We start from the raw sequence: 259,827 nt of genomic DNA, 5'->3' as shown, positions 1-259,827 counted from the left end.
ATGCCACCAACTAATAAAATGGGCAAACACTATCAAAGCAAGTTCTGCAGGATTTGCTTTTAAGGAATAATATTATAAAAGAAGGCAAGTATTTAGCAGTTTTATGTATAATACACAATGTATACTGATACATTAAATGTGTCTTTTATTCGTGTAATATACATATATGTGCATGCTGCCTTTGTTTTCAAACAACTGATACTTCAGCTACAAGCTAATGTGGTTAACTGTAGCCCTTGTTAATCTGGTAACTTTGAACAGTAGTTCATCAGAAATCAAACCTTAAATCTTTTTCCTGTTTTTACATGGCTTATTTTCTACCTTAAATTTTCTTTTTACACTTGTCAAATCTGTTTACAACTTTCGAGTACTGGGTTGAAATAATTAATATCATCTATTTTAAACTCATAATCAAAAAAAATGCATGTTTGTGTTTTTTGTGATGTTTTACGTTTGTAGTCACTGCCAAGGCAGTTTGTGCTTTCTGAAAAGAACTGGTTATACAGTATGCAGTCCTTGTCCACTAAACCCATTTTCTCCTGCTAAGTCCTCAGTCCAACACAGCCTGCACATTGTGTCCACGGTAACACATTGTGTTTTTACTTGCCATGCAGCATTTCCAATTGTGCCATAAAGTACTGTAGCTTGACCCTCTTTCCCTTTCAATTTATCAATGTATTGCCTATGGACAGAGCAAATGAACTGACTTCCAAAAGTAATTATCAAATTCGTCCTTTCTTCCTTTAAAATTTCAGTCAAGATTTTCCCATTAAAAACATTGTATGGGTTTAGCAGATGCTCTGCTCTTTACCAACTGTGAAAGATGCCCGGACACAGACAGACACTGAGACAGCCAGATGTCCAAAAGCACACGTTTATGTCACACAACACAGTACATAAATTAGCACAAAAACAGCTCATAGTCCTTTTCTCCTCAGTCTACTGCTGCCTCCACTCCACTCCTTGCAAGCTCAGTCCTCTTCTACCCGACTCAGGCTCCTCGAAAGGAGTGAGGCGGCATCTTTGATTATTTTGCTGCTGCCACTTTTTAAATAAACTTGTAGCAGCTTGTCTGGTTAAAGTGTTCGGTCTTTACTGATAAATGTGTGAAAAGATGATCTGAAATGAGTTGAGCATGTGGAGAAAAAAAGACAACATCAAGAATGCCTGAATGGATATACACATCATGAGCCGAGGTCATGAAACATACAGTACATGGCACTGTAGAAAATTAGGTATTAGTTGAAAAGAAAGGGTCACCTTTTGGTTTCAGCCCATTCAGACCCTAATATCACATAAAGTTAACTATTCCATATGGACAAACAGGTTGCTGTGCAAACTGAAAATGAGATGAAAACCTGCCTATAATACAAGAACATGGAATTGAACAAACAGAGATATCTGTCTGTTGAGTGCCATCTATGTTTAGATAACAGACTGTTGCTGACTTATCTTGTGCTCTCACGTAAAGGCATGGCACTGACGGTTGTCTATCTGTCTAGCATCTAATCTCTGTGCGCCAAGGGAGATGAAGAAAGGATGGTTAATATGCTTGGCTGGACAGAGTCTCTGCAGGGGCGCCTTACCCTTAAACTTGGCATGTCAGGGCAAAGTTCTAAATTAAGAACAAAGCAGTATATGCCAACAAAACCATCATTCATCACCTCTTTAATTTATACTTTGTTTAGCTCCCCCGGACGAGAGACATCACCAATTTCATGTGGTCAGGCGCTCTTCTGGTTTCATTAGTAGGACGGAAAAATGAGTGCTGCACCCTTACACTCCCTCCTTGTCAAACAAGCTGGCAAAGGTTCAGACCTCTTCAAAAGGGGCTGCTACCTTCTGAGAGGCCGCTCCTCCACTTCATGCTGTCTTCTTATTAAATCAATAATCAGTCACCTGTGAACCCTGGAGTTTCCTAACCATGATTACCGTAGGTGGGATTGTGTGGCCTTGATTGTCTTCGTGTTACTGTCTTCCTTTTAGAAACATGACAGCTTGAAAGATATGCTCAACAAGCTGAGACATAGAGCCAAGAACAATATTAATAATAATAAGGAGAAGAAACGCCTGGAGAATCAGGCAAACAAAGAGATGATTGTGTTTTCAGAGCTGTATTTTCTCTTCACTCACTCACAGAACAGCACAGGTCTGAGTTGTACCCACAGAAAACTTCTCTCTCTCTGATAAAAGATCACACATGGTATGCTTAAATCACACTTCCCTCAGTGGGGAGGAGTTCTCTCACATGGCTTTTAATTTTGAACAGCAATTGTATTTTAGATTCTCAGGGAAAACAGAATTGTAAGACAACATCATGGCATGCAAATAAAACAACAGTTGTAAACACTGGAGCTATTATTGCCCACTCTGTATTTTCAAACTTGTGCCAATGGGCAATATAAGCCCACCCGATTCTAAGCTTACACTTCCACCTTATGCAGTGGTGTAAAAAACTATTTGCCCCCTTCCTGATTTCTTATTCTTCTGCATGTTTGTCACACAAAAAGTTTCTGATCATCAAACACATTTAACCATTAGTCAAATATAACACAAGTAAACACAAAATGCAGTTTTTAAATGATGGTTTTTATTATTTAGGGAGAAAAAAATCCAAACCTACATGGCCCTGTGTGAAAAAGTAATTGCCCCCTGAACCTAATAACTGGTTGGGCCACCCTTAGCAGCAATAACTGCAATCAAGTGTTTGCGATAACTTGCAATGAGTCTTTTACAGCGTTCTGGAGGAATTTTGGCCTCCCTCATCTTTGCAGAATTGTTGTAATTCAGCTTTATTTGGGGGTTTTCTAGCATGAACCGCCTTTTTAAGGTCATGCCATAGCATCTCAATTGGATTCAGGTCAGGACTTTGACTAGGCCACTCCAAAGTCTTCATTTTGTTTTTCTTCAGCCATTCAGAGGTAGATTTGCTGGTGTGTTTTGGGTCATTGTCCTGTTGCAGCACCCAAGATCGCTTCAGCTTGAGTTGACGAACAGATGGCCAGACATTCTCCTTCAAGATTTTTTGGTAGACAGTAGAATTCATGGTTCCATCTATCACAGCAAGCCTTCCAGGTCCTGAAGCAGCAAAACAACCCCAGACCATCACACTACCACCACCATATTTTACTGTTGGTATGATGTTCTTTTTCTGAAATGCTGTGTTCCTTTTACGCCAGATGTAACAGGACATTTGCCTTCCAAAAAGTTCAACTTTTGTCTTATCAGTCCACAAGGTATTTTCTCAAAAGTCTTGGCAATCATTGAGATGTTTCTTAGCAAAATTGAGACGAGCCCTAATGTTCTTTTGCTTAACAGTGGTTTGCGTCTTGGAAATCTGCCATGCAGGCCGTTTTTGCCCAGTCTCTTTCTTATGGTGGAGTCGTGAACACTGACCTTAATTGAGGCAAGTGAGGCCTGCAGTTCTTTAGACGTTGTCCTGGGGTCTTTTGTGACCTCTCGGATGAGTCGTCTCTGCTCTTGGGGTAATTTTGGTTGGCCGGCCACTCCTGGGAAGGTTCACCACTGTTCCATGTTTTTGCCATTTGTGGATAATGGCTCTCACTGTGGTTCGCTGGAGTCCCAAAGCTTTAGAAATGGCTTTATAACCTTTACCAGACTGATAGATCTCAATTACTTCTGTTCTCATTTGTTCCTGAATTTCTTTGGATCTTGGCATGATGTCTAGCTTTTGAGGTGCTTTTGGTCTACTTCTCTGTGTCAGGCAGCTCCTATTTAAGTGATTTCTTGATTGAAACAGGTGTGGCAGTAATCAGGCCTGGGGGTGGCTACGGAAATTGAACTCAGGTGTGATACACCACAGTTAGGTTATTTTTTAACAAGGGGGCAATTACTTCTTCACACAGGGCCATGTAGGTTTGGATTTTTTTTTCTCCCTAAATAATAAAAACCATCATTTAAAAACTGCATTTTGTGTTTACTTGTGTTATATTTGACTAATGGTTAAATGTGTTTGATGATCAGAAACATTTTGTGTGACAGACATACAAAAGAATAAGAAATCAGGAAGGGGGCAAATAGTTTTTCACACCACTGTAATTCTGAGGCCATATCCATACTTTTTTCCTAATTATTGGATTGTAGCCCCACTCCCTTCCTAATTTTAAGTATCTACCCTTTTACTAACTTTATTTTGATTCTTGTAATTTTCATTTTAAATTCAGAATCCCCTGTCCATGCTAATGAAGTCTAATGTTTCCTTCCATATAATCTCAATGCCCCATTACCTTTGCAGACTCTAAAGGTTCATTGGACCCTATTTTTTTCTTTTTAATTTTATTAATTTTATTGTAATCATTCCATACAAATAGATTAATTTTAACAAAAAAAAAAAAAATAGGATGAAAACAACTTAACCCCCCAAGAAAGAGAGCATGGCCAACGGAGTAAAACTTAAAGCTTGTAAACATACTGTCGCACACGTGCGCATGGGAGGCAGCTAAAGGTCTTGAGTGAAGGCAGTTCTGAGGCATGCCGGAAGGTGGCAGAGTGCACTGACTCTTTTTCTCCCTTTCCTGTAGACCCTTCCCGGGAGATTCCACCTGGCTCTCTTGACGTCACTTCCGGGACCGAGCTAATGGAAGTAGACCTTACTGGCTCCGGCCCCTGTGATGTCACATCCGGGCTCGAACCAATGACTGAAAAACATGGGCCGATCCTTATGACCTCACTTCCTGTCTTCCCCTGTAAAAGCCTGCCCTTTTTCCCCTTTTCCCTCAGTCTTGTTCTGGACTCAGTTGTATGTATGCACATCAGTGCTGTGTATTTGATAAAAAAACGACTTTATAGCCAGGATACCATATTATACGGGAGGCTGCCCCAAACCTTTATCTGTTTAGAACACTCTAGATGATAACAGGCCATTCAGCCTAACAAAGCTCGCCAATCTTATCCACTTGTTTCCTCCAAGAAAACATCGTCGAGTTTTGAAAGTCCCTAATGTCTTACTGTCTACCACACTACTTGGTAGCTTATTCCAAGTGTCTATCGTTCTTTGTGTAAAGAAAAACTTCTTAATGTTTGTGTGAAATTTACCCTTAAGTTTCCATCTGTGTCCCTGTTGTATTGATGAACTCATTTTAAAATAACAGTCTTGATCCACTGTACTAATTCCCTTCATAATTTTAAACACTTCAATCACGTCACCTCTTAATCTTCTTTTGCTTAAACTGTAAAGGCTCGGCTCTTTTAATCTTTCCTCATAATTCAACCACTGTAGTCCTGGAATCAGCCTAGTCGCTCTTCTCTGGACCTTTTCTAGTGCTGCTATGTCCTTTTTGTAGCCTGGAGAACAAAACTACACACAGTACTCAAGATGAGGCCTCACCAGTGCATTATAAAGGTTGAGCAGAACCTCCTTGCACATCGTGCTATATAACCTACCATCTGTTTATGTCTTGTTTTTGTGACAATACCTAAATTGATTAGTTTAAAAGGGCAATAGAGATGAATGGAGAAGAAAAAGAAATGCAGAAAGAATTGCTTCCTCGGTGCTGTAAGAGCTTATTCTAAAATATTATTGATTAGATCCTGCCAGGTTTTGAAAAAATTCTGTACCAATCCTCTAACTGAGAATTTGATTTTTTCCAATTTCAAATAGTATAAAACATCAGTTTCCCACTGATTTAAAAGAGGAGAGTTAGGATTCTTCCAGTTTAGCAAAATAAGTCTGCGTGCCAATAGTGTAGTAAATGCAATCACAGTTTGTTTGTCCTTCTCCACTTTAAGCCCATCTGGAAGAACACCAAATACAGCTGTTAATGGGTTAGGAGGGATTGTGACACCAAGGCTGTCTGAAAGGCACTTAAAAATTTTGGTCCAAAATGATGTTAATTTGCTGCAGGCACAAAACATTTGACCCAGTGAGGCTGGGACTTGATTGCGGCGTTCACAGGTTAGATCTTGACCTGGGAACATTTTGGACAGTTTTAAGCGAGACAGATATGCTCAATATATAATTTTGAGTTGAATAATTGTATGCTTTGTGCATATGGACCTCGAGTGAATTCTCTGCATTGCTACCTTCCACTCCTTTTCAGATATATTGATTAAGAGATCTTTTTCCCATTGTCCTCCTGGATCTTTGAAAAGGAGGGACTGTAAAATAATTTTTATATATCCTCGAAATTTTTTCCAGCATGGAGGGGGGTGCAAGATGAGAAAAATCAGGCAGGTTCTGTTTAACAAAGTTCCTAATTTGAAGATAGTGAAAGAAATATGTAGCTGGAAAGTTACATTTGGATTGTAATTGTTCATAGGATGCAAAGATGTTGTCTATAGAAAGATCTCTAAGCAATTTAATCCCAAATCTTTTCCAGATATTAAAAAATGCATATGTTTGCGAGGGTTGAAAGAGGTGGTTCTCTTGCAGTGGTACCACAGATAAAAGATTCTCCAACCTAAAATGTTTTCTACATTGGTTCCATATTCTGAGTGAGTGAAGCACAATTGGATTATTAGTATACTGGCGATAATTTACATTTGTTGGGGCACAGAGCAGGGAATATAAAGAAGTACTGCAGGATTTTACTTCTATTGCAGACCAAGCCTGTGTATGTTCATCTATTTGTGTCCAGATTTTTATAGCTTATTTGTTTGCTGCCCAGTAATAAAACTGAAAGCTAGTTAGAGCCATGCCACCTTCTGCCTTATGTCTTCGTAGGGTTGCTCTTTGGATATGTGGATGTTTTGAGTTCCAAATAAATGAGGTTATTGTTGAATCTAATTGCTTAAAAAATGATTTATTAATGTATACTGGAATGTTCTGAAATAAAAAAAAGAAGCTTAGGAAGAATACTCATCTTAACAATGTTGATTGTTCCAGCTAGAGTGAGATGAAGGGTTGACCATCTATGTAAGTCTTCCATACAGATGGCAAAATGTTATTGATAAAGAGCTTTGTGTTTACTTGTACTGTTAACCCCTAGGTGTTTAAACTGATCTGCAATGATAAAAGGTAGGGTGTTCAATCTAATATTATATGCTTGAGAATTCACTGGAAAGAGTACACTTTAATTCATATTAATTCTGAGACCAGAGATCTTTTGAAATTCTGTGAGTGCTGTTAAGACTGCAGGTACAGTATTTTGTGGGTCTAAAATATACAGTACCATATCATCTGCATATAGAGAAATTTTCTGTTCCAGTCCCTCTCTGATAATCCCCTTTATCAGATAAGCATTTCGACAGTGAACTGCCAGTGGTTCAATGGCGATTGCAAATAGCAACTTTTGTCTGATGTCCAACTCTCTTCTCTTTTTCAGTGGAAGCTCACCCCTCACAAACCAAACTTAAAGATTTAAGCACTGTTATTTGTTTGGCTTCGTTTTTTTTTAGAGCCCAACAAAAGGCTGAACTGCATCCACAAAATATCTTGCATTTTCTCATAAATGATCACAATTCCTAAGGACATACTCTGCAACCTTTTTCCCCACCTCAGTATCTCACTCTTCACTTTTCTTGTACTTTTGAGGCCACAATCTTCCTCCCAAGAGTCATAAAGCTCTTTAACATTTTGCAGTACAACTTCTCCTTTTAAGACTCTGCTCATTCCCAGTAATGTTCTATCTTCTGCCATTTCTTAGGCTAAGATATACTTTCCTCTATGATGTCTTACCTCTACTCACTGCTGGTAAATGCAAGTTTGTGTTTCACTCAGTTAAGAAACCCATTCCCATCCTAGCATTCCATTATACTTTTTTATCTTTTGAGTCTATTTTGTCTTTTTCCGATGTAGTATGAGGCTCTCATATTCTCTCTCAACGGTTTTAAAGCCACAGTCCTCTACAATAATGGTTCATTGTATTGTTTCGGGCCATCTCCTTTTTCAGTTTCCCATTCACATTTTTCAGTAAGGAATTTCTACACATAAATGACATATTGCACTTTAAGACTACATCTTATTATATATTCAAGACTTCAAACACCATTCTCCAGTTGTTTTCTTTGGGTTCCATAAGACACGTTCTTAAATCTTCAGCTATTTGTAGCCCATTCCCATTCCTCATGTTTTGGAGGTCTAATCCCCCCTCTCATTATCCTATCTGCTGATGACTTCACTCCTCCAATTTGTAAGTTTGAATTTTTGAGGGTCCGTTCTTCCAGTAGGAGAGACTGTTCTATAATTTAAGGCTCCTCCACGTTATATTATCTAGGCTTCATTCCCATCTCCAGATCATATTTCATAAAAAGCTGTTCCTTTATTTTTTAAGTCTAAGTTATAACATTTTTGAGTCTAGCCCCATTATTGTATTTTTGAAGCTCTCACCCCATTCCTGTTTCTTTTCTAATTTGAGACTATTCAGACTGTGACTTTCCCTTACATTTTAGAGCCCCATCACTTTCAGAACCTGTTCTTTCTCTTTGAAGATTTACATAACTGTTATACCTCCCCAAACCATTTGTGACTCCCATCCTCCCCACCTTGACAGCCTGTGCCCTTCCCACATCTCTGAAATCCCATTACTTTTTGCCTGAGTAAACTCTTTCTCTTTGAGACAAAGTTCCCTCCCCTTTGTGGGCTTCATTACCAACTCTCCTTACACACCTCACTGAGACTGCATCTACAAAGTGCACACAGACTTTTTTCCTGTCTTTTCGCCACATTGCAGTAAACACTGAGTGGCCTGGATCTTTTCATCCTGAATCTAAATCTAAGCTGTATGTGGCTGCACATTCTCAATATTTCACTTCTTTTTAACAGCAGAAGATGAGGAAGCACTGGTCATAGACTTATTAAGAAAGTTAGATTTCAGCTTTAAAATCTTCATATTGATGGTAAGATGTAGATGAAAAACATGTCTCTCAGAATCATTGTTTTAATACACCGATATAGGCAGAAAATCCGAGAACCTATATAAAGATGCCTAATCTGCACAGCAACACATCTTGATGCACTGTAAGGAGGTGGACAAGTATTTATTTGTCACCTGTGCCCTTTCTTGGTTGCTTTGAAGTAGCTTCCTATTTCCATCAGCCATTTGAACTCCAGCAGGGTTGCTTTTCCAAGGCCCCAGGGTTCATGCTCATTAAACGCTGACTTTCAGAACCATAGTGTTTTATTGACATCAGCAGTGTATTTGTTAACACAGAGGTTCTCAGCAATATAGCTAGTAAGTATTATGAAAGCAAATGCTACAAGTACCGCTGGCAGTGGTCTAATCACCCTTTTTAAGTTCTCAGTGTCTTTGTGTTAAGGTGATATGATATAACAGTTACTATATGAACTTTAAAGGCTGTAAGGCTTGTTTGATTTGCTTTGAGACCAGAAGCTGTAGTGATGAGTTTTCCCTACAGCAGGACATAGTCTAAATCTTTCATGCAACCAGCAAGGCAAGAAATGCTGCAATGGTGGGAAAAAGTTTGAGAACTCTTTTAAAAATGATCTGTATTAAACTGTCTTAAAATGGCATTTGATCTTCATCTGTGCCTTAATTATACATAATGACTTAAACAAATTTTATTCCACTGACTGCACTTTTTCATTTTCAATAAACTAATCTGACATCCGCTATTGTTGTTGAAAAAGTATGCAAACCAGTAGGATGATCACACCTATCAGGCACATATTTTGAGTTGTACACCACATAAGATGACAATTAAGAGCAAAGTTAAAGAGGACTTTTACAAACATGTTATCATCACTGTAAAAACATTTGCAAAAGTACAAAAAGAAGGGTGAACAATCAGACAAGGTGACCTGCTACAAACTGAAAGGTGTTCTTTCACAAGAAGGAGGATCCTCTAGAAAAGTCTAGGAAGCAGGCAATAACAACTATTGAAAGCAAACAAAAAGGTGCTCTTCTGTAGCTTCTAATATACTACATCCAAGTCTCTCTTTTTTGTACCAGTTGACTATTAATGGGATATGGGATTTGGATAAAGGATGAAACATGCATCCCACCAAGATTGCATACACTAGTAGCACTTGTAGTCTGCTGATTCTAAGATACCATTATTTTCACCATCCATCTATTCCTTTTCTACTTTTTCTTGGTAAGGGTCACCATAAAGGCACAACCTATCCTAGGACAGTACTTAGAGCACAAATTCTGAACTTTTTTCTGTTGTGGTTCTTTCCACTTTATGACTCCTAACCTTAAAGGAAAAGTTCTATATTTTTCAAGCCAAAGTTATTTTTTCACAATCATATACGTTAATTTGCCACGAGAAACCACATTCTTAATAGAAGCATTTATTTTTTTACAAATCTTAAAAAACACCAGGGTGTGCTCTAGGGTTGGGCAATGTATAAAGTTATTAGGTTGATCAATTGCCCCTTAAACATTGCCAAATGACAATGTTATTGATGAGTGTGTAAGACAACATTATACAGGGTGTCCTCACTGTTAACCGCCATACACCTTAACAAGGTACAGAACTACTTAATTTATTCTACAAAAGCACACATGAATAAATTGGTGAATAAGAAATCAGCCTTGTCAATTTGACAATTTTTTTGGCTTCAAAGCAAATGAGCACGATAAACCAAAAGATTTAACCAAAGTTATGTGTTGGCTGAGAAGGAAGGTTGTTGTTCTGAAAGATTCACAAACTGGCATAGTCATTTGCTCATGCTCAATTCATCTGACTACACAAAAAATGCTGACAGAAACACTTAAGGCTTGTCTCACAAGCCATTAGTCATTGGTGCTTTTGGATTTAGAAAAAGCATAAAATATAAGCAGAGCAGTGCGACATGGGCACAATATACCACAGTTATTTTATTCACATTTATGTGGCTAAATATTAATAAAATATTTTTGATTTATGCATTTTCTCCAAAGTGTCACTTTAAAATATAAGAAGTTGTTTTTTGCTAAACTACAAACATCAGCTTTACCATGGACAAAGTCGTATCCCTTTTGGTTTCAATAATCCATGTCAAATTCTTATAGGATAGTGATGGGGATGCTACTTTTTTAGGTAAAGAAACTCTTTAATTACAAAGGTACAGATTGTGTGAATCAGACTCTATACATACATGTATATGTGCATATCAATACATGTGAGATAGCTGATAATATTTTGTGCTCTTCTCCAAAAATACATTAAAAGAGCAGTTCACACTTACATGTATACAAGTGGAATTTATTTTAAGAATAAAAAAAAAAGCTCTGCTCCATAAAAAAAGAGTTAACTGTAGGAGGGCATGTTGTTTTATTCTGCAGTTTGTTAGACCAGATCAAAAATAATTTGTTGCTGCTGCTCAAAGCTTAAACATATTAGTGACTATTCTGGACAAAAAAGAAGCAGCATACACTCAGGTTCATCATACTTTTTTAATCATTTGTTCTTGTTTTGCTGGAATTAACAGCATTAAAGCATTATGCCCAAAAGGAATCAGGTAGCACAGTGGTGCAGTGGTCAGAGTTGCTGCCTCACAGTTCGAAGAGAGCAGGTTGTAATCTAACTGCACTAACTGTGCACCAACTGCTTGTGTGGAGGTTCCAACCCAGCTCTCCAAAGTAGTTTTTCATTTCACATCCCAAAGATGTTAGGTTGACTGGCAATTCCAAAATGACCGGGTATTAGTGTGCGTTTGTGCATACATAAGTGTTATTCTGTTAGTGTTCCTGTCTTGGAAAAAGCTGTGACTCCACAAGATCATGAATTAGGTTTGAATTTTCTGCAAGTGAACACATCCATCAAACTCAAGACTAATGATACTGTGTATATATATATATCTATCTATATATCTATATATATCTATATCTCTCTCTCTATATATATATATATCTCTCTCTCTCTCTATATTATATATATATATATATATATATATATATATATATATATATATATATATATATATAGAGAGAGAGAGAGAGAGAGAGAGAGAGAGAGAGAGAGAGAGAGAGAGAGAGAGAGAGAGAGAGAGAGAGAGAGAGAGAGAGAGAGAATCAGTATTCAGTCTAGCGGTATTTTGTCTTTCTTATTACTATATTGTGTTAAGTAAGCTGATGTTAATGTAAAATGTCAAATTTTAGTTGCAGCTCATGACTCACTTTTCAGTCTAATTTTTGATAATGATTTTATTACTTTTAAAGACATTACAATTTTTTTAGTCATTCTAAAAGCATCATATGTTACTATCATTTATTACACATCAGTTGGAAATTGTGAGGTTGCTAAGAAAGTCTAAACCACTTACAGCACATAATGCAATTTAATCAAATGTTTCAATTTAGTAGTTGACTATTTGAGGTCGATGCCTGGGACATGCTGCAAACCCATTTGGCCTAACAGCAGTACTTTTTCACCTTACATCCTTCAACAAAGCAGCTACCCAGAAAAATGAAACTGAAAATATTAAAAGTGGTAATTTTAGACTTTAACATTATATAGCAGAGTTGAACAGTGGTTAGTTCAGCAGTCTTGCAATTACAGTATAGAGTTCTAGGTTTGAATCCAGGCCTGAGCACTGTCTGTGCAGAGTTTGCACATTTTCTCCTGGACTGTAGAGCTTTTTCTTCTGTTCTGGTTTACGTCTTGCATCCCAATGCCATTGTCTTAGGTCAGTTAGTCATTCAAAGCTAAGACCAAATGAGTGAGTGCTCATGTGTACATCAATGTGCACACAGATGGACTGGCACCCTTGTCCAGGACTGAATCCTGCCAACTTAAGCTCTATTACCTCTGACCCTGAAATGATTAAGAGGGTTCAGTAACGGTTAATGCAAAAATGCAAATGCTCTGATGTGATATGATAATATTTATGCAATTAAAATAGGTGCTATTTCAGCTTAATGATGCAGGATAAGACACGTAGACCTTGTATAATACATGATTATTTTTCTTCCACGTTAAGTTTTCTTATTAAGTCACCATATGATAGAGCTCATGATTCATCTTTGCTCACTGTACATAAAACACCTCTCCTGTGCTTGCCTTAAATGGCTGAAAGCAGAAGACGGATTATTAATTAATGACTTCCATACTTGTGCCCATGGAAGATAGTTCACTTTATATGGGGGGGACAACAATAAAATACTACTTATTTGAAAAATAGCTGTTGTTTCATCAATATTTTTTAAACCTTTTACTGGGTCAGGGAGGGGTGTTTTAGTCTATTCCAGAAACCCAGCTCTGGAGGGGAGAAAGTCAAAGGCAGTGCCCATTTACAAACACCCATACTTATAAGAGGTCAGTTTAGAGTAGTCATTCAACTCAATGAACACGGTTTTGGAATATGCAAGGTAAACAACAATACCTAAAGAAACCCACAAAACGGGAGGTCAGTGCCTGAGAATATATGAGCGAATGTGCAGATAGTTTTGTTTTATAATTGCATTCGTTATGTGCTCAGGTATATGTGTGCTATATGAACTCTAAACATATCATTGCATTCTCAGACCAAGGTAATTCAATTCAGTGTCAAGGGGTATAATGTCTATCCCAGCAGCACAGGGCAGAAGGCTGGAAGTAGTCTTGGAAAAGTTATAATCCATCACAGGACTTATTCACACTCTCCCAAATTTGAATGTAGTAATTAAATTACTTTACACATCTTTGGGTTGGGAAGAAAACTCGAACACCAAGAAATAAACTCACATTGACAAAGGGAGAACAAGCAAATTCCACATGCACAAAGATCAGGTGTGGGATTTGAACCCAAGACTCTGAATTAGTGTTTCAGATTCCTTTCACTGCATGTAAAACATTCCAGACTGGAAGGTGTACCATACAGATGTTTGACTGCTACTAGCAAACAACACACACAAGAGCGTTAGGCAGGTTTGACGGTGTGTTACTACCCAGACATGAAGTGAGAAATTTTAACAGAGAGATGCTATAAATGGATTAGATATTATAAAGAAATAAGGACACCCTCGTGAAGTCAAAGAATGGTGCAAGCTAACAACTCAGAAAGATTGCCTATCTGCACATGCCTCAACCTTAGTAAGTGTTATTAATTTCTCTTGGGCATCTCAGCAAGATACCATGCATCCAGTACAAGAACATGGCAATCTAAACCAATGTGCAGAACAGCTGCTTATAGGAAAGATGACTGCTCTCCTTCAAATGAACAACTAGCTTAGTTTATATTGGAATACAGTAACCACCTGTTCCAAGACTCGAACCAAATGCAAGCTTGCCATGTTTCAGTTAGCTAAATGCATGGATGGGATGGATGACTTGTTTTACTATTTAAAGCGCCACAGTGGCTGGGAATGTGCAGTCACTTTCCTCGGGGCAGCAAGAGGAAAATGGTAAATGACAGCAGACAAGCAGGCCAAAGAGTGAAATCCCGATAAAGGCTTTCCATCTGAGCTCTGTTCATGAAAGGAGCGACTCAGTGGGAACAAACAATGAGGGACTTCAGCTGGGTGCTAGCGCAACACAGATGACTTCACTGACTTGCTATGAAGCTCCGCCAGTGTAAGGGTGCAAGGCAGTGTTGAAGAGAAGCTGCTTTGTCTCAAGTCTGTAGTGTGGTTGCTCAGAGCCTAGGGTCAGGAACGCTGAGACACAGCAGGTCATCTGCAATCCCGCCTGAAGTTCAAGGCCCAAACAACAAATAGATAGAGTGGTAGCATTTTCTGTAGCAGGTGATTCAAAGACACCATAAAGAAATGTCTCTAATTTATAAAATAGTTCTCCAGGGCAGAAGCAATGGCAAAAATTATTATAAGATAACCATATCTGTTTGCATCTGTGAGCTCTTACCTCTGCTCTCCAGGTGATGATATGCATTAATCTCTTCAAAACCAGATCCTTCTGCTGGCACAGATTTTTAAACATGTGCACTGCGCTTCAAGGACTTTTCAAAAGTATACTATGACTCTTGACTGTTTTTCTGTGAACAACTTTTAGCTCCCTGGATTAGCACCAACATCTCAGATATCCTCTTTCAAGATATACTCCTCACAACAGCCTTCTGTTTAAATAAGGACAATGACATCTTATAATTCTTGTAGGTAGCTGCTGTAAGGTGGCATTGACCAGTATTGCTGAGCGCTCATTTTCTGGAATTGTGAAGACCTCTGCTTATAATTAAACATAGATACTGAAATCACATATATCTTTGGAGGGTACAACCTGGCACTTTCCAATTGAAAAGCATGGGGGTAAAGCTTTTAAATATTTCTGGAAGAACATCGTGAAACAGACTGGGGATTACCCAGCTGTTAAATGAATAGCACAAACAATTGGATTGCTTCTCAAGGGTGGAAAACAAAGGAAACAAGGGCCTTATCCTTGTGTTCATGGCAGACGATATTACTTGAAAGAATCATGAAGTGTACCTGGTAAGCACACTATCAGGTTCTGTGCCCATATGTGTGTCTTCTATGGAAATCTCCAATTCTGCAAACATTTTTGAACACTAGAAACCATCATGACACCTTGGTTGTTAGTACTGCTCAATTTGTAGATTTCTGTGATACACGATAAACCTCCAGCAGATGTCTGCACTGCAGGTAATCTGTTCAAGTGTCTGTACAATAGACTAACTGGATTTTTTTTTCCTGCTGGTCTATGAGATTTTCAGAAAGGAAACATAATCACCCAAAGAACAATGGAAAGGAACAAAGCTAAACACTCTGCCAGACCTCTCTGGTGCTTCTGTCACTTCCTACAGGAAATGTGGGACGAACAAAATGTGAAAATACCTTCCAGGTCCGAGCAGCCGATCGCTGCTATGCAGAGGCTAGAAATAAGTTTTTGTCAGCACCCGCTGACCTCAACCAGACCCAAGTTCTATCATTTCCTCATCATTTGTGGCTCTTTGCACAATTGGGAAGGGTCACATTGAGGATGTGACTATCTATATCAGCTTGAGAAGTTTTATCTGCCACAGACAACATGAGTTCCCTTTACTAAGGCTACAAGCAAAGGCTGTCATGGATACACCATAATAGTTTGGTTTGGCATTGCATCAGTGTGCTCTAAGCAAAAACCTCAATAAGTTATTTGGACAGCAAAAAAGAAAGTAGGGCTAAATTTACAATACACTCTAGAAATGTGCAGCCAACATAAGCAAAAAACTTCTTTTACTGGATAACCACCTCTTTGAATTATTAAACTCTGTAAGACATTATTACAGGTAGTTCAGAAGCACATCTACTCATTATCTTCCAAGAGCTGCACAGGCAACATCCTTTCACAGAAGCTCTGTATTCTTTTTTTTCCTTTGTGTTTTATACTAATTTTACAAGTTACTAGTTTTAATTAATTTTAGGATTAGATTTGATCTGGCCTCTGCCTTATGTCAAATAGTCAGTCAGTCATTATCCAACCCGCTATATCTTAACACAGGGTCATGGGGGTCTGCTGGAGCCAGGGCGCAAGGCAGGAACAAATCCCTAGCACACAGTAGGGACAATTTAGGATCGCCAATGCACCTAACCTGCATGTCTTTGGACTGTGGGAGGAAACCCACGCAGACACGAGTAGAACATGCAAACTCCATGCAGGGAGGACCCGGGAAGCGAACCCAGGTCTCCTTACTGCGAGGCAGCAGTGCTATCATTGCGCCACCGTGCCGCCTATGTCAAATAGTAGCAACAGAAAATAAAATAAATGGATTTTAAATTTATTAATGATCAGCTGTTATCACAAATGCCTTTTCAACAAGATCTGAACTTGGGAGGTCACTGGGAGAGCTAAGAGGATGTGACAGCTTTTGTCTGCAACATCTGAAAATGCAGGAGCACTGAGAAACAAAAAGTGGGGTGTTATTAAATATTCCCATAATCATCTGCTAGCACTGCACCATTGGGCACCTAAGCAGCTTCTCTTCACTCAATGGTATGAGTTGTTCATCTAAAAACGTAGAGGGTTAAAAGCTGCAGCAAACATAAAAGCAAGGCAAAAAGGATTCAGAACTGGTCTGCCATCTATTGTAATGGGAAATGTCCAATCACACTCAAATAAGATGGATGAAATGCCTGTCCTCATAGCGAGTCATAGTAAGTACTGGTACTGTGGCATTTTGTGTATTAAGAAGAGATGACTGAAACCTGACATACATGACACAATTTTAATACTAGACAGATGTTTTCATGTTATTGTCCCAGGGATATAAGTTAAATCATCCTTATTAACGTTTACTGTATATTCCTCCATTTGCAAATGGGGGACTCAGCAGCAGAAATGATTTACTCTGTTACCAACATTCTAATGAAAAATCATTCGGACCCTTCAGTTATCGCATGTAGTGACTCATGTAACTTTGGGAAAAATAATGACAAACTTCCACCAGTATAAGTCATGTTTCAGATGAGGAAACAGCAAGCAGGGCCTGCTCTATTCAAATGTTAAAGAGGCCTTTAAATGTAAAGCTGTGACACTTTTGGGTAGATCTGACCACAATCTAATCCATCTTGCTCCCTTCCCTTATAAAAGCCTGTTATTAGACAGCAACCTGTTACTAGGAGGAAATGTAGCCTGCATTTTGACATACTGTTTTGAATGACTGCTTCCAAAGGACTGACTGAGTAATAATGTGTGAGTTACATGTGAATGATATCTAAAGACTCAGTCACTGCATCACAGATTGTATTAACGTCTGTGTGGACACAGCTGTACCCTTAAAAAGAGCAACCACCTTTCTAAACAACAAGCCCTGGATTACCAAGAAGCTAAAAAGTAACCTGAAAGAGAAGAAGAGAGTATTCAAATCTGGTGACAAAGAGGATCTACATGGCATACAGACAGAATGCTGAAGAAAAAGCTGAGTGAAGGGAAGAAAGCATACAGAGCTAAAGTAGAAAACAAATTTGCTTAGAATAAAATTAAAAATGTTTGGAATGGACTGTGCATAATTACTGGAATGCTAGAAGGGAATACGGACAAGGGTAACAACCTAAAAATTTTTTTTAATAGATTTCCCTCTATCCACTACCACCTTCCATCAATGACCAGTCCTCCAAAACCATTCCTACTGCTTCAACAAGTTCTGTCTCCAACTATCAGTAAGGGCTATCTATAAGTGATGAAAGAACTGATAAGGCTAAACATACGAAAAGCTGCAGAACTGGATGGTGTCAGTCATCGAGTTCTTAAGTCCAGTACTGAACAATGTTGTGGTATCATTTGCTAAAACCTTCTGGTTCCAAATAAAGCAGACACCGCTTCACCTTATAATTAGGGAGCAGTGGCCCTATAAATCCCACATGATGAAGACCTTTGACAGGCTGGTCGTGAACTATTTGAATCATCTTGTAAAAGACCACTTGCACTCGCTGCAGTTTGTCAACTGGACAAAAATTGCAGGGGAAGATTCAATTACGTATTTGCTCCTCAAGGATCATTCCCACCTGGACAAAGCTGGCAGCAGTGGGATTTTTTGATATCTTCAGGGCCTTCTGCAACTTCCAGTCATCCTTGTTAAGGACTACACTCAAGGATATGCAAGCAGATGAGCCTATGGTGTCCTGGATAATGTGCTCTCTGTCTAACAGAATGCAGTTTGTGAGGCTCTAGAACTGTATCTCTGTTATGTATATGCGCAACACTAGAGCACCAAAAGGAACTGTACTGTCTGTTTTTTTCTCTTCATTCTGTATGCCTCAGTCTATAAATATAGCACCAGAATGTGTCACTTGCAGACATTCTCAGATGATTCTGCAATAATGTGGTGCATTGATAAGGCGGATGAGAAAGAGTCAGGTGGAGAACTCTTGATTCTTGGGTCAGGAAGAACTGCTTGCAGCTTAACATCAACAAAACCAATTAACTAGTTACTGACTTTCACCCCACCAAAGGTACTATTTCACTCTGCCCAGGCTCTATTTGGGGAGTCAATGTGGAGATGATCCACTCCTACAAGTACTTGGAAATCCACATCAATGACAGGCTGATTTTTATTTGGAAAATGTGCTCCTTTAATGTGTCCTTTCAATATTCTACAACTATGCGTGGCCAGTGTGATTTAATATGTTGTGGTGTGAAAGGCCGATAAAATAATTTCAAGACAGGACCAAGCTAAGTAAAAAGGTGAGCTCAGTTATGGGATGGACTCTCAGCCTATGGAGGTAGTAGTGTAGGAGAGAATGAAGACAAACCTGAGTGCCATTATAAACAATGTTGCACATCCTCTCTGTGACAAACTAGCACTGAGTACTTCCAGCCAACAAATTACTCAGCAGAAGTGTGTCAAGAAACACTGACAGGGCTCCTGTATACTAACGGCAATACAGTATGTCTGAATAATAACTCACTGTGACTGCTCTTTTTATCTTTGGCCAAGTCAGAATTTTTTCTTTCTTTTTAGTTATTCTGATGTGTATTTGAGGGGGTTGATGTTGGGAGTTGATGTTGCTTGTTATATTTTTTGAGCTATAAAAAGTGAAATTCCCCCTTGGAACAAATAAAGTTCTATATATCTATCTATTTGTCTACACAGTAAAGGTTTTGACAGCCACCCTATCTATATTACTAAACGAAGGTTGTATATATGCACAGATGCCAGACACCAGAAGCAAGCAGTGCACAATACAATCGCCGCCACTGCTTGCTTCTAGTGTCTGGCATCTGTGCATATATACACAATACAATCGCCGCCCAAACGCGAACACACACACCACCACATATACAACCCTCGTTTAGTAATGTAGATCTCCAAGCTGGGATCTGCTGCCATGGTCACTTCAGCACGCGAATCCGCCGCACAGCGTCTCAGTGCCCCAGAGTCAAACCCAACAGCTTCCTAGAGTCAGTAGGTGGCTCCCAAACAACACAACACAACCTGTAGGGATTTACCTGTCCGAGCCTGTATTTGGACGTGGACAACTTTATGTTGCCTCTTCAAGAGTCCGGCGTTCGTGTGACGTTAAAGAGAAGGTTTTAACTACTCCATACCAGGCAGAGCGGATTCAAGGACAGGAAACCATCTTTACCAAAAATGTTGTTTATAAGGAAATTTTTGATTAACTATGTTGAATTTACCATTTTATGAATTTTTTGTTTCCAATTTACTTCATTTAAACCTTTGCACTCCGATATTCTTTTTACTTATGAGTGCAGCAGCTTAAAGACATTTTGGACTTAAATGATATAACAATTAAATTTCAATTTTAGTTTTAATAAATTGGTTCATTTTAGTACAAATATATTTATTTAATTAAATAAAAAAAACTTTCCCAGGATGCTCCCACCCTCCATGATTTGTCATCCCTCCAAAGATCGGACAGAACAGAAAGTAACTACCATTCTTGGATTTCCGATTCTGTTATTACATAACCCCTCCTTCTAAGCTTAATTTACATTTCATGGAATGAATGTGATAAGAACCACAAGCCTTATTCTTAGTCCAGGAACACTGATTATGAATAGATTTGAAATTGTATTGTGTCAAGGCTTCATTTCAACCACATGACTGAAGCAGCCAGGATACGTTACAATCCTGAAACATTAATGCTGGATTAAATAAGTATAGAAAATGAATGAATATAGTGTCACATATGGCAACATTTGGGTAATGTTGGTGGAGTTTGGGGGACAGCCCAGAGGCAAATCCTTCTTCAAGTAAAGCAAGACATTAGGGTGCAAGTAAGAAAGTCTGTTTGTTGTAATGCCCGCTCCTTGAATGAAAGATCTAGGAAGGAGAACAAGAGAGTCCAAGGTATGGTTGGCAGCAAGTATGGTGTGAATTACTGGCTACAGATAGGTACTGTAAGACACTGAGGAGGATGCTAAGAGAGGTGATAGTGTATCCTGCGACTTTGACAATATGAATAATCTGGAAAGACATTGGCAAGATTAATAAAAGTGCCTGTGGACTTTCCTACTGAATCCAGGTCTGTGTGCCTCACTGTTGTACTTATTATAGCAAATTATTTGCATTTTGCTGCCCTAATAAAAATTGTGAATATCATTTTAAGCTTTGTCCTTATTTGGATGCTACAGTATTTGATTATGACTAAATCACATACAGATCCTACAATATAAACTGCACTATTTCTCTTTCTTATAAAGTTTTCAGTTCATTCAGTTCAGCTGATGACAGCCTATTCCTGCACTAGACCTATAGTAAATCAACACAATAAACTGTGCCATGCCAACTACTGACTCATCAATGTCTGCTCTGTACCTTACTAAAACCATTTGTGCCCATGTCTGTCTCGGACATTTTGCTACCTAGTATGCAAGCTGCAGCCATGCTTGATCCGGGCATATGTTCTTTATTGTAACTTATATCAATAACAATCTTAATAGCGTCTTTCATGGTGACCACTTTTATGAGGCACTTTATATGTACAACACAACTTGTATACATACAGCACTAAAACACAGGCAGGCTAAATGGTTTGTTCAGAGCCGCACAGTGAGTCAGCGGTGGGATTCAAATTAGTGACTTGGTGTTTTTAGAATTTCTCCTAAACAAATAAACGACATGGCCTTTAGCTACTGACCTAACAGCTACTTTTTCTTCATCCCCTGGCAGCTCTTTAAAACAATGTAAAGTGCAGTTAGCGGCCAAGCGCACAGCTTCAAGTTTTATAAAGAATGCATCCTTTTGTTTATAGGATGATGGTGAGGGGGTGGAGGGTGCTGGGTTCTTTGTTTCCAGGATGAGAGCAGGAGGGGAAGCTTATATTTAGGCAATAAACAGGCACCCGGACACGACCTTCACCTGCCGTGCTGGAAGAGGGGAGTGACCTCACAGGAAGGAACTGCCACTGACCAACACAGTCAAAGTATGACACAAATGCAAGCTGCTTCTGAGCTGGAGCTCAAGTTTGTGGACAATGCAGGAGCTTAAATTTAGAAGTACAGCTTGTAAAATGAAAATAATTTTTGCTCTGTAATAAAATAGAAAAGCTGCACTAACCAAAATTTGAAAAAGTGGAAGCTTAATTGACTCTACATGACTATGCAACACTAGCTTACATTGCCAACCAAGTTAATACAGTTGTCCAGGGTTTAGCTAAACAGTGCTCTCCTACATATCAAACAGTGAGTGGTAGCACAATGGCCCAGTCCTCTGATCACAACTGCACATGATATGATAAATCTTCATGATTGACCTGTAATGAGCAAAAATGTGGATGAGGAGAACTTAATGAGGGCTCTGCTCTAAGGGTTGTGCCCTTCTCTCTAATCAACAACAGCAGGGATTTTACTGCAGCAACATTAAGTCGGAAACTTCAGCTAAAATGAGGTTGCAGTAACGATCTTCTGCAGGTGACCACAATCATCTTTGGAACAATACCTAAAACCTTACATACTTGACGCTGTTTCCCAGGCAAAGATCACACATACCTATACATGTTTTGGCAATTCCCACAGGTATTTTGGCAAGATCCTTGCAAAGTCTGTCTTTTTTACTGATCCTTCCCACTCACAATTTTATAATTATATATACAGATTATTAAAAATAATCACAAAATATAACATTCCCACACATTCCTAATCCAGTTTTGGGGATTGGAAGATGAAGCCAATCATGGCAGGAATGGGCACAAGGCTGGAAACAGCCCTTTAATGGCAATACAGTCAATCGCAGGGCTTACACACCCACACTCACTAAGGGCCAATTTAAGACTTCTCCGGAGTCTGATGACTCAGTAGCCAAGCGCTGCACATCCATCACACTTTCTGATTAAATGGCAATGGGCGCGCCAGAACATCAAAGCCTTGCAAACTAAGATCTCTAATAGCCTTCTGGGTCTTTTAATTGGAATGGACAATAAAGAGTGAAGGTGCAGAAAACACAGGAAAATGTGTTAGTTTGAGTGAAAGCAACAAAGGATGACGAGGTTGGAATTTTGTGGTATAAAGTGGTAGCATGATGAAGAATATAAAAACAAGAACAAGGAATGGTCAGAATGAGGGGGAAAGGAAGGGGCATGAAGAATAAGGCACGTGTGGGAGTGAGCAGCCAAGTAAAGTCGGGCGGCAGTGGCAACTAAAAACATAGCCTTCCTCTTTCACTGTACGACTAATAAGTAAGGAATATATACAAGTTTAGAAATTCCGACGTGTGCAGCTGGTGCAAGTCAGTGAGAAGCGGACAAGCAGCTTTTCCTTTGCACTGAGTAACTGGAACGATAACGCACTGAAATCTCAACTGAATGACAGCACTTTAGAAGCAGTTGGAGGAGCTTATTCTCTCTGTCATGCTACGGTTTCACCTGCGCTGCCCGTTAGAACACACGATTCGGTTAATAGAGTGCCTTTGAAAAGAAGAACAAACACATACAACAAGAGAGGCCAATAAAAACCCAGCGGACCACGTCCGCTCCCGGAGCACAACACAAGTCAAACGACATCTTTAAGTTGCAGACTCATCAATTAAAGTATCGTATAACAAAATGAAATGCATACCCGAGTCACTTTCCATGGTGTTGCCCCGTTCTAAGCGTGTCGAGTCCGCGACTCTCACTGAGCGCTCAGCCACGAGCTCCTCAGAGTATCGAGTGCAGATCCGCTGGGGAACAGGGCGAAGTCAGCTGCTGGGTCCTAGCGCCGGAATACCCTTCCTCAGCTATCGTGCGCAAAAAGACAAACCAAAGAAGTGGCACAAAAATCCCCGCACACTATCACTAAGTTTTCATGTCACGCAGACAGTCACAATGCGTTCACGTCGTCTTTTGGTGTTTCATTCGTTCATGCATTGTTTCTCCTACAGTGCAGAAACACATAACACTCTCCAGCACGCTTAGTAAGTTACTCGTATGTCAGTTTCTAGTATACGTTCTCTAGCAGGCAATCTAACTCGAGTACGAGTCCTCTGACCAGAAGCCTACATCAGGCGCACAAAAGGACTACACGTCTCACCTGATACACACATTTATACAGATCCGCGTACAGTACGATTTATTATCCGTATCACTCCTTTAATCGTTGGTTTGTCTGTTTGATTCCCATTACTGAGTCACTGAGTCACTTAACATGCCTGTGCACAAGATGCGAAAAATGAACAACTGCAATGATCTTCGTTAAAATGTTCTAGTCTTTTGTCTTTTTTAAGCTGTTGAGTTATCTTTGTAATTTTATTTTTTATTTTTTGCTTTGCGTTCATTGTAATGGTTGTATCTGGCATGTTATTATAATATATTCGATATGTTGGATGCCATTGTAATGTTCTTGTTTGGGAAAATAAAAAAAAACTTCTCGTAAATTTAAGAGTCACAAGACAAGTATACAGTAATTTATAATTTCTATTTAACGAACATAAATTGATTTAATTTCTTTAAATAGTAGTGCCATTTACAGAAATGTTATTTGGGTTATGTTACCATTACTCTATTACTATGGGTTGACTTATGCAACATGAACATGTTTTGAAGTTTTAAAAATTATTTTTGGAATATCTCAGAATTACACAGTTGTCTTACACCCTCAAAAATAACAGCTCTTTAATGGCACTTGATGGTTTTTTATTGGCCTATGTGTTTCTTCATAGAGCCATTGCTTGACAAATCACCATTTCTCTTCAGGAAGGGTTATTTACATATTATGTTGATTCTTTGTGCTTTAAAAAATTCCAAATATGTAGAAAAAAGGTATAATTTTGCTTGACTTCTCACTACATTCATAATGGCTAACATGGTACAACACCCTAGTCTTCTTCTTCTTCTTTCGGTTGCTCCCGTTAGGGGTTGCCACAGCGTATCATCTTCTTCCATATCTTTCTGTCCTCTGCATCTTGTTCTGTTACACCCATCACCTGCATGTCCTCGCTCACCACATTCATAAACCTTCGCTTTGGCCTTCCCTGACAGCTCTATCCTTAGCATTCTTCTCCCAATATACCCAGCATCTCTCCTCTGCACATGTCCAAACCAACGCAGTCTTGCCTCTCTGACTTTGTCTCCCAACCGTCCAACTTGAGCTGACCCTCACTCATTTCTAATCCTATCCATCCTTGTGCACACTCAGTGCAAATCTTAGCATCTTTAACTCTGCCACCTGATATGCTTACTTAAACATAAGGAAGAGCACACTCAGTTTCTTTCCTACACACTCAATTTCTCCTAAATATACAAACATCTCAAACATTATTGTACTCATAGATGCTCATTTTTTAGGCTTCCTGTCTAGGATTGATTTCTGCTCTACAGGCAGGGTTAGGCTGCTAAGGTTAGGTTCTTTCTTCCTGTAACATTGAACTGATATAAGCAGATTAAGGAAATAGACGGATAGGTTTTCAAATCTAAACATGCACTTCCCCACTGAGTCGCTCTTCACTTTACTATAATATCTAATTCCTTATTTCAGGATAAACACAACTCAACACAAAACGAAAGATAACATGGTAACTATTTCAGCTATTCAGATGCCTGACCATTATATGAGTAATAATAGTAAACATGCATTTAAAAAAGTTTATTTTGAGAAGACCTGGGGGAAAGAATGAAACACCTTCCTGTCCTCAGTGTTCTGGAAGGGGATCTCTGGAACTCTTTCTCAGCGAATGTTCAAAACCCCTAGGGAAAGACTGATGTCACTGGTGCCATAATTACTGTACTGTAGGTTTATGGATGTGGTGAGAGAGGACATGCAGGTGATGGGCGTAACAGAGCAAGATACAGAGGACTGGAAGATATGGAAAAAGATAATCTGCAGTGCCAACCCCTAATGGGAGCAGGTGAAAGAAGAAGAAGAGGTGATCAACGCCATTAACACCAGCAAACATCAACATCCTCCAAATCAGACCATTGCTTTTAGGCTATAGAAAAATCACAGTCACAGCCAGCAATATGCACTGGTCTGCTACATATTGTATCTGTGAACCTGGTTAACCGAGTGAGATTTTCAGAGCATATAATTGTAACTACTTTATGTCCAGATATGATCATCATGTCAGAAACTACCAAACAACTGATCATGCTGTAGCTTACAGTATCCTGGGAAGAGCACATTGAGGAAACTAACAAAAAAAAGCAATGCAAGTTGTGTTCTGATTAACCCTTGCTGGGTCGCCTGAGTGGGAGTGTATGATGTTGAAAGACCCGAAACACCTAATGACCCCAGGTAACATCATAGATGATGCATTGCATTTTATTAAGAGGATATACCTTGAACCTTAACAATTTACATTCCAATGTTTATTGCCAAACCTGCCCAAGCATAATCTTTTCCACATTCTAAGCTCACACAAGCCTAAACATAGATACTGTACCTTAGAAACTCCATGATGCAATGTCTGTCTTGATTCAAATATACTTTACTTGAAAGGCACTTAAAAATACTGGAAAGGCATGCATTCACATATAAAATTATCAACACAAAATGGTTTACAGAACTGTATACCCAAAACTGAGCCAAATTAAGAAAAATTACCTTTTGACAATTTGAGATGGAGAATATTGAAGACGTAAAGTATTATAAGTTTATATAATCTATTTTGAATTGCTCCATAAATGTTTTTTATATATTCACACAAACAATGAACCCAGATAAAATGTTAAAGAAAATTTATATTAAAATAAGCTAAAAATGAATTGAAATGAAATAAACGCAATGATAATGGGGCTAAGAAAAACATATAAGCAGGTGGCACAAGCAAAGGCAAAAATTACCTTCAGAAGACACAACAAATAATATCATGAAGGTGGAGGTCAAGCATTTCCACAAAAAAGATCAAGAAAAAAAGCATCTGAGATGCCATTTTGGGAGAAAGAGTCAGAGCACAGAATGTTTTCACAGGCCACTATACTCATACGTCCTGTGGCATTAGGGGTCCAAACTGCACCTTTGCCTGTGTGAAGGTTTGTCAGCAGCCTGCCACATATGCCATTGGCTGTAGGGGTGGGCCAGTGACCTGTGAAGGGTGAATCACTGGTCTGTGAGTGTGGGTCACTGGACCATGAAAACAAAATGGTATTGGTGCATTAAGGGCATAAATCATTCTTAATAGTAAATATGCTCTAATCCAGTTGATTTCCATGTTTTTCCTCCAAGGTCCACCAGTATACCACAAGAATAGCCCCACTCATGATGCGTACCCTCTTGTAGTAATGCTGGAGTTTTGAGAAAGGTGCTTGTTATCATACTTAACATTTATTAACTAAAGCTTATTTGCTGCTAGTACTGTTACACTGCTTTTATCTTTTAATGAATATTATACAATTAATAAGCCATTTCAAAAACATCCTGTATATTTTAATAAATAAGTTATTCTTACTAGTTCCTGAATTTCTCAATCATAAGAAAAGCATGTATTTTGTTTGGAGTTTTAGACATAAATAATAACCAGCAAGTATTAAAATATAGAACTTTTCACTGGAGATATTTCTGGTAACAACAAAAGCTGCGTCCTACTCACCTTGGCTTATGCATTTTTTTAAATTAAGAATAAAATGATTATGATAAAAGTAATTTTTTAAATGTAGAATTAGTTGCTGCAGACATGTTTTCATAACTTTATTATCCTCTGGAATTCCATTAGCGACATATTTAACACAGATGGAAATGCAAAGGCATGTTCTCTCTCCACATACACAACAATCATGTCAGCAGAACTGACAGAACCTTTGTGTAGGAGAGTGGCAGCAGTCAGGCAAGCTCTGATGGCTCTGAGAGCTGCGCAGCTTTAAAAAGTGAGCAGATTTGTAGCACTGACTTGTGGACATCAAGCCACTTATCTCCTTCATGAGACTGCCAAACCTTTAGTATCATGCTAAAACTCTAAAGTACTTAGTGACAGTGAAATTTCACTTTTTTGTTGGGTTATTATGAGCTGTTTGTTCCTATTCTAACTACAGGTTAGCAATGCGCTCTACTGCATAGAGAAACGTGAGTGCCCAATCATGACCGGATGCTGTGCATATGGTGGGCATTCATCAGGTCTGCACCGGATGCAGACATGGGAGACACATTGTAATGTCACATGTAATTGTAATCCAGTTAACTATGGTTGTGCCATGCTGCTGTGATGCTTGTTGGCACTTGTTGGAGTACCAATGGATTCTTACGCTGTACATTATTCTTTTAGGAAGCTCACTGTGCTTAGAAGTGTGGTTTGCCTTTACCTGCACTAGTCGAAATCAATGAGTGAGTCCTTCTTTTCCAGTTGTATGGCAGGCTGATTTCACACCTTGTGAAATATTAAAACATACTCCTTACAATTTATCATTCTAAATATTTTTATCTTTTTTTTCTTGTAAAAAACTATTGTTTTTCCATTTATCATTCAAATATGGGTTGCTATTTTTATAAATCAGCAGCTGTTTCTGAAACTTTTGTATGATGGAATGCCAGCTCATAATGTTGGTGATTCATCCTCAGGCTGATGCAGCTTGTCGTCGCTGTTACACTATACTGTATACAGATACAATCTATGCATGAAACACACTTTAAATGAAGACTGAGAAAACTGACAATCATTGCATAATGTATGTAACACATTTTAAATACTGATGAAATGGTCTACAGTATTTTAAAAAAACATATGCTCAACATCACTGCTGAGGCTTGATTTTAGTGATATAATTTTTTTGTTTCTATTTTATATTTTTTCAGTAGTCTTGTGGCCCCTCTGGAAGTTTACAGTAGCTCTCTGGTCTAAAACAACTGCTCTAGATATAACTGTGTGGTACATAAATGAACAAATTCACTGCCTCCTCAATGTTCCAGAAGTATCCTAAGTACCAGTACTTAGGAAATGAAGTAATTCTAAACACATCAGATTTCACAGTCAGTTCAATAAATGAAGTTGGACAGGAGACAGTCAGAGAGGCAAGATGGTTTGGACATGTGCAGAGGAGAGATGCTAAGTATATTGGGAGAAAGATGCTAAGGATAGAGCTGCCAGGGAAGAGGAAAAGAGGAAGGCCTAAGAGAAGGTTTATGGATGTGGTGAGAGAGGACCTGCAGGTGATGGTGTAGCAGAGCAAGATGCAGACGACAGAAAGATATGGAAGAAGATGATCCACTGTGGCAACCCCTAATGGGAGGAGCCGAAAGAAGAAGATTAATTTATGCCTATAAAAGTGTATGAGCCCAAATCTCAGTATGCACTGGATGCATTTCAGCATATTGTATATGCATGGCTGAACAGACTACATACATTGGTTTGGAACATGTGCTGGCTGGGATTGGCTCTAGTAGACCCCTGTGACCCTGTGTTAGGATATAGCGGGTTGGACAATGACTGACTGACATGTGCTGATAGCGTGTTACAACCCCCTCCACACATGAAGATATTCTGGAAATAAGCAAGTGCCAGACGCGTACAGTGATTAACAATAAATACAACTATAGCTACATACGAAAAAATACGCACTTGGCTAATGCAGCATTGAATATCTGACCTGATTTTTTGAAAGAACATAGTGATTTGTATTAAAAATATAGTGGTGTTTATCACATTCTAAAATGAAAATATACACATCAGCATGCTAGATATTAGCATAAACCTGTAGCCTACTAATTATATGATACAGTATTGATACATGTTGAAACAGTGTGATACAGTAATTTTCCTAGGAATGTTTCACGATTCAATAAAATGTGATACGATACAATATAATATGGCTTGGTACAACATTAAAAATAGTTGTTAAAATATGACACTCTTTCTTAATTCTTTCTTAAGTCTGATTTACTTAGCATTCAGACAAAAACATTGATTGCAGTAACAGCACATGCCGAACTTCAAACAATTCCAGGATTTCAATAAGTGACAAAAGATAAAGCACTACTTGGTGCAGGGATGCTGTTTAAAGAAATAATCAAAAACCTTTTACAATTCAATTCTATAATATATATTTAAAATATGTCCCTAATGTAACACTATTTACAATGAATATTTTTTTTATATGCCTTTGCATAAGAACAGCTATGGACTCAAAATTAACTTTAGCATTCATGGTGTTCTGTCCAGTGCTACTCCTTGAGAGTTGTTGTTTGACCTGCAAAACCTTTTTGAAAAGTTTTTGACATGTGCACAGAAATATTACAGATGTCAAAATTAAGGTATGATTGTATTAAAAGCATACCCTCTGTTATAGCTATGAAGTACATTTAATTGTAATTTAGAATCACAGCTAAATGTGTAGGCTAAACGGTGAACCTCTATTTTTAAAAGGTGAATTGATACCCATATCTGTCATGATGAATCTATGCATTGATATACACACTTGTACACCACTAATGTTGAACAATAAGATATGTCATGTTTACAAAAATACAATTTCAGTATGACATGGAACTTTTAATAGATGATCTTTCTAGGCCTGTAGTTCTAAAAATGTGAACTTTATCTTATGCTCTGTTGAGTTACAGTAGATTGACTGTATTTTTCCTCTTTACCGATTGAGTTTTTGTCTCTTCAATAATTTTTTTCTAAGTAACATTCGAGATAGTTTAGAATGTGTCATTTGGAAATTGTGCTGTTTACAAACAGCATAATTTATAAACATATCTATATATTACAATTGTACCTCAACATGTTATTTTAATGAAATGAGAGCCTGAAAGCAGCATCATTTGACATCTCACAACACGTTCTCTCTGTGTGTGGCCCACTTGTTGATTCTGCAGCTGAATGTTTTTAACTTAAAGCGATCTTATCGCCACACCTAGACCTACTTTCATTTAGCCAGTCAGTTTCAATTTTAATATCAGAAAATGAGTTGATTTCAAAGGTTACAATACCTTGACATGTTTGCTTTTTAATAGTTTCTTTGACCGAAAAACATAATAAATGACAATCAAGCCAACTGTCCTGTTTCCCTAAGGTTTCCAGTGCTCACACTCCACCAACTTTAACTTTGCTTTATAAGGAGTGCAATTATCTCTAGATCAGGGGTGTCGAATCCCAGTCCTGTAAGGGCCTCAGTGGCTGCAGGCTTTCATTCTAACCATCTTCTTCATTAGTGACCAGTTTTTTGCAGCTAATTAACTTCTTTTGCCTTTGTTTTAATAAACTTGACTCAGACCTGAAGTTCTTTCTTTTTCCTTAATGAGGAGCCAAACAATAATGAGACACAAAACAAGCTACCACATCACCAGCTAACCACATTATCTGAACATAAAGAAAGGTGATGGCCTCAGTAAGGTTGATCACCCAGGTCACCAAAACATCTTGACGGTGTTCTTAGAAAAAAAAGAAAACCAACAGTTTTGGAAATGTCTGCTGTAGCAGAATGAGAACAGCAACAAGCCGTGGAATTAAGTAATTGGTTTAATTAACAGCAAGAATTGGTTTCTCATTAAAGAACTGGTTGGAGTGAAATTGGCAGGAGTTTGAAGCCCCAGTTTAGCTGGTCATTTTTTGTCTCGTTTCACATCTCATTTCTGTTTGGCTGCCTTTTAATGAAGAAAAGAATCAAATCAGAGCACTGAATCCTTAAAAACATGGCTATGAAAATGAAGGAAAAAACAAGTTAATTAGCATTAAAAACTGGTCACTGATTAGGGAAAGGGTTAGAATGAAAACCTGCAGAGATCGACACCTGTGCTCTAGACAATGATACTGGATTGTGTTTTATGCTTTTTATTTTGTAACTTGTTCTCTGTGGCTTTTGTTGTTATTGCATATGATACTGAATCGGAATTTTGTATTTTACATTTAGGGTGGGTGGCATGGTGGCACAGTGGTAGCGCTGTCGCCTCACAGTAAAGAGACCAGGGTTTGTGTCCTAGTTCCTACCTTTGTGGAGCTTGCATGTTCTCCCTGTATCTGTTTCCTCTGGGTGCTCTTATTTACTCCCACTGTCCCAATATATGCAGGTTGTTTGAACTGGTTACTCTAAATTGGCCCGAGTGTATGTTTGGACTGTGTGTGTATGCATGTGTGTATAGTCACCCAGCAATAGTATGATTCCCTGGTCTGGATTGAGAGAGTTAGAAATTGCCATCACATTTAGGGCGGCTCAGTGGGTAGTGCTGCTGCCTTACTGATTTAGTGTAATGGGTTCGGGTCCCATGTCAGTCATTGGCTGGGTCAAGTGTGAACATTTTGTCCTTATCTGTGTGGATTTCCCTCTCAAATCCCAAAAGGCTTGCAGGTTCTGTGTGTGCATGAGTGTGCATGGTGTGGCTACCTGCCCAGAGATGTTCCTGCCTTGCACCAATTGTTGCATGCATAGGCCCAAAGCATCTTCGACCATTATTTGTATTAAGTAGTGAGAACATACTAGCCCAGATTACAGACAAGTGCTAATGACACCAGTACCAAAGCACACGTGATTTTTATTTACAGTGTCCCCAACAGCCCAAACACACACTTTCTTTACTCTTTATCTTCTTTGTCTCTCACTCTCTTTTCTTTCTTTATCTCTCAGTCCTTCTTTCTCCTCCACTTCTCCTCAGCAAGCTTCATCCACCTTCCACCCAACTCTGGCTCGGGTGTAGTGTCTGCTTGCCCCTTATATAGGGCACCTGGAAGTGCTTCAGGTGTCTGATACTGTCTTTCCGGCAGCACTTCCGGGTGTGACGGAAAAGCTGCTCTCCAGGGTTCAGCAGTAATTGTAGCACTGCCTGGCGACACCTGTGGATACCATCAGGGCTGTACCAAACTCCAACTCCCATAATGCCCTACGGGAGCCTGAAGCACTGTTGCAACCCAGGGGGGCTGCCATGTAACGTTCCGGGGGAGGTAATCCTCTGGCCACACTTGCTCCCCCAGTGTTCCCAGTGTGGAGGTGTGTCCCGGCCGGGCAAGGGTCCCAGCCGTCCGCCACAGTAGTTTGTAGTTAAGTAGTTAGTCATCCGCCCAGCTGTATTCCTTGTCTACTTTATAACAATGTCAATTCCAAAAAAAGTTGGGATGGTATGGAAAACAAAAAGGAGGGATATGTAAACTCTATTCACCCTGCACTACATTGAAAACACTACAACAACACAATATTTGATGTTTCGCCATGCAAATTGAATTGTTTTTATGTAAATATCAATTCTGATAACTGTAAAAACGTTGAGTACTTACCACTGGGTAACATCTCCAGTTCTTTTAATAACACTTAATAAGGCACTGAACAGACAATTTGGTCAAGTTTAGCAAGCAAAAATTTCCTTTATTCATCCATTAGGCAGGTCTTCATAACTGCATGTTGCCTTTGTTGCTGTATTTTGTGCTTCATGCGACACAAAGTTCAGGACTGCAAGCAGACCAAGCTTGTACCCATGCAGCCAGACACTTTTAATCTGAGCAGAATGTGGTTTGGCATTGTTCTGCTGGAAATTACAGGGATGTCCCTGGAAAAGTGTATGTTTCTCCAAAGTTTGTGCATATTGTAAGTGCAGGAGTGGGTGGGCTGGTGTCTTGACTAGGGTCAAGGGCAGTTCCCTACCTGGCCGGAAGGCCATAATGAGAAGAATGCAGGAATGGAGGGGTAACCTGGCTGGGAATATCCTGCAGTTCCACATGAACATGAAATGCAGGGGATAATAGTTGTAAACTTGTTTCTGTTGCTGCCTCTCACATTTTTGAGGAGCTCTATGTAATGCCTGACCCGGTCACTGTCCCTGTGAAGTTTGCATGTTTTATCTTTGCTTTCTTACTGTTTTCTGCATTCTTTTCCAAAGACAACAAGGATACATTTATTCTGATAGGCCCAAGTATTCAGTAATCCTGAACTGAAAAATGCTGCTCAAAAAATGAATGAATGGTTTCATCCAGCATGAACGGAAACACATTGCTGAATGGGTAGGAGAGCCAAGTAGAAGTGGTAGACAAAAATGCATACCCATAATTTACTGACAGCATATTTAGAACACCTCAGCAGTTTTTAGGAGTTTGTTATTTAGTAAAACTCTTTTTAAACTTAGTGAGGTAGCTTGTGACTCTCCGACTAAAATGAGTAAGAAAAAAAAAGACAAAACTGAATTTTGCAGGGTGACAGTAGTGCAGCCTCTCAGTCTACATCTCTGAGTTCAATGTTCTACCAGTTTTCCTATACAGTATATTCTTATTTTCTTCCAGATCCAATATAAATAATAATTGATTTAACAATACCAACATTCTATTCAGGGTTGGCTTTTGACTTCTGCCTGACGCTGCCAAGATAGGCTGTAGGAATAAGTGAATTGAGAAAATGGATGAACAGATTCATTTTGTATTAGAATGTAGGCCAGAGTGGTTGGATAATAAACATAATGTACAAAAGGCCCAGGGCAGGCTTTGCTTTCACACGGCCAGGTTCTTTAATGTGACAAGTTGCTGGGGATATCCCATCTGTCCATAATTCCAGTGTACTGTTCTATGTGGCATTCTGCTAAAGGTGTAACAAAGCCCTGGGTTTGGCAAAGCCTTGAGTAAACCAAACAGGAAGGCTAGTGGCATTACAGGACTGACGAATGGCTCAGTAAAGACAGTGGCAGAAAAGAGGACAAAGGAAAAATTTGAGGCCAGTAATGGATATTATGGCCATCCTCTTTATCTTGTGTTGTACAGGAACACCTTTAGCAGCTTGCTCATTACACCACAGTATTCAGCCAGTTAGAAGACTCTGTGATGCCTCCTTTCATCATGTCATCTTCACATTAGCCAGTTAAAATTACATTTGGCAGAGAGAGCATTACTTATGCTAAAATATAATTATTTTATTTGTGTGTACATGCCCAGAATAGGGGATGGATTTCTTACAATTGACCAAGGTCTCCAGGGCTCTGACTTTGTCTTGTTTTGTCTTTAACTTTGTCTGTTATAACCAACGGTGGAACCTTCCTTTTTTCTTGAAATGTTGCTGACTGGAGTTTTTTTTCCCTCTTCCATTGTTAACTGGTCACAGTCCATAGTTCTTCATTTTAATTAATGGATAGACATTCATAGGCTCCGTTTACTGTATATCTATCAGTTTATAACCGCTTTGTTTCCTGTCTGCTTAAACAAATCTTTCTGTTTATGTGTATTCATTATGCAGATGGTAATTTGCAAAGTTTGGATTTGTAACTATTTTTAAACCTGCCCCAGTGTTGTGTGCTTGCACTCAATGAACAGCATTATACAAAAATAAATGGAACTGAACTGAAACTGAATAGTGAAATATCTTGCATTTATGCAATAATGTGCCCTTTTTATTATGTTACACCATGTTTTTATAGCTGCTCCATGAGCAAATGTACTTTCTTCTGAGACAAATGATCTATCTATCTATCTATCTATCTATCTATCTATCTATCTATCTATCTATCTATCTATCTATCTATCTAGTTAAATTACTGTTTGCACTAATGATTTATTTCTGCAGGGAACAACTACTTTAATTAGTTATTGACAAGATGTAGTAATTGTGAAGAAACCAATAACAATACAGTGAAGTCTCACATCTTATAGTATCTGCTTCTAACCTGAGAACCAAAATCAAGTAGTATTGGTTAATGATATATACTCATAGAATGTATTATTAGCAACATTATATACTACAGTTGTGGCTAAAAGTTTGAGAATGACACAAGTATTGGTTTTCATGAAGTTTGCTGCTTCAGTGTTTTAGACCTTTTTGTCAGATATCTGTATGGTATACTGAAATATAAGTACAATCATTTCATAAGTTTTAAGGGTTTTTATTGACAATTACGTTCAGTTTATACAAGGAGTCAATATTTGCAGTGTTGGCCCTTCTTTTTCAAGATCTTTGCAATTCACCCTGGCAGGCTGTCAGTCAACTTCTGGACCAAATCCTGACTGATAATTCTTGCATAATCAATGCTTGAGATTTGTCTGAATTTGTGTATTTTTGTTTGTTCACCAATCTCTTGAGGATCGACCACAAGTTCTCAATGGGATTAAGGTCTGGCAAGTTTCCTGGCCATGGACCCAAAATTTCAATGTTTTTTTTCCCAGAGCCACTTAGTTATCACTTTTGCCATATGGCACGGTGCTCCATCATGCTAATAAAGGCATTGTTGGTCACCAGACTGTTCTTGGATGGTTGGGAGTAAGTTGCTCTCAGAGGATGTTTTGGTACCATTCTTCATTCATGGCTGTTTTCAATGGCAAAATTATGAGTGAGGCCACTCCCTTGGCTGAGAAACAACCTCACACATGAATGGTTTCATGATGCTTTAAAGGACTTTACCCCAGTCCTCAGCAGTCCAATCCCTGTACCTTTTGCTGAATATCAGTCTGTCCCTGATGTTTTCTTGGAGAGAAATGGCTTCTTTGCTACCCCTTTTGACACTAGGCCATCCTCCAAAAGTCTTCGCCTCGCTGTGTGTGCAGATGCACTGACACCTGCCTGTTGCCATTCCTGAGCAAGCTCTGCACTGATGGTGACCCAATCTGCAGCTGAATCAACTTCAGGAGATGGTCTTGGTACTTGCTGGATGTCTTGTTCGCCCTGAAGCCTTCTTCACAACAGCAGTGGAAATGCTGGGATGTTTTTTGGGATTAAGTTCATTTTCATGGCAAAGAGGGACTTTGCAATTAATTGAAATTCATCTGCTTACTCTTCATAATATTCTGGAGCATATGCAAATTGCCATCATATATATAAAATATTATATTTTATTATACTAACACTTGGCACGGCCTCCTTTTGCTCTCAAAACTGCATCAGTTCTTTATGGCATGGATTCCACATGATGCTGGAAACATTCCTTTGAGATTCTGATCCATGTTAACATGACTGTATCATGTAGTTTTTGTTGATTTGTCAGCTACACATCCATGCTGCAAATCTCTCATTCATCCACATTCCAAAGGTGTTTTACTGGATCTGAATCTGGTGACTGAGAAGGTCACTGAAGAATACTGAACTCATTGTCATGTTTATGAAACCAGTTTGAGATGACTTTAGCTTTATGACATGGTGCATTATTATGCTGGAAGCAGCCATGAGGAGATGGGTAGATTGTGGTCATGAAGGGATGAACATGGTCAGCAACAATACTCAAATAGAATGTGGCAATCAAATGATGATTTACTGGAATAAATGGGCCTGAAATGAGTCAAGAAGACATTCCCTACATCATTACACCACCACCACCACCTGCCTGGACTGATCATAGAAAACAGGTTTGGTTCATAGGTTGATGCGGTTGGTGCCAAATTCTGACCCTACCACCTGTGCACCTCACTAGAAATTGAGATTCATCAGTCCAGACTGTTTTTTCATTGTCTTCAACTGTTCAGTTTTGGTGACCCTGTGCCCACTACTGCCTCAGCTCTCTGTTCTTGGCTGATTGGAGTGAAACCTAATTTTGGGCTTTTACTGTTATAACCCATCTGTCTTAAAGTTTGATGTGTCATGTGTTGTGACTCTGATGATATCTTCTGCCCGAGGGGGACACCTTGCCATGCCCACAATGTTTTGCTCCTTCCAGTTCTTCCAAACTAAAATGAACTGTTCCCAGCAGGTGGCTTTGCATCCTAACCTGAAGAGCAAGAAGGACAGATTTCTGACACTATTACATTCCCACTGTGAAAAGCTGGTTATTTACATGTTACATTTGTGGCCCGGCAGCACAGTGGCACAGTCTGCGTGGGTTTCCTCCGGATACTCAGGTTTCCTCCTACAGTCCAAAGACATTCAGGTTAGGTGCATTGGTGATCCTAAATTGTCCCTAGTGTGTGCTTGGTGAGTGGGAGAGTGTGTGTGTGTGGTGTCCTGCCCAGGGTTTGTTTCCTGCCTTGCGCCCTGTGTTGGCTGGGATTGGTTCCAGCAGACCCCGATGACCCTGTAGTTAGGATATATGGTTGGATAATGGATGGATGTTTGGGGCGTAACTGGCATTTTTTCCCAGAGTCTTTGTGTCTACTTCCCTGCTGATGTACTATATATACTTAAATTAGATTAGGTTGGATAAACTTTTTAAACTATTAACCTCAAGGGGAAATTCACATGCATACAGCAACAGAGACATTAAAATAAGGAAAAATACTCATGGGACAAACAATACAGTCAGTCAATCAATCAATATATAAATAAAAATAAATAGATAAATAAATAAATATTGTGCAGATATTTTATAATGGTATTTTAAAATATACTTAATGAATGCCTCAGGAGGAAGATTTGAAATGCCTGATAGCAGTGGGCAGAAAAGACCCCAAAGGCACTTCTTAGCACACCGTGTTGGAATAAGCCTATGGCTAAAAGTATTCCAAGAGAGCGCCATCTGAAGGGGATGGAGGGAATTTTCATGATAGCATCCAATTTTTTCACTATCCTGTTTTCTGCAACAGCTTCTGGTATACAAGTATAACAGTAATATAATAATATATTTTGTTACACCTGCTTATGTGCTATTGGTAATTTCCACCCGAACTGAAGGCTGGAGCTGTCATTTATATCCTTTCCCCTTTTTCTTGATATATATATATATATATATATATATATATATATATATATATATATATATATATATATATACAGTGGGTATAGAAAGTATTCAGACCCCCTTCAATTTTTCACTCTTTGTTATATTGCAGCCATTTGCTAAAATCATTTAAATTAATTTTTTCCTCATTAATGTACACACAGCACCCCATATTGACAGACAAAAAAAGAATTTTTGAAATTGTTGCAGATTTATTAAAAAAGAAAAACTGAAATATCACATGGTCCTAAGTATTCAGACCCTTTGCTCAGTATTTAGTAGAAGCACCCTTTTGAGCTAATACAGCCATGAGTCTTCTTGGGAAAGATGCAACAAGTTTTTCACACCTGGATTTGGGGATCCTCTGCCATTCCTCCTTGCAGATCCTCTCCAGTTCTGTCAGGTTGGATGGTAAACGTTGGTGGACAGCCATTTTTAGGTCTCTCCAGAGATGCTCAATTGGGTTTAAGTCAGGGCTCTGGCTGAGCCATTCAAGAACAGTCACAGAGTTGTTGTGAAGCCACTCCTTCGTTATTTTAGCTGTGTGCTTAGGGTCATTGTCTTGTTGGAAGGTAAACCTTCAGCCCAGTCTGAGGTCCTTAACACTCTGGAGAAGGTTTTTGTCCAGGATATCCCTGTACTTGGCCACATTCATCTTTCCCTCGATTGCAACCAGTCGTCCTGTCCCTGCAGCTGAAAAACACCCCACAGCATGATGCTGCCACCGCCATGCTTCACTGTGGGGGCTGTATTGGACAAGTGATGAGCAGTGCCTGGTTGTCTCCACACATACCGCTTAGAATTAAAGCCAAAAAGTTCTATCTTGGTCTCATCAGACCAGAGAATCTTATTTCTCACCATCTCAGAGTCCTTCAGGTGTCTTTTAGCAAACTCCATGCGGGCTGTCATGTGTCCTGCACTGAGGAGAGGCTTCCGACAGTCCACTCTGCCATAAAGCCCTGACTGTTGGAGGGCTGCAGTGATGGTTGACTTTCTACAACTTTCTCCAATCTCCTGACTGCATCTCTGGAGCTCAGCCAAAGTGATCTTTGGGCTCTTTTTTACCCCTCTCACCAAGGCTCTTCTCCCCCGGTAGCTTAGCTTGGCCGGACGGCCATCTCTAGGAAGGGTTCCGGTCGTCCCAAGCGTCTTCCATTTAAGGATTATGGAGGCCACTGTGCTCGTGGAAACCTTAAGTGCAGCTGAAATTTTTTTGTAACCTTGGCCAGATCTGTGCCTTGCCACAATTCTGTCTCTGAGCTCTTCAGGCAGTTCCTTTGACCTCATGATTCTCATTTGCTCTGACATGCATTGTGAGCTGTAAGGTCTTATATAGACAGGTGTGTGGCTTTCCTAATCAAGTCCAATCAGTATAATCAAACACAGCTGGACTCAAATGAAGGTGATCTCAAAGATGATCAGAAGAAATGGAAAGCACCTGAGTTAAATACAGTATATGAGTGTCACAGCAAAGGGTCTGAATACTTAGGACCATGTGATATTTCAGTTTTTCTTTTTTAATAAATCTGCAACAATTTCAAAAATTCTTTTTTGTCTGTCAATATGGGGTGCTGTGTGTACATTAATGAGGAAAAAAATTAATTTAAATGATTTTAGCAAATGGCTGCAATATAACAAAGAGTGAAAAATTGAAGGGGGTCTATAAAGGTATCCACCATCTTTCAATTATTCATTCATCCCAGTGTAAACTCATGCCAAACACCACATCCAAGATCACACTGAAATTCCGGAACTGAGAGGCCACAATTGTTCCCAATGTGCTCTCCTGCCACATGATTTTTTGTATATCCATAGAGACCTATGTGTTGTTTTGTTATAATGTATTTTAGAATAATTATTGTAAAGGATACATTTCAATGCATTTGTGAAGAATTAAATTGGATTGTATTTTTTTCTTTACATTCCATCTACATTTCTTTCTTTCTTTCTTTCTTTCTTTCTTTCTTTCTATGGAAATTCTCCATTACTTTCAGTCAGATGATATGTACACTAAGGGACTGTGTGGTGCAGAGTGTTACATCTGGACAGCTACAGTATTTGCTATAAATATGGACAGGCACTGTTGTCTAAAAAACTCAGTGTACCTTTCTTGCAAAAGTGGCACCAGTGAGCAATAATATCAGCCTTGACATTTTAAAAACTACTGAGCGTACTTGTCAGCTTGAGATGTCCAGTGGCTCAACAATCCTGCACTCCTTTAATTCAGCTCGCAGTTGTCTTAATACTGGCGAGTACTGTCTGAATGATGAGCAGCAGTTAATGTGCCAGGCTGGAAGTGTTGTAGTTTCACAACATTTTAAAGTCTATTTGATTTTCAGTTGTGTCACTTCTTTGCAGAATTCTTTTTCTGGTGTTCTTATGTCTTCCCTCTGAGACTCCATTTTCTTCTCACAGTTATTAAGCCAATTGACCTCAGGTGATTGGAGGTGCATTTGTGTCAACAGTGGCCTGTCCAGAATTGACTTCCATGTGGTACTACTGAGAGAGGCTTCAGCTCCCCAAAACTTTGTAATTGAGTTCATGAAATAGATGGATGGAGGTTTGCATCACAATTTTTAAAAGCATGGATCTTTTAGACTTTTAAAGTTAATGAGGTCTTTAAAAGTTGTCTCTTTCCTTTATACATCCTCAGGGGAAAAAGAAGTGCAGTTTACAGTTGAAAGCTATAATGATGAGTTAAGCCACTGATAATAATTACAACTCAATAAATAATCTGACATCCTGTCCTACTGCTGCAGGAATTATTTTATTGACGATTTACTGGTAGTCCTTCCTGCAACAAATTCTCACAATGCTGATGTGGTCTGCAAACAATAAACAAGATTGCAGAACACCAGAGCCTGACAGCAACAAGTAGAAAAACTTTGCTGGTTTTCTTGAGGTAATGTAGAAACGAACAGAAGAAGGATGGGCAGGCATTGTTTGCTGGTTAGAATGATAAGACCTGGTACCCTGTGACCCTGATTTGGATTAAAATGAAGCTGAAATTTATTTTTTTAATATATTTAAACAAATCTGAAATTAAATATAGATCAAATATTGCAAACATAAAAATAAATGGCTTAAGGATGAAACAATCCTATTCCAAAAAAAATAAAAATAAAATGTTTATTCAACAGCACCATACAGTAGTAGGCCATTACACTGCGGTTTGTGAATTATGGCATAGATCAGTTAAAAATGGTCTCTCAACCCGATTTGCAGTTCTCCTGTTTTATTATTAGACATTGCATACAGAATCATTTTTTTACACGGGATCCCTTATTTTAAGCACATATCGTGAAAACTGTTACTATGGTATGAATGAAATGTTTCTTGTGGAGCAATGCCAGACTGGAGGCGTGCCTAGGGAGCTATGTTAATGGTGATTCCAGAGTCCGATCAGAACTACACAGGGTGTGAAGCTTGTGATGTGTCCCACCCATGTGAGACCAAGGGCAGCTGCAGAGGCAAAGCCAAGTCTGGAAAAGGAAGTGCTGAAAATGAATGCTGAGAAAGACTAGGAGTGCTGGGTGCTGGGAATGTAGAGGAATGATTGACCTTCCTCTCGTTCTGAAAAAGGAAATTCAATTCAAAGTGTTAGACCCAGTGCCCTCCCCTACAAAATGGATCAGAACCTTTAGACATGAAAAGAACACATTTATTTAAATATAAGATATAGGTCATTTTATTGATACAGTACTGACAGTGGCTAGGCTGCTATATACCATTACAAAATGTACAGTTTAAAAATATCTTCTTGATAAGCAGAACACAGGAAAGGTCTAAATTGCCTGCAAACTGCATTATCTGTACAATTTGTGCTTCCATCCAAAAAATTCCAAATCCGTTAAGGGACATCAAAGTGTACTTCTTAATAGAGTTTATGAGAACTCCCCAATGGAAAACCTTTTATTAGTGAAGACAAGGTCTCCTTGTGCTGCAGATTCATTGGACACTTAAAGTTATACGGCCAATAACCAACGTGAGCTAAAGAAGCCAATTGGATTAGCCATTTCCATTCTTTATTAAACATTCTAAGTTAAAGAAACATATTGTCATTTTCAAAAGCAACCCTACAAACAATCAGAAAGGTAACATCTTTCAAGCCAAAGAAAAAGCCATTAAAAATAAAGTAAAACAGAAGCCCCTCACTGGGGTAGTCTAAGAACTGGAGATATCTGTCTCTCTCAGCAGTTGCATTCTGTTAGGGACTCTGGGTGGGCAGATCTGTCTAAGTGGGTGGCCTTTAAAGTTTTGCTGCAAGACTGAGTAACTCATGCCAACCGTACTGAGTGAGCAGCTTTGGAGGAGCTCGTTCTAGGTCAGCCTACCACTTCACTGGAAGAAGGAAGCTACAGATTTGAGTCCAAAGCACAGGTCACATATTTTCAGCTCCCATGAGTACTTACAACACAGGGAGGTAATCTTTATCTGTCTTTATCTGAAGCTGTAATACTGAGTGCACACCATGTCCATGTAACTTAAAATTTGCTATTGTGCAACGATCAAAACACTGCAGTGAAAATTGGTTTCTTTCTTCTTGTCTTTGGGTGCGGATGCTAAATCCCAGAACAGTAAATACAGAGAAATAAAAAAAGCTTCCTGACTCTTTGAAAACATTCCAAAAATATATCAAAAGGCACTGGTGAGAACAGCATTCAAATCAGAAATCCACTCGTTTTCCTCTTGACGTTAATTTAACAAGCAGTGGTGTCAGTAAGCATGCCATATTTTAGATTTTGGACCAATCTGAATTGGGGAATTGTTAATGTTGACTCGAATATATCAGGAGCATTATCTCGTTGAGGGGACCAATTTCAATGTCTGAATAACTCATCGACAACATTCTAGAAATTATACAACTGGGTAGGATATCTTGTCATAATGCGCTGCCATTATCTTGTGCTGTACCCATCTAATGGCTTGATGTTCCTGATATTCTGGGAGGAAAGAGAATAAATGAATCCAAAATCTACAGAAAGCAGAACATGAAGAAAGACATTATGACGATAAGCACATATTGACCATAGTGCCATTAAGGTCAGCACCAGTGGATCCTTCCTTCATAGACAGCAGCAAATTAATCTGTCTAACCATGGACTTTAGCACCATGAAGCCAGCATGTCACCCAGGTCAGAACAATTTGGCCAAAGTGCTTTTAACATCATAATCAATCTGCCGTTATCTTGTGGAGAGCACAATGTGGATCTCTGCCTAATGGAGAACAGTGACAATGGGCCAGAGCGGCATGCAAATCAGCACTGAAGTATCTCTGTCCCAAAGGCCTGACATATGCAGCAGCTCATTTGGAAAGAGGTGTTCTAAACAAATGATGTCCTGAATTCCAGTAATTATTTGTTGATAGTCATTTCCTAATTACCTTGTATCACTTAGCCATTGCTCTACTGACCATTAGGCACATGCCTCCACAACTTCAAAAGCAGCACTGTTTTGTACACAGCACCTGTTGTAAAAGTCGCCAAGCTTTATCATCTTGCTAGTCGGCTACTTCTGCTTTAGGATAAACGCAATATAAAGTTACAAAGGAGAAATTAGGAGAGAGTTTATATTAAATTAAAATGCAACCAAGTGAGCGTTTATTGCGAAATGCACCAGAGGCTTTGGGAGAGGCCCAGTCTCATAAGTAACTTTGCTCTGCTCCTGGTGTCAGGCAAAAATCCTTCAGCTCTGAGCAAAACGCTTTGCAGTCTCCAAGCTGAGATGCCTCGGGGATGCTGCCATGTCTTTTAATTGCTTCTTCATTAGAATAGTCTTGCTTGCTTTTTTAGTTCATTCCTCTTCCACAAGGCCAGGCGATCAAATTCTGCCATGCTCATCCCAAATACCTGGTAGAACTCCTCTGGAGACAAATGACGCTGGAAACAAAACATAAGCAGGTTGTGGAAGGTTTGCATTTAAAGGTGTGGGTGTGCATATGTACAGAGAGGGATATGCTATTTATGAGCATACACGGGTGCTTATGGATACAGAAGAACATATCAATAAAGAAATATTTGAGAATGAATGTGAATATTGGGTTATAGAATAGCCAAGGATCAAGGGGACCTGTGCGTACTAAATATAAAATGGCAACAAAAGAATCATTTCTTAAGTTTTATGTCTGGAGACTTTAGGCTATGGCCCCACTGTGCAATTAGGATAGGGTGTCATCACTGCATCAAAGACTGGAGAGAAGATAATACAGTGTCTTTAAAGATTTGAAGTTGTATTAGACAGGGTTCTGGCGCATTTAATAGACAAGGCACTCAGGAGTGCCTGTGAATGAACATTTAGGATGCAGAATGAGATACACTGCTGCTTTACTTAAGTTATTGCCGGCCACCAGCCTGCTTTCCTACTAACCAAATTATAGACACCCAGTACAATGAATGAGCTCAGGGAGATCTAGAGGAACATGGTGCTTTAACACGGGTGATTTTTGGCATATATTTAAAACAAGTGTTACACACGTGCGCATGGGAGGCAGCTAAAGGGCTTGAGTAAATTCAGTTCTGAGGCATGCCGGGATGTGGCAGAGTGCACTAACTCTTTTTCTCCCTTTCCTGTAGACCATTCCCGGGAGATTCCACCTGGCTCTCTTGACGTCACTTACGGGACCAAGCCAATGCAAGTAGACCTTACCAGCTCCGGCCCCTCTGATGTCGTGTCCGGGTGTGATCCAATGATTGAAGACCACGTGCCGATCCTTATGACCTCACTTCCTGTCTTCCCCTTTAAAAGCCTGCCCCTTTTCCCTTTTCCCTCAGTTCTGTATTGGACTCAGTTTTGAGCACAACAGTGCTACCATTTAAAAAGATGATTTGCAGCCAGGATACCACATTATACGGGTGGCTGCCCCAAACCTTGCTATGTCTCATTGTGTGATTTGTGACACAAGGTAGAGAGCAACAACAAAAGTTCAACCAACACCACAGCCAGTTAAGGGCCTGACTCAAAGGGCAAAGATGATAGACCTGACTTTTGATGTGACAGAAATCAGGATGTTACAAATAGGAAGAAAAAACAGAATGGAGGTTGAATAACTTGACAGATACTGTACATGAATATCAAGATGTTTGAATAGGCAGAATTAATAAAATAAAATGAAATGCATGACAACATCCAATGGCCCATAAAGTCTGCAGTGAAGAAAGGTTTTCCCTGTGAGTGGACTCAACCCACTTTTCCGGCATAAAATGTTGAGCTGAGCGTTATGGTCTCAGTGCATGCACTTACCTCCAGTCGGGCTCTGTCAACATCCTTTGGTAGTCTGTTACGCCCCCTAGTGGTCACAATTAGCATTTCATATGGGTACACCTTATAAAACAGAAGGTATGTGTTATATAGCACATTCTCAATTCACATTCAAACAAGCAGTAATAATCACTAAAGAGAAGAAAGACAAAAAAGTACAGAATTGGTTTACAATGAATGCAAGAGGCACATGGTGACAGAAAATCAACTCAAGAGGGACAACACAAATGGCTTTTGTCAGTCAGTAACATGGGTCTTCTCATTTGAAGTCGGGACACACGTTGATTGGCGTCTGGCTTGATTTTCAGTCATTTTCACAGTTAAGAAAATGATTAACTGACAGATGATGGTAAAACATGCCGCAGTCCAGTTCTCTGAAAGAATAGACCTTAAACTGCCATCTTACCTTGTACTCTGCAGAAAAAGAGAAAAACAAAGGAAAGGAGGACAGGTTAGAATTTACTTAGTAAAAAGTCAATCATGCTGGAATAAAATCAAGTATGAACTCTGTGGAATACTAGTAATGGTATGCAGCACTCCCCCGCTTCAGCCTATATCTCCACGTTTCTTTAATAGAGCTTTATCATTACTGTCTCCATTCATTCACATACTCATCCCTGGCTTTCAATTCCTCAACTGTGCATATCCCTTATAAAGTAAACTGATAGATTCATGATCAGCATGACATACAAAACTAACATTGCATAGGTGCAAAAAGAATGATAGCACATAAATGCAAGAAACAGTGAATTAAAATTACGTTTCACAAAAACAATTATCAAAGGTATGATTATTATTATTGTTGCTTTTTACCTTAGTCCTGAACAAAAAAAATGAGTAACTGTAGCATTGTGGCCCAGAAGTTAGCAGCCTCACAGACCAGAGTCCAGGTTTCAAGAACAAGTCCAGGAAGTATTTTAGTTTGCATATTCTCCTTTTGTCTAAATTGATTTTGTTACTTTAGGTACTCTGGCCTGTCTTGAGCTTGATGCTTTTGTGGTTTAGGAAAATAATAATAATAATAATAATAATAATAATAATAATAATAATAATAGCAATAATAGAAAGGAACTATTGAATGTATATTTGAGCCAGCGGCACGGACAGCACAATGGTAGCACTGATGCCTTGCAGTAATGTGACCTGGGTTCGCTTCTCAGGTCCTCCCTGCGTGGAGTTTGCATGTTCTCCCCGTGTCTGCGTGGGTTTCTTTCAGGTGCTCCAGTTTCCTCTCACAGTCCAAAGACATGCAGGTTAGGTGCACTGGCAATCCTAAATTATCCCTAGTGTGTGCTTTGTGTGTGTGTGTGCCCTGCGGTGGAATGTCACCCTGCCTGGCATTTGTTCCTGCCTTGAGCCCTGTACTGGCTGGGATTGGCTCCAGCAGACCCCCATGACCCTGTGTTAGGATATAGGATTTTTATGACTGAAATGTTTCAGGCTAAAACTGACTACACACTGTTAAGCTCATGCACCTTTTGCTGTGCTTAGCTGATAAGCAAAGGTCCAAAGAAAGTTGTTACAAAATATTTCTGCTGCTGCTATTGCTACAGTACTAATAATATTCATCCATTCATCTGTTATCAAATTTGCTTAATTCAGTCATAGGTGCCAGAGCATATCCCACGATTATCAGGCACAAGATAGAGACCAACTGTGGATAGTGTGGCAATCTCCTACTAATATGGTAACTACTACTAATATTATGACTACTAGTAGGATTATTGTAGCTTCTACTAATAATAATGATCATAATAATAGCTACACATAATATTATAACTACTTTTACTACTAATACTAATAATATGAATATTCATAAGTGGGTAAGGCAAGAGATAGGCATTCTGGGGCAGTGTCCCGCTTGTGGTGCTTGCAGGCAGTTTCTGTATGGCTGAGAATGAAACTGCTACAAACATCACAACTTTGTGGCAGGCTACTGGCAGTTTCCACAGTGTAAAACGTGTGGGCCTGGGATTGACTGTAGTGTGACTGCACAACACAACATACGTGGTGTAGCTGGCAGGATCTGCACTGTGGATGAGTGAATTTTATGTCGTGCTGCACAGAAAGATGGGGGCTGAGTGGGAGAAAGAGAGCTTAGCTGATAACACCAGGAAACATTACACTTGCAGGCAAGTCTTTGGGCGGCTGAGAATGAAATTTCTTCTATTGCTCTCACTACAGACAAGTTAATTCTGGGGACCTTTGTAATCCAGTTCACGGCCGCTCCACCAGCAGTTACCACAGTACAAAATTTGTGACCTGTGTTGGATTGTGGTGTAACTCCATGATAAAAGAGAGTGAGTTATATTGTTGCTCTTCCGGCTACTACTACTATTATGATGCCAAGTCAAAGGTTTGCTCTTGCCTTGCATCTATAGGATGGTCTAGATCTAATTATGCAATTTTCATTACGCTATAACTTATTAAGTTTATTACACAGAAAATCACCCGAAAAATTCCAGATCATCGAGAAGTGTGCGAACTGAAGACATGAAAAATCGTCTTTGCACCAAACTGGAATCATCCCCGCATAAATCAAAGTCATCCAGATGATCAGGATCTGCATAATTAGATCTGGACCACCCTGTATACCCCTATGACCCTGAAAGTAGTAATAATATTACTACTACTTCTACCAACAATAACAATTACCTCGATTACTGATACAACTTGTATCATAATTATAGCTATGAATAAAATTAGTACTATTGCTGCCACTTCAATTATTAATACTTTTACTACCATTAGTATCAGCCCAATTCTAATGCACTGGATATGTGAACTGAAGGAATAGAAGGATGTTATGATGGATAATAACTACCACCATTAACATTGATACTGCTGTGGTGACTAACAGTAATGAAACACCATGTATTATCATCATCAACATTTATCTTAATTTACGTATCGTGGGTGATGTGGCAACAAACTTACAAAGAAATCCATGAGGCAAAGAGGAAAGACCAGAAACCACTTTTGATGGTAAGATACTGTAGTTGTTTGGGCAGCCCACACAAATACAACCACCATCACCAATACAAGGACATGACAGTTCTGTCTATTAATTAGAGTTGGATGAAAAAGGAGTACCTGGTGGAAACTCAGGTTAAAAGGAGGAAAATGTTAAACACTCTACACAGTAGGAAACTCACTTCTGAAATATTCACCTACAAAACTAGAGCCAGACTAGAAGAATAACCATGGTTGAGGGTAAGGAACAAATGTAGTATTAAAAAAAAGAATAATAATAATAATAATAATAATAATAATAATTACATTTTTGGCTTTTTTCCCAGACATTGAAGTGTATGCTTAAATATGGACTGCTGAAGGTATGGACACAAACTTAAAACTGAATATTGAATAATATATTGTTGCTTTTCCTTTCTCTTTCTGTCACCCTTACTTTCTGTTTTCTTCCAAATTGCTATTTGTTCACTGTATCTCTCATGTTCATCTCCTTTTTCCTTTCTCTGGCTCCATATATCTACATTTATTTCCTGGTCCAGTTTTCTCTGTCTCATTGCTGTCATTGTGCTTTGTAGCTCTAGGATGAGCTGAAGTCAACTCCAAAAGCAGCAGAGGTAAATATTAAAGTCTTGCAGCTCCTTTTATGGATGCTGAAACTGCTCTGTTAATCAAGCCTGTCATAAACAAGAGAATTAGCCACCCCATGAAGCACCAGGCACACTGGGGTTTCCATGACAGCAAACCCTAAGTTTATTTGGAGGTTTCTGTTCCAGAGGCTGTCTTGCTGATATCTAGGGCTGCAATCTCCTCTTTCAATGACAATACATTCCTGTATTATTTTAGATTTACATTTACAACTTGAAAAAGCACAAACTGCTTTAAACAAGAAGACATTTTAAAAAGTGAACTTGGTCACTTGATCGCAGTGATCTTCAAAATCAGGAGATGGAGATAGGATAAGGGTCACTCTCCAGAGGAGGTGTCTAGCTCATGCCAAGAAGGGGGCAAAATCATGAACACGACTAGTCCCATTTGTGAGTGTGAATATCCAAATCCTGCTAAAAGCTAAACTTGCTGTGGCACACTGTACCTCTCATTCCCCAGTTCACGGCATTGCTGCTGTCATACTGAAAATAGTCAGCTGTTTGTGGCTGTAAAACAAGACAAAAAGAGAAGAAGCCAGTCATTAGTAGGGGATACACGGTGTCTGATAGTTAGTTTATGGTGATATAGCCAGAAAACATCCTAACAGAGGATGGACTCTTACCCTGTGGAGGCCATTCCTCCCATATCCAGGCAAAGAGGCTGATTTGGAGATAAAGGAGTCTGGAATGACAATTGAAATACTCCATAACTTGTGAGTGAAAAAAACACCTCCTGAAGACACCACAAAGGCCCAAGGGAAAATATAAGGAGCTTCTCACGTGTGATCTGCATATCTCATTGATGCTCAAGAGCTTAAATCAATGTTAAATTCATATAGGGTCTTTTATGGCTAACATTGTAAATGTCACTATATTTCCATAGTCTTATGGCACAGGCTATTGGCATGACATCAGTGGGATAAAATGAGTTGCTGGTTAGATTTGAATCTCTCACTTTACCATAGTTTTGAACCCTAACACCTCAGCCACCAGGCCATACTGTCAGTGCCTAATGCATCTGTTTTCCCAGTTTGATATGATTAGCCTGGGCCCTCCATCACATAGTTGCCCACTGTGTGTAGTGTTGTGGCAAACGTCCTGCAGAGGCAGCAGGGAAGAATGAAAAAGAAAAGTTCTGAGAGTTACTCACCATTGTCTGTTCCGTAATAAGAGCGGGGAGCTGCAAAGCAAAAGAGAAAACTAAGCCTGAGGACACTGGGCCAGGGTTCAACATAACATTATCACTCCAGAGACATGCTATTTCAGTGAGGGTGGAGCAGCTGGTAACAGCTGTGTACAGGCTTCCAGCCGGACAAAGCGTGGTGTCCTCTCCAACCCCGTAAACATGCAAAACATCACCATTTTAAGGGTTAGCCTAACTCTTTAGCTGCCAGTTGCAGTTTTCCAATTTTATTATCAATCATTAAAATAAACTGCTGTAGTACAACCCTTCAATACCTGAAGGATATATTTAGCTTGATGAAAATCTCTTGGAGTGAATTAATTTAACATGAATTATAATCAAGATGATATTGTTCTGGACACTAGGAAGACATATTGATGCTACATAGGGGTAGCAATAAGAACATCAAGGGTGGAACCATAATGGCTAATTAATTCTAGATCTATTCTGTAATATAGCAACCCTAAAGCCTTCAAGCTAACGTCCTTACATCCATTCATGGATGTTTCATATCCAATGCTGTGCAGTGTTTCCTTGCTTCCGCTGCGAGAGTTGCGAGCACTGGCCCATGGGTCATTCATATAGGGGCCGGATCGGGCCTTCATCTCCTCCTTCAGGATCATCCTGCCTATGCCACTCTGGATCTACAGATCAAAAGAGTAAAAAGTAAGATAAACTCCAGAATCTTTCCAAGAAATGGGGACTTTACTAAAGACCCAAACCCAACAGTGCACTACCGGTTTACATACACGGTGAAGGCTGTTGTCCCAGCCATCTTCTTCACCACCTGATGAGTACCTGCGTGCTCTGGGGGCTGCAATCAGAGGGAAAGAGCAAGAGTTAGAATGAGAGAGGAGAAGAAGGAGAAGGTAGGAAAGGAAAAACTGGTTCAACAACTGGAACAACAAGGCTGGCTTGAAGACGTCCTTACCTTTCGGGGATCCCGAGTATTGGTAGTAGTCACATTCTGACTGGTAGTAATGGTCAGGAGAATAGGCTGAGGGATACTTGGATGACTGGACAATGTCCTCACTAGTCTTGCTTTTCATTGCTGAAAAATCATGATCGTCTACACAGAAAAAACAAGAAAGTGACTTATGTGATGGACTTTTAAATTTGTAGATTCATCCATTCAGAGAGGATGGTTGGGGTTCTTCGTATCTGGATGTGTGCAAAAAGACCAGAAGATTGTCATCCGAATCCTGCTGATGACACTGTTGTGGTGTCAAGGTTGAGTAGCCTGTCAGTTTTACCTACATTTTGTATTGTATGTACTATAAGACCCTGGGTGCCATTCTGAAGCTGAAGGGGCACATGTCATGTCTTATTATTGTTGATTTGGTAAAAATCCTGTGAGTTCTTAGAGGCAAGCTTTACCTGTTGATATCTTAGCTTGTCAGCAGTGTGCTACACCAAATTACTAGACAACATGGACAGTACTATTCCTCCAGTGCCAAAACAAATTCTTTCCTTTCAGAGTTATTTGTGAGATCTTTAAACTTTAAGGAAAATGTGAGTATTTTAGGGTCTTGGACAATATTTGAGTGTTAAAATTTTTACATCTTAAAGGCTGCTGAAAAAAATTCCTGATATTTATAAGCACACAGTTTTAGGTGAAGCATATAGTGGTCATGACCAATGTAATCACTATATAAAAACCTGAAAAATAACCAAACTGAACAGGCCGAGGTTTGTCATGTGCCTCTTAAGACACTGTCACTTCAAATAAAATGGGCACCAGTGATCATAGCAAGGCAAAACAATGGGTAGACAAGGCAGGCAAGTTGGTGTGCAGTATAAGGTTCAAATGGGAAATGACAAGCGTAAATTAGTTGAGTAAGGCAAACCCAGCTTCAGATATGTGAACCTCAAATAAGAAAAGCAGAGGTGGCATTACCAAAAATGAGAAAGGTAAGCTCCTGGTGTCAACTACTTATCTGGAAATCCTGATGATGCAGAAAGGCATGCTGCTTTGAAATGAATGCTGAGAAGAGACACTGCTGCTCTCATGAACACATACTTGAACATCTCAATCAGAGATGGGCACACACAACTCCCAGTGCAAATAAGGGATGTGAGAAATCTGGCTCAAAGATGCCCATCTTCATTTGAAATGGGTAAGCCAAAAGAAATGACACCTCTAGGTAACACACATGCAATTCCAGGCCAGGAAAATGAATTGCGCAGTCACCCCCAATGCTAGAATTTGGGGACTGGTTGATATGAGGACACAAGACACTTGATAGAAAGACACACTGCCTCAGGGTAATAGAAATGGTCACAGACACTCACAGCACTAAGACACGTGGAACTGGTTGGTACAAGGAGATAAGACTTGACAACAGAGACATACAACTCCAGAACAATGAATACTGATTTTCATAGCCACTTGCAGCACTTAAACATTGAAAGGTTGCTGGAAAAATAACAGGCGACTTTTGGCATAGAGATATCTTGTTCCAGGTGCAATTGGAACTGGTTGGCATAAACATTTATTGGAAGCATTTCAATACAAGAACAGGTAACCAGTGGCCAAGATATACAGCTAGAGAATGCTGGCGCATAGCTGGCATTAAAAGATACAAGTCTAGTATAACAGGTGCTGCTTGGTACACTGGACCTTCATACAAAGATTCAGATAAAGAATCACAGCTCCAGGACAGTGGTAATCGATTTGAACAGAAGCTTTTTATTCCAGAACAATGGGAGTTGGGTACAACTTAACACACTCAGATTCAAAGAGGTTAGATATAACGTGGCACTAAACTGTAAAACACACAACACAAGGACTTGAACCTTTGGAACAATTTGAGTGCCTAGTATTGGCAAAGGGAGCAGAGAAGTACTTACAGAAGCAGACAGGTGACCAGGATTAGGTGTAGCAGGTGGGCAGAAGGATAAAGGTGAAGGAAAAGAAAACAGAAAGGGCAAGTTATTGACATGCTAGAGTGAGAGGGACAAATGCACAATACACAACAGACAACATGCAAGCTGCTGCCGTGGATCCGTGTATAGACATGTTAATACAGGTTTGCCAGGAGAGGAGGTTTATGGGACAAGGCTTTAAACTTCATTTTGCCCTTGGCTTCTTGTAATCCTCTATGTGTTGAGATACACTCCTTGAGTTAAGTTGTATTGTGGGAATTTGCTTCAGTCGTCACTTAAAATGGAATTTGAACAACTGGCATCTACTTAAGTAATGCAGCTGACACGGACTAAGCTTCTAACCCACAAGCATGAGTGGAATGCCTGATACGAACAGTGCCAATGAATCTCTAAATTTTTTGTGTTGAGATGCACAAACACAAGACATCTGCAGCTTGGAGTCAAACTTGTATTACTCAGGCAATTCACAGAACATTTGAATGGTGACACTCGGGTGATTGAGTCTTAAACTCTTTGACAAAAAAGACTTTTTAATCAAAAGCAGTTGCCATATTTCCATGAAAACTGGTATGGCCGATCAGCATTTACAAGGATGCAAATCATTTTGTTGACATGTCTGTTATGCTTATTACCACCACTAGAGGGCCACTCATTGAACTTGCCATATAGAAGCGCCAATCTGACAGGGCCAGATCATGTTTATAACTAGACACATACTGCCTTTATGGCATGCCTAGAATGCCTTGGCAATACATTCAATAAGGATGACATACGTACACTGACTATTTGTGGGCAGATCAATATGCTGCACAAATATTGGTCGTACAGTTCTGATGAGGCTGGTGACACAATTTCATGAAGGTGCTTAATAGGAAATGAGAGGCAGGTTTAGAGAAACAGGACTGTCCACCACCTGCAGAAATGTGGTTTCCTCCAGGGTTTACCATATAGTGACCTTGCAAGCTCTTGGCCACTTGGCATTGCAAATGGCATTTAGACTGGTGTTGGGTTTGGCCAGCCTGGTCTTCTAGGATTGGGTCATTTTCAACAATGATACCACTTTCAATTAATTCTGATGCCCATCATATTCTTACATGGAGATGATATCGAAAGTGATACACTCCAAAACAAATCCTCAAGTGATACACAGCCAGAACAGAACATTATAGTATGGAGAGTCATTATTTACAATAAATAGTTGATTCTGCTTCTTTTTAGGAGTAGAACTGGTTGCCCACACAACAGTCCATCACAGAGATCCTGTCCTATGGTCTTTCATGGCAGACCTGCTTGGTGCCATTCTGTCAAAAATGATAATAATAATATATACAATTATATTTTATGTACATCCCTGGACAAAATGAGCATATGGGGGACATTCTGCAACAACATCTACAGCCTGCAACACATCTTCTGTGCAATCATTGCCTTCCTGGAGAAACACATTCACAGACTTTTGATGGATGTGTTACTGACTCCATGTCACTACACACCAGCAAGCAAGAATGATTATATCCAATTATAACATTATGGAAAACTAAATCACTGCTTTCCTTTTGTTTTGGAATGATTTCTTGCTTATCAGTCACTTGCTCTGTATGCCAACTTTTACGATTTCAATCACATCACTAGTATTACCACATAGTATTTTTTAATGTCAGTGCCTGTCATTGCAATACATGTATAACAGTGGTTAAAAACATTTTAACTGATGCCGCCGCCTGTTATTTCACAATGGAGACTGTTGGCTAATGGCTCGTGCTTTTACTCAAATTAATTCAATTAAGGGATGGAAATGGGGCCATTTCTAGACTTCTGGGGCCTTTAGCAGTAAACCTTTTTTGGGTTCCCACCCCTCCACTCACCAGCAAAGTGACACTATATATATATTTAAACAAAACAATCCACTTGGCTGACCCCAATGGCTGCAGGGTCCCAACTGGTTACTTAGTTAACTCGTACTTCAAAAACAGCTCTAGGTAGCACCTTTAAGAAAGAACTTCTGTGTTCCATCATAGGGAGTTATTCAAGTAATTCTTGTGTTGCCAGAGGGCCCTGCTGTCAGTATAGTTGACATCTCAAAGGCTAATAGTGATACGGTGATGAATAAGTCTTGTTTTGAAGTTATGTATATACTATTTATGTGTGTGTATATATACATATATATATATATATATATATATATATATATATATATATATATATATATATATATATATATATATATATATATATATATATATATATATATATATATATATATATATATATATACTATGTATATATATATATATATTTTTTTTTTGTTTATATATCAGTCCATCTAGGTGATGAACATGAACAACTATAAATACTGTATATGCTGGATGGACTGGCATCTCTTGGTAAGGTCTCTATTTTGGTCAACATTATGACAGTGGTGGTGCCCATCTGTAAATTTCATTAATTTTGCATTTTGTCAACATGCTAACCTCAGGAACCCCAAGGGGTGCTTGACACTGGATTTGTAGACTGCATCACTTGCAGTTACAATGATGGTTAACTTCCACCTTCATTCCTACTGAAAATTACTCCCGATAAATGCTTTGGATTTCATCTGTCTTTTGCTAGTCTGCGTTTTTCACAATACAATAACATGTCGACATGCACTGAAAGATTATTATCTTGACACATTACAAAATGCCACAACTTGAATATTTACAAAATGGCAGCAATGACGATAAACAATGCAGTGTATGTATTCAATGCAAGACAACATAGAGTAAATGTTCCACCCTATCCTGTTTGAGGGTCATAAGAGATGATGCACAAACATCTCAGTACCTATAAGATCCTTAAGGCACCATTCACTAAATGAATCCCCCCAACTGTCCCATCATGCAAAGAGAAGCTGAGCACTAAGCATTTGGTAAGACACAAAGCAGGAATGCAACTGGAACAAGCAGCTTGAACGATACCATGTCTCTTATAGATGGGAGGTTTCCTGTAGATGTTTGACTCTCCTGAGGCTGTAGACAGAAAGAGAAATAAGTGAAAGACATAGGACAGTGAAGGCGAGGGTAGCCTGGTGTGATGAATATGCAAAGAAAGCAGCAAGCAACCCTAACAAATGGGAAAAACTTGCCAGACAATGCCAAATGCAAGCAATCATGGTACAAGAGATGGGCAATGCCTGCCTGTAGTGCCAACAGGTCTGAGACATTGTCAGATGCAACCTTTTGGAAGCGTGGAAATGAGGGGACACCATTGAATTGTGACAAAGTCCAGTTTGTCCTGTCTTCAACTGCAGCATTGTATATTACCTCCATTCTTCTTTCTCCCTCTGACTAATACATTATCTAGACATGGTATACAGAGAGACAGCAAACGCCCTTATTGAAAAGTAACCGTATTCAGTCAGAAAGTGCTGACGAGTATAAAAATAGCAGTGTTAGCAGACAGCACCCCACTACCCCCCATTGACAGGACCAAGCATGTTTAGCAGAATGGAAATATGGTGCTCATGAACTGGACAAGTCTCCAGACTATCACATTATTTGAAATGGTAAACTATTATTCTATCCAAACCACTCCAACAAAAAATTAAGCCAGTCCAAAAAGGGGTTTCACAACAAGAGCTAAGGACAAGGGGGGCAATAGCCATCAAAGCAATAAGGCTGCATATGTAGACATGAAGGACTTGAACTTTCCTAATTTAGTGCTCTGAGCAGGGTGGACAAGACAGATCTGGGATAAGATCACGACTAGTTCATGAGCAAGAAAGCAGAACTGAAATGCTTCTTCAGCAAAAGGAATTCAGAAGGCCGAGTATCCTTGTGGTGGATTTATGCTGGTCTATTAATGCCCGCACATGCAGACATACATTTTTATCAGGCTCACCTTCTGTTTTCATATTTAATACACCTTGGTGTATTAATAATTCTCATGTAGATTTAGATTATTATTCAGTCAGATATTAACCCCAATCCTTAGAAAAGCAAAGACATATGGCTCAACAAACACAAGTACTTACCGTACTGAGCATAGGAAAGGGCTTTCTTTTACTTAGGCAATGAATGTTTTATAATGGTGGCTCCTCCTAGTTATAATTTATAAAGGCAAAATCCTTGTAAATATACAGGAGCTGCCACAAGAAATAGTAAAGGAAGTCAAATTTAAGCTTGGAACCAGGTTAGAACTTGAGGGATACAAATTCTTCTTCTTTGTCCAACGTGGGGTTGTAGTCTGTCGACTGCGGTGGGACCTGCACATCTAATTCCCATTTAAAAGCAGGGAGGTCCTGAACCTTACAAGCACATCACAATCCCCTGGACACGACTAAAAACTTCATCTTACTACACTCTTTGCAGAACCAACTAATGATTTTATCTAAACCTACCTGCAAATCATGAGTACCTACTTTCACATTTCTATAGCTGGAACACTGACATGTTAAGTGACTTTTTCAGTTGCTCAAAGTGACTGAGAGGTGGTGATTGAATGGACACCCTTATAGGTAGTTAGGTAGATTTTTATTGTACTATAAGCTTTACAATCCAGTGTTTCAGCCACTACACTATAATTTGGACTTACATGTAGAACCATTTACTGACTATTCTGCTTCAAATGTTATTCCTCTCAAGAAAGCACATACGTTGAAAATTCACTTGCAAATTGATACATCACTTTAGCAACAGCAGAAGATTAAAAACTGTGTAGGCTGACTTGGGAGGACTTTAGCTCAGTGGTTTGAGCACTTTCCACAAAGCTCCAAGAGACTAGGTTTAGATCCAATGCCTGGTCATGCTTTGTATATCAATCCAGTATCACTTTTTGGGTGTTTCCCCTGTTGTTTAGGCCGTTATGCCTCACCACTTTGGTATAGATGAATATTTTTTTATAGTACGGATGACTAGCCTCTTTGATTGACTAGTGCCACGCTTTCCAGTACAGATGGAATTGATTCTGGCTCCCTATGTCCCTATGCTTAGACAATGAATAAATGAATGTTATTTGGGATAGAGTCTTTGAGATAGGTGCCCACTGAGGTACTGCAATGTTATATGACCATGTAAAAGATATTATTGTGATGTTTTGCCAGGAGCGCTCTCCAACTGTGTACAGGGTCTGGGCTGTGACCTCCAGTGATTTCCTATTAGGAGTAGTGATGAGCAAAACAGAAAAGTTTAATTTTGCCCACAGTTTTGCACAATTGCTCTTCAAATTCATTTTACATGCAGTCTTTTAATTGTGAAACATAGAAGTCACCAAAATAGGTTATTTTTTTGAGTTTTACGATTGTTTGGGGTGGAAAGCAAGGGATACAGCTCTCTAAATGTTATTTTGTGGTTGAAACCACCATTTTCTTCTTCAGTTGTCCTCTGATGCTGCTGCTAAATCTTGATCTTCCAAGATTTGTTTCATGCGGCTCCACACGCTCTCCACTGCAACATTTCTCCACAGCTCATTTCATGTGAGAGGTAGCATCATCTGCTTTCACTTTCCCCAACTCTTTAAGCTGACCTAAGTCTGGATCCTTCTAAATGCTCAATAGCAGCCACAAACCGAGGTCAATAGATTTTATCAGTGCAGAAGTGATGGCAAGTCAGTGCCCTCTATCTGAATCCTCCTTCCCACACTCTGCACTAGAATAAAATCCCCCATGCTTCTGCACAGGGTAAAAAAGGTTGTAAATGAGATGAAAATGTGGTAATGGTATGAACTTCACTGGTAGTGAAACACTATTTATTTTGCAATTGGTTTTTTGCCTAGTGAAATTTTAAGTTTTCCTGCAAATTAAAATAATTTTGTGTGAATTGTTCTCGCTCATCACTATCTTTGAAGAACACGAGAAGAAGCACAATCTGGGAATAACATGACTTTTATAACAATCTTTACTTTCATTCTATTACAAAGGAGCATGTTTATTAATTTCTGAACATAAATTTAATATTATGGAATGTTATTTTATTGACTCCAGCAGACACCCGTGTCCCTGTAGTTAGGATATAGTGAGTTGGATAATGGGTGGATGGTTGTTATTTTCAGCTTCCTTCTAGGAGTTTTTGGGGTTAAGGAATTAATACCTAACATTAGTTCTTTGAAATAATGCATGGGTAAGTTTTTATAAATTATTTTAGATAGATAGATAGATAGATAGATAGATAGATAGATAGATAGATAGATAGATAGATAGATAGATACTTTATTAATCCCAAGGGGAAATTCACATAATCCAGCAGCAGTATACTGATACAAAGAAACAATATTAAATTAAATAGTAATAAAAATGAAAAGAATTAAAATAAAATTAATGTTCGCATTTACTCCCCCGGGTGGAATTGAAGAGTCGCATAGTGTGGGGGAGGAATGATCTCTTTAGTCTGTCAGTGGAACAGGACAGTGACAAAAGTCTGTCACTGAAGCTACTCCTCTGCCTGGAGATGACACTGTTAAGTGGATGCAGTGGATTCTTCATGATTGACAGGAGTTTGCTTAATGCCCGTCGCTCTGTCACAGATGTTAAACTGTCCAACTTTAATCCTACAATGGAGCCTGCCTTCTTAACAAGTTTGTCCAGGCGTGAGGCGTCTTTCATCTTTATGCTGCCACCCCAGCACACCACCGCGTAGAAGAGGGCACTCGCCACAACCGTCTGGTAGAACATCTGCAGCATCTTAGGCTTCTATCAATGCCATTTTGTGTGCTATGATGGCTGTCATGATCTAAAACTTGTAAGGTACCTTGCCAGATGGTTAGGGTCAGGTTAACAGAGGTCTGACCATGACGTGACGTGACAGGTTTAAAGGCTGGCCATTTGTCATATTTCCCTATCTGAGTTTGTGGAAAACAAACCCTTTTTTCTATGAATGTCATGCTAAACTCTTCAATATTTTGTCGTTGGTTTTTGATTCCAATGAAATTTTGATCCCAGAGTGATTTTTGATTACATCTCTTCTTGTCCAACTTCTGTTCACTGCTACTTTCTGTAGCAAAACACATTCCTAGAGAAGAAGACGCCAATGCCATAAAAGATGCAAATCTTTGCTGTTTTCATATGCAAAGGGAGTTTTCTAATTTATCACTTATGGTTTTAAAGCTTTCCACTTTGTTCTGTTCAAGTTACTTTTTTGTTGGAGTTGTGTAAGCATTTTGATGTTGCTACTTGAAAACGTTAAAAATGTTTTCTGTCGTGTCCACATTATTCAGCCTTGACCACTCCCCTCTATGTGGCTCGCCTAATCATTACTCCTACTGCGCACATCCTCTCTTTATACCACCCCATGACACTCTCAGTGCTAACTCGCCCTTCAATACAGTCAGTTATAATGGCAAGGCAGAAAGGCAAATGATCTACTCAAGAATGTCAAACTTTAGATCGTGTTAGAAAAAGAGTGGCAAGAGCTCATAAAAAATGTCAAAATAAAGAAAATGACCAAAAAAGAGCTACATATAATAGAAATCAACAACAAAGAGAGTTGTCCAATAAATGAAAAAGTGAAAAATATCCTGAGCAATATGTGAACAGAAATGCAAAAAAGCAATGTTTAGAGAATGTAAGTTACAAGATAAAGCAATTCATAATATTTTTGATGGGGCGTTAATGTAATTTAATGTTTTGTTTACTTTTTATTATGTTTTGTTAAGTATTACTTCTTATTTTTTTTACTTTTTACTATGTTTTATTATTTATTAGTATTTAAAATAGACAGTTGTAATGAAATACTCAAGTAACTGATTTTCTACCTACAATACAGTAACTAAGCATCAAACCGTCTCCTTCCCTCACCCAACTTACTCTATATACCATCTCTTTAAATGCAGTCACTTTCTCTAATGGAGTAGTGCCCCAACACCCTTTGAGTGGCTCAGCTGCGAGATAGCTGGTGCCTAGCGCTGCCCCTGGGGGTTGGCGAGCAAAGTGAGCATGGTGGGGGAAGCCCCTTAGTTTTAGCTAAAATAAAAAATAAAGGAGACAGTTGAAGTGATTATTACATAACTACAAATACAATGAATTCACTAAATTCTAATCATGGCTGCAGTGACCGTTATTTTTAAAAATAAGGTAAGAGGTCAATTTTATATTACAAAATTAGCAAATAAAATGTATCATTCAATTGTCCCATTGGAACTACAATTTGGAAAGCTATTCATGTGAAAATTCTCATTGAGAAGTTTTCATTTCCCACATTTCCATTCACATGTGAAGATAGTACTCAAGTATTCCCAACAGTCCTGCATCTAGGTCTTCAATTAAATCCCTTTCCAGAATAGCTATTGCAAAATATCAGAAAGTGCGGAAAGACATTGTAGGCTTCTGAGCACCCACTATGATGATAAGTGGGGATCCAACTGGTACCACTTTTAAGTACGGTTTGTGCGCCCTTCTGGCTATTTTTCACTTAGAATAGGCACTCTCTTGGACTCTGTGAATGTATAGCTTATACTGCTGGGTGTAAATTCTTTTGACCTAATCACAAAACAGTCATGTATTTCAAAGTTTTAGATTGCTATAATGTATTGCGTTTGTTCAGTTTCTTAAGTAATCAATAAATGAAATAGTACAAGGAAATGCTACTGCCCTTAAGGAGTTCCGAAAAAACACTCAGAGGTGGTAGGAAAGCCCATTCGATTGTCTCCTTAGGAAAACTAGATGGTGCAGAACATCCTTGCTGCTGTAGTGGATTCATTTTTCAGAGTCTCCTGCCAGTAGGTTTGCTGACCATAACTGGAGAGCCCTGTTGCTGGCATACAGACTGGCAGAACACTTCCTGGCATATGACAAGCATGCAAATGACAGAGAAAAAACCACCAACTTGGTCACAACAAAAAGTGGGAGTGATCAGTGCTAAGAAAAGTGGTGTCCTACCTGGCACATGGAAATGTTTGGGAGCTTGGTATGAAGTTGGGGTGGTAGATCTGACATCGATTTGGCTGTAGTATGGAGAACTCCTGCCACTTTCAGCGCCTGCAGAAAGTTGGCCAGAAAAGGTAATAAAATAAGATGGAGAATTAAGAACCCATACAGTATTCTGTCAAACCAAATCTCTGGCAGCTTCTAGGGGATCCTCTGTTGAGGTATGAAATCTTAAGTTAGTAAGTAGCCAAGACACTAGGCATGGCTGACATATATATCACGTAAGTGGGCAGTATGTTCTGAATGGGGTGGGCCAAGTCACATCTTGCCAGTAGATTAATGAAGAAAGAAAAATTTTTGATAGGATGTAAGATGAAAATAAAATGAAAGTCAAGGGAGGATCTTCAAGTAACCCTTTTACGAAGAAGATCATATTGCAAGCATCGCCATCTTTTAACCTTCAAGTCTACAGTATGCTACTATGTGGCACAGTAGGCAATGACTGCAAGCCTCCATCCCCCTTATCTCGTTATCATCACTGTACCAGCATTAAACTATATAAATCTACTGCCCAACAGAGTGGTCAGCACAGAGCTGAAGGGCAGCAGCTTTGTTCAGTAGAGTGCAGTGTTTCAAGTGCCACGCAGCACAAGCCACACCGCTTTAGAGATTACCTAGAGAAGAAGCTCCTGTATACCTGCACCTACCAGATCTGTAATAGTTCTGAGGAGAGCGAGGCACCGTGGGAGACATTCTATGCCGACTGTAACTTGGTGAGTCGATGTAGCCGGGGCTGGAAGCTCGTCTCTGTCTCAGATCCATACTGTCGTAAATGTCCTATTAGGAAGATCATAAGAAAGAAGAAGGTTAATGTCATGATCCTCCAATGGAACCAGCTAAAGTGTCTGCAGTCCTTAATTGCACTGTCATGACAAGCAGATGAGTTTGGCTCAAAACACAAAATGCAACAACACATTGAAAACTCTCATAGAATGGGATGCAAAGCTGTGCTCAAACCATTTGGCTATCTGCGATAGTAGCACTGCCACAACATGCAGTCACATGAACAATCAAAATGTTTGCAGGAGCACATCTAATGGCTTCTGGTGAAGGGAGAAACTCCACCAGGGATGAGCAGAAGATACTTAAGGAGGCAGTGGAGGCCATTGTGGAATTAAGAAAGGGTACTACTTTTATTAGCATTATTATTATTAACAGTGAATAGTATTTAAGAATTGTAGTGCTGATCAGGAGTTTGTATAGTATAATAGAATTAGATAACCTGCAGTGATGTCACCACCTTGTGATAATGAATGCTGGTTATAGCTGGACAAGCTACAGGAACATTTAACTTGCCTTCCATTCTGCACCTGAGCAGATCTGAGCAAAACTGTGAGTTTCAGTTGGTGGTCTCATTACTACAGAATTGCATGTTTAGAGAAAGAGATGAGAGCTAACAACTGATTTGGACCTGAGGGGCAGTGGAAACCAAGGTTCAGATTTGTGTGAACTTTGGCATATGACACTTGATACTGTATAAGCCTTGAAAACAAGGATGTGATAAATTCTAAAGACAGAGCAGAGATGTAGGGAAAAGTAGACAATGGTCACTAAGAAGAAGATGAATCACCAATGCTTTTGGCATAGCATTTGATTAGGACTGACATCTAAGATGATGCGTGAATTGGAAGCTTTGAATGATTTATAATTGGAAATGGGGGGTCTGATTGTGATGGAGCATCGTGATAAGGATCTAAGGCTCAGAGTATAGTCTGAAAACAGGGACAAAGGGTCTTTTGTGAAAGTCTGGGTCATGTTGCCTCTCTTAACTCATGAGGATATTGTTAGGCTGTACCGCATCACCCATGAGAGAATCTATGAATGAATGAAATATATGAAAGGCAGGAAGCCTGTAAGGAGCAAAGACTAAAGATATAGGAGTCCTAATTTAATTCAGCATACTGTATATGGTGAGAGGTGCCTTTTGTAAGATCATTCACAGAACAGCACACAACAGCAGCTTGAGAAGACCATCATCATTTCAAACAGGCGAGAATTTACTTAGGAACAACAAGAGAACAATGTAAGTTCCATTGAAACTTTACAAACATTGTACTTTCTGGTTATTTCTGAAAGCTGGCCTCCTGTCTTCAGACCTCATTTAATGCTTGTGATCTTTTCACTCTCTTACTCCCTTTAGGTGTGTCACCGGAAAGGAAAATTAGGTAGGATGAGAACATATAACAGTAATTACCTGTGAATATGGAGAAAGGGTCCCCAGAGACTTCAGGGAGCAGCACAGGAAATGAAAGAACAGTTAGAAGTACTTCACAACTCATAATATCACAGCGATGCAACTCTCAGTGGCCAATAAAGAAGATGACCAGCAAGTGTTAAGCTGCAGTAACCCTCCTGTCTAAAACTGACATGCCATAATCCTGCATTACCAGAGTGGTCCAACACTCTAGCAAGACTCAGAGCACCAAAGCTTTGCACTTTCAAAATCTTCATTTCACAGTAACTTCCCCAATATTGTGCTTAGCTCATAGCTGATATTTTACAGTGGGTAGGCAGATTTACAATTAAATGCACAAAGCCTGCTGAAACAAAGCTGCCACTGACACTCTGAGGCCTTCTGAGGAGCCAGCTTGGCAGAGTGGGAAACATTTCAATAACTGTAATGCCCTTCCCAGACGAATGCTGCAATAATATGTTAAGAATGTAAAAACTGGGGAAGTTGTTGCATTAAAACACTATTTCACCCAAATTTCAAAGATTTCTTCATCATTTTGTTAAAAAGACTCCAGAATTATTTTGTTTACAGACTTAGCCCTATCCTTATTTTTCCAGTATGGACGTGTTTACTTGATAGGAAGTTGGACCTGTGTCGCTTTTAATCTCTATGCTTATCAAAAAGCAAGCACCTCAGCATTAAATTCTTTCTGAAACTTTAATTATCATCATATATCAACAACAAGGTGACAGAAGTGATTTAATGTTTAAAACAATTCACTCTTGCATCTACTAAACATGACTACTCTGGATCAAGGCCATTTACACAGAGAAAGCAAGGAAAGAAGACAACAGCACTGATTATTTATTTGATGACAGCAGAGAGTCCATCAAAAACAAGTAAAATGAATTTAAAGATTTATATCTGCTTCTGTTTTAAATCAAAATAAATGGCGATGAGCCTACTGGGTTGCTTCCTGCTGTCACTTACACAAATGCGGTTTAATTAAAACTATAAATTTTAATTATCTCCTGCTTGCACACAAGAGAGACTTTTATTTGGATTTCTTGATCAATACTTTTGTTGCATTGTCTAGGAAACAGACAAGATAGATTTTTCAAATGAAACAAATACCTTAAATGCTTAATTTTTATTTTGAAATATTTTAAAAATGATTGTAGACTTGTGTGCATTCTGGTGCGACTTGGGACAGTATATTCTATTAAAAATAAGAAGTAATGACTCACTGAAACCACATGTTCTTTAGGCTTTTAACTGTTATGGATACGTGAGAGTATAGCATTTTATTTATTTAGTGTTTTCTGGCTTGTGCTCAGAGTTGCCTGGATAGGCTTCTGTTTGCAATGGAGAACACATGCCTAGAAAATGGATGGATGGACTTTTATTGGAAAACTGAAGTTGATGCGTTTTTCTTTATTTCATTTAACATTTATATTAGAAGTAGGAGGCAAGCTGGCACTATGGTGAATGTTGGTAGAATTACAGAATCCTGCGAACCTCCTGTGAGTAGTTTGCATGTTTCCACCTCAGATTTTCTTCTGGGGTTTTAGTTTCCTCCCAAATATAAGAGACATGCAAGACTGACTGGGCAGGATGCTTGACTGACTGGGCACTTAAACTGACCCCATCCGGTGCGTCTTCATACTTTATTCCAGATGTTGCCATGAAAGTCTTGCTCATGATCCAGCACTGGAATAAACACCTTGAAAATGAATGAACTGTATTAGCAGTGGTCATTTCTGGATGAAATTCGTGTTATTTATACTGTGCACAAAAGTCAAAGTAACCTGGACGCGTCCTGGGGGTATGTAAGCAGGCTAACACTGAAGCGGCTGTTTGTTACAGTATTTGGCTGATGCAGAAATTAATCAGTGAACTGGTTTATGTATTACTAAAACATATGCTAACATAAAATTTAGAATCACAAAACAAATGGTGGTAAGTATAGTCATTTTAAGTTTCGCTTTTAAAAATGCATAGTATTTTAACAGATTGGCCAAGTGGAGTTTTCTTTGGATTGAAAGGCACCTTTCTAATAACCATGACTATATGTCTTGCCCTGATGTATTTGGCACTGGCAGTAGCTCAGTGTTATATTATGCAGAATCTTGTGTGTATGTGCAAAGTCAATGTTGATCATTCATAATTATGTTGCATCGTATGAATGTTAGAAACTGCACAAAATAACTCCCACAACTTTTACTACAGGCAAGATTGGAAACGCCTTTGCTTCCCAATTCTTTCTTATAGTGGAAGTCCCACCATTGGAGACACAAAACTGCTAACAAGCAGTAAGAACACGGCTTGCGCGAGTTTTAGTCACACCAAGGCAGCACCAAGCATAGTCAGACTGAATTACATGTGCCAGATTTGATCACTAAGATGACATGAGCACAGATAATCCTGAACAGGTTTTACTGAACACATATCGAGGGAGCTCCACACATGGTGAGTTATCATTCTGGTTGTGCTACTTATACTGAACGTACAGCACATGCTCTGTCTGTCTGGTCATACTCTTATGGTGTTAAGTGCTCAATTATTATTGAGTTTAAAATTTGATTAATGTAACATTTGATGAATATATTTTATATTAGGCCTATGCTCACAACGATTAACGTGTTCATTGTCCTGGTTGTGTTTGGTTAGCTTTAGGGGCCTTTGAGTAACAGATCAATAACAATGTCTACTTGCGGCACTGACTTTCTTTTACAAGCTATCTTTTCAATCTGAGGCATAATTGGCTTAAGTGTCATCATTGTTAACATTTGTTTAATTTAAATTCTTTTGACATCAATGGTTTAGTAAAATTGTTCTCATAACCTAGACTTAATTAAAAAATTAATTTTCTTTTAAATTGTTAATTCATATCCACATGTGTCAAGCTCACTCATGACACTCACACATATACTGTAGTCCACACTTACTCATAAAAGGCCAGTTTAGAATTACAATTTAAAAAAAATAATGTGTGTTTAAGATGTGAAAAGAAAACTGTGGGAAAAAAAACACACAGACACAGGCTAAATAAGCAAACTGCATACTGACCAAAGTTTAATTTAAATGTAGCTTTGGGGAGTCATTGAAATGCTAACCATTTATACACCACGCTGGCCAGTTAAGAAAATGATAAAAAAAAATCAAAAAACTTGGGTGAAATAAGAGCTTAAATTAGCAAAGGCAATGTTGCAAAATGCCTACCAGAAACATTTAATGTTCCAAAACATTTTGCTGAACCATATTGCAAAGTAGAAAATGATGTATAATGTGACAGATATTTTAGAGGCAATAGCAAAAGAATTAATTCTAGTGCTTCTACTAGAAATGTTTCTAGGCCACATTTTAAAGTGTGAGTTTCTTTTATGCCACTTTTCTACTAGAACTAGCAACCATACAAATGCAGCCTAAGTTCAGTTCCCATTTTGTTTCCATTTGGTTCTGGTTCTTCAATGTGGAACCTGCACTCTTTGTTTTACTGCCTGTGCCATCATACAAATGATAAAGCGGCACTGAAAGGTTTATTGTTCGGTTCACTAGGTGTCAAAAAATTATACTGGGTGTTTGTGTTTGATTTTTTATGTTAAATACCTGATTTTTATGCAAAATTTATTTGCTCATATAGAAAATTCAAAATGACTTAGAATTTTTGATGCTTAACAAAGTGCAGCACATAGACAACTATGCACTTCTCAGTGTAAGACAGTCTTGAGAAAAAAAAAATTAAAAAAAGAATTTTATATCGGGAATAAGTACATTTACACCTGCAGTAATCTCATTGGTGCGTACAAATGGCTATTTGATACAATTCATGTAATGTCCGTCTTGTAATGGCAAAAGCTCTGGAACCGCATTGCCAGCTTTGTTCTGATTTCTAGTGTCAGCAGAAAAGTGACATATACTGTATTTTTAAAATGCTTATAATTTCATGTTATTATTAAAATAATTAATAATTAAAATGAATTATAGAATAAGAACACAAAAATGTTTTGAGCTGTGGCACAAAACAAGTGGAAAAAAAAAGAGGAAATATCTTCAAAGGAAAAGTAGTAACATGATCGTGAAGTGCAAAAGCCTGTGTCAGTACCTCCCCATAGCTGAGCCTTTCTAGCCTGTCATCTGAGGCGTATCTGTGATAAGGTTCATAGGAAATGAGATCAGGTCGCTGAACATCATAAATTGTTTTAACCTTAGGAAGTGCGGCGAGATCCTTGTATTTTAGGATCTCATTTTCCACCTTTGCCTAAAGAAAGGACACAAAGAAGAGAGCAGACACAAGGTGAGAAAGGAAGAGGACAGGAGGGCAGCAACTCTCGCTCCACGTGCAGATAACAGAAGAGAGATATGAGACTTAAGATGCACAAGAGCAGGGGGTCTCCTTATCTCTGCAGAAGAAGACTAGTCATGCACACCATTTTCGCGAACAATAGCAGGCTGGTGACAACAAACTTGGGGCCAAGGCAGAACACAAGTGCAGACCAGCACTGTGCACCACGTGGAGAAACTACTCACGCATATCACCCGGTTTGGCGAGCCAATACTGGACCCTGGAGGAGAGATGGAGGTTTCAGATGTGCGTCTGTGCTGGAAAAGGAAAAAGCAGATGGTGAGCATGGCTGTTGGTGCTTCATAGCTAAAGCAGGTGACCTCCACACTATTGCCATGGTCACATTTTTTTTACAGTTACTGAATTTTATGAATCTTAAAATCATATCTATGCAGTGTTTCTGTCTGATGAGAAGAAGGTGTCAGAGGTGCCCATACACCGACAAAGTAATATGATGAGAGTTAATGGCTCCCACATGTTAGGGACTAACCTTGAGTTTCCTCTCGGCTCTTGCTGCCTGCTTACACAATGGGTGCCACACTTCAGACCCTGTAACAGAGAAGAAAGACAGAGTGAACTGGAGACCTCCTTCCATGCACACTTTAATGGGTACATAAAAGTCATGTTTACTTTTGACATATGTCAGATTCATTTATTTCATTTTCCACCACTTATCCAAAGCTGGGTCATGAGGACAACAGTATTAGCAGTGAAGCAAATATGTCCCTTTCCTCAGTCACACTTCCCAACAATACTGCAGGATCCCTGTGTATGAGAGAAGACTGAGGGGACCCAATAAGCCCTGGGTCTTTACTGGGGTCTCCTCCCAGCTGGTTGTGCCCATTAAACCACCACAGGGAGGTGTCCAAGAGGTGGTCATATCAAATACCAGAAACACCTCAATAGGCTCTTCTTGATGTAGAGCTCTTCTTGAAAAATATAGTTTCAAATTATGCAAAGATTTTTTAAGCAAAAAGTAATATATGCACATACATTAGCCTACTTTATATAAATACTAGTAAAATAACCGCACTCCACAGCGGAGAAGTAGTGTGTTAAAGAAGTTATGAAAAAGAAAAGGAAACATTTTAAAAATAACGTAACATGATTGTCAATGTAATTGTTTTGTGCTATGAGTGTTGCTGTCATCAAGGATTTGATTATCATTATTTCTTTCAATCAGGTTCGTATTTGGAGGATATGTTGTGTTCAAGTTACATTCCGTGTTTGTCTAGTCTATCCTTGACCATCTCATCTTTGTTGTCAACCGTTCTAAAGATAACAGGTTTCATTCATCGAAGTGATCACCACCCAAATCGGTACTCGTGAATGTTTAACAGTCATTCCTGGTATTAAGTTGTGGATTTGCCTGCGAATATTTAGTGGCAGCGTGTCTATAAACGTAAAAAAGTTTCTCTCGCACTTTTGCTGAGTTTGTGCCAAACACTATTCTATTCGTGACCATCTCATCTTTGTTTGCATAAGCACAGTCCTTCACCAGCAATTTTAACTCTGTTACAAAGTGATCAAAAGTCTTGTTTATACCCTGCGTAATGTGTTTTTTGTTCAGCGCTCTTTGGAGCTCTTGCTTGTTCTCTGCGTACTGCATTCACAGTCAGTTCACATGAGCCGCTCGGAGTACATACATCGAAGGTTCTCAGCTGTGCTTGTGCTATGTCATGCGATCTTGCGATGTCTACGGCTTTATTAATGTTAGCTAAGACCTGGCACTTAAAAGTTTCTCTTGCACTTTCGCTGAGTTTGTGCCAAACACTAGTCTATCCCTGACCATCTCATCTTCGTTTGCATAAGCACAGTCCTTCACCCGTGAATATTTAGCGGCAGCATGTCTATTGGATTGCTGCTGATGGATGGCCTTATATGGGCAGGTACTCAATTACGTGGGAGGCGTAACGATGCGGGATGCAAGACAAGAAATCATGAATACTTCGAGAAACATCCACGTTGACATGGGCAGAATGTGCAAAGTCCATACTAATATTCTACAAAAATACCTCGTACTACAGTATATAAATAAAAAAGCAGCTTTAGAAGTTCAGTACTACTGCTACAAAGTTGAAAAAAACTTGGCATTGTCCGTCTGTGTGGGATATGCATGGTATCCATGTATCTTCCACATGTAAAAGTCACAAATTCTAGGATTACTGGTCAATCCAAACTGATCTAGTCTGAATGAATATATGTGTGAGTTCTGGAATGGACTGGTGACTGTCCAAGGCTGCTTCCTACTTTGTGCCCAGTGCTGCAGAGATAAACTTCAAAATGGATATACAGTAATCCCTCATTTATCGCGGGAGATAGGTTCCAAGGCCGGCCGCAATAACTGAATTTCCGCGAAGTAGAGACACCATATTTATTTAATTATTTAATGTGTATTTGGACGTTTTTAAACCCTCCCTGAACTGTTTACAACCCACCCTTTACTCTATTAATAACAGGTTAAGCAATATGAAATTGGTAGATAAGTGTATAGTTACTGTATAGTGAAGTACACGTAACTATATATGACGTGATGATGGTGATGAATATGCTGTGCAGTAAAAATGATGACGATGAAGATGATGATGACTTTTACTGCGCAGCCGATGACTGTATTTTACGTCTCTTCATTTGCTGGGGCACCTCTTCCACGGTTTCCGAAGGTGTATCCGTAGTAGTAGTAGGAACTGCCTCTTTTTTGTGTGGCTGCAAAAACATTGTGATCGGCAGTTGCTGCCGCTGCTTCTTTTTCCGGTCGATTAGCAGCTTGTAGGCGGTCATGACGTCGTCGACCTTGTTGCAAAATTGGACCGATCGAAGAAACCACAAAAAAACCACACACAGTACAGTGTAAAGTAAACCGCTCGGCGAGAAAGCTTGAAGCCAAATGGCCGTGACAGAGAGACAAGGGGAGGTGCTGTGGGATCTGGGCATCAGTCAAAGCACCAATCACGGGCCCGATTAGAAAGCATCGTGTCTCAAATCAACACACTTAGTCACCAAACTTGTTTTGTTGTTCTTAGACTAGGAAATACTACTACTATATTTAAAAACCTGTGAAGTCATGAATCCGCGAAAAGTGAACCACGAAGTAGCGAGAGATTACTGAAAAAGGTTTTGTAATGCATGATGGATGAGGCAAAAGGTTTAATGCTGTGTAAATCTAACACTACACAGACAAAGTTTAATATGGTATAATTCTTACTTTTACAAAATTCTACAAACCTTTAAATTAAAATAATAAAAATAGGTTATTTACTATAAGTTTTCATATTAGGTAAATATAAACTTTAACAAACACATTGGCTAATTATAACAATATAACGTTTATGAGGAAATAATCAAAATACTTAATATAATTTAAATTAGGTAAATCTTTACAGTATATACAATATGCTACTGTGGCTGTCTGTGGTTTTAAATCACCTGTAGTTCACAAACCACTTGAACTATTGACCTGAAATTTGGTACACATATACTACGTGATGTCTACTATCTGCATGCATGGTGATGATTGATATCCAAGGTTATTTCACTTTCTATTTTTATTTTATTTTATTGTAGAAGCATGTTATCGTGCAGTGCGCCTTTGCTGGTAAATAGTGTTCCTCAAACACGGGTTATACATTTCCTAAACCTTTTCAATTCAATTTAGGTCTCAGGCAGATGGAGCTAGATGGCACATTCACATTCACACATACTGGCCCAGTCAATTTGACAAACTCATCTTTAGAATGTGACAGGAAACTCAGTACACGGAAAGAAAAGTTTACACAGATATGAAAGGTGAGAACAAAATCCATAGTGACAGCGACTGGGACAGGAATCAAATCCAAATTCCTTGTGGTGCAAAACAAACATTGATTTAATAATTTGTATAAGTAATGTGGAAATACCTTCTGTCTGTCTTTCATTTTAACTCTCGCATCCTATCCTTGTCTTTTTGTCTGTTTACTTGTTCACGAATCACACAAAAAATGGCTGTGTGGCACTGAGACACGAGCAGTAAAGGTAGCACAGGAGAAGAAGGTAAATGTGGTAAAAATGAGAAAGTTGAGCTGGATGTGTGAAGTTACAAAAAAGGACAGAATAAGAAATGAAACAATCAGAGGTACAACAAAAGTGGTAGTTATATCTAAGAAAAGAACCAGAAAACAGGTTGAAGTGGTACGGACAATGTGACACAAAGAACATGTGGGCAAACGAGTGATGGGAATGGAAGAACAGGGGAAGAGAAAGTGAGGGAGGGAAAGATAGATGGATAAAGTAAAATAAGATTTAGGAAGGGAAAGGGCCTGAATGGGGAGGAGTTGCAAGACCAAGCTGTATGGAGAAGGTTGATCAAGCACTTCAACCCCACATAGAAGTGGGAAAAGATGAAGAGAAAGAAGAAGTTGTGATGGAAGGGTCAAGTCCACAAAATCCAGAATTTAGTGCACAACAGCTGAGTGGATGTTCATGAAATTTACACGTATATTACAGTTAACCCTACTTAGAATGTAGAGTTTATGAAGTTTCAAACATTTCATCACAAATATTTATTCAATAGAGGAAACAACACAAAAAACAAAAATTTTTCCCACTTCACATTCTACATCAATTAGTCAGTTATTAAGCTAGTCATCTGCTTAATTAATGTGGAATTAAATGTCTACTCATGAAACCAAAGTAAACCAAGAAATACAAAGACGTTATTGGTTCACACCCAGCAAGATGTTACCCCAATTACGGAATTCAATCAAAACTCAACCTAGAAGAGCAGAGAAATTGATAGTAAGGTAGTGTCGATGACAGATGGGACACTTGCATTTTAGCCAGCAATGACAAAAGGGTCAATATTTCAAAAATATGATTTCCTAGCGTAACCCATTATACATATACACCCAGGCAATGCCAGTTTGGCTAGTATTCTATATTTATTAACACAAAATAGAAATATTAAACTAATAATACTTAATTAGTGGTCTTTGTGAGACTGAAAAGTCAGTCTGATGATAAGGAATAAAAATTCTTCCCATACACATTCAAACACCTGTGGACTTAAAGATCATTTATTACAACACCCATGTCAAGGTGTGTATCATTAGCAGGGATGTATTTCATTTTAAGAATTATCGTGTAATGTTCTGAACTATGAGATACCAATTTCTATCATTCATTACTTAACATCACTGAATGTGTGCAGACAAGTATCAGCCTTGAACTGCTTTGACTTTCAATTTCAATGATAAGCCCTGCTTGACATTTGCCATTTGATCAGCACTTAAATAAAAAGCACATAATGATGCAGTCTGGACTCCAATCCACTACACCACCAGAACAGAGGGCGTCATATGGTGGGAAGTCAATTCTTATGATATCCAGTTTCCTTTTCTGCTGTCAGGTGCATTTTACCACCACAACCAGACATGCTATATGATCTCAGACATCATGTTTCAGCAGGATGGTGCTTTTCCAACAATGCCTCTGTGATGACTGCATTCATAATTGATCAAATGTGTCCTCATACCTGTGTTTGGCAGACCACATATATCATAAAAGTTGCAGTCCATTTTACATGATCCACAGAACTTTTCCTCTCTGGAGGAGCAGTTGCCCAGTGCTTGGCTGAATGTGCTGCAGGACCTTATTTTGAAACCTGTATTACTAAATGCCAAGATAAATAGATCTTTGTGTGGCAACCATGTGAACTCTTGTGTATTACTAATAAGGTTCACATGTAGCTCTTTTGTGGACTACTACATCATGCCTTTTTCATTGTTTTGGAATCATGTCTTACTTGTATGTCTCGATTTCTGTGCACCATTCTGATATAGTCTCTTTCCTTGTCAATGTCTCATTCTGTCTCATTATTGTTTTTATTGACTCAATACTGGTGAAAAGCTGCTCATATGTTGTTTTTTTTTTGTTAGGAGCTAAATGTTACTTCTTCTGGTAAATACATGCCATGTCATTTCTGGATCCAAAGTCTTTGAAGCAAAGGATCAGATGACATATTCCAGCTGCAGCTGAGCTGAACGAGTGGCTTTGCTTGACTGTTGTGACAAGCACTACTTAATCTGCACCCACGCAGCCATGTTTAAGCTTGTTTTCTTAAAGAAAAACAGCCTGCACTGACCCCGGGAGGTTAGCACTACTTGTATAATGTACATGATTATAAATACAAGACAGAATACAACATGATGTTCTAAGGACACACATGTAATGCTAGTTTATAAGTAACAAGAAAAAACAAACACTAGCTGTCCAAATGAATGCACTCTGAGCTTTTAAAAAATGTTTCACAAGGGCCCTTGTGAGTAATTATTTAATAAGCTACAATGGGAGCGAAGGACAGATGGACAATGAACTGGCTTAAACACAGCAAATTTGGGATGATGTGGGAATCCCTTTCCAGCTTCTCGAAAGTTGTGTCCCTAAGGAATAAGTGCTGGGGCCTGCTACTCATTACATTTGTATTCATTTCTCAGATCAGCATATAACAGGGCAGGATAATTTAATCTGTAGATTACACTAAATTAGGTAGATCAGCATATGACCTCAGGGCGGGAACTTCAATACAGAAGGACCTGGACAGAATCTGAAATCGGGCGGGGGTCTGAAAGATTAAGTTTAGTGCAAATACATGTGATGTCTTGCATACGGGAAAGGAAAATGTTAAATATATGTACACAATGAGAGTTTGAGGCTAGAAAGTATACTCTATGAAAAGATTTAGGTGCGCTAATAGACTTGTCTCTGTCTACACACAGTGTACAGGATTGATTTAAACAGTAAAGAGTTTGCAGTTTGTATATCTTAGTGTGGCTAGCATAATTCTCAAGAGGCATGGTGCTTGTGATACCACATCTGAAAAACAGTGTGCAGTTTTGGTGTCCACATCACAGCAAGATATTGCGGCACTAGAGAAATCCAAGAGAAGATCAAGCATATGTATTTTAGGATAAGAAAATAAATACATTATGGGAAAGAATGAACCAGTTTAATCTTTCTGTCTTAAAAAACAAGGACTAAATCACAACTTGACAGAAATATCTTTGAAGGGAATAATTACAGATGGGCAGCATGGTGGAATAGATCCAGTCTCCTGGGTTTTTTTTGTGTGGAGATAACACATCTACTCTGTGTCTACATGGGTCTTCCTCCGATTTTTCAAGGACATTTGTGTCACATTCATTTGGATGTGGATTCATGCAGCTGTGAGGTGGACCTTATGAGAGTGCAGCTTTTTATCCAGGTTTGGATGCTACCTTACACATGATGCTGTCTGAATAGGCCCATGCTCCCTGTCAACCTGAACTTAATTAAGCAGGTCTGGTTATTTTTCCTCATTCCAAAGACATATGGACTGAAGGCTGATTCTTAGTCTTAGTCAAGTCGCTCAATGATAAATGCTGTTTCCATAAAGCTCCTCGGACCAGGGTATGTGATAGGATATGGCCAGGGTAGTATGATGGCCTGGTCACAGTCTCATTAGTTTTCTGTGTATTTTAGTTTCCTCCCATATACCATGCATGCAAATCCGAATGGCAACTGGGAATCCTGAGTTTGGCTGTCGATGGACTGGTGTTCCACTAAAGGTTGGTTTCTGGTTATCTCGTTTCAACCAATGTTGCCATGATAATCTCCAGTGAAACTATGATCGATATTAATAGGAGGGTTTTCAGATGATGGATAAATGAAAGGATAAGTCATTCCAAGCCATGTGGCTAAGAGGTTAAAGTGCTAAAATATAAACCTAAAGGCTGCAGTTTCAATACCTACTGCTGACTCGTTGTTTGAGTCTAAGCAGGACCATTTGGTGTTCAAGCTAAAGAATTGTGTGGTACAGTTATATGTTTTTACTGTCAGCTAAATAGTTAATTGTAAATTGACTAATTGTAGAAAACACAGGAGGAGTTTGAGCAGAAAGAAAATTATAAACACATGAAACATGTCTTCAACTGGAGCAGCACAGCTAAAGGTAGAACCTTGAACCTTTTCAGGTGTTGACTTGATAATATTTTTGAAAAGCTAAGTTACAATATGTGTTGCCATACCAATTTGAACTGAGTGGGCCATACTTATCCAAACTTTTTCCTTATGTTTTATGCTCCACCACATAGTGCACCATGTCAGCTAGTGGATCACTCCATTACTTAAGACTGTTAGGGTTGCATTGTCAAAGATATTTTCTTTATTGTTTCAATGTACACATATAAATCTGTGGACAAGTGTAATTGCACTAGTCACAAAGGCATGAATACAAATTCAAAGAAATTCCAAAGTTTATCACAGAGGTCTAAGACTGAACCCCAAATACACTCACACCCTCAGGCCTACTTGTCAATATGTAGAAGGGTTCAAACTGATGGAGCCCACTGAGAAGAAGAGACATCCTCGCATTGCAGTCAGAACCTTGATTAGTCTCTAGACCCAGTTGAATAGACCAGCAAAGATGGTTATTTTCTGTGTGATGAAAACCTGAGTTGCATCCCAGGAACCCAGTGGCAATGTGCTATAAATTTAGTGCTACCCAAAAACCCAGTTACTTAAGTCAGCTTTCCACTGAAACATGTCTGTGCTCTAATCCTTATTTACCTGCCCACTGCATCACTTGTGTTCACTGTGTCCCTCTAGTGGACACTATCATTTTTGAGAATTTAAATTTTGTTAATGAGAAGGATGGGCATAATGATGAGGACGTGGTTCTGCTGGGCCAAGTACAGAAGAAGTGATAGAAAAGGAAAGCATTGTCAGAAGGAATGAGGCCCTCCAACGAATCCTCTCAAGGATTTTCCTGCATGCGTCATGCCAGTCTCAAATGGTAGTTATACAGCTGTTTAAAACATATCCCTCCGATTTATTTTCTGAAGACTGACAGCAACAGTCAATGAATTAGGCGTCCGTTCATCACAGGACACTTACACATGCTCAAATTAAATCTTACAAGACCAGTTTATAGCAGGCAACCAACATAATCAAGACATAATTGGAATATGAAAAAGAAAATTGGATTACCTGGAAACAACAACAACAACAACTCAAAGAAAATGGAGAGAGCAAGAAAACTTTATACATATTGCAGCTGTAGGAGGAATTAAAAGCAGTCCGTCAATAGGATATGGGTTAAAGTGAGGCTACATAACCTGAAGAATATCTACAATTAAATAAATTAAAGCATCTATGGCAGAGGAAGTTGATTTTTAATGTAGAGATAATTAAGGAAAGTAACATTATATACAACTTGTCAACACAGCAATGCACATGGAAATGAAATAGACATGCAAAAGGGTGTCTTACTCAATAGCCATTTTATTTTGGAAATTTTTTTTGCTTATTATGGTTTACTGTGTTGTTCACCTTTTGCTAGCATGCACTGTACAGAACTCCAGTCCTTTCAGCTTAATTGGTTAGTGGACAGTTTGGACATGACATGCACACTCAAAATTCTCAGTTTCTGTTAAAAGTATTGTATATATAATGTCAAACCCGTTGGTTATATCTACACAAGCCTCCCCTAGCTCGACTGACTAGTGATAATGCAAACTTTAAATATTTTCAATTTCATCATCACTGCAGAACCTTCTGCATTCTGAGTTCAAATTGAGTGGTTTGTCATTGTCCCCAATCAGTGTGCACTCTCTCTCTTTGTAGGTTTCTGTGGTCTAAAACCCTGAATTTTGTGGATTTGAAAATGTTATGTTACTAACATCTATTAATCTATCTATTGCAGCCCGCTTGTTACTGTACTTTGATAGGATGTTCAGATAAGAAAGCATGCAGTTAAAAATAATTCACAGAATTATCCATTGGTTAGATGATCATTATCAATGTCTATAAAACAAGCTTTTACACTATATTTTTCATTTTTCATATTTTTTCAATTTTCATTTATAACCTTTACTAAAAATCCTATACCATATTAATTTTGTTGTCATATTTTGGAACATTTGGAACACATAGCATGTGGCCTGTTGCATTTTAGATAAAGCTTAAGCTGTAGCAAACCACACTCTAGCATCACCCGTGCATGCCACCCTTTCTGTAAAAATGATTGGGGGAATTATAGAAAGGAGGAAATTCTGTTTTGGGCATCTGTTTTAGCGAAAGATTGTGAAAGAGACCATACTGTGCCCACTACAATAATGATTTTACTCTTTGTTACAAGCATTAGACCCGAGTTCCTGTTGCTGATGAGAGAAGCTACTTATCTGGCATTGTGCATTTGTAAAACCATTGGTTGACCTAATAGAGAAGTCTGTTCAGAAGAAGAAGAGCTCTGGGTGCCCACTTTACACTTCCACATTAAAGTTCTTTTCAGGCACTTAAAAGTGACGGCTTAAAGCTCTTTTAGAAAAGGGCAGTAGGGATCAAACTGTTTAGGTGGTTGATTAGTGGTACTGATGTGGCTTGGAGTCCTGGCAATACTTGCTTCACACCAAATAAAGCCCTTGAAGTGCTTTTGTCTGATTTTTAAATGAGGACTGCAAAGCCAATCTCCTACCACACATCCACACCGGAGGAGACGTGTTTTTCACTAAACTGAACCCAATAGACATTTCAGCCCTAATCTACAAGATTACGTTTATAAATACCTGTTAGGTACATCTCTTCTCCTTCAGTGAACATCAGATGGCACCGGGCACAACGGGCACAAGTTGGATGATAGTGCTTTCCTCCAGCCTGCCAAAAAAAATTTCAACATTAAAAAAAGGCTGCTCTTTGACCACATTCAGTTCTGATTTTTTAATGAATTCAAATTCAAAAGTACATTTTTTTTCTATTCTTATTTATTATCATGGAAGAAACAAATGAGCCTGAGCTGACATGGCTTTCACCCCTCCACGAGCAGAATGCAGCTTACAAGAGGTGCAGGGGCGGCAGTGTCTTTAGCTGATGAGCTGGATAACTGAAGGCAGCACAACATCTGCAACTCGGCGGGGGAGAAAACTGAGGAGCGGGGGGGCACTGAGACTTCAAGTGACATATAGTGTGGGTACAAGAGACCACACTGCGCATTGCCTTCTTTCCAACATTCCTGACATGCAATCTGCTCCTCTGATGTGCACACTTACTGGGTGTGACACTAGTAAGCAGAATGGCGCCACACGATGAGGCATACAGCACTCTCTTTAGCAGTAATCATCTGTTTCACTTTTACTTTTGTAATCTGCAAACACTTGGAGTCCTTCAAAAGAAGAATATGTAAAGGGGCTTTGGAAATTCCTAAGCCACTGTGGTCGTGTGTCACCCAAAGCCCAGTGAAACCCTTTCTTTAATATTGCTGCTGGTGTCTGCTTGTTTATAATGCATCTGTGGCAAATGAGTACAGACCAGGCCCATTCATCCATCTGCAATCTCCGCCAGGGAGACATCAGGGCTTCCATATATAAATAATCATTATAGCGATGCGGCAGAAATTGCTTGTCATCAGTTAAGTGAGCAAACGACGTGGCTAGACATAAATTTACCAGCGAGGCGAGGGTAATGGATGCCATTTGCTCCTATTTAAATGTCGTGGCCACGTCAATACATCAGCTTATTATGATATATTAAAATGAGTTGATCTGCACATCTGTGCTTCTGAACTCGAAGTTGCAAATCAGAAGGCATATTTTATTCTGACACTTGTCCTGAGAGAGCTTGTTGTCCCCTCAGTATCAACTGACAGCTTAGAAGAAACTGTGGCTAAACACCAAGGCAAAAGAAAAAAAATCAGGGTGTAAAAATACACAGCAGATACAGGCAAGCATAAAAATAAAGTTTATATGGTATATTATATTAAAATTCTGTATTTTCTGAACATATTCATTTAAACACAGAGGTGTGGAAAGCCAGTTTGTTCCCAGCAGGGAGCAGGCCTGGATGGGATATGAACCAACGGCAGAGCACAAACACACACATATATGCACACACACAGAAATATTCCCACATATACTTATAACACGCCAGTTTAGAGTCACCATTTTTCTTAATGTACATCTGTTTGAGATTTTAAAGAAAACAGACATGATATGAGAAGTCAGGAGACCACTGGAAGCGTATACAAACTCCACAAAGGTCTGAACTTAAGATTTAGCAGCTGTTAACCAGCAGTGCTGACCATTTCATTATAGTGTGTTTGATGGATACTCAGGCAGAACTTGTGAAGTCCAGTACTGACCCCAGTACTTTGAAGCAATAGCACCATTCATTTCACTTTTCACACATTAAATGTATATATTTTGTCATGAATGTGGGCCTGGGGATCATCTTTCTGGCTCGATTGAGGTAAGTAATACCACACCAGAACAAGAGGAGGCACTGTCATTAAACTTTTCTCTCTTTCATCTGTGCTCAGAGAAGACATCATCTGAGGTCACATGACCCACCCCGATGCCCAGACGAGGCCCATCTCTTCCAGTCAGAACCCTATTAAAAAGGGACCTGAGCCTGGTGCGGGATGGAGCTCTTTTCTGACTCACTGCAAGACAGTGAGAGAATGAAGCCAGCAACCTGGCAAAATATCAGTAACTGTGACTGATCTTTCGGTTATGCCCTCAAGTATGTGTTATTTTTCATTTTTTTCTTGTAAAATTAAACAAGGTTACCGATTGAAGCCCTAGCTGTTTTAAGTGGACTCTTCCAATTCTTCTGGTGCTTTAATAATCACTGCAAGAATTGTAGGAAGTCCAAAGAAAACATTACATATAATATGTATAATTTTTTTGCATTTTGATATAATGTAATCCCAAAGGGAAATTGCCTTTTCACATGACCACTGGAGGTCAGACCGCAGGGTTAGCCATTGTACAGCACCCCTGGAGCAATTTTCATGTTAACGGTCTTGCTCAGGGACCCAGCAAAATAGGATCCCTTCAGGCAGTAATGCAATTTGAACCAGCAAACTTCTACATGCCAGTGCAGAACCTTAGCCACCGAGCCACTACTCTGCCTATATATAAAATTCATATATAATGTTTAATAAACTATATAGTGTGTTAAACAGCTCCAGATCACTTTATTCAAATTGGCTTTGTCACTTTCTGAGTGGAGTAGGCATATTCTCCTTGCACCAACGTGAATTTTCCCAACTCCTTTGAAGATTTACTGCTTGGCTTGGCATGAGTGAGAGGTTTATATCTAAAGCTACCGGGATAGGCTGTGACACCCACTATAACTTTGAATTGATTTAAACATGTTTGAAAATGGATGGATGGATGGATGTACTGACTCAGTAAAGTACATATGTCTACACTCACGCATATGATTATCATATTCCCATATACAGTACATGTATATAAAAAAAATTGTAGTGCTCTCAGTCATACTTTAGAAGTTTTCAGCTTTATTTGATGTTATTTATATGTTTTGCACACTAAGTTCCTCATTTCAACCCTCTGATTGCATCTGGTCTATTTGTTTGTTTATCAATCATGCAAAAATTATACATTTTACTACAGCAAAAATGATGTTCACAAAATTTTGCATGTAGGTGGGCAATTGGTTTAACTTAAAATAAAAGCTAAATGGTGTTTCAAAATTTTCAAAAGAGAGTGGTAGTGCTAGGGTAGCATACAAGGAGTATGTGAATTTCCCCTTGGGATTAATAAAGTATCTATCTATCTATCTATCTATCTATCTATCTATCTATCTATCTATCTATCTATCTATCTATCTATCTATCATATAGTGCCTTTCTATCTATCTATCTATCTATCTATCTATCTATCTATCTATCTATCTATCTATCTATCTATCTATCTATCTATCTATCTATCGTGTTAGCCATTATGAATGTAGTGAGAAGTCAAGCAAAATGACATCTTTTATTGGCTAACTAAAAAGATTACAAAATGCAAGCTTTCAAGGCAACTCAGGTCCCTAGTTCAGGCAAGATGGTGGTTGTAATTGTCAAAAAACACATTACTCCAAAATGTCTGAGTTTAAGTTCATGAAGTGTTGCATACAATTCAATTCCACCTGGGGGAGTAAATGCTAACATTATTAAAAGTTATTGCCTGTTTTTACATGCATTTTTAATACTCATTAATTTAATATTGTTTTTTTGTATCAGTATACTGCTGCTGGAGTATGTGAATTTCCCCTTGGGACTAATAAAGTATCTATCTATCTATCTATCTATCTATCTATCTATCTATCTATCTATCTATCTATCTATCTATCTATCTATCTATCTATCTATCTATCTATCTATACATATTACTTCTAGTATCTCAACTTTAAGGCCTTTAGTGTCGACGACATTCCATGTCAGTAATTCACCTGAAACGAAGGCAGGGTTCAGTATGGTGTGAGAGGGGAACAACACAAGAATCGTGCATTACTTAAAAGTGGCTATATCTACCTTAAGGAAATGTTGTATTTATTTTATTACTTATGCAATTAAAAATGTAGGCCTCATTGAGTCTTAAGAATTTTATTGGGTAGTCATAATGGGATGGCCAACAGGACAATAGCCTGGCATTACTTCAGCGCAGCTATGTGGACGTTCATGAAATTTTGCATGTAAATTACAATTAATTCAATTATATTATGGATAGGGATTCAGTACAGGGAGCTACACAAAAACTAGTTGTTTTGTCCAGCTTAAAAGTCTTATCAATGATTCAGTTATTCAGCAAGTCGCTGAGTTTATCTTCTTGGGATTAAACATCTATATGTGAAACCACACTAAACCAGGTAATAAAAAGAAGTTCATGGCTCCCACCCAGCAAGGAGTTACCACTATTATAGAATTCAAACATACACAAAAAGAACAAATGAACAAAATCTTAACTCATGAGAACAGAGAAATAGATAGAAATGCAGTGTAGAAGACACTTGTGTTTCAACCAGCAATAACAAAAGGGTGAACATTTCAAAAACATCTAAATATTTGCTTTTTTGCCTTAACTGATTATACAAATATACCCCGCACTTCAGCTGATATACGTATACAAGGGAATATGTAAATCAACTACGAATATATATATATATATATACATACAAAGTATATAAAAAGGTAGAGAAATAAAATTACTAAGTAAATATTTCTCCTCTGGGTAGATTTGCTGCATGCTTCTGATTTTGTACCATTTCTTGTTACAAAATAACTTTTTGTAAGCTGTTTTGCCATTAAGCAGATGGGAAAGAAACGACAGCATAACCCCCAAAGAATAGTGTTTCTGCTTTCAAAAATATTTTGAATGAAACAAGAGACCTGACATGTAAAAAAATAAGTTCAAAGGAACTAAAGCACTCCTGGCTAAAACTTTCACTGTTGGGGATTTTTGAGTTGACAGAGTAAATACAGAGTGGTTAAATTAGGAAAATATTGACAAAAAATTTGAAATGAAAGCCAGTAGCCCTGGCAAGGCCCTAGGACAGGATTTGAGAAGCTCTGCTTGGTGGTATCTGTCTGGAACAAGAACAAAGTTAATAAAGAGGAAGCCAAGTGATGCTCTGTTTCAAGTCAGATATCTCTCATAGTAACATGATGTGGTTTATTGGTGATTTTATAAAATGGAAGCTAAGAGTTAAACCACTTTATAGGGAGAGATGCTGTTCTGCATGAACATCTTGCTATATACAGTAAATAAAAAGTATTATTATAATATTGCTTAATTTACAGTATAATACAGCTGTAACTCTTTCAATCTGATCTGTGGTTTTGGTCATAGGAGTCCAGTTCTGTGAATCAGAATCCCGCTGCTTAACTCGTAGGAAACCTGTTTCTGTTTGATCTGTGTGTTCTGTAGCTTGAGACGCCTAAACTTTCATGGATCATTATTCTCTAACAGCTGATCTTGACTCATCTGAACATTCAAAATATTTACTCACTGGTGCCAAATTCTGTGTAGTTTTAGTTTTCTGCAGCTTTCCATCGTGATGCAGTGGTATTCTTTGGAATCTGATTCCACCAGATCGCTTCATCCTGCACCTGTACTGTTCTGTGCACCTAGGAGTCTGTTACTGTCTGGATAACAAGGCTTCTCTCCTAGCACTCTGATTCTGTGAGACCCCTGAAGCATTCAGCCACTACACCAAAGGCTGAGCCTGGTTCTGCCAGCATTTGCTTTGTTGCAGCATTGCCCCAGAGGTGTCTGTGTATATGGTAGTTGTTTATGTTACATCGTGGTATTGTCATGTAACCAGTCATGCTAACTAACACTGTACATGCGCTTGCACTGTTACACTATATATAGTATTTAGTTGCACATACAAGATATGCTGTTGTGTTTTTAGTACATCTTTTGTTGGTATTGTAATTCTGGCAATACTTTGAGGAAACAGGTAAGTATGAATTTCATCGTAGCACAGTATGCACACATGACAATAAACTTGGACTTGTGCTCCAAGGAGTTTCTTTCCATATCTGAATCAAAAAGCATTACTCCTAAACGCTCTACATGTCTGATCTTATTTTCTTGTGGCTTGTGCTTAGGTGTCTGTTAGATCTTAATCTTCTGCACCTTCAGTCTTATGAATGACACTATGAAACCTTACTTCTGTACTCATAAATGGATGACTCTGGTCGATCTGTTTGTTCTGTCTGGTTCTCTGATACCAGTCTTCTACCTACCAGTAAGAGTTTGTGAAATCTTAGCATCTAACACCAAGTACCTTTTAATATTAAATCTCAATACTGAGAAGATTTACTCACAGGAGTTTGATTTTGTGGCATTTTGCTTTCTTGTGACTTTGTACTTAAGAGTTTCATTCTGTTAAATCTTGTTAGACATCTGTGAAGGTTTACCTCAATTTTGTGAGATCTGACTTTCCAATTCCTTTTATTTCCACAAGAGTAATTCTTCCTGATCTCAGTATTCAATAGCTTTTCTTACTGGTTTGTAATTCTTCAAGAAGAAAATCTTCCTTTACTTTACTTACTCACCTCCAGTACTCTTCCACTGATGTATCTGCCACAGGTTTCACATTTGATGCCAAACTGGGCGTGGTAGTCAGATTCACAGTATGGAACTCCATCCCTGTGGAAACAATTGAAAACTGCTGGGACACTAGCACCCATACCTCAAAGGACTGCCCCCCAGTGAATACACCACATCAGATGTTAATATTCAGATTTTCACATATACCTCAGAGGACTCACTCTCAGTGGGCATGTTGGATGTTAACATTTCCACCAGCACCCTAAGAGGACTATTCCCTCCAGTGGACATTTTTGATGCTAACACTTTCAGCCATACCTTATGAGAGATTGTTCCTCTATGAGCATTTCAGACATTAACATTTCCACTGGTACCATGGGGGGCTATCCCTGTTTAGACTAAAAAACTTAGATGTAAATAGTTGAGCTTTTATGTTTTGTTAGTGACAGGGATAATCTTAAATTAATTGCAGACAAGCATTTTTATGAATTTAGTTAGATTTAGGAGAACTTTAAAGGCATCAAAAACAAAAAAGAGAAAACCAAACTTGAATCAGTAGAGGAGTGAGGATTCTAATCAGAAACTGAATTGAAATGATTTCTTTAAGAAAAATAACTTCCTTTGGCCAAGCTTTCCCATTCTATGTAAGAAAAATTCAGACAATGATAGAGCACATGCTCTGCCTTAAATAAAATGTTGGTTACTATGTCTCATGCACACTTGCTAACCCTAACCCTAACCCTAATTTAAATCTAACAGAATGATGACATTTTTATTGTACAATTTTCAAATGTCATTTAACAAAATAAAAATGATAAAACTTCACTTCCATTTAGGTAACATAAAAAATGAATAAACAAATGACAAAAACACAGCGGATATCTGAGATGTTGACAGCGTGGTGGGCTGCCGGGGCCCTTGCCCAGCCAGGATGCCCCTATAATGGAAGGTCAGGGGGAGACAGCATATCCAGACCATTACCTCCCCTGGAGTGCTAGAGGGCAGCCCCCCTGGTGTGCAGCAGTGCCACGGGTTTGGAGAATGGAAGCTCAACCCTGCTGGGGCCTGTGGTCATCACCAGGGGGTGCCTGGAGAACTGCTGTATTCAACGAGCACCTGGAGCACCTCTGGGTGCCTTATAAAAGGAGCCAGCAGCCACTACGCCAAGAGCCAGAGTTGGGTGGAAGAGGGTGAAGCTTGCTGGAGGAGGAGTGGAGGTAAATGAAAGAGAGAAGAAAAGGATTATGTGCTGAACTGTGCAGTGGGTGCTTTCTGTACTGTGGAGAGCAATAGAAGAGCGCTTCCCCACGTGAATAAATGTGTGCTGTGTGGCATACTAGTGTCTCTGCCTGCCTGTGTCGGGTTAGGGTGGCTGTAATGGCCCTGATTGTCCACAACAGTAAGTTCAATGCCACTCATTGTCAAGTGGCTGATAATCACTGGCACTTGTCCCACCCTGATGGTCCATGTGCATTGGGCACACTAGTCTCTGATAGTGAGAAGTGAAACAGTAGTTCTGTTTTGCACACAGTTGTCTTATTTTCAAATTTGCAATTGTGAAGAGGCAAAACTCACAAAAAAAATGTTTTCTAGGTATTTCTAAAATTTTTTGGGGGTGGAAGGCGAGGAAACCATTGTTTTTTCCTTAGCTGCCCTCTAATGTGTGAAGGGTCTGGCTGTAGAAATCCACTGAGAGGCCTCATCCACTGTGACTCTGTTGTCCAGTGTTGCTGCTGCTGCTTGCATGGCTCCTTATTACTCTTAAAAATGAAGGTACCAGAAAGGTTCTTCAGAGTGAAGACATAGGTGAATCCTTTTTGGTTCCCAAAAGACCCATCCACATGAAGGTTCCAGAAAGAACCTTTTATTTAGATCCATAACAGGTTCTATACAGTAAATAACCATGAAAAGATTTGTGAAATACCAATGTGTTCCTGTTTTTAAAATGACCCTTGCTGTATACAATAACAGAAGCTTTCTTAATCTGTTAGTGTCCTAGGCAGCCTACTAAACTATTAAAGATTTCAGTTTTTACAGTATATTAGGAAGCCAACTTCATGTGTAAAGAACACTTCCCAGAATGCAATGGTGCTTTCTCTAGCAGTACCATGACCACACAACTCAGTAAATAACCTTAAAGTCCCATGCTCCACACGCTCCCATCTATCTGCCTTTCCTTTTGTACCACTCAGTTTGGGTAAGAGGTAACACCATTTGCACTCTTTAAACTAGTCTAAGTCTAACTAGTTTAAGCCAGGATTGGCGTCAGCCACGCACCCAGATTAATGAATTTTAGCAGCGGAGAAGTAATCTCAAACTGCACCCTCCTCTTCAAGCTCTGCGCATGGAAATGTTGCAAAAAAAAAAAATAGAAAATATATGTGCCAATTGCACACATTTTGCTTATTGTGAAACACAATCTGTTTTGATTTTTTCGTATTTTTGTGAAGCACTTTCATTCAACACAAATTTAAATCCTTACCACTTTCTGCCGTTCCAGTATTAAACACATTTACGTACCTTACTGCTATGCTAATTTTTTCATACTAAGAATGTTTTGGTTAAATCTTGGCAGCTTCTTGGTCTCTGATATGAAAGTATCAAGTCTATATTTTTTGAGTTTGCTTATTTGATGCTGTATCTTGGGCACTAAACATTTCAATTAGTGGTGATTCAAAGAGGAAAGGTTCAAGAGTTTATGGATTCTGCACAACATTACTCCACATAGGGATAACCATCCATAATATTGTGAGTTTATATCTCACCCAGAGGTCACTTGTGTTATCTGCACCCATAAACTAGTGTCTGTTTGCATTTTTACTAACAAAAAGTAGATATACGAAGGTTTTTCTAGACAGACTGAAATGATTGCGCTATATGTATGAGGGCCCTTGTCAGGCTGTCATTGCAGTTAATGGCTAAAGATTGGACTGGAAACCCTAAGAGAGTCACTTGTTTTAGTGTGCTAATGTATAAGCATATACTGATGCAAAAATATTGCTGTAAATGTAAATTATTCACTCTTTAAGGAGTTTTATAATAGAAATATTGATTATGTGTCCATCCATGGCACCTCCTAGTCAAGGTTATCGATGAGGGACACACATTTAAGCTCCTCTGTCAGCTCCCTTAAGTAAATGATCTCCAAATTTCTTTTCACTTGCTTTGTGGTCCCTGCCACCCTCTTATACTAAATATTACTGATAGAGTGGTAGAGCAATAGGAAAATAGTTATTGCATCAGTGGACTACTAAGGGTAGCATTTCCCACACCTTGCACACTGCTGCCCACCATACCCAGTTCAGCCTAGCATGAGATGACATACATACTTGCTGATATACTCTCCTGTCAGCACCACACCACACGTCTGACATTTGAAACAGCTCACGTGCCATTGCTTCTCCAACGCCAGCAGTGATTGTCCCTGCTTAATCTCCTCCTTACAGCCGGCACAGTCTGCAATAAAAAGAGAAGTGCAGTGATATAAGTGTGTTCCACCAAAATGCTGGCTTGCTTCTCATGGGTTACTAGACCATTCATTTTCATTTGCTAAAGTCTTGCTTGATACAGAGTTCCTCAGGGAGCTGGGCAGACAAGCTGTCATCAGCACAGCCAAGCTGGAAATGATGTGATGGTGCTTCCCAGGTTGACTTCTCACCATAATGATTTTTTGTTATTGTATCGGTGCATGACGGTGTGAATAAATCAGGTGGCAATTTATGCAAGCTGTTTGGCTTTATCTGTTTCTTTCTGCTATCCACATGCAATAGGTCTCTGTTTGTGATCCTAACATGGGCATCATCTGTTGAAAACTGTAGCTCGGGGTGACTGGCTCATTCTATTCGATAATGATTAGAAGAGTTCTTGATTGGGGTAGACAAACAATGCAGGGTGGACACGTGGGGTGGCCCAGTGTACAGTAGGTTATGTGTTATTCATATGTTTATACGGGCCTCCTATTATAACTCCTACATGATACACTACAGCAAAGATGATCTCACTTAATTGTACCCATACACTCTGTAAAGCTTTGACAAGTTTCTTCTGCTTCTGAGAAAGAGTGAGTGAGTCTGATAACATAGGGACGGCTTCAAGGACAGTAAAACATGAGCGTCACAGCACTTGAAGTGTCTTGCTGTACGTACTGGATCATTTTACAATTTGATTTTGGGGAATTTGAAATACAGCCTAATTTTTGGGTATGACCTTCTTTACCTTCCAGTTTTGGAAAGGCTTTTGCAAGGGGATGAAGCCCATCTGTGATTTTAAAGGTTTAATGTGCTTAATCTGAGCTGCTCAAGGAGTATTTTGACATTCTGTGTGAGTGACAAACGTTTAACTTACGGCTGGGTCCATGAATCTTGATCGGCTCACTGCTGTTGACGAGTGTGAGAGAGCACTGCTGGCAAACACATTCTTTTCCAGTGAAAGTCACTCGATCCCCAATGGGAAAAGGTTTCCTGAAAAGGAAGGAAAAAAAGCATATTCCATGCAGCATATGTGACATTTTAATGACAAATCCAATCAATGCATGTTTACCACTCTGTGATGCCTTGTGCAGAGGCTGTCTACTAGCTACGTTACACACTCCCAGTCAGGCCCTCTAATTAAGTTACTCACATTTGGGGTCACCAAACTCAATATATTCATATAATCTGTAATTTCTGAATTCCACTTGCTGATAAGTCAACTCCTTGTACCTCCTACTCCAGACATTGAGTCACCCTAAGTCGATGCGCAGTTAATTTCAACACTCTTAAAAAGGAGGTTCCAGAGAGGTTCTTCAGCATTGCCATACGGGAACCCTTTTTGTTTCCCAAAATACCCATCTACATGAAGGTTCCAGAAAAAACAATTAATTTATTTACACATGTAACAGGCTCCATACAGTGAATAACCAGAACAGATGGTGACAGATTTGTGAAATACCTTTGGGTCTTGCTGCATACATCCAGTAACACAGGCTAAGTCCAGGTATTTTTAATCTGTTAGTGTCCTGCAGTCCACCATGCACGAAAGATTTTGGTTTTTTTTTCTACATATTAGTATGTTTTTCAAAGCACAAAGAACCAACGTCATATGCAAAGAACCCTTCTCAGAATAAAGTGGAAGTTTGTCAAGCAATAGAGCTACAATGAACCACAGAACATAGTAAAGGACCATATACTGCAATTAAGGAGCCGTTATTTTTAAGTGTACAGTTTGTTCATTATAACTTGTTGTTAAGACATTAACTCTTGATTTGTCCTTCTGGTTCTGGCTCCTAGTTTATTCATACACCCTCATTGGATCTAAGGCATCCCTAATCCTAAACCCTGACTCTGAGTCACTTCTAAGTCACCACGCAATTCACTCCTGCCATCTAGTAGGTCCAAATCTTTGCCTGCTGATAACTGTTACTGCCTGAGAATTCATGTAACCATCTATTTACAGCAACAACTCACAGACGCTTCTTAAATCAACACTTGATCAGTCACAGCCTCCCAGTGTGTCTTCATCACCTCCTACTTGAGATACTGATATCCAGTCACCATTAAATTCAGTCACGCACTCCCAAAATCCCCAAATTTCCTCCCAGCTATACAGTATGTGTCCTCAGGCCTTACCTCTTAAATGACATGTTACTTCAGTCACCCAAAGTGTCAGGGAGGTGTGGCATAGTGTTTAAGGTTTTGGACTTTAAACCCTGAGGTTGCGGATTCAAATCCTGTAAATGACACTGTGTGACCCATAGCAAGTCACATGACCTGCCTGTGCTTCAATTGGAAAATGAAAAGAAATGTAACCAACTATATCACACATGTTTGTAAGTCACCTTGGATAAATGAGTAAATGTGTCACAGTGACTAAGTCACCCGCACATACTTTTGTTCATTTCTGAATCATCACTCAGTTCAGTAGAGAACAGCATGTCTGAATTACCTGTCACTGAGAACCCAGGGTGGCCATTTAACCTCTTTTTTTGACAATGAATTCAAGCCAAATCATAAAGGACCACTAATGTAAATCGCCTACTCTCAGACTCAACAATTATCTCAGGCACTAACTCTCAGTCACCTCAGTCCACACTTTGTTCAGTCATGCACTCTTAGTATATCCAAATCACTTTCCACTGAGGATGCTGAGCCCTGCTGTATTCATGTTATATTCCTCTTGCAGCAATAAATCTCAGTCATCTCCTGCTTCATCATACTGTATACGCTCAATGTGACTAAGGCCTCCTCCAGTTCCACTGATCAGATCTAGTCTACACACTGGTTCCCATTTTGTCCCCGAGTTCTCCCTCATCACCTTGATCATCCACACAAGCAAAGTGACAGGTTAAATAGACTGTTAGGACATAAAACCCTGACATAATGCTGTAAATCAAAAATGGTGAACATGAAAGCTGGCTGTAGTGATGGCATTAGCACACATGGGGGCGCCCATGGCATAACAAAGGCTAAGGCAGCCAGTTTGCTTTGGGTTTCTGTGACAGGAGAATGGCAGCTCTCCCACATTCACTTTCTGTTCAGAAGAAAAGCAGCGTCATGAAGCACTTTACGTAATGCTCTGCCACAGATGCCGGCGGATTATTTTTAATGATGGATGTACAGCATACAGTAAATAAGAGTGCATATCACAGTCCAGCATGCCAGAACAGTAAGAGTCTCTTGAGGAATTCTTTAGACAAAAAGCCATTTCCTTGTTCCTTTAACTGAGTATTCATATTTAATGAAGCTTTGTGTTCTGCTGTATAATTAATAGAAAAGCAAATCAGCTCAGCTACTTTCCATCTCCCAGTGAATACCAGTAAAAAATCTAGATGAAGGTTGCTGTGTTGCAAGAAGTCACTTTGCATGCCATTATTATTATTTTTGTTTTGCCAGTAAACAGGAATATTAGTTAAACACCCTGAAGAGAAAAAGGGTGCAGTCACTTTGCTTTGACTATTCCTAATTTTTTACAACAACAGGCAGCTCAAAAGGCAGCAAAGCAAAGGAAAATACTTTTACTGCATGAAACGAGTCTAATATGTTTAGTTGCCAATATACTGTTTTAGCTACAGAGACTCAAAGGGCAGGTACAGTGTCTATAAAAAATATTCACCTTTTCACATTTTCTTGTTGTATGACATTGAATCACAGTGGATTTATTTAATTTTTTTTTCACAACAGAAAAAGACTCTTTAATGTCAAAGTGGCCACAAGTAATTATAAATATAAAACACAAAATAACTGATTGCATAAATCTTTATATATAATACGCTACCGTGGCTGTTCGTTTCTCTTTCCAGGTTTTTAATTCACTTGTAGCTCACAAACCGTTTCACCTATTGACCTGAAATTTGGTAAACATATACTACATGATGTCTACTATTCGCTTTCGGGGGTGATGATTGACCTTCAAGGTTATTCCTCTTTTTATTTTATTTTACTGTAGAATCAACTCTCAGCAGCGGCCAGCAGGGCAGCCATGCGTATAGGTGCCGTTCTCATCCTTATAACCTTCGCCATCACTTCCCCTACCTCTTCATATCTTAAATCATTTTTGAGGCAGATTGAAGACTTAAGTTCCACCTTAAGTGAAAACTGAAAGAAAACATACTAAGTAATTGCAACACAAACACTGACTTAATCAGTTTTAACGCGAAAAGATGCAGATGAAAGAAGAGAAGAAACGGGCCGCAAGGGTGGAGAAAAGAAGAGCTGCTCAGGAAGCAGCAAGCGCATCAACCTCTGAGCAAATGAATGCTAAACGTACAGAGAAAGAGGATGAAAACTATGAATTCTCAAGTCAAGTGAATTCACTGCACGTTATTGTGCCGTGCACCGTTACTGGTATTCAATAATTGCAGAAAAAAATGCACCTTATCTGGGATATCGAATTTATGGTGACAGTATAATGGCCTAAACCTACACTCCATGAAAATGTGATATAAAAGCACAAGTTACCAGAAGAAGACAAGAGAACATCCAAGTCACTGAATATCCCTTGGAGTTCAGTTAAATCAGTCATTAAAAAATCAAAAAAGTATAGCATAGCTGGGAATATGCCTAAAGAAGGCCATCTACAAATTCTGAGTGATCATGGACTAGTAAGGGAGTCACCAAAAAGCCAATGAGAGCTTCACCAGTCACAGCTGTATGGGAGTGTGTGCATTATAAAATACACACAAGACATCTTGGCTAGTGATGCCAGAAGCCTGGAAGAAGGTTTTATGGTCTGATAAGACCAAAATTAAGCCTTTTGGCCATTAGAGTAAACACCAAGTGTGGCATACGCACATTTTTAAAAGAAAAATGAAAAAATAAATAGACTTGCATTGTTCTGTTTGATTTAGAGCTTTTGACTTGTGATGGTCAACTTTGTGAGCTTGAAATCCTAGCCGGCCAGCAGACTAAATGCTATAAACATTGCACCTTTTCAAAACAACACAGCATTGACGCTGTGAAACTTGGTGCTGGCCGCATCATGCTGTGGGGATGGTTCTCTGCAGCATACGCTGGAAGGCTTGTGAGGGGAAAGGGTAAAATGAATGCACCAAAAAAACAGGGAAATCCTTCAGGAAAATCTCATTCAATAAGCAAGAAGTCTTCCTTGAACACAAATCAACGACCCCATTCAGAAAGCCAAAGCCCAAGAGTAAACAACAAAGTTAATGCCCAGAGCCCAGGTTCCAATCTGTGACAGGACATGATAAAAGCTGTTCATTCATGATCTCCATTCAACCTGACTGAGCTTGAGCAGATTTAAAAAATGGGGAAAAATTTGCAGTAAGAAGATGTGCAGAGCTGACAGGGAGAGACCTGTGCACACAGACTCAAGGCAGTTGTGGCTACCAAAGGTACATCTACTAAATGCTGACCTGAGCGGGACAAAACTGACCCTATGACCCCCAAATTTCTTGCGAAAAGACATTTTACCCTAAGGGATTAACAAAGTATGTCAAATCAAATCAAATCAAAATCAAAAACAGTGACCAGCATCACTTCTCTGATGGACATCAGCCCTACACATTCTAGTTGGCACTAATGAGCTAATGTGAGAGATCCTTCTTGGTCCAGCATGTTCAGGTTATGTACAATATCTTTTTTTCCAAGCGTAATTTTTCTGCAGAAGTGCCTAGACCTCTTCATTCCAGCTTGTGCTGCCATGCTGCTATTAACAAAGGTGTTACCTGACTAAACACAGCTTATCTGCTTGAATGAACTGATCTCTTCCATCCGTCGTATCCAGTTAACTTTCTATAAACGTTGATGTGTCCTGATCTCATTGTTTTCTACTGAGCCCTATGGAAGGCAAATTGATTACTTTTACTAGCAATTTATAAAAAAAATCTATAGCTTTGATGCATAGGTTTGCACTCCCAGCCTTTCAAATAAATGATAGGTGTTATAATCTTGAGATCAGATATGACCAATCATATTCTAGATCATGTGCAAAGGTAACTTGCCTACAATTAACATCAGTTCAAGTGATTTTGATGGGAACTAAATGAAATCACCTCATCCTACTGACATTCCCTAAAGGGATGATGCAGAGAGACAGCCAGGGTACACAAGCATTTGTGACATCTGATTGTGAAAAGGTACAGACCATTGGAGGAATTTAAGACAATTTTAACTGCATCACGGTGCCATTAAAAAATAAAAAAAAAACTATTTGCTCTTTTACCTATCTTCTTTAATATTACAATTTTTCGACACTGAATATTTTATTTAACCAAAATGTAATGTGAGTGAACATATAACATATATTTTGTACGTTATTCAATTTATCTGATGAACAAAGTAATTTTTTAGAGTGCCTATCCCCCGTCATTACAAGTCATAGCGGTCTTTTAATTCTTCATATAGCCAAAAGAAGTGGTGAGGCAGTCTTTTGCTGTTATGCACCAAAAATATGGAACACTTTACCAATAGATACAAGCCAGGCTAACACCGTGGAACCATTTTTTTTAATCTGGCTTTTTATGTAGCTAACCTTAATAAACTAGATATGCATAGAACTACTATACTCTTCAGTCATCCTGCAATGTTTACTAATTTTTACTTTTCTCTGTTTTCTTTTCCAGTTGCCACCACCACCTGATCAAAGTCCTGTGCAGCCACCCGTGGTGTTTGAATGAAAGTGGATAACCCAACCTGCCACAAGACCCAATGTGTTGAATCCTCTTAGACAAATCTCTAAAAATACAATAAAGAACTACATAAGAACATTTATGTTAGGGAGAATGCCCAGTACAGGCTGGTAGGCCTTTTGGACTGAAACCCAGCTGAAATGGAGTTTTTAAAATTGTTTTCTGTCCACTCTGACCATTGGACCTTATCATTGGACTTGCATTTAAAAGTTTTAAAAAAATCTATATTTAAGCACTCAATTTTTCTTAATTAAATATAATATATAGCTTATGTAGATGTGTATTATTTATTTTTTGTAAACTATTCGTGAATTATTATTCTTATCTGATCTAATTTCTTTTTTGCATGCAACTACTTTTTTGACATCTTGTTACTTCGTTTGTATGAAAATGTGCTATAGAAAAAATGTGTTACTGTTGTTCTGGTTGTCCAAAACCATATAAATTTATGAAAAAAAGTTATTGCCAACTAGTTACATTAACCCAATTAAAGGAATAATAGGAGTTGGCTGATCAAATGCAGAATGTCCTGAAAACTAGGACCTTAATTTCAAAGAAAATCTTTGGATTCACCTAAAGAGGGCTACACAAAGGTGATTCTCACAGTATATTACTGTGTCCTAACTGTCATGTAAAGAAGACTGGCATGAAATAAAAAAATCCAGGAGACCTAAACTGAACTGTTTCCTTTATGACTCAGAAAAATTACAGTGATGGAGAACCTGAGATTTGTAGAGACAGTTTCCAAATGCAAACTTCTGCAATGACTTATCGTGCGAACAGGAAGCAGCCAACATGCCCAAAAGATAGTAATTACATGCCGGACCAGGGGGTGGCAGTGTTCACTAACCCTTTCTCTCTGCAGACCAACCAACAGAATCCCGCCTGAACATTTCAGTATCACTTCTGGTTCAATGACATCATTTCCTCCGACCCGGATATAAAAATGGCATATTGTTACCATTAATTAAGTTCTGTCTTGAACTGAGTCTGTAAGGACCTTTTTATTGCTGTTTTTTTTTTCATTATATGGGAGGCTGGGGGGTCAACCCCAATTTTTTTTCTGTCTCCCTGTTATCTTTTCACACTAGTGCTAAACAAAAAGATTTTTTTTGTTAAATTGAATTTGTAACAAAACACAAAGGCATGATTCAAATGGTAATTGACAGAAGAAAAAGTTTGCTTATTTCCTTGTCTGGAAGAATTTTCATGCATTAAGCCAACACCTGACTACCTAGCATTTAGTATTCAAAGATCTCTAGTGCAAAAAAAAAAAAAAATCACCATAAGAGGTCTTTTGTAATTGTTCTGGTAGTGTAATGCCCATTATGAGAACAATACTTTGAGATTGCAATCCTAAAGATGCATCTGAGACATAAATGAAACTCGAAGGTCCATGACACTAGGAGCAAGCCTATCCTCAATCTCATTTGCAGGAGTCAAGGGTCAGGAATGGGTAGTTGTTCATTAACAGCCAGGGGGATTGGGTTACCATATAGTGAGTTGTCCTGTGGGAAACAAATTATTATGCACTATGGTGCATTTTGGCATTTCTTCATGTGGAAAATATGCAGCAAGTCATATTTTATAAAAAGCACCGCACTCATCCGAGGTGATGTGGAATGAGAGGCATAAATAGAATGGATATTAATGGTGTGCTGCAGATTACCTGTTTTGTACTACTGAGAAAAAGCACAGATAAACACAAAAGCTTTAGAGAGCAATATTCCTTGTTTTTCACCCTAAAACCTTTAAACCCTGAAGAAAAAAAAAAACTCCTTAGTGAGTTTTGAATTTCACAATTGCAAACTCATCTATGAAACAAATTTTAGTATCAGTTTCTTATAATTATGTCAAAAAAACTTGCCTGTTTCAATCATCTCTAGCCCAGAGTCTCCTAAAATCTGTGACTCCTTAGCCATTTAAGGTCCCTGAAGTAACTTTGATGGCTCACTCTTTCCTTTTTCCTTACAAGATCTTATCAAACAGCAAAAAAATACCTGACATGATTTGTCTGAAATTCAGCATGTTCATATAACAAAAACTGAAATTTTGATAAGGGCACATGAGACTGCAAGGATTGTCTCATTTGTACATGTTGACTATAATTTAAATAACCACTGACCTTTCCTTAAGAAGTTGAACTGCATGGAGCTCCTTTGAGTTGAAGACTAGCCTGGCTCCTATAAACAGATTTTTCCCCCAGACCCATTGTAACCTCTCTGCTAGATTGTTGTTTGGTGCCAAGGTGACTTTTTTGGGATTACATGCACCTCCTCTGCCCAGCATATCTGACCTGGCTGCTATACCTGTACACATCAATACATCTTGAACCAGCATGTCCTGGATAAAACCTGCCTATCATTTGGCCCCTATTAACTCTGAAGTTCCTTGACCTAATGTAAGAAACTGAACATTTCATGGTGATGGGTATTTTGTGTCATGCACTTTGCTTCTACATGTAGCCGCATAATGATGAATCTAATCAACTTGAATTAGTTAATAATACATATCAATTATATATAGCAATCTCATTCACCACACCTTCACAAGGTGCTTTATGCAGTAAACATGAATACAACTGAATTCACTCAAAACCTGTTAGATGCTTTCATACTATGGATGAAATACTAATATTATTAAAAAATCGGGTCCTCCATAATCCCTATGGTAGAGAAACAATGTTAAAAATTTCCAGGCCCAATATTCCTTCTACATATGCAGTCTACCTCAGGAGAGCTCAGACTTGAGTTCACAATAGCCTCTTTTTCTTTGATGTATTGACATTAAATCCTATAGGTTTTAATATCTAGTTAACAGCCCCCCCCTCCTCCCAAAACTGCTCTTTTGCACTTTCCTTGGCTACTAATGCATTACCTAGCAGATTCACTCTGCTTCACACAAGGATTTGCAAATCCAGATGGTGACTTCCAATCCAGAAATGCAAAATTAATCAACTGCTAATTAGCTTAAGCTCTCTGATGCTGTCAGCACTGATGTGAAAAATCAGCAAAATCTTTCCTCTGCAATTGCCTGAATACAATATTGGCACAGAGCCGAGCCACTTGAGTGCCTGCCCATGTAAATCGTACTTCCAAAGCAAAATCATTAACTCAAAGGAGCCAATGCTTACCTGATGAACCCTGGGCAAAGACTTTATGACTGTGATTGGTGGTTAGGCATGACAGGGATTATATATGTGTCCCCTAACACAAGCAGTCACTCTCAAGGTGAAAATGAGAAGAGCTCCCTTAATGTCTAATAGTGTCTGCCTGCTGAACGCTGGTCTGAGGTATCATGAAATAAATAACAGTAAGGCCTAATTCAGGCCCGACCAGTTGACATGTCACCTCTTGGATCCTGCCACATATTTTTAATCTCCATGTAAATAAACAACATGTACTTCAATCTACAGCAATTCTTGGCCGAATTGGTGATGAAATTCCATCCATAACTTGTCTAACTTTAAGAGTACACAATTCTATCAATGTGGGAAGACTAGAAGCTTCCTTACTGGTCTGAGAGGTGTACGGGAGAGAGAGAGATAAAGGTGCGTCAGCTTTCATCTGACTGGAGATGAAACAGGAGTGAAGTGTTCTGACAGGACCTAATGCAACTCAGGGCAGAGAGAGGCTGGGTTGTAACCACTGTGAACAGATCTCTGGGAAGTATAGCTACTCCTGGGAGTGCAGTAGGAAGAACAATAACCTCTCTCTACTTGTTAAATGGAGTGCAAAACAACTCTGGAGGGCTCTGAACTGGCCTTTGATTGAATTGGGGTAACCACAACATCCTGTGACTCTGGGTAAAAGAAACATGAAACTTTTGTTCAAACTGGTTAGGCAGGAGTTCAGGAGTGACTGGAAGTAATCAAAGTGATCTAATTGGCATTCATGGGAGAGAAGAATAAGAATCTCTCTGGTGGTTCAACTGGAGCTTAAAGGCTCTAGACCTTTCCAGAATGGTCTCAATGGAACTCTGATTTTATCAGCATTGGGAGTCTTGAATTGATTAACTGGCTTCCAAAAAAGTCTCAAAGTCTTCGAAATAGTCTCATGGTAATATTAGTAGTATCGTGAAATTCTTAGTTGCATGTCTGACCATCAACAAGTCATATGGTGATTCAGTGGTGATAGAACTCATCTCATTGTTGGTCTAAATGGGTTTGCTTACAAGGGAGCAGACATGGCTAAATCAAGTCAGTCAGCTGTCCTGAACAGTTAGGCCACCCAGAACTGAAGATCCAAGGGTGCGGTTTTCACACCTCCTTAATAAGGTCTGAGGAGCTGAGAAGCAGGCTTCGGCAAACTGAAGGCGCTAAGACAGAATCTGACAACTGTCAGGATCAGGCTGCCATCTATAAGCAGCATGACCATACAAGGTGAGACAAGGGTCAGTGTTGCTGACCGGGTGGCACTCTGCTGACCTTTTTATTTAGTGATTAGTGTCTTGTTTATGGCCCAGCCTGGGACTGCAAGTGACAAGCATTGGGAAGCTGGGTAACAGCCGAGCTCTCGGATTTCGGCCAATAGCAGAAATGCAAGTATGGTGTGGAGCTGCTCTTCACAGGCTATATGAGACACCCTTTGTGATGCTGTTGTGCCAGGCAAGGAGAAGCTACCCATATACAGGGAACAGCTGCTCTTGAGGATTCTCAGAATAGCTGCACAGCTGCAGAAGGGCTATAAAAACCTGTCATATTTCAAGACTCAAATAAGTTGGCATGAAGGGGGTGGGCACCCAATATATCTCTTTCATGTGAATGAACAGTGGTAATGAAGAGTAGGTATGTCTGTTGTGAAATACATAAATGGACTTTGTGGTGACCTTGCAGAACAATGAACAGTATTCTGATGATTATGCCAGGATGGCAGAGTAACCGTGCTATACTTGGAAATTGTAGAACTGGGCCCTAACAGATGGCAGAACCAGCTGTACTTGGGTACCTTTTTCTGTTGTAGGCCATGATTTTCTTATCGATAGTGTCTACTGTTTGTGAACAGTACACTCTTAATGTGAATAATGATAGATGGAACAGCATTCAGTCAGAATCATAAGCTGGCCTCCTAAGAGAGAAACTCAATCAGCATCACAATTGGTGGTTTCATCTGTAGACAGACAATGTGACATTGCAGTCTCTCTGATGTTCTGGCAGCAAGACCACTGAGTGGCATTATAGATTCCATTTTGCCTCTATGCTGTAATTCTTCAAGGATTACCCTAAATCAATTTTCTCTCCTGTGAGAACAGCAAATGGTATTCCTCTGTTTACACCAGTATCTTTGTAACTGACCTCCCCCTGCCTATTATTTTGCCATGAGCCCAGCCAACAATAGTGTTGTCCAGCAATGTCCACGCCACCTCACTGTAACCATAGCAACAGAGTGACACTATGTCTCCTGCCTGAAGTGTGGACCTGAAAATCAGAACGGTGGGGATACAGCCTGTCAAAAGTGACCTGAACACCTCATTTGTCTCCCCTCCCTCTCTTTTATATGTTTTATCTCCACTTACCAATACTGCCTCTGATTTTTTTTCCAGTTCATAGTCTGTACAACCATCCCTGTATATGTCAGCGTCTTACCTGCACACACTGCAGACAAAGCACTTTGGGTGATAAGTTCTTCCAAGGGCAGAGACCACTTCTCCAGTGATGAAATCTCCACAACTGTCACAGCGCGTGCCGTAGAGTCTCTGGTAATCCGACGTGCAGATGTATTCTCCATTTTTCTGGAAAAATCCTGACCTGGCAAGGTCACACCCACACACTGTAAGAGAAATGGATCAGACCATGAGAACTTGGGACGAGGCCTCAGTTCATGTACCTTGACTGTGTCTTAGATTTATTTCACGTTAGAAGCCCCTCCTTATGATCATTCCAAATGAAGGACGTGATATTTCCTTGGTATGCCATGACATGCTTTTCTAATGGGCAAAAAAGAACACATCAAAAACATTTTTTCTTTTTTGGATGGAAAAAAATCTCAGGTTTATCAGACTTGGGGGTCTACAATGAAAAGAACAAGTGAGTGAGTACATTTGAAAAGATAATCAAATGTGGTAGTTGCAATTTAGACGGTTACAGTCTGTCATAAGATGAATAAATAAAAAGAAAAAATAATCATACAAAAGTAAGAAATGAGCATTTGAGCAGCGTTTGTCAGCCCTGGTCCCAGGAGACCCCCCCGGCTGTCCTGTCTTTAAGTAGATATCTAATTTCTATAGAGTCTGAAACATGCCTCAAGGTGTGATTAAGCATTCTAAGACATTTAGCAAAGATATGTGGGTTGAATCATAAAATGGGTGAATTGATTTCCTTGACTTATTAAAATGACCCTAACAAGCCGAAGAAGCAGCTGACTATGCTTGGAGACGACACACTGTGACTCCCATTATTCAGTGTTGCAGGATAGCACTGTTCCCTGTATCACCTCGGTGTGAAGCTATGGCATTCACTAGCCCTATGTGAGAAGTGGAGCATGTTACTGAAGATGTCCCAGTGCCAGTTCTTGGAAGTGCTCAATTCCAACAGCAGTATATACAGGGTGTCCCAAAAGTCACTATACACTTTTAATAAATTCCTAAAAATTACACAAGAAACTGAGTTTATTAATATGTCTAGCATCAACAAAGAAGTCGTTGCAGTTTTACTTGCTAGGCTTGCCATCACGTTCCAACACCTTGAAGACTGGTTGTATACTGCCACGTGAGCGCCTCCATTTTCGACAACTTTCAGCCTCACTTGGACGCAAGCCTCTCCAACGTTTTGCAGCATCTTTTCCCCGACCTCGCTGCAGGCCGTGCAAATTCTTTCCTCAAGCTGTGACAGGTTATGGGGCTTAGTAGCATACACCTTGCTTTTGATATAACCCCACAAAAAAGGTGTAAGGTCAGGGGAGCACAGAGCCCATTTGAGGTGACCCCTTCGAGTGATCCATCGGTCAGGAAACTTGATGTTCAGAAAATCTCTGACTAACCTTGCAAATTGGGGAGGGGCGCCATGGTTAAGGGAACGATATGCTTACAAAAACTGCAAAACCTAAGTTGTCATATGCTGATGGCTTAAGTCTCTTCGAATGATACCTGGAATGAAATAGAAAAAAAGAAGTGTATAGTGACTTTTGGAACACCCTATACTGTATGTTGCTGATAGTGGTCACTAACCAATGTCACAAAAGGAATCCCACCTCTATAATATTGTCAACTTCATCATCAAAGACATTGCTGGTGGGGTGGCACCCCAATATACATGGTGGAATGCAGAGCTTTGCTCTTTGTAATGGCCTTTTGAATAAATTCCCCTGTTCTTTCAGGGTGTTGTTCCTCTTCATCTTCCAGATCCTTCCTGCTGGGTGTCAGCAACATTATACAATCCTTGTTGGCAGCTCTGTCTCTGTATTACATTGTTCTCAGGTAAACCAAAGTCAACACATCAAGGTATTTGTATAGCTGATGAAAGAGCTGCAAAAACATTCTTGGTGCAGCAGTATAGGGGTCTGCAATTCTCTATGGTCCAACACTGTCCAGATACCTACTTCTTTGTGAGTCAAAAATAGAAAAAGCCATTCAAAGATTGGATCTCAGTCCAATCCCTCCTATGTCAGGAGCTGACAGTTGCAGTTCTCTAATGGTTGTCATTCAGTCAGAGAGATGGTAAGCCCTGCCACTATTACAGTGTACACAGTGTTAACTTGGTCTGCTAATTTTGAAAGTCTACCAAAAATGAATCAATGCATCCTGTGCTCTGATTTTGTCTACCACTATTGTGATGTACCAGTGGTGCAATCTGTTGTTTGGCCATGCACTGTTTCAGAGGCTATGATTGGTTACCATTGTCTGTAAAAGATTGCACCCGGATTTCATTTCTAATTCTACCACTCTATATTTTATGACAAAAAATAGTTATATCTCTATCCCGGCAGGATACAACAATATCCTAATACACTGTAGGGTTGTTGGGCTTCTATACTTCATTTTGTTATACTGCTAAACCCCTTTGCCAGTGCATTTGCTCTGTTTTTTATTGTACTGACCTGCTTGCATAATCTTGTTTACTCTCCAAGGTGCCTGGGGATGAAGTATGCTTATGATATTAAAAACAACATGTTAGAAAATGAATGCATGGTATAACATTTAGGTGCATTCAAGTGCTGTGCTGGGGACTGTAGCCCTCAAAGGACGGAGTTCAGTAGGTGGGTTCTAGAATGCATGTGAGTGTGTGAACGTGCCATGTGATGGACTGATGGTCATGTCCAGGGCTGGAGCCTGCTTTTCACCCAGTGTGGTGAGGCTAGGCTTCACCTAGCGATGCTGAAGTAAAAAAAAAAAGCATTTTAGGAACTAAATGGATTGATTGACTTTTTATAGATATTTTCCCCGACAAATGTAAGTAATTAATTGCTTGCATAATTTTCCACTACTTACTAATCCAAATGGCGTAGATCCATGCAATTTGGACAGAAAAGGAAGATTTTATTGTGGGGGTAATTTTTTCTATTTATTTAATGGTTCATTCAATTTAATGAACATGATAAAGAGGGAGGGAAATGCTTCCGATGGAAAAAAAAAAACGCTGCTGGAAAGCGCGGGATTCATTTAAACACTTCATCACTCAGTGGGTTTCGAAACAGCTGCTTGTTAACTGAATGGAGAAGCGGCAAGCTCAATCTGCATGCGGCTTTTATAGCTCTGCTCTTACGTGGCAGCTATCATGCCTACTCGAGTCCTGGCACTCTGTCCTGCACCTGTGCCTACTGTATATTTTATTTTGTGATCCATTTGGTTGAACTAGGTCACACTCACACCAAATAGCAATACGCTGATATTTAGAAGCATATTTACATGCTGAGATTCTAAGGAATCGTGTATTTGTCCATTTTCTGTAAGGGAATGTGATTTGAGATTGTAGTATTTGTTGCAGGGCAGATTGGCATGGCGGGTGGCAGCCCCACTCTACCCATTTCATGCCACCATGTATGCAAGACATCCATATCTAGGCAACCTATTAGTGGCTGAGTTTGTTTGTCTGATGCCTGATTATGTTTTCGTATACAACGTGTGGATCTTTTCTCAATAATTTTCTGCATCCCTCTTAGCACTAATTAGCACTGCAATGACGTCTACTCACTGTCAGCCAGAAAAAAAATTAAAGTATGAATGATTTTGCATTTTTAGGGTACACGAAACAGTCAGGAATTGATGTATGTGTTGCGTAATATCACAAGCAACAGTGTCATAACATTTGAAATCTACATTAGTTAGACAGTACACAATGAAGAGTTCCATTAAATACATAAGCAAAGCCATGAAACGCTAGCAATTAGCACAACATGGTCTTGCCAAACTACTAAAGATAACACCTCTGTTTAAAATATTGGTGAATGGAGCTGGTGTAATGTTACTAGAGTCATCTGTGGGGCAGATCATGTCAGGGGGAAAGCTGGAAAGAAGAGGCTTCTGCTCCTTGCCAACCTCTTCACACAACTCTTCAGACAACCACAAGTCTGTTAATAAGAATGTGCAGAGTGACCTGCCAGTCCCAGACCCATGTAGAGATAACGATAAACAGCATTTAAACAGAAATAAGTAAATAATAAAACAGGGGTCTCAAATGGTCTCATTATTATTATTGTAACAAACACCAAAGTAAAACAACTGAGGTACATACAGAATAGCAGTTACACCCAATAACAGGTACGGACCATCACAATACACCTCATGAAGCTAAATGACCCCAGCTTAACATGAACTTTCCTGCTGTTATGGAATACTAGAAATGCGTCATAAAATAACAAACAAGCACTTGACATGGTTTCCCTCGCACTATCCCTTTTTCTTATAGCACAATGAGAATGTCTGATCAACCTTCACTGTCACACTTTCTCTCAGCTTTCCAACAAAGGCCTGCTGTTGTCTTTTGAACGAGACTCCCATTAATTCTCTCCTCTGAAAGCTACTTTCAAAGATTCTAAAATCTTCCTAGACATAGCATGAACTTTCCCTAACCTTCTTGAAACTCGTGGAATGTTGCACTCTGCATACCTGTGTGACAGCTTCCTGTCAATCAGGCATCCAGCCCCGCCCACCTTCTGGGAAACCTGCTGGCCAGTATGCTGTGTGAGAACCACAGGAGATTTCCCCTGAATCGCAACAACATTTCCATACATAGAACAGGTTCAATTTAGTTTTGTCGCCGTACAAACGTTTATTTGAAAAGTTTCTGTCTTCATTGGAGACCGAGATGGTTTTGAAATAAATATATTTAGGGACTGGTATCGAGTGAGCTGAGGAGGGTTGTGCTACGCCAGTTTGTCTAGTTTCTTCATAAGCAGTATTTGATATCACAGAGGAGGAATCAAATTCCACCCGCTAAATACACAGATTAAAAAAATGGATCCACTAGTAGGTTGAGGATCAGGGGCTTTGTGGGTAGATACAGATGATGCATTTTACTGTGCCCAATAACAGAAAGGGCCCATAAAGAACTTTGCTTATTCTTTTGTGACCTGCTTTGTGGTACTAAAACATATGGTGTGATATACTCAGAAATCCTATGGGCTGCATTTTATATTGGCTCAAACCTGGCAATGAGTCTTCTGCACAGGTCACTATTACTGGAGTATCAAAACCAATCACTTCATGACAACATAATTCCACCAAGACCTATTCAAGATGCACCCTTTCTTGTTGAGTATTTATTGGTTAGGTCAGAGTTCAAAGTTCATTTGGTGAGCATTAAATGGAATGACCAGACCTGTAGATTTTATAAGAAGACTGGCATAACAATTTTAACCAAACAAAAAACAGGACTTGGAATTGCATTTTGTTTTTATTTCTCTAAAGGGGATGACAATGATGCACGACATTCATATGCTATTAAGGAATATGTATGAGCAAATGTGCATTCATTTAGAGGCTGTAGTCTGCAGATCTCTGCATTAGATCATCATCTTTTTCTTTCAATGTTCTCATAAATGCAGAAAGCTCTGACATTTCCAGCAATTTGTAAAGATACCTTGCACAAACCTGGGTCCCTCCCAGTTACAAGTTAGTACTTTGCAAGTATTTTGTAAGCACTGTATAATTCCCTTCATGTAGTCCTGTGAATGACCAAATGACGTGTAAAAGTGACAAAGATCACCTCATACAAAAGCTCACTTCTAACTTTAGACCACCTTTTCTCTTGCTCCTGAAAAAACTGTTCTCTTGATCCTATTAACAGGAACAGAATCAGTCGCTAAGTCAAGATCTCCGGGTCACCACACAAAGTAAAGTAAATTAGTAACAGGACCCAAACACTGCCTCCTATTGGTATCAGCTAGAAATGGTTTCTGTGAAACAGCCCAGTCCTCAATTAGGAATTGCTTTTGATTGATGGCTGTATTGTACTGAACCCAACACATGAATTCAGGAAAGAGTTATTAATCTAAAAGGATTGGAAATGAGTGCCAAGGGAGTGCTTTGACCTCTGTAATCTAGGCCTCAGTTTTATAACCCATAGCTCCATCTTAACCTTCATCTTTCAGTGAACATATTGGCTGTTAAGACCACTTTGATGTGTAATTTCAAGCTTTTGCTATATTATTACATATTGTATATTATTATAATGAAAGATAAAGTGGGAAGATAATTTAGTCACCAACTGTGCCTTGATAACAGAATAAAAATGTAATCTACTTATAAATTCTGTTGGGTTGAATTGCTTATGCAGCTGTGGTTAGTATTTCCTGAATATAACATTCTCAACCCCCCTTAATGCAATTCAGTGTCCTAGCAGCAGTGGGCATGAGGCTTGAAACACCCTGGACAAGATGCCAGTCCATCACAGGGCTCAATCTTGTACACACTTCCACTCACTGAGGGCAGTTTCAGAATGGTCTATTAAGGTAGCATGGATGGAAAACCAGAAAACCTAAAGAAAAACACAGGGAGAACATGTATGTGCCACACACAAAATATTTGGGTGTAGGATTTAAACCCAGAAACCTGGATCTATAAAACTGATGTTCCCAGAATATTGTGTGATAAAAGTAAATGAACACCATAGGGTACTGCCACGGAGTTCAAACTGGGAGTAAATGTATAGCTCTGTTCTCAGTGACGTCTAGTAGGAAGTGCACATTGAATATTTTAGAATTCACTTAAATATGCACAGTGAAGCACACATATATATTTGAACAGTTATGTACAGTACAGTTATATTATGTGAAGGGCACTTTAATGTTCAATGACAGGCTACACATCTTGTATATAAACGTCTACGCGTGGATGTGTGTGTGTCTGTCTGTCCCGGAAGTGAAAGGTGGAGTCGGGGTACGGGCTCCATCTCCGAGGATACGCAAGTGAGGCCAGCATGTCGGCAAAATGAAACCTCCAAAGAAAGAGTCACTCGCTTAGCGGCTAATACAGAAGAGAGGCGAAAACAGCATCCCTTTTACTTTTCCTCTTGCCGCTAATACACAAGTTGGCAAAACTAAACCTCTGAAGAAAGTCACTTGCTTAGCTGCTAATACACCAGGGGCCTCATGTATAACGCCGTGCGTAGAACTCGCACTATAACATGGCGTAAGCACAAAAGCCGAAATGTGCTTACGCACAGAAAAATACAGATGCAGGAATCTGTGCGTACTCCAACTTCCACGTTCTTTCGTTACATAAATCCTGATCAGCGTGAAAACTAACGCTCGTGCACGCGCATTTTGTAACGCCCCAAATCCTCCCAGAATTAGGCCTATTTGAATATGCAAATCAATATAAATCGCCCTTAAGCGCAGCCTTCTGTGAAAAGACAATAGGAAAAGCACGGGGAAAATATAAGAATTTCAGCGAATACCAAGTGGAGGCAAAGGAAAAACATACTATTTGTTCAAATAAACCGTGGTATAATCAACAAAAGGAAGTTGATCGAGTGACATAGCGTGTTGGAGAAACTTGAAAGCTCGCATTAACAAAATCGCACAGTGCGGAAATAAAAAGAAGTCACATATCAAAGTTGCCGTGAAAAGAAGAGTTGTAAGCCCACTGTCTGAGTGTCATATGAAAGCTTATTAGGGTACAGAGAAAAAGGCACACGGTGGGGAAAAAGCACGAAATGTCAACTTTAATCTCGAATTTTCCACTTTAATCACGTAGTTTATTTTGTCATTTAGTAGAACATTATAAACTTCATCTTAAAATCGTTTAATTAACCAGTTCTCAAATCAAATTTAATTAAAGTAGCACGTTAAATGCTTTGTTTTGTATTTGATCTTCTACTCGTATGTGATCTATGTGTGTGAATCACTACTTGCTTCTTAAACTGGCTCTCTTCCTCCAACTGGACACAGAGTCCATTACATTTGTGATATTACAGCTCTCTGAATAACTAAAATACTGAGATGTATACGTGATGTCATTTTCATGATGATAGGAGCTAAAGCACGTTATTAAACATGTGTTTCATGAGCCTCGTGCTCATGACAAGCATTATCTTTTGTCGAAATTTGTCGCTGCGTTTTTAGCTGTGTTGTTATTTTCTCTTTCTGTTTTATATTCAATATATATTGCGTCGCCCCAAGAGTCCTTGCTTTTCTTTCCCCAAGTAACTGATCGCCACACAATCAGCTCTGTAATAGAAGTTAAGCCATCTGTAAGCTTAGCGCCGATTCTTCAAAACGTTTAGGAACATTGAAATATCTTCGTAGTACATGTTTAATTATTCTATCCTTCACGACACTCCCAGTGAAGAATATAGATTATTTAAATGAAGTTAAAGTTTTATGTGTATAATTTAACAAACATATTTTGCTGCATTTCACCTTAAAAATGATATCGTCATCATATGTAAATACGCTTTATAAAGTGGCTCAGGTTGTGAGATATTATAACTGTAGTGCAAGTTTACAGTGGGGTGATTGTACTTATAAGTACAAACAGTTCTACAAGGAGCAATTGATTGAGTGCATTTAAAGTTCTTGGGATTAAACTGTTTCTGAACCGCGAGGTCCGTACAGGAAAGGCTTTAAAACGTTTTGCAGTGGCTGAGGTAGCGTGTCCTTAAAGCTGTATACCGATAATTCTCTTTCCGATCAGCTGCTGCTGTGATTCACACTCAGATACAGTGATATAAATACTCCGAGTCGTGCAGTGAGAGTAATATGGAAAAAGATGATCCGCTGTGGCAACTCCTAACGGGAGGAGCTGAAAGAAGAAGAAGAAGAAGAAGTGAGAGTAACAACGCTAAAGCAGTTATGGTATTTGGAATACTATGGCTGTTCCCTGGACCATTATATTGTTACGAGTTAATTACAATCAGATGCATTACACTAATAAACAATATGCGGTTAGTTTCTGTGTATTTATAAAGCCGCGTCATGAAAATAATGAGTAATCACACAGGAACAGTAGCATTGCTTTGACGCTGGGTGCCGCCAGTCTGCAAAACCGAGCGGAGAACTTGCGTACGACAAGACATGAGGTACCGTGGAAAAGTGCGTGGCTTTACGCCAAGTGTAGGTTTTATACATCGCGATTTGAACGTGGAAAAGTTCTTACGCAACATTTCTTTGCGTACGCACCGTTTATACATGAGGCCCCAGGGATGTGAGCACGACGGCAAAACAAATCCTTCAAGTAGAGAGAGTTCCTTTCAATTACCTGACATCTCTACATTTCAATTTGTTTTTCTGACAATTTCAATAGTTTCTAGGATCCCAGGGTTTTTACAGTATGGGATTACACAGCTAGTTCAGAATAATACAAAAGAGGGCAGACATATCAGGGTTGGTACAATTACTGAATCAAACATGCAAGGGTTATGTTCATCTCTTTTTCTTTCATTTACTGTATCTTTGACATAATGTTTATTTACCCTGTGCTAATTTTGTTTTTCAAAGTTTTAAATCATGGGGTTTTCATTTTTATTTTAATTTTCCATGTACAGTTTGAATTTGGCCTTGTTATTTTATTTTAACTTCATGCTTGGAAAATACCACAATATTGTTTACTTATGAGCACCACCATTTTCTGCTTCCATTGCTCTCATTTGACAGTTGGTTATTAGGGGGTGTGTCCTGAAAATCAGGCTGTGTGATGTCATCAGTGCTATTATAATCAAACCAGCAGTGCACTGATACACATCACCCAGGGCTGTTTTTCAGTACTTAGTTATATTCCTGTCAACAAACTCCTGGTATCTGAATTTTTCTACTTTTAAGTTTGTTATTTTTTTTTTTATTTTAATGCTCGTTTATTTGTCTTTTTAGTATCGGCCCTTGCTTTATTTTTGACTACATTTATTTTTAGTCTAACTTATGTATCTTGACTGCCAAATTTACTCAGTGGTAGTACAGAAAGGAAGCAAATAACAAAAGGGAGAACACAAAGTATAAAGTAAGCAGATGGAAACAAAAATAATGCTACCTACTTTGCCACAAAACAGAAAATAATTACCACATGGACAAGGAGATGTAAGAGAGAAATGTAGTCTGGGATGGGCAAAGGTCAAAAGTGAATAAGATCGTTAAACCAAAACAACAAGCAACAAAACACAAACTAAAAGGCAAAATCATTGATTCCAAACAAAGTCCTAACGTTCTAAAATGAGTTTTACTCGGTAAATGCATATTACAATTCCTCTGCAATATCAATAAACTTGGAGAAAGAAACATGAACACTGCTAACTTAAATACCAAAGGCACAATAATGTTACAGGAAAGTCGGAAGACCATTCTTTGAAATTCAACACGGCAAATGTTACTACTGCTCATTCTCTCTTGCTGTATCTACCTCTATCTGTGTTAGCCGAGGTGCTCTTGGTGCTTTGGCTGCTACCTTCTCCTGTTGCTGTCAGAGCATGCAGACAAAATTGGAGGTGTATGAAGAGCCACAAATCCAAAAGTAAGAGAATTGAGCAGGTGAGTGGCTGTGGTTCTTAAGTATGTCTAGCGTTTAATGGTTGCTGGGTTGTCAAATGCTGGGGTGTGCTAAAATATTTATAATTTTAAGGTAATTTTTCTTTGATATAATACACCAAACAGTGTTTAACTACAAGCTTTGTATCTCTTTTGCTGGAAAACTTGTGGGGCAAAGAAAACTTTATACACATTAATCTTGGAAGAGCCTAAGAAATACTTTTTCACACACGGTTACAGGATAATAATGAAAATAAAAAGCATGAATGTATAACGAAAGCAAGTGCTGTGATACAACAACAATAACAAAATCAATAATAATAATATGTAAAAATAAAATATAATTCATAAACAGGCTAATTATTTGAGTTTAAATCTTATTAAAAACACAGTCCACAGTGATGAAGAGAATATTGATTAATCTTCTCTGCTGCCTACAATAACACTTCTGGTAATGATATGGTAGCCATCACAGGCTGCGGCTAAAAAACTACAAAATTACAGCATTTACAAACACAAATTCAAGGCAGTCGAATGATTTGCTAAATTAATAAACTTATTAAAATGAACATACAGTATGAACACAAGACTGTTATTGACTTCATAACTTTGGGAATGTTTTATGCATGCAATACATTTTCTCTCCAATTCAGACAGGTGTTTTGGAAGTTGTTTAAGCCAGAGAACATTGTGCTTACATTGTTTTACTGTTATCTTGTAACTGGAGCAATTATGAATTTTAATAATGTTATGTTTGATGTTTTCTGTGCCTCCATTTTGTTTCTAGTGGATGCCATCATTTCAGAGATTAATTGCCTGTATACTGTACATTGCATTGCTTGATATGTGGTTCCAAGAAGCTGCATGCTGCCACACAAAAGCCAACACCATGTGTCTTGTGGTGTCCAAGATTGCAGATTGCTCTGAAAAACTGTGTTGCATTTAAATCGATACTATTCTTAGTAGTTTGAACTCTGGCTCAATATATTTTTGACAAAGAATTCTGGTTCATGATTTGTTTACAACATTTGTGTCAAACGTTTCCTTGTTATGAATGCTGCTGGTCTTTAGCTATGCTCTCACCTTTTGGTCCTTAAGAACACCCATGTGTGTATATAGTACAAAGGTAAATGCAGAGTATAACTAAAAACTCATAAAAACCCTAAAATCATGACAATATCATTAAACAAATTCCTGAACCTCTTCTCTTCCCACATGCCCAACTCAAAGCACTCCTATTCTCATCACTCTTATTTCTTTTGTTCTTATCCACTTCATTCAGGTCCCTTCGTCTTGCCAGTAAGGCTTTGCCTAAACTGCCTTCATCATTCAAGATACGAATGGTACTCTGGCATGAGACAACTGCTGGGGTGACTTCAAGCCATGATCTGGACATAGAGCTAGAATTTGCATTAATGATTCCTGCTGTCTCTGCACCACTGAGCATTCAGTAGGTCTTTTGCCCAGAGGGGACTGGCCGGTCTCTTGGTCTGGAATCCCTGCAGATTTTATTTTTTTTTCTCCAGCCTCTGAAGTTTTTTTTTGTTTTTTCTGTCCACCCTGGCCATTGGACCTTACTTATTCTATGTTAATTAATGTTGACTTATTTCTATTTTTATTGTGTCTTCTATTTTTCTATTCTTCTTTTTGTAAAGCACTTTGAGCTACAATTTTTTTGTATGAAAATGTGCTATATAAATAAATGTTGTTGTTGTTGTTGTTAAAGGCCAGCACTCCATGGCAGTGTATGAGGAGTCAAGCAGCAAGTTATGGGCTGTATGCAAGAGCGCCATTTGGGGGTGGCAAGTGGGGTGACTGCCCCAGGCCCTGTGCCTAAAGGGGCCCTGCTGTTGAGGTCCGCGTGTCCCGTTCGAGCAGATTTGTCAAGTTATATTCTCCAGTATATACAGTATATATATATATATATATATATATATATATATATATATATATATATATATATATATATATATATATATATATATATTTGAGATGTTTCTAAGAGGAAACCTTTGAAAATCCCTCTTCAAGGTCAAATTCCATACATGTACGTCTTTGAAAACACTCCATAGTCCACCTTCATCGCACAAAAAGGGTCACCAGTATAATCCCTTCCTAAAAGAGGTATAGCCTGTTAATCGCTGGGTTGGCTTCTCCTGTCTATAGCAAAAGACAGATTAGACTACGAAGATGTCATCAACGACTTTTCCAATTGGAAGGCAAGAAAAGTGGATTTTCGTCTCTGAACCTGGAAACCGGTAAGAGATATCATGATGATACCTCTATGTTAATTTCACACTTCCTGTCGAAACACTGAAACTTACATTTTATTTTTAGGCCATAAACATGTCGGAATAGTAATGCACAAAAACATGTATCGCTAATGATAACTGGCTGACATGACATCGACGTGAGTTATGACTATGACATCCTGCATATCAAGACTCAGAGTATACTTGCAATTTGGGTACTTTTCTAGAAGAGACCCTGCTAATTTCCGTATGACACAGCATTACATTTCGCACTATCGTTATATTGTCATGAATTATGAATTGCACTTTTTTAATAGAGTATATCGTTATATTTTGATAAAGTCCACATGTTATCTTGCAAACATCCATCCATCCATCCATTTTCCAACCCGTTGAATCCGAATACAGGAGTCTGCTGGAGCCAATCCCAGCCAACACAGGGCACAAGGCAGGAACCAATCCTGGGCAGGGTGCCAACCCACCGCAGGGCACACACACACACACACCACCACACACTAGGGCCAATTTAGAATCGCCAATCCACCTAACCTGCATGTCTTTGGACCTTGGGAGGAAACCCACGCAGATACGGGGAGAACATGCAAACTCCACGCAGGGAAGACCCAGGAAGCGAACCCGGGTTTCCTAACTGCGAGGCATCAGCGCTACCACTACGCCACCGTGCCTATCTTGCAAACATTTAACTGAAAACTGTAATGAGAAAATCTGGTGTATGCTAACACTATTTTTATTAAATTTGCACACAAGTTTATACAATCCACGCGTACCCATAACAGCGTTTGATGTAACCGGCCCCGCGTGGGGTTGGTCAGCCCTAGGCCCAGCACACTCCTAAGGCCGCCTCTGGCTATATGTTGAACTCTAGTAATTTGGGGGAGAGTGAATTGTTCAGTTGAATGAACAATTTGGCATCAGGTCTCCCACTTGTAGTGACCATGTGCTGCTACTTGTCAGCCAAGAGGTCATGCAACCAACTGTCCTCACTACCCAAGATACATGTTTAGAAAACTGCCTGGTTGTGTCATATCCTGGGGGAGTACACTACGTATTTTTCACCAGGCTGTGACTCTTTCTTCTGACTAGTGCTCCTTCTCATTAATCTTCCAAGGCACAAAACAGCCTATAGCCACTGCCATCCATTGACACTGTCTTATGGCTCAGAGCTACAGAGAGGTGCATTCTGTAGGTAAAGTTTATTGGGGATGAAAATTGTCTTAAATAAAATTCTTTGTTTAAAATTTGCCAATCAAAAAGGACTCAATGAATAGAGGAGGTGGCAGTGAAACTTTGTGTTTTAATGTCACTCCTCTACTAACGATAGGCTGAAGTCTGATCACGACACTCTGCGACGGGATGTACTGTCTCTCTTTCACTGAAGCTCACAGCACACTTGGTGACACTGCTGCTCCAGTTCTTTGCAGCTTGGATAATCCACATGTGCTGCAGAGCTGCCAGTGGGCTCCAGAAGCATAAAACACATTTGATTGTTGTCCAAGTTTAGCTATTCTGTCCAAAATGACTTCACTAATCACTCTCAGCTGGTTCTAAACTAGCTACACTGAAACGTGGCACTGCACCTGCCCGCCATGCTCTGTGGTCACTCGCTGATTATACAGACTACATGAACTCTTTCTTTCGGCCAAGCTGCCAACATTTTAGTCAGCTATGCAGAGGTCTGAGCACTACCTACAGTTAGGATGTGTTTTGACAAATGCAAAAGGAAACATATTTGAGAAAATCATTGGAAATTTACCATCACAGCACCGGGCAAGGCAGCTTTTTGTTAGGTTTTAAATAAATGCAGAGAAGAAAACATACTGTATTTTTATTGAAGGTGACACCTTGAATTGTGACCCTGTTTAAGGTACTGTACCATCTTTCATGTTGTGCTGTCAGGACTCACCAAAAAAATGTGCTTTGCGTTTTGTTGAAAGCTTTTCGGCCTAAATGGCTTTAATTATATAGCTCCTTTCACCTTGGGCATCACCTCAACGTGTTTTTAAGCGGCAGTCACTGGCAATTAAGAACCAGTAAAAAAACACCTTACAGACAGCATTCATACACAGAGCTGGCTTTCCAGCGTTCAGTGTGTTATCCATTTAGAATTATGAGGAATAAATGCATAGCATGCATGACACCCCAAAAAAATCCAATAACAAAAAACATCTTTATTTCCACACATTAGACAATTCCTTTCTGCATGCAAATCCTATTACATAACCATTAACATTACAGCAGTTGCTGGAAGGGAAAAAGGCTTCCAGCAGTTAGCATTCATGTCTAAAAAATACTGGAACATTCAACTCCACAGACTTGGCAGCATTCAGCTCCCAAATTAACACTCCAGACGTGAGAGTGACAGTTTTGCTGGGGACCAGTCAGGCTAGCTGGCTCCCAGTTAAATGGGAAAGAATTTATCAGGCAGGAAACAAGAGTTTTCTGTGGATTGGATAACATCAGGTTTGGCTGCAGCACGGCTTTCTCCAAGCAATGTACCCTGGAGAAGAATTCATGGAAGTCCTTGGGTTTTGCCTAATCTCAGACTGAACACCAGAATCCACTTCTTGTTTCCATCATGTTATGGGAGAATTTCAATTCTTATTTTTCCTGGAGTATGTTCTATATAATTTGGGCTGGACTTCCATCGCAAATGAATTCTGTCAGCATTTCTCAGCACTATAGATCATGTTTATGAGACTAATACTGAATTCTGTCACATCCTCAAACACGTTATTAAGAGGTCTGACAAAACAACCACTGCTTATCACTTGAGAGCAGTTCCAAGTTTATGACTCGGGAGGGAGGCAATAAGGGAAACCCCATCATCAAGCCTTGCAGAATTAGGAGGATGAACTCCTGAATGTAAGGCTTTAGTGAGGAAAAAAAAAAAACAAGACTAAACTCCACACTCTTCAATCCAAGTGAACAGGGAGTGAAAACTCTCAGGTTTATGCTATGGGTGTGTAGCTGTACAGTGGGGAGGATTTCTTTTTAAAGAAACAAGACCACAGAGCGAACATCTGAAATAAGTACCCCAAATCCCTAATTCTTATTAAATCTCCCTATGAAGTTTCCACATTTCATTGTTATACAACATTGAATCACAATGGATTTAATTGGGCTTTTTTGACATTCAACAACAGAAAGAGTCTCTTAAAATGTCAAAGTGAAAACAGATAGTGGTCTAAATTAATTATAAATATAACACACAAAAATAAACAATCATGTCAGCATTTAGCAGATGCATCTTTGGCAGCCATGACAGCCTTGAGTCTGCGTACACAGACCTCTATCAGCTTTGCACATCTAAAAGCTGCCATTTTCCCCCCATTTTGCTTTGTAAAACTGCTCAGGCTGCATGGGGGTCGTGAGTGAACAGACTTTTTCATGTGCAGCCATAAATTCACAATTGGATTGAGATCTGGACTCTGACTTGGCCACTCCGGGACATTCACTTTTTTGTATTTAAGCCATTCCAGCGCAGCTTTGACTTTATGCTTGGTGTAATAGTCTGGCTAGAAAGGAATCATCTCCAAAGGTGCAGGTTAGTTGCAGACTGCATCAGGATTTCCACCAGGATTTTCCTGTATTCTCTGCATTAATTTTCCCCTCTACCCTCACAAAACTTACAAAGCCTCATATAGAGAGGCATCCCCACAGCAAGATGCTGCTAACACCATACATCACACAGAGGAAGATGTGACATCGACATCTAAAATTTCACCTTCTGCTGTGGGGTCATGTGTTTTTTTAACTGCAGTTTTCTCTCTGCTACTCACTCATAAAGCTTTGACTGGTGAAACACCCAGACAAGAGTTGTTGTCAGCACAGTCTCTCCAATCTCATCCACTGTATCTTGTAACTCTTTCTCATAGGCCTCTTGGTGGCCTCCATCACTAGTCTTCTAATTGCAAGATCACTCAGTTTTTATGGACTGTCTACTCTAGCTGATTTACAACTCTGCCATATTCTTTTCAATTCTTAATGAGTGGTGTAACTGAACTGCAAGGGATATTCCATCCACAAATTTTTTCTTGTCTCCATTCCCAGAATCGTGCTTTTCACAAAGTTGCTTGGAGTATTTTTTGTCTTCATTGTGTAGGTTAGCCCACTATATTGACACACCACAAGTTGGACCACAAATGAATGGGTGCATTTGCCGTTGAACAACAACAAACAGTACAACAGAACTTCCATGAACAAATCTCACATTTCTTCTAGTCATAAGCTTACAACGTCCCAAATATGAATAAAACATCTTCTTATATAATACACTACCGTGTCTGCACGTTTGTCTGTTCAGGATTTTAAATCACCTGTAGCTCGCAAACCGTTTGACCTATTGACCTGACATTTGGTACACATGTACTACGTGATGTCTACTATCTGCTTTCAGGGTGATGATTGACCTCTAGGGTTATTCCTCTTTTTATTTTATTTTATTGTCGAAACAACTCTCGGCAGCGGCCAGCAGGGAAGCCATGTGGCGCATGTGTATGGATGCCGTTCTCATCCCTACCACCTTCACCGTCACTTCCCTTACCTCTTCATATCTTAAATCAATCTTGAGGCAGATTGAAGATTTAAGTGCCAGCTTAAAGTGAAAAATTAAAGAAAACGTACCAAGTAATTGCAACACAAACACTGACTTAATCAGATTTAACACAAAAAGATGCCGACAAAAGAAGAGAAGAGAAGGCCGCTAGGATGGAGAAAAGAAGAACTGCTCAGGAAGCAGTAAGCACATCATCCTCTGAGCAAACGAATGCTAAACGTACAGAGAAAGAGAATGAAAACTATGAATGTTCAAGCCAGGTGCATTCACTGCACGTTATCATGCAGTGCGCCATTACTGGTTGTTAAATAAGTCATTTCTGGAAAATGCTCTCATGTACTAAAATGGGAGCAAGCATTTGATTTGTAGACCCACCCTCCGTCGTTACAGTTATATTTATAACCACAATGCATATGGATGTTTTGATACTGTTTGCTGTTGTCCAACATTCCTTACCATAGACTTATATTGCATCAGATGCTTTTTTTTTTATATATATTTCCATATGAAAATATGAAAACAACCATTAAAAATTCACATGGAGCTGGAGCCTCTCCCAGAAGCACTCAACAGTTTGTATGACCCAACCTTGGATTTGGTATCATTCTGTTATAGGCACACTAGTGCTCACCACTCATAAGATGAATGTTTCCTGGAGGTGTCAAGAGAACAGAGAACTTGGAGAAAAGCAACGCAACAATGGGGAAAAGGTGCAAACCCCACCCCGACTGTGCCTAGGTTGGTTTTGAACACAGTGTGTTAGAGCTACTACTGCAACATTCACTAAGTTCTAAGTTGTTTTCACAAGTTATGAATATATTAACAATAATATTTGTAATAATTACAGAGCCAAATGTCTACATTTGCAAATATATTTTCCTCACCCAGAATTTTTTATACATATAATTTTGAATACATGCAATTCAGTGCTCAATAAAATGCACGCAATACACTCACCTAAAGAATTATTAGGAACACCATACTAATACGGTGTTTGACCCCCTTCCGCCTTCAGAACTGCCTTAATTCTACATGGCATTGATTCAACAAGTTGCTGAAAGCATTCTTTAGAAATGTTGGCCCATATTGATAGGATAGCATCTTGCAGTTGATGGAGATTTGTGGGATGCACATCCAGGGCATGAAGCTCCCGTTCCACCACATCCCAAAGATGCTCTATTGGGTTGAGATTTGGTGACTGTGGGGGCCATTTTAGTAGAGTGAACTCATTGTCATGTTCAAGAAACCAATTTGAAATGATTCGAGCTTTGTGACATGGTGCATTATCTTGCTGGAAGTAGCCATCAGAGGATGGGTACATGGTGGTCATGAAGGGATGGACATGGTCAGAAACAATGTCAGGTAGCCCGTGGCATTTAAACGATGCCCAATTGGCACTAAGGGGCCTAAAGTGTGCCAAGAAAACATCCCCCACACCAGTACACCACCACCACCAGCCTGCACAGTTGTAACAAGGCATGATGGATCCATGTTCTCATTCTGTTTACGCCAAATTCTGACTCTACCATTTGAATGTCTCAACAGAAATCGAGACTCATCAGACCAGGCAACATTTTTCCAGTCTTCAACTGTCCAATTTTGGTGAGCTCGTGCAAATTGTAGCCTCTTTTTCCTATTTGTAGTGGAGATGAGTGGTACCCGGTGGGGTCTTCTGCTGTTGTAGCCCATCCGCCTCAAGGTTGTGCGTGTTGTGGCTTCACAAATGCTTTGCTGCATACCTCGGTTGTAACGAGTGGTTATTTCAGTCAAAGTTGCTCTTCTATCAGCTTGAATCAGTCGGCCCACTCTCCTCTGACCTCTAGCATCAACAAGGCATTTTCGTTCACAGAACTGCTGCATACTGGATGTTTTTCCCTTTTCACACCATTCTTTGTAAACCCTAGAAATGGTTGTGCGTGAAAATCCCAGTAACTGAGAAGATTGTGAAATACTCAGACCGGCCCGTCTGGCACCAACAACCATGCCACACTCAAAATTGCTTAAATCACCTTTCTTTCCCATTCTGACATTCAGTTTGGAGTTCAGGAGATTGTCTTGACCAGGACCACATCCCTAAATGCATTGAAGCAACTGCCATGTGATTGGTTGATTAGATAATTGCATTAATGAGAAATTGAACAGGTGTTCCTAATAATCCTTTAGGTGAGTGTATAAGCAAACTTTGTAGCATGCTTTATGGAGTCATCTGGATTGGGACACATCTTAAAATGGTTGATGCTCTGTCTAGACCTCCAAGTAGCATACAATTTAGTAAAGTTGGAAAGTGCCAGTTATTTGGCCTGAACGGTGAGCTGGTTAAGAGTGCTGAAGGAACGCAACTGACTACTTCCTGCCATGAAAACTTGAACTGAGTGCTTTAGGCAGTCATGACAGTTCCCTGGCTGGACAACAACTGGTCAAGACACTGAGTGCAATCTGAAGGTCACAGTTCAGTTTTGTTTTGGTAGGTTTCAAAGCAGGGGAACCTCCCAAATTATTAGACAGCGTGTAGGCAGATCTCTTCAGGGAGGCCTGAACAGATGTTTATTACTTGGTAGTGAGCTTCCTTTATAAACTGGCCTTTGCATGGTTTTGGAATAGATATTGTGGTGTATTTTTGTGAATGTTATATTCAGAATCCTAGCAGCACTTTAACATTTGGAAGGCTGTAACAGAATGTGAGAACTGTATTATTGATTAAAGGGTCCCTGGTAAAGGAAGGTAAAAAAATGGCTTTTGTTAAACGTTAAAAAAAATCTAATCATTAAATCAAGGTATAACTTAGTGGAATGGTTATTACCACTCATATCTCAACGTAGCTGGAGAGAAAGGCTGAATGCCAGTCCTGTCACCTTCTGTGTAGAGTTTCCCATCCTCCTTATGTTTGTGTAAAATTTCCTCCCAAATGTTTGTTAATAAGGTTAATTGGCGAGTCTAAATCGGGCATTAAAACATTGCAGTGGAACTCTGCCCAGGTATCCGGCTTCTTAAGACCCTTGAAGTGACTTAAACATGTTCAAGAAATGTGTGTATGGTTGGCACATGAAAACTGGACCTAGCTTAAAAATAAAAAATCTCCCACCCAATGAAATCTGGTCTCTGCAGAACCCTTTCAATTTTAATAGCAAGTATTAAATAATACATTTTAACAGAGGCCGGAAGCAGTGTGTATTCCTGATATCTAAAGTAGAAAGGAAGATGGATTACAGGGCCTGTTAAACTTTACTTAAGATTACAAAGTGTTCCGAAACTTGGGTCAAGATAGAAGAGAACTGTGAAAGACTGGACCATCAGCCAAGGTAAACATCCATTCATCTGACCATTGATTTTCCATCTATGTGCTTCCCCTGTCCTGGGATACAGGGTGCAAGGGCCTATATCCTGGCAGCACTGACCTCAGGGAAGAATCATCTCTTGACAGAGAGCAAAGATAAAAAGCAAACACAAAACTGTGATTTTCTACTTGAGAATAATTAGTATTGCAGCCTCCTTTAGGTTAAGATAAGAGGAGCATGATCCTTTAGCGAAAAAAGAAAACTTTGGTTGGAGTGAAAGCTAAACATTGACAGAGATTAACCAGGAATGTAAACATCTAAATCTTAGGTTAAGAATAACACGTAATGAAAACTGTTGAAACACTACCAAAGAAGTGGATATACCAGGATAGTTAGCCAAGATAAACAAGGAAGGCAAAACCTTTAAACTTTGGCAATAATCAACACTTCAGGAAAAGATCCTAAATAAACCTGTTGCATACTCCATAATTTGGTGCTTTGTCCTTCTAACATTGCAGGTTTCACTATTTTCTTCTTTGTTTTAGTCATCCAATAGTCTATTGTTCTAGCGCAATCCAGTTGAGGGTGTGGGGTTGCGGTAGGCACCAACTCAGGATGTGGCACCAGATCATTACAAGGCACATTCAGGCTTGCACCTAAACTCACAAATAAATGCCAGTTTAGAATTCCCAGTTAACCTAACAAACGCACTAATAATAAACCTTCAGGCCTTATGAAGTGGTGTGAGTGGGCCATCGTTGAATCCCTTATGAAGTATGTAGATTATTGGAGGAAACTACAAGCAAACAACATTCTCATACTAGTAAAAATGAAGAAAAAAGAGGCAGGGAAACACCAACTAAAACTCAACAAGCAAAAGTATTCAAAAACCATTAACATCAAACAGAGATATACACTCACCTAAAGGATTATTAGGAACACCATACTAATACGGTGTTTGACCCCCTTTCGCTTTCAGAACTGCCTTAATTCTACGTGGCATTGATTCAACAAGGTGCTGAAAGCATTCTTTAGAAATGTTGGCCCATATTGATAGGATAGCATCTTGCAGTTGATGGAGATTTGTGGGATGCACATCCAGGGCACGAAGCTCCCGTTGCACCACATCCCAAAGATGCTCTATTGGGTTGAGATCTGGTGACTGTGGGGGCCATTTTAGTACAGTGAAATCATTGTCATGTTCAAGAAACCAATTTGAAATGATTCGAGCTTTGTGACATGGTGCATTATCTTGCTGGAAGTAGCCATCAGAGGATGGGTACATGGTGGTCATGAAGGGATGGACATGGTCAGAAACAATGCTCAGGTAGCCCGTGGCATTTAAACGATGCCCAATTGGCACTAAGGGGCCTAAAGTGTGCCAAGAAAACATCCCCCACACCATTACACCACCACCACCAGCCTGCACAGTGGTAACAAGGCATGATGGATCCATGTTCTCATTCTGTTTACGCCAAATTCTGACTCTACCATTTGAATGTCTCAACAGAAATCGAGACTCATCAGACCAGGCAACATTTTTCCAGTCTTCAACTGTCCAATTTTGGTGAGCTTGTGCAAATTGTAGCCTCTTTTTCCTATTTGTAGTGGAGATGAGTGGTACCCGGTGGGGTCTTCTGCTGTTGTAGCCCATCCGCCTCAAGGTTGTGCGTGTTGTGGCTTCACAAATGCTTTGCTGCATACCTCGGTTGTAATGAGTGGTTATTTCAGTCAAAGTTGCTCTTCTATCAGCTTGAATCAGTCGGCCCACTCTCCTCTGACCTCTAGCATCAACAAGGCATTTTCGCTCACAGGACTGCTGCCTTCTGGATGTTTTTCCCTTTTCACACCATTCTTTGTAAACCCTAGAAATGGTTGTGCGTGAAAATCCCAGTAACTGAGCAGATTGTGAAATACTTAGACCGGCCCGTCTGGCACCAACAACCATGCCACGCTCAAAATTGCTTAAATCACCTTTCTTTCCCATTCTGACATTCAGTTTGGAGTTCAGGAGATTGTCTTGACCAGGACCACACCCCTAGATGCATTGAAGCAACTGCCATGTGATTGGTTGATTAGATAATTGCATTAATGAGAAATTGAACATGTGTTCCTAATAATCCTTTAGGTGAGTGTAATGCCAGGGAAAGAGAGCTAGATGTTAGCAGATGTTGAAGCTCTTTCTTGTTGTAGTATGCTTCAAGAACTGACTTCAGTGATATCAATTGAAGGGCAGGACTTGATGTCACTGAAATCAAACAAGTGCACAGACTAGAAAATGTTTGAACAGTGGAATGGGGGATATGGAAATGCCCTCCACACAGTGATTTTAGGTGGGAGGCAGCGTTGTGGTATTAAGCATGCTAAACTTCATGGAGGCAAGGACTGTACTTCTTCAGACAACAGTGGCACAATTTTTCTGGACTACAGAGGCTCTTTTTTAACTCAGCTGGTGAGAAGACTTGTCTGTGTGAACAGCATCTGGTAGAAGATAAACTACGAATGTAGTGTAAGCTACTGTTTTGAAAGAAATGGGAAGCCCATTGCTCAGGATATTGGATTTAAGAAAGGTATTTGACATTTGAACCTAGTTCAGTGCACGAATATTACCACCAGCCCCAGAGGTAACAGTGATGCAAATCATTACAAGACTCTCTTTACCACTGCCAACTGGGTCTCTGAGGTTAGTTAGCTAGTTACATTTATACAGCACTTTTCAAATCTCCTCAAAGCCCTTCACATTGACAATGGGGAGCCATGTCAACCACCACCAGTGCACAGCATCCATCTGAATGATGCCATAGCAGCAATTCTTGCACTAGTACACTCACCACACATTAGGTGATAAAGGGTTGGGATGGATAGTAAGATAATCAGGGACAAGGGATGATTAGGGGGCCAGAATGGCCATGCTGTGGTGGGTAATTTAGCCAGGACATCAGAAAATTCCCAACTCCTTTTGAAAGATGCTCAGGGATCTTTAATGACTGCAGAGAGTCAAGACCTCAGCTTTACGTGTCATCCAAGCTGTGAACTCATTGATATTTGCTATGTCTAAACCAAGTCTCCATTACAGTGGTGCAAGAGGTGAGATGGCACAATAGTTAGAACACTGCATTTAAGCAAGGGGAGCATCACGGCATTGTGTTATCATATGATGGAGTAGGAATAGCCCACCCTTCACAGATGACAGCTACAAAAACAGCAGTGGGCTACAGAAGTTCCTTTTTGGCTCAAGTGACTATACCATTTATTTTTCTGACTGATGCTAGAGATTGTGGGCTGAGGATCTCTTCCAATAGCGGAAGAGCTGCAACAGGGAATAGGGGTGATCTCAGCTGGAATATATTATTATTATTTTAAAAACAGTTTAACATCGATAATAACATGTTAACTGGTTTATAGATGAGATGAAATGTTCTTTTGCAATACTTGCATTACAACCACCTGTACTCATATAAGGATGCATTTCGCATCATTGTGATATCTTTACATATTTCTTCTGCTACATAAGAATTTAAGCAAATTTTACCCCATGACACTTGTGTATGTGCAAATGCTGCTGCTTGCCTGAAAACAATGCTGCTGCATCCTTTACTCATAATTTGTTTTGTATCTGTGCTGTTTGTCAGGCTTGGTTTAAAATCTTTCAATGTCAATAGTACTTCTCACTGAACATCACCTTGGCATTTCTCATTTCTGGTGTTCTTCTTCATTTTAGTGCTTGAATAGGCATAGTCAGTGTGAATGGGATTTTAACATTTCCTTCATCATCCCCACCTCCTCCTACTTAAACACGTCAGATTAGAATGAAACCCCTCATTTGTATATTTCATATCAAGTCAAGTTGAGGAGCATGCACTGGTACAGTGCATTGCCTCACCCACTACATGACAAAACAACTCAGTATCCCAGTTGGCAACCCCCCAGGCAGACACGCGGTCCAGTACCACCCTCCGGAAATGACCCTCTATCTGCCGCAGCCAGGTTTTACATGGGCGACCCCTTGGACTGGTCCAGCCACTCGGGTCCCCAACAATGAGGATCTTTCGAGGTGGATCACCCTTGGGGAAATGCGCCATATGGCCATAGTGCCGTAACTGACGCTCCCTCACAATGCAGGTAATGTGCCTCATTTGGGACTCCATGAGCAACCACTCATTAGACACAAAGTCAAACCAGCGGTACCCAAGGATTATCTGAAGAGACACAGTATTGAAGGAGCCCAGTCTTTGTCTCAGGTCACTGGATAGCGTCCATGTCTCGCAACCATATAGCAAGATAGAAAGCACCAGGTGACTTGGACCTTCGTCCTGTGACATAGATATCGGGAGCCTCACACACCCCTTTCCAGCGACCTCATGACCCCCCATGCCCTTCCAATCCGTCTACTGACTTCATAGGAAGAGTCACCAGAGACATGAATGTCACTGCCAAGGTAAGTAAACCTCTCGACAAGGTTGACACTCTCTCAGCAAACAGACACACTGCCGATAGCTGTGCCCAAGAGGTCATTAAAGGTCTGGATCTTGGTTTTTATCCAGGACATTTGCACGCTCAGACACTCAGACTCCTCTCTCAGTCTCTCGAGCGACCCCATCAGAGCCTCCATTGACTCCGCGAAGATCACAGCATCACTAGCAAAGTCGAGATCTGTGAATCTTTCTTCACCAACAGATGCCCCACAGCCGCTGGACCCAACGACCTTGCCCAACACCCAGTCCATGCAAGCATTGAACAGAGAAGGAGCAAAAACACACCCCTGATGTAATGGAAGAAAACCTTATTCCATATCCTCCATTATTCTAACAGGTACTTGCACACTTTAACCATTTCCCTCTCTCTCTCTTTCTCATGAGCTGCCAACAAAGTCTTGTAGACTTTTAAGTCTCAGCAAAATTATTGTGGGAACATGTCACATGCACATCTGCTCCCCTATTTTGATATCCTTTACCTAATGGACGCTTCTGTTTAAACCGTACGAGCCTTGAACCTGGAAGTAATCATGCACTCTAACTGGATTTTATACATGTCACAGTTTTACACTTTCACATTTGTCCATCTACTTTAAATCTGAAAATTTACAAGACCCTCAACATTCTAGGCTTTGTCATCTCCTCTGCCAGTCAACTTGTGAACTTCTGGCTTTAGCCAATGTGTTTGACCTTTTATCCCCTTGGTTTTCTGTCTGTAGCCTACCCACAATCGACACCACACTGTTATTGCCATAAGACCTCTAGAAGCCCATCACTCAGCTAATCGTAATTTAAGTTATCTTCCATCTGACTAATTTCTTATAGCAAGCAGGCAGAAGGTAAAGCTGAATAGCTACAGCAAAGCTAATCTGATGTTAATCTTTAATACACAGACTGAAAAGATGGCGTTTCTAGCCCTGACAAAGCAGCTTGCAAGTGAAGCCTGCAGCATTCCTTTATAGTGCTCTTTAAGACAGATGGGTTTTCAGCCTCATCTTTGCTTCATGAGTTAAAAACAGCGCACAGTGTTTTTCATTTATTTTTCGCAGGGGGTTATGGAAGATGGATGATACAAAGCAGTGATAAAAAGCATTACTCCTTTATCAATCCTATAGCGCCTCCAGGATCAGCAGCAGTATGTGTGCTGAATGGTCCATTCCAGAGCAACTCTTTGTGCACAATGACACACAACAGAGGAGTGAGTCTACTGCACAAATGGCACTGCGTACACAGTCGAGCATACCACAAATCAGCTAAATCCACACAATCAGAACAAAACAAGGCAGCTGCTTACTCAAATTCATTAAGGCATTTGCCACATCAGCAACAAAACACATCTCCAAACAGGCTCCGAAAAAATAAATGAGGCTTCAGTTACATAAGAGTGAGTGAGGCTTGCCAGGCAGAGAGGGAGCAGTCAGCTAATGGGAGGAACAACAAAGAAGGAGAGCATGGTGCCAAAAATAGGGTCTTTCAGAGGGGCACTGTGTGCCAGTTCCAGTACCTGTGGACTTTTACGCCTTCGTCCATCCTACTATTTTCAAAAATCCATATTTTCTTCTGAATTGGGCACAATCATCAATCAGCCCATCACTTGGGAACTCAAACACACTTCACTCATACAGGGCCAATTTAGAGTGGCTAAGCATGTCTTCAATAAGAAACTGAAATACAATGAAAACAATTGAAACAAATAAGGGGAGAACATACAAACTTCACAAAGACAATGGTTGGGACAAGGTCAATTTTTTGGCCTTGGAAAGTTAATGCATACATTTTTGCAATTAATGTTTCCCATGTAACACCTTAAAAAATATTGTCGCATCCAGGGTTGGCCATGAGGCAAATGCCTCAGGCAGTGCTTTGGTTACATCAGCATTTTTATCTGATTTGTTTTTTTTAACATTACGAAATAATAATACAAAAAAGTTAAGCTTGTACCAAAATAATTACATGAACACCCAGTACTGTATTTAGATACTACCTTTAAAACTAATATGAAATAAAAATGTTTATGTAAAGACTTAAAGTTTCATATTAAGCCAGTCATAGCGATACATCACACGTCAGGAGCAGGGGAATGGGAGGAAACGTTTTTTTTTTTTGTCGGGTCAATGCAATGCTAGAGATAAAATGAGAAGGTAAAAATTATGCTTTTTTTCATTTCATTTTCCTATAAGATGATTAATTCAATGTCATGTCACAAAGTGCAAGTCCTAAATAAGTTATCTGTGAGTGGCTCTTAAACCAAACTAAGTCTCTAGTAGCCCTGTATTTAACTCACTGGCCTGCCAGCCAGCTTACAGTGCTTACTGTCCTAATATAATGACACAATTCTATGAAATGCAAGTGTAATGATTATCCCTACCCATGATTCAAGTGTGTAGTACCTTCACTAATTAATGCAAAGAACACAAGATAAACATCCTAGATGTCAGTTATTAAGCGAGATAGCAGCTATGGAAATCATTTTTAGGGTGCAAGGAGCAAAGGGGTAGGTAGAACACTGTTTTCCAACCATTTTTTCTGTGTGGTGGCACACATTTTGTAATCCAAAAAATTTCCAAGACACACTACGATTCTACCAACCAAAAAAGCATTAAATATATACATGTGCTAAACTGTCCAAACAGGTGGGATCGGAGGGGGCAGCAAAAAAAAGCAGCTCGGAAATTGCTGTTCGCAGACACAGCACTTGTGTAGAGTATAATTTTCAATCGCTGATGATGAAGAACAATCGAGGATAGCATTTGTGGAGTTTTAACAGAAGTTTAATGTATGCTCAATTAAGAGATTTGCATTCTTTCAATTAAATGACTCTTTCGCATTCAAAGCCAACCGTCATTTCGATTGTTTTTGTACTTTGACACATCAGTGTTTCCTATGCTATGATAATTTGAGAATTAATACATTGGCCTCATTTGTTATTGCCTTCTTTCAACTTGCCTTTCAAGAAGGCATTCAGATTCAGGTTGCACTTAGGCCTTGTTCACACGGGCGTTAAGTTTTTGGATAAACGAACTTGCTCTGAACGTCCTAGACGTTTATGTTGCATTTTGTGGTGGCGATCGATTGACTTCTACACCGGCGTTCGTTTGTCTCTGTCTAACGCCAGCCTGCAGCCCAAATTGTAGTTTGTGTGTTAACCTGTGGAGGCAGTGTCGGGAACTGGATATGAAAGCCCTTGTCGTTTTATTTGAGGTGCCTCCTTTCAATATGGACCATTTTGCTATGTTAGATATTAATCTTCTTGTTTTAAAAATACTCGTAATACGGCGACGTTGGGAGAGAAAAAATCGACGCCGGTACTGGGTTCATCCTCTGACTGCACAACGTCGGGTTAAAGCAGTGCTTCTCAATTATTTTCTGTCATGCCCCCCCTAGGAAGAAGAAAACATCTCGCTCCCCCCGCGCGACTATAAATAGTATCATTTGTCTATAAAATTGTTATAAGTACACCTCTGCATAACACTGTATCCTTATTAACGTATAAGAGAATAAAAAAAGAAAGAAATATGGACCAATTTACAACAAAGAATAGCTTTATAAAAATGTAACAGAAAAGATTTAAAGTGCATTCTAAATTCAAAAAAAATTTAAAAGACAAATAAAAAAGCATGTTCCCCGAGGTCAAACGCGACCTCCTTGACGGAGCCACGGGGGCGCGCCCCACTATTTGAGAAACACTGGGTTAAAGGAAGTTTTTTTGTGCTTTATGGAGAAATGCGAAAATTTCCACGCAAGTTAACTACTGTCGGATGTCGGTTTCCACTTTTGATTGTCTGCTGCAGCTGGTGCAGTGCCACATTGCACGCCGATCAACCAATATGCGACTTGGTGTTAGATCAACCAATATGCGACTTGGTGTTAGCCCCGAAGAGAGACTACTTGTCACTTTGAGGTAAGGAAACAGCAGTCGAGTGTGCGCTTACACCGGTGTTATGCACTGAAATGCCCCCGCCATGGATTGCCCCCCTACATAATCGTTATCAAATATTATATTAGAACATAAATTAATAGGTTCATGGTTTACAAATTACACGAGACAATAAAATAAAATAAGCAATATGAAAATATATATGTTGTATATGAAAACATAAAAATATTAATATTTTTTCATATACAACATGTAAACTTATACAGTATATATCCGGTCCTCCGAAGCGTAAAATAAACGCGCAGAAAACGAACTAGAAGCGGTTTCCTTGCGTTCGTTGGGTTTTGAACGCCAAGAAAAAGCTGCATGCAACGTTTTTTTGATGCCGTATAAACGCGCAGCCGGACAAACGCACGTCACCAAAGCCCGTGTGAACACTCTCATTGACTCCTACGTGTAGAAAACACTCGACGCTTGATCCGCGCTCACCGGACGCTACGAACGCAAAAAAAACGCTCGATTTTAACGCCCGTGTGAACAAGGCCTTACTCAAGTAGTATTTTGTTAAAAGTTCAGGCTTCAGTTCATTGTTTAAGTTTAAACTATGCCATTGATATTTTTAAAAATTCCTTTGTGTTGATTCTACATTAATTTTGTGATTCAGTGTGTATTTGCTTTATCATTTATGTATTCATTTTATAATTACATGTTTTAATGTTAGACACAATTAATCAAGATTAATGGCATACATTTATTTGATTAATTGGTTAATTTTTTTTAATCGATTCCCAGCCCGATTCATTTTATGCAGTATTTTCATACTGACCACTGGTACAACTATCAAGAGCAATGTAGCATAAAGAAATGATAGAATGTCAAAAATAAACTTAAAAATTAGGAACACTTGGAAATCGTGATGATAATCATCTGTTTTCAAACCTGCAAAATCCAGTTCAGAATTCAGCGACCAGCGCCTATCCTGGCAGGACTAAGTGAAAGGCATTAATGAAACCATAAGGTACACATATACACACCTTCAGACTAGCACAATTTAGAGTTGCTAGTCTCACCTAACATGTACAAAAGGTATAGGTGGACAATTCAAGACAAAACCTCACAGAGACATGATGAGATCGTCAGGCAAAATTCACACAGACAGTCGCTGAACTGAAATGTGAATTCAGGACTCTGAGCTGTGATGTAGCAACTCTAATTTTGTCTGTGCCTCTTAGGTTTAATAACTTTTAAGAAAGAACCCAGGCGTCAGTAAAAAAATAAATTAACTTATTTAACAAAGCCAGTCCAATCTGAATTTAGGTAAATGACCTTAATGGAGCTTCAGAAGTTGGGGCAATGAAGGAATTTCAGTTACAGGCGTCTCAACTTCCCAAAACAATATCCTACTGAGCACTTTCCCACAAATTACCTCCAACAAGCTTTCAGAAGCTGGCACCTGTTAGACTCTCTCACTTTGTGGGTGTTTCCTTATACCCTGACCCCGTGTGCGCCATCTTATAGGCCCCGGCTATTTTAGAACATTTTCATAAACTCCGCCCCCAGAGCTTTCCTCCCATCTCTCCACTTCCTAGTGATTTTTCACTCATCCTGTTTTTGCTATGCTCTGGCCTTTTGATTTGTTAACCTGTGAAGAAGCTGGCTCCTTTTGCGCTTCCTTACATGTTGTGGCTCTTCTTTAGTGTCCTCACGTCAGATGAGCCTTAATTGTAATCTTCGACTTTGTGGATTACATTAGATTAGATTCGATATACTTTATCAATCGCAGTGGGAAATTCATTCTTGTGGGCACTCTCATGCCTTCATTACTAGTACATTTTCTTTGCATTTTGGCCTTCTGACATTCTACATATGCAAGTTCCTTGCCAGGTTTTTCCTTACATCAACCTTTTCACACACCTTTTGAACACAGCCATAGGCCTCACCTCTAGCTGACCTTTTTATTCACACGTTGTCCTTATGCATTTTTTCCAAAATGCTTAAGATGTTTTAATTCTTTTTACATTCTACACATCCCAGCACAACAGCACTCAATTGAAGTGAGCTTGATGACAGATAGCTAGAGCTGCAAATTCCAGGAAGATAAGCTAAAGGAATATTTTTTAAAATTGTTTGGATGGCAGGGCAGTGGCCATACAAAATAATTGCTAGCATATGAATTCCTGGGCAGTGTTCTCTACAAGTTGATCTCAACACCTCCTAGTCAGTTTTCTCTCACAATGCGTTACATTAACTCTTAGCCAGCTTGCTCTGTGCTCTATCATTCTAACTCCTACTCAAAACCCATTACACTAGCTCAGCGGTTTTCTCTCACTCCCCATTACATGAACTCCTACTCAGATTTCTCTCAGGTCTTACTACACTAACTCAAATTGGTTTGCTTCTTACACCCCTTTATTACAAACTCCCAGTCAGTATTTTTCCCAAACTCCATTACCCTAACTAACCATTTTTCTCTTATGCGCCATTACATTTATTTCTATTCAGTTTTCCCCTCAAACCTATTATACTAACTACCAGTCATTTTTTCTCAAACTCCATGACACTAAGCCATAGGTAATTTTCTCTTACACACCATCACATTAATTTCTGGTCAGTTTCACCTCAAAACCAATTGTCCTAAATGTAATCAGTTTTCTGTAATGCTTCATTACGCTAATTCCAAGTCAGTTTTTTTTCTCAAACTACATCAAGCTAACTCCTGAGCCAGTATGGAAAATTTTAGTCAGTTTTCTCAGAGTTTCATCACATTATGTGTAGATCCTAGTCAGTTTTTTCTCAAACTCTGTTAGTTCTTTTTTTTCCCCTAAACCCATAAAACTCACCTCCTGGTCACTTTTCTCTGTTGCAACTTTTAATTTTTTCTCAGCTCTGCCAAGTTAGATCCTAGTTTTTTTCTCAAACTTTTTAACACTAATGTCTAGTCAGTTTTTACTCAGACTTGAACATGACAACTTCTACTTACTTTACTTAAATCCTATTATATTAACTCATTAGATTGCTCTCATGTCCCATTACATTAACTCTTACTCCACTTCCTGTAACACTTCATTATTAGTTGAACCCCTAGTATACATGAAGCACGCCGATACCAGTGTTACTGTATATATTTCAGAGATTGGCAGCTAATTCCAAAGAATTACACAGGGCAGGAGACCTGGGCCCAAAGTGGTGGTGTTATTTTGGAAAAATGATTGTGTCTTCCGTAATTTATTGTTGTGGAGTGATCACTAGTACTGACTACTGACTGATTGTTGTGAGCTGCACTCATTGTCAGAAGCAGCTAAGCTGATTTAATGCAGATTCATTTTTTTGTACTTATGTTCACTTCAGTGCACACAATGTATAATGCATTCATTTGTTCAGTGCTTACTCTACTTGAATACAAACATTAAGGCATGATGCAAGATGCAACTTGAATAATGCACAGCAAGTAGCAGTAAGCTAGCATGTAGAATGTATGTGGTATCTGATTGATATGGAGGCATCGGGCATACATAGCTTCTGACCCAGTAAAACTCATAAAGAGAGTTTTCTTTTTATATATGTTTGCCTCACAGGGAACATTTGAATTTAGCTCAGACCACAGTTGACATATTTGGCATCTGAATGATACAAAGATGCTGGATATAGACAGACAGACAGATGGGCAAACAGATAGATAGATAGAGTCCTGAGTGCTAGTGTGTTAGAAAGAGGATGTGCAGCATTATTCATAATGGCACTCAGTTTTGTTTTAACTCTCTCCTTTTCTACTACCTCAAGGGGGTCCAGAGTGCATTTCATAACTGAGACCACTCTTTTAATTAGCTTGTTGATTCAGTGGGCCACTCTTGAATTGATGTTACCAGCCCAGTGTAGAAAATTATGCTGGCCATTAAAGAGTTGTAGAAGATGTAAAGGATATCACTTCCCACATTAAAGGAGTCTTACAGTCTCCTAAAGAAGAACAGCCTGCTGTCATGTAAAGGAATAGATAGGAAATCCTCTGTAATTATTTTTATACTCCATCAAGCTACTGCAACTCCTAGTTAGCTGTCCTTCAAAGCTCACTGTGCTAACTTAGCTTTCTCTGAGCTTCATCACACTGCTCCTTCATCATACTTGAGTAACTGCTACTTTTTATCTTAAACCCCATAATACTAATTCCTAGTCAGTTTTCTCCTGCCTTCCATTAAAGCAATTCCTAGTCGGTATTTTCTTAAGCCCAATCATATTAACTTGTACTCATTTTTTTTTAAACCCCATGACACTTGCACTAACTCTATTACATTGACCCATCCGTTTCCCCTCATGTCCCATTACTTTAACTCCTGCTCAGTTTTCTCTAATACTCCATTATCCTAGCTCATTGTCATTTTGCTCTCACACTTCATCACTATAACTCCTAATCAATGTTCACTCAAACCATCATTACATGACCAACATCACCCTAACTTCTAGTCTGCTTTTTCTCACACTCCATTACATCAACTCGTGGTCAGTTTTCCTTCTCCCCATTACACTTTCTCTAATCAGTTTTCTCTCCAACTACACCATGTTAACCTTTGGTCTTTACACTAAATAGTTTTCTCTGAGGTCCCATTATACTACCTTCTTGAAAGCTGTCTCCTGCATCCCAGTGAACTCCTAGTCAGTTTTTCCACATTCTCCATCACACCAACTGCCACACAGATTTTCTCTTGCACCCTTAATCCTGGTGGCTTTCTCCTAAGCCTGATTCCTAGTGAGGTTTTACACACTCTGGCTCTTCATGAGCATTTTAAACACTCTTCCTTCTACTGAACTTTGTTTAAAGTTACATTAATGCAGAAAAGTTTCGAAGTTTCGTATATGCTGGCTCCTACTGACTTTTTCCTAGTTCTCTTTATCAATCTCCAGGGTGAGCTTTCACATATTTGAACTTGGAGAGAATTTACACATGAACAGGTACCATCAAATTTTCAAAGATGAGTCAAGGTTTGACCTGTGCCATTACTGAGTCTAAGGTCATTAGAGCTAAAGCGAGACTAAGCTATCCAGAATGAAGCACACTGAAATGATTCTCTTTAGCCTTCCATATATTACTTTTCTAGCCTAGGAGAGAAAGGCATCTTCTGTTCTTTAACAACGTTTTAATTCAGAAACAATGAAAACATGCCTGGAAGCTAGCGAATGAAGATAAGGCTTCATTTATGTAGATATGGCAATACTTTTAAAAGCAATAAACAAATTGAGCCGGCACTAATAATACCCTGATCTTTCCCGTTTAATTATCTTCCGTTTGTTGAGCTGTCATGGAAGTGATCAGGAGGATTAAAAGCTGAGTCCCATCACTGGAATGAATATCTCCGCTCATTAAATTAGTCACACAGCTCCCAGGCAGAAAGTTAAACCCATGTAAGTCGGTGAGATCAGCACCTACACACAGGGTTGACAGAGGGTCCTTATCAATGACACAGCAGTAAGATGGCTACATCCAAACCGTCAGCACCGTCCTTATCCCCTGACCCATGGTTTCCACTTGCCTGTGCTCAGAAGCAAAAACAGACTGGTCCCGTTTCATAGTGTACAAGCCGCTTGGCTGCGATATCAGGTGACGCTGTAACTGATTGCAGTTTCCATGGTAAATCTGCAGCCCCACTGGTTGCCCTGGCAACTGGTGGTCTCCATAAGTACAAGAGCTGCAAATGACCTCTCTGGGTCGCCATGGTGGCTATCTTTTAAATTTCACCTCAAATACCTTGAACATCAGAATGTGAAGTAAAGCGGTGAGTTTACAAAGTGAAACGTTTATTTGCAGGCAGTCAGAATTTAATACCAGCAGTCTACATGACACATGAACATGGAAATGTATTTGTGTGTGCATCGGATAATGAAGCTACACAGTCTGCAAATATAAAAAACTTGTATAATTTTCTCTCCCTTTTTGCCAGAATGCCAAGCAGAGTGAGGGATACAAAGCATGCTGACTGAGCACTCCAGGGATGCAGTATAGGAGGAAACACAACAATACTGAAGTCAGTCGGTAAGCAGGGTTCTCTAAGAGAGGTTCTCCCTTTCCACAGAATGCCAAATGAATCCACTATGACATCCCAGGTGACTCAAATTCTGCGTCATCAAATACTATATCCCAAGGAATAGACTACGCTCTCTGATTCATTAGCTTCTTTATTTGCAGTATGTTAGGGGCAGGCAAATTGAGCTTGCTCACCTCTGCCCCTTCTTCACAGACACTTACATGGACAAGCAGTCACAGAGAACTGAGCAGCATCTCTAAGGCCATAGGTCATTTCTGTTGCTACCCTTTGTAACTCTCTGTGCTCCAGTCTCTTTCCCGATAACACTCCTTTCTTTGTCAACTTGCATTTTGTTAATATCCAATGTTTTTTGTTTTCTTTCTAATGTTCTGATATTTTGACTCACCACAAAAAGAAACACATGTTATTAGGGTCACTAGTTACTAGCTCTCAGACTAATTTTTCTTCTCTTGGTGTTTGCACGTAAGCTTGTTTAAACTGAGGCTCCATTTATCCAAAGTAATCAGTAAGTGAAGCAGCAAAAGCAGGCGAGCAGCAGGAGACCAGGACTTTGAAGAGCTCTGCCAGTGCAAAGAAAGGCAAAACTGCAGCAGCTGCCAGGCAGATGGAAAACATGCAGATGAAATGTGTAAAAGAGTCCTGTTTTGCCCGCTGCTTCCTTTTCTGGATTTGTGGGTTTTACTCACAACAGCTTTAATAAACTTGCTGCGGTCCTCATTTTAAAACACAAGCAATGCGGTAGGGTGTTATGGCAAGAACGGCTGCCACCTCATAGCTTTGGCAACACTGTTTGACTTTAAGTGAGGTGTGTTTATCGTTTGCAACTTCCTCAATGTTTAAATGGGATTCTTCTAATCTGTGTGCAACTTGCATGGCCTCCCAGTGTTCAGATGGTTTATTTCCCTCTGGTTTTCTTCCACAATTCAAAGAGTAGATGGTGATTCTAAATGTACCCAGTGTGAGTTAAGTATAAGGAAATGTAGATTTTGATGGTTTGACATTTGTAAAAAAAAAAACGGCTCCAGCTCCTTATGATTCTGATTAGAAAAGTTTTAAAAGTGGAAACCACAAAGGAGACTTACTAATGCTCCAAAACAGCAGTAGGTTGAGCCACAGTAACCGCAACAGGCCTCAGCCTGTAGAGCACTGGCATCCTTCTAGATATATGTCTCCCAGGATAATCTGTTGAAGGATACACTATCCTTTTTAATTATATTGTCCCACTCCTGATGAAACCATTTATGCATAAATAGCTGTCTGTGTAAGCCGTGCTGTAAAAAGCCCAGGGTCCTAGAAACTATTGAAATCATCAGAAAAAAAATTGAAATGTAGAGATGTCAGGTAATTGAAAGGAACTACTCTGGGCGTCTCTCTCCTAGGAGGTTTCGTTTTGCCGATGAGCTCGCATCACTTGTGCATTAGCGGCGGGAGGAACAGTAAAAGGTATACCGTTTTGCCAATGTTAGCGCTGTTTACATTGTCTTTCTTCGGAGGTTTTGTTTTGCTGGCCTCGCTTATTTTATTGGTGGCTAAGTGAGTTTTCTGTTTCCTTGGAGGTGGAGCCCTTACCCCGACTCCACCTCTCACTTCCAGGCCGGACAGACACACACACTTCCATGCGTAGACGTTTATATATAAGAAGAGAATGCATTTAGGGATATATCCATCCATCTATCCATTTTCAAAATTACTTATTCAGTTTGGGCCATGTGAGCCGATGCGTCTCTGACAGCATATGGAAAAACTGACATCCAGATTTGGATAATAATAATAATTCATTACATTTATATAGCGCTTTTCTGAGTACTCAAAGCGCTATCCACACAGGGAGGAACCGGGAAGCAAACCCACAATCTTTCACAGTCTCCTTACTGCAAAGCAGCAGCACTACCACTGTGCCACCTGTGAGGACAAAGATGAAGAGCCAGTGTTAGAGTGCACACTCTCCCGTACCTGGTAAGTTTAGAACCACCAACTACAGTGTCTCAATGTGCATATCTTTGTGATATGGGAAGAACTCATTAGTTCTCAAAGGTAAAAACAAAGACACATCGAGAATGTGCAAACTCCACACAGGCAGTGATCAGGCTGCAAGTCTGGAGTTGTGACATAGCAGTGCTAACTTGTGTGACACTGCACCACACTTAATACCAAGAATGAAAGTACCAGTTGAGTGTGATGCCATTCTTGATGAGGCATAAATGTGGGATGTATTCTAGGAATAAGAAGAAGAGTTTCATCTGGAAGAAATAGAAAGGCAGAACTGGCAGTTTAAATTCTCACACTATGACTCACAGAAAGCAATACTCACTTTTATACCAAACATTTCCAAGAACAGTATCGGGGTCCAAAAAGAACACCTGAATGGCAATGAGACCTAAAGTACAGTATGTGCGCAAATTCACAGAATGAGACGCAGGACTATGACTGTCCAACACCAGCAAGTTAAAGCTATTTAATGCATTCATGATGAAGTACTCTGGCATGCAGTGGAAATACAACGGAAAAAATTGACCTCCATTAAGAATGGTCACTGTGTTAATGGGCCTGTCAAGGGTGAAGGGTGAGGGAACCACTACCACTCCAGAGATAAGTACAAAAAGAACACAAAAGCAAGTGCCCATACTTGTGTGACATCTGTTAACTAATGGAGGTACACACAATAAATTATACTTAAATATGCACTTTTGTACACATATTGAAATGTGCATATGCATACACTGTATACTTAAAATGTCTACCAACATACATCACATTAAAGTACATTACCGCATCGCAGTACCTACAATGCCTAAATAAATACAGAAAGCGCATGTGCACAGAGACATGCATCATAACGTGTGGCAAGGTTCTGCCCAGCTGGGGGCAGCAGAGAGCTATACCTTATGTATAGGGCTCTGTTATACAGTATACTGCATTATGACCAAGCTCCTGTGCTCAGACTTGCTGTCCCAGTTCAAATTCAGTGATGCAGAAGTGACCCATAAGTGATGTCAGAGGGAACAGGAGGGAATCCAGAAATATTTATGGGTTGGGCACTAAAAGGACCTTCTAGCTATAAGGCCACCGAGTATGGAAGAAAATTATATGGTGGGAGGAAGAGAGGCCAGAGGTGGTAGGAAAAGGTATGGATGGTGTTTTAAAGAAGTGTGCAGAGTAAGTGGTGGGTAAGTACAGTAGTTAGTTAGTGATGTATTCTGCATTTGGATTCTTTACTCTGCCAGTCCTCCTGTATATGTATATTTTTGTAATACAGTATATATAGATATACACCGTACACAACTGTATTCACACACTCCCTTTCTCTTTAAACAAATAAACAATGAGACTCCCACTATGACACACACCATTGCATATGGACATGCTCAGCTTCTAAAATTCACATGCACATTCTTTCATGTACATGTCCACTATCCAGATGTCTTTTCTTTTTCTTCTGCTCCTTGTCATGACTGATCGGTGGAAGACATTGTCTTTTTTTGGAATGGCTGCCGTTTTCATATTTGTTTTCTTTACGCACCATTTATCTAGCATTGTCCCAGGTAAATGTGAGTGTCATGAAGCATATTTGTTTTTAACCTCGCCGGTGTTGGTTGAGAATGTATTCTTCTGTCTGCCTGTGGTTCAAATAATAGTGCAGCATGGCAGAGAGTGGGTTGGTGGTGCTGCCTTATATTCAAACATGAGTATTATTTAGCAACAAAAAAATGTCAAAAGAGACAGCAACTGGACTGACTCCTACCCTTAGTAACACTCCATTTTAAAATACATGCAAATCACCTGCACACAACATGTAGATTTGAGTTCAGAAAATCAGCCCATATTCACACTGCAAAGTGCTGTACAGTGGCATCTGCTTAAGAGGTCTTGGGATATGTTAGCCTAGCAGTGCCAAGCCCCCTCATCTTGAAATGGCGAGCAATGCTGCCTTTAAATCCTGTCTAATCCTGCCACTTTCTTAGGAAGGAAATCTGCTCCAGTGACGTTTCTAAGCTGTTTTGTGTGCAAGCGTCTGTGACCCAGTGCCACATGCTCACTTCTGCTTCCTGTCCACTCCCCCAGAAGTGCCATCTAATTTGTGCCATGGCTTCCTGTGCTTTGGAATATCATGCCTCCCCCACTGTCCCCCATTGAGGACAGCAAGACACCCATGTTGAATCTTAAAGAAATATACTGATCAAAAAAATGAAGGGAACACTTAATCATCACAGTCTAACACCAAGTCAATTAAGCTACAGCAATATTAATCTGTCCAGTTAGGAAGCATAAGCGATTGTGAATCAACTTCACCTGCGTTGGTGCAAATATAAAGTGACACATACACTAGACAGGCAACAGCAAGACAGTCTCCAAAACATGAGTGGTCTTATACAGTAGGTGGTGTAAACAGACAATTGCTCTCTCCTTATCCTTCCTGATTGATTCTTCTCTAGTTTTCTGTTTAGTGTCCTTGTCACTACTAGTAGCCAATTCTGGTTATACAAATAGTCCAGTTCCACCAGGATGGCACAACCACATGTGCTGTCACAAGAAGGTTTGCTGTGTCACCCAGCACAGTATCAAAAGTATGGAGGAGATACCAGGAGACTGTGCCACACTGTTTACAGTTACTATGCCCATTGCTAGTCATGTGACACATGGAAATCATTTGACATGTTGCACTATTATGACTTAGTATATACAGTGGTGTGAAAAACTATTTGCCCCCTTCCTGATTTCTTATTCTTTTGCATGTTTGTCACACAAAATGTTTCTGATCATCAAACACATGTAACCATTAGTCAAATATAACACAAGTAAACACAAAATGCAGTTTTTAAATGATGGTTTTTATTATTTAGCGAGAAAAAAAAATCCAAACCTACATGGCCCTGTGTGAAAAAGTAATTGCCCCCTTGTTAAAAAATAACCTAACTGTGGTGTATCACACCTGAGTTCAATTTCCGTAGCCACCCCCAGGCCTGATTACTGCCACACCTCTTTCAATCAAGAAATCACTTAAATAGGAGCTGCCGGACACAGAGAAGTAGACCAAAAGCACCTCAAAAGCTAGACATCATGCCAAGATCCAAAGAAATTCAGGAACATATGAGAACAGAAGTAATTGAGATCTATCAGTCTGGTAAAGGTTATAAAGCCATTTCTAAAGCTTTGGGACTCCAGCGAACCACAGTGAGAGCCATTATCCACAAATGGCAAAAACATGGAACAGTGGTGAACCTTCCCAGGAGTGGCCGGCCGACCAAAATTACCCCAAGAGCGCAGAGAGACTCATCCGAGAGGTCACAAAAGACCCCAGGACAACGTCTAAAGAACTGCAGGCCTCACTTGCCTCAATTAAGGTCAGTGTTCACGACTCCACCATAAGAAAGAGACTGGGCAAAAACGGCCTGCATGGCAGATTTCCAAGACGCAAACCACTGTTAAGCAAAAGAACATTAGGGCTCGTCTCAATTTTGCTAAGAAACATCTCAATGATTGCCAAGACTTTTGGGAAAATACCTTATGGACTGATGAGACAAAAGTTGAACTTTTTGGAAGGCAAATGTCCCGTTACATCTGGCGTAAAAGGAACACAGCATTTCAGAAAAAGAACATCATACCAACAGTAAAATATGGTGGTGGTAGTGTGATGGTCTGGGGTTGTTTTGCTGCTTCAGGACCTGCAAGGCTTGCTGTGATAGATGAAACCATGAATTCTACTGTCTACCAAAAAATCCTGAAGGAGAATGTCTGGCCATCTGTTCGTCAACAAAAGCTGAAGCGATCTTGGGTGCTACAACAGGACAATGACCCAAAACACACCAGCAAATCCACCTCTGAATGGCTGAAGAAAAACAAAATGAAGACTTTGGAGTGGCCTAGTCAAAGTCCTGACCTGAATCCAATTGAGATGCTATGGCATGACCTTAAAAAGGCGGTTCATGCTAGAAAACCCTCAAATAAAGCTGAATTACAACAATTCTGCAAAGATGAGTGGGACAAAATTCCTCCAGAGCGCTGTAAAAAGACTCATTGCAAGTTATCGCAACCGCTTGATTGCAGTTATTGCTGCTAAGGGTGGCCCAACCAGTTATTAGGTTCAGGGGCAATTACTTTTTCACACATGGCCTTGTAGGTTTGGATTTTTTTTCCCTAAATAATAAAAACCATCATTTAAAAACTGCATTTTGTGTTTACTTGTGTTATATTTGACTAATGGTTAAATGTGTTTGATGCGCCACCTCCACCTACTCAAAGCTTCATGATGCTCCAACAATGATGGACGGATTAAAAGGAAGAAGTCTACGTGACCATCATCATCATCAAGTCCTTCCGTGAGAACCCTAAATCCAAAGAGGACTGTTTCATTTATGTTAGGTAGAATGCCCAGAGGGGACTGGGCGGTATCATGGTCTGGAATCCCTACAGATTTTATTTTTTCTCCAGCCGTCTGGAGTTTTTTTTGTTTTTTCTGTCCCCCCTGGCCATTGAACCTTACTCTTATTCGATGTTAATGTTGATTTATTTTTTATAATTATGTCTTTCATTTTTCTATTCTTTAATATGTAAAGCACTTTGAGCTACTGTTTGTATGAAAATGTGCTATATAAATAAATGTTGTTGTTGTTGTTGTTGATGATCAGAAACATTTTGTGTGACAAACATGCAAAAGAATAAGAAATCAGGAAGGGGGCAAATAGTTTTTCACACCACTGTATATCTTACTATTGGAATAAAATTAAAAAGTTCTCAGGGATCACACCTGTTTTGAGCTTTGGTTTTGACTCCTACAGTGCTAGTTATAGAATTGTGGATCTTGGTTTGGTTTCTTATTTTTCATTGCTGACTTTCTGGCTCTGAACTTTTGACTATTCTTTCGCCAGTCAAAACAACTCCTACTTATAAATTTTCAGTTGTCCTTTTCAGGGCAATCACATTTTGTTTCACCAAGCCAATTAAGTCTTATTTCCTCCTTGCTAATGACCCATGGTGTAAGGAACAAACAGAGAAAATCTGAAGTGGTGAATGACTGCAGATCCTAAGTCTTCTCCTCTCCGATGCGGCTAGACAGCTCCAGAAGCTGCAACACACATGTGTCTGGAACTGGAAAGCTGCGCCTAATGATGCAAGCTGGAAGATAGCCAATGGGCCCCAGACATCAAATGACCTGGAAAAAACATGGTTAAGTGCCGGAAACCACAATATACTGTAGAAGGACCAGTTGGTGCTGGTGTGGGTAAATGCTACTTTTTGCTTTTTGTTGTCTCCCGGGAATGAAAGAGAGAGACAGAGAGAAATTAAGGAATACATCAAAGATTAAGAGACTGTTACTAATTGCTTGACTTCATCAGTTGTGGCCCTCCATCACACTCCTGTCACTCAGCTGCATAAATATTGTCCTGTATGATAGTTGAGCTCTTTCTCACTTTCGCTCCCCTTTCTTCTGGTTGAAGAGTGATGTATAATAGATATTTGTCCAAAGGTTGTGGTCTTTCCTCTCATTCCTCCTGTCTGATAATCACTTATAAGGTTGGAGTATTCTCTCTTATTCCTCATGTAAGGCTTCAAAATACAAAATGCCCCATAATATTGTGATAATAAGTACTGGGACACCTTGTTAGTAATTTTTGTTGCTTCAGATATTGTAACTTATTTCCATTCATCTGTCATGAATATTTTGAATGCTTAAACCTTATGGAATATAATATGCGTTTGATATAAAAATTTTGTTAAAAAACATAAATATTTTGTTGTTCATTTCGATTGCATCATACAGTCATTTTGTTGCTTCAGTGTTTTGTTAGTAAGTATTAGGACATAATTTAGTGATTGAGGTGCACTGTCACAAAGGGATGTCTCCCAGGAGGCACTACGTACCACATCATAAAAGCTCCATTATAAACCCTAATGCAGTGCTCAAGTTCATTGTCCGAGATTGTGGATTGAAACCTTGAGCAACCTTAGTCCTGTGCTCTTAGCGACTGGTTTTCTGCTGTAATTGTAGCGGGGCTACATAGTAGTAATAGTGTTGTTTGTGTTCGTACCATGTGCGTCTTGTTTCCATCGTCCCGTTTACTGTTTGTGTGTGTCAGTGATGATGGAAGGAGATCGCAGCCCAAAACCTGGAAAACACCGGTTTTCAATTAATCAATTACATTCGTCACAGGACTATAAAAACAATCAAGTGGGAACAAAGAAAGACAAGGAAAAAGGAGGAGAGAGAGAAGGAGACATTCATTTTACGACCACGAACCACTTGTACCTGCTGTATTCCACATCGTGCATTTCCATCCAGTTTGTCTTTCATTACGCTGGACTCACTCCAACACCCTCATCACGAGAGACCCCGGGGTCGGATCATTTTCCACCATCGCCGAGGATACATGGTGAGGCTGTTCCATTTTGTTCCGGGAATTATAAACACTCCATATATCGGTTAACCACTCATCTGCATTCAGGACAATTGTTACTCGGACTCAAGTTCACGACCGTTCATTTCCGTGCTTCATTCATTCTTTTTTGATATTTGTGTTGTTTGTAATATGTTACAAGGGCAAGGGAGGGGTTGTTATATTCATATAGGGATTTGTCATGGTGTTGCTTTGGTGGAGGGATATTTATAATATGTTTAGCTTGTCTGTTTCATTTAATACAATTTATCAGTTTAAGTTTATATATCTGCATTTCTTTTGTGCTTATTTACACCGTCGATTGTGGGGGAAAGGTTTAATTTGTTAAAGGTACGGCTTGATTAGATTTAACCTCAGCAATTAATCCAGGCCACAGGTCTTGGAGGTGTAGCTGCTGGCCGGGTAAGGGGTCGGCTGTTACATAATGATTCATTGGATTCCACTACTCACTTCAATTCACAACAATATAGGAAAGGACTCTTAGCAATTCTTGTTTGGACTTCATTTACAATTTCATACCTTGGTTTTTGATAACAATGTTTCTGAACTATTACATACTAACTCTCATTGCAGTTCCCAAAAAAACATGAGCATCAACCGTTTCCGTTTCAACATACCTGTGCAGTTACTCACAATCTACCCTCTCAGCAGGTAATTCAGAAAGGTCAGCTGGAACTCAAAAAGCTAAGCTGCTTTTGATAAGCCCTAATGTCCAAATGTCCAAAGTGCTGTGGCCCTCCCTCTCACTTTACCTGTCAAGCTGCTGCATTCATATTGATCCCCGAGCTTGTAGACCTTCCTCTCACTCTTCCTGTCAGGCCGCTCTATAGATAATCACCCATAAGCCTGTCATACTTTCTCTCATTTTTCCTGTCAGGCTGCAGAATGCACAATGCCCTAAAAGACTGTGGCCTTCCTTCTCAGTCAGGCTGCTGCATTGATAGTGCCTCCTAAGACTATGAAGCCGTCCCTCACTTCTCATGTCAGAATGCAGTGCATTGCTGATATGTGTCTAAAGGGCACTACTCTTCTTGTCTCTTTTCCTGTCAGTTTGCTACACAGATGATCACCCTCAAATCTATAGTACTTGCTCTCATTTCTCCTGTCAGGCCACAACATATATAGGGGCCTATGAGGTTGTGTCTGTCTCTGTCACTCCAGTCGGGCTGCCACATACTTACTGTACTATATTTCTTGACTATATAAAGCTGTAACGCTTTCACTTTTTCCTTCCATCAAGATGCTGCATATACATATGGGCTGTAAGGCAAAGTGCCTTCTTTCATCTCTGTCTGGCTGTGTATAACATACATATGATCCAATAAAGCTGCAGGCCTCTCTGTCTGGAGTCTAGCATAGATTCACTCCAGGGAGAGATGCAAATGACTCAGCTTTCTCTTCTGCCAACTATTTAATCTTCTCAGTTTTAATATTTTGCAACATTTGTTTTCCTGACGGTATGTCACTCTCAATTAAGTTAAACGGACAAACATCCACAGACATGTAACTGGAGTATAAAAACCTCATATGCCTGCAATGTCTGAAAGTCTGATGGCCTTCAAACACAAGTAATGGGAGGTATAATAAAGAAAGTGCAGTAGCAGCACAGACTTACCTTCACAGGTGAAGCACTTCACATGGAAATGGGTGCTCTGCACTCTCACCACTTCTCCTTTGCACACATCTCCACAACGATAGCACTGAATCACAGAGGCACCTCTTGATGTGCTGTAGGAGTTCTGCTGGTAGGGAACTGCTGGAAGCAAACCAAGAAAGAAGTCACTGGACTAACACTTACAGAATGGCAGAAAATGAAAGAACCTCCTACATAATTTAGTGATGGTTAAGAAAGGAAAGGTTAAGAAGGGACTGGGAGAAGGTTACCAGCTGTGAGCACGCCATCTAAAGATAAAGGCCCACTGAGTCCATGGACCTCCCAAAGCCTTAGCTTATATTATTTTGCTCTGGTTTCTTCTTTTCTCTTTACTCCACTGTTTACTTGAGTGAATGGGAGAAGGAGAAAATGCAAACTCAACATGATATTAATGGAGAAATATTTATGAAACTGTGTTTACTGCACTGGGTTGGACACCATGAATTCCTTTTGAGCTGCCTACTCATGAATTTTACAATTTAATTCCATATACAAAAATATTCATATGACAATAAATGGCCTAGGACTGTAGACCTCTTATTATTAACATGCCCATTCTGCAGATTCAAGTTTAGTACTAGTAACAGTAGTAGCATTGTCTTTTGTACAGAGTACAATGAAATCATAACTTACAATTTCAACCAATATGTAACATGTCACCACTCACTGTAGTTTGGGTTGTAATATCTGATAACGAAAGAAATGGCTTTACAAGAAGTCATATCTGTTTTCTCATCCAAGAAATTAACCACAATACGTTTAGAAAAAGCTAGAAAGTTTAGAAATAGCCCCCTGCACAGCTATTAATGGGTGACTATCTCAATGTGGAACTTTGTGAGTGTGAACTCAGGTGGAGACAAGGGTAGGAGTACCTTTACAACATTTCATCATAGTTTAATATGCCCATCACCCCCTGCATAAATAGTGCCTATCACTGCAATGTAAGTGAGTCCCTTATAATTTTTTTACCACCAGAATGGTGATGCTTTTCGAGATCAAGTATGGCACAGGCCAAATACTGTGTTTGTCCCCCTTTGCCAAAGAGACACACCTCAGTAGACAGCCTATGTTGTCTTTTCCATGGGCCACTGATTCTGTAAATACATTTCTATGCTGGACACAAAGTAGACACTGCTGCTTAAGAGTAACATTTTGTAACACCCATCCATATTGGGTGGTCCAGATCTAATTATGCAATTTTCATTACGCTATAACTTATTAAGTTTATTACATAAAAAATCACCCGAAAAATCCCAGACCATTGAGAAGTGTACAAACTGACAACATGAAGAATCGTCTTCGCACCGAACTGGAATCGTCCCCGCATAAATCAAAGTCATCCAGACGATCTGGATCTGCATAATTAGATCTGGACCACCCTGTACATTAAAGAACCTGCTTAATCCAATTCATCTTTATGGGCTGGAGCTTATCCAGGCAGCAATGGGCAAACTTGAGTGGGACGCTGGTTCATTGCAGAACTCACTATTTCGTAATCACCTATTAAACAACTATACATATCTTTTACTCATGGAAGCAAAGCAGAGTACAGTAAAGCCTTGATTATCTGTCACTTGATTATCCATCAATCTCTGTTAACCATCAGGGCTGAAAAAAAAAGTGCATGCCAGTGCCTACCTATTACTGTACTACTACTGCCGTGTGGTATGCTGTGAGCTCCGCACATTGCTAGCACGTAGTGTTCTTCCCCAGCACCACATGTCAGGCTGCATTTTGAAATCACAGTGTCAGTTACGTACCTTCAGTTTTAATGTTGTTTTGTAGCTTATAAGTAATCTAATATACATTGTTATGGCTGATAAACGTAAGTGTGTGGTGTTGGAATTGTTACAAAAAAACTGAAATTATTAAACATTTACAAAATGTCAAAAGTGCTTCAAGTATTGCTTCAATTTACGGAGTAGGAAGAACAACAGTGAACGATATAAAGTGTGATTCTCACAAAATTGAAAAACATGTTGAAAATGGAAACCACTGACAGTTAATGTTAATGTTCTCCTGTATTGTAATTTACTTTTTAAATTCTGTTATATTATGTTTTGTTAATATATTGTGATGGGCAGGCAGCTTGTGATGCACTGTACGGGAGCAGAAAGTGTGTAATGAATGCTGTAAGTGATGGGACTGGGCGAAGGGCTTCTGTTCTGTGAGGGGCGGACACGGCTCTTAGGAGATGAGTAACAGGAGAAGTTAGGAGAAAAAGAAAGGTGCGACAGAAGGAAGTTTAGAGTAGAGAGTCAGGAGACAATAAGCAGGAGTGTTTGCGAAATAGAGAAAACAAGGAACGTAACTGGCGTGAAATAAAGTAATTGGTGGGGAACGCTTTCTTATATTGCTTTGGAGGTGTGCTCTGTAATCCTGATAATGGTGTATAAGACAGGGCACCATTTGGTACAAAATGAAGACTCCAAGTGAAATGTAAAATGTATCTCTGATTTGTGTTTCCTCAATATGCAGGTTGTTACAATATTATATGAATTGATTCATTTTGTTAATACTATATTATATTTTGTTTTGTAAATAAATATGACTATTTGCTAATCTACAGTGTATCATTTTTAAAGTAGCTGTTCTATTATCCGTCTTTTCTGTTATCCATCACAGCCCCGGTCCTGACGTCTGACAGATAATTAAGGTTTTACTTTACTTGGAAAATAACCCATGAAGGTATGGGGGAAACATTCAAACTTCATACAGAGGGTGCCAGGATTCAGGTTTCAGTCTTCTGGAGCTGTGATGAAGCACTATGCCACCGTTCTAGTCTTCATAACACACCAAGTGCAAAGTTCGCAGTATTACAGTATGGTAAGAACACACACAGGGAAAAGAGACAAAACTCGGTAGGAATTTAAAAGCAGGAGACATATTTTGTGAATTTAACAAGATCACACATGAGAAGATGTGGACTATATCAAAGATACTGCAGACTCTGATAACCTTGCTGGTTAAGAGTCCAAAGCAGATCTCACACCTAGAAGCCGATTCTTTCACCATTTCAGTGACTCTGACAAGATCGTATCGGAAAACACATCTGATCACAGACTGGAAGACTCTGAGAAGATCACCAGTACCTGATATCTCTTACAGAATGACAAAAATAAAGACTCTGTAAGATCCCAGAGAGTCTAACATAATCACAAAATCATGTGTTACAAGCCTACATTTATTACATGTTAATATTACATGTCACAAGCTAGGACATTCTATCAAACAGGAATGGAAATTATGAAGAACATTTGCATAGAAAATCTATGATGACCATGCACTGGGATGACTCAATGGACTTTGAGAAGAACACAGCCTATTTGAGTGAGGCAGAAATTCTCAAAAAGGCAACATATTGCATGCCATACTGTGATGATCACACACTACAGTAACTAAAACTCACACTGAGACTGTGCACTGTATTAGGATAAGAAAATAAGGCTAGGAGAGCTAACTGAACAAATTCTAGTGAAAGGCCAAGGTTCCTTTCATGTAGGACACAGAAAGGCTGATGGCACGAGCCTCCCTTAATGCTTCACTGGTAGTGCCCTGCATAGCTAATCTACTTGTGAGTTGCATCCCCTAAAAAGTCTGTTTTTAATTTGTTCGCATGTCTGAGCACATGCTGCAGGGCCATAATGTGTAACAATAACTTAGATGAGCCATCTGAGAGCAGTGACAGATGACCTTAGTGCTTGGCACAGCAGCCTGTTTCTTCCTGCCAACTGGACATCTGCTGAAAAGGATGTCAGAGTGACTGGTGCCGAGAAGAGCACTCGACTGCATATTCTCTCAGCCATCTCTTTTTGGCTGACTTTGAGGAAGCAGATTGTTACTGGACATATAGTACATCTCACTGTATTGTTCTTCATTCCCGTTTACTTTGTTTGGAGCTAAATAAAATAAGGAGTGACTATGTGGTGTCATCCTTCCTTTTATTCTCAAAGTTTAGATACTCGTTGAACCTTCCAGGGAAATTAATCCAGTTCAACATGAAAATTTAATTCATTAAAAAAGCCACTGGCTGAACTTCCATCAGCAGTACTCGATGAACATCTTTGCCTCTCATGAGACTATTAACGGGTTATAATACAAATCCACAAACACTCTCATGTAAAAATGGGGAGAGTAATGTGAATGCTAACAATTCAGTTTCTACACACACAGCACTACACAGTAAACATGCCAGCTATTAACAGTGGAAAGCAAGAAAGGGGCATCTCAAGAAAACAATAAGAGTGATGCCATATCAGTACCCCATGGCATGTCTATTATGGGTACCACAGCTGAACTGGCTGTAATCATTTGGCAGAGGCACTGAGTAAATCCACTCTGTTCTACTGTATACTTTCAAAATTTGCCAGGCTAATACTGTAGAACACTTCCTAAAACTGCTAAAAACCCATTATTTTAAAATGCCTTTCTTGCAGCTCCATTTTAGTCCCAATTAGTCTACAGTGGTGTGAAAAACTATTTGCCCCCTTTCTGATTTCTTATTCTTTTGCATGTTTGTCACACAAAATGTTTCTGATCATCAAACACATTTAACCATTAGTCAAATATAACACAAGTAAACACAAAATGCAGTTTTTAAATGATGGTTTTTATTATTTAGGGAGAAAAAAAATCCAAACCTACATGGCCATGTGTGAAAAAGTAATTGCCCCTTGTTAAAAATAACCTAACTGTGGTGTATCACACCTGAGTTCAATTTCCGTAGCCACCCCAGGCCTGATTACTGCCACACCTGTTTCAATCAAGAAATCACTTAAATAGGAGCTGCCTGACACAGAGAAGTAGACCAAAAGCACCTCAAAAGCTAGACATCATGCCAAGATCCAAAGAAATTCAGGAACAAATGAGAACATAAGTGAGATCTATCAGTCTGGTAAAGGTTATAAAGCCATTTCTAAAGCTTTGGGACTCCAGCGAACCACAGTGAGAGCCATTATCCACAAATGGCAAAAACATGGAACAGTGGTGAACCTTCCCAGGAGTGGCCGGCCGACCAAAATTACCCCAAGAGCGCAGAGACGACTCCTCCGAGAGGTCACAAAAGACCCCAGGACAACATCTAAAGAACTGCAGGCCTCACTTGCCTCAATTAAGGTCAGTGTTCACGACTCCACCATAAGAAAGAGACTGGGCAAAGCGGCCTGCAGGGCAGATTTCAAGACGCAAACCACTGTTAAGCAAAAAGAACATTAGGGCTCGTCTCAATTTTGCTAAGAAACATCTCAATGATTGACAAGACTTTTGGGAAAATACCTTGTGGACTGATGAGACAAAAGTTGAACTTTTTGGAAGGCAAATGTCCCGTTACATCTGGCGTAAAAGGAACACAGCATTTCAGAAAAGAACATCATACCAACAGTAAAATATGGTGGTGGTAGTGTGATGGTCTGGGGTTGTTTTGCTGCTTCAGGACCTGGAAGGCTTGCTGTGATTGATGGAACCATGAATTCTACTGTCTACCAAAAATCCTGAAGGAGAATGTCCGGCCATCTGTTCGTCAACTCAAGCTGAAGCGATCTTGGGTGCTGCAACAGGACAATGACCCAAAACACACCAGCAAATCCACCTCTGAATGGCTGAAGAAAAACAAAATGAAGACTTTGGAGTGGCCTAGTCAAAGTCCTGACCTGAATCCAATTGAGATGCTATGGCATGACCTTAAAAAGGCGGTTCATGCTAGAAAACCCTCAAATAAAGCTGAATTACAACAATTCTGCAAAGACGAGTGGGCCAAAATTCCTCCAGAGCGCTGTAAAAGACTCATTGCAAGTTATCGCAAGCGCTTGATTGCAGTTATTGCTGCCAAGGGTGGCCCAACCAGTTATTAGGTTCAGGGGACAATTACTTTTTCACACAGGGCCATGTAGGTTTGGATTTTTTCTCCCTAAATAATAAAAACCATCATTTAAAAACTGCATTTTGTGTTTACTTGTGTTATATTTGACTAATGGTTAAATGTGTTTGATGATCAGAAACATTTTGTGTGACAAACATGCAAAAGAATAAGAAATCAGGAAGGGGGCAAATAGTTTTTCACACCACTGTATATGGGCATTGAATGATCATTTTCCTCCTGGTTCTGCAGTTCTGTGCTAATCTGTACTATTTTCTGCTGTCTTTTCTAGCTCTTCCGTGGTGATGATCTGCGCCACCACCACCTGATCCAGGTACCATGCTGCCCCCTGCATTTATGGATTGAATGGCGGGTGTCCCAGATGTCCATGTGACCATCATCATCAAATTCTTCCATGTGAAGTCTGTAAACCAGTAAGGACTGATTTAGACCATCTACAGTATGTTAGGTAGAATGCCCAGCGGAGGCTGGGTGGTCTTTTGGCTTTGGAACCCTTGCAGAATTTGCCTTTTTCTCCAGTCTAGCTGGAGTTTTTACTTTTTCTGGCCTCCTGCCCATCCGACCTTACCTTTGCTTTGTTAAATAATGTCATTGCCTGATCTCGTTTGTATATGTTCAATATATTAACTTCCTTTAAATTTTATGTTGTAAAGCACTTTGAGGTACATTGCTTGTATGGAAATGTGTTATTAAAATAAATGCTGTTGTCGTCGTCAAATGGGCTCATCTCCATATTTTGCCTAGTACACCACGAATAATGAACTGGACTTTAACCCACAAGGAATGATTCACTTGGAAAAGAAACTCAGAGTTTTATGGTTAAAAAAGGCATTTAACAGTCTTGAAGAATTGCGGTGTAAAATTAGCAATAGCTAAGCACCGAGTAAGAATATCTGAAACACATTTTATGTTTTAACAACAAAACATAAAATGGTATAAAAGTATGAATTTATAGCTGCTCTTTAGCCTCCAAACAGGGATTTCAAGAACCCAAATGTGCTACTTTCAAGTGCTAGGTGACTGGACCCACTTTGTTCAGTTCAAGGCTGTGAGGGAGAAGCCAGTCAAAGGTATGCAAAGCGCTATGCAGGAGCCAACCCTGGCTTGAGCTTCACTGACTGGATCCACCTGTTTGCAATTCTCTGAATGTCAAAGCGTTTTCTAACATTTGCATGAAGTTTACTTTTAACCAGCTTCCAGCTGTTGCAATCCTCTCTTGTTGGCAAACCTTTAATGCAACATCTGGCATCCACCTTACTTACTCCCTTCGTCATTTAAAACCTTCTGCCACATCTTTTTTTAATCTTTGCTGAAGCTGTCTTTCCTCTTACCTCCTCGTGCCTGGTAGTCTTCAAGTTAGCATATTCTCTGGACCTTCTATAGTCTTTTAAGAATAAAACCAAAACTGATTGTGATATTGCATTTTATACCTTAAGAGGAGTTTTTCTAGGTGTACAGTGCACAAACTAACATATGATGTGCACTCCACCATTCTCTTTGCTTTTGAACAATTTTAGTAAATTGTCTAGCTGTAACAGCCATGAGTCCAATACAACTTTAAAAGTTGTGCATTATAATGTTCAACTCCATGTGCCATGCAAAACACTTTTATTTTATTTTGCTTTATAAATGTGAAACTTTCTATGTGTTCATAACATCCTTTACAGTGCCTATACAGGTATTCACCACTTTGGAAGTTTTCACATTTTGGTGTTATTCAGTTTGGCTTTATTTGACAATGATGAGAGGCCTTGCACCAAACTACAACAGTGACTCTATGCTGGTGTTTGTTCACTAAGTCATCTGATTCTGGAAATCGTGTTGTGCCTCACACTAACCTGCACTCTGTGGGTGACTGGGACTTTGGAATGACCTCCCGAAATGAATTAGATAAGCTGACTCCATTCATTCTTTTAAAAAACAACTTAAAACTCATCTGTTCTGGCTCTTAAATTAACTTAACATTCTGTCCCTTCTTTCAGTTTACCTCTTTGTCCAGATGCTTAGGATAATTTGTGTGTGTGTGTGATATCACAAATTATGTGATTTACTCACACAGTTCTTTTAGTATTGAATTTAGAATTATGCTCTGGTTTATTCTTTCTTTTATTCTATTTAATTCTTTGTATATTCTGTATTTATTACTTTATTGCTTTATGCAGAAACTATTTGTATCTTAATTGCCTTGTGCATGGAAAAGGCACTATATTAATAAAATGTATTATTATTCTTATTAATATTGCTATTATTATTATTATTAATAATAATAATAATAATAATAATAATAATATCACATAAGGATTCACCTCCTTCAAGCTATTAAGTAAATTCTCGTTTGGCAGCCAAGACAGCTTGAGTCTGTGTGTGGCGGTCTTGAGTGAAAAGTCATTTTCAATTCCAGCCACAAATTCTCAATTCTCAATCATCTCAGCCCATATTTGTCAAACCTCTCAACAGACTCAAAAATCTCAGAGTGATTATACAGTAAATGTGTTCTTTTCTCAATGTAGCACTTTGAGCTACATTGTTTGTATGAAAATGTGCTATATAAATAAATGTTGTTGTTCAGAGTAGGAGTAATAGCATTTTATACTCTCAAATTCAACAGGACTTAGGAGAGCTTGTGAACTGTCCTACCTCAGTAGGAGCTGCCAGAAAATGGTGTTCAGACACAGATCAGCATGCACATTCTGGAAAAGGCAGAATGTTTTGGAAAGACTGGACAATGGTGAACTCGTAAAAAGATACGGATTTGACAGAAATATTCTACAATACATATTCACTCCATTTACATGAAAAAGCCATGTGGCATCATCTAAAATTAATGTGCTGGTCAAATTACATTGTTTGCCACATTTAAAATATAGCTTTTCAAAAAGGATGATTTTAATTCTCTTAATATAATACACAGTTTTATACATTTTTCCACATTCTATTTAAGGTAACGTTAAATCAAACTGCACTCTGCGAATAAGATGGCACTGCTGAGTTCGGCTGACGTCCTGGTCACTCCATTAAGATTGTGCATTAACTTTTTGGTTATTTTTTGTCAAATTGCTTGCACAAATTACCACTGCTTTGATTATTTATGACATGAGAACACTTTTAAATACTGGGAACCAGTTTACTCATCTATTTTGAGGCAATCTACCTATTGACCTTTTGTGTCCAGGAGAAATTCTCCATGAGATCCGATGTGATGAGGAGAACAATAACAAATGCGATATACAAACTAAACCACTGTGATGGAGAAGAAACACGTGCGACAAAAGAGCCAGCATGCGGAACGGATTGAGGTATAAACCACATCACCCTCCTCTGCCCAGTATCCTGGTAGCAAATGTCCATTCACTCAAAAACAAGATGGATGATCTCCTGGATGAGCCAGGATTAAATTCCAACCTGGAAATCAGGGACTGCAATGTTCTTTGCTTGACTGAAACATGACTTTCACCTGCAATACCGAACCAAGCAGTAACCCTCCCTGAGAATTTCTCTGTCTTTGGATGGACAGAACAGCTGAATTTGGTAAAGTAAAAGGTGGAAGTGTCTGTTTAATGATAATAATAAATGGTGTGATCCTAGGAACATCTCAACGTTTCTCACTTCTGCTTTGCTGGTCTGGAACATCTGACGCTCATCTGCTGCTCTCATTACTTACCACATCAGTTTTCTGCTGTTATCATCACCTCTGTCTATATAAACCCTCAGGCTAGTGTAGATAAGGCTTGCACCTGGAAGCAACATTTATTGTTGTGGGGGACTTTAACAAAGTTAATCTTAGACGGGTCAAGCCAAACTTTCACTAGCATGGCACATGTCCAACCAGAGAAGGAAACACACTGGACCATTGTTACCTTCAGTTCAAGTCAGGCTACAAAGCACTTTCATAACTGGCTTTCTGCAGGTTGGACCATGCCTCCATTTTCCTTCTCACCAAGTACACAAAATGCATCATGAGTGATGTTTCAGTGATGAGAGAGAGATCAAACACTGGTCTACTCAGTCAGAAGCCATGCTACATGTTCCGGTTGAGCTCTAACAACGTCAACGAGTTTGCAGCTGTAACTGTCAGCTTTGTTGCTATAATAGCAAAGTCCATCATTCCAATAAAAACAATCCGGTGTTTCCCCAATCAGAAGCTGTGGGTAGACAAAACCATCTGGGATGCAGTCAACGCGAGCATCATGCCTTACAACACAGGATTGCAGACTGGAGACTATAGTGAGTACACGGAAGCCTGCTACTCTGTAAGGAGGGTTGTGAAAAAGGTGGTACAAGGAGAGTCTAACATTTATTTGTGAGGCAGCAGACAAATGTGGCAGGGACTACAGACCATTGTGGATTTTAGAGGTAAACCCACTGTGTGTGTTGACTCTTCTCTGGCTGACGACCTGAATGATTCCTATGCGTGGTTTGACACTAACACAGCTAAGAATTAACTTGCCAGTTAGTGAGGATAATAGTACAATAATTAACACTGCTCAGAACAGTGGAGTTACGATCTCTGTTTCAGAGCATGATGTCCTTTGTGCTCTGAGGCATGTGAACTGCAGGAAAGCACCAGGTCGGATAGAATCTCTGGGCACATTCTTAAATCATGTGCCAATCAGCTAGCTGGAGTGTTTACATCCATCCTAAATGACTGTTTAGCCCAGTTTGTGGTTTCTACCCAATTTTAAAAATCTGTTATTGTACCCATACCAAAAAACAACAAATCCAGTTGCCGTAATGATTACCATCCTGTAGCAATCATGTCTCTTGTCATGGAGTGCTTTGAGGGGATTATTAAAGACTCCATCTGTACCTCCTTCCAAGGGACTTTGACTCCAGCTTGCATACTGTACAAACAGGTCTACTGGTGACATTATCTTTCATTTTCTGCACACCTCTTTGTCTCACAAAGACAACAACAAGGGAAATTATATAAGACTGTTGCTTATAGACTACAGCTTGGATTTTAACACCACTGCCCCCCACTTATTGGCCACAAAGGTTAAAGACCTGGGACTGAAAATCCCCGTCTGTCACTGGGTGGTGGATTTTCTAATGGGCAGGCCTCAGGTGGTGAGAGCAGGCAACTGCTTCTCCAACACTATCACTGTCAACACCGGTGTCCCACAAGGCTGTGTACTGAATCCTCTGCTGTACTTCCTTTACACACACAGTTTTGTAGCCAAGCACAGCTCCAACACCATTGTTAAGTCTGTTGATTATACAGTGGTCTTAGGCCTCATTTCCAGCATGATGAGGAGACCTATCTGGATGAGGCAAAGAACCTGGCAGTGTGGTGCCAGGCTCATAATCTCCCGCTGAATGTCAACAATACCAAGGAGCAAGTGGTGGTCTTCAGGCGGAATCTGCAGCAGATCTACAGCCGTATCAGCATAAATGGATTTCCTGTTGAGAAGGTGAGTGGCTTCAGATACCTGGGTGTACACATCACCGAAGACCTGATATGGACCCAGCACACACAAATTCAGGTCAGGAAGCCAAGACAGCACCTTTATCACCTGAGGCGGTTAAGGAGATTCAAGGTCTCTTCTGAAAACTGCTAAAACTGGCGCCATAGAAAGCATCCCAATACAGAGCTACACATGGTTTGGGAACTGTTCAGTTCAAGATCACCACCTGCAGAGAGTGGCGAGTTCAGCAGAGCGCATCTTAAGGTCAGTACTGTCTTCTCTGCAGGACATATACACCAAACACTGTACGACAAGGGTAATTAAAATAATTATGAACTCTACCCACCCCAGTAACAGACTGCTCAGCTTGCTCAATTCAGGCAAGTGGCTACACAACCTAATGGCAAAGACTTAGAGACTAAAGAGGAGCTTCTACCCTCAGGCCATCAGGATCTTGAACTCTGACATGCCAGCAAACATTCGAACCTAAACCTCATGGCTCACTCACTTTTACTTACTGCACAGTCACTTTATACTTTTTACTGTTTCAGATATCAGATTTTAACTTTATTTTAATCTAGTTTAACTAAATTTAATTTCATTATCTTTTTCTTCATTTTTTAATTTATTCTATTGTGTGTTTGCTTTTGTTTTGCACAACTGGCTAGCTTTTCATTCCACTGCACATTGTACCTGTATAACTCTGTGTGTCTGACGAATAAAATATTTGAATCTTGAACCTCGTAGGGTGGCATGGTGGCGCAGTGGTAGAGCTGCTGCCTCGCAGTTAGGAAACCTGGGTTCGCTTCCCGGGTCCTCTCTTCTTGGAGTTTGCATGTTCTCCCCATGTCTGCATGGGTTTCCTCCGGGCGCTCCGGTTTCCTCCCACAATCCAAAGACATGCAGGTTAGGTGGATTGGCGATTCTAAATTGGCCCTAGTGGGTGTGTTTGTGTGTGTCCTGCGGTGGGTTGGCACCCTGCCCAGGATTGGTTCCTGCCTTGTGCCCTGTGTTGGCTGGGATTGGCTCTAGCAGACCCCTGTGACCCTGTATTTGGATTCAGCGGGTTAGAAAATGGATGTATGGATGGATGGATGAACCTCGTATTCATGCAAGTAACTGGTATTTCTTGAGCTGTTGGTGTAATCGACAGCACACACATAAAGCTCATTGCCCAAAGTGTGGATTAGCACACATTTATAAATCAGAAGCGACCAGACAGTATCAGCACACAGGAGGCCAATGAGTGCAAACTATATTGAAGAAGTCAGCTTATTAACCTGAAGACAGGCAGAGCTGGATGGGTGATTCACAGCGCAATGTCACACAGAACATTAGAACAATCTAGATGAGAATAGGCCATTCAGCCCAACAAAACTCGTCAGTCCTATCCACTTAATTCTTCTAAACAAATATCAAGTCGAGTTTTGAAAGTCCTTACTGTTTGCCACACGATTTATTAGCTTATTCCAAGTATCTATGGTGCTCTGTGTAAATAAAAACTTCCCAATGTCTGAGCAAAATTTACCCTTAACAAGTTTCCAACTATGTCCCTGTGTTTTTAATGAACTCATTTTAAAATAACAGTCTCGATCCACTGTACTAATTCCCATCATACATTAAACACTTCTATCAGGTCACCTCTAAATCTTCTTTTGCTTAAACTGAAAAGGCTCAGCTCTTTCCATCTTTCTTCATAATTCATCCCCTGTAGCCCTGGAATGAGCTGAGTCGCTTTTTTCTCGACCTTTTCTAGTGCTGCTATGTTCTTTTTGTAGCCTGGATACCAAAACTGTACTCAGTATCCCAGATGAGGCCTCACCAGTACTCTGCATTCCTTGAACCCTGGGAAGGTTCAAGAAGGCAGGTGGAGATGCCCAGGACATTGGATAAATAGAGCCTCATAGAACATATCAGGAAAGAGGCCCAGCAAGTCACTCTGGAATATGACTGGGAACACCGGAAGAGTGAATGAGATGTCAGAAACAGAATAGCCATGGTTAGTTTTATTAACTGTTGCCTTATGTGGCTTTCTTCTGAGTGATGTGGTGATTCTTCTAGTATGGCCGTGGATCATACATTATTAAATAAATGTGCCTGTTATTGGGCTTAACGTTCACTGTGATGTCACTCATTCTGAAAAGTGAATTACTACTCCTCGCTGAGAGTAGGTGTGGGACACTTTACAACTACTTTTCATGTCTTGCTCTTGGGTAGGACAAATTCTGATCTCAGTCAGACTTTTTGTGAAATTCCTAGGAGTAATTCTGAGATGTTTGATAAATATGGGCACTGGATTCTGACTAAGCCGCTACAGGACATTAACATTTTTGTTTTTAAGTCATCCCTGTGAAGCTTTAGCTTTATGCTTGGGGTCATTGTCTTGCTAGAAAATAAATCTTCTTACAAGGCACAGGTTTCTTTTCTACTGCATCAAGTTTTCCTCCAAGATTTCTCAGTTTTTTGACGCATTCATTTTACCCTCGTGAGCCTTTCAGGGCCTGCTGCAGAGAAGCATCCCCAAAGCAACATGTTGCCAACAACATGCTTCATGGTGGGGATGGTGTGTTTTTAATAATTTTCTGTGTTCTCCTTATGCCAAGAACCTCAGTTTCTCATCAGACCATAGAACCTTCTTCCAACTGACTTCAGAGTTGCCCATGTGCCTTCTGACAACCTCTAGTCAAGAGCATTTTTTAACAGCGACTTTTTCTTTGCCACTCTCCCTTAAACCTGCAACTGGTGAAGCACCCAGGCAACATTTGTTGTGCTTGTCCAATCTAATCCTCTGTAACTTTTAATTCATTTAAAGTAATCTCACAGATCTTTTGGTTGTATCCCTACTAGTCTTCTCCTTGCATGATCATTTTATTTTTGTGGATAGCCTGCTGTAGTCAGACTTACTACTGTGCCATACACTTTTCACTTCTTAATGATTGATTTAACTGGACTTCAAAGGATATTCAGTGACTTGGATATGTTCTTCTCTCCATCCCCTGACTTTTGTTTTTTACAGAGTTGTTTATTGTGTTCTTCAGTCTTCATTGTGTAGGTTAGGCCATCATACTGACTCACCAGAAGTTGGACCTTCCAGATAAGGTGCATTTATAATCCCAGCCCTGTAATCTCTAATGAACTAATGATGTGATTTCTAAAAACAGTTGGCTACACCAGTGATGGTTTTTGGGTGTCATAAAACAGGTGAATATGCATGCAATCAATTATTTCGTGTTCTATATCAGGGTTAGGGTTAGGGTTAACCTTCAGTCTCAGTCCTGGGGACCCACTGTGGCTGCAGGTTTTTGTTCCAGCCAGATTCATAATCAGTGACAACTGATAACACGGATCTTATTTACTTAGCTGGTATTTTTTTCCTTTTCTCTTATTCTACACTCAGAAAAGCACAGAAGCATGATTTTTACATTTATAAGACATTTTGAAATGTTTCTATTTTTGCTATAGATTTAAATGCTTGACTGTCTTTTGTTGATTTCATTAAATTTTGCCCTTTCTCTGTGCAGTTTGCTCCCTTCATTGTACCTTAATAATGATAATTAAAAACTAGCAAAGCAGACACCCAGGTAAACACCACTGAAATGTGAAAGGCTGGAACTACTTTAGAGTCAGACCCGCTAAATAGTAAATAATGGATTAATTATACAATAAGAACACATGGAAAAGTAGAATGAAAATCAAGATGAAAATATTGTTAAAAAGGAAAAAAATACATTACTCCCATATAACTGCTTAGTACATTTTAATATATACTGTATATATGTATTTTTTTTTTTTACCAAATTTAGTTTTCTAATTTCTATATTGTTCCCAAAACACAGAATCTGGGAAATAACAGTTCCCTTAATTAGCCCAAGAGTCCAATTAAAAAACAGAAGCTGGAAGGAACAAAAACCTGCAGCCACAGTGGGTCCCGAGGACCGAGTTTGAAAACCCCTGTTCAATACTGTTAATTAATTTAGATCACTTCATTTGACATTAAAGAGTTTGTTGATCAGTGTTACAGAAGCCAAATTAAATTCATTGTGATTCAATCTGGTATAACAGTATAACAATAAAATGTGAAAACTACCAAGGGGGGTGAATTCTTTTTATAGGCCCTGTATAAGCATATATTAATTGCACACTTCACAATACACTAATTACAAAAAGCCACAATATAATCATATATATATATATATATATATATATATATATATATATATATATATATATATATATAGATATAGATATATAATTTGTGCAAGGAGCAAATGGCAATGAAAATACCACAGTGCACTTTACAGTATAGCATCATATGAACATGAAGTGGAAACACAAAACACATGATCCAGATTCACTAAAATGAAAGAAATTGAGGGAAATGCTCATCCATTCATTTCCTGTTACCATGTCCAGGAAGCTGAAGTCTGTCCCACCAGCATCAGAACAGCCCTAGGTGAAATGATAGTGCAGTGCAGGGGAGACTTATTCAAACAAAGAATCGATTAAATAATTCTGCATATCATTGAAATGTGGAGAAAATTAAAAAGCCACAAAGGCAAAGACCAAGGTAGGAAGTTAACATGAGCCCTAAAGTTTGTGACATTTTAAATCAGGTTTCCCTTTGCCCGAGTGTCTGTGCCTAAGACTTTTCAGAGAAAGTCTTGTGACTTTTTGCCTCACTGTAGTCTGCTTGTGCTTTGCTTTATTTGGATTTTGGATCTCTGCCCATTAGTTGGACTTTGCCCTCATTTTGTGTTTTTGTACTTTGACTGCCTGATTCTTTCTTATGCACAGATCCCTGCCTTTAATTTTTGATTATGTAATTTAAATCAGCATTTTGCATTCCATCTAAACTTTTTAAAGCTACTGCCATAACCACTATATGTCTAAGCTCACAACTAACACTGATCTATCAGTACAGCATTTCTCATACATGAACACTCATTGTAATTTGCAACACCACTAGACTATCGCAGGGAAGAGACAAAATATTATCACATGTACACATTCAGCCTTGAGAAATTTAGAATAGGTAACTGATCTATTGGACTGTGGGAGGAAATCCACATTCCTTTGGTTATTTTGGATCTGCACAACAACATTTATCTGTCCTCTTCAGATGTCAATGCTTTTTAATGCTGATGTTATGTTTCATATAAATTTTGTGAAATAGGACTATTCACTTCATATCAAAGCTTTCTCTCCATATCTGCCAACTCTGTACTGTATAACCAAGACAAATTACCAGACCAAAATATACGATCGGTGTCCTTTAGAGAGTTCTTCTAATGGCACTATAGCAAAGTTCATTTTATATGACCAGCTTCAAACTACTGTTGATGTCAACTTGGATCATGTGAATAGTTAATGTGATTTTACATGAGTTTACATCCCTTTTCGCCTGTAAAGTTTTGACTGTGAGAGCTCATTTTATAGGTGGACTAGCTATGTTACCCGGCTTTGCCCATGAAATTTCAGAAGACAATGGGCTTCAGTTATAATGCTGTCAATTAATCAGATATATCAGAAGTGTGATGTACGTTTATACAATATATTTGTACGTTTTTTTTTTAACCAACTGCTAATATTTTAGAAACAGTGTGGTGTAGTAGTTAAGGTTTTGGTCCTATGACCCCAAACCCTGAAGCTGTTGGTTCAAATTGTGCTACTGGCACTGTGTGACCACACACAAATCGCTTCACCTACGTGTGCTATAATTGGAAAAACAAACGAAATGTAGCCAATTGTATCGCAAATGTTGTAAGTTACCTTGGATAAAGGAGTAAGTTTAGAACTTTTAGTTAATATACATGTATAATGATTTACAAATTATTACAGTATATACTTAAATGAAGATGTAACAATGAATTATTAAAACATAAAGGTAACTGAAGGGTTAACTAAATGTAGCTTAAAGCTTGAGCATGTGAGGACTGCCTCACCTTAGAGAAACCAGCAACTTGAATTTCCAAAGTTAGAATGTGGTGAATGAATAACTAACACCCCTCTATAAAGTGAGGATAAACTAATGGGAAAGCGTATTACAGGTTTTCCATTCAAAGTCCTTAAATGTGAATGGATATATCAACAGAATAGCTAATGGACATCCCTTTAAGGTTACATTTATGTCTTTTGTCCTCCTTGTCTTGGACCTGGGGACACCACTTCCACCTCTACTTCTCTCTCTCTCTCTCTCTCTCTCACACTCTCTCTCCCTTTTTGCTTCTAGTGAAGCAATACCTTGTCACCAGCACTTGAGGTTTATAGCAAGCTTGCTAACCATTGAGCTTCTCTGAACTTTCTCTTTCCATTTCACACCTCACTGTACACGGGGAACGTCACCATGTCTCTTTTTTCTGTTCAGGACACCGCCTCTTCTTTATTTGTCCATGCACCCTATTGGTTAGTAGTGCTGGTCAACCTCTTCTGCTGCTTCCTTTGTTTGCATAAAGCCATCGTTAAGCACAGTGCAGAACATGCACGTTAGCATAATATTAACAAATATTAACAAATAAGAAACATGTCATCTAATTATCTTTTTTCTATAAAGTCACCAAATTTCAATCAAATCAGTCAAAGCATTTAGGAAATTTTGGGGTATTTACTTTTTCTATTGTAGGAGGGTGTTATGCTTACATATTAATATATTGAGATGTCCTTTCTTAGCAGATACCTACTAAAACAGATGTATCATCTTGCCAAATTTGAGCTTTTTAACTAAATTGAAAATAATATTTTTGTTGATGAGTAAGTGTGTAGCTATTTTATATATATAAATGTGTGATCACAAAATGCAAAGACAATGGAACTAAAGACACAAAAGAGGACTTCCAGAACTGCTTCAGAAAATTGCAAGAACAATGGAATAAGTGTGGTAGAAGCAAGGAGGAGTATTTAGAGGGGGGTTAATGGCAATGTGCTTTTAACTGTAATTTTTTTTTATTTAAACATTCACCATATTTTTTGATTACATCTCATATATTACTTCACTCTAGCACTCTTACACTGCCACTCAGAAATGGCACATTGCATGCTGGCACCTGTAATGGTTAATGGAGCCTAAAGTAAAAGTGCAGATGGACCAGATTTATTAGTGAAGTGGCAGAGAATTTAGAGACTTTACAGAAAGGAAGTTAAATGAAGCCATAGTTGAAAACAATAAAAGTCAGAAGATCTTGTGTCATAGTTTAAGGAAACTTCTAGATTTGAAATGAGATTCGAAAGAAGAAAATTCTATCCAAAAGATTGCTGAAAAGTTTTTTGTCTGTGCCCTTTTCTTTTATTTTTCAACTAAACTTGTACACTAACCATATTGCCATTTTGTCTAATATGGCCACCGTGATGATGTCACAAGTCATATGGCATGTGCCTAGCAACCATATACTGCCATAGCCACTAGACACATGAAAAAGCGGTGCTTATGAAAAACTGAAACTCAAAATGGCAACCAAGAAACAGTAATCTTAAAAAATGGTACTAATGATGACTCACATCAAACTGTAAAATTAAAATAAAAAATGGAAGAAAATTAAAAATCATTAAAGCATTTCTGCATGTGAGCTGCATTATTGCTAAGCCTCTTTTAAATGAATCCATATTTCACACTTGTTTTCTCCGTTATTATTTTTCAGCCTTCTCTTGATATTAAATACTTCTTTTTTGTCTGTCCTCTCTGTAATGATATCAGGCCTAATTAATTAATAAAGAAAGCCTGAATACTTCAAAATGGCTTTAAGCCTACATACTATAAAAAACCCTGAGGCGTGAAAAGGCAAACATGAAAAATGGAAGGGAAAACTGCTAAAATAAGTACCACAAAAGGTAATACAAAACTTTCCAAATCAAATCTTTAAACCCAAAAATGGCCAAACTTAAAATGGTCAAAGAAATAATCAGAAATGGACTAAAACTTAAAAATCTACATGAATAAGAAGCAAACACAAAAATGAAGCTGAACAAAAAAGCCAGCGTCTCAGGCAAGAGCAAAGACAACATGTGGAATATGAAGAGAGCTTTTAGGTAAGCTAGAAAATAATAGACACATAATTATGGGGAAAGGGACTGGGGCAAAATGCAATAATATAAAAAATGAAGGCTAAAACATATTAAGGAGCAGGGAAATGTAGATAAAAAGGGAAAACGTCTTAAAGGCAAAAGCCAGTTCTTAACACTTTCCACACTTTTCTTCAGTGTGATGTACTGGATAAGGCATTGAATGCCATGCCCTGGTATTATGGGTTCAGATGCCACTAATGACACTATGTGACCATGAGGAAGCCATTTCACCTGCCTGTTCTCAATTGGAAAACCAAAGAAATGCCACCAACTGTATCTCGAATATTGTATTGTCTCCTTAGATAAAGGCGTCAACCTAATAATATTATTTACTATGTAAGAAACCTTTCAGAAAGTTATGGACAATTTTCTCCATTTGTTTATAAATAAATGGGTCCACCTACTCAATGGTCACAGGAATCTGACACACAGTTTTAAGTGTGAAATTTTTAATTTCCCTAGAATATACAACATTGAACAACCAAACAATGAAAGCAGGATGCTGGAGTGTAGTTCACCCCCCTAGCCAAACTTATATATTATGACTTTGAAATGGGTGAAAGTCCTACAATTATAGATAACAAATATGTATCTGTTGTGTTAAAATATGTCTCAGCAGCAGTAATATTAGAGTAACAATTTATTCTAGAACCCAACAAAACAATTTTCTAATGTTGATTATATAAATAGAAACCCTACAATCTGTACAGACTTCAGACTATTCAGTAGCAGGGTGGCACAATAGTTAACCCCGCTGCCTTAAAGCTCCTGAGTTTTGGGGTCAAATCCTGGCCTGAGAAGTGCCTGTATCGAGGGTAGATGGCTTTTCATTTTGGTATCATTCTCTGAGGTCCCAAAAGGTGGAACTTAATAAGACATTAAGGCGAAATTCAGATAAGCGCAAGCACAGAAAACTGAAACAAAGTAGAAGGTTTAATAAACCTAATACAAAATGAATCTTCTAAAAAATGAAATTAGAAACTAAATCATGTAAGAAAACTAAGGAAGGAAGAAACTCAAGATAAAAATAAGAATGCTAGCAACTCAAAAACCCTTTTAGGTCTCAAATGGACAATTCCTACCATAATAAACTTAAATCTAAGGAACTGACAACAACTAAGCAAGGCTTACATGGTAAGTAAAAAATAAGACATTTATAAATCCAGGATCAAAGACCAAAACAAGACAGAACACCTTAAAGATGAGAAAATCAAAACAGGGAGCACAATTAAATGACAAGCACGCTTGTTTGAGAGACCCAAGGCTGCAGTTCAGAAGATGGTGGCATTACTCCTGTCTCTGCAGTCTAAGTCAGTGGTTCCCAAACGCTGTCCTGGGAACCCCATGTGCCTGCAGGGTTTTGTTCCAATTAGGCCCAAAGTGAATGATAATAACTGATCTAATTTAATGAGTGGCTCTTTTTTTGTCCTCTCTTATTCTGCACTCAGAAAAGCATAGCAGTGTGATTTTTACATTTTTTTAAGACATTCAGAAATATTTCTATTTTTGCTATAGTTTTAAATGCGTATCTCTCTTTTGTTGCTTTCTTATTGTTGTGCCTTTTTTTCTGCATAGTTTACTCTCTTCATTGTATCCTAATAATGACAATTAAAAACAAGCAGAGCTGAGACCCGAGTAAATGACTCTGAATGATGAAAGGCTGCATATACTTCAGCGTCATACTCACTTATTAGTAAATGATGGATTAAATTACAAGAAAAAGTGGGATAGCAGGCTGAAAATCATCGTTGTTTGGGGGGTGCATTGCCACTTTTTTTAAAAGTATGTTATTTTGTCGGAGCCTTACAAGGGGTCTGTTTAGAAGCTTTGAACTGCAACTTTTCAAAGTGTGTAGCTCTTCCTCTTTGCTGTGTGCTGTGGTTTATAGGCCCCTTGGAATTAATGATATGTTCATTTCTGAATTCTCTGATCTCCTGGCTGATATTATGCTCTCCTATGATAATTTACTTATTGCAGGCGATTTTAACATACATGTTTGTTGTCAATCTAAACCTTTGGTTAATGACTTTTTATCATTATTGGACTCATTTGATTTTATCCAGTATATTAATGCTTCTACTTATTCTCTCAGTCACACCCTTGATCTCGTTCTTACACATGGCATTTCAGTTAATAATATTGATATATGTGATGTTCCTTTTGATCATTTTTCTCTAACAATTTTTTGAATATTACTGTTGACATTACTACTATAAGCTGTTCCCCACACTATTCTCGCTTTTTAAATTCTCTGATTTTAAAACCATATTAGGCAGTCTTGATATACAAGGCCAGTGTGAAAGTACTGTATTGACGATTCTGCCTTAGCTTTAAATTCATCGTGTAAAATGATTTTTAGACTCAATTGCTCCCCTCAAGATATGCTGCAAAATGGGAAGACCTGCTCCTTGGCTTAATGACACTACATGGCAGCTACGCCGTGCCCGCAGAATTGCTGAACGGTGCTGGAAGAAAGATAGGTTGGCTGTATCTAAGCAGATATTTAGGACTCCTCTGTTCAACTTCCAGGATGCAGTTAAGAAGTCTAAACATGATTACTTTGCTGATTTGGTATCCTTTCATTCTAATAAACCTAGGCTCTTATTTAATGTAATTAATGTGGCAATTTATCCCCATTCAAAGATGGGATTAAATAGTACTGTTCTTTCATGTTTGCAGTTTCTTTCATTCTTTGTCGGCAAAATTGATACCATTCACTCTGGCGTTGTTCCTACTGGTTATGTACCTCCTGTTGTTAATCATGGCTTTGTCTTGGAATCTTTTGATGTTGTTCATTTTCACAGCTAGAAAGTACTATTGACACACTTCAGTCCTCTTGATGTTATTTCACCACACCTCTTAGTTGAAGCTTCTGATGTTCTTTAACCATTGTTGTTACCTATTATCAATGTTTCTATTAGTGAGGGGGTTGTGCCCCCATTTTTTAAATACATTATGGTGCAATTTAGTTTTAGATTTAGGCAGATTTAGATACTGGAGTGTTAGCTAATTTTCACCCGATTTATTGCCATTTCTTGCTAAAATATTAGAAAGAATGGTTTATAATAAATTGGTTGATCATCGTAACTCCAGTAATTTATTTGAGATCTACCAATCTGGCTTTCGGCATTTTCATGGTGTTGAGGGAGCTTCCCTGAAAGTATTTAATGACATCTCTCTCATTACTGACTCAGGTGGGGTGGCAGTCCTTGTCCACCTTTCTGCAGCTTTTGATACGACTGACCATTAGATCTTGCTGTTGTGACTTAAACATCTGGTGGGACTTAAAGGGGCTGCTCTCAACTGGTTCAGGTCCTATCTTACTGGCAGACACTTTTCAGTGTCTTGCAACTCCTGTTTTTTCGTCTACTGCTCCTGTTAAATGTGGTGTCCCTTAGGGATCCATTTTGGGTCCTATTATATTTTCTATAGGTCTTCAACCTATAGGAACGGTTTTAAGGGAATGTAATATTTCTTTTCACTGTTATGTTGATGATACACAGGTTTATATTCCTGTGTGTAACTCTGCAATTATCAGTTGCACAACTGTCTTTTTGAACTAAGACCCTGTATGGCTGACAATTTTCTTGATCTCAATCAAAATAAAACGAAAGTGCTGATAGCTGGTCCTTCAGCCAAAGCTCAAATTGGTTTTGAACTTCTCGGCTCTTTTGCTGATTTTTACATCTTGAGAAACAGATTCATTCTGTAGTCAAGAGTTGCTTTTTCCAGCTTCGTCTTTGAGCTAGAGTCAAACCTTTTTATCTTCCAGGGATCTTGTGGAAGCTACTCATGCTTTTATGTTTAATTTGCTTGATTACTGTATCTTGTTGTATTCTGGGATCAGGTTGCGTTGGTTCTGAATGCTGCTGCTTCTTTTTTGGTTTGCGCAAGAAAGTTGGACTCTGTTTCTCCAATATTATCTTCTTTACACTGGCTGCCTGTTACTTTCAGAATTGACTTTAAAATTTTGTTTTGAGTTTTTAAATCTTTACATGGGTTTGCTCCTGCCTGTTTATCTGAAGTGAGTGTTTTACACCAGCCAACCAGAGAGCTTAGATCTTCCAGTCAGTCATTTCTTATGGTCCCTTACACTAAGTGTAAATGAAGGGGACAGAGCTTTTGTTGCCGCTCCACCTCATCTGTGGAACTCTTTACCTCATTATATTAAGGAGTCACCTTCAATTGAATGGTTTAGAAGACTCATTTCTATTCTCTAGTTTTCAGTGATCTTCACTGATACTGATGGTTTACCTACTCTTAGTCATCGTATTTTGTTTTATTGTACTTTACTTTTATTCATTTCCATTTATTTTATTTATGTTTACTGCATGTTTTAATGTAAAAATAAAAAAATAATAAAAAATACATTATCCCATTATACCTGCTTAGTACATCTCTCTATTATAAAAAAAAATCTTTGGGAAGGAGACTAGGGAGACGAGACGTGATCTTCTCGGAAGACAATCTGAAGTCCTGCGAGAGACACTTTAACTTGCTCCGAGCTCTTAAAACAATGACATGCGACAAGCAAAACACGCACCTCGCCAGCAGCAGAAAGCCGGCAGATGATCCGACCGCTTCTCCTTAGCGTGCTTTCAGCTGCACCCCCTTCACAATGCGAGCAGCGTTATATGTCCTGCGAGAAAGAGATGTAACCACGCCTGGGGCCGGAAATAAAGGAGAAGTATTTTTTTTACAAAAGCTTTAAAGTAAAAGTGAAAATAATGCATATGTAACAATTCCCATGAAATTAACAATCACTTTAAATTATATATCCGGTAAACCAAACCCGGGGGTGGGCGAGCAAAGCGAGCAGGGGGCAAAGTCCCTTGGTATTAATAAAACCAAAATTAGTTCTGTAATTTCTACATTAACCCCAAAACACAGCAAATCAGAAGTTACAGCTCACTTAATTAAGCTATGGGTGCAATTAAAATCAGAAGTTGGTTGGAACCAAAACCTGCAGTCACAGTGGGAGCCCAAGACTGAGTCTGAGAACCACTGGTCTATGCCCAATGTATTAGTTCAATGGTTCTCAAACTCAGGCCTGGGCACCCACCTGTGGCTGCAGGTTTTGGCTCCAAACAGTTTTACAGTCAGTGAGTCATTTTATCTCTAATTGATCTAATTTAATTAGCTTCTTTTTTCATCTCTTCTGTTATTCTGCATTCAGAAAAGCACAACAATTTCCATTACAAGACATTTAGAAATATTTGTATGTTTATTATAACTTTTAAGGTTTTTTTTCTGTGCATTTTGCTTCAATTAATAATATTCTAAGAATGACAACTAAAAATGAGTAGAACAGACACCGGGGTACATGATACTGAATGCTGAAAGGCTGCAACTATTTCAGTGTTGGACACACTAACATACTCAATAGTAAATAATGCTTTAAATAACCAAAACAGCCAGAAATGCAGAATGAAGATCAAGATGATACTGAAAGTCTTAAAAAACAATACATTATCCCCATGTAACATGCACGATTGCTTGGTACTGTACATTCTATTAAAGATTTACCACACTTTCAACAGATTTTCTAATTTTTTACATTAACTCCTGTCTAACAGTCTGCTTAATTAGGGTGAGTCCAATTAAAAACAGAACTTGGTTGGCAGAAAAATCTGCAGCTATTCAGGACTGAGTTTGAGAACCACTGCACTAAGTGTTTGAGTCATCATTAATGGTTGCTAGTCTCCCACAAGAACAGAGTCAAGGCAGAAAGCTGTAGCACCATTATGGAGCTCCTTGTACTTAACTTTATATTAATGTTATATTATATGGAGCCCACAGTAGAATTTTACATTGAGTAGGTGAGTTTACAACCAGAAAAGGCCAATGTGGAGCAGCCATTGAAAGATGATTCATGTACTTTTTCATCTCCTGCTGAAATTAGTCCGAGCTACATTGCTAGTCAAAGGGTATTTGAAGATCTATTGAAAAACAAACAAGTAGAATTTCTTAGGCCTCATTACTACATTTTCATTTACAAACACAGACAGTAGTCTCTTTTTTCACCTTTCATCCACACTCCTCCAGCATTTTCAACCCCTCAAAATGAAGACTTTTGAAAACACTCTCAGCAGCTGTATACTGTAATTCTGAAAACTCAAGCACAGTCTTGTAATGTGGAAGGATGAAAACACAGACTCTGATTTGTTTATGCTTATTACATAACCTTTTCCTAATTGGATCCTGCTCATTACAATGTCTCATTCACTGATTGGTCACCATTCATGGGAGAAAATCATATTCCAGCATAGCAGGCATAGAAGAGTTGCTTCTAATGTTGCTTGTTTTATGCATACCTCCATGCATCTAAATTACATTTTGTACATTAGAACATTAGAACAATCTAGACAAGAACAGGCCATTCAGCCCAACAAGGCTCGCCAGTCTATCCTCTTAATTCTTCTAAAAAACATTAAGTCTAGTTTGGAAAATCCCTAAAGTCTTACTGTCTACCACACAACTTGGTAGGCTATGTGTGTAAAGAAAAAGTTCCAAATGTTTGTGCGAAATTTACCCTTAACAAGTTTCCAACTGTGTCCGACGTGTTCTTGATGAACTCATTTTAAAATAACAGTCTCGATCCACTGTACTAATTCCCCTCATAATTTTAAACACTTCAATCACGTCACCTCTTAATCTTCTTTTGCTTAAACTGTAAAGGCTCAGCTCTTTTAATCTTTCCTCATAATTCAACCCCTGTAGCCCTGGAATCAGCCTAGCTGATCTTCTCTGGACCTTGTCTAGCGCTGCTATGTCCTTTATGTAACCTGGAGACCAAAACTGCACAAAGTACTCCAGATGAGACCTCACCAGTGCATTATAAAGGCAGAGCATAACCTACTTGGACTTGTACTCCACACATCGTGCTGTATAACCTAACATTCTGTTTGCCTTCTTAATGGCTTCTGAATGCTGTCTGGAAGTCGATAGCTTAGAGTCCACTATGACTCCTAAATCTCTCGATTTTCCGACCGCCCATTGTGTATTTAAACCTAAAATTTTTACTTTCTATGTGTAATACTTTACATTTACTGACATTAACTTCATCTGCCACAAATCTGTCCAAACCTGTTTGCTGTCCAAGTCCACCTGTAATGATTTAACAGAATCCAAATTATCTGCTAATCCATCTATCTTGGTATCATCTGCAAACTTAACCAGCTTGTTACTTATATTTCTATCTAAATCATTTATAAATATATCTCAGGGGTGGGGATCGATCTGTTCTTAATTCTTTTTTTTGTAAAAACTTGATTGCTATGTATTGATTGTAATAAAATTAATAAATAAAAAAAAAACAAAACAAAATAAATCATTTATAAATATTAAAAATAGCAACGACCCTAACACTGAGCCCTGTGGTACATCACTCTTAACATCTGCCAATACTGATAAGGTTCTTCACACCATCACTCTATGCTTCCTGTGTCTGAGCCAATTCTGTACCCATCTAGACCCATTTATCACATCCTAAACTCCCATTTCTTTTAGTTTGACACCCAACCTCTGAAGTGGCACCTTATCAAATGCTTTCCGAAAGTCAAGATAAATAATATCATATGCTCCACTTTGATCATATCCTTTTCTTGCTTCTTCATAGAATTCCAGTATGTTAGTAAAACATGACCTGCCTCTTCTGAACCCATGCTGACTGTTCAGTTTAATTCCTGTTCTTGCCATGATCTGCTCAATCCTATCCTTAATAATTCCTTCTATTAATTCCAGTGATGCATGTTATTCATATTGGCCTATAGTTGCTTGGATCTGCCCGGTCACACCTTTTATATAACAGGATAATATTTGCCATTTTCCAGTCCTTCGGGAATTTCCCCAGTGCACAGTGATGTTCTAAAAATACATGTGAAGGGTTTATATATGGACTTGCTAGTCTCCTTAAGAACTCGAGGGTAAATATTAATTGGTCCTGGAGATTTGTTTGATTTCAGCCTGTTTAACCTGAGCAGCACCTCTCCCTCTACAAGTTCTAAATCACTCAGAACCTCCTTAGTAGTCCCATTTACTGCTTGGAGGTTATGCACTTCCTCACTTGTGAAGACCTCAGAAAAATGCAAGTTTAGAGCGTCTGCTAGTTCACTGTCTGTATTTTGCAATTCCCCTTTACTATTCCTGATACACTTCACCTTCTCTTTGACTGTTCATTTACTGCTATAATACTGAAAGAACAAAAAGTACAGTTTGAACGATGCTACGTTTTGAGATACATACCATGATGATGGCGATGAAGCGCTTAAAGGCTTTTCTGCTTGCTTTCCCAGTGTAAGTGCACATCAATGTCATATGTGTTTTTGGTTGTTTTAGTGTGGACAAAGATACTTTCATAAATTATTTGAATTATTTGCAAACGAATGCTAATACGGACTGAAATTGTTTTGGTTTAAAAATGTGGTTTTTAAATGAAAATATAATAGTGTGGATGTATCCTTAATCCCATGTCTACTGCTACATTGTATTTAAAATGTATTACATTGCTGTATATCGTTGTTCCTTTTCTGCTGTACACAGACCAAAGGCAAGCAACATTTTCAATAATAAAAAAACTCTTGCTCAATTTCACTTCAAAAGCTCAATGACCCCAAAGGCCTGGAGGAAAAGGTTACAATGACAGGAGTGTAATTTTTCAACATACCTAAAGCTGTACACACTTCCATACTCCTAGGCTCAGGCTACTTTCTCATTTATCTTGAGGTCACACCAAAATCGAAATCCAGAAGAGGACCCTTGAGGCGTCAATCATAAAAATCTATTTACTATTTTTTTCTCTGCACCACACCATAATATTATCTGGTCTTACCCAATTCAACACTAGGTCTTTCTCATAACATATCTCAAAACTAAAATTAAGGAGGATTCCACAGTTACCCCTCACTCTTGAACATACAAGGCTCCACAATAAACAGTTAATCAATTTACTACTGGAAAGTAAGTGACATGAGACTCCTTCTAAACTCTATTATAGAGTACATTTGAGAAGAGCTGTTGCAGATCCAAAATAATGTGACATTTTGAAAGAATGAAATTCTCTTTAAAAAACAAAGCCTGTTGCAATAGCATGTCTAGTCTTCTTTTGCACCTTTTTGCTGTCACTGTAAATACAATATTTTTGTGATGTATTAGGGCTAGTGTTTGTGTTGTACTGTTGTGGTTACAAGTCAATGGAATTACAGCTCTGTCAATTGTTTTGCTCAAAGATGTTCACAAGTTGAGCTTGCATGTTCTCCCTATGTCTGCATGGGTTTCCTCTCACAGTCTAAATACATGTAGGTTAGATGGACTGGCGACTCTGAATTGGCCCTTGTATACTGTAGATAGATAGATAGATAGATAGATAGATAGATAGATAGATAAATCACATAATCCAGCAGTAGTATACTGATACAAAAAAAAATAAAAAATTAAATAGTAATAAAAATGCATGTAAAAACAGACAATAACTTTGAATAATGTTAGGAGTCGCATAGTGTGGGGGAGGAACGATCTCCTCAGTCTGTCAGTGGAGCAGGACGGTGACAGCAGTCTGTCGCTGAAGCTGCTCCTCTGTCTGGAGATGATCCTTTTCAGTGGATGCAGTGGATTCTCCATGATTGACAGGAGTTTGCTTAATGCCCGTCGCTCTGCCACAGATGTCAAACTGTCCAGCTTCATTCCTACAATAGAGCCTGCCTTCTTAACAAGTCTGTCCAGGCGTGAAGCATCCTTCATCTTTATGCTGCCTCCCCAGCACACCACCGCGTAGAAGAGGGCACTCGCCACAACCGTCTGGTAGAACATCTGCAGCATCTTATTGCAAATGTTGAAGGACGCCAACCTTCTAAGGAAGTATAATCGGCTATAGTCATATAGTATGGTATGTGTGTGTGTGAGTGTGTTTGCCCTGTGTTGGACTGGCACCGCCCTGTCCAGGGTTTGTTCCTGCCTTGCACCCTATACTAGCTCGGACAGGCTCCAGCTCCTCCCATGACCCTATTCAGGACTAAATGGGTTTGACAATCACTTGCGAAAAGATGATCAGATGTGGTTTAGTGAGGTCTGAAACTGAAATAAGTATCCTGCATCAGGGAAGTGAAAACGTACACTTTTCTAAAATAAATTAATATCACATTTTGTTAGCTTATCTCTAAATCTGCAACTGGAATGCTACAGATGTTATAGCAGATACTACTACACAATAATGCTCCTCTGCATGGCTATCTGCTTGTCCAGCAGCATCTGAAAAAGCATGGAAGAATGGTGCTGCTCTATTCAACATACTTTCCAAACATTTTGCCCTGTGACATTTTGTACCTTTGTCTGAAAGGTTCCATTTTATGGTTGTTGCTTTGACGGGACTGAGATGTCATTGCAGCTTCACTGGGGGCTCTCTGTGTGTTCCCACAAAATGCATTATGAGAGGAGTTGATTTTGAAAAAAATCTGATAACTGAATCTCAGCAACAGTCATGTGATAAAAATCACAGTGCATTGTTGTTAGGAAAAAAAACTGTCACATTTTACATATTTCACTAAATAATCATTTTATTTAGTTTATTTTTATCATGTAAAAGACATATTTTATAAAATGAAAGTTAAAAAAAAATGATGTTGATGGGCAAATTAGTCCAGACTGTGACATTAACCCTGACTGGGAGAAGTTCATTGTGGGCTTGGTTGAGGAGGTTGTGTATAAAAAGTGATTATTCCAATTATTCCCTATTACCACTGACGCCAGTTTTTGCATCTGTCTATGTGTGTATACAGTATAGATACTGTACTATGTGGAAATGTGAATGTGCATATGTGCTAAGACTTCTCCTTAATAGATTTTTAACTCCTACTTGGCATACACAGCTGTATTCTATCAGTGGGAGGTCTGTTTTGGTTGAATGAGGGAGGTTAATGACATTATTAATGTATGGATTGAAATAGGTGAGTCTGGCAGTAAAAGAATGAAAAGTTATGGCCATGGGGAATATAAATGGTCACTAAACTGGTCAAGAGGGAGGAAATATCTAAAAGAGCTAGCACGAATGTTGAAAGAATGGACAAAAACAGGAAATGAGCAAGCCGAATGTCTGGTAAAGATGGGAGGTAGCAGTCAGCAAAAACACCACATAAAAAAAACTGAAGCACTTGGGACTACAAGAAAGCACGAGAACTCTTTATCCATTGAGTGGTTGTCTGGGGCCTGTTTAATTAATGTGACAGGCATGCACTCATTCATTCATTTATTCTCTAAAACTACTCAATTTCAGAGCCACAGCTCATTCCAGAAACATTAGGGGGCAAGATGGGACCACCACTGAGCTGGGCTCTAGTCCCTCACATAGCTAGTAGTAGAGAAGATAAGTTTCTCTATTACATAAACCTCTTTTAACTGGAAAGTAATTGTAGTTGTCAAGCAGCAGCAATTGAGATTGATGGCCACCAACTGACAGGCAACTAACAGCGTGGCAGAAGTGAAATGAACTGCTATACTGTATATAATGTATTTATATGTACTGTATATTAATGAAAAGCCGAGCGACCAAATGACTTTTGGATGATGTGGCCGCCGGGCTGGAGCCCGCCGGGACGCCAGGAGGACGTGAGGAGGGCTTGTGCCTCCTCCAGACCGCGGGCGCCCGTCCTGGTTTTGTTGGGAGCCACGGGTTGAGGGCATGGAAGCCCTACCCTGTAGGGGCCGTGGTTACCGCCAGCCGCGCCGATGCCGGTTGATCCCATGCAGTCGCCGGTCGGAGCTGGAGCCCGCCGGGGCGCTTGGATGACGAGAGGAGGGCTTGTGCCTCCTCCACACCGCGGGCGTCCGTCCTGGTTCTGTTGGGGACCACGGGTACAGGGCATGGAAGCCCAGCCCTGTAGGGGCCCGTGGTCACCGCCAGGCGGCGCCCGATGCCGGTTTATCCCGACGGTCCGCGGCTGGGGCTGGAGCCCGCGGGACGCTTGAGGACCGGAGGAGGGCGAGTGCCTCCTCCAGACAGAGTGGGGCGTCCGTCCTGGTTAGGCAGGGGCTCGGGTACAGGGCATGGAAGCCCAGCCCTGCAGGGACCGTGGCCACCGCCAGGCGGCGCCCAGTGCCTAATTATCCCGGGAGCGACACTTCCGCCACACCAGGAAGTGCCGGGGGGGAAGACTTTGTGTGGCACCCGGAGAGCTGCCAGGAAGGCAGCCGACACTTCCGCCACGCTGGGCGTGGCAAAGTCGGAACACCTGGGGCTCATCCGGGAGCCTTATTTGGGCCGCCTCCCTCCAGTGAGGTGTGGAAGTCGGGAGGAAGGAGACGGAACTGGAGAGTGAGGACGGGAGGCGGCCAGGAAGGCACAAGAGACTGTGGGCCTGGACTTGGGGAAATCGGTGCAAGGAGGCACTGGGGGTGCACGTGAGCACAAATTGTAAATAATATAGTGTAAATAAAAGTGTGTTGGGTGAAACAATGTTGTCCGTCTGTCTGTGCCGGGGCCAGCGTTCACAATGACTACACTAGTATAGTATTTAATTAATGTCAATCCATACCATAACTCATACAGTAGTCTCATAAATGTACTGACTGCTACGGTATGTCATCAGGCACTGTGCACCTTATTTTGTAATCTTATAACTGTAATTGCTATTTATTTTTTTACTTCTTTTGTCTTTTCTGTCTTTGTATATGAAGGTGAGTAAGCAAAGTAAGAATTTCATTTCATGTGTTTTTACTGTGTATATGACAATAAACCTCTTGTATCTTGCATTCTCCAGAACTATAATTTCTTGATGGTGGTACCATCGACCCCAGTAATAAAGATACATTTTTTCATTGTAAAATGTTAATAGGTAGGCCATCCCTGCTCAATAAGAATCATCTGTACAGACTTTGTATTCACTGATCATAGCACCGATCTAAATTCTACCCTACTCTCTTTTTCTGTTTCTTTTTCCAGTTTCTTTGTGGTGGTGGCCTGCGCCACCTCCACCTACTCAAAGCTTCATGATACTCCAACAATGATGGATGGATTAAAAGGCAGAAGTCTACGTGACCATCTTCATCAAGTTCTTCCGTGAGAACCCTAAATCCAAAGAGGACTGTTTCATTTATGTTAGGTAGAATGCCCAGAGGGGACTGGGTGGTCTCATGGTCTGGAATCCCTACAGATTTTATTTTTTTCTCCAGCCGTCTGGAGTTTATTTTTTGTTTTTTCTGTCCCCCCTGGCCATTGGACCTTGCTCTTATTCTATGTTAATTAATGTTGACTTATTTTATTTTCTTACTGTGTCTTTTATTTTTCTATTCTTTATTATGTAAAGCACTTTAAACTACTGTTTGTATGAAAATGTGCTATATAAATAAATGTTGTTGTTAATTGAAGAATCAATTAAAATAAGGAAAGTCAATCATTTGCTGTCTGTCTAGATATGTCAACACAATATTGGAAACCACTGGGCTGTTACTGATTTAAAATTGCCTGTTAAGAGTGTAGTAATGAACCCCAAAATATTATTGGGGAAAAAAGATGGCCAGGAAATGATAGCCAATGTGCTGGGCAAAAGAGCAGTCTAAAGGAGTGCTAAATTCAAGGTCAAAAGAGCACCAAAAATCAAAGTGTCTACATTAATAGAGGGCAAAAATGCAAAATCTAAGGTTGAAGACAGAAGTTGGTCAAAACCAAAGCTATACCTGACACTAACTGCTTTGAAACCGACTAACACTAAGGATTAACTGCAAACACAGACTTTATCCTCCTAGGGATATTTGTCAATCACTGTGATATTTATCCCAGAAAAATAAAATGTTAAAATCCGTGATACAAGCCTGGAATCTGTATTTTTGTTTTTATTTTTGGACACATATACTACTAGGCTGACCCGCCTTTTAAGGCGACCGACTTTAAGTTGACCACTTTTTAAGGCAATTCAATTTGATATTTTATGCAAACTCATTAATTTGGTTATATTGCATTTGGCGATATTACTTTAATACTGTAGTTTCTGTTATTTTTGTGATGAAATTTAAACTTTTTTCTATATTGAGGTCGCCTTTTAAACACCCTGATATTTACTACGCAGTGAGGCATTTGTACTCCATCAACATTAATTATTTCCAGAGACATAATTTCGTCTATTTTTCCAGCGATCGCACAAAAAGCAAAGGAACGATGGGAGCACCAGAACTCTGCTCACATCATGTCACTTCGTACCGCAAGCTGCAAGTAGTAAGTCTGTGATAAGCGGAATACCGCTACGCTTTCCACTCACGGGACGGAAGGACAATCCCGACCGCTTTTATATAGTAAGAAAGAAGAAGAAGATATCACACAGTCTTGAGTAGAAAATCATCTTTTACCTGGAAAAAACGAAACTACAAATCCCATCGTGCATTGCAAAATGGACAGGGCGTGTGTGAAACTCCGCGCCTGCGTAGCACTCATGGGACGGAAGGACAATCCCGACCGCTTTTATATAGAAGGATAAGCAGTTTATATGGTATAAATGTAGAATCAAAACACTGCATTGGTCATGATTGCATTATAATATGTACCCCATCCAGAAATAATTTACCAAAAATCCTTTTTCCAGTTAAAATACAGTATTTAATTCTTTGTGGATGTGCATACGGATGTGTTCAAAGTGTCCTGTAATAAATTTTCAGATTTTTAAGTATGCCTATGATTGACCGGCTCTCTGTCCAGAATGAATGAATTGTTGAATGGAAGTGTTTAAATGTCTTTTTGAGGATGATGAATCTACACTCAATTCTCATCAGTCATGACCTTTTGTAGGTTTACATACATAGTTATAATCATCCAGGATGCCAAACAGCTTGTTTACACAGTGACTCCCAAGTTTATATGACCTGCTTGGGCTCTGCATGACCTTCTCTAGATGGCAAGTGTGAATGCAGTGCAACCTCCCATCAATAGCACACTCTCGGCTAGAATAACAGATCGAAAGTGTCACCACTACAAGTCTGACCTATGTCTTCATGGCCATGGCTACATGCACAGCAGCCTAGGACATGAGGCCAGCACTGAAGTCTGCTTTTTTTAACCAAAGACAACCTAGCAGAGCATCATAACTCTTATTACACCAGCAGAGCCTATAATTCTGGCTCCCATCTGCTGCCAGCATTCAAATTGCACCTTTCATTTGTGGTCAGGCTTGCAATGAAGGAATGAGCATTATAACAGAATAATAATAAAAAACAAAGAAACAAGAAAACCAGAAGAATACACATCCTTCATTCCTTGCTATCTTTAGCCTCGAATTATTTCTGTTTCTGTTCAAACATCTCATCTTCCAAACCAAAAAAGAACTACTTCCATTTCCGAGCATACCCAGCACTGCATCTACTATTTTGTCCATATCATTAAAAGAATCCACATACTTGGTCAGTTCATTCTATGGACTGCTGTGTGAAGCTGCTGCTCTGGGGTTCACTCACCACTAATAATGATATTTGATTCTAAATGAATGCAAACACACAACATTTCTTAAAGACAATCTGTTTTTTGAAACTGGATTTAAAAAAAATAGAAATTTTTTTCAGGTGGGATTATTTTGGTGGAAGTGTGATAAATATTCTAAACAAATTCCATAAACAAATCCCTTCTGACAAAGGACCAGTACATATTGGCACCGAAGCTAACTAGCTGTCCTCCTCTGGTGAGCCAAAGGTCCCAAATATCTCCTGTTGAGAAATTTATAATACATTCTAGATCACAGTGAGTGACAGGGAGAGTGATGGAGGTTAAAACATGATGCTTTACCTGAGGACAATTATCTAGAAGACATTCATAAAGTCAACCTACACCCGATTAACAGCAAAAATAATGAACTGTCAATGTCAGTTAACTAATAGTGCATGGGTTCTTCCTGAATCTACTGGCCCCATGGGACTTAGCACTGCTTCATAACATCTGCTTATGTCTGCCATATTCTTAATGTGAACATGTAGGCTTTTCATGAGGCTTGCCCTCCTCCTCTTCCCCAAAGATGAGAAGTAGAGATGGAGAGCAATTTCTAAATTACTTCAATATGATTATGTGACTGTTGTGCTGCAAGGAATCAGTGTCTTCACTATGGTGTTTTCTACTCTTTGACATGGATTTTTAACATGTGTAATGGACAGCCGGGTCCCATGCCCAGTCGAGATGACCCTACTGTATATGGTCCAGGGGAGCAGCCATGGACTCCTCAGTACCTCCCGGAACGCTTGGTGGCAGCCTCCCTTGTTGATGATGCCTCAGTTTCCCACAGGGTTTCATGGGAGATGGAGTTCTCCTCAACCCTGTGGGGACCTGGGATGGCCGCCAGGGGCGAGGCAGAGATTATTAAGCCCAGCTGGTTTAATCATCTACTCTACCCGAGTGCGATTGGGAACAGGTGAGCAAGCACCAGGAGCACTCCTGGGAGAACCATAAAGGAGCCAGCAACCACCACTCGGGCCGAATCGGAAGAAGAGGACGAGGTTGCCTGAGAGGAGTGGTGTGTGCTGTGTTAAAAGTAAGGTGCTTTGGGACTGTTATACCTGTGGGTTCACGGGGAAGACGTGCCCCACAGGAGAAGAGGTTATTAAACAGAAGTGCCATGTCTCCTCGTTGTTCTCCTGTTCTTGTTATGTTAAAGGGAGAAGCCGTGGTCCGTCAGAGCAGACAGTCCCTCCCGACAGGACTACCTAGCGGGCAGGCCGCTAAGCATCATTATGCTCAGCTGGGGGAAGCACTGTGATGGACAGCCGGCATTCCAGTCTGGCTGGGACGTCCCTCAACTAGAAGAGCCTTTTAGGGCACTAGATGGCAGCTCCACTGGACGGAAATGGTTCCCATTCCGCAGGGCAGCATGGGACATGGAGTCCGTTCTTCAGCCCTGTTGGGTGCCGTGGGTACCGCCAGGAGAGCTCACCAAGAGCCAAGGGATTTTATCACAACGCTAACCCGAAGTACGTAGGAGTCATGAGGACGGAAACCCACAGTACTTCCGGGCACCTGAAGTAGGCGTTTGACCCAGAGACCCAGAGAATACTCCGGTCATAGACTATAAAGGATTGTGGGAAACCCCAGCAGATCGAGTTGGGTGGTAGAGGACAGAGCTGCTGAGAGTGGAGGATTGTGTTTATTGTTTATTATTGATTATTGAGAATTGTGGAAGGTGCGTGCTTTGGGCACTTTATTGGAAGAAAATAATTAAAGAATTCTTCTTGTGCTTTACACGTGTGTCTTGATGTCTGTCTGGTGGTTTCAACGGGGCAACAGCGACCCCTAGCATCCACAATATATTATATTATAATATATATATATATATAATATATTATACAGTATATGTATGTATATATATATATATATATATATATATATATATATATATTGTGAACGCTGGCCCGCACAGACAGACAGACAGCATATTTTGTCCACCACACTGTTTATTTACACTATTTACAACGCATAAAGTCACGTGCACTCACGAAACCCCAGTGCCTTCTTGCACCGATTCCCCCAAAGTCCAGGGCCCACAGTCCTGTGCCTTGCTTCCTGGCCGCCTCCTGTCCACGCCTCCAGCTCAGTCCTTCTTCCTCCCGACTTCCACCAATCACTGGAGGGAGGCGCCCTAAAATAATGCCCCGGATGAGCCCCAGGTGCTTCTGCCTCTAGCCACGCCTGCGTGGCGGAAGTGTCGCTGTCTTCCTGGCAGCTCTCCGGTGCCACACAAGTCTTCCCCGGCACTTCCTGGTGTGGCGGAAGTGTCGGGTTCCCGGATAATCAGGCACCGGGCGCCGCCTGGCGGTGGCCACGGGTCCCTACAGGGCTGGGCTTCAAAGCCCTGTACCTGAGGCCCCGGCCTAACCAGGACGGACGCCCCACTCTGTCTGGAGGAGGCACTCGCCTCCCCGTCCTCCAAGCGCCCGCCGGGCTCCTGCCCGACCGCAACCGCATCGGATAACCGCATCGGGCGCCGCCTGGCGGTGACCACGGCCCCTACAGGGAAGGGCTTCCATGCCTCAACCCGTGCCCCCAACAGAACCAGGACGGACGCCCCTCGCGGTCTGGAGGAGGCACAAGCCCTCCTCACGCCCTCCTAGCGCCCCGCCGGGCTCCAGCCCCGCCGGGCCACAATATATATATATATGGAAGAGAAGGTCTGTGATACGGTTTGCAGATTAGCAGTTGGAGATCCACAAAAGGAGAAAATGAATCACGTATCATAAAGTAGTTATTATTCCTGAGCCAAAAACAAGAAATCGACAGCAGAAACACTAAACGCAGTATACAGCATTCCATGCAATTCGTGCTCAGCGGTATACATAGGACAAACTTCAAAAAGAATCGCAACACGTATACAGGAACACCGCAACGCCATCAGAAGAAAGGACGCACTGTCATTGATCTATAAGCATACTAAATCAACAGGACATACATTTAATTGGGACGATGTACAAGTAAAATTTAAAGCCAATAATAAAAGAGCTAGAGAGCTGGCTGAATCCTGGTTATCAAATGAGAACGCCATCAACAGACACTTGGACATAAATCCAGCATATACAAACTTAAGAAGAACTTATTCTTAATAAACAAGACTTTACTCCCAACAACCTCCCCCCCCACACGGACCTAGCCACCCTCCTCCCCTGTAAGGTATTGCTATATATTGCCTTTGATTCTTGTATGTCTAAGCATTATCCTCTGATGAAGACCCCTGGTAGGGGTTGAAAGCTCAGGAATAAAACTACTTTATGATACGTGATTCATTTTCTCCTTTGTGGATCTCCAACTGCTAATATATATATATATATATATACAGTATATATATATATATATATATATATATATATATATATATATATGGCCCCGCCGGGCTGGAGCCCGCCGGGACGCCAGGAGGACGGAGGAGGGCTTGTGCCTCCTCCAGACCGCGAGGGGCGCCCGCCCTGGTTCTGTTGGGGCCACGGGTTGAGGGCATGGAAGCCCTTCCTGTAGGGGCCCGTGGTCACCGCCAGGCGGCGCCGATGCCGGGTTTATCCCTGCAGTTGCCGGTTGGGGCTGGAGCCCGCCGACGCTTTGAGGACCGGAGGAGGGCGAGTGCCTCCTCCAGACAGAGTGGGGGGGTCCGTCCTGGTTAGGCAGGGGCCTCGGTACAGGGCTTTGAAGCCCAGCCCTGTAGGGACCCGTGGGCACCGCCAGGCGGCGCCTCGTGCCTAATTATCCCGGGAGCCCGCACTTCCGCCACACCAGGAAGTGCCGGGGAAGACTTTGGTGGCCCGGAGAGCCGCCAGGAAAGCAGCCGACACTTCCGCACGCTGGGGCGTGGCTAAGAGAAGAGGCCGGAAACACCTGGGGCTCATCCGGGCATTATTTAGGGGGCCCCCTCCCTCCAGTCATTTGGTGGAAGTCGGGAGGAAGCAGACGGAGCTGGAGAGAGGACAGGAGGCGGCCAGAGGAAAGGCACAGTGACTGTGGGCCCTGGACTTATGGGGGATTCGGTGCTGAAGGCACTGGGGTTGTGTAAGTGCACGCAACTTAAGAACTTGTATATATTTGTAAATAAACAGTGTGTGGAGCAAAATATGTCGTCCGGCCTGTCTGTGCCGGGCCAGGTTTCACAGTGGCGTAGTCAGCAGGATACTCCGCCTGGTTCAAGGCGGGACCTGTGTTGTTAAAACAAAATATTTCTGTGAACGGCCCGCGCAGCAGCGACCCACACACTGGCCGCGGGAGCGCCCGCGACACACTGCGGAGCGCTTAAGCCCAGAAACCGCCTCCGACAGCGGAATGGCTTTCCCGAGTGCGGAGGAGAACCCGACATCGCCGGAGCGCAGCGGCTCCAGTCGCGCTGTCGAGGACGGACAGCCAGGCCGGCGTGGCAGCACAGAAGGCCACACCGGCGGGGCCTCGCATGACGGGATCCGGGAGGTAAGCGCCCTGCCCTGCAATCATCGGCCCTTCGGGTCGGTCTTACTTCTATTCTTACAGGGAGGGACGAACCGGATCCGCGTCCGCGGCAGGAGCACGCCGGGCCACGGGCTGTCGGCAGCGCGGCGACACGCGGCAGCAAAGAAGGCTGCGGAAACGGAGCCGCTGCGGCTCAAGGAATCGCCGCAGCCACAACGCGGCGAAGAGGCACGTCTCCGCACTCGGAGCAGGGGAAGGCAAGATGGCCGCGGGCCGGATGTCCCGCCCGCTGACAGGCACGGGATTGGCCGGTGTGTCTTGCGTGCCCGCCGATGATTGGATAGAGGCGGGCCCAAGGAATGCCAGTCTCGTGCCAAACCGAGACCCGATTGGGCCAGAGGGAGTGGCCCAGAGGAGGCAGGCGCGCGCTGGAGCTGATGGACAGGTAAGCCCTCCGACGCCTGTCTCTCTCTCCACCAGCGGCTCGGCGTGTGTCGGAGGAGTCCTTCGCCCGCCAAGCCGCTTTAGAGGAGCTGTTATTGTTCTCGCCGCCAGTGTGAGCAGCTGATGGAGATGGCGGTCGCTCCGAGAAAGCCACCGAGTGAGACGGAGGATCGGGCGCGCGCTGGAACCGGAGGCAGGCAGAACACGGCGGGAGTGGTGAGTGTTGCCGCCCGTAGAGCAAGTGGGGGTTCGCCAACATGGCCGTGACCGACACGGGACGACCGCCCAGTAGGCGACCTCCCAACAACGGATGCGGCGGTGCAGACAGCTAGCGCGCGAGGAGCTTGAATATGCAGGGGCTGGTAGGATCGGGCTGCTGAGTGCCCTGGGTCCTAGCGCCCTGCGCCCAAGCCTGCAGCTGTCTCCTGTCGCTCTGCCTGGACGCAGACGGGCTGGATTTGAGCTTTCGCTGTGCTCAGACCCAGACCGCCAGCGCGTCAAGAAAAGAAGGAGGAACCGGGGGTGAATGCCGGTTCCTCCGATAGAGAGGACGCGCGCTGGGTGCGCGGCCCGAGAAGGGCCGCCCTCTGCGCGGGCAGAGGAGATCCCTGGGCGGCTGGGCGAGCCGCCTGCGAGCGTGCCGCGGACAACAGGCGGACGGGCATGGAACCTGCGACGGAGGACTTCAGCAGGCAAGTCAGGGGCTGTCGGAGGGGGCAGGAGCACTGCGGTACGGAGACCGCAGGGCACTCGGGCTGAGTGTCCTGGCAGTGCTTCTGGCCCTCTTTTCCTTTTTTCCACAGGCCCAAGCCCCGACGAGCGCTGAGGACAACGCCGCCAGGGACCTGCCCTCCTGAAACGGGCCGCCCGCTGGAGGGCTCCACGCCGAGGCCAATAGTGTCCCAACCGCGGGAACAGCGGGGCGAGAGCGCGCAGACCACAGGGGCGCGCTGCGCCGGGCGGGGTGCCGAAGACGGATGTCCCAGGGTGCCGTGTTGGACCCTGGGGCATAGTAGGACCCTCACCGGGACGTGCTGCCCTTTCGGTTGTGCCGCTCGACCCCCACGTGTCCTCGCTAGCGGTGGGGCACTGTGGCCCCGGCCGGGACGCCCAGGAGGACGTGAGGAGGGCTTGTGCCTCCTCCAGACCGCGAGGGGCGCCGTCCTGGTTCTGTTGGGGCCACGGGTTGAGGGCATGGAAGCCCTTCCCTGTAGGGGCCGTGGTCACCGCCAGGCGGCGCCGATGCCGGTTTATCCCGTCGCGGTTGCCGGTTGGGGCTGGAGCCCGGCGGGGCGCTTGAGGACCGGAGGAGGGCGAGTGCCTCCTCCAGACAGAGTGGGGCGTCCGTCCTGGTTAGGCAGGGGCCTCGGGTACAGGGCTTTGAAGCCCAGCCCTGTAGGGACCCGTGGCCACTGCCAGGCGGCGCCCGTGCCTAATTATCCCGGAGCCCGCACTTCCGCCACACCAGGAAGTGCCGGGGAAGACTTAGGTGGCGCCGGAGAGCCGCCAGGAAAGCAGCCGACACTTCCGCCACGCTGGGGCGTGGCTAAAGAGAAGAGGCGGAAACACCTGGGGCTCATCCGGGGCATTATTTATAGCAGCCCCCTCCAGTCATTTGGTGGAAGTCGGGAGGAAGCAGACGGAGCTGGAGAGAGGACAGGAGGCGGCCAGAGGAAAGGCACAGTGACTGTGGGCCCTGGACTTTGGGGATTCGTGCTGAAGGCACTGGGGTTGTGTAAGTGCACAACTTAAGAACTTGTATATATTTGTAAATAAACAGTGTGTGGAGCAAAATATGTCGTCCGCCTGTCTGTGCCGGGCCAGGTTTCACTATATATAGTTGTATTTCTTATTATAAAACACAGTTCTTTATGGGAAGGTTGTTGGATGCTCCTAAGGTGGCTCAACGAGAGTAGCAATGGGGTGTGAAGCATGTTAGCCGCTGGACCGTACTGCTAGTGATAAAAGCAAATTACAGAGAGATTATTAGGTGAGAGAGCCTTGGAGTGTTCCTGCAACATTTTCTTTGAATTTTGGTTAATCAGCAAAATGCAGCGGCACCTGCAATTGCTGCCAGAGACTCGGTCAAGCGGGCACACAGCAGTCGATGTCCCGCTTGCGTGATGTCTATAATTACTTATGTGATGTAAGTATTAAAGTCATCAGTGCTGACTTGCTGAAGAAGCAAAGGTTTCTGATGGGAATCTCTCCTGCTGTGTCCTATTAAATCAATAGCTTTGGGCAAAAGAAATTATGTGAAAAGTGTACTGAACTTTTCCTTTCATGCCTGGGCTCCCTCTTAGCATTTTTTGATTATTATTTCAAGCCTGGCGGCTCATGGGACTTAAATAGTTGGAAAACAAGAGGAAAGAATTAATTTTGTAATATGCGGTCATTTGCTCTTATTTAGATTTTAGTACTATGGCCTCAGCTCACAAGCCATTGCCCATCTCGCATTTTGTAGTCTGATTGACATGTGGACTGGCATTACTCCATCTAATGCTTCTCAAAAATGACAAGAAACAGAATTGAATTTTTGCGTTCATCTTTCTACTTCATATTATACATAAAATATTATCAACTAATATCCTTTCTTAGTGGAAAAACAGCCAGCAGGCATAGTAGTTGCTGACAGGCCAGCATATTGGCTGCTTGCATTGGTGGGCAGCACAAAAATCCAGGCTATCCATGGCAGTGCCTCAGAAGAAAAGAGGAATTGAGGACCTTCCACACATCAGATAGATGACACCAGATAACACTGTGCCCCCCTACTATACACATTAACTCTGTATTGTTTCTGGTGTGTTTGAATGTCTTCTTTTAAGCTGAAGAACGTCTCTGGTGGGCAAAGCTTGAATGCATCAAGGCCTGCCTTCATACACAGCAACACCCTTCAAATGAAACTGCAATGTACATTAAATTTGGAATCCAAGTTTTAATTTGGCCAGGGCTTTGTTAAAGGGCTGTGTGTTTTTGTCAGGTGCTGCTCTTATGGGGTATCTTTTTGCAGTTTGTCATCATGTTCTGTAAACTATATCCCCCATACTCATTGAAAGCTGTTGTAAAATCACTTCCAGATGAGGAGCAGCAGACACAGCCTCCAAAATAAAAGAAATTATGCAGCCCGCTTTAGCCTGTTAGTCTTGTTTGGTTAGCTACTAGTCAAGTTGTTCTTCGTGTCCTCTTCAATTACATGGCTAGGTTGTTTGTGCCAAAGTGCATAGGAAGTGCTGAAATATGGAAACGGATGTGCAAAACCAATGCAGAAGAAGCCTGATATATCCAGGCATTCCCTGGATAACAGTCTGAATGATGGGAAGCTTCCACAGACTTGGCTTAACACAATCTAGAACAGGACGAAGCAATTATAACTCAAGCATAGCAGAGAAACGAGTAAAACTAGTAAAACCGCAACATTGACGGGGTTGTGCACTTCTGGATATGTGAAATATGTTTGGCTATGCATGTGATTTAAATGATAACAAATGATGATATTTATTATTTCGATTTGCATATAAAAAATTATATGATTACAAATACATTTATTTAAATGATATTCACAGTCACTCCATGACCTTGAAATTAGACTAAGCACCTTCAGTGAATGGATGAATGAACAAAACTGAGATGTAGATGGTAAATATATGTGTAAATGTAATAGTAAAATTTTGTCATGATATTTTGTGCCCGATATGGCCAAGTAGGTTCTGGTCAATGGCAGCTCGAACCTGAATTAGCAAGTCAGATAATGGACGGTTGGATTAATGACGAATAGAGATATTAATTTCCATTTAGTGTATGATATTTGAACATGTTTTTTTCAATTTTTTGTAGATCTTATTGAAATATTACCATACAGGCTTTATGCTACTCTTTATTACAGTCATATCGCTTGATATAATGCTTGAGAGGCACTTTGGTACAGTTATTAGTGCTGTTGTCTCACAAGTTCAGTATCCAGGGTTCAAAATCCACGTGAGTGAGCCCTGCGATGGACTGAAATCCCTTCCAGGGTTGTTTCATGGTCTGACTCCCTGCTACCTTGAATTAAATGAAGAAGTTTTGGAGAGTGTTATGTTTTCTAGAGTATGTCATTATAAGGGCACACTTAAAAGCAAGAAACATACAAAACAGGTGCGAAGGTTTTATGCATTTATGGAATATATTCTGGAATTCAATAAAATGGAAATGGAAATTCTCCAATCTTTTAGCACCTGAAGAAAAACAAATTAAGAGGTGGGTGTCCATCCTGAGAGTATGGAGCTTCTAGATTTCTGACAATCATTCATCTATTTTCTGAAACCATTTTTTCCTCCATAGCCAGGTTGCAGGACGCCAAGTCAAATCCCAACAGCACTGTGCATTTAAGTGCCTTCTATAATAAACCATGGAAATATATATCCTCTATCAGCTAGCCATAAAAATGCTTCATGCTTCAGCATCAGAGCTATTTTTTATGTATAAAAAATTGTAAGTTAAGGATTGATGGTATAGTCAGAAGAAGGCACTAATGAAAGGATGAAAAGCTGTCTTGTGCAAGTGCACTGCATGATGAGTGTTGGTAATATTTATGACTTTATTAAAGCGTGGCTTATTTTATTCTGGTGGGCATCAGAAGCATGAAATCTTGCATATTTACAACAGATTTAATATAATATACACAACCGATTTTCCTTGTATCGTTGCGATATTTGAATTATTGGCACAACCGCTGAAGCTTGGTGCTGCAATGGCTGCATGAATGATGTACATAATTGTGGACAGTGCTTTATTTTCTTGTCACTTTGGCAAGACATGCCTCATAAACATGTAGGAGGCAGGGTGGCTGAAGCATTTAAGTGTAAACCATATAGATACTGGGATAGTCCAGGGGTCCTCAATCACGGTCCTGGAGAGCCGCAGTGGCTGCAGGTTTTTGCTCCAACCCAGTGGCTTAATAAAAAGCACTTATTGCTAAAGTAACACTTCTGCTTCACTTTAGTGATTTGGAGCCCTTATTGCTTAATTTTGTCTTAAACAGCTATTTTAATTGGTCCTTATTATCAATAACATGCAAATGACAAGAGAGAGCAGCATTTCTCCATTTAGCTTATTTACATTTACACCTGTGTGTATTTATCTGCACTATTGGGTTTAATTAAATACTTGGAAGAAAAATGAAGAGAAAAAAGTGAAGGACTGGGAATTACTTTTCCATTTTAGCCTTCAAATCATTTGCATGATAGAAAGGGAAAGAAAATGTAGGATATGAGAATGACCTGACATAGCAGAGTTAATTTAATTTCATAGCTTGTTATTGCTTTATTGGCAAGAATTGCTTTCTAATTAAGCAACCAGGTCAGAACAAAAACCTGCAGCCACTGCGGCTCTCCAGGACTGGGATTGAGGACCCCTGGATAGTCCCTTCATCTGACTGACTACAGCATCCATCCATCCATCCATTTTCCAACCCGCTGAATCCGAACACAGGGTCATGGGGGTCTGCTGGAGCCAATCCCAGCCAACACAGGGCACAAGGCAGGAACCAATCCTGGGAAGGGTGCCAACCCACCGCAGAATTATAATAATCATCCCTAAATTTTATATAATAAAATAATAATGTATGCCTTGTAAAATTTAAAGGTAAGGATGGGTGCTTTTTGGTAAATATATTTTCCTCAGCTCCACAGCACTGGAAACTGCCGATGCTGAAGTCATATTTGGCACCCATGGCAAATATGACTAAAGTGGTTAGTCACTAGAGACACTAACACATTGCTATTAATAATAATGGTAAAATCCAAATATCATTGTCCATTCTGGTTGATGAATTTATAATTTCAAATACATTGGGAGAATTAAAAACAAAATTGAGCTGAATATAGTTAAGGCAAGAGGAATGGCACCTTTGTTATGTGGGTCCTCTTTATGAAAAGGAAACAAAAATCAGGCAGCGCCACAAGCCAATATGCACATCCAATCGATCACTTTCAGGATGACTTTGGTTAGTTATTAAAATTCTTTTCCTGGAAGAAGTGCTCATTTCTAGACCCTTGAAACCCACTGTCTTTATTACTGATTCGACCCTAGAAAAAGTTCCTAGATCAGGCCACAGTATATTTTGAGATTCTAAAAGTGGGGCAGATGAACATGTTTGTAATCAGTGCTGCAGTGAGAATTACATTTCTCAGTGATGGTGAAAGGTTTAAGATGGAACTCTTTGTTCTCCGAAGTAAGTTAATACCTTGGACATTTTTTTTTTTTAAATTTGGTTAGGACACAGGGTGAGGCACAGTAGCACTGTCCATGGTGCTGAACTGCCAGCGGATCCCAGCCTGACCCCATCTGACACCCACCCCACAATGACAGAGAGGCTGGTACTACTACTGCTGCTGTTGCTCCAGGAAAGGCAATCTAGAAATCAGCCAGCATATGTTGGTGTCACACACAGCAGCAAACCTACAGGTGAGTTTTTATTTCCCTCCTCTCTCTTGCCACAGAGCCATTGACTTTTAATGTTTATTATTGCTGATTTGATATTTTAGGTAGGTATGTGTCCAGTCTATGCAGTGTTCAAGGAGGGATGTGCTATTGAATGTAAATTGTTGTTTTAGGGAAACTAATTTTCAATAGCACCATACATATTGCTGGTGAGACCTCAAAAAAGGTGATTCTGCATCAATCAATCAATTGTTTTTAGATTGCCAATTCCATGGTGAATATTATTGCAGGTACACATCTATTATTAAATGTATTAGACTTTACATTTGACTGGTGGAACTCAGTAATGGGTAGCTGGATTTAAATCTGCAACACTGCAAATTCAAAATGTAGCTCTATGGCCTCTAGACTACACTAACTGTCTATAGCATCCTCATGTTCATGTTTGGCTGGTGCTGAGCTCAATTTTACAGATGTTAATACAGATTTATACAGAAATAACAAAAGTAGCCTGCAAATGCTGGTTAAAATGAGGCCAGATATGACATGAAACTAGGTTACTATCCCAGGCGCCAAAAATAACCCCAGCTTTACATTAGACGTATACAGGATACTTATTATTGGTTTGTTTATGGAAATACCTCATTTTGGCCAGTAGAAGGTGATGTTTTTATCTCAGAGAAATTCCCAGACCAGCTGGAGAGGTGAAGGAATGGAACAAAATGAAAGGATGTACTGTATGTCTGCCTCTGCAGACATTAAGCTTTATAATCGTCTAATTTTAATTTTAAATGCTGCTGTAGTTAAAGCATTCAGCTAATGCCTAATAATTTTTAGAATGGTGCTATTTATTTTTTTTTAATTTAAAGCAAAATAGTATAAGTAAATTCACTCATTAACCTATTTGCTTTTTCAGCAATACAGGGTTAGAAGAAGGATGACCTTGTCCTGGCAGCATAGGGCATGAAGTGCCAATGTGGGCAATGAGCATCAGGGGCCCAAAGGCCAATTGGGAGCTCTTATACAACTGCTTCTTTATACATTAAATTATCTTTAAGGATTTTGCATTCTGGTGTTCAGTATGTGAAGAGGTCTGATTAGCAAGTGGGTGCCAAGAGCAAGGGGCACCATCAAAGTTTTTCTTTTTTCTAAAAAGGTGCTATATAAATAAAATGTATTATTATTATTATTATTATTAAAGTGGCAAAAATCAGGTATAATGTCCCTCAGGAAACCATAAGAGGACAGAAAGACTCCCACTGGGAGGGTGAGATCAATTTAACATTCTGAATGTGTGAAGGCAGAAACCACTGGAGGGTGACAAACTCTGTCTGGTCCAGAATGGCATCACGTAAGAGGCACCAGTGCAGACTAGAGAGAGATGTGGCCAGGATGAAAGCATGTAATGCCCCTCCATTACTTTAGACAGCAAGGAACACAGCAGATGTTGAGATTGCTTGACCTTTTACATAATGTGAGAGGGATGCCAAACAGGGTAATTGGGAATCCAGAAAAGCCCTTGTTTAATAGAGGGCTGCACATAGTCCCTAGTGTCGAAAGTCAGCCATATTAAAGGTGTAGGGGCCAGACAAATGTTCAGGCTATCAGGTGGCAGCACACATTAGCTGAATAGTTGCTAATAAGCTACCTGGTAAACCCCGGCTATTTGAGGACGTCTCAAGGCTCAGGGGCTACAGGAACATGAACAGCTTTCTGACTGAGCTTCAGCCTGGTATTCATGTAACTAGAAAAGAGCAACCCTAACCTTGGCACTTGACAGGTGCTTGCGCAGAAGTAAACTTAGAAGTCTATTTAATGCTACATCGTCACTGAAATGTACTGAGTTTACAGTCAGGAGGGGAGATAAGGCAAGGGCTTATTGGCGAGAGTAAAAGGTGGTACTGGAGAAAAGGAAAAAGAGCATGAGATGGGGTGTAAAAATGACTGCTTGGTGATACTTTGTAGGTGAGAAACTCAGTAAGTTATCTCACTTGGGACACAGAAGTTTGGTAGGGACAGGAAGGCAGCAGAGTTTCCTTTTGCTCTTGTTTACTTTGTACTGTGAGTTTAGCATTTGTTTATCTCCTCTTTCTGTGATAAACATAATAAACACATTGATTTTTATATTTTTTCCTCCTCAAATGTGTGATTTTACATTCGCTTATCCCGGTTAGTCACAGAAATCTGATCTTTAAAATGCCATATTCTAGTTAGAGAAACCCGATTATTGGCATCTGAGAAAACTGGGTAAACAGAGGTTGATTTCTGCAAGAATTACCCGATAAGTTACCATGTAAACCCTTCATTGGATTTTGTAGTCTGCACGTGTCTGTTGTACTCTGTCAGCCTGTGTGTGTATTTGCTTTGCATGTGCTATCACCTGCCACAGGTAGAAGCATTCAAAAAATAAACTTACACAGGCAAATGTTCGGGTGATTGCTTTATTCCATCTCCTGGATGAAAAAATCTGCCACAGTATTTCTGAAATCGCTGAATTTATGTTGATGAGTTGAATGTGCACTGCTAAACTCAGTACCACAATTTTAATGAGTAGAAGAGTAATGCTTAAAAAAATAATGTGTGTTACATAGTCATATTACCTTTTAAAGTAGCAAGTAACCTAACACAATATTGTGTTATAATTACTCCAGTAGCGCTGGGTGTAAGAAGCATGCGTTCCAAGCCGCTCACAGGGCTCAGTCGCTCTTCCAAGCAGAAAAGAGTGTGCTGTGTGCAATCTGGCAACAGAAATCTATAAGTAAAACTTAGTTTGACTAAACATGTTTAAAAAACACAAGAAAATTATCACAGGATTCATTTTCAGATTCACAGTACCCAGTGATGAAGTTTAACTGTTTTTTTTTTTGCACAGTTTGTGAAATCGGGATGTTCTGACAAAGGAGAACTCCAGAAGATTACGTGCCCATGTAAATACGGATTTTCAAGAAAACAGGTTTCTGCCTTAACTGGGTTATTCATTTTAACCTGTTTGTGTGTGTGCATGTAAACACGCTTTTACTCCATCCATACCCTGTACCCACTTTAGTGTGGTTAACCTGGAAGGAGAAACAAGGCAACTATCGTATCTTAGACCACTACACAACTCTCTCCAGAGGGACCTGATTATGTTGTACCTTATACCTGTTACTGCATGAGTAAGTGAAACAGGAGCCCAGAGAGGATGTGCAGCTCTAAGAGAGAAGAAATCAACAGAATAAATGGAATGGAGTGTTTCAGTTCAATCAAGTGTGGCCTCCAGTATTCAAGTTTCGGATGGCACAGCCACTAGAGGGTATACAATTCTCTAGCTAAACAAAGTGGGTCAGTTAAGAGAAGGCGAAATTTGCAGTATGTGGCCTGAGAAAGGGCCAACCACAAAATGACACATGACCCTAGTGATTTGTTTTAGAAAAGTGCCACCCGCTATATTTGGTCAAAGCTAGAAGAAGCTTGTAAAAGGGATTTCTATTCCCCTGAAAAACAAGTGTCTCCTTTCAGGAAAGGTACAGTGGGCAACAGCCTCTTTATGCAAAGCTTGGTCTATATGAGAAAGAAAATAAGAACTGGCAACTGATTATGCCAGGGGAATCTAGTCTTTATTTTATGAATATGGGCACCTTTGATGGGGTCGCATCATTAGAGGATATTAAGGTGTGGACTGATTGCACCCAGGATGTCCAGGAATAGAGTACAGAGTGATCTGGAATATTCTTGTTGGTCTTACCCTTTAAAAGGATCTAGGAATCAGGAGTATCAAGACAGCATGAATGCCTGTTAAAGAGCATTCAGATAAACATACCCTACCAGAAATTAATAAAATCAGTGTTGTGCTGAAGATCCAGAACAGAAGGAAGGCTGATATGTTGGTGGAAAGAAAGAGAAATCAGAAGTAAACAAGAATACACTCTAGCCCATATGAAGAGAGCAGTCCTGGGAGTAAGTCACACGTCTTGGCAACTGTCTAAAGTTGCCATTTGCTGTCAACTCATTTTAGTAACCTTTCTCACTAGATGAATGTAAGAGTCATCATGTATTTGTACTCATGTAAAGGAGCTATGATACATACATGTACACTGTGCTGTGACCTGATTTGAATTGGGCAGGGGGTGCCTTCTATGACACATGACAGATCTAAAGGGTACTCATCAAGAAATTCAGACAAATATGAAGGGTACAAACAAGCAGTACTACGTCATTTGAAGTTGGCTGTTACTGTACATTGCAGATCACAGCCACCAATACAATACTAAAGGCAGAATTTTTTTTGTGTGATATTCTTTATGGTGCTCATTTTTGCTGATGCACTCACTTAACTTCAGGCCTTGTTCTACACCATTCTGCTGAAATCCTAACTAGGAAAAGAAAATCCGAGCACATATCTCCAGTTTTGATGTCACTACACTGGTTACCTGTGTCATTCAGGATTGACTTTAAAATTCTGCTTATGGTTTATAAAGTCTTAAATAATCTCGCCCCATCTTATATATCGGAATGTCTGACACCTTATATTCCAAATCGTAACCTCAGATCCTCAAATGAGTGTCTCCTTAGAATTCCAAGAACAAAACTTAAAAGAAGTGGTGAGGCGGCCTTCTGCTGCTATGCACCTAAAATCTGGAATAGCCTGCCAATAGGAATTCGCCAGGCAAATACAGTAGAGCAGTTTAAAACACTGCTGAAAACACATTACTTTAACATGGCCTTCTCATAACTTCAATTTAACTTAATCCTGATACTCTGTATGTTCAATTCATCATAATAACTATTCATAGTGGCTCTAAAATCCGTACTGACCCCTACTCTCATTTTCTGTTTCTTTTTCTGGTTTCTTTGTGGTGTTGGCCTGCGCCACCTCCACCTACTCAAAGCTTCATGATGCTCCAACAATGATGGATGGATTAAAAGGCAGAAGTCTACGTGACCATCATCATCAAGCCCTTCCGTGAGAACCCTAAATCCAAAAAGGACTGTTTCATTTATGTTAGGTAGAATGCCCAGAGGGGACTGGGCGGTCTCATGGTCTGGAATCCCTACAGATTTTATTTTTTTTCTCCAGCCGTCTGGAGTTTTTTTTTGTTTTTTCTGTCCCCCCTGGCCATTGAACCTTACTCTTATTCGATGTTAATTAATGTTGATTTATTTTGTTTTCTTATTGTGTCTTTTATTTTTCTATTCTTTATTATGTAAAGCACTTTGAGCTACTGTTTGTATGTAAATGTGCTATATAAATAAATGTTGTTGTTGTTGCTATCTGAAATATTGTGTGTTGAAGAGCACCAGTTGATTTCTGTTTCTGGAAAGCTCTGAATTGCAAACTGTAAAAGGGCACGTGGCACAGCATAAACTGGATTTGGTCCAAAGGGCTCTACTCTGTAATCCGGCTTAAGTCACACTGGAACTCTGCTCTGCAGGTTAATGATCTTTTTTTTTTAATAATACAAAAACATTAGATAACATGAATACAACTGAAAGAGAAGATTAGAGCTGCTGAAGTTAGAATTTCAAACTTCCTCATAGAATCACAGAGCTGCCAGCCCCAACAACTCCTTAAAAAATTCTTTTGGCAGAAGCGGATTGCCTTTTGTTTCAGTTTGGATTCTCTGCTTGCCATGCTTTAGCCATCTGAAGCTCAAAGCAACAGCATGAAAGATCCAAAAAGCCAAATTATTAAGTATGCATCTGCTATTGGACCAGCTCATCCTCAGGATAGGTGGAAAGAGACGCTGGCAACCTTCATTAGCATCCTAGCACACAAGACAACATTGAAAGTGACAGGCCTGAAAGAGGTGCTAAATCAGGAATTGTGCAGAAGAACAGTGTCTGCCTGCTTTCAGATGCTATAACCACTCCCTGGCATTAGTGACAACCTCTTAGCACCAGTGGGCACCACTATGCAGAGTGGAAGGGATCTGCACTGAGCCAGGATAAAACTGCCAAAAGAGATAATACTAGGGTGAGCTTCCTTTGTATAGTTAAAGGGCTTCAGATGTCCATTAATGCTTTCTAAGTCAACAGGCCGAAACACCTTAAATCCTAGTTCAATCTCCTGTTGGCCATGCTGGAAATGTTGGACCCACATGCCTAAATTACATTAAGTAGAGGACTACATATTTTTAGTGTCCCTCTGCAAAGGATCCTGCAGTCATCCACTGGGGTTGGACTCACATTTCAAAGTGTAAAAGCAAATGCACAAATACACTATACTGTATATATATATATATATATATATATATATATATATATATATATATATATATATATATACAGTTGTGCTTGAAAGTTTGTGAACCCTTTAGAATTTTCTATATTTCTGCATAAATATGACCTCAAACATCATCAGATTTTCACTCAAGTCCTAAAAGTAGATAAAGAGAAACCAGTTAAACAAATGAAACAAAAATATTATACTTGGTCATTTATTTAGTAAGGAAAATGATCGAATATTACATATTTGTGAGTGGCAAAAGTATGTGAACCTTTGCTTTCAGTATCTGGTGTGACCCCCCCTTTACAGCAATAACTGCAACTAAACATTTCCGGTAACTTTTGATCATTCCTGCACACCGGCTTGGAGGAATTTTAGCCCATTCCTCCGTACAGAACAGCTTCAACTCTGGGATGTTGGTGGGTTTCCTCACATTAACTGTTCGCTTCAGGTCCTTCCACAACATTTCGACTGGATTAAGGTCAGGACTTTGACTTGGCTATTCCAAAACATTAACTTTATTCTTCTTTGACCATTATTTGGTAGAACAACTTGTGTGCTTAGGGCCGTTGTCTTGCTGCATGACCCACCTTCTCTTGAGATTCAGTTCATGGACAGACGTCCTGATGTTTTCCTTTAATGACGTTTTCTGTCTACCCTGGCCATTGGACCTTACTCTTATTCTGTTAATTAATGTTGACTTATTTTATTTTCTTACTGTGTCTTTTATTTTTCTATTCTTCATTATGTAAACCACTTTGAGCTACTTTTTGTATGAAAATGTGCTATATAAATAAATGTTGTTGTTGTTGTTTAGAATTCTCTGATATAATTCAGAATTCATTGTTTCATCAATGAAGGCAAGCCGTCCTGGCCAAGATGCAGCAAAACAGGCCCAAACCATGATACTACCACCACAATGTTTCACAGATGGGATAAGGTTCTTCTGCTGGAATGCAGTGTTTTCCTTTCTCCAAACATAACGCTTTTCATGTAAACCAAAAAGTTCTATTTTGGTCCAATCCGTCCACAAAACATTCTTCCAATAGCCTTCTGGTTTGTCCATGTGATCTTTAGCAAACTGCAGATGAGCAGCAATGTTTTTTTTGGAGAACAGTGGCTTTCTCCTTGCAACCCTGCCATGCTTACCATTGTTGTTCAGTGTTCTCCTGATGGTGGACTCATGAACATTAGCCAATGTGAGAGAGGCCTTCAGTTGCTTAGAAGTTACACTGAGGTTCTGTGTGACCTCACTGACTATTACACGTCTTGCTCTTGGGGTGATCTTTGTTGGTCGACCACTCTTGTGGAGGGTAACAATGGCCTTGAATTTTCTCCATTTGTACACAATCTGTCTGACTGTGGATTGGTGGAGTCCAAACTCTTTAGAGATGGTTTTGTAACCTTTTCCAGCCTGATGAGCATCAACAACTCTTTTTCTGAGGTTCTCAGAAATCTCCTTTGTTAGTGCCATGATACACTTCCACAAACGTGTTGTGAAGAGCAGACTTTGATAGACCCCTGTTCTTTAAATAACACAGGGTGCCCACTCACACCTGAATGTCATCCCATTGATTGAAAACACCTGACTCTAATTTCACCTTCAAACTACCTGCTAATCCTAGAGGTTTCACATACAGTTGCCACTCACAAATATGTAATATTCAATCATTTTCCTCATTAATTAAATGACCAAGTATAATATTTTTGTCTCATTTGTTTAACTGGTTTCTCTTTATCTACTTTTAGGACTTGAGTGAAAATCTGATGATGTTTTAGGTCATATTTATGCAGAAATATTGAAAATTCTAAAGGGTTCATAAACTTTCAAGCACAACTGTATATATATATATATATATATATATATATATATATATATATATATATATATAGGGTGAGTCAAAATTATGTTACCATTTTGGTGGAAATAATTAATTAAAAAAACATACTTCATATGTTCAAGATAATTTTCAGGAATGTCTCAACCTGTTTGACATCATGTTCAACACACAAAAACCAAGAAGCAACAGTACCACTTAAAGCCCGGACACACATTTAGCAGGGAATAGATATCAAAAACTTTCTTGTTATAAACATGCTCCTTCACCATACACCATAACCAGAAATCACAGGGTGTCAAATCAGGAGAGTTTGGAGGCCATGTCAGTGGTCCACCACAACCTATCCATCAACCTGGAAAGGTGTGGTCCAGATAGTGTTAACATAATTTTGACTCACCCTGTATTATATATATTATATATATACTAGGGGGTTCGCCCTCTGCTTGCTTCGCTCACCAGCCCACCCGGCCTGGGCTATATGCCAGCCACTTCGTGTCTCTGTCGCTCACGTTATGAAGAGGGGGCTGAACACACCCCAAGGAGATGCGGTCGCTCCTCCGAACCCCCTCTTAAATGGTGATACAATGGGAAACAAATTGTTTTTTTTACCTCCTCTTTGCTCGATCAGCTGCTGGATTGCTGCTGCTGCCGTGCCGTGCTGTGCCATGTGATCTTCATTTCGCACAGCGCTTTGAATATATAAAAGCCTGTACAGCAGCTGTCCTGCTCTTTGTCTTTTATTTCCGGGCCCAGGTATGGCTAAATCTCTTGGCACTAAGTCTTGTCTCGCGGGATGTGAATTCTTGATATTTTTTAGTTTATAATTTAAAAATAGAATAAGAATCTGAAAAATCTAACAACATCACATTAAAGTTTGATAAATTCTGAAAAGAATGATACCAAACATATATATAGGTTTTAAACTAAGCCAGATTTAAAGAGTGACAAAAAAGTGACATAAAAATGTAACATAAAATCATTGCACTTTAACAGTAGGCTTAGGATTTTATTCATATAGAGTAGATACACACACGCACACACACACAAGTAGACATGAACACACACATGCATGTGTAAAAGTACACATCAAAATTCATACATACACAGTCCTGCAGCTGACATACCCAGTATTACCAAAGACATATGCAGGTCCATGCAAATCTGTCTCTGCTAACAGGCTTTCACTTCCACATGTAGTTCATAGCCATATTAACAATATAATTAAGATCACAGAATGCTGGGGGGCAAACTCAAGGCTGGATCTTGTACTTGGATCATTCTAAATGACCTTCTCCATTAATATTTAAAACATGCTACATGCAGTATTCCTTGCAAAGATGTTACTTTTCTCAAAGACCCTTTTAACATACCCAGATTACTCATATATAATTTAGCCGGATTTCCTTTACTCATGGCACTCTCCAGTGTATGCCCATGTTTATCTCTGCAACAGAGCACAACTAACAACTTGTAGTTAGAATGGAAACTGGTACGCTGGCATAAAGAATTTTAGTGTCCTAGAATATTGACAAAAATGTGACATAAAGCCTGATGAAGCAGATGAGATAGGTCAAATTAACACATACCACTGCTGCTAGTCCGCTCGCTTTTTAAAGAGGTCAGGACAGGCTACCATTCTGCAACTCGCCCTACACTTTTGTTTTGTCTCTTCTACTGACTCAGTAGTTGTATGTGGATAGAAAATGCATTTGTATTTCCACTCCATTCCATGTTAAATGTGATCCTTACCAGCTCTGAATGTGAATATGTGATGCATCATCAGCACATTTATACCAGTTTTTTTAACGTGGTCAAGTGCCATTCAATCGTGCCACATGTGTTAATGCGGGTGTAAATGAGCGTACTTTGCTTCAGCTGCAAATTCTCAAATGAGGCCTGCTGCTCTCATTAAGTTTTATGCACTGAGAAAATTTTATAATTCTAGGCTGATTTCAGTTCTGCACTTGCTGGTAGCTTATCTAACCTGCAGCAATGTCCAAAAAAAGAAAAGCTGATAAAAAGGGAAGACTATTTCAAAAGAGATGTGAGGAAGAATATACAATTGTGAAGAGCAGTGAAGTACCTGTCTCGTTTATAAAGAAAATTTGGCAGTGATTGTTTGCTGAGGTAGGTCATCCCACTTTGGGTATATAAACTCTTATTTTGCCCCTCGATACAATTGAGTTTGATGCTCCTGCCATAGAGTTTAAACAATTCCATGTGAAAACCAAAACCCTTTTTACAGTGTCCTCACTATGTCTGTCAAACTCTCCATTAGCCTTTAAATAATATATACTTGCTATACCGTAGGTGACCTTTTCTACACCCTTCCTTCAGTTGGTATGATCCTAACCTGGCCACTGGGTCGATCGTTGATTGTCACTTCTGTATATAGGGTTTAGCTAATCGAGCTTTCTGTCTGTCTGAGCACAACTGAATTAAATGTCCAAATGGCTGACGCATAATAATTAGGTCAGTTTTAACATTAAAGACGTTACTCTGGAGAGATGCAGCTCACCTTACTGCTTTTGCTCTTTAGGTTATCCTTATGTCATCACATGGTAATAAAAATGCCAACATGGCCCTGCTAAGACACCTTTTACAAATTTGCATATAGTATATACTCACCAGACATTCTCGAATACGTGGTAACATGTCTTCTAATGTGTTCAAATATAAATTCTGACATGACCTCATACATGCAGACACCATCACATACATGATGACTACGCTTGCTCACACAACTGCACACATGTTCACATAGCCTCAGACATACAGACGTCATCTCATGCATACATGTACAAGTACTCACACTCAGTTACAGTCTTGCTGACCCCAGTCTACATACAGAAGAGAAGACATGAGACATGAGTGGAGCTGCAGCTAAATTTGTATTTATAGTGTGGAGGGGATCAGAGCCTTTTCACAGGTGCACATTCAAAACATGGAAAAGCATTTTAAGAAGGGAACCTTGTCTCGCTCTGTTGGGGAAGACAAATCTCCTCCCCGGTAAAGCCCCCCCCCAAAGCTTAATGGCTCTGAGGCCTGGGGGCTTCTAAATGGGTTTTAATGATTGCTACAAATTCATCTGAGCTGTGGGTTTTAATTTGATACCAGAGGAAGATACAAAAAGGGAGCGGTGGGTGAGCGTGTCTGCCAATTTCTCAGTGGAGAACAGAGAAAGTAGAAAATAATTGAGTGCCAGGGAAACTAGAGCCATCCATCATCGATCCTCTCAGCTCTTATTAACATTAGCGACAGTGAGGGGCGCCCGGTAAACACTCAGATCGATTGATTGGCTGACTGTGCTGACTTGTTAAGTGGGGAGATGCGTGACGACCTGCGTTCCATCTCCCTGGCTTGAAGCTTGTCATCACCATTATGACTAACAGAATTGTTATCTGGGCACTGTCGAGTTGGCACCATCCAATCCAGTCTACCCTTACAATCTACTAGTGTGGCTTCATCCTATAAAGTTTCCCTGCCTTGATGTGTACATGTAGGCCTTGTGTAACTCACACACATGAAAGGCCCTCTTATGAGTGACCAAATTGACTAAGCATTTTTGGCATTCACCTCTGTTAGCTGCTGCCATGATATGTATATGTGTGTGCATCTATATGCGGTATTCTAGAATGCACATGTATATATTATATATATTGTAAGAAGTGAACGGGCAAGCAGACTACTTGGAGAAGCCAAGAGAGTTTTTGGTACCACCCAGGTAACCCCATTTAATTATAAACTCAAAAGATAATGGCTCCAACAAAATTAGGATTGTTCAATGGCATACATTGTAGCTGGCAGTATGAACTCTGTCCTCTGGGTTAGTTAGCTTAGTATTTGACAACACCTTCCAGGAATGGGGCTGGCTTTATATGTGGGGGACTGGAAGAGCCAGGAGTTTTTTTTTTTGTGGGCAGGGGGTTGGCTCACTCGTCCCTTTTGAACACTTTTCTTGGCCGTGGAGGAGAAAGGAGAGATAATGTTAGTGTCAGAGCCACCTCTCTTTCTGGGGTGGTATTGCTTACCTCACTGGAGACAGGAAGGTGGTCTCCAGATGTGCACGTGTGACAATATGCATCTACAGTATCTCCATGTGTGCATTTGGATTTTCCTGGAGTGGGCAGTATAGCTGAGTGTGTTGTCATATGCTGGCTGTCATCACTCAAAAAGCAGCATAGGTCTTCACCAACTGAGAGAGAATGTTTTTTAGTTAGCTAACAGCAGTCTGTAGAAGTGGCCTGAGTAGGTCTATCACTGGAAAATGGGGTCTAAGGTACACTAATACAGACAGAAAGAGCAGCTGGTGGGAAAACGGGTCAGTCAACCCTTTCTTCAGGATTCATTAAGTCCAAAAAACAGTGGAGCCAACTGGTGTTTACTGTTTTCTGACTGCTGCTGGTGTTAGCCTCAGGGGAAGTAAGCTGGCATCACATTAGGGTTTTGAGGAATTACAAACAGACTTTTAATTTTTACAGAATGAAGTGACTGATCCTCCTGTGTTTCATTTTTCTTTCCCACTCCTACCATTCAGTGATGCTACTTGTTGGTGTGATTATTGAAAGGATTTTTACAACAATAAAGGAGCATTTTAAAGCATGATGCCACATTGTAGAATAATTGTTTGACAAAATTGGAGAGTGAATCACAAATTAACTTTTGAAATACCTTAAACTGCAACAGAAGTACACACTAATACGTATAATATACATTTTCTTATTCTGTTTGTCTACTAATGACAAATATGTTCGGATATTTTTTAGGCAGTGGAGACAGAATTTTCACTAATCATGGTTCTGGAAAATGGTAATGAGTTGCATGTTGATTAAGAAATGCAAATAAGAATTTCAGACCCTATAAATCCATTAGAGAGCTTAGACAGCTCCTATGGGAGGTGGAGTTTCCGTATACCTGAAGGCACTTGTGTTTGAATAAGACTCTGTGACTGAGCTGGATGTGTATGTGTGTGTGTGTGTGTGTGTGAGCACGAATGGATGTGCTGTATGTGTGCCTGGATGAATGGCTGTGCACATTTATGAGTAACTGAGCATGTGGGTGTGTTAGTATATTGCTATATATAAAAATCCATGCACTGTATTTGCATTCCCAGGTACATCTACATGTGTATGCATGTGTCTAAGACTGGGAAAGTGTGTGCCTACCTAATCTGTACATGTATATCTTAGCCTGTGTCTGACTTCAGATGTTCTTAAATCTGCATGTGTTTCTGTGCGTTCTCACAAGTGAATCTGAATGGGTTTATCTGACAAATGAATGTGTGTTCCTGTACCTTTATGATTATTTGTGTGCTTCTACCATGTATGTGAGTGTACCATGACTGAGGCTGGCATGTCACCTGGTACACAGCTCCTCCTCGTTTCTGGTGTACACAACAGCATGCGGTTCACTTGAAGCAGGGTTGAATGTTTTGCTCTGGGAGTAGACCATTATGATGTCCACTATGTCTATTACAGAAGGTACCCATAACCACTTATCCCCTGCCTTTAATGCCCAGGAGGAAAAAAAAAACAAAATGTAAAGATGTCCCACAGAGAACAAGAAAAATAGATTCCATAGTGTAGAATGCAGGTATTAAATGCCTCCATACCCTTCCACCAGACCTCCCCAGCCTGGGTCACCCCTAGAATGTGGAAGCCCATAAGAGGCCTTTCTCCTTCTTTCATGTAACCCAGCAGTTGGTGGAAACCCTCACTGCCCAAGTAACAGTAAAAAAATGCAGGTGTCAATGAAGCATGTGAGGAATTTTCCGGCGCGAGTAACACCTCTCTCTCCCTGTCTCTCTCTCTGTCTCTGTCTCTCTCTCTCTCTCTCTCTCAAGGCTTTTCCAATTTCAGAAAACTCTCAGGCTGAGCAATGAGAATTAAAGGGCGCATCTTGTTGCCATGGTGACAGGCTATTTGTTCCAGTGATAGAACGACATTTTTGGTATTTCTTTGTTGTGTGGAGGCATTCCTTAGGAGATTTTATGATTATTAATGCATCTCTATTTGCCATTTTCCGATATTTTCTGTCCTGTTTAGGGTCATAGACTGCATGTTCATTTTATATTAGAATTTTATTTAACCTTCCACTATGTCTGCCACTGATTTACTTCTATCTCTTCCTAACATAATTTCTCCTGTATTATGAACTGAATGCAAAAGGGCAAGTTTTCATGTAAAATGCCCCAAGTTGGATCTCTTAAAAATTAATTGTTATTATTACCTTACCTTGTCATATCAATCTATTAGCTTAGCCTTGCCTGCCATTACTATATGAGCAGCGTATCTGTTCACTCTGTACCCTTCAGTCCAAAAACACGCTGCTTTATTTGGTGACTTTGAATTAGACTAATGTAAGTGAGTTAGTGAGGCTGCTGGTGTTAGTAAATGTGCCATCCTTTTCACGACTGAGTCCTACTTAGCTCCTGTTACCAGAAAAATTCAAATATAAAAAATAAGGGAGAGCTAGATTAGCATACAAATGACCATGGTGCACTGACAAATAATGTGTCGGACAAACAGAAACACTGACAAATACACACCAACAAAAGAGTGCAATAAGAAATGCATTCAGCGACAAATATGTGTAGCTATTAAAGTGACAAATTACTGTACTCTGCATTTTATAGCATCTCAAATGAAACTTGCAAAACAAAACATGGCATGAGGAGGAAACACCATAGCCGAATGGACAGACAACACAAAATCAAGTAAAATAAAACCGTAATCATAATGTATGATGTAACTTGCAGCATCACATTATATGCAATCCCCAGAAAAAAATTAAAATAGTATTAGTCTTTTGTTTATTGCCTTGTGATGGTGCGATTGCAGCTTTCAAAGAGATTGAATACTGTAGTGACCAGCATACATTAATACTGCAGGGAAAAGCAATTACATGTGTAATGGAGTCGGCTACCTGATTGACAGCAAACTCTCTAGAAGCTCCCCGTCAGTTTCAGGGCTTTGTAGGGAGCACAATCCAGTGGAACACCAAGATTACCTGGCGGTCTTTCGTTGCTGCCGGCATAAGGTGAGTGTGAGCAGCAGCCTTCATTAAGAGGATGACAGAAGTTGGATGTGCAGCTGAAGGGAGTTCAGAAAGACTGTGGGCAGCGGAGTGGTCTCGGAGGCAGGAGTTAGGAGCCCTAAGGATTCGTATGTGGTAGAGAACATGGTGACAAGTTGCCTTTGGGTCTGCAGGTACACGACAGAGCATGGCACAAGTGCGAAGTGCATGTGGAAAGGAAGTAAGCCATAGCGGGTGGGACTTGTCCTGATACTTGTGTGTATATTTGTTGTTTCGTTCCCTAAAAGGGGAAGTTTGCACAGGCCTGCAAGGGTTTAACGACTTGCCTGTTGTGTTGTGAAGTAAAATAACAAATATGCCTGTTAGTATGGGGGCTCAGACTACACACCCTGTGTGTTGCCTGTCTGCCTTTGTCTCTCTCGTCTTCATGACCATTGGAGTATTTTCTCTCCAGAGCTAGAGATGTCCAAATCAAGATACTGGATGCATAGCTTAATCATCACCTGCAACAGGATAATAGAAACATCTGGGTGGATGCTGTTTTTAGACTTTTTGCAAGTGCTTGCATATATCAAGGCAATTTTAATTGCACGGTATGGTTACTCTTTAATTTACATGGTTTTTATTATCACTTCATTTGTGCTTCCCCTCATGTTATATGTTTTATTCTGCAAATTTTGTTTATAGCATTATAAGCCACACAGTACAGTACAGTGACCCTTTACTAGCTGTGCATAAGTGTCACTACACACATTTTTTTCTCCATGTATATGTCACAGCTCTCTTTTGTTGGCACTCATTTGTCCTATGCACTTTTCTCAAGTCACAAAAGACAACTGCATTAATTCAGAGTGGTTTCATAAGTGACAAGTTATATGTTTGATCTTTCTTCACCCTAATTTGGATTTTTCATTTGGTGCCGACGTCCTTTTATCTGGCCACAGTGTCCAAGTCCTCCTGGTTGTTTTGTGAAGCTGCCATTCTAATAGAATTTGTGCAACATGTACTAGTCTGTCTGAAATCCAAACTTGAGCTCCTTGTTTTTGAGGATCTCTTATAGTTTAAGAAAATGCCTTATTCTGGCTTCTGGACCATCAGGGAATTGTTCATAGCAGGTGGCAGTCTAAATTAGTGAGATTTGCAAATTGAGAAAGGTAAAATGATGAAGCACTGCCAGCCTCTGCTCTACCCTGATGCAGGCTTCTCGTTACCCCAATTGACAGCTCACATTTTTGGCAGCGGCACCAGGCACTCCAGCAGGTCCAGACCTCTGGTTTGTAGTGAAGGGAGGGAGGGAGGGAGGGATTAGAGCTCTTGTGTGACTCTTTACACCGACCAGTCAACTCAAAGCCGACTCTTTCTCATATCTAAAAATAAAATGCCTGCTGTGCGCTCTTCTGCTTGTCCGCAAGCCACTATTTGGCCTGTCACACAGAGATCTGCCATATTTCTCTATAGCCAAACAAGAATGAAATAGAATTTTTGTAAGATATGATCAGCACAGTTATGTTCCTGGCAGCTTGCAGGATGAAGGATCCAGATCTGCAAGCTATCATTCCATTGGCTCCTGAAGACAGGCATTGGTAAGCCATGGAGCACCGTCAGCCTCTTGTGACTCTTTGGGATCGTTAGCGCTCAAAGAGCTTAGTGGCACGTCTATTCAACAGCTTCCACGTGGCAATACATAATTAGCCTTCTGTGTGTAAAGAGGTCTAAGCGATTAGTAAGCAGAACTTGCACACACACACACACACACACACATGGCCGGCATATGCGCTGCCCGAGTCAGGAAACAATTTATTTTCTCTTTGAAGCCCACTCCTATTGAGGGGTAGCTAAATGAAACGATCTAGGCTTCCTATACAAACAAGACTTCTCTTGAAATACTCTACAGGCAGAGCATCATTGAGTTTCTGTGTATGTTTATCGAGACCGGATCTGGATGGATGTGACACCAATTTGCACACTACAGTATTGGCTACCATATCACTTCATAAACTCTTGATGGGCACACTGCCTCTCATCTTTGGTGTATGGACACATTTAACAGAAAAAGTCAATACTACAGTTGTTTGCATGACCCCTGCAATGATATTCCTATTGATTATATTCCCTATCCATGCTGATGATCTTCACCTCTAGATGATGATTGCTCCTGGACAAGCTCTTCACTGAAGAGTAGATGTATCTTTCTACTTATGGTATTCATGAAGACTGCACAGTACCATCTGCCTCAAGTTGACTTTACAGAAATATTCCATGGCTATTTGTCAGATGAGAATCAATGGATGGAGACACCTAGGTCCTGGCAAAGTATTCTGTCATCTAAATGAAACTTCTTATTCTTAGTAGTTACACAGAGCTGCAAAGTACCCTCCTTTGCCAAAGAATAACTGCTGGGTTAACTGATGTCTGGTAATGTGTCTAGTAGGGCTGCATGCTTGCTCATATATATCCTGTGATAAGTAGAAGATTCTTGGTACCCAATACTGTCGTTTTGTCTTCAACCTCAAATGACCTTGCATTAAAAAGAATAAAATGAATGTATTGACAAATGAAATCAAACTGGTATGCATCCATAACCTCCTTCTGTGAGACCCTGGAGGGCTTTGTCATGCCTCTGACATCATTTCACACAAAACTCAAAAACCGGGCTGGACAAAATTATTGGCACCCTCAACTTAAAATTTGGTTGCAAGCCCTTTGGAAAAAATAACTGAGATCAAGCGCTTCCTATAACCATCAACAAGCTTGTTACACCTCTCAACTGGAATTTCCGACCATTCTTCTTTTGCAAGCTGCTCAAGGTCTGTCAAATTTGAAGGGCGCCTTCTCCCAACAGCAATTTTGAGATCTCTCCATAAGTGTTCAATCGGATTTAGATCCGGACTCATTGCTCTCTAGTACTTTGTCTTCAACCATTTCTGGGTGCTTTTAGAGGTATGTTTGGGGTCATTGTTCTGCTGGAACACCCGTGACCTCTGACGCACACCCAGCTTTCTGACACTGGGCCCTACATTTTGCCCAAATATCTTTTGGTAGTCTTCAGATTTCATGATGCCTTGCACACAGTCAAGGCATCCACTGCCAGAGGCAGCAAAACATTCCCAAAACATCTTAGATCCTCCACCATGTTTGACTGTAGGTACTGTGTTCTTTTCTTCGTAGGCCTCATTCTGTTTTCTGTAAACAGTAGAATGATGAGCTTTACCAAAAAGCTCTACTTTGGTCGCATCTGTCCACAAGACGTTCACCCAGAAGGATTTTGACTTCCTCAAGTACATTTTGGCAAACTCCAGTCTGGCTTTTTTATGTTTCCTCCTGGCTCTCCTGCCATAGCGTTTCATTTTGTTCAGATGTCAATTGATAGTTCGAGCTGACACTGTTGCACCCTGAGTCTGCAGAACAGCTTGAATATATTTTGAAGTTGATTGGGGCTGTTTATCCACCATTCAGACTATCCTTTGTTGCAGTCTTTTATCATTTTTTCTCTTCTGTCCACATCCAGGGAGATTAGCTACAGTGCCATGTGTTGTGAACTTCTTGATTATGTTGCGCACAGTGGACAAAGGAACATAAAGATCTCTGGAGATAGACTTGTAGCCTTGAGATTGTTGATATTTTTCCACAATTTTTGTTCTTAAGTCCTCAGACAATTCCCTGCTCTTCTTTCTGTTCTCCATGCTTAGTGTGGCACACTCAGACATACAACAGAAAGGTTGAGTCAACTTTTCTCCATTTTAACTCACTTCAGGTGTGATTGCTATATTGCCAGCATCTGTTTCTTGCCACCGGTGAGTTCAAATAAGCATCATATGCTTGAAATAAAAATATTTACCCACAATTTTGAAAAGGTGCCAATAATTTTGTCCAGCCTGGTTTTTGAGTTTTGTGTGACATGATGTCAGATTTGGCTTTTTTTCTCTGTTTTTTGTGTTGTTCCAATGCACATAAAGGAAATAAACACGTGTATACCAAAACATTTGTAATTGCAACAATTTTCTGGGAGAAATGGTGCATTTTCTGGGAAAATTCCAGGGGTGCTGATAATTTCGGCCATGACTGTATGTTCAATCAAGAAGTCTCCATTCTGCTTTGGCCTGTCTGTTGACTGTCCCTGCTCTTGCCAATAATGCTTAAATGGGAGACATTTCTCAGGTTTTCCTCCCAAGCTTTGGAATGAGCTGCCACTGACTATCAATATGTCTCGCAATCTACTGACACACCACTTGATGCGCCACTCTTTACAAAGCATCTTGGGATTGATTAAACCTTCAGCTTTCTCCTCTCATTATGGATATCTGTTGCTGTGCCAACACCATCAGCAGTCAACCAAGTGAGGTTTTGTTAGACTACTAGTTTTCCTCAAGACATTAGACTAACCAACCTTTTGTGCTTTACTTTAAGTTTGGTCCCTTGTGTTTTTTAAGTTTACACATTCGAATCAAATGTATTTAACGATATGAATTTTTTGAGTTGTCTTTTTTGTCTAGTGCTTCTTTTGTAGCCCAAAGACCAAAACTACACACAATACTCCATATGAGGTCTCACCAATATATTATAAAGTTTAAGCATCACCTGCCCAGGGTTTGTTTCCTGCCTTGTGCCCTGTGTTGGCTGGGATTGGCTCCAGCAGACCCCCGTGACCCTGTAGTTATTATATAATTGGTTGGATAATGGATGGATGGATGGATGGATGATTTGAATAGTACTGTACACATCCTGCTGTATAACCTACCCTTCTCTTAGTTTTCTTAATGGTTTCTGAACACTGCCTGGAATTTGACTGTGACAAGTCCACCTAGGTCCTTCTCATAAGTTGTACTTTCAAGTTTCAGACCTGCAAATGTGCATAAATATATAACATGATTGCTCAGATTCAAAATTATCTACCAATCCATCTATCTTGGTATCATCTGCCAACTTAATCATCTTGTTATGCATATTCCTATCTAGAAAATGTATGTATGTTAAAATGGCAGCAGCTACAGAGTGTGGGTACAGGACAGAATGGCTGACCTGTGATGGACTTGTGTCCTCACAGAGGTTGCTTCCTAACTTAATTGCCAGAGCAGCCATTGCAGTCATGATGCTATGCAGGATTAAGGAAGGAAGAATGGACAGAGATACTCTGTAGGGTCAGAGACTTCCCTGTTTAATACTTTCAAACAGTTTAATGCATTAATCTGATCATTGCCACTAGACAACTGTACTTGTCCTGGCCACAAGTTTCATTTTCAGTCATTTATGTAACTACTGGTTCAAAAGGATGCATCTTATCCTAAAAAGTATGACTGACAGTGGCAGACTCATACAGGAATACCATAGCTTTGTATGGAGCACCTTGTCTATCAGATAGTTGAGTGACTGGAACAAAGCTCTATGGCACAGGCTGATATGGCTGGAAGCCAGCTGTTCACAAAATATGCTGAGGCCTCCCTGACCCCTGACCCCATGAGAAGCCATTTTCTCAGCTTTCTCAAAAACAAGAGCAGGTGATACTTGTAACTCTGGGTTCCTCTTCTCTTGCTCTGTGTTTTCCTGGTGATCTCTTGCCGAGAGGCTGGTTGACTACAAGTGAGGTTTTTTTGGACATGTGTCTTCTCCCATCCCCCTTCACGTCTTCCTTCTTTGAGGTGGAGCTAATGCCACCAGTCTCTGCCTCTGCAGAGAGCGACACTTGTTTTCCAGACAGTTCTGTTTCTATGCTGAGGGGAAGCTTTTTTTCTCAGACATCACATTCTCATGTCTTTTCCTTCTACTTCTCTTTCTCAAGCCCTCATTAGTTTCCTAAACTGTACATTATAGATGTCAGCAGAGAGAGAGAGAGAGAGAGAGAAAGTTTAAGAGCAGAGCTCCTGGGCCCCAGCGCCAGCAGTTTTATAAATTTATTGAAAAAATGTAATGCTGTCAGACTATCTCTGTGATAACCATGAGGTCATATGTTCCAGGTATAAAATGACCAACAATTAGTACATTTCTATAGTGAGTACCACTTCCAGATACCATATTGAACAATTTCTACTGTCTAAAAACTGACAGATGAGGTGGCTATTGGGTCACAGAGTGATGCACATTGCATCTGTAGCTTCATGGCTTACTGCCTAAGAACCTAACCCCTTGATCACATTGTCGAGTGTCTCCCTTCACTAATTATGTATGTCTGTATCCAAGGAAAACTCCTACAATTTTGAAAAAATGTAAAGCATTGATGGAGCATCAGGTGGCATTTTAGAGCACAACCCCAAGCTTTTATTGGAGGATTTGTTTAAAAGGCACAGATTCCTGTTTCAGGTGAGCGGGATTGGTCTATGTCAACATACTTTGGAAATTTAGTTCCCTGTACTGATCCCTACTAAAGAATGACAAAATTCCCAATTGCCAGTCATTCCATAGAACTTCCAGGTGTTTTTATAGTCATTTTACAAACATCTCATATTTTCTCTTTTGTGCATTTCAAACTCAATGAGCCTTAGGTTCAGCTTTTACTGCTTCAGACAGGATAGACATTAATTCTGAATGCTTTATATAAAATGTGTTATTTAAAGTATACTGCATGAAGTAAAGGGGTAATGTTTGTATACTGGTTTGTCATGAAAGTAATCCATGAGGTAAAAATGTATGATTGAAACAAAACAACTTATGGAAGATATTATGTAGACTAATGCCTTACCTATTAGACCCTGAGGTACCAAACAACTTCAAAAGGATATGGAGATTACACAAGATAGTTACTGGTGTGGACTTACTATACACTTGGTAAAAACATATAGAAGCAACTCCATGTTAAAAAAGTGTATTGTGGCCATTAAATTAGAATACAGGCAGTCCTCAGGTTACATGCGAGATAGGGACTATAGGTTTGTACTTAAGTTGAATTTGTATGTAAGTCAGAACAGGTACATTATTTTAATAAATGCTATTGTTGACCGACTGTAACCAAGTGCTCTGCCAATGAATGATGGAGTTTCACCTCTCTCTGACCTTTTTGTTATTTCTACTTTATTTTCAAAGGTGATGGTTTTTCTCTTCTTTACTGTATCACCAGCACTTGCATCAGATTTGTGTTTCAGAGACATTCTTGAAGGGTGAAGACAAAAGGTTAAGATGAGCTCTTCTGCACAGCACTGTACACGCTATCACAGCAGGAAGGTACCAGGCGTCAACATGTCTGATGTATAGGGTGGTCCAGATCTAGTCATGCAATTTTCATTACGCTATAACTTATTCAGTTTATTACATAGAAAATCGCCCGAAAAATCCCGGACCATCAAGAAGTGTGCGAACTGACGACATGAAGAATTGTCTTCACGCCAAACTGGAATCATCCCTGCATAAATCAAAGTCATCCAGATGATCTGGATCTGCATAATTAGATCTGAGCCACCCTGTACTGACAAGAGACAACTTCCTGCTATGTGCGTAACAGTACAAGCAGGCTTGCTATTGAGAATGAATGGGGTCAGCGAGGGGCGATTCATCCCCAGCCCACCTCACAGTCACCTCCACTACAATATACTGCCTGCAGTGTCTGCTGCACCACTGCCCCCATTCAACATGCAGCCATCCAATACACACTACAATGCTACCCTCCGCCGCCTCATTCACCCTCAATGGCCTCTGTTCAGCCACAACCGGGTTACCGTTGCAGCATTACCAGCCGCCAACTGAGAATGAACGGGCAGCCGTGTGTGGTGGGCGGGCAGTGAAACCGCTTGCCGTCGGGAGCCGCCCGAGGGATGCTACACTTCGCGAGCAGCAAAATCGCCCCCCTCCAGCCTCCATCCAGCCACCGTTTGCAGCGTCCCCAGGCTGAAGATGACGGAGTGGCAGTTACTGAGGCGCCTGTGTCGCAGCTGTGGCCCCGTTCATATGTCGTAGGTCGGATGTCCGTAACCTGGGGACTATCTGTACTTCATTTTATGTGCCACACATGTAGATTTTCATATTGCTACAATGTGATGACTCCTAACCAACCTTTTTTCAATACAGTTATGATCAGACACTCAATATTGAGATCCGAATTGGCTGGTGCAGTGTGTGCACCACCGCCTTACTAGTGAGACGCCATCTGGAGTACTGCGTGCAGTTTTGTTCTCCAGGTTATAAAAAAGACATGGCAGTGCTAGAGAAAATCCAGAAAAGAGCCATTAGGTTGATTCCAGGGATGAGAGGTATGAGTTATGAGGAGAGATTAGGGAGTAGAACCTTTTAGTTTTTAGAAATTGGAGACAAAGAGGTGGCATGACTGAAATTTTCTAAATTATGAAAGGAATTAATATAGTGGATCCAGGCTGTTATTTAAATCGAGTTATTCAATGGAAACATGGAGACACAAGTCAAAACACATTAATAGTAAATTTCACACAAAGGTCCTAAACAGAAATCCTGGTCCTGGTATTGTCTATGCGGATTTTTTTCATTTTCGCATGTGTGTAAACAGATTTCCCCACAGATACTCTACTTTTCTACTGAGTTTGCATAAATGTGAGTGAGTATGGCTGTGTATGTACATTTCAGTGCCCTGTAAGGAACTGCTAACCTATCCAGGGTTGTTCTCTGCCTTGCACCATATGCTGCTGGGTTAGGCACTGAACTGGACAAAGAAGGTTTGAAATTAGATAGACAGAAGAAATTCCAACAGCAAAACAAACTTTGCCTGATTTGTAAAGATATAGATGCATTTAGAAAAACTGTAAACAAGTTTGTTGAAGAAGATTTGGTGTTAAATTATAGGAAGTCATGCTCCTCTAATCACATGAATTAATTTCATTAGCTACTTTCCTTGGTCAAAATTATGTGGAGCTGAATGCTGCCTCAAAGCAAGAACTGTCTCTGTATTGAACCCCTTTCCATGAAAAACAAACATGCCCACCACAGCAAATCAAATTCATGATTTAAAAAAAAAAATGTATTATGCATTAATGCGGATAGAAATGGAAATGTGTCTTCCTTTTCCATTCATAACTTAATGATACATAAAGGAAGCCAGTTCTGAAATGCAACTTCTAATCCTGCCTATTAAAGCCTAACTGAGGTAATCCATGACAGCTGGCAGGAACAAGGACTGAGTGGAGTCATACAAACTCTGGTCAATCCATCTATCAATTTACTGAACGCTTATCTCAGTCCAAGGCTGTGGGAGAGCAAAGTGTGTCCAGGCAGCATTGGGTGCAAAATAAAAATAAAAAAAAACCCTGGAAACTGTGTTAGTCATTTGGTGGGCTTCTCTTTCTTAAACAGCCCATTCACAATTACCAATTAACTTAACACACATGTCTTTAGGATGTGGGAGATAAGACAAGTGCCAACATAACATAACATGACATGACATGACATAGGATCATGGGAAGCCAGATCCTATCCCAACCACAATTGGCACAAGGCTGGAAGCAAACTTGGATCCAGTCCATTGAAGGCCCAGTACTTGACACATTTGTCTTTGTGGATGTGGGAGGAAAGCCCAAGCAGACACAAAGAGAATGTGCAAATTTCAAAACGACTGCCTCTGGGTACATAATTCTATATGCTTGACCAATGAGGCAGATAGTGCTAACCACTGCATCAAAATGTTATCCTACTAACACACAGTCACTGGACTGTGGGATTGCAGAGCTAGCCATTGGGTTAGTGTGTTGCCCAAACATAAACGCTGTCCACACATGAAAAACAGAAGAGTGCACACTGCCAGCTATTGAACCCATGTTATCCAGGTCAGGGTCACAAGGATTACATATTACAATTATGACTAAATTCAATATCAAAGTACATTTAAAAAAGGAACATTAGTTCCAGTGGAGATTAGATAAATATAATAGGTTCCTCATTTCATTTATAGCATTTGTCAACTATAAAATAACCTTGGGCCTAATGGACCTTTTTGAGATGATTTAATGCAAAGGGAACCCTAAACCAATGACCAACATCTCAAAACAGTTTTGGAAAGGATGAAGTGTATCAACCAAGATGTTTCCTGCCATTCTCCTTGAGACTTATGTTCAGTGATAAAGGGTCTGGACCTTTTTGTATCCTGTGATTTTGCTTCCCTGATTTACTACAATGAAATGTTCTTCTTGTGCTTTACTGTACGATGACTGATCTTGGAAAATATGTGGTATGTTATGACTCTCGGAATAAAGGATTGATAATCTCTGTTTAGACACATCACTCAACCTAACTGCATGTGTTTGGACTGTGACAGAAAATCCACGTTAAAAAAACTAGTTAGCATGCAAGCTCTACAAAATAGGTGCCCAGACGCTGTACAAAGGCTGTGTAGTGCAAAACCAACGGGTTCAGTGAACTGCAACACATTGAATATGCAAACATGTCTTGAGTTAATACAGTCATATTATAATATCTTACTATATTCCGTATATATTTCACTGCAGAATTAAATGAAAAGAAATTACATTTTCATATTACTGTTGAGTATGATGGAAAGAAGTGAGTCTAAATTTCCAATATGGACTTAAACAACACATACAGTAACTAGGCTACAAATCAACCCATGCCCTATTATCCACACATCTATTCATCCATCCATCAATTTACCGTGCTTTTCTTTTACAAGGTTGAGATGAGATGAAAAATATCCCAAAAGCACTCTGTGCAAGGAATAACTGTTTTTGGGTGAAACACTCTTCATCACAAAATTCACTCTAACATAAACATAAACACTTGGCACTCATTGACACGGAGCCATTTTAGAGTCTCCAATTAATGCCATTTATATTTAGAGTTTCCAAATCATGTAGTTTCCATACCAGGAAGAAAATCATCAAGGTCTGTAAAAAAAACAAGACCTCCATAAGGACAGGGACCAAGCCAGGATTTCAGGCAGCAGGTTTAATTACTGTACCAATGCGACAGTGTAACATAACATCAGCATTAAACATAGTTTCTCTATTCAAGTTAGATAAAATATGGCTTATTTCCAATTACATTAAAAAGTTGTTAATAGTTGCAAAATTATACTTTTGGAACAGCAGAAGTTTCCCCATTGGTCAGGGTACTGTTTGTGTGAAATTTGCATGGTCTTTCTCTTTGGGTACTCTGGCTTTTCTTCCAAACACCTTTATCTAAGTTCATTTGGGACGCTAAATTGGCCCTGCATGAGTACGTTTGGTTTATGTGTTTGTGTAGGTTCTTCAATGGACTGGCACACCGTACAGTCCAGGTCTTTTGCTGCCTTCATCTGCCAAGTCCCAGCCCTCACCACTCTAAACACAATTAAACTGGTTTGATAATAGATCAACAGATAATTCATTGAGAAATTAATTTAAGCATTTGTAATGTTACAACTAAATATCTTACATGCAGACCAGCATAGCAAAATGAACATATTAGATTTTAAGTTTTTGGAAAGAAAAACTTTTTTTATATTAATAAGTTGGCACGGCTGGAAATTCCACATGATCACCTTGAATTTAACTTGCCAACATTATGGCAACAGGAAAGCACTCAGTCTGCTACAGAGTGAAGGGAACCTCAAGCTGGCAAAAAGCCTGCTAAGTGCCTAGCAGAGTTGGGGGTACCTGAGAATGGTTTAACGGGTGCACACAAATTCTGCCTGTTTGTTGTGAAACTCATGAAAATGTTAATCAGACTTGGCATCTCTTTTGGCAGGTGGCCATTATTGAAAATGCAAGTCTTCTCCAGATAGTGCATAGGTCAGTAACCCCATTTGTCAGCAGGAAATGTGAATTTCTTCCTGGCAAGAAATGTCTGCTCATAAAGGTCTTAAACACTGCATTGCGTAGATGACATAAAAAGAGGTGTGCAATCACTCAGTCATTCATAAAGAAACTCTGCATAAATTGTTCTCTGTCATTGAAACTCTGGTTATCTTTGCCTAGACAGCCCAGAGCTGCTAAGTGCGATCACCTTAATCATAAGCAAAACTTTAAGTCACCAGTCTTGTTGCATTAATGTGGATCACCAGCCCCAGTCATCTTTGAAAGTAGGTGAACCCATATAGAGAACAGGATAAGCACAGACCTTTCCTTATGAGGGAAGAATAAGAATTATTGACGTAGGCCCAAGTAATTGTTTTCAGCATCGAAAAACTAATTTATATAAACCTAACCTAACCCCGCTAAGGCTTATATATTCTCCTTTTATATTCTCTTTCTCTTAAGATCACTGAGGACTTTAGTGATTAGTCGAATGACCCCTAAATTAGTACACCACAAAGTTAGAAGTCAACTCCCAAGATCCTCAAACATTGCAAGTAGTAAAAGTTGAAAGAAAAGTAAAAGAGCCCAACAACCACTTCTGGAACAATCTTCAAAACTCTTAAGTTGTGGAGGCCATCACCCTTTGGAGCAACAAGGAGTCCAAGTCCCATGAAGGAATGTCACATTGGATAATGAGAAATTGAATCTGAAACACCAAGGGTATCAAGTGCAGGGAGCAGTAACTCTTAACAGCAAACAACATATGAGGCCTCTGAGTTTCTAAAACTCTCATTAAACTGGAACACTGACTCTTCTAAGACCAAATTGGAGTTCAGGCAGTGATGCAATTAGCATCGGGATAATAAGAACCTTAAGTTCTAGGAGCAGTTAGTCATAAGGGCGATTAGAAGTGAAAGATACCTCAAGAGTCCAGGATTATGACCTCAATTACAAACTTACAGAAAAACCTTAAAACCATCAAGCAGACAGCAGGAAAACTAGAGACAAATGAGCACTTAAGACAATGTTCCCAAGACCCTGAGAACTTGACTCAGAAAAACCCAAGACCCTGGACAATGAAGGCATTTACTTTTAACAGCAGTTCTCAATTGACATAGAAGCCACAAGAACTTCTAGCACAGATAGTCACAAGCCTTTAAAAACTAGTTAGAGATCTTAAGAATCCAAAACAGCGGAAGCTGTGACTCACTAAAATAATAAGGAATGTAGTCCTTTAACCAAAGGCTTTAGGAGAACAGGTTTAGTGACAAGATCACTGAGATTTTCAAGGAAGTAGAGAATTCATTGTTTTGCATCCCTAACCCCACAGCTTGCAACACTGCACATATTTCCAGCTGTTCTCCCTTGGTTTTCAACTCAGTGCTTAGTTTTGTGCTCCTATTTGTTAATGCCCTTCCTGCTCTTTGCCGGACATATTTCGCTCAAATGTTCCATATTCTGCTATATGTTCATTACTCCTTTAATCCTGAATGCTTCACAACTGCAGGTCTTGCATTTGCAAGACGTTTAGATTATGCTTTCAATTCATGAGTGTTAAAGGAAATAAGGAACAGCATGAAGTTATGAAAAAGAGTAGTGGAAGCTAGGTTAAGAAGTGTGGTGATGATTAGTGAGCAGCAGTATGGTTTCATGTCAAGAAAAAGCACCACAGATGCATTATTTGCTCTGATGTTGATGGAGAAGTATAGAGAAGGCCAGAAGGGGCTGCATTGCGTCTTTGTGGACCTGGAGAAAGAATATGACAGGGTGCCTTGAGAGGAAATGTGGCATTGTATGAGGAAGTCGGGAGTGGCAGAGAAGTATGTAAGAGTTGTACAGGATATGTACGAGGGAAGTGTGACCGTGGTGAGGTCTGCAATAGGAGTGACGGATGCATTCAAGTTGGAGGTGGGATTACATCAAGAATCGTCTCTGAGCCCTTTCTTATTTGCAATGGTGATAGACAGGTTGACAGACAAGATTAGACAGGAGTCCCCGTGGACTATGATGTTTGGTGATGACATTGTGATCTGTAGCGATAATAGGGAGCAGGATGAAGAGACCCTGGAGAGATTGAGATATGATCTAGAGAGGAAAGGAATGAAGGTCAGTAGGAACAAGACAGAATACATGTGTGTAAATGAGAGGGAGGTCAGTGGAATGGTGAGGATGCAAGTATATTTGGCGACGTTAGATGAGTTTAAATACTTGGGATCAACAGTACAGAGTAATGGGGATTGTGGAAGAGAGGTGAAAAAGAGAGTGCAGGCAGGGTGGAATGGGTGGAGAAGAGTGTCAGGAGTGATTTGTGACAGACGGATATCAGCAAGAGTGAAAGGGAAGGTCTACAGGACGGTAGTGTGACCAGCTTTGTTATATGGATTGGAGAGATGGTGGCACTGACCAGAAAGCAGGAGACAGAGCTGGAGGTAGCAGAGTTAAAGATGTGAAAATTTGCATTGGGTGTGACAAGGATGGACAGGATTAGAAATGAGTACAATTGAGATCAGCTCAAGTTGGATAGTTGGGAGATAAAGTCAGAGAGGCAAGATTGCATTAGTTTGGACATGTGCAGAGGAGAGATATATTGGGAGAAGGATGCTAAGGATAGAGCTGCCACGGAAGAGGAAAAGAGGAAGGCCTAAGAGAAGATTTATGGATGTGGTGAGACAGGACATGCAGGTGATGGGTGCAACAGAACAAGATGCAGAGGACAGGAAGTTATGGAAGAAGATGATCTGCTGTGGCGACTCCTAATGGGAGCAGCCGAAAGAAGAAGAAGTAGAAGAAGAAGAATGGAAATAAGAAACAGTCCGTCCAATAAGAAAGATAAAGGTTAACCCAAGCAGGTTTTATGTAACTGGTCACAAACAAATGAGACCGAGTGAGAGAGACAATATTGTGTGCAAGAACCATGAAAAACAATTCTGCTCAGCCAGCAGTATTCACAATCTCTCATGATACAGATTTAAAAAACAAGGATAAAATTTTACACACTAAAAAATTCAATAAAGTCAATCTGAAAATTGCATGCAGCAGAAGCAGCTCATTGATGACAAATGTGCTTGTTGTCCCTACAATCAGAACAGTTTTCCTCTTTTACATTCAATCTGTCAATGTCACAATATTTCCTCTTGAAAAGAAATGACCATTGCAGGGCCTACTTGTTATGCACGTCTGAGAGAGGAAGTCAGTCCAAAGGTTTTGTGAAGCTGTAATTTACTGCCTACACAGTCAAGTTCTGTGCCGCCAATTAAAGCCTTGTGGTTTCAGTCACATCCACACAAGCTGGTGCAAGGATGTTCAATGAGTGCTTAAAGTAAATTACGGTGCTTATTGGTTCTAACCAGCAGAAGGTGCAGGACATTGAATAGTTGTACTTGGCGTCGTACATTTAACATTGGAAAATAATGGACAGTGTATACATGTGTTGTTTTCTAATACGCCAAAGTCGAAAAATAAAATGAGGAACAAGTTTTCTTACCTTAGGAATTCTTTTTATTGCTGTTCCTTGCCTTGTTATTTGTTTTTCTACCACATACAATACATTCTTTTAAGATGATTGCTGTTTCTAAATCTGAATGCCATTGAGCTCTGATGTACTGCTTCTCTGCTGTCACATTGATTCTAGCTGGTTTAGCTACAGTGGCTGCATTTAGCAGGACTGACTGCTCATACTTTTTAGTGGGGAAAAACCACTTAAAAGAGTTTATTGAGCCCAGTTTAACTCAAATATCACAAAGGAATACCCCAGCCCATCCACCCACTTGAAATAAATAATAATAATAATAATAATAATAATAATAATTCTTTACATTTACATATTTATTGCTTTTCTTACTACTCAAAGCAATTTGTATAGTGAATGGGGAGCCACTTCAACCACCACCAATGTGCAGCATCCACCTGGATGATGTTATGGTAGCCATTTTTACTCCAGTACACTCACCACACATTAGCTGTTAGGTGATGAAGGGGTGAGAGACAGTTAGCTAATCAGACACAGGGTATAATTAGGCGGCCAGAATGACTAGGCCGTGGTGGGCAATTTAGCCAAAACAATACAACCATCTCCTTACAAAGGATGCCCACAGATCTTTAATGAGCACAGAGAGTCAGGACCTTGATTTTACATCTCATCCGAAGGATGGCGCTGGGATCCACATTCAGAGCACAGGGTAAGCGCCCCTTGCTACCCTCACCAACACCTCTTTTAGCAGCAACCCAAGTTTTTCCCGGTTGGTACTGGCCAGGCCTGAACATGCTTAGCTTCAGGAGGAGGACATGCTCTCAACTGAAACCCTCCACCTGCGTCCTTGATCCAATACCAACCAGGTTTTTCAAAGAAATATCAGGCGTTCTAATTGACAATATTCTGGACATAGTAAATTCGTCATTAGATACGGGGGTCTTTCCAGACTGTCTTAAGACTGCTGTAGTTAAACCCCTTCTTAAGAAACATAATCTTGACCCCTCTGCCTTTGAAAATTTTAGACCCATTTCTAACCTACCCTTCTTAAGTAAAATTCTAGAGAAGGCAGTCATTATGCAGTTAAATGACCACCTAAATAAACATGCTATTCTTGATACTTTTCAGTCAGGCTTCAGAACAAATCACAGTACAGAAACTGCACTTGTTAAAGTAGTAAATGACTTGCGGGTAAATGCAGACAGAGGCCATTTATCTGTTCTCATCCTCTTAGATCTGAGTGCTGCATTTGACACCATTGATCATAATATTCTTAGAAATCGCCTTAGTCAATGGGTGGGCCTCTCTGGCAGTGTCTTAAATTGGTTTGAATCCTACCTGGCAGGGAGAAAATTCTTTGTGAGTTGTGGTAATCAAATCTCAAAGACACATGATATCCGATATGGTGTTCCACAAGGCTCTATCCTGGGTCCGCTGTTTCTCAATCTACATGCTTCCGTTAGGTCAGATTATCTCAGGTTACAACGTGAGCTACCACAGCTATGCTGATGACACACAGCTGTACTTATCTATAGCACCTGATGACTCCGACTCTTCGATACACTAACACAATGTCTTACTGGTATTTCTGAATGGATGAATAGTAATTTTCTCAAACTAAATAAAGAAAACTGAAATTTTGGTAATTGGCAATAATGGATTCAGCGAGGTTATCAGAAATAAACTTAATGCACTAGGATTAAAAGTTAAGAGGAAGTAAAAATTTAGGGGTAACCGTTGACTGTAATCTGAATTTTAAATCGCATATTCATCAGACCACTAGGACAGCATTTTTCACTTAAGAAACATAGCTAAAGTTAGACCTCTTATATCATTGAAAGATGCTGAGAAATTAATTCACGCTTTTGTTTTCAGTAGACTAGATTACTGTAACGCACTCCTCTCAGGACTACCCAAAAAAGACATAAATCATTTGCAACGAGTGCAGAATGCAGCTGCTAGAATCCTAACTGGGAAAAGAAAATCCGAACACATTTCTCCAGTTTTGATGTCACTACACTGGTTGCCTGTGTCATTCAGGATTGACTTTAAAATACTGCTTATGGTTTATAAAGCCTTAAATAATCTCGCTCCATCTTATATATCGGAATGCCTGACACGTTATATTCCAAATCGTAACCTTAGATCTTCAAATGAGTGTCTCCTTATAATTCCAAAAGCTAAACTTAAAAGAAGTGGTGAGGCGGCCTTCTGCTGTTATGCACCCAAAATCTGGAATAGCCTGCCAATAGGAATTCGCCAGGCAAATACAGTAGAGCACTTTAAAACACTGCTGAAAACACATTACTTTAACATGGCCTTTTTATAACTTCACTTTAACTTAATACTGATACTCTGTATGTTCAATTCTTCATAATAACTATTCATGGTGGCTCTAAAATCCGTACTGACCCCTACTCTCTCTTCTGTTTCTTTTTCCGGTTTCTTTGTGGTGGCGGCCTGCGCCACCACCACCTACTCAAAGCATCATGATGCACCAACATTGATGGACTGAAAGCCAGAAGTCTACGTGACCATCATCATCAGGTCCTTCCATGAAAACGCTAAATACAAAGAGGACTGTTTGATTTATGTTAGGTAGATTGCCCAGAGGGGACTGGGCGGTCTCTTGGTCTGGAACCCCTACAGATTTTATTTTTTTCTCCAGCCTTTGGAGTTTTTTGTTTTTCTGTCCACCCTGGCCATCGGACCTTACTCTTATTCTATGTTAATTAATGTTGACTTATGTTTATCTTTTATTGTGTCTTCTATTTCTCTATTCATTTTGTAAAGCACTTTGAGCTACATTTTTTTGTATGAATATGTGCTATATAAATAAATGTTGATTGATTGAATGTTGAAGTGCATGTGGTATGGATACTGGCTCTAACTATGGCTGTTGTATTCATATACACTCACCTAAAGGATTATTAGGAACACCATACTAATACGATGTTTGACCCTCTTTCGCCTTCAGAACTGCCTTAATTCTACATGGCATTGATTCAACAAGGTGCTGAAAGCATTCTTTAGAAATGTTGGCCCATATTGATAGGATAGCATCTTGCAGTTGATGGAGATTTGTGGGATGCACATCCAGGGCACGAAGCTCCCGTTCCACCACATCCCAAAGATGCTCTATTGGGTTGAGATTTGGTGACTGTGGGGGCCATTTTAGTACAGTGAACTCATTGTCATGTTCAAGAAACCAATTTGAAATGATTTGAGCTTTGTGACATGGTGCATTATCCTGCTGGAAGTAGCAATCAGAGGATGGGTACATGGTGATCATGAAGGCATGGACATGGTCAGAAACAATGCTCAGGTAGCCCGTGGCATTTAAACGATGCCCAATTGGCACTAAGGGGCCTAAAGTGTGCCAAGAAAACATCCCCCACACCATTACACCACCACCACCAGCCTGCACAGTGGTAACAAGGCATGATGGATCCATGTTCTCATTCTGTTTACGCCAAATTCTGACTCTACCATTTGAATGTCTCAACAGAAATCGAGACTCATCAGACCAGGCAACATTTTTCCACTCTTCAACTGTCCAATTTTGGTGAGCTCGTCCAAATTGTAGCCTCTTTTTCCTATTTGTAGTAGAGATGAGTGGTACTCGGTGGGGTCTTCTGCTGTTGTAGCCCATCCGCCTCAAGGTTGTGCGTGTTGTGGCTTCACAAATGCTTTGCTGCATACCTCGGTTGTAACGAGTGGTTATTTCAGTCAAAGTTGCTCTTCTATCAGCTTGATTCAGTTGGCCCATTCTCCTCTGACTTCTAGCATCAACAAGGCATTTTTGCCCACAGGACTGTTGCATACTGGATGTTTTTCCCTTTTCACACCATTCTTTGTAAACCCTAGAAATGGTTGTGCGTGAAAATCCCAGTAACTGAGCAGATTGTGAAATACCCGGACCGGCCCGTCTGGCACCAACAACCATGCCACGCTCAAAATTGCTTAAATCACCTTTCTTTCCCCTTCTGACATTCAGTTTGGAGTTCAGGAGATTGTCTTGACCAGGACCACACCCCTAAATGCATTGAAGCAACTGCCATGTGATTGGTTGATTAGATAATTGCATTAATGAGAAATTGAACAGGTGTTCCTAATAATCCTTTAGGCGAGTGTATGTGCGTTAGGTTAATGGCTGATTCTAAATAGGCCCTGTGTGAGCTTGAGAGTGTGTATGTGTGCATGAGTGGGATCCTAGATGATATAATGCCATGGACTAAGTGGGTTTGTGTATTTGGAAAAATTACAGTTATATTAATAAGGATAGCCACACTAGACAAAAAAACAACTTCTGTCCCATTAGCTGTAAGTGGAGCTCTTAAATGCCTTTCTACATAACTTGATCTCCAGAATCCAAGGTTTTTAAGATGACCTCTGCATGCACTGTGATAACACAGATCACTTTGTTAAGTCATTTATGATACTTCCTAGGTGGTAAGGTGTTATATACATGACTACTTAACATGTTCCACCAGCTGCTCCATGTAGTAAGACACTGCATTGCATGGCACTTTCTAAAACTGACCAACTTACTGCACTTTGTGAGAAAATTGTCAGCTGTTTAGGGTCTTGACCTGAAAGGTTAGTCAAAGTGTGGGAAAAGAGAAGACAGTCGCAAATAAGGCTGTGTGGCTGTCTCCTAAATGAAGTCCTCCCCTAGGAATCTGCTAACACAATGTTGGTTAAATAGAAATATGCCAAACATCCCTGCCAAAAGTTACCACTCCTGCTCCGCTAAAGACTATTCGATGTTTACTTATGCATTACAGAGTAGAAACTATCCATCTAGCTGTTCTTAAATAAACTGGCTTAGTCCAAACCTAGTTCATCCTGGAAGCACAGGTAAGAAAACGAGAAACAAGCCTGGATGAGATGACATTTTGTCACCCACATCCATATTCTAAAATACATGTCTACAGAAAATGAAGGAAAACTGGAGAAACTTGAAAAAACATAAACAATGCATGTGCAAGAAGAGTTAAATAATTACTGGGCAGGGATTGGAACCCAAGAACTGTGCGGTAGCAGTGCTTTCCACTATGTCCGCATTCTGTCCTAGTGCAAAAGCTATCAAAAACATTTTAGATCCACACTGGTATTGGAGGGCATTCATGGCTCACGGCCTGGGTGCTTAAGACCTGGTGAGGAATATGATGATTGACAATCCCTTACTGGAGGCTCTTTAAGGGGGATGCTAATGACACCAACTATTTAATGTCAGAAATAACAATACCAAGCAAATATGGCTGACCCCTACACATCCTCCTTCATTGACACAAAGAGGGAAAGAAGGTTCAGTCAAAATCATTTTCCTGTGCCTCTGTCTTTTATGGCTAATTTGGGTTAAGATAAACTGGAAAAATCAATTCTGTGAAATCAATTAAGACAGGAAAAGTGCTAAGAACATTTCAAATGTCTTAGAAATTCCCAAAAAGGACTGGCATAAAAAAGCTGGGTCACACTAAAGTGTGCCATGGGGGTGGTCAGTGCTGTTAAAATGGTGGACAATACGCTCATCTTGGGTTCCCAGAGGTGCTTACAGTGTGTGTGAGGCAAGTTTCCTCACTCCAGGGAATCTGAATGCCCTTGGCCCAGCCTTTTGCCTTTCTCATTTCATTTTCCCGTTCTACAATGTGATCCATTCCCAGCGGCATTCACTTGCTTCAGTACAACACTTTTTCAAATAGTGATTGTGAAGGGGCAGCGCAACTCATTTTCTATGGAAGTCTTCTCCCCTGAGAGAGAAGCTTTAATCTGCACAATTACATTGTTTAGGGACAAGGGGAGAGAAATCAATACTGCTCGTTGCCTCACTCAGCAAGAATCCCTTCAATGCCCGCAGCCACCCACACAGATAGCCACACACTCAATGCCACATAGGGACATTGTGTGGGCACACACAAACACAAAGACGGATGACACAGAAAAACACAGCAGATACACTTCTTCCACTAACTGGCTGGACTGCTTTAGTAGGATAAAGCATGCATCAGTATGGCTTCTGGCTGCTTTCTTTTCTCTCTGGAAAAATGGAAACAAATGAACCGAGGCTATGAGTCCAATTACAGCATGACACAAGTGATGAAGTACTAAAATTACCTTTAAGGCAACAGGCACATAATTGATTTTAATGTTGAGTTGATTAAGTCGACCCACACTGTATGTCGTGTGTCTTAAGTGCCGTTTTTGCACCTCAGAGTGTTAAAAATGAACAGATACCCCATGTTCCTTTTGGCTACTTTTTGATAAAGTGGCAAAGGCATTAGACTGTAACTTATCAGGTTGCTGATGCAACTCCCACTGCAGTCTTCCTAACTGCCATTGTCGAAATGTGTAAATAAGTGGGCTTTGGAAAAAAGTGTCAGCTTAGTATATAAGGTGTGATGTAAAACCCTCTGTATTATGAGTTTAAGTTCACATTTATCATCATGTGTGAATATTACTACTTGCATGTCTACCACAGACAAGTGACAGTAGTCCAACTGACAGGGAAAACAACATTAAGACGATATATACAAGAAATAGTCATGATGTTGTCAGTAACAGTGGCTACTGAGTATCCTTAAGGCCTTTGGAGAAAAACCATCCCTGAGAAACTAGTGGTGCGAGTGTGAATGGATGTGAAGGAAGAAGAAAATGGACTACACCGGTTTTCAATAAAACTGCCTTCATGAGGAATGGTGTTATATCTGTTCTGGACTGAAGGCAGCTCTGTCCCAGCCAGCTTCACCACCCTCTACTGTAATTATGTAGTCTTGAGCCGAGCAAATAACATACTGTGATGTATGCAGCTAGTGAAGATGGACCCCACTGTGTATTTGTATAGGTTGGTGAGCAGAGATGGAGACATTCAGGCTTTCCTCATATGTGTGTGGAAATACAGGACACAGCACACGCATAGCTAACTTTACCAAGACAATGAGCACCAAAATGTGCATAACCAGGACTTGTTCAAAGAAGGGCCCTCTAATAGCACCCCCTATTCTTCATCCTTAACAATGCTACTGTGCACATCTTAAGTTCCCCAACAGTTACATTGGCACTACCTGCACACAACAGTCATAACATGATAAAGAGAGAGCTTTACTCATCCATGCCCACAAGAGAACACAACAGAGACAGGCTTCCCTTTTATCTTGTCAAAGGCGGTCCAACCACAAATATGTTCTCAGGCCACCTTAAACTGTATTTTATTGAGGCTGAATAATGGAAAATGAAACTGGATCTGACAAATCAGAACTGACACCCCACCAACAAAAGCACAGTGATGTGCTCAGATGTTGACGTATTCAGTGGGTTCATAAAGTATTCAGACCCCTTAATTTTCTGCATGTTATGTTGTGGTGTATATTTCATTTTAATGAATACATTTGCCATTTTGCCTATCAATACACCCCCAACAATCTATAATAACAAGTGAAAACATGCCTTCAGAAAGGTTTGCAAATTTGTTAAAAATCAAAAACTGAAATCTCCTATTTATGTAAGTATTCCAGCGCTTTGTTGTGCCACTCCAGGTTGTGGTCAGGTTTATCCTGTTTACTTTATGTATCCTTCAGATTCCTCAGGAACGTCACTGGAGTTCACCTATGGCAAAGTGGATTGACTGGACATAGTTTAGAAAGACACACAACTGTGTTGTGTATAGGGTCCCACAATTCAAACTGCAAGTCAGGACGAAAAGAAAGCCATAAAGCCCAAGGAACTCTCTGTAGATCTCAGTGATAAAATCGAGGAGATGCATAGATCAAGGCAAGGATATAAAACAATTTCTAAAGCTTTGAGTGTTCCCAGAAGCACACTGGCCTCAATAATTGTGAAACAGAAGAAATTTGGAATTATCAGGACTATATCTAGAGTTCTCCATCTGGCAAACCTGAACATGCTGGCAAGAAGGGCATTGGTCAGGGAGATAACCAAAAACCAAATTGTCACTCTAACAAAGCTTCATAAGTCCTCTGCTAAGACTGGAGAACATGTCAGAAGGGCAACCATCTCAGTAGCAGTCCATCAATTAGGAGTTTACCGTCGAGTGGCTAAACGGAAGCCACTCCTTAATAAAAGGCGTATGATGGCATTTAAAAGACTCTGAGAGCATGAGGAGAAAAGATTCATTGGTCTGGTGAGACAAAAATTAAACTCTCTGGGCAGAACTCCAATCACTGTATCTACAGTATGTCTAATACCATTTCTACAGTGAAGCATGGTGGCAACATCATGCTATGGGGTACTTCTCAGTGGCAGGGACAGGAAGGCTAATCAGAATTAAGGAAAGGATGAATGTAGCTAATTAGGGAGAGGTCCTTGAAGAAAGCCTGCTCCAAAGTGTGTGTGACCTCAGACTGTGGCGACAGTTAACCTTTCAGGCTGAAAATGACCTGAAGCATACAGCCAAAATAATGCTGGAGTGGCTTTGAACCAAATCTCTGACTGCCCCAGCATAGCCCAGCCATAGCCTAGCCTTAAACCACGTATAAAAATTGTGGGGTGGCATGAAGATGGTAGTTTACAGTTACTTCCTGATTGATTTAAAGGAGATTGAGAGGATTTGCCAAGAAGAAAGGATAAAATGCTTAAATACAGGTGTGCAAAGTTTTCAGAGACTTACCCAAGAAGATTTGTACTACTATAAAATGAAGGGACTAAATTCTTATATGAATGAGAGATTTCAGTTTTTCATTTTTAATAAGTTTGCAAACCATTCTTAAAACATGCTTTGACTGTGCCATTATGGGTAATATGAGTGTAGAAAAATGGCAAATGTATCCATTTAAAATTAAATCTACAACACAATAAAATCGGGCAGAAAGTGAAGGGGTCTGAAAACTTTCTGACTCCACTGGCAATCTCATTACACACAGATACCCACATACAATCAGATCCAGAAGTATGTGACACAATTTTCATAATTATGTCTCTGTACACCACCACAACAGATTTGAAATAAAGCAATCATTATGTGATTGAAGTGTAGACTTTCAGCTTTAATTTAAGGGGTTTACCAAAAATATTGTATAAGCTGTTTAGGATTGACAGTCATTTTTCTGCATAACCGCCCATTTCCAAGGGTTCAAAAGTATATGGATATTTGATTCACAAGCTGTTTGAATGTCAGGTTGGAACAGTTCCCTCATTATTTAATTAACTACGAAGCAGGTAAAAGGTCTGGAATTGAGTAAAAGTGTGGAATTTGCATTTGAAAGCTGTCACTGCAAACTCTCAATATGAAGTCCAAAGAGCTGTCAATGCAAGTAAAAACAGTTAGGCTGAGAATACAAAATAAACCCTTTACAGAAATAGAAGAAACATGAGGAGTGGTCAAATCAACCATTTGGTAGATTCTTAAAAAGAAGGAACACACTGGTGAACTCAGCAATACCAGAAGGTCTGGAGAACCACAGAAGACAACAGTTCTGGATGAAGAAGAATCCTTTCACAACATTTAGCCAAACCAAGAACACTCTCTGGTAGGTAGACGTATCATTGCTAAAGTCTACAATCAAAAGAAGATCTCATGAAAGTAAAGACAGAGGGTTTACCACAAGGTGCAAACTATTGGTAAACCTCAAGCACGGGAAGGACAGGTTAGACTTTGCCAGAAAATGTTTTTTAAAAAGCCGGTCCAGTTCTGGAACAATTTTCTTTGGACAAATGAAACTAAGATCAACATGAACAGAATGCTGGAACTGGTGCTATACTATCTGCTCAGAATCAGCCAAATGCTGCAAAACTGATAGGATGACATTTAACATTACAGATGGACAATAAGCCAAAACATATTGCGAAAGCAAACCGAGTGCTCTTCAGCACAAAGTAGTAGAATAATCTTCAATGACCAAGTCAATCAATTGACCTCAGCCCAGTTGGACATGCTATTTTATTAAAAATCAAAACTGAAATCTCCCATTTAAGTAAGTTTTCAAACCCCTTATTGTGGCACTCCAGGCTGTTGTCAGGTGTATCCTGTTTGCTTTAGTAATCCCTGAGATGCATCTAGAACTTCACTGGAGTCCACCTATGGTAAAGTGGATTTATTGATTTCACTTGCTGAAGACAAATCTGGTGGCAGAAAGTCCAACAAACAAGCAGCAGTTGAAGACAGTTGCATTAAAGGACAGGTAAAGTATCACTAGGGTGGAAACCCAGCACTTGGAGATGGCCATGGGTTCCAGACTTCAGTCAGTCATTGACTGTGAAGGATTTTCAACAAAATGTTTAAAAATAATCATTAAAGTTATGATTGTTAGTTTGTCCAAATACTTTTGAGCTCCTGAAAATAAGGGGACCATGTATAAAAACAGCTCATACAATATTTTTGTTAAACCCCTTGAATTAAAGCTGAATGTTTATATCTGAGTTACATCTTGATTGCTTTGTTTCAAATTCATTGTGGTGTTGTACAGAGCCAAAATCATGAAAATTGTATCACTGTCCAAATACTAATGGACCTGACTGTACATGTATACAAAATACCAGAGTGACAATGACCAATATGCAGATACATAAATACACATACAGTACACATCAGCAAAAAAGCAGTCTTAATTTTATAAATAGCATCTTTATGCAGTATGCTGGATACTATGCCCACGCAGATGATAAATACAGAGATGTACAACAACTGCTATTACTTATTTTTTTTAAATGGAACACAAGAATGTTAAATGACTGTCTCAAGGTCGCACAATGATTCACTTTCCTGTATTAAACCAGTAACCAGAGGGCTTACAGCACATGGCCTTAGCCACGGGGCCACACTGTCTGTCCCAATCATGTGCACACACTGATAAATGTGAAGACAAGCAGTGACATGAATACACACCAACACAAACAGACGATTACAGGCACACAAACAGGTGTGAAATCCAACACATGTCACCTGCAAACACAGCCAGAATGCACACCTAAACATAATAATTCTTTGCATTTATATAGCGCTTTTCTCACTACTCAAAGCGCTCAGCAATTGCAGGTTAAGGGCCTTGCTCAAGAGCCCAACAGAGCAGAGTCCCCTTTTTGGCATTTACGAGATTCGAACCAGGAACCTTCCGATTGCCAGTGCAGATCCCACACACACGCACACAGCAGCATTCACACAAATAAACAGTGACACAAGTGCACAGGTCTACGCTCACAGATACACACAAACACCTCAGTTTGCCTTTGGTAGTGTTGTGTTCTACAGCATTTCTTGTTTTCTTGATGGCTGACATCTCACAACATGTTTACTTTCAAGGTGGGGTGGGGGATCCATGACAACTAGTTGAACTCCTGGAGGGTTGTTTCATAGTAACCCACCTTCTCTTGGGCCTCCTAATGCAATTTCACAAGAGCAGTCCTCACAAGACAATACAACGACTTAACACGCATATTGCACAACAACACAGTTCTTCTCTTTAGCTTCCAGCAATGCTTGCCCCTGCTGCTTGGTGTCATAATAATCAAGCATAATAAGCAAACGATGACACGATAAAGCAAAAATTTTTTTACAATTGTCACAATGTATAGTTAACACTTATACCATTTTCTTTTTAAATCAGCCAAGCCTGTAATCAAAAAATGTAATTGAGAAAGACACTCCAGAAATAAGGAGGTGACCTCTTCTCTGTGCTATTGGAAATGCCACCTCTGCAGCACACCAAGATTGGAGCTGGGAGGCAGCCTGCGAAGGGCATCGATCGGGAAGAAGAATGAAGCTGTGTAGCTAGCGTTGAAATCAAACCCTTTTTTACCCCCTTGTAACCAACAGTATTTATTATTTTATTTAGTTGATAAACGCTGATCTAAGGAAAAATGTGTGCTCCAAAAATGGACGGTTGGTTTGTACCACTTCCTAGTATTAGGGCTATGAGCGTGTACATCAAGTGACTTGACAATTGTCTAAGAACTTGTGAAGTTTTCTTGAAAAGATGTATAAAGCAGTGGTGGACATGTGTGGAGTGGTATCTGCACAGGGGATAGATATTGAGGAGAATCAAAGAAAATCTAAACTACTGTGGGTGTAAACGCTTGTAACAGGGAATGAGGAAAAGCTGAGGAATGAAAACACTAGCGCTGTCGCGGTTCACCTAAACGGGTTCAACTGCACAATGAAAACATTCCGAAAAACCACAGCAACAATTAAACAGATCGGTAGAAGCTAAGAAAGAAATAAAGCGTCATCTAACATCGCCCGTTTCACAGGTACCTTCCCCACGCCAGCAGGAGTACTCTAGCAGACAGATCGATTCTGACACATAATACGTTCCTGCTATATTCGCGGCTTGTTAACATAAATTCATAACAACCACAAATAAATACGCACACGAGCACGTGATTGGGTGTGCACTGCCACAAACAGCTCACACTTGGAATATTTACACTCTACGGACACAAACACGCAAAGTGTAATTTTTTTCCAGCTCACATTTCAATCTTCCCAGTAAATAACAGCGCCTTTTAATAGCGGGCGTTGATACAGAGCGCTCTGCAAAGCCAATAAAAACCACATTTTAAAGTAATGCAGTGTACAGTCTCACAATGGAATGGAGAGTAAATTAACGAGAGGAAAAGCGGCGTTGAAATGAAAGGGTAGAACCAAAGTGCAAAGGAAAGTGTAATTTGTAAGGGTACTATTCAACCCACTAGGTAGTTATTATCTTTTCACAACTTTTATTTAAAAAATATATATATATTTTCGATTTACATTTCCACGTTTTGCCGAAAAAAAAATTGGCGAATAGCACTATTTCTGTAGCTTCCAAATGAACTCGAAGCGCTTTAATTTCCCGCTGCCATGTGTCTTCCCGTTTAAAGTGCACTCACGACTCATTAATACCGATCGACTCTGGAGACTTCATATTATATACGACTTGTGAATGAAAGCGCCAGGGAAAAAGAAATGGAAACACAAATCAAATCCAGTCTTCAATGAGAAATACAGAGATCCCCAAAAGTGTAACTGCAAAGCGTTACCCAAACCAAACTTGACCGTAGTATAGTGCTCATAACAATTTAGTGTATGAATAGGGTTATATACACGCACGTTTGCACATGAGGTTATCTTGAAGTTTGTTTGCTCTACTAAAATTACAATTCGCAACTTAAGTACACCGAGTCAAAGTCGGTTATTATTCAGCTGTGCTCGGACCCGGGTTTTATTACGTATTCGCTCTCCGTGATGGCTCAAAGTGACAGAAGGCTTTTATTCAATCTGGCGGACCTGCGTACGCGTTTGTATTCAGCGTCCCGTCCAGTGCCTGATATTTTGCCAGGACAGTTTTCAGAGCGCTGCGAACATGGGGCTGATTAAGCAAGTTGAGAAGACGGATGGATGGATCGAAAGAAGTCGCCCTGAATCATATGTTCTGTATGGGTCTGGTTTAAGGACTTAAACTAACCTCAATAATCGTTTTCTTTTGGTCAGTTACGAATGTCAAATTTAATTTAGTTGATGATCTGGACATCGCATTGCGCAGCTCACTACGCGATTCTCCTTTGTTGCGTGCACTTGTAATGCAATGATTATCAAAGGTCCATAGGGGGAATGCACTTACCACTAGTGCTCATGGTATGGAGCTCCTGATGTTATCCGGCAGAGAAATTGGAAAAATGCCTTCGCAGGAGGAAAAAGGCGACGTTTTGTCCTATGTAATTCCGAGTCTTTGATGTATATTATCCCTTGAAAATATCCGATATAATGCGAAAACGTACAGTGCAAATCCTTCCTAATATTTTTCTATTAATGACAGCGATGATCACTGTATTGATTGAATAATGCACTGATCTTCTCCCATTCTTGCCTTTTGTTGTCTTCTTTGCCTTCCGAAACCCGGCCACTCTACTTCCAGCAAGGTCAAAGCATTCGAATTTAACACACGGGGGCTGTCTAAAAAATCAAAAACGCAAAGGCGGGTCGCAGCGCAGGCTGCTGGCGATCGCAATGGAGGTGCGGTTTTGCAAAGCGGTGAGCTGCAGCAGAGGCGCATTCCTCCCTGACAGCCGGAGGAAACACCCCCGAGAGATCCTCTCAGTTTCGGAGACAGCCAAATCACCTCTAGAAACGTCAGAAAAGCCCCAAGCGCGACTCTGCAGCCAGGCCGATCCAAGACATGCACTTGAGGTCCGGAGCTCCTGGGACAGGGAGATGCGCTGCGCTCCTCCAGCGCCAAGGCTGAATTTCGCTCTTTTTGTGTGTGTGTGTGTGGTTTGATTTAAAATGGGGTTGTTGCGATGGAGCTGGCATCTTATCGCCATCTTCCGGGCTCGTGTGGAATAAAGGTGCTAAACGTGAAAAACCCGGTGGGCCGCCGGGCATCCGCGTCACGTGACGAACAAAAGTCACCTGGGCGCATCATTCACGACAGAAACAATAAGGTCCGATGCGTCCTCTTCACATGCCTTGTCTTTATGTCATTAAGAAAGTGCAATGATGCCAAAGTAAGCAAACAAATAATAATAATAATAATAATAATAATAATAAGTAACGTGTAATACATTTAGTATCAGAATGTTTGTATACCGTGACATATTCAAAAACAGGCACAATTCTTCAATGCTACTTATTACAGGCGCAGAAGTCTTTATAAAGATATTGAAGGAACCCCGACTTTACTATTATAACTGAAAGTGTTACTGATGCTCAAATAATAGTATTATTATAGTTATTGATGTTCTTTTGTCAGTAATCGAAGTAATAGTAACAGTAATACTAAATTTAGAGAACGCATAGCCCTTTTTAAAATAATCTAATTATACAATGCACCATATGCAATCAACTTTTTAACATATGTATTACATATATTTTTACCCCTGTTCGTAATTGATCATGATTATTGAACTAAACATTCAACTTTATAAGTCCTATTTCAGAAAAGTGATGTTTTTGAGACTGGTGAAGGAAGACATTTCTTCCCCACACTATTATTTCCTATGGATACTTGTAATAGAAAGCTGGCTAATAATTATTACTACAGTATCACAGCAGTCTCAGTGATTAGCGCTCCTGTCTCAAAACTGTAGAATCAGTCACTTGTGTTGTGTGCTTGCAAATTGTTCCCATGTCTGCAATGGTTTTCTGTGGATACATCATATTTCTACCACACCTAAAACGCATAGCTGTTATGTTCAAGTCAAATGCATAAGAGAGGGGATGTGGGTGTATTGTACATGTGATACTGCCAGGTGATGGGTGGGTATCTCATAAAGAGCTGGCTCCTGTCTGGTTCCCCAAATTATTTGAATAAGCTTTGACTTCCACATAGCATTGCAATGGAAAAGCAGGGTAGAATATACAGACGAATGAATGGAATAGATCATCATGAAAATCTTCACTGTTAATAACAATAGCAGTATATATATATATATATATATATATATATATATATATATATATATATATAATTTATGTTATATAAAAAATCACTGCGGTGGGCTTGTGCCCTGCCCGGAATTTGTTCCTGTGTTGCCTGGGATTGGCTCCAGCAGACCCTTGTGACCCTGTGTTAGGATATTGTGGGTTGGATAATGACTGACTGACTAAGAAGTCATGTTAGTATCATCAAACAGTATCTTTTAGAACATAAGAAACATTTTGACAAGAATGGGTCACTTAGCCCAACATAGCTAATCACTTCCTACACTCTTAAAAATAAAGGTGCCAAAGTGGTTCTTCAGAGTGATGATGCCTTTAGGGGAACCATTTTGGTCTCCAAAAGAACCCACCACAAGAAAATTCAAGAAAGAACTTTTATTTATTTAGATGTGTAACAGGTTCCATAAATAGCCATGAATTGAATGCTAACACAACTTTTAAGTACTAATGGGTTATTGATTTTATTACAATACAATACAGTTTACAATACAATGCAGTTTATTTTTGTATAGCCCAAAATCACACAGGAAGTGCCGCAATGGGCTTTAACAGGCCCTGCTTTTTGACAGCCCCCCAGCCTTGACTCTCTGAGAAGACAAGGAAAAACACCCAATAAAAACCTTGTAGGGAAAAATGGAAGAAACCTCGGGAAAGGCAGATCAAAGAGACCCCTTTGCAGGTAGGTTGGGCGTGCAGTGGGTGTCAAAAGTAGGGGGTCAATACAATACAATACACAGAACAGAACAATTCCTTAATACAGCCTAATAATAAAAATTTTAGAAGTACGGTTTAACAGTAGATGATATGACATAATTAGGTTTGGATATTTTTAGAGTCCTGGAGACCTCATCCATCTAGCTGCCTCCCCATTTGGCCATGCCACGGCTGAAACGTTGCGCCGATGAAAGGACCCCTCTTTCCCATGATTCCTGTGATCCTCCATCAGGGATGACTTTACCATATGCAGGCAAACAACTTGGCAGGTGGGCCGTGTCACCAATTGCCACATTTGGGTACCGAGAAAAGAAACAGAATAGGTGAGGGTTAGTATTCAAATATAATTATCATGTTACTTATGTTATAGTGCTAATGACTAACAACAGAGATGCAGTCTGTACAGTTAATCAGCAGATCTAGTCAGGATATGCTAAACTGAAGTAGTGAGTCTTCAGCCAGGATTTAAAAGCTGAGACCGAAGGGGCATCTCTTATGGAAGCAGGAAGACCATTCCACAGTTTAGGGGCCCTGTAACTAAAAGCTCGACCTCCCACTGTTATTTTCTTAATCCTTGGAATCCTAAGCAGACCGGCATCTTGAGATCTTAATGTGCTCAGGTTTGTAAGTCATGATAAGTTCAGACAAGTAAGCCGGACCTTGGCCATTTAATGCTTTATATGTTAAAAGGAGGATTTTGAAATCTGCCCTAAACTTAACTGGGAGCCAGTGTAACGATTTAAGAACTGGAGTTATGTGTTCATATTTTCTTGTTCTTGTAATAATTCTTGCAGCCGCATTTTGGATTAACTGGAGGCTGTATAAAGAACAGTTTGAACAGCCAGTGAACACTGTATTGCAGTAGTCAATCCTACTAGAGATAAATGCATGAATTAATTTCTCACAATCCTGTTTATTTAGAAAGCGCCTTAATTTCCTAACATTTTTAAGATGGAAGAAACATGATTTGGGCAACTTTGTAATGTGTGCTTTAAATGACATGCTAGAGTCAAAGATAACTCCTAGATTGCAGGCTGATTCAGTAAAATTAATTGGGATTCCAACTGAGTTAAATGACGACAAAATATTATAAATATTTATATTATATATATTATTATATATATTATTATTTATATTATATTATTTATATTATATATATTATATATATTTTTATATATTATTATATATATTATTATTTATATTATATTATTTATATTATATATATATATTATATATATTTTATATATTATTATATATTATATTATATATATAATATTATAAACATAATATAATAAGTTCAGGTTTTCTTGATCTGTCAGTATGCTGCTAGGTAGCCTAGTAGATATTAAAATTCATTTTTGTTGACATATTACAAACTATTTCAAAATCTAAAGAACCAAATTCATATGTAAAGAACCCTTCCTAGAATTAAACAGCTTATTGTCAAGACCACACAACCCAGTAAAAGTTCCATTATAGAACTAATGTTTTCTGTAGTGTATTCACCTGATTTCAAACCAAGTGCTGGGGTTTTCCAAAGAACTGTTATTTACTTCACTACTTATAAACTTATTCCGTGTGTCTATGTTTTCTTTCTGCCTGACCTTGGCACAAATTCTACCTTTAACTAGCCATCCATTATCCAACCCGCTATATCCTAACTACAGAGTCACGGGGGTCTGCTGGAGCCAATCCCAGCCAACACAGGGCACAAGGTATGAAACAAACCCTGGGCAAGGTGCTAGCCCACTGCAGGGCACACACACACCAAGCACAATTTAGAATCACCAAATCACCTAACCTGCATGTCTTTGGACTGTGGGAGGAAACCGGAATACCCAGAGGAAACCCACGCAGACATGGGGAGAACATGCAAACTCCACGCAGGGAGAAGCGAACCCGGGTCTCCTAACTGCGAGGCAGCAGCGCTACCCACTGTGCCACCCCTTACCTTTAGCTACAGTTGTGCTTGAAAGTTTGTGAACCCTTTAAATTTTTCTATATTTCTGCATAAATATGACCTAAAACATCATCAGATTTTCACTCAAGTCCTAAAAGTAGATAAAGAGAAACCAGTTAAACAAATGAGACAAAAATATTATACTTGGTCATTTATTTATTGAGGAAAATGATCGAATATTACATATTTGTGAGTGGCAAAAGTATGTGAACCTCTAGGATTAGCAGGTAGTTTGAAGGTGAAATTAGAGTCAGGTGTTTTCAATCAATGGGATGACAATCAGGTGTGAGTGGGCACCCTGTGTTATTTAAAGAACAGGGGTCTATCAAAGTCTGCTCTTCACAACACGTTTGTGGAAGTGTATCATGGCACTAACAAAGGAGATTTCTGAGGACCTCAGAAAAAGAGTTGTTGATGCTCATCAGGCTGGAAAAGGTTACAAAACCATCTCTAAAGAGTTTGGACTCCACCAATCCACAGTCAGACAGATTGTGTACAAATGGAGAAAATTCAAGACCATTGTTACCCTCCCCACGAGTGGTTGACCAACAAAGATCACCCCAAGAGCAAGGCGTGTAATAGTCGGCAAGGTCACAAAGGTCCCCAGAGTAACTTCTAAGCAATTGAAGGCCTCTCTCACATTGGCTAATGTTCATGAGTCCACCATCAGGAGAACCCTGAACAACAATGGTGTGCATGGCAGGGTTGCAAGGAGAAAGCCACAGAAAAATTGCTGCTCATCTGCAGTTTGCTAAAGATCACTTGGACAAACCAGAAGGCTATTGGAAGAATGTTTTGTGGATGGATGAGACCAAAATAGAATTTTGGTTTAAATGAAAAGTGTTATGTTAGGAGAAAGGAAAACACTGCATTCCAGCATAAGAACCTTATCCCATCTGTGAAACATGGTGGTGGTAGTATCAAGATTTGGGCCTGTTTTGCAGCATCTGGGCCAGGACGGCTTGCCTTCATTGATGGAACAATGAATTCTGAAGTATATCAGTGAATTCTAAAGGAAAATGTCAGGACGTCTGTCAATGAACTGAATCTCAAGAGAAGGTGGGTCATGCAGCAAGTCAATGACCCTAAGCACACAAGTTGTTCTACCAAAGAATGGTTAAAGATAGATAGATAGATAGATAAAGAAGAATAAAGTTAATGTTTTGGAATAGCCAAGTCAAAGTCCTGACCTTAATCCAGTCGAAATGTTGTGGAAGGACCTGAAGCGAGCAGTTAATGTGAGGAAGCCCACCAACATCCCAGAGTTGAAGCTGTTCTGTACGGAGGAATGGGCTAAAATTCCTCCAAGCCGGTGTGCAGGAATGATCAAAATTTACCGGAAATGTTTAGTTGCAGTTATTGCTGCAAAGGGGGGGCCACACCAGATACTGAAAGCAAAGGTTCACATACTTTTGCCACTCACAAATATGTAATTATTCAATCATTTTCCTCAATAAATAAATGACCAAGTATAATATTTTTGTCTCATTTGTTTAACTGGTTTCTCTTTATCTACTTTTAGGACTTGAGTGAAAATCTGATGATGTTTTAGGTCACATTTATGCAGAAATATAAAAAATTCTAAAGGGTTCACAAACTTTCCAGCATCACTGTAGCTACCACCTAATGTATGCCCCTGTACTCTTGTTAATGGACTCCTTTTAAAGTAATCGCTATACACTTGTTTCTTTCATAATGTCATTTTAAGTACTTCAAGTCATACTCCAATCAGTCTTTACCTGTATGTACAGAAAAGATTCTGCTCCCTCCATATTTTCTCACAGCTCTCACTCTGGTCGGTCTTCTCTGGACTGTTTCTAGTGCAGAGGTATTTTTTTTTTTTGTAAAATGAAGGCCAGACTTGCACCAAGTATAACAAATAAAGCCTCACAAGTGCAAAACCACAGACTCCCTTAACTCTTTATGATAGCATGATAGCTCTAAAGCCAGGTATCTCTCTTAAATGCTTCTATACACAGCCTGCTTGTGGACATTGACGAGTCAATTCTGACTTCCAAGTCTTTCTCACGAAACAAACTAGCACATTTCAGATCCCTCAATAGTGATTCTGTCTAACTCTTTTATTTTCCATGTGTAAGACTTTGCATTTACATTAAACTGCATTTGCTACAAAGCTGCCCAAATCTGACTTCCACCCTGTAATGATGAGTTTAAGCTGTCTGCCATACCACATAGCTTTGGTGTTAAAGACCATTTTAGTCACTTACAATATTTTGTGTGGATTAATGTACATTATTTAAAAGGAGTTGCTGCCTATTTTAGTTATATCCATTTACCTTTCATGGGGTTTAGTATCAAACGCTTCATAAAAATCAGGATTAACAATATTGAACATAACCTGCATTTATTTCTTCCTGCATAATAAATTCCTCATACTTGAACACCTAAACTAGAATAATGCAGTTCTTGCATGATCTTTCTCAGTGTTTATATGAAGTGTTTTGTTTCAGACCAACCGCATTCCACCTTCTTTCTGCTGACGGTTTCAAGGTTAGAACTTGCACAGCAAGCAGAGACTGGGTCCAAAATGGTATTTGCCTGCTAGCCACTGCTAGTTCTCAGGACATATTCTCAACCAGGTGTTTGCACGTGTAACCTGTCAAGCCTGTTCTAGCCGTGCTGAACGAACTGATCACGTTTGTTAGTTAGCAGTGTGTACACATACACAAAGAAATGGTCAGAAAAACGTTGTTTTTTTTTTCTTCTCCTCTTTGGATGGCACTGGCACAGAATTTCCTGAAGAGAGCCATACCTTACTGTACAGATACTCATTCAGAAGTCACTCGGGAGTCTGGTGAACAGGAATATCACATGATCAGCTCACAGCCATCAAATGCCTGGTCCTTTCGACTCAACACTCACCAGGGAAAAAGCTCTGGGAATATTTTCGTGACAACACAGAGCACAAAGAGTGCCTGTTCCTTGATATCATGAACGAGGCATATTTATGTATGTCTTACTATTTCTTGTAGAATCTGAAAAGGGAACTATGCAATAAGCATAATTTTAGCTTGGCATTTAGTGAGGAAATCCCCACAGAGAAATGTGTTTATATTTGGCATCCCATGAATGAACAGAGGGTGTCATCTTGCAACTGTCAGTGTTTTTCTACTCTATAAAGTCCATACTTTCTACAGTAGCTACTTCACACTGAAATAAATATGAGACAGGGCACCTTGTCCTCTTTTATCATGTTGGGTATATAATATATTATATTATATTTATTGGGAGAAGGATGCTAAGGATAGAGCTGCCAGGGAAGAGGAAAAGAGGAGGTTTATGGATGTGGTGAAAGAGGACATGCAGGTGATGGGTGTAACAGAAGATGCAGAGGACAGAAAGATATGGAAGAAGATGATCTGCTGTGGCAACCCCTAATGGGAGTAGCTGAAAGAAGAAAAAGAGGAAATTATGTTTTATTCATTCATTTATTTATTTTCCATCCTGCATAAAAGAAAATGAGTTTAATGGGGACCAAAGCTTATCTTTGGCACAATGAAGCACAAGGCAGGATTCAACCCAGGATGGGCAAATATTAAACAGTACATACTGTTCCAAGGCCCCTCTGGGGTCTGTCAGAGCACTACTTCTCATATTTAATTTATGTTTAAGTTCTATTGCTAATTACATTCAGATTTTGATAGTGTATTGTAATTGAGCTGGCCTATACTCTTACAGAACCAATACGAAATGAAGACTGACTGATATTACCCCTAGTAGAACTCCCATGATGTGTATACAATATCCATCCATTCCTTATCCAACCTGCTATATCCTAACTACAGGGTCACAGAAGACTGCTGGAGCCAATCCCAGCCAACACAGGGTGCAAAGCAGGAAACAAACCCCGGGTAGGGCGCCAGCCCACCGCAGTGTATACAGTATGTCATGTCATTTTCTAACCTGTTTAATCCAGATCAGGGTCAAGGAGGGTGCTGGAGTCTATCCCAGCCAGCATAGGGTACAAGGTAGGAACAAACCCTGAACAGGATGCCAGTCCATCACAGGGCAATTGCACCCTCTCTCTCTCTCTCACACACACATATCAAACACACACTTGGGCCGATTTAGAGTCACCAGTTCTTTGGACAATGGGAGGGAACGCATAGGGACATGGGGAGCACATGCAAACTCCATGCAGAGATGACCCAGAATGTGAACCCTGGGTGTCCTTACTGCAAGGCAGCAGCGCTACCACTACACCACCGTGCTGCTTATACAATATGTAAGAACATAAATAAAAAATTAGGAAAAGAAAGGAGACTATTCACCCCATCCACATATTAACAAATACAGTTTCCAAAATAATTTTTTTTCTGCTTTGTGGTTAATGTCACCCTGCACTTTTATTCATTTTTGTATTTATTTATTTAAGTTTGTCTGAAATATTCCTCCATAGCGTTGACCATGAAATAAACTTGAGTATAAATGGCGAATTATATCTGATATATTATCAAAATCAAAAAACCTTGCACTTTAGTTTTTGCAGAGCTATACATATTTATATCCATTTATACAATAAACTACACCATAACATGAGAAATTTCTTTAGTAAAAGCATTTAGTGACTTAACTGCTACATGTCTAAGACGGGTTGGAATCTAAATAATTAATGTAGACCTTAGTGTTAATGTTTGTAGTGCACCACCAATTGGAATGTATTTATAATGCATGTAAATAATAAAATGAATTGCATTTGCCATTCCAACAGATGCCACATCACAAACATTTGTAGTAATAAAATGGATTACTATAAATGTTTGTGATACACCATCCGCTGAAATGACAAATGCATTGCATTTGTCTCTGCTATATGCCATTTAGTATGATATTTGTCATAGCAGTGTTAATGTCTGTGCTGCTCCATCTGTTGAAATGACTAATGCAAAGCATTTTATTAGTACAAATGTTTATGATGCACTATCATCAAACCTCCATCACTTCCATCTCCAGCCACAAACCACTGAATGACATCACACGGCACTGCGGCTGGAGCAGCTACAGAGTTGTTTGCCACTGGAGATCTGCAGACACTCTCTATTGGATGTTTCTGTTATGGTATGGAGTTTGTAAAAGCAATTTAGTTAGTGTAATGTGCCATCTGTTGGAATGGCAAATGCAATGCATTTTATTAGTACACATGTTTGCAAAGTGTTGGCCATCTGTTGGAATGACAGAGAAATAACAACTGGATGGGCACACAGATACACAGCCACACAGACATTTGTCCAGTTATTTAAGTGGATAGATGTGGCATACAAAAATAATAGTGATTCAAAAATATCGTTGTGTATTACATTTGAAATGTGAAATGTTTTGTGTGCATGTAATTATTATTTATGTAAATATGTATATGAAAATTACACAAACTCTATTAGATTCTAAATAAAATAAAAGAAAAAGAGAAATTGCCATTTGCAAGCTGGACAGAAACTCTGTGAGTGTACATTGACTGGCATCCTGTTGCTGTTAAACCCAGGTGACACAAAGGAATGCCCCCAAAATACTTCCAGTGAAACCTGTGAGAACATTGCTGTATTTTTCAATCAAAAAATTAATGATATTAGAGATAACATAGTATATCTCCCCAACACTGCAGAACCTCCAAAGCCCCGGTACTCCATTATAAACAAATTAAATGCTTTCACCAGGATAGATTTACCTGAATTACATAGTATAATCTCTCAACTGAAACCCTCCACCTGCATCCTTGATCCAATACCAACCAGGTTTTTCAAAGAAATATCAGGCGTGCTAATTGACAATATTCTGGACATAGTTAATTTGTCATTAGATACGGGGGTCTTTCCAGACTGTCTTAAGACTGCTGTAGTTAAACCCCTGCTCAATAAAAATAATCTTGACCCCTCTGCCTTTGAAAATTTTAGACCCATTTCTAACCTGCCCTTCTTAAGTAAAATTCTAGAGAAGGCAGTCATTATGCAGTTAAATGACCACCTCAATAAACATGCTATTCTTGATACATTTCAGTCAGGCTTCAGAACAAATCACAGCACAGAAACTGCACTCGTTAAAGTAGTAAATGACTTGCGGGTAAATGCAGACAGAGGCCATTTATCTGTTCTCATCCTCTTAGATCTGAGTGCTGCATTTGACACCATTGATCATAATATTCTTAGAAATCGCCTTAGTCAATGGGTGGGCCTCTCTGGCAGTGTCTTAAATTGGTTTGAATCCTACCTGGCAGGAGAAAATTCTTTGTGAGTTGTGGTAATCAAATCTCAAAGACACATGATATCCGATATGGTGTTCCACAAGGCTCTATCCTGGGTCCGCTGCTTTCTCAATCTACATGCTTCCGTTAGGTCAGATTATCTCAGGTTACAACGTGAGCTACCACAGCTATGCTGATGACACACAGCTGTACTTATCAATAGCACCTGATGACTCCGACTCTTTCGATACACTAACACAATGTCTTACTGGTATTTCTGAATGGATGAATAGTAATTTTCTCAAACTAAATAAAGAGAAAACTGAAATTTTAGTAATTGGCAATAATGGATTCAATGAGGTTATCAGAAATAAACTTGATGCATTAGGATTAAAAGTTAAGACGGAAGTAAAAATTTAGGGGTAACCGTTGACTGTAATCTGAATTTTAAATCGCATATTCATCAGACCACTAGGACAGCATTTTTCACTTAAGAAACATAGCAAAAGTTAGACCTCTTATATCATTGAAAGATGCTGAGAAATTAATTCACGCTTTTGTTTTCAGTAGACTAGATTACTGTAACGCACTCCTCTCAGGACTACCCAAAAAAGACATAAATCACTTGCAACGAGTGCAGAATGCAGCTGCTAGAATCCTAACTGGGAAAAGAAAATCCGAACACATTTCTCCAGTTTTGATGTCACTACACTGGTTGCCTGTGTCATTCAGGATTGACTTTAAAATACTGCTTATGGTTTATAAAGCCTTAAATAATCTCGCTCCATCTTATATATCGGAATGCCTGACACGTTATATTCCAAATCGTAACCTTAGATCTTCAAATGAGTGTCTCCTTAGAATTCCAAAAGCTAAACTTAAAAGAAGTGGTGAGGCGGCCTTCTGCTGTTATGCACCTAAAATCTGGAATAGCCTGCCAATAGGAATTCGCCAGGCAAATACAGTAGAGCACTTTAAAACACTGCTGAAAACACATTACTTTAACATGGCCTTTTATAACTTCACTTTAACTTAATACTGATACTCTGTATGTTCAATTCATCATAATAACTATTCATAGTGGCTCTAAAATCCGTACTGACCCCTACTCTCTCTTCTGTTTCTTTTTCCGGTTTCTTTGTGGTGGCAGCCTGCGCCACCACCACCTACTCAAAGCATCATGATGCACCAACATTGATGGACTGAAAGCCAGAAGTCTACGTGACCATCATCATCAGGTCCTTCCATGAAAACCCTAAATACAAAGAGGACTGTTTCATTTATGTTAGGTAGATTGCCCAGAGGGGACTGGGCGGTCTCTTGGTCTGGAACCCCTACAGATTTTATTTTTTCTCCAGCCTTTGGAGTTTTTTTTTTTTGTTTTTTTCTGTCCACCCTGGCCATCGGACCTAACTCTTATTCTATGTTAATTAATGTTGACTTATGTTTATTTTTTATTGTGTCTTCTATTTTTCTATTCATTTTGTAAAGCACTTTGAGCTACATATTTTTTTGTATGAATATGTGCTATATAAATAAATGTTGATTGATTGATTGATTGAGGCAGAGATACGTCCGCCATGACAGAGGAATAAAAGCAGATTTGGTAAATAAATCAATGAAACTCTTTGAGTCTGATTTTAATTTTAAAATGAGTGGCAACCACTGGAGTTTGCATGGAAGTTTCTAGTAGCATTTAAAGTCTGAGGTTATCAATTGTGATATATGGTTGGCAGTTCATCCCGGCCAATACCTCCACGCTGCCAGGTGGAGCCCTCCCTGCAGCATGGAGGTGCCCTGAATGCCAGCAGGGCATCATGGACATTGGAGTGTTTATTCACATCCCTGCTGGATACCATGGGGGCTGCTAGGAGGTGCTGCAGGGCGGAATAGTGATTATTTGTGTTTCACCCTGGACGTACGCCTGAGTCACATGGACAAGAGGAGTGAAGAAGAAGACTTTTTATTTGACCTGGAAGTGATAGGAGATCACACAGACTGGGGGTTTCGGAAACACTTCCGGGTCAGGGACTATAAAAGGATGCTGGGAACTCCCAGATGACAAGCTGAGCTGGGTGGAAGGGTGGCAACGCGTCTGGGAGTCGTGGATTGTTTATTAATGATTATTGGTCATTGGTTTATGAGTATTGTGGAGAGGAGGGTGCTTTGTGCACTGTGCAATATTAATAAAGTCAATATTTGGACTTTTACCTCGTGTATGACGATTGATCTGAGGGTTCAAGGCAGCAATAGCGCCCCCTATCTGTCACACAATGTACAAATTTACAATACAACTTTAATTTCTGTGCATCCATCCATTTATCTGGCATTTGCTAATCAGCTGTTCCACAGCTGCCTTACTCCTGGGTTTTCACCCCAGGTTACATAGGTGTCGCCTTCAGTGTAGTATTCACACATTCTTTATGCCCATTTTTCTAATAATGCTCCGGCTTTACAACCACCGCCCAAAAAATGGATCGTAGATTAAGAGGCTCAGGCTCCGGCTCTGCGGGAGCGACTGCGAGTGCGAGTTCTCCGCAATGAACTGGCGTCGCGACCATGGACAGTTCTTTGGTTCAGCACTATGCCACTATAATAGGATGGATGCAGTTCTAAAGCTATGAAAGTACACGATGTCCTTGTTTAAACTTGCAATCACATAAAGTCCCAGTGACCACCACATGACTGATAGATCGTCTCACTAAGCACGGCTTTAAAAACTAAATTATGATTTACACAATCCTAAAAATAATTTTCCATTATTGCAGACAATATGTCCACAGCAAGATTTAATCATATCAGTTACCAGGATAACCGCTAGAAGTTGGTTTTCTGTCAGTCAGAGCCACTCGCTCAGGCGCTTCTTTCGAGAATCCCACTCTCTGTAAATAAAGCAGATTTTAAATGGTACAAGAGAAAGGAATGCCGATCTGGTTGCAGTTTGTTCGTTCAGAATGCGTTTCTTATTGTATACAATTCGCTTAATGCAAGGGTAAAAAAAGCATGTCACCAAATCAGCTCAAACACGTCTAAATAGCGAAGGCAGGCACCCGCCAAGGCAGGCAATGTTTCGCGCACACAGCCACTAAGGATTTAACTGCTACCAGCCGCTGTGGCAGAATTTAGAACGACAAGATAGAATCGTGTCACCTATTATTAAAACGTATGTCAAACAGACAGAGAGAATTAAATAGATTAAGTGCAAATCACTGCCAAGCATGAAATGGAAAAGTGAGTTATAAGGAATTAAATCGCATCCTCGAAAAACAAAAAAACAAAAGAAGAGTTACTCTCAAAACAAAACCTATTTAAAAAGCGAGGGACGATGCACATTTACAAATACAATGAGCGCCCTAACACTTTATATACTGGGGTTAAACGGCTGATACCAGTAACCTTACATTTTGCAGTATATAGTTATGATTTAAAGAGAGACTTGGTGGTGCGGTAATTAGCGCTGTCGTCTGAAATATCAAGAGCTCCGAGTTCTGTGCTAAGTTTGTACGGCTTCTCCGTCTCTGCGTGAGTTTTTCTCCTGGTATGCAGTCAAGCACGACAAGTTAATTGGTGACATTTAATCGGCAGGTATGGCTGAGCATGTCCAGAGATAAACTGTGCTTGTCCGGGGCTGGATTTGGCCTTAAGTTTGATGGTTTATGATTTAAAGACAATCGAGAAGACGAAATAGAGACAAAACCATTTCTTCAAGCCTCTAAATTATATCCAAGTTTCTCTCTGTACTTGTTATCTAACAAAGATTTGTTGCTATTTTTATTAGCACGACATGTAAATAATTATAGGACTACAACATGATCTTTAAAGTCAGTGTACTGCATAAATGCGATCTATTGCAGGAGTAGCTATCCTTTTTGTCTATTCTGTCTGTTTATTCTACCAGACTATGTCAAGTACAAGTGCCAGCTCTGAGTTTTAGGATTGTTGGCTATTAATTCACATTTGGAAGTATATTTGGTAAATACTGGGACACTTGTTCCCTTCCACATCCCAAAGCAGGGCAGATAGTGGTAGCGCTGCTGCCTCGCAGTTAGGAAACCCGGGTTTGCTTCCTGGGTCTTCCCTGCGTGGAGTTTGCATGTTCTCCCTGTGTCTGCATGGGTTTCCTCCGACAGTCCAAAGACATGCAGGTTAGGTGGATTGACTATTCTAAATTGTCCCTAGTGTGTGTGTGTGTGTCTTGCGGTGGGTTGGTGCCCTGCCTGGGATTGTTTCCTGTGTTGGCTGGGATTGGCTCCAGCAGACCCCTGTGATTGGATTCAGCAGGTTGGGGAATGGATGGATGGATGGATGGAAAAACATAATTAACGACTGTGTTTGGGGTTCTTCCAGATGGGTTTAAAGTGGAGGAGGACAAACAAACTGTGATTGCATTTACTACACTATTGACACGCAGACTTATTCTGCTAAACTAGAAGAATCCTAACTCTCCTCTTTTAAGTCAGTGAGAAACCGATGTTTTATACTATTTGAAATTGGAAAAAATCAAATATTCAGTCAAAGGATTTGTACAGAATTTTTTTCAAAACCTGGCAGGATCTAATCAATAATATTTTAGAATAAGCTCTTAATGCACCAAGGAAGCAGTTATCTCCACATTTCTCTCTATTGCCCTATTAAACTCATCAATTTAGGTATGTTTACAAGCTTTAAGTCTTACTCCATTGGCCATGCTCTCTTTCTTAGGGGTGGTGGGCGACTTGTTTTCAATCCTGTTTTTTGTAAAAATTGATCTATTTGTATGGAATGATTACAATAAAATTAATACATTAAAAAAAAATCAGGTTTGGATGTTTAGGTAGGCTGCAAGGAGACTATGTAATAATCAGTGAATGTGAACATACATTCTGGTGAGTTCATAACATCTATACACTGATTTTGTGACTGAGTATTAATCCTTGTTAACAATTTCAGTTATTTGAGTCATTATATGTTAAGCTTAATATTAACTAAGGAAGTCACATATTACTATCTACTCACTCCTCAATTTGTGCATCTGCTTTTATACACTCTTAAAAATAAAGCTGCCAGAGTGCTTCTTCATGACATTGCCAAAGGGGAATCATTATTGGATCCCAAAAGACCCAATCGCATGAAGGTTGCGGAGGGAAGTTGTTTTTATTTAGATCAGTAACAGGTTTCTTACAGTTAATAACCATGAATAGATCGCAACAGATTTGTGAAATACCAGTGGTTCATGATTTTAAAAGGACTCTCGCTGCATGCCATAACCACATGCTAAGTCCAGGTTTTCTTAATCTACTAGTGTCATGCTAGGTAGCCTATCACACGTTAAACATTTCAATTTTTTTCCTCTACATATTAAGACATTTTTAGAGCAGAAATAATCAACTTCATGTGTAAAAAACTCATCCCAGAATGAAGTGGTGCTTTGTCAAGGAATTTTTCTACGAGGTACCACAAAACCAGTGAAGAACCATTACAGAACCATTATTGTGAAGAGTGTCGGTGAGGGTCTAAGTAGAAAAACACTGAGGTGAGTAGATCAGTCCACCTTCTCCCCGAGAAGAGTGTTCAGCTCCACACCAGCAACTTCCTGTCCTGCCAGGCCGACTATCCATCTGGCATAATGTGTGTTTTCCTCCAACAGGGATGTATCCAGTGGTTATCCGATGTCTGAACCTCTTCAGTTAACATCTCTCTTTCACAAGTTAGCAGTGTTTCTACTCCAAATCTGTCTGTTTTGCTGAACTCCTCACCTTATCATGGAAACTGATCCCAGCAACCCATTGAAAGATTCTCCTTTCAGCTGCTTGTTTTGCCACCTCATTTTTGTGAGCAATTATCCAGAGGTAGTGGTCATAAGTGAGGAAGGGCATGCACAACATTGAAGAGGGGCTTAGGTGGCCTCTGCCATGTGAGCTAATCTGTAAGGTTTCAGCAAAGAGATGCCTGAGGGTACAAGTCAGGGTCAGATTGGACATGACAGTACACCAAATTCCAGCAACTTACGTTTTTATTCAAAAAGGCATTTTACAAAACCAAACAAGGACAGAAAAACAAACAGCACTTGAAACAGTAAAACCATTCCCAATAGAGGTATTTTCCCAACTGGATTTTCTGACGCACATTGATATGTACATATAAACAAAACCCTTTATCTGGTGAATTAGCTTCTGCTTCACAGCTTCAGTCTGGTACGGCATTTGCAAAATTAAAGCTACTGCTCAGGATCCCCACAACACTAAGTCATGAACAAGACCTCACATTACTTGAACATCTCCACTTAGGCCAGTTCTTTTATTATTACTTGTAGAAAATAAGAACTTTACATAAAGATAGAACCATGACCTTATACATGGAGGTCTTAATTCTTATCCCAGTTAAAGACACGACGAGGACAACAACAGGGATACTACCCTTAGGATCCCAAACATGTGAGTCTTCAAGCTGCAGCTACATCCTGGTCTAGTGTCTAACTGCAGGCTTGAGAGGAGAAGAGACTCTGCTATAGTGCAATCCATCACCCACAATATACGGAATAAGTATGCAATCACAACTCTTGCTCATCTTAGACTAATTTTCCATGCGCATCCTCATCACAACCTCAGGGCTTTCGACAACACAACTCTACGGACCATGCCAGCCCACCATCACTTTTACCACCCCAAGGTAAAAAGATAACAAGGAAACATTTCAGTAATTAAGATAAAATAATTTAGCATACAAGGAAAATATAAGTATTCATACAACTGAAAGAATGATGAGTAGTTTTATCTCTGCTGAATTCCTCTTAAAAACCCCAGGGAAATTCCTTCATTGTAGTTAATTAGAATACTACTGGAAAAAATCAATTGTTCAGCCTTGAGAATAAAAATAATGTCTACAGCTGAGATTCTTAAACAGCATGTAGAAAATGAGACCTGTGTGTCTCACACAGAAAGAAACAAGAAAGCACCGAGTGCTTTGTGCCAGAAAGCTCCTCTTGGTGTCTGCCAGGGATACAATAGTACATTTATCTTCTGATTTAAATTTGTTTTTCCATTTTATAGTACTCATCATTATTTGCTCGCTACTGTATGGTAATCTTGCTAGATCTTTAAAGCATTTTGTGAAGATGTATTCTGTTAATGATGCTGTAAACAAACAGAGAGTAATTAATCAATTAAAATGGCAAACATCTTAGGAATCAAACTTGCAAAGTTAATAAAATGCATACAATTGTATTCAGAAGCTTGTTTTATCCAAAGTGATTATAAATCATGGTCCAACCATTGTAAAGCCCTGCTTAATTCAATGATAGGAGAAGAGCTGGGCATAAGGCTACAACCAGTCCTAGATAGGCCTACCCATAATGGGGGACACTCTGGGCCAATTTTAATTCTCAAAATAACATAGCATGCACATTTTTAAAATTAAATATACTGTATAAAAAAAGACATAGTCCAGTTTATAAACATGCACAGTGACCAGGCTTAAACCTGTGACAGTGATCAGTAGGCCGCCAACATTGTAATTTCTTCCGATAAATCTTCAATTCTCTCTCTGAAATACGTAATATCTTCGGCAGAATCCATTTCATCGGCAGTAGTAAGCATTTTTCAAATTAATTCTTGTGCTATCGATTCACCAATCAGTAACTAGAGGGCGTGTTAGAGCCCACCCTCTCAACTTTGACGAGTGAAAGTGACAGTTTTATTTCAAGCCATATTTCATGACGGTTTGCAGGAATGTTACGGACAAAATGAAATAAATAAATAAGCAATGAAAAACATATTTCGTGACACATTTATTTATTTATGCTCTCATTTCATGACATATTTATTTATTAAGGCTCTCATTTCATGACACATTTATTTATTTATGCTCACTTTTCACAGTACTTTTATTTATTTACGCATTTATTTATTTATTTAATTTTGTCCGAAATATTCCTCCATAGTTGTCACCAAATTCACAGTCACTCCAAGCAAACCAGTAACGGCACATTGCACAAATAGACTTGACTTGAGCATTCCTAGTTTTCATGCTCTTTCTCTGTACGATTAGCATTTGTTTGCTCTGAGGTCGATGCCCTTGCTGCTTCCTGAGCAGCTCTTCTTTTCTCCAACCGAGTGGCCCGCTTTTTCTCTTCTTTTGTCGGCATCATTTCACGTTAAAACTCAGTGTTTGTGTTGCAATTACTTACAGTATCTCACAAACGTGAGTACACCCCTCACATTTTTGTAAATATTTTATTATATCTTTTCATGGGACAACACTGAACATATGACACTTTGATACAATGTAGTCAGTGTACAGCTTGTATAACAGTGTAAATTAGCTGTCCCCTCAAAATACCTCAACACACAGCCATTAATGTCTAAACTGCTGGCAAAAAAGTGAGTACACCACTAAGTGAAAAATGTCCAAGTTGTGCCCAATTAGCCATTTTCCCTCCCCAGTGTCATGTGACTTGCTAGTGTTACAAGGGAGCAGGTGTGTTAAATTTGGTGTTATCGCTCTCACGCTCTCTCATACTGGTCACTGGAAGTTCAACATGGCACCTCATGGCAAAGAACTCCCTGAGGATCTGAAAAAAGAATTGTTGCTCTGCATGAAAATGGCTGAGGCTATAAGAAGATTGTCAACACCCTGAAACTGAGCTGCAGCACGGTGGCCAAGACCATTGTGGAACAGGCCCCGGACACAGACAGATGGACATCGTGGTTCACCCAACACACGTTTATTTACACCAACTATTTACAAAACTATTTACAAAGTCCAGTGCACAAACCCAGTGCCTCCAGCACCGATCCCCCAAATTCCGGGCCTTTCACAGTCTTTCAATGCCTTTCTTCTGGCCACCTCCAATCCCCTCTCTAGCTCCGTCCTTCTTCCACCCGACTTCCGCTCTCGAATGCATTCGAATTTTATACCAACCCAGATGGGCTCCAGCTGCTTCCCGGCACTCCTCCATGGACACGCCCCTGTGTGACGGAAGTGCCGGCTGCGCACCCGGAAGCCCTCCGGGTGTCCCCATTCTTCTTCCCCCCAGTACTTCCAGGTGTGGCAGAAGTGCTGGGCTCCAGGGTTCTTCAGGCACCGGGGCGCCGCCTGGCAGTGGCCACGGGTCCCTACAGGGTTGGGCTTCCAAGCATCCTACCCGAGGCCACCAACAAAAACAGGGCGGTCACACCCTCGTGGTCAGGAGGAGGCACCAGCCCTCCTCTGGTCCCCTCGGGCGTCCCGGCTGGGCTCCATCCCCAGCCGCCTACGGCACCATACAGGACAGGTTACACTTAGAACAGGCCTTGCCATGGTCAACCAAAGACATTGAGTGCACGTGGTTGAAGGGGTGGGGGTCAGCCTGTCAGTGCTCAGACCACACATCTCACACTGCATCAAATTGGTCTGCATGGCTGTCTCCCCAGAAGGAAGCCTCTTCTAAAGATGATCCACAAGAAAGCACACAGTTTGCTGAAGACAATCAGACTAAGGACATGGATTACTGGAACCATGCCCTGTGGTCTGATGAGACCAAGATAAACTTATTTGGTTCAGATGGTGTCAAGCGTGTGGCGGCAACCAGGTGAGGAGTACAAAGTCAAGTGTGTCTTGCCTACAGTCAAGCATGGTGGTGGGAGTGTCATGGTTTGGGGCTGCATGAGTGCTACTGGCACTGGGGAGCTACAGTTCATTGAGTGAACCATGAATGCCAACATGTACTGTAACATACTGAAGCAGAGCACGATCCCCTTCCTTTGGAAACTGGGCCGCAGGGGAGAATTCCAACATGATAATGACCCCAAACACACCTCCAAGACGACCACTGCCTTGCTAAAGAAACTGAGGGCAAAGGTGCTGGACCACATTCTATAGCATTGCTCTCTGAGTACAGCCTCAAGGCACTTACATTTACAAATATAATGCTGCAAAAATCTCAAGACTTCAGTCAACGTGTTAGAATAAGACTGCACAGGTACAACCGATAGTGACTGTAATGGAAGGAGATTATAGCTGTCATCTTATTTGGTCTTATAAGACTGACAGAGCACCAGTCGCTGAAGCTTTAGACTATGACTTGTCTCAAGTATGTGTACTTCTACATGACAAGTCCTTAACAAAGGCTTTGTTTGTGTTACACAGCAACAGATCACCATTAGATACGCAGCAGCAAGGCCTTAATGCACCAGTTCTAAAGAGTTACTACAACTTTTACATGCACAAACACACATAGTAAAAAGCAAACAATAATTTAAATAGAAATCAATCTCAATCATTAAATGAGGGTGAATCGCATACTTGAGGACAGTGGAAAACTAAGGGAGGTGCATTGAAAACAAAGCCAGGAAGCACTTCTTTACATATAGAGTTGGCAGAATCTGGAACGATCTATCAAAACATATAGTTGAAGCTGAATCCGTGGCAGCCTTTAAGAATAATCTGGAAAAATATTGGGGCAGCTTAGCTATTCACTAAACAAATAAGACTGATGGATGGAATGGTCTCCTTTTTAAAAATGTTCATATTCTTATGAAACTGATTTAATAAAAAATTGTTGTCATATAAGTGGTGAGTAGAGAACAGAGGTGACAAGTCAATATGTTGCCAATTTCACTGGTTTCTTTGTTTATTTTTTTGCTCACATTATTTGTGGGTGGTAAAACTAATCTGAGAAGAAAACCACACATGAATGGGAAGATCAGACAGATGGAGAATATTGATAGGAACGAATACCAATATAAAAGAGTGCCAGGTTATAGGAATAAAGGAAAGCATTGTACTGAAGGAAAGCCATTGTACTGTTAGGCATGGTTGGCACAGAAGGATGACATTGCCATTTCACAGGGCCTGATCTGACTTGAACTTTGTTGAGTTGTTTCTTATGGATAATTCTAATATATCTGCGAAGATTAGGGACTCTAAATTGACCTAGTATGTGTGTGCTTCCCAATGGCCTGGCAAATTTGGACAGATGGCACATTTTAGGGTGGTTCCTAGGTTGTTGCTATCAGGATGGACCCTGTGTTCTTTCAGTCCAAACCAGTAAGGCATGAGTTTAAAAAATATAAACATATTTATTGACCTCACCACATTGCATACTGTAACCAGGAATGAGCACTGATATCTGCTTTTTTGGTATTTTACTTCCATGTAAATGAAAGTTTGGTGATGAGATCAAAGCATTTGCTATTGAGTTAAGTTTTCTATGATGTTCAAAACCCTGGGAAAATGTTTTTTTAAATGGTGTTTGTATGTGTGTAAAATGAACATTGATTTGCACGTCTTAAAAATAAGTTTTTATTGGAAAATTATGCACTTTTTGTGTTGTGCATGCTACTGGATGACTATATTCCTGTAAAGATTAAACACTTTTAACAAGCAGGTTCTGAGATATCCACCCTGGACACTGAAATCTATGTACAACGATTACTTCTGAAAAAAATAGACCTGTCTTCTTCAAACATTAATTATCATATATTTTTAACAGGCTTCAGGCCTATTGGTTTTGGTCCAGTTTGGCCCTTCTCTATGTCCTTCAAAACCAGTTTGAACTAATTCCAATAATAGATGTCGTAAAAATGGTTTAAGTTAACTGGGATTTTTTCCGTTGGCTCTGTTTATTCTTGATACCAGGTCTATTGACTGCAAAAGTTTTACTGAAGTATTATTTATGATTCATCATATACAGTACATGGGTGGGTTGCACGAATTCTTACACCCACCCACACACACACACACACACACACACAAAGAAATTAAAAGGTGAACATAACTGACAGCTTCTTTGCATTATCAGAGCACATGCTGAATGATGAAAAGAAAGAAATGAATACACCACATCTAGATTATTAAAGGTCAATATGGAGAGACATTATTATTTATGCAGCCTGTTTACTGACCCAATGTATTTGATTTCAAATTAATATTGAAGATTGATTCAATTGGCGGCACGGTGGTGCAGTGGTAGCGCTGCTGCCTCGCAGTTAGGGGACCTGGGTTCGCTTCCTGGGTCCTCCTGCGTGGAGTTTGCATGTTCTCCCCGTGTCTGCGTGGGTTTCCTCCCACCATCCAAAGACATGCAGGTTAGGTGGATTGGTGATTCTAATTTGGCCCTAGTGTGTGTTTGTGTGTGTCCTGCGGTGGGTTGGCACCCTGCCCGGGATTGGTTCCTGCCCTGTGTTGGCTGGGATTGGCTCCAGTAGACCCCTGTGACCCTGTATTCGGAATCAGCGGGTTAGAAAATGGATGGATGGATATTTATTCAATTTCTTGTTCATTTGTGTACAGAAAAAATATTATACAAGTTGACATGCTTAGTTGTATATTATTGTATGGTACAATCGATTCTATTGTATCATAAAATCTGCCATTGGGAATGTTTCTGTGGTATCAGTAAAGAGTAATTTACACGGGAGTACTGTTTGGACCATTCCATACGTATTATTTGAGAGAGACAGAAACAATTACAATAAAGTTGCTGCAAGGCTACAAAGACATTGATTTCTGCTTAGCAGTGCTGTGTATTTTTAAGTGGTTGAGATGGAAAAGCAAGACAAGAACAAGTCCTGTATGGGATTCCTTCGCTCAAATGTGGCATCCTGTATTTGGGGCCCCAGAAATTGTTCAAGTGCAGTAAGGCATCATTCTCTTGATTCTTATAGTTTGTGACTTATTTGAATGCTGGCAGCGCACAAATGGGTAAGCAGGAACACCATTTTAACAAATCCTCAGAATGATTTCAACTAATCGATTTTTTACCCAATACTATTCCGCCAAACTGCCATGTGAGTGAAAACAATTCTAAACTTAATTTACTGATCTTGCAACACTGGCATGATGGTGAAGCGCAATGTCCCCATCTGGTGGTGAAAATGAAATGAATAATTGGAAATCGTGACTGTACTTTTGTGACTTATTCCTGAATTCTCGGAATTCAAAGATGAGGCAATCTGCTAGTCTCCAAATTGTTATCTACAGATGTTTTCCTCTCTGGGATTTATTCTAATGATGTCTTTCAGGAACAGCGCCAAAGGCAAGAAGCTTGAGCTGAGTAATCACTTGTAGCTCGGAGCAAGCCCTCACATACACAGGCCTTGATATTAATCTCATTTCAAAGGGTGTAATGCAAAAGTACGACATACAGCACATCAGTTCAGACTCGGTTAACTCTAGTCATGGTGATCTTCAGGTTCCTTAGCACTCAGTCAGAGATTATAGCAATTTATTTCTGTTATCAGTGCAGTAAAACAACCTGAAGGCGAAGCTGCTGGTGTCATTTTACCGCTGCTTCTATTGAGAGTTCATAATGCATTTCTTTGTGGTATGGCAGCAGCTCATTGGCAGAGAGGAGAGCCTTTCAGAAGATTATAAACTCTGCCCAGAACTCAATA

At 39.9% G+C, this 259,827-nt stretch overlaps 2 protein-coding genes across 7 annotated transcripts in view; both read right to left on the bottom strand.

The window, feature by feature from the left end:
- The window catches only part of afap1l1a (actin filament associated protein 1-like 1a), a 36,485-nt gene extending 34,884 nt beyond the window's left edge, over positions 1-1,601 (bottom strand). Inside the window, exon 1 of the mRNA XM_039776338.1 lies at positions 1,587-1,601. Within this exon, the coding sequence (XP_039632272.1) occupies positions 1,587-1,601 (15 nt within the window). The remainder of the gene's footprint in view (positions 1-1,586) is intronic.
- Positions 1,602-41,817: 40,216 nt separating this feature from the next.
- ablim3 (actin binding LIM protein family, member 3) lies at positions 41,818-236,474 on the bottom strand. Of its 6 annotated transcripts, none has more exons than XM_039775680.1 (23): positions 235,789-236,438; positions 145,900-146,040; positions 101,096-101,279; positions 89,733-89,848; positions 88,718-88,844; positions 85,394-85,487; positions 79,113-79,200; positions 69,026-69,084; positions 68,721-68,792; positions 68,296-68,451; positions 64,212-64,241; positions 62,665-62,794; positions 61,970-62,068; positions 56,079-56,129; positions 51,167-51,304; positions 50,985-51,049; positions 50,726-50,879; positions 50,203-50,232; positions 49,676-49,734; positions 49,499-49,559; positions 45,842-45,849; positions 45,418-45,498; positions 41,818-44,057 (listed from the first exon to the last, which is right to left on the bottom strand). In XM_039775680.1, the coding sequence occupies exons 1-23, from the start codon at positions 235,799-235,801 to the stop codon at positions 43,944-43,946; spliced, it is 2,070 nt and encodes a 689-aa protein (XP_039631614.1). In that variant the 5' UTR covers positions 235,802-236,438; the 3' UTR covers positions 41,818-43,943. The 6 variants fall into 6 exon arrangements, with proteins under 6 accessions (XP_039631614.1, XP_039631617.1, XP_039631616.1 ...); XM_039775683.1 differs by having other exon boundaries at positions 51,167-51,286; XM_039775682.1 differs by having other exon boundaries at positions 145,900-146,037; positions 235,789-236,437.
- Positions 236,475-259,827: the final 23,353 nt, after the last annotated feature.

The sequence above is a fragment of the Polypterus senegalus genome, chromosome 13, assembly GCF_016835505.1.
Source record: "Polypterus senegalus isolate Bchr_013 chromosome 13, ASM1683550v1, whole genome shotgun sequence".
Lineage (NCBI taxonomy): Eukaryota > Metazoa > Chordata > Cladistia > Polypteriformes > Polypteridae > Polypterus > Polypterus senegalus.
This window is presented reverse-complemented; position numbering and strand designations above follow the sequence as displayed.

What these genes read in the sequence shown, in the direction of transcription:
- ablim3 (XM_039775680.1), bottom strand. An exon ending in CAAGATTCATGGACCCAGCC is followed by an intron (nt 88,845 to 89,732) that starts GTAAGTTAAACG and finishes TTTTTATTGCAG; the next exon opens with ACTGTGCCGGCTGTAAGGAG. An exon ending in TGAAACATCCATGAATGGAT is followed by an intron (nt 50,233 to 50,725) that starts GTAAGGACGTTA and finishes TTTGCTTTGCAG; the next exon opens with CTCCCCGCTCTTATTACGGA.